Source organism: Panthera tigris, chromosome C1 (assembly GCF_018350195.1).
Source record: "Panthera tigris isolate Pti1 chromosome C1, P.tigris_Pti1_mat1.1, whole genome shotgun sequence".
In the NCBI taxonomy this organism is placed as follows: domain Eukaryota; kingdom Metazoa; phylum Chordata; class Mammalia; order Carnivora; family Felidae; genus Panthera; species Panthera tigris.
Window position 1 is genome coordinate 138,902,849 of NC_056667.1, and position 219,032 is coordinate 139,121,880.

General features: G+C 39.7%; 1 protein-coding gene across 2 annotated transcripts; it reads left to right on the plus strand.

The window, feature by feature from the left end:
* The first annotated feature begins 351 nt into the window (after positions 1 to 351).
* LYPD6 (LY6/PLAUR domain containing 6) lies at positions 352 to 123,592 on the plus strand. 2 transcript variants are annotated; one of them, XM_042994427.1, is made up of 5 exons: positions 352 to 417; positions 95,793 to 95,981; positions 103,562 to 103,660; positions 118,534 to 118,664; positions 120,609 to 123,592. In XM_042994427.1, exons 2-5 carry the CDS (start codon positions 95,864 to 95,866, stop codon positions 120,774 to 120,776), a joined length of 516 nt encoding a protein of 171 aa, XP_042850361.1. In that variant the 5' UTR covers positions 352 to 417; positions 95,793 to 95,863; the 3' UTR covers positions 120,777 to 123,592. The 2 variants fall into 2 exon arrangements, with proteins under 2 accessions (XP_042850361.1, XP_007078604.1); XM_007078542.3 differs by lacking the exon at positions 352 to 417 and adding an exon at positions 62,563 to 62,622.
* Positions 123,593 to 219,032: the final 95,440 nt, after the last annotated feature.

A 219,032-nucleotide genomic window follows, 5' to 3' on the forward strand; every position in this document is an offset into this window, starting at 1 on the left:
GCGCCGGGCGGTCTGCTCCTGCCGGCTGGAGTTTGCAGACTTGGCTCTCAGGCCGACTCTCCCGGAGTTGGGTCGAGCGCGCCGGGCCAATGAGCGCGCCCCGTGGAGGGCTCGGCTCCCCCCGCGCGCGCTGATTGGTCCCGCGGCCCGCGAGGCAGGGCTGGCCGGCCAGGGCTGCAGGCGAAGGCGAGTGCCCGGCGCGAGTGGGAGTGGCGCGCGCGCCCCCCGCCGACCCCCGCCCCTCCCCGCCGCGTTCTCTCTCCTTCCTCCTCCCTCCCTCCCTCGCTCCCTCCCCGCACTCCCCGGCTCCGGCCGCGCGCTGGCGGGGCTCCGCATTGCACACTCTGGGGGCGCCGCAGTGTTCGTGGGATGGGGCAGCGGGCTGCCGCTGGCGGCCGGAATCCGCGCGCAGCCCGGGTGAGTAGAGGCGGGCTTCCCGGGAGAGCACAAAAGGAGACTGGGTTGGTGCCAGCGGCTCTAACTACTGCGGGTTCTGGGCCAACCAGGGAGTGGGCTTAGTCCCTGGAACTACCCAGTGCTAGGACACCCAACCCCCTTCCCGAGGCCGAGGGAGCTGGGGTGCTCGCCTCTGCATCCCGCTCCGGTGTTCTGTCCCCGAGTGGGCAGCCAGCACTGCGCGCAGGTCTAGAGGGGCGTGTGTGTGCGTGTGTGTAGCGCTGGCTCACAGAGGGTGGGATGGAAATGTCAGGAGCTGCCAAGTTCAACGCTGGAGGAATCTCTCCCAGGAGTAATTCAGCACCTTCTCTGGGCCAAGTGTGCGTCCACCAGGAACTCCAGCCGGAGGGAGTTCCTGGGCGGCGGAGTGGCAGCGCCCCACATGTTGCTGCAGGGGGTGGGGGTGGGGGGTCCATGGCCTGGCTGCGCCCACCCAGGGCCACTGCCCAGGATGCAGTAAGCTGGGGCGCCTCCAGCCATTGCGGGAATTCGCCAGGCCCTCCGACCACCCACCCGGGCGACTGGGCGAGGGGGCCGTCCACCCACGGAGCCCGGGCTTCGCCTGGGCTTGACTTGGCGATGTGTTTTTCTCTCTGGTAACAGCAGTTCGGTTGATTTACATTTGGCTAAACAGTGAATTTTAGCCTAAAGCGCTCTATCTGTGGGTCTGTCTGACTCGTTCTGCCCCACACCACAGTCTCACTAGCTCTCCTCCCCTCCCCACACCCTGCCCCCAGTATCCACCCCTCTCATCACTTCGCCCGTACAAAACTTGGTGTTTCAATATGATGACATCCGGCGTGGTCTCAGGCATCTTAAGTGCCACAATCATTTGCCATTTCCTAGGGAACTACAAGGGCTTGTATAATTTTGGGAGGGGGGTTGAGGCGGGAGGAGATCTTTGGTAGCGATTTGGTGGTGGAATAGCATTGACCTCCCAGAGCATATCTCAAAAAGAATGTTAAGCTTCTCCCTCTGGTAACCTACCCAAAGTGTGACCTCCAGAATTCAATTTTCTTTGTGGGAGACTAGGGAGTTTAGATTCTCCAGGGAGAAGCTTATTTCTTGTTAAATTGAACTATGGTGACATATACTCTGTTCTGCTCTGCTCTGGCCAGCCATTGCAGATGCCATGATATTATTAGAGCAATTCCCTTAAAGCCATTACATTTTCTTTCGAGTGAGAGGACTCAAGATAGCTGCTTAAAATTTTGGATCTGTACCTTATTTCTCTGGAAGACATTAATGGTTACTGTATATGTGCTCACGTGTACCAAGTTTGCGAAAGATATTTGTGCAATCGTCCATGAAATGGCTTAATGCACATTTATGTTAAACCCATTTAAATGTAAAACATCTATCTGTTTTCAATTTTAGTTTCCACCTTGACCAAAGGCACCGGACTGAAACAGGACTTAAAAACAGGTCCTGTTTAAACAGAGGTTTTACAGAACTCTAGTCCTCAGAGCACACAGTAAGCTTTCTGAGCTTGTAGGTACACAAAGCCTGTTAAAAATTGTGAATGGTTCTTTGGGTTAACAACATCAGAAATGTTTCTAGAGCAAAAAAGGGAGATAGGATTCATGGGCCTATATTTTAAAGCTGTTGACAATGTTTTTAAAATGAATGTTTATATTACAGAATGGGGCTGATTACAGGCAAATAATATCAAGTAAAAAAAAATCTCGTGTATCGCATCATGCTATACAGTTTACATGGCATATTGTGATGTCCTATTAAAGTGTCTGTGAGGAAGTCACATTTTTGTCACCCCCATTTTACAGGGGGGATCCATAAGGCTCTTGGAGATTATGATTTTTTCCCAAGGTGAATTAGTAGAGTTCGAGCCAAGTTTTTTCTTTTTCTTTTTCTTTTCCTTTTCCTTTTTCTTTTTCTTTCTTTCTTTCTTTCTTTCTTTCTTTTTTTTTTTTTTTTTTACCTCCTTTGCTCTCTCCCTCCCGTCCTTCCTTCATGTGGACTATATGTTCAGTGTTTTCCTACTTTCAATTTCTGCACTTCTTTTTACTATTCAACCTGTGGCTTCGGGACCAGTATGTACCATTCCCAAAAAGCTTTGCTCTCTGCTAAATATCATTTAACTCCCACTAGGATGTAGGGTGATGAGGATTTAAGGAGAAAGCTAATAATGTTTTTAAGGAACTGTCCTTTTTCAAAGGGGTATATTATTTTTGTTAATGAGTTATTAAATATACAAGTAAACAAAACCCTAAAGAATGATGTCCTAATGATAGGGTTTCAGGAAAATCAAGGGCTGGTAGTGACAGAGATGCTTGTAACAGTGACAGAAATATGTAAGTCTCCCCCTTTATAAGCAGGAACTACTCATAAGCTCTATAGACAATTACAAGGAGGTACTAATAAATGATTATTTCATTAGTGCCATTCTTATGTTAAAAAGAATTGACAAAACAGATTACTTATATAAACCCAGAATCACTCAGGAAAAAAACAACAACAAATACCCATTTATCAAAAAGTCCTGAAATCGTCATTAACAAGTGTACAAATGCAACAGAAGATATTGATTAGAGAGAAATCCTGTTTTTACTTGCATAGTTAGCATTAAGGAGCATACAGATATCTACTGCCTATCTGATTATTTATTAAAACCCCATCATTTGCAAATATTTTCTTGGAAAATTATTGCACACAATGTTTATTTGTGACATTGCATAATATTTCTTAAGATAAATAGAATTAATTTTGTTTGCATTAATGTAGGTAGGTAATGAGTTGACTAGTAATAATTCCTAGTTAAGTGTGCGGGCTTTGGAATCAAGTCCCGGCTTCACATATACTAATTGTGGTAGGACTTCAGAAAGTGATTGAACCTCTGTGTGCTTTGGAGAGACACATAAGAAAATACATAAGTTTTCTTATGTGTAGAGCATGAATAACAATGATGCCTACCTCATGCAGCTTTTCAGTTTATTCATGTGGCAATATTTAGTGAGCACCTACTAAGTGCCAGCACTGCTCCAGATGCTAGGGATACATGGACAGACTCCTTGCCAATTATGTTTGCAGTCTAGTGCCTGAGAATTAATGACGTGATACGTGTAAAATGCTTAGTGTGGAATATGACACCCAGGAAATGCCCCATGATTGTTGGCTATTGGTATCATACGTTCACTCTGGAAATGTTCACTGAGTACCTAGGAGATGTAGTGCATATTGGAACACATAATGATGAATATATATATTTCAATTCAATTCAATTTGATATTATAATGAGAGAGAGAGAACTCCAAAGAAAGACGTCAAATATAATCAGTTCTCTAAAGATAATTCAGTGCAGACATGGAAGAAGAAAAAATGGAAATAAATACTTAAAAATTAAATTAGCTATTAGAAAGTGGGGAGTAAGTATATGGATTTCCTTACACGAACTTACGATAAGGAAAATAAAGGTCTTGTATTCAAGCTATTTGAAACATTGAATACATAGGAAGAAAATAAAGAAAAAATAATTCTTACTTAGATATATATAATGAGAAAGAATTTTTTGACGGGTCAGATTATTGAATTGAACTCACAAAGGGTGACAGATCCCAGGCACACAAAAATGAGACAGCCAAAATGAACTTGAAAAAAAAAATCCTTGCAATAGATTCCTAAAACAATAGCCAAAGACTCTTAAATACTGTGAAATGAGAATTGTAGAAGCAGTTGGCTTACATTGTACCAAACATATACTCAGAGATAAAAAGAGAACATAGTGGAAATGAATTCTTTGCTTCACCTTTTGCTGAGTAATATTCTTACACCCAGGCTTTCTCAAGCAATAATCACATTGCAGGAAATAGAGAAAATAAGTGCTCAGGATATCCAGACCTAATCAACAAACTAGACACAGATAAATCACTAAGACCAGGTGGCCATTACCCGAGTGTGATGGAGAAACTCCGTTGTGTAAGTGACAGCTCTCTGGGGCATTGGCTGGTATCCCTAGGGTTCCTGTCAGGAGGAGGGTTTCAGGGAGGACCCTGGAGTCCTTGAACCAGATCTGTGTCCTCACGGACAATTGGAGATCAGTATTCAAAGCTAACACAGATTATATCAAATACAACATATTTCGCAGAAAGGGGGAGGATTGTATTCAAATTAAAGGAGGAAGTATGTGGCTACAGTGTTACAGAAAATGTAATATTTTTAAACTTTGAAAAAGCCTAGCTAGATTTCAAATCCCAGTTCCCTCCCAATTCATGACCTTTTTTGTCTGGCCAAGAAATAAGAAACAGAGTGAAGATAAATAGACAGTTCTCTGCATGGACAAATGGGCTCTTCCAGGAAGTAGTTTGGGGATGATTTTATTTAAACTTTTATAAATGTTCACAGATGGCATGTAGTTCTTATGAGTAAGTAAAAATCAAGCTGATAAAGTTGAACCATAGGAATAACGTAAAAGACAACCTAAGTGGGAAGAAAAATAATAGAAGATTAAAGGCAAAATGGAAGATTGAAGATAAGTGTACTTGGGGAAAGCAATCCCAAGCACATTTATAGGAGATGGTTTTAAATTCTATTCCCATCAGTAGTCAACAGAGCCAGATAATATTCTCTCAGCCGTCTAAAGAAAAGTGTATCTACCAAGTTAAAGTCAATATTAAGAGAAGGGGGAGGGGGGATATAAAACTCTGTGCTAGTGTGACACCATTTTTTGAAAATGTGTTGTTGAGTAAGTTTATATACATCCTTGCTACTTATTTGTTCATCTATCTGGATAGAAAGTAATGCATTACCACATTAACAGCGACTATCTCTGGGTAGTATGGGATTGCAAATGTTTTTATTGTCTTCTTTTACCCCATTGTTTTCCAAATTTTCTACAATGAACATGCATTGCTCTTATGAGAAAAAGTGCTCTGAAAATATAATGTAGTGTTATAACCTCAGATTTCATACTGTTTTACTGTAAGAAAGGCTTGTTTGATGATCATATCTGTTTCTTCGGAAATCTGTAGTTGCAAATTTTGCCCTGAATTATCTGTATATACAGCGTGTGTAAATAACTTCCTTGTATTTACTATTAGGAAAAAGTGTGGCTGAAGAGCACTGGTGCTCTCTTTTAGGGAGTGAGAACTGTGAACTTGAAAGAGATTCATTCCATTTTTGCCATAACTATCAGGATATGAAGAACCAACCTATCAGAAGCGTTGCTGACTCCTTTGTAGACTGTAAGCCCCATGAGGACAGGGACCAAGTCTGTTTCTTTCCCTTTGGACTCCACAATTGGCCTGGCACATGGCAGTCTCCCAATAAACACGCTCAATGTTTGAATTGAATGAAATGGATGAAAACTCCAATAGACTCACAGAAATTGTAAATAAGAAGAGATCCTAAGGCCCACTTTGTTCTTTGAGGTCATGTGATTCATTCAGGTCATATGACCTTATATGATCTATAAGTCATCCTGACACTCCTTGTACTACACAACCCCTGGGCCACAAAAATGGTCTGGGTTGGTTAACTAGGATCCTCTGGGCTTATTCTCAACTTTTGATCCAAATCCTACTCCTTGATTCCATCTCATTTCATTTTGTTCCTGTGTTTTTGGACTAGGGTTTTGTTTCTTTCATTGGCTCTAGATTTTACCTTTCTGTCAGGCGTAGACTTGGGATCACCATCTTCCTTCCTCAATTTGGACCCCAGGGTATATGATCCCAGTGTGCTCTGCCCCTTTCTGGTAAGCTATAATCTTTGCAGGAGAAAAATATATGCCACAAACTATTAAATATTCATAACTGAACCTAATACTAGATCCCTAGAAGAAACCTGGGAGTCAATGTATATTCTATGCCAATGTCAGCTTGATAAGTTGCTGTTGTTAAGATAATAATATACCCGGTTTGTCAGAATCTTAGTGGAAGAACAGATTATTGTATCTTGTTATTGTGTAAAATATCGTATATATGTCACTGCATGCAACTCTTATTGTCATTCCTCAAGAAAGATAGATATGAAGGAACCAGATATGAACACTCAAATGATCAAATCAGTGTCCAGGATTGTGAATGAGTCCTTGCGGAAGGTAGCTAGTATCTGATGACAGAATATAAAGAGAACAACTCTTCCAGGAAAGAAAAAGCCCCAAGGGATAAGACCCTTGTCTATATATTATGAAGTTACTGTAATGTCTACTAGAATATCTCCTTAGATTCAACTAATCTGGGGCACCTGGGTGGCTCAGTTGCTGGAGCGTCCGACTTCGGCTCAGGTCATGATCTCACGGTCCGTGAGTTCGAACCCCACATCTGGCTCTGTGCTGACAGCTCAGAGCCTGGAGACTGCTTCGGATTCTGTGTCTTCCTCTCTCTCTGCGCTTCCTCCGCTCATACTCTGTCTCTCAAAAGTGAATAAATGTTAACAAAAAACTAAAAAAAAAAATAAATAAATAAAAGATTCAACTAATCTGACTGCAGGACTACCACTGGTCACCCATGGCACCAGTGTAACCAGAAGACCATAGGACAGGAACCATGACTTGCCATCAGGCATTCCTTTGTGGGAGCCCTTGCAACCGCCCAGGGAGCACAGCTCAGGTATGAGGAGATGAGGGTCACATTGGACAGGCGTGGGAGCCATCTTGGCCTAGAGGCCTCATGCCCCCTGGAGCTGGCATCTTCTTGTAACAACTGTATAGACAAAGCTCCCAGGATTCCATAAAGGATGTAAACAGTTTCCAGAATCACCGTGGTCAGGGATACTGCAAGTATCATTTCTGCATCAGGTTATTCTAGTTTTCACTCAGTCTGCCAATTAGAGGTCACAGTTATAACTGGTGACTAGTTACCATAACTAGTAACTTCGTTGACTTTTTTACCCTTCTCAGGTTGCTACAGAAGAAGGGCTAGATGGATACTGGAAGTCAGATTCTCATGCACACATTTACACATAGAGCATACTTTGGTCATTTCTCATGAGAGTGGAAAATTAGAACTAGAAAACATGTGTTGGCATTTGAAAGCAAGGGATTTGGGGCAGAAAGTAATAAGCCCAAGGACTTTATAATATTGCTGTCCCTGCCCTGCCCTTTCACCTGCCCATCCTCACTCTCTGTCTTGCCAAGGGGGCATGCAGGCTAAAATCAAAAGTAGATTTAAGAAACATATAGGTGTGTGTGTGAGTGATTACTACATAATAGGTTATTAGGGGACACAGCAGTACTGGCTGTGGAATCTTCGTCTTCTGATAGACCTGTCAGAGGCCATAGATGTAAGAGTTCTTAAACCCAGGATTGTCCTACTGTCTCTGCCATGAAAAAGAAAATGAAGATTGGATTGTTATCTGAATTATCAAAGCAAGTCTCTTTAAGCATCCTAAGTGATTAACAATATGGTTATTGTGTTTGGGTGGCAGGATTTTGGGTGACCATTTTCAAAAATATATTCCTTAATGTTTTTACGCTCAAGAAGCAGGAGAAATAAGGATTACATTATTCTCATCTCATTTTTCCCTTTTCAGTACTGAATTGTACAATAAGTTAGAAAATGTACATATTATTTAAGTTTCCATCGAGACATCTAGAAATACTGGTTCCTTTATGCCATTAAAGCAATTTAGATAATGTATACACTTAGTTGCACTTATAATAATAGCATTTATTACTCTCTACTTTTTGTTTGTATGGCTTTTCACCTACAGGACCCTACCTACTTGTGCAGGATTATGCTAATTTTCCACTGGCAGAGGAGCAGTGCAGTGTAAAGGTTAGAGGCCAAGTTCTCCTGTGTTGTAATTCTGCCCACCCATTGCCAACTGTGTGACCTTGGGCAAGTTATTTAGTCTCTTCCAGTTTAACTGGTTGCTGTGAACTAGCTGGGTGACCTTTAGCAAGTTAGTCACCCACCGTCTGGCCTTCATTTGCCTCAACTATAAAACCAAGGGGCTGCACCAATTAAACTTTAAGCTCCGAGATGAGTAGGCACCAATATGTATTTTTTGACATTTAAAACTACTCATTAATGCTGATCTAATAAAATAGCTTTGAACAACTGAAAGTGGCAAAATGTTGGTATTTAGACCAAACTAAGTGAAACAGAGTTCTTGGCTTCTAAGAGCATGAGATCTATAATAAATAATTTAAAAGATCTAGCGCATCTCCCTGGAATTTGTTCTTTTCTCGCTCTGTAGATCTTCACTGTTCTTTGACTTGATTATTCATGCAGAATACATTTAATTTCTTACAATATTTCTATCTTGAAGAGGAAAAAACCCCACTTTCAAGTGTTCTAAAAATATTACCACTTAAAAATACTGGCTTTAATAGAAGTAATATTCTGCACTTATGTAGTATCTTTCCATAGAAGATCAAAGGACGGGTATTAGAAGTACATGGTTTTCTTTTATGTATAACTTCATAGAAGAATTTCTTTTATGAAATTCTTTTAATTCATGTTCCTAATCACTCAACTGAGTGAATTCCCAAAAACTTTTGCAGCAGTTCTGACTCTTGGTCAGACACGTCCTTGGTCAGGAGTGTCCTTACAGCCATTACTTCCCAATGGACAATCCTTTTTATCTTTTGAGGCCTTGTTAAAGTGCAACCTCCCCCCAGAAACCTTTTCTCCTGATTCTCCTCCCATCAGTAAAAATGTTACTCTTTTATTTAGGCTTGTATTTTTTTTTTTTTTTTTTACTGACGTGTTTCTCACATTTAGTTTATTATTTACATAATGTCTTATTTTTCTTGAATGCTAGTGTGAGCATAGTGTCTTGTATAGAGTAATACCTCAATAAACATGTTGAATAGAATTAGCACTTTCATAGAGAAAAAGCTGTTGGGATCATGATGGGAGCAGCACAAAAGATCAGTTTATTTATCTTAATTTATTTATTTTTAATGTTTATTTATTTTTGAGAGAGAGGAAGATTGACAGAGTGTGAGCAGGGGAGGGGCAGAGAGAGAGAGGGAGACCCAGAACCCAAAGCAGGCCTCAGGCTCTGAGCTGTCTGAGAGACAGAGCCCAATGTGGGGCTTGAACTCGCGAACCACGAGATCATGACCTGAACTGAAGTCAGATGCATAACCAACTGAGCCACCCAGGTGCCCTGAAAGATTGGTTTAGATGGAAAGGATAGTTTTAGTTGTTTATAACAAGTACCACCTAATTTAATCTCTGGATATCCATGAAGAACAAATCCCATAAACTGACTGTTCTCTTCAGAGACACTCCCCTGCTTTTGTTTTCTAGAAATACCCTCTAGTATTGAGGTTTATACAGAACAGACTGTAAGTCATTAGTCACCATGACCTAGGACTTGGGGAAGTGAGGTATGCCATCTTCACCGGTGGAAATAAAAACTGGCTTGCTTCACACTTCCACGCTAAGCTGTACTATGCTTTTTAAGGTGCATAGATAATTTTTGTTAAACAAAAACAACAGAAAAGTTGAAGGAAGAAAATAATCATTCTTCTTCCTGTCACCCAGATTTATTATTCATATGTAATTTGTTACTACCTCAATAGTATTGTTTTTCTCTAGGTCACATGGTGGCTGCCTAACTATGTATATAGCATGTGTTCAATGTGATCCTTATTCTGGTAGAATAAAATAGAGGGCAATATATCAGACTTGCTATATATAGGTGAAGATATACGAAATCTTTCTATGCTATTGAAAAACTCTTTCATGAGCCATCTCCCATATGGCCCCCTTCTCATAGAAGAGAGGAACATACATAGTGAGGACTGGCACTTTTTAAACGGAGACCGAGACAAGGCAAGATTTAATCTCTAATGGCCAATGTTCTTCCTGTTCCATTGTCATAGATTGGAATCACAGCCAGCTGATTTAAAGTGTTGTTTTAAGAAGCACCAGGTGAGATATGGCAGAATCGACATCCACTCCACCCAGTTCTGAGAAACAACTCAGGGTTCATCTTCCACTGTTGCCAGTGTCGTTCTTTGGTATAGCCAAGCCTGGCGAGTGATGATCAACATGATGCAAAAGACATTTTCCCACCAAAGCTATTTAGAGGCTCAACTTTCTAAATGAAGGACAATACATAGCTATAGTGGAATAGCATTTCAAAGAAAGATACATTGTGTAGGGGTACTGTTTTCTCGCCTTGGGAACTATCTAGGAAAGACCTTTGCAGGAGAGGTAGTTTCCAAGTTAGGCTAAACAAAATAAGGAAATGCAGAGTGCTATGTAGCACCTAAGGGGCGTCGCAGGCAAGTGGGTAAACTCATTTCCTGTGGCTTCTGGCCCACTCTGACATTGCATGAGGGTTTCCCATCTCTCCAGGAGAAACCGTGTACTGAATAAAGTTGGATGTGGAAAATGGAAAAGAGTGCAGAGAAGATGGAACCAGAGGACTTAACAGTCAAGGAGAGGATCATCTACTTTATGATCAGTTTGAGAAAACTTTCCCTATCCTGTCTGATTCCAGACCTCCCTGGGAAATCCCTGCAATAAACATATATAAAGTTGAGGAGAAACACAAAGCTCTATTGCTTTAAATTATCTGTCTTATTCCTGCCATGGCCTCCATTAAAGCCACTGCCTGGTAAGTCATTGTTAAAAGGCTTCCCATGGGGAAAGGATGCACTTACTAATGAATGAATCTGAGCCAGTTAAGAGGTGCTCATTGGTCAAGTAGATAAGTAGAAGTTGAGGGAATGTAGGAGTCTGAGGAGAGTGAGGCAGGGACTCAGGAGAGGCAACTATTTTGTAGTGAGGTATGGGTGGAAAGGAAAGTTGTTGGGATCTCTGCTTATTTATCCAAACTCCAGTCATGCTATTTTCTGAATTATCAACCACTAACTAATTCCAGGTTTTTGGCCAAATGAGTTAATTTTGAATGTCCGTTTCTTCATCTGGAAAATCATTGTATGATGAGATCAGCACTTCTAGGACAGGATCTGCAAGAAGAAACACCAGTTCTGTGGAATGTTAAAGGCAGAAAAAAGGGGATGATGGTTCAATATGTTTGGAACAATGGGTTAAATAATATATATATATATATATATATATATATATATATATATATATGTTTACATTGCAGGACTTTTGGTAACTGAATAGTCACTCTAAATATCTGAAAGGAGGTGTACTACTCAGTGAAGCCCAAAACTGCTTGAAAATAGCACCCCCTTTGAAGGTGCATCCTGATGGTCAGTGTAGTGTTCTGTACAACACAAAATATTGGATTAGCTGATGTCTGAGTTTCTTCTGGGTTTTAAATTCTGTGAATCTATAATTCAATAGTTTGTCTCTCTTCTGTTTCTTTTCTAGCTAGCCCCTTGCCTCTCATCTAGAAGAGTTTGTGTGTTGTGTATAAACCTATTGATCAAAAATGTACTCTGTTAGAAAATCCCTGCATCTACTTTAAGAGAAGAGCATGCTGAGAGAGTCCAAACCTGCAAGGTGTGCATTTTCCCTTGTAGGTTTAAATTTTAGACTGCATAAATTCACAGGCAGTCAAAACACGAATAAAAACTTCGCCAAGCACACCCACTGCCCCCCACACCCCTAACAAAACACTGAAACATTTATGCTAATAGAGGGGATAACATTTCAGAAAAGAACAATTTGCAAAAGACCCAGATATTATTCTGACAGAGGCATTCTGAGCCAAGCAGCGCAATTAATCACAGAGCTGAAACATCAAGATGAAAAGACAAATATTGAATGTATACAAAATGTGAACAGTTCTTCCCTTCATCTTCAGGATTACAGAAGAGGTTTATCTCACCTTGGCCCCCAATACCAGTCTTGGCTTTTTTTTTTTTTTTTTTTTATTTGGCTCCTGCCAGATTCACCCTTTGCTTGATGAGGAGCTGGTAAAAGCCATAGTGTCTCAGGAGAGAGTGGAAGCCCTTATAGATGTCCAGGGGGATAGTATGGCTGGGTCTGGATTTTGCCTTTTCCTACTGAAATAGTTCTGCTTGCAGAGGTTGTAAGGGGTGGAGGAATACAGGGTGGCCATCTGTAATCTCTTGGGTTCAAAGGAAAAGTAAAGATTCACACTGGCTGTTTTTCATATTGTAATCCTTGCACTTTGTGAATTCTCTGAAGTTAGGCTATTCTGGATCTCTGTAGTAGGTAATCTACAAGACAATCTACAGCCGACAATTTATAGTGGCCTATGAGTTTGGCTCTTTTCATGTTTTTAAAGAAATAATTTATTAGGTAATGTTAGGATACAAAAGCCAAAATCTGATACCAATTTCACTTTACTGTTAAATTAAATTTGTATGTCTATTTCTAAGTTTTAGTTATCTGTTTTCCACCATTCTAAATTCTTAAGAGCCTTTGTCAAAAGGCTCAAATAACAGAACTGTTATTCGAACTCAAGCATGTGTCTAATAAAACATCAATATTCCTATTTAGTTATGCTTGTCTAAAAAATTGGAATTAGTTGCACACATTTAATTGTATATATTATATATATTATATATATATATAATATATATATATATATTCATGTTTATCTATTTTTGAGAGAGAGAGAGATAGAGCATGAGCAGGGGAGGGCCAGGGAGAGAGAGGGAGACACAGAATCCGAAGCAGGATCCAGGCTCTGAGCTGTCAGCCCACAGCCCAACACGGGGCTCGAACTCATGAACCATGAGATCATGACCTGAGCTGAAATCGGACCCTTAACCAACTGAGTCATCCAGGCGCCCCTATTTAATTATATTGTTTCACCCCCATTTAATTGTATTTTTAACTCTAAATTGAATTTTGATATTTGGTGGACAATTGCTAAGCATTTCTTTTTCCAAGTGACAAGAGACATATTATAACATTGGCTCAATTCGGAGGTCTTGTGGTTCCTTCCTCACCTTGAATTGTCTTGAGGATTCCAGAGCACACTGTGCTCCAGTTTTTGAATTCAGCTTCATCTTTTAGAGGCCATCTTTCCTGTACCCTTAAACATATGTGCGGTGCCTTAGTTCATCACTCACCGCAAGGCCTGGCACAAAGTGGATAGATACTCGGTAGGTATTTGATGAGCAGAGGCTCTCCCTACTCAGTCAGTATTTGCTGAATAAATGAACAGATTGGTTAATGAATGGTGCTTCCTGTAATCATCACCACTTCCAAGCCATCGTGGACTCATGACCTGACATACAACACTATTTTTCTTAACAATCAAAGGTGGATATTTTAACCCGCAAATATGATGCTAGTGTTTAATGTTTATTTTCCTTTTTTAAAAAAAAAAAGTATCCACAGATAAAATAACTCTTAGAATTTTTTGTACAGAATTTATAAAGCAGAAGAGATATATCCCCGCAGTTGTTTCTGTGCTGCAGCAGCTCAGTGAACTTTGGAAGAGACGTGGGTCCTTTCACGTGGGAAAGAGATGCTCTGTATGGGCCTGAACCTAAGTGCCACAAAAAACTAGGTAGGATTTGTTTTGGCATGTTATGGCATTCCCCTTTTGGGACGCTCAATCATTTTATGGATGAAGGATTTCCATAAAGCTTTCTGCATAGTCTTCAAATTATCTTATGTGAAAAAGAATCTAGTGTGTATTTGGTCTGTAGTTGACTGTTGATGTTTTATAGGCAACGCTCTGCATGTGTAGAAAGGTTGAGCCATTTCTTAGACGTACTGACTAGTAAGTCTCCCTTGTTTAAAGACTATCTGTTTGGGAGATGACGGATGTACACCCTTCTCTTTGTAGATGGGGTGGGGGGAAGGGCTCTTCCTTTCTCTATTGCATTACCCCAGTGTTTCATAGCAGTTTGTCTAGGCCATCATCATTATCACTGCTTGGCAAAGCGTTGTTGATTTATTAAAAGCACCTGTCCATTTTAATAACCAACCTAGTGGCCAAAATCCCCAAACGACTTGTTTTGGGGCTTGGCATTGAAGTTATATTTGCTGTAATTCACCCAGTAAATGATAGATAGTATCGAGGCTTCCTTTCCTCTCTTTTTTGGGCAGGTATTTGTATCTTTCTTTGGCAGCGCTTAAGAATCTGTCTCTTCTTGGTGATTGTGAGGATTGTTCATACTTGAATAGAGATTATGAGCTTAAGTTTAAATAGCTTTGAAATCTTTTAAAAATAGTTACTTCTTTTAATAGTGCATCACCACTGTGTATATTTAACATGTCCAACCGTTTGAGTAACCTAATATTTTACATTTGCCAATGTAAACATAGCAATAATTAGGCAACAAGTACTTTTTTTCTGGGTGCTAGCCAGGGATATAAAAAAGAAGGGTAGACATGGAAAACTGTCCTCATGGAGCTTGGAACTGACTTTCTCTCTGTCTTTGTCTTTAAATATTTGAGAATCACCTTGTGCCGATCATAGTTGAAGGTGGAAACACAGAAGTGATTGAAACAGGCAAAAGTCTCTGATAAAGCAGTGAATAAGGCTCACGTAAATCCCTGTCCTCATAAAGGTTACGTTCTATCAGGGGGTCATAAATAAGAAAATATGTAGTATGTTAGATGGTCCTAAGTGCTTTGGAGAAACTAAAGAGGGGAAGAGGGAATGTCTGAGGTGGACAGGAAGCCGTTGGCAGTTGGCAACTTTAAACATGGTGGTCACAGGAGACCTCATGGTGCAGGTCTCATGAACACCTGAACACCTGGGCCGGGTAAGGGAAAGGGCCTTGGGGGCTGCTGCAGGAAGAGCCTTCCAGACAGAAACACAAAGGTCCTGCAGTAGCATCATGCCTCACTCTCAAAACAGCAAGAAGACTGGTGCTAAGAGTGAAGTAAGCCAGAGAGAGAGAGAGTAGTGAAAGCTCAAAAACATAAGAGATAGGCCATCCATTATTCAGGGCTTTAGAGGTTATTGTAAAGGTCTTCCTTCCTCCGTTTCTTCTTTCTCCCTTCTTCCTTCCTTCCTTCCTCCCTTCCTTCCTTCCTTCCTTCCTCTTTCCTTACTGAGTAAATTAAGACATTGGAAGAATTTGCACTAAAGAATGACCTGATTAATTGTATGATTCAAAAGACCACTGGCTACAGTTAGAATAAATAATAGAAGGGGGACAAGGTTGGAATAATCCAGATGATGTTGGCTTATATCCATGTGGTTGCAGTGGAGGTGGTGAAAAGGGGCATGCTTCATCCATCTGGAAAGAGTGTGCAGGAGGTAGGATTTGCTGAGGACAGGATGCAGGGCACGCGTGAGAGAGCAGAGTCAAAGATGGCTGATAAACTGGAAGGGTAGGGCTATCATTTACTGAGATGGGAAGACTAGGGAAGAGCAGATTTGGAAAAGGATCAGATAAGCTTTGGACATCTTACACTTGAGATACGTGTTAGGCTTTCTAGTGGAGATATGAAGTAGATGGGGGGGGGATATGGATATGAGTTCTGGGGAGAGGTAACTTTGAGAGCTTCACAATTTCTGTAAAAGCCATGAAATGGGAGCAGATCCACAAACATGAGGAGGTTAGATCAGGGTGTCAGAGCAGAAGGAGGACAATTAAGTTGCAGTTGTATGGCCCTTTATTATTTGCTGTAGGTACAGAAGAAGTAGGAATTTGCAGGCTAGAAGAGATGAAGTCACTTTCATGGAAAGTGTGAAAATTAAACTGGTCCCTGCAGATGGGTACTATTTGGAGGGGTAGAAATAATGAGGGGAGAGCATTTTGGTTGAAGATACCAGAAATATCAATTCAAAACCACCATGAGGTATTACCTCACACGAGTCACAATGGCTATTATCCAAAAGACAGCAAATGTTGGGGAGGATGTGGAGAAAAAAGAACCCTCATGCACTGTTTGTGGGAATGTAAATTGGTGCCAACGCTGTGGGAAACAGTGTCCAGGTTCCCCCAAAATAAAAAATAGAAATACCACATGATTTGGTAATTCCACTGAATATTTACCTAAAGAAAATGAAAATAGTAATGTGAAAAGATATAAGCACCCCTGTTTATTGTAGCATTATTTACAATAGCTAAGGTGAAGGCAGCCCGAGTGTCTATCAATAGATGAATATATAAAGAAGATACAATATATGTTATATATATTATATTATATAATAGATAGATTATATTATAATATATAGATTACATATATATATAATGGAATATTACCCATAAAAATATTACTCAGCCAAATATTGCCATTTGCGAGGAGATGGATGGACCTAAATGGTATTAGGCACAGTGAAATAAGTCAGACAAAGAAAGACAAATACCATATGATTTCACTTATAAGTGTATAATCTAAAAACCGAAACAAAGCAAAAACAGACCCATAAATACATAGAACAACTGGTGGTTGCCAGAGCGAAGAGGGCTGGGAAGATGGGCAAAATAGGAGAAAGAGAATGGAAGGTACAGACTTCCAGTTATGGAATGAATAAGTCATGGGGATGAAATATGACAGTAACAGCGTCATGTGGTAACAGATGGTAACTGCACTTGTGGTGAGCATAGCGTAACCTATAAACTTTGTGTGTATAAACATTGTGTTGTATACCTGAAACTAAGGTAACATTGTGTGTCAATTATGCTTCAATTAAAAAAAAAAAAAAACAGTTACCAGAATTAAACATACCATAGTTCCTTACTAGGAAGGTAGTAAAGGAAAATATAGCAAGATCATGGTGGAATTTTCTCACAAGTGGAAGAGGTAGGATTTCTAGTCTCTCGTTTGGTCTGTTTCCTAGGATGATGATATGCAAATGGTAAAGAGACTTGGTCCCATTAAAATCTTGAACATTTCCTGGCACTTTGCTAACAGCTTTTCCTCCTTATCCTTGCAGCTGGTGCCGCCTTATATTTTGTAGTAACTTGAAACTGACATGTGGGGAATTTTAAGTACATATGTTATCAAAACAGATGTTCCACAGACTTTATAGACTATCAGGGGGTCATCTCATGTTTCAGAAAGCAGCCTGAAATTTGAATTTAGTTACTCTCATAATTTTACATTCTACAAAGTAACTATGTGGTAAATTTAAAATTTATTAGCAACTTTCTCTTGTTCTTAGATTTTAGAGAGGTGGTGATTCTAGTAATCTGAAAAAAACAATTATATGCTGTGCTAACTAGATGCAGATTATTGAACAACTTTACTTGCCTGATGATAAATCTAAGGCACAGAAGTATTTTAATGCTTTCTTTAGAACTTGGGAGTCCTACTTTCTAAAGGCAAAAAGCCCCATTCTTTTTTCATGCAAAATGATGATTAGAGCAAAGATGAACTTCATAAAATAATACAAAGGATGCTGAGTTCAGAAAAACAGAGAAATTGTGCCTCTTGTTCCCTCTCCCCCTACTTTTTACTAGAATCCAGATGAGAATCCAGCTTTTTTATTCTGTATAAAAGTTTCTCACGGAGTTGCAAAGGCTGGGGACTTTGGCAGAACTCCCTGAGATAAGAGCAAATTATGGATTTCTTTTTTTTTTTCACTTTATTTAAAGAATACCTTTAAACCAGTGTGGTATTAATTGTCTGGCATAACCAGGTATGACATTTCCATACCCTATTTTTTTCTTTGGGCTTTAAGAAAGTACAGAGTGCAGCTCCAGTTGGCCTTGACAGCTTATTGGTCAAGCCCCACGGGTGTTGGCTGGAGAGTGGCCATCACTGAGAGGCCCACTGGGCCCACTAGCACTGTCTAGTAGAACTTTCTAGTCTCTTCTGTGGTGACAAATGTTCTACATCTGCACTGGCCAACATATGGCTACTGAGTACTTGAAATGTGGCTAATGCGGTTAAGGAGCTATATTTTAAATTGTATTTAACTCAAATTTAGGTGGCCACAAGTGTCTAACGTCCACTGTCCAATACAGTAGAGTCGATGGTTTGTCCTGGGCTTTCTGGAGGATGGAATGGGAGGTGCCCAGGCTCCCCTTGCTGGGGTGTCTCTACCCCTCTATGAGTGTCCATAAACAGGTCTTTCTTTCACGCAGGGATTCTGCACCTGGGGTCACTGCTAAAGAGTGCATATAGTACAGGACTTTGTGAGATGTGTCCTTCCTGTCCTTCACAAGAGTGGGGAGAAGGAACATAAAAAGGTAAAGTGACATTAAATGCAATGAAGTATTTGTAATGGTTTTAAAGACTCTTTTCTCACTAAGATATTAAAACACAGCCTATTTGAATATTTTACTACCGATTGTGAAAGAGAATTAGCCTGGGGAGTAGAGGTTAGAGGTAACATTGTGAGAAACTCATTTTACCAGTGCCTTGAAAACTTCTGTGAGGGACCCAATTTCTTACCCTGAGGAGGATTGCTCGTTTATAAGGAGCACTCAAGATTTTTATTAATCTTTTTGCACTTGAGAGTGCATTATTGAAGTCCTACAGTGTGCTTTCACATAAATACCAACAGTGGGCATGTTGCTCTGGGGCAGTGGTTGTTAAGGAGAGGGGTAAATAGCACAGGATATGAACATGACTAAGATGGGGCCTCAGGAAGCTGTGCAACCAGCACGGACAACGGACTCAGCCTCAGAATTCTCAGCTGGAACATTGGTGTTCTGCAGTCTGCCACGTTAAAATTTTACTCCAGGATCCCGGTGGGGGGTAGAAGACAGAGAAAGGAGGCCTTTTGCCTCTCAAAAATCAGTTCTTACATCTGAAGACGTTTGACATACTCGCAGCCTTCCAGCGGCTGTGGTGAGCTGTCCACCTCCCGTAGTGGAAGAGGTCCCCATTGTGGAGAAAGGCGTTTAAAAAGATGTGTTGATTGATATTTCTGTGGTCATCCTGCCACTCTGTCTCGTAAAACTAAATGGAGCTTGTGTGCCAGGGACTATGCTTCACTTGCCATCTAAATGAGGAGGAAAAAAGTGTGTACATGGAAGAAGAAAACTAACAATCAAATGCGCTGTGAGATAGATCCCAAATGAGCGGCGCAGACAGAAAATGCCATATCCCACAGTTGTCTTCAAATACATGAAGGGCTGTCTGGTGGAAGAGGTATTCGGCTTACTCTCTGGGGCTCCAGAAGGCAACACTGGTGGTATTTTCTTTAATTATAGAAAGGATTTTTGAAGGCCTATCTGTGCAGAGCACACTGGGGCGGGAGAATGAGTTAGGAGAGGACAGGGTGCACAGATGTGACAGTGCCCGCAGGTTGCGGACAGATTCATTGCAGTCGATAGAAGGGAAAGCTTCAGAAGGTGGGAGAGGCCGCTTTGAGGGGATTGACCTTCTTCCCTGGAGGTGTTCCGAAAGAGGCTCCCTGGACCCTGAGTGGGAACAAGGCGACTCACGTTGGTAGAGCAGGGGTCAGATAATTACCGACCGTGGGCCAAGTCTGGCTTCCTGCTTTCCCTTGTAAGTAGTTTTATCAGAACCTGGCCATGCCCATTTGTGTAAATCTCATGCAGGCTGCTTTCATGCTACAATGGTAGAGGTGAGTGGTGTGGTGGCATTCTGTGGCTCACAAAGCCTGAATTATTTACTATCTGGCCTTCTATAGGAAAAGTTAGCTGGGTCCTAAAAAGGATGGGATCCCGTGATATATAAAATCCTTTCTAATTCTCTGAAGGTGAGGGATTTGGTAAAGAAACAAGCCTTGTGGGAAGCGTGTGGAAGGTGCCCGTGAGAGATGGACTTCCAGCTGGACCTTCAAGGAAACTGGCTGGTCCTGGCAGAGGAGGCCTTCCAACATGACCCCTCAGCTGATCCCAAAGGGATTAAGTCAGTGTTCTTTGGATGCTGAGTACAGACTCATCCCAACATCCATCCATTCATCCGTTCATTTATTCTTCATGCCTCCAGCATATCCTTGGCCAGTGTAGACGACAATCTAAAACACTTCCTCTGCCTGCTCTTGGTAAAGTAAGCACAAATTCTGGCATGAGCTGTTGGCATTTTGATAATAACTTTGCTGGTATGGAAATGCTCATTAAGTTCAATGTTTATAATTGAGTTTTATGGAGTTATTTTATTTTAAGTATAATGGTCTCACCTAGACACAACTTAGAATTTATTCACGTGTTCGGCTTAATTGTAGGACATAAGAAATGATTGTTCCAAAATGAAAACCTCACTGCATTTGTGGGAGATGCAGCTCACAGTGTTAAGGAGAGGATGCACATTACTATTCATGCCTTTTTAATTGATTAGCCTTTAAGGCTTCTGAAAGCCTTTAAAAGTTGTTTTGTCAACATTAGACCAGCTGCTATGTAATTATGGTAGCTCTTCTTGCAGTTAAATTCTTTTAACAACGTGTTCAATCTGCCGATGCCAAAGTGCTTTGAACCTGTGATATATACTATAGAGAGCTTTTGTTTTTACTTACAGATGGTTGGTGCCATTTTCTGGGCAACTCTGTAGAATTTTCACAGAAATTTTAAAGATGAATTACTTCAAAATGGGAGGCAAATGAATTTGAACATCAGGTTACTCCTTCTCCTATAAAAATTGTTCATATGTGACTTGAATTTTGAACTTGACTCATAACAACCTAAATATGCTCATTAAAAAGAAAAGAAACCTTTTCAAGGCTCTTTTCTCTGACCCTCCAGCTTGTAAATCAAAACTTTCTGGCATCAGTCAGATGATGGTGAAAGCAGGGGGGCCGTGATAATGAGCTCTGGTTAATGAGGAACCAGACATGGTGGTTCTGCCTTCCATGCAGGGGGCTGAAGCTTTGCTCAGAAAACTGAGCACACCTTAGTGGTGTATTTTGTTAGTTTTCAAAGGAGTTCTATCATGATGCCTGGCATGAAAAGTTATAACTAGGGATAGGGACTGGTATCGGAAAGATGCAAACATAAGATGCCGTGCTTCTTTCCTCCCTGTCCCCCCACTCTCCAAACCCCTACACACACACACACACACACACACACACACACACACACACACACACACACACACTTTGTGTAACATTTCTATGGACAGGTTGCACAGGTGCTTAGGGCAGGTAAGAGGAAGCAGCGGTGACAATGGTGGCTGTGGAGAGTGGCTCCTGGTATCTCAGCTACATTAGCTAACTTCTTATCATTTTAAGAGAAAAAGGCAGAGCCATTGAAACTTGAGGCACAGAACATCAGCACCTGAAGGAACAAGAGACTAGTGGGCTTACAGCTGGCTCTTTCTGGGCCTTGTCCAGTTTGTATTAAGGAATGCCTCTATGTTGTTGGGAAACACATGAAGTGATTCCCTCAACTTCAGTCGTTGTGCTTGCCTTCTCCCTCCACTTTGTGGTATATAAGGAAGCTGGGAGAGAAGGAGGCTGGGAGAGAAGCTGACCTTTCATTGTATGAAAAAGCCAATCTGCTTCAAGCCTGAACAGAGGCTCAGGGATATTAATGATCTGCCAAATCTGGAGAAGAAGCTAACTTTGGCGTATTGGTTAATAAGATGGCAGGCCCAGCTGAAATTTTTGCCTCTTCCACTTACTCACAAGGTGCAGATTTGTTTGCTTTTGGAGCTCCAGAGCCCCAAGAATTAGGCATTTGGGAAGCTTGAGGAGCCATGGACCTGTAGGCACCTACTTGTGTTTTGAAGTGGCCTTTGAGATGCTGATGTGAAGAGAACTAGAATTTATTTAAATAAAAGTACCTACATTAATTAATATTTTATTTTAAAATATTGTATAAAATTATATACTTTATCTTGAAATTTATTTTATAATCTTTTATGTAAAATTAACTATATATTTTTCCTTGTAGGACAAAAATTATTCCTGGTAAATGGCTTCTTCTTTACAAAGTTATATTGAATGTCAGTTTAGATGTTTTTAATATTTCAGACTGGTAGAAGAATCTACCTGGAGATGACCAAGAAAACTAGCATGAATCTCAGTGTTCAATATCTAAATATCAAAACTTGTTAGTTAACCATCATACAGTTTTGGGGAAGATCACCTTTTGCTCAGGTGCATTGTTTAAATTGATATGATAGAAATTAAATCTGTCTCCAAGTGTCAGTTATAATTGCTTGCATGAGACCTGGTTTTCTAATTAACATTATCACATAAACCTTTTATATGCTTTCATGTATGATGCTGGTCACATTAGCATTTTATATACTTTCTCAAAGTCTGCATATAGTTGTAGAAAATTGTAACCTTTCGAAACTTCTCTGAGGGCTGCCAAGTGGTTTTTATTATTCCCCCACAATAATCTCACATTGTCTTGAGACTGCATTGACCCAGGGAGAGGACATACTAGTTTTAACCTCTGTTGCTGAGGAAAGGCCTGATCATCATTAACCTCTGTACACACATATGTACATATATCCATGTATGTGAGCAGGCAGTTTTCAAAGAGCTCCAGTGTCAGCAAGGCAAAGGACTCGTGCACACTCAGATGGCAAATGTCATGGAGATCTTAGCTTCTCAAACAAGTCATCTAACCAAGTCCCCTATTACATTCATAGGTACCTAGGCATCACATCTTTTTTTTTAAATCAAGTATTTAGATTTTCTTGTTTATAAGCAGCAAAAAACCAAGTCAAATCAACTTAAGAAATTTTGTTTTTAAAAGGTTATCTCATGTGTGGAGCAGAATTGATCTTTTTCTCACACCTAATTTATTCTCCTTGTATTCTGTAAGGACTGGCCTTTGCACACTGGATCTGTGTACTTAACTAAGAGTAAATTTTTATGGTGCTGGACTGTGCCATCCCTCTCTTATGTGATTAAGTGTAGAATAACTGAAGGAAGAGTCAGACTGTGAAATGGCTAGAAGACCAGGGCTATAGCTGCACCTCACTAGCAGGGACTTGAATGCATCTGATACTCTTTCCTTATTTCTTGGTATCTCCCAGCTTGTTGGTTTCATGTTTTCATACTGTAGACCAGGTGCAGATAAGATGGGAAAGATGATTTCAAATCCTCCTAAGATGCATACATCTAATAGTTTATGCCACTGCATATAGGACTGACTCATGCTCTCTCTGGTCCCAGACTAACAGTACTGGGGAAGAGAGCTGATTGGCTCAACCTGGGACAGATATCAGCTTGGACCAATCAGGCTGTGGCTGGGGGTAGAACCACATGTACTTGCCATTGGTGGCCCTTTTCCTATGTATCAGCAAAAGGAGAATCGGTGTAGACTAGAGAAAACACGTGAAATGTTTTCCTTCCTTATGGACACATCATATCTCTCTTCCCAAACGTGATTACCTGGCTTCTGCCACATACTTTCTTTTTTCCCCCCTCACTTCTACTTTGCATGATGTTGCTTTTCCTGATTTGGTAAATAACTTGGGGCAAGATGTATGGAGAGGAGAGTTCCTGAGTCAATGGTGTAGAGCAAGTCTCTTCTGGTCTTTTTCCTTGAGCCCCAATGATGCTCATTTTCCTTTTTATAATTCAGGGAGAAGTGGCAGCTTGGGAGAAGGCAAATGAAAAGGTCAAATGATGAAGTTAACAATCTTCTTTTGGCTCAGGAGATAATGCCCTTTTCTAAAGGCTAAATATTTTGTTGGGATGAATGGATCAGTCATGAGTCCAAAATTTCATGACTGCCTTAGGAGATATTTGATTCTTTATGTATGTATAACATGTGTAATAGTTGGAGAAATGCACTTGTGATTTTTCTTATTTTCTAATTTGTCTTCGTTATCCAAGTTTGTTTGCACATACTTTTTAGGCTAAGAAAGCTTTCCAAACCAATTTAACATGTAACTCTTCAAAAATTTACTGGGATTCTGAAGGTGGTTCAAGATGTCAATGTAGGGAGATTATGAACTCACTTCTTCCCATGGACACAACAGATCTATAGCTACATATAGGGATAATTTCCCCTAAAAAATTTCTGAAAACTAGATGAACAGCACCTGCACAACACAGGATAAAAGGGCTATATTGAGACCGTATCCAGATGAGTAGGAGAGGTAGAAATGGGTTTTTGCCAAAAACCCCAACCCAGGTGTAGCAGCACACAACCAGGAGGGATCTCAACAATATGAACCTTTTCCTGAGGAGTGAGTGATTTGTGCCCTGCATCAGGCACCCCAACTCTTGGGCCCTGCACTGGAGAGGCCAGCCTCCAAATCATAAAACCAATGGGGATTATCTCTAGGAAAACTGTAAAACTGTAGGGGATGGAGAAGCCACCCTTAAGGGGATGACACACAGACTCACTCACGCTGGGACCTAGTACAAAAGCAGAAGTTTGAAAAGCACCTAGACCATATGTGAAGGAGACCCCTTACTAATCTTAAAGTAACTACTGGAGGGCAGGAAACTGTTGGGACTCTGTCCAGGGATGGAAGTGCTGGCAGGTGCCACTTTCTGCAATCTTATTCAACTTTGCTAATACTGGCATTGGTGGGTGCCATTTTGACAGCCTCTTTCTAACTTGTTAGTGCAGGCCGGGAAGCCTCATCCTCCTGTACTACAGCTGTGCCACAACAAGCCAAATGAACATACTGCCAACCCCCCTCCCCCCCCCCCCCCCCGCCCATGGGGTACCAATGCCACAGCCATCTGGGCAAGTGTACCATCTCCCCTGTGCTGCAACCTCAGCCTTGCCACAGCTGATGAGCATCCACAGCCCTCACAGGGGACAGCCCTCCAGCACCTGGCTCTGGTGACCAGGGGGATTGTATTCTGGTATTCATAGTTTATTCACATACACAAGGACCCTCCTTCAAGTCTGGGAGAGGTAACTGCTTCATGTAATACTTAGAAACAAACAGAGAATCAGGCAAAATGAAGAGACAGAAGAATAAAGAAAAGAACAAGACAAAACTTCAGGAAAAGACCTTACTGAAACAAAGATAAGTAATCCACTTGATAAAGAGTTCAAAACAATAGTAATAAAGATGCCTACCAAACTAGGGAGAAGAGTGCATGAACACAGTAAGAACTTCAACAAATAGAGCTGAAGAATATAATAACTGGGCTGAAAAATACACTAGAGGGGTTCAAAAGTAAGTGGGATAAAAGCAGAACGGTTCAGTGAGCTGGAAGACAAAGCAACAGAACTCACCCAGACAGAGCAGCAAAAAGGAATTAAAAAAAAAAAAATGAAAATACCTTAAGGAAAAAAAAAAAAAAAGAAAATACCTTAAGAGACCTATGGAAAACACCAGATGGAATAACAGTCACATTATATAGGTCCTAGAAGGATAAGAGAGAGTAAAGGGGACACAAAACTCATTTGAAGAAATAATGGCTGAAAAGTTCTCTAATCTAGGGAAGGAAACAGATACCCAGGTTTGGGAATCCTAGAGAGTTCCAAGTAAGATAAACCCAAAGAGATCCTTACCAAGATACACTATTTTTTTTATTTTTAATTTTTTAAAGTTTATTTATTTATTTTGAGAGAAAGAGAGAGAGAACTAATGGGGGAGGGGCAGAGAGAGGGGGAGAGAGTGAGTCCCAAGCGGGCTCTGCACTGTCAGCACAGAGCCTGATGTGGGGCTTGAACTCACGAACCATGAGATCATGACCTGAGCTGAAATCAAGAGTCACATGCCTACCCAACTGAGCCACCCAGGCACCCTTTACCATACCGAAACACATTATAATTAAAATGTTAAAGAGAGAATCTTAAAAGCAGCAAGAGGAAACCAAACTTATATACAATGGAAAAACTCCTATAAGGCTATCAGCAGATTTTTCAGCAGAAACTTTGAGGGCCTGAAGGCAGTGGCATGACATATTTAAAATGCTGGAAGGAAAAAACGTCCAGCCAGGACTACTCTACGCAGCAAGATTATCATTCAGGATAGGAGAGATAAAGAGTTTTCCAGATAAGCAAGAGCTAAAGGAGTTAATCACCACTAAACCAGCCTTACAAGAAATGTTAAAGGGACTTCTTTAAGGGGCGCCTGGGTGGCTCAGTCGGTTAAGTGTCCAACTTCAGCTCAGGTCATGATCTCATGATCTGTGAGTTCAAGCTCCACATCAAACTCAGTGCTGACAGCTCAGAGCCTGGGCCCTGCTTCAGATTCTGTGTCTCCCTCTCTCTCTGTCCCTCCCCCACTCATGCTCTGTCTCTGTCTCTCTCTCTCTCAAAAATGAATAAAATTAAAAAGAAGGGACTTCTTTAAGCTGAAAATAAATGTCAATAACTAAAGACAAGAAAATGTATGAAAATAAAAATCGAATTGGAATAGGTAAATATTTAGTAATGGTAGTGGATTAATCACTTATAAAGCTAGTATGAAGGTCAAAAAACAAAAGTACTAAAATAAACTAAAAATATAATCATTAGTTAAGGGATCCATAAAATTAAAAATGTAAAATGTGACATCAAAACCAAAACATGGAGTGAGTGATTGAAAATAGTGAGTTTTGTAATGTATGTAAATTTAAGTTGCTATCAACTTAAAATAGACTGTCACATACAAAGGATGTTATATGTGAAGCCCGTGGTAACCACAAAGCAAAAACTTATAATAAATACACAAAAGAAATGAGAAAGACTTCTAAACATAACACTAAAGAAAATTATTGAACCACAAAGGAAAGAAAGAGGAGAAAGGAAGAGAGAGGAACTATAAAAGAACCAGAAAACAATAAAATGGCAAAAGTACATACCTATCAATATTACTTTAAATGTAAATGAAGTAAATTCTCTAGTCAAAAGACAGAGTGGTTAAATGGATAAAAAAACAAGACTCGTTTATATGTTGCCTAAAAGAGACTCACTTCAGAAATAAGGACACATACAGACTGAAAATGAAGGGACAGAGAAAGATATTGCATGCAAATTGAAATGAAAATAAACTTGATGTAGCTCTACTCATATCAGACAAAATAGACTTTAAAACAAAGACTGTGGGGCACCTGGGTGGCTCAGTCAGTTAAGCATTTGACTTCAGCTCAGGTCATGATCTCACAGTTTGTGGATTCGAGCCCCACATCAAGCTCTGTGCTGACGACTCACAGTCTGGAGCCTGCTTCGGATTCTGTGTCTTCCTCTCTCTCTCTCTGCCCCTGCCCAACTTGTACACTGTCTTTCTCTCTCAAAAATGAATAAACACTAAAAAAAAAAGACAAAAGAAGGGCATAACAAAAGACAAAGAAGGGCGTTACCTAACGCTAAAGGAATCAATCCAGCAATACATGACATTTATAAATATCTATGCACCTAACATACAAGTACCAAAATATATCAAGCAACTATTAATAGACCTAAAAGGAGAAATTGACAGCAATGTCATAGTAGTAGGGAACTTTAACACCCTGCTTACATCAATGGATAGATCATGCAGACAGGAAACATCAGCCTAAATTATATGTTAGACCAGATGGGCTTAATAGATCTATATGAAATATTCCACCCCAAAGCTGCAAAATAGATGTTCTTCTCACGTGCACATGGGTCATTCTCCATGAGAGTTATCACATGTTTGGCCACAAAACAAGTTTCAATAAGTTCAAGAAGATTGAAATCATATCAAGCATCTTTTTTTAACCACAGTGGTATGAAACTAGAACTCAGTTACAAGAAGAAAACTGTAAAAACCACAAAAATGTGGAGATTAAACAACATGACAGTAAACAACCAGTGGGTCAAAGAAAATAAAGATGAAATAAAAAAAATATCTGGAGACAAATAAAAATGGAAATATACCAAAATTTATGGGATGCAGCAAAAACAGTTCTAAAAAAGGAGGTTCACAGGAATAAATGCCTACATCAAGAAAGAAGAAAAACTCAAACAACCTAATTTGACACCTCAAAGAGCTAGAAAAAGAACAAAAAAAAGCCCAAAGTTAGCAGAAGACGGAATAACAAAGATCAGAGTATAAAGAAATATAGACTGAAAAGACAATAGAAAAGATCAATGAACTGAAGAGCTAGTTTCTTTGAAAAGATAAACAAAATTAACAAAACTTTAGCTAGTCTCACCTAGAAAAAAGAGGACTCAACTAAATAAAATCAGAAATGAAGAGAAGTTACAACTGATATCACAGGAATACAAAGGATCATAAGAGACTACAGTGAACAATTATATGCTAACAAATTTGACAGCACAGAAGAAATGGATAAATTACTAGAAACATATAATCTACCAAGACTGATTCATGAAGAAAGAAAAAATCTGAACAGACCCATCGCAAGCAAGAAGATTAAATCAGTAATCAAAAACCTACTAACAAACAAAAGTCCAGCACTAGATGGTTTCACTGGTGAATTCTACTAAACATTCAAAGCAGAATTGATACCAGTCCTGTTCAAATTCTTCCCGAAAATAGATGAAGGAATCCTTTCAAATTCATTTTATGAGGCCAGCATTACTCTGATACCAAAACCAAACAAGGACACCACAAAAAAAGAAAATTATAGACCAATTCCTCTGATGAACATAGATGCAAAAATCCTCAACAAAATATTAGCAAACTGAATTCAACAATGCATTAAGAAGACCACACACTCTAATCAGGTGGGATTTATTCCAGGTATGCAAGGATGGTTTGACATCCACAAATCAACCAGTGTGATACACTGCATTAACAAAATAAACAATAAAAAAATCATACAATCATCTCAATAGATGCAGAAAAAGCTTTCGACAACATTCAGTGTCCATTTATGATAAAAATTCAAACAAGTACATATAGAGAGAATGTACCTCACATAATAATGGCCATAAATGACAACCTCAAGCCCACAGCTAACATCATGCTCATTAGTGAAAAGCTGAACGCTTTTCCTCTAAGATCAGGAACAAAACAAGGATGTGCACTCTCCCCACTTTTATTCAGCATATTACTGGAAGTTCTAGCCACAGCAATTAAGGGGAAAAAAAAGCAATAAAAAGCATCCAAATTGGAAAAGAAGTAAAATGGATACTCTATGCAGATGACATGATATTATATATAGAAAACCTTAAAGATTTCTTTTAAAAAACCCTATTAGAACTAATAAAGGAATGCAGTAGAATTGCAAGATACAAAATCAATATACAAAAATTTGTGTTTCTATATGCTAATAATAAATTATGAGAAAGAGAAATTAAGAAAACAATCCCACTTACACTTGCAACAAAAAGAATAAAATACCTAGGAATAAATTTAACCAAGGAGGTGAAAGACTTATACACAGAAAACTGTAAGACATTAATGAAAGAAATGGAAAAAGACGCAAAGAAATGGGAAGATATTTTGTGCTTCTAGATTGGAAGAATTAATATCGTCTAAATGTCCATACTACCCAAAGCAATCTGGAGATTCAGTGCAATCCCTGTCAAAATTTCAATGGCATTTTTCACAGAACTAGAACAAACAATCCTAAAATTTAGGATTATGGAACCATAGAAATCTTGACTAGCAAAAGCAATCTTAAGAAAGAAGAACAAAGCTGGAGGTATCACATGCCCTGATTTCAAATTAAATTACAAAGCTATCGTATTCAAAACAATATGGTTTTAACATAAAAACAGACATGCATATCAATGGAACAGAAGGGACCACAGTAATAAACCCACATGTGTATAGTCCATTAATTTACAACAAAGGAGGTAAAAATATACAATGGGGAAAGGACAGTTTCTTTGGTAAATGATGTTGGGAAAACTGGATAGCTAAATGCAAAAGAATTACACTGGACCAGTGTCTTACACCATATACAAAAATGCAACCACTATGGAAAACAGTATGGAGGTCCCTCAAAAAATTAAAAATAGAACTAACATACTATGTAGCAATCCCACTACTGGGTTTCTATCTGAAGAAAATGAAAATACTAACTTGAAAAGATATATGCACCCCTATGTTCATTGCAGCATTATTTACAATAACTGAGATATGGAAACAACCTTAGTGTGCATCAATAGATGAATGGATAAAGTTGTGGTATGTATATACACTGGAATACTTGGCCATAAAAAGAATGAAACCTTGCCATTTAATAAATTTTTTAAAATATTTTATTTATTTTTGAGAGAGAGAAGACAGAGTAAGAGCCAGGGAGGGGCAGAGAGAGAGAGAGGGAGACAGAATCCACCAAGCAGGCTCCAGGCTCTGAGCGCCGCAAAATGCGATGCAGAGTTTGAACCCGTGAACCATGGATCGTGACCTGAGCCAAAGTCGGATGCTTAACTGACTGAGCCACCCAGGCACCTCTTGCCACTTCTTGATGCATCTTGAGAGTATTATGCTAAATGAAATAAGTAAAAGAAAGACAAATACTACATGATTTCACTTATAAGTTGAATCTAAAACACAACAACAACAACAACAACAAACAAAATCCAGGCTCATAGATACAGAGAACAGAGTATTGGTTGCCAGAGGGAATGGAAATTGGAGGGCAAAATGAGTGAAGGGGATTAAGAGTTATAAACTTCCACTTATAAAATAAATAAGTCATGGGAATATAAAGGACAGCATGGGGAATACAGCCAGTAATACTGCCTACTGTATGGTGAGAGTAGGCAATTAGACGTTGGGGTGATCAATTTGCAATATACGCAAATGTCAAGTCACTATGTTGTACACATGAAGCTAATATAATATTGTATGTCAATTATTGTTCAGGAAAACAAATAAAAATTCACTGGGAATCTATCTGTGTTCACTGAAATAGGAGTCATTCTTTTTTTCCCACGTTAATGGTGCTAACTCACTCATGTTGTGCTCTGACAGGCATTCAGTAGTAATGGCATTCCCAACGGAGTTGCAGTTGATTTTGAAATCTTGTGTTTTCAGCTGCTGCCAAGTTATCCCACCCTGATTGGCATTTGACCATTGAATTAGATTTTTCTCCTGCTAAAGAGGGCTTTATGAGCTTTAACTTCAAGTGCCTGTATCACAGTCTGTTGTTTGCATTATAATTGAAACTGAGTAAGCACTTTCTGCTGGAAAAGGCATTGTCTCCTAGGATTAAGGGAGGATTTGGACATAGTTACCTGACATTCTTTTTTAGGGTTCAATTTAGTGTCCTTCTGGGTGGCTGCATAGGTGAACACGTTTATAAGAATCTCACCAAGCACATGTTAACATGCTTATTTTATTTCTGCCGTTAGTGGTGATTATATTCCCTGAGAGCTGTTTCTCTGGGCTTATTGACTGATATGGCCATAAATACATCCCTGAAGGGGAGACCTGTAGCTGCTTCAGCACAGATGGAACAAAAATAAATGTCCCACTGTTTTAGTATTACAAATTATAATCCCACGGCAACATGAAATTTAAGGTGGTGATAGTTCAATTTCTATTTTTTTGACATGATGGCAGAATAAGTAGAATTTAAAAAAAATAATCAAGCAATTTTTGCCACTTGTATTGTGTGCATGGTTCATTCTCCATCCCCTTGGTGTATATATTATATTTCAAAAACACCTCCAGTATTCCTTTGTTATGTTCTTGAATTATTGATTATAAAGAAATAAAAATTGTTGGTCATTTCTAGGACCCCCACAGGGGTGTCTGGGCCAAGTGGGACAAGCGACTGGAGGAGAGCAGGGCAGCAATGGTGCCTGGTGCATAGTAGGCTTGCAGTGATTGTTAGTGCCTTTGTCTTTACCTTTCTAGCTCTACCCCTTTTGTTTGAAAATTAGGACCCATCAGATTTTCTGTTAGAGGCTGGAAGAAGTGATTGAAACCGAGAAGGAAATAATGACTCAGGTATTAGACCAATGTGATGTTAGAATGAGAAGGGAATTGAATGATTATCTAACACCCCCAACTTCTTACTTCACAAATGGGGAAACCAAGGCCCTGAGGGGTTAAGCAACTTGTCCAACAGTCACAAAGCTAAATAAATGTCAGAAAAGTACCAGAGCCGGGGTCCGCTGATGCCAAATATTTGTTCTATTTAGATTCTCAGACACATAGATGTCATTTTTGTACGCTTTTCCTTTTTGCTAAACAGAGTTAGCACCTTTAAGGGTTCTAATCAGCATGTCTGAAGCTGACCCCTATTCTCTGTTCTCTGCGTCACTTAGTGACATCAGCATCCACCAGTTGCCAGAGCTAGACATTCAGCATCACTCTTGTCTCCCACTTGTATTCACTTAGTCACTTGGTCCTATTGATTTCACTTTGGGAATGTGTCTCAAATCCATCTTTGCCTTCATTTCCTGTATTTCTTAATTTAGTCCTTCTTCCCTTTTTCTGTGCGCTATTGAAGTAGCTCTTAAATTGAGTTCTGCTTTCTGCCTCTGGAGTTTTCTTTGTAAAATATCAATCTGAATGACGGGTTCAGCAGCCTTCAATGGCTTTTCATTCTGTAAAGTCCCCCACCCTTGCGGTGGTTCTTCATGATCTAGCCTTCATGTCCCTCTTCAACATTTTCCTTCTCCCATTTGCTCCTTCCTTTGTCTCCCTGGCTGTGATAACAGTTGCTTATTCAATATTCCTGACTTTTCCATGTGTTTTCCTGGAATTACCTTCATCACGACAAGTTTAAACACATTCCAATGACCGGTTCTCTGCATGTATCATGTTATTCATGAGGCCTTTTTTCCTTTCTTGGTTGACATAAATGGATCTTTCCTCTGTTACCCCAGGGTACTTTGTTTATACTTCTCTAATACCGCTGAGTGATGGAGTCTGATGTACACTAGAGTTAGTTTTCTTTTTTAAAAAAAAAATACGTATTTTATTCAATAGTCTGTGAACGTCTTGAACTCAGCAGTTACATCAAATTCATTTCTGTATCCTTGGCACCTGTGGTAGACTGAATAATGGACCCCCAAAGATGGCCACATCCTAAACTCTAGAACCTGCGAATGTTACCTTAAATGACAAAAGGGGTTTTGTAGCTGTGATTAAGTTATGGATTCTGAGAGGATGATTATTCAGATTATCCTCATGAGCCCAATGCAGTCACCAGGGTCCTTTAAGAGGGAGGCAGAATGGGCAGGGGCAGGGGGCAGAAAACATGGTGAAGGAAGCAGGGGGCAGGAGGAGATAATCTATAGAAACGGAGATTGGAATGATATGCTTGGAGATGGAGAAAGGGGTCACCAGCTAAAGAATGCATGTGGCCACTAGATGCTAGAAAAGAGAAGGAAATAGATTTTCTCATGGAGCATCCAATAGGCACACGGCTCTGCTGACACTTGATTTTAGCCCAGCAAGACCCATTTCAGACTTCTGACCCTCAGAACTATGAAATAATAAAGTAATGTTATTCTAAGTTACTGAATTTATGGTTTGTTACAGCAGCAACAGGAAACTAATACAGCACGTAACTCACACCTGACACGAAGAAAGACTCGGTATGTTTGCGTCGCATCTGGGTTAAGCAGAGAATCTTTCTTGATCCTCAGTCAGTGCTGCTCATTACTATGGTAGTTAATATTTATTGAGCCTTTTGCTATATGTCAGTCACTACAGCACTTTATACATGATCCTTCTAATCACCCAAATGGCTGAGTGCTATTATTATTCCTGCCTCACAGGTAAGCAAATTGATGCACAGAGTGTTTTAAATAAATGACCTCAAATCATACTCCCACAGTTGGTAGCACTGGGACTTGAAGTGAGCAGCCTGGCTCCTGGGTCTTGGTTACGCCTGTCTTGTGTGATCATCTACTTATTTCACATGTATAGCATTTCTTTGTGCTGCCCAATGTGCTACGGCATGAAGAAAACGGAAAGAGCTAGATAAGAGTATTGATGCCTCCAGTAATCAGTTGGTTCTGCAAATGTGGGCAAGTTAGCTAACTTAGATCTGTGTGCCTATCTTCGTCAAATCTTTCTTTTTCTGCTTACCTCCCAGGGTTAATGCAAGGATCAAATGATAAATCATGAGTGAAAGTGCCTTGAGAAGTATCAGATATTGCACACATGCTTTTTTATTTCAGTATACATTTGGTTGCTTGCATATCATCCACAGATTCCTCTCTATCAGGGGCACCTGATAGCTAGGATGTCTGACTCATTTGAGAAGTAGGCGCTCCGCAATCGTTGATACATGCATTTGATAAAAATGCTCTTTTGCCCTCTTGGTTATCAATCTTATGTTTTAGATCATTGACACTAAAAATCAGAGCTACAATTTAGTCTTCTGCACAGAACTTAATTTTTTGCCCTTTTTAAATGAATCTTTCTTATTGCACTCTTGAGAGAATATTTGTATCTCATAGCCCCCAAGAAGGTAGGGCTTATAGAAGACTTGCAGTGAGTTCAGCACCTTTTCAGTAGGGTTTTTGGAGATAAGAGAACAATTAGTCCCTTGAGAATGCTTGTTGTTTGTTGTGGAGAAACTTAGTCTGGTGATGAGTTGCAAATCCTGGGGAGTCCTGACTCAGGAAGATTGGGAGTTTGAAAAGAAAGCCAGTGAGGTGAATTTTATTCTCTTTCTCCCTGTTCTGCCTTAGCCTGCAACATTACTTGTTCGTTTAAGATGCTTTAATTGCTAATTGTCTGCCGTTTTGATTTTGAGATTAGTTGAGATCACCGGGATGATGGGAGGCTAAGATCTGACATGACCAGACCTGGACTGATTGGCAGGTTCTCAACTTTTTGAAATATTAATAAGCTTCAGGGCTGCTGGCTTTGGTTAAGATGATACCTGACTTTTTGTAGGACCTTGTTTTGATTTACTGTTTCTTTTGTTTACCTGTCAGATATCCGCACCCATAACATGGAGTCCATACAGCACAAGTGTTTTATGCATGCTCCATGCAAGTCAAGCTACATCCAAACATAAAATGATACTGTGATAGGAATCTTTATGGATACATTATTGTTTCTCTTTTTGATCATTTCCTTGGGATGGGTTCTTAGCTGGCCAGGGGTATGAACTTAAAACAAAAACAAAATTAAAAACCAAACCAAACAAAAAATGTTGATACATATTAGCAGACTGCTTTCTCTAAAGACTGTGTTAATTTCTACTCCCAGGACCATATATGAGAATACTTCCTGCCTTGCAACCTTGTCTGTGCTCACTTATTCCATAAATATTTATGGAGTTCTCATAATCTTCCAGGTTCAGGTATTTTTCAAAAGTTTATAAAAACAACCAGGTGATTCGAAAGGTAGCCCAAGTTGATGGGAGAAAGATAAGAAAGGAAGTTTTCTCTCACACCACTTCTCTGTGGTCTGAGTATCTCTCACTGTTCCCTTGGAATAGAGTAGATCAATTGCATTAGGTCATTCCTGGTTTTTTGTTTTTTTTTTAACATAGGATGTGGTATTCTTTTTTTTTTTTTTTTAATGTTTCTTTATTTTGAGAGATAGAGAGCAAGTGGGAGAGGGGCAGAGAGAGAGAGAGAGAGAGAGACAGATTCCCAAGCAGGCTCTGCGCTGTCAGCACAGAGCCTGATGTAGGGCTTGAACCCACAGACTGTGAGATCATGACCTGAGCTGAAATCAAGAGGGAGACGCTTATGCAACTGAGCCACGCCGGTGCCCCAGGATGTGGTATTCCTAATGAGAAGACCCTTCCTGTCGGTGTAACACCACCTTGAAGCAGCAGTTCACGGTAGTGCCAACTATAGGCTTATTGAAGTGCTCCTGTGCCCATGCAGTGGTTTCCAAGGTTCAAGTAATTGTGCTCATGGTGCTACCTTTTAACTGACCCACATGCTCTTGTTGGCAAAATTCTTCACTAATGTTATCTCATTTAACTATTGCAATAACCTTGTAAAAATGACATTTTCATTCTTTTTACAGAAAAGGAAAAAGAAAATAATACATAACTTTTCTCTAAGGTTGCACAACTAGTAATCATGTATTAGGAACTGACTCAGATCGGCTCTTCTGACTTCAAGGTCAGAGTTTCTAATTCTGTGTCATAACCTGTCTTTGGGATTTCTCTAATTCTGCTCCTATTATAATATACAAATGCATCTGGTTCTTAGATTGCTATTAGGCTATTTCATTTAGTGTCTGCAGGTTTTACTGTGCCTTTCTTATCTTCATTTTCTTCTCTATAGGCTCATCTAGAATTCTAAGCACCTAGAATAGTGTTTCTCAACTTTTTTCATTATCTCTTCCTCCCCGAGGAAAAAAAATAATTTAATTTAAATTCTTCCTAATGAGAGAAATTAAATACTGAGGAATAAGATATTGTCAAGTACAATGAGCTTTGGAGAGTCACAAACTGGTGGTCTGTATAAGATTTTTTTGTGTGTGTCCTAAAAACCAATTTTCATCTTGGGGCTCTGAAATGCTGTTAATGGGCAAACTAACTGAGATGACCTTACACCTGGCTGTTGGGGCAGGGAGGTGGGTTGTAGAACTTACAGATGAAATTGGCAAATACGTCTAGCTAGTGGTACACACACGAAACTGACATTACTCTTTAGCTGAAGGCTGTTTAGAAAGCCATACAACAATAGCTACTCACAAAGAATCAGTACTTTAATGTGAATTGCTAATAATTTAAATATGCATTCTGTGTAATTGAATCTCTGGGAATTTCCAACTTGCTTTTGTTTTCCATGTACTGTATAGGTCGTATACATTATGTCTTTCTCCTACACCCACTGCCTGCTTTATTTTAATGAGCTTTGTATGGGCTCCTGTCTGTTACAACTCTGGACTGAACTTTTAGATTTACTAGTATCAGACATGTGGCAGTTACATGTTTCCGTTTATAATTGTAGAGAAATGAATGCTGGCTTGTTGAGAGATAGAGAAACACTGCATTGGTAGATAAGTGCTGTCCCATGCTGGGCTTGACTGGCTGCCACCAACTCCGACATCCTCTGACCCTTGGCACAGAAAGAATGTAAATGAGCAGGAATCAGGGGCCCCAGGTAGCTTCTGTTTGTTTTTGCAGGAGAGCCAGAACGAAGCAATTTGAGAGGATGCCAGATTTTATGCATGTAGAGCCAAAGAAAAGAACAAGGATGGCAGGGAGGGGCCCAGGAATTAGGGAGGTGTACTTGCAGGGAGTAAAGGAAGGTGGAAAAGGAGGCTTTCCTTCATTTCTATGGGTAGAATTTTTAAGATTAACATGCTAATTTCTTTATTGAAGTCAAACAAGATTTTAAGTCATTTATCAGGGCTCATAGAGTACCTATTTATAGAAGTCAGAATAAAAGTAAATGAACCATGAATGCTAACATGCATCTAGCAAATTTAATAAGATTTAAAAGTTAAATAAACCAATGGAGCCTGCAGTTTTCTCCAGAGCCCCTGTACAAGTTTTAACCTTGGTTCCTCCCCCACTCCTTCATTTTGTATGGATTCTTGTAGCCTCAACTTTTAGAATGCTGATGTTTGTTTTTAGAGGGGATTTGAATTTTAGTGAAACATTTATTTGCTGACAGCTTTCTATTCAACCTGCTGAAAAATGGAAAAAATTTTTTCCAGGTAGCTAGACTTCAATAGGGGTAAAGAAGATTATAATAGTTACCCTTCATTGTGTAACCAATTGCCACAAGTGTGTGGCTTAAAACATTTTTTGTGGGATATGGCTTGGATGGGTTTCAGGGTCTCTTACAAGGCTGTAATCAATTGTTCACTGGGGCTGGCATCTTATCAGAAGGCTCAACTGGGGAGAGATTCACTTCTAAGCTCACATGGTTGTGGCCTAATTCAGTTTTTTGAAGACATTTCGACTGAGAACCTCAGTTCCTACCTGCTTTGGAGGCCACCTTCAGTTCCTTATTACATGGGCCTCCCCAACTCTGCAACTTGCTTCATCAAAGCCAGCAAGAGATACAGTTTGCTAAGCAGACATCCCAACACCTTGTCATATTTTGTTGGTTAGAAACATACCACCAGGTCTTCCCACACTAATGGGAAAGAGGTTACACAGGGCATTAATACCAGATGTGACCACCTTAGGATTCTATGCCGAAGAGATACCTGGCTCCATTCTAACAAGGCTTTAAGACCTTGGGTTCCCTTTCTTGAGGGAAGGGACCTTGTACATTCTGAGTTAGAATATTTACAGAGTCTTTGCTAAGTGGTGGTCAGCACTTTCTGCAGCCCTGGGCCAGCACTGTGCATGTATGACAAGACCACTCTTTAAATACATGTATGTAGAAAACCACCCCCTTGAGATATCCCAAGGAAGAGAAAGAAAAAGCCCCATAGCTCTATCAAAAACAATGGCAGAAAACACACCCTCATCTTTTCCTTCTTATCTTCAAAGCTGTAACAGAAAGAGGACAATGTATTCTAGTTCTAGAGATTCTCAGTTTTTGTCTCTCATTAATTCCCAGCTGGATGCTCTAGGACAAGATATCCAGGAAGCGTGTCTTGAATGGCAGGCACTGTGAATACAGATATGTGAAAGACATTGTCTCTTCCCTTAAGGAACTTCCAGTGTTGTGGATAAGTCACAGATAAAGTGGACTATGACTCGATGGCATCAAAGGCCTATGGAAAAGTTATGCAGCAGGGACACCATTATGCAGTGGGAGCACAGAGGCTGTAAACCTAATCCCAAGGTGCAGGTGGGTGGGTATTAAGCAACGTTCAAGGAAGGCTTCCTGAAAGAGGTGATGCTGAACTGAATTAGTTGAGTTAGGCTTTGAAGACACGTGGACAGGCTTTGCAGGGCAGGGGCATTGGGTGTGAAGGCTCAGTTGTGTGTCCTACAGTTGTGTGTTTTCATCTTGGGGCTCTGAAATGCTGTTAATGGGCAAACTAACTGAGATGACCTTACCTCTGGCTGTTGGGGCAGGGAGGTGGGTTGTAGAATTTACAGATGAACCTGGCATATACGTCCAGCTAGTGGTACACACACGAAACTGACATTACTCTTTAGCTGAAGGCTGTTTAGAAAGCCATACACCAACAGAGTGGGAAGTTTGGCACTTCATGAAACTGCAAGTTCTTCAGTGTAGACTGAGTGTAGGGGTCCACTGGAAAGTGATAAAAGGTGTGGCTGTCAAGGGAGGCAGGAGTCAGATAATCATGAGGATTCTTGGATGTTAGTCTACGGAGTTTGGCCCTTACCTCGAAGGAATCAGGGGATAAACCAAACAGGTTTGTGTTTTAGAAATAGAGAAGGATAAGGGGGTATGAGGAGATAGGAAGGCCAAATAGAATGAAGTGATGGGGCTCTAAAATACAGTGAAGTCAGAATAGAGACAGAGGATGTATATATTGGAGAAATACTAAGGATGCAGAATTATTAAGATACAGGGATTAAATCGATTATAGAGGGTGAAGCAGAGGGAGAAGTGAAGCTTGCCTCCCCTTGCTGACTGAGGTGACTGGGTGGATGGTAGAGGTGATTCATCAGTCTAGAAAAATTGAGAAAAGCAATAAATTTGTGCTCAGTTTTGTAATTATTCATTGTAAGGGGCTTGTGGGACATTCCCCAGAAATGAGTATGTTCCAGGGTCTGTAGGTCAGGAGTTCAGAAAAAGAGGTCTGGCTGGGTGACAGATTTCATTCAGAATTATTTGCCTAGAGGTGGCAGTTCAAGCTGAGTGTGTGGAGATGATCACCAGGAGAGAGTGTACAGACTCAGAAGAGAGCTAAGAGATGGATAGAGTGACACCTACCATTAAAGGGAAGGCGAAATTATAAGAGAGGAGGAGCACTAAGTTGTGTGGTAATGAAAGTTCTTAAGGTTGCCAGCCACAGAAACCAACACAACCTAGCTCAGGCAAAAAAAAAAAAAAAAAAAAAAAAAAAAAAAAAAAATATATATATATATATATATATATATATATATATATATATATATATTTAGAATTTATTAGAAGGCTGAATGAATTATCTGAGGCACTCAGGGATGTGAAACTAGGGACCATAGAGTCATAAGGAGCCCAGTGAGACTCTATCACTCTTAGTTTCTGATATTTCAGCAATGGTGTTTCTTTTTTCTATTTAACACCATCTTCCTCTGCTGCTCTGTGCACATGACAAACCCATAGCTCCCAAGGTTAAACCTCCCCTGATGAGATGGCCAATCTGACAGGCTGCCCCTCCTCTCAGTGCCATTTTTGTGGGAAGGTTAACCTAGTTTCTCCTCCTGTCTGGGGAAGGTACCTGTGATGCCATATAGTAAAAATATTGCTAACAAAGGCCCACTCCTGCTGGGGTCAGCCTCTAGAGAAGCAGCGGTGTGGTTAGGGGTATGCATGGTGAACTGCCCCAAAGAAACTAGGAGAGTATGGGTGCAGGAGGGCCAGACAAGGAGAGGGCTTCAAGGAGAAGTGGTCCACAGTGTTTGATGTCATTGACCCCACAGAGAGGTGGAACTGAGGAAGAGTGAAGACGGTGACTTAATGACACTGAGAAGCTAAATTTGTGAAAATAAGAGGGAAATTTTCTGTTGGTCGGTTGGTTTTTATTTAGATGGCACAGGTATAAATATACTTACCCGTGGTGGAAGAGGTAAAAGTCATCAAATCGGGATTGAGAAGATACAGCTGAAAGAGAGCATTATTGAGGAATGGAGTTCCTGCGGAAGTGAGAGAGGATATAGATGGAGTGTTGAACCCGGACAAGGAGGGGGCCACACCTCTTGCCAAAGTAGGAGGACAGGAGGGGTATAATGTAGGTAATTTGGACTGTGGAAAAGAGGATGAGCTGCCCAGAATAAGTCCAGGTCCTTATACCCGGAATCATTCACACTCTACAAAACACCAGGTTCTTTTCTCACTCCTTGAATATACTGAATGTCTTTGTTAACAAAAACTTCGTTATTCCATGCACCAGGGGACTGACACAGAGTTGCAGCCAGGACTGGGTGGGGGGGGGGGTCCTTATAGGAGTCTCCAGTTGGGTCCAGTGTCCCTGTCCAATGCAAATATTTCTACATCCCTGTGTAAACCCAAGAACATCCTGTGAGGAGCAAACATCAAAATGTGAGCCAACAAATGAAACTACGAGTCAAGGGCTTGATTGTAACCATGCAAGTTAAAACACTTAAAGTTTGTCTTTCTCCTATCTCCACATCATGGATTTCATCCTCACTGTGATGATTTTGGTTGTGTGAGGACAATTCAGGGTTGGGATACTATCTTAGGTGGCCTTGCTCCCAAGTTCCACAGCAGTCACTGCTGAAGAACATAGCTGAAGATGTCTGGCCCTGCCTGGGACTCACCCTCCCAATCATCACTTTATTTACCAAAGGACCTGGGAGGTTTTTTCCATGAACCTTAATGAGGCTAAATGAAATTTACTAGGATAGGGTTCAAGGAAAATTTAAGGAGATAAAGGAAGAGAAAGTAGGCTTATGTTATATGTCATTATATATATATTTTTTAAAAAATATATTTTTCATCTTCTGGGAAATCTTCTGGGTTTAGTTTATTAAAAAAAAAAAAGGAGGGGATGATGGTGATTTTACCCAAATTGTTTCCTTATCTTCTGCTTCACTCCACCCTCCCAACACTTCACCTGAAGAATGAGCAATTCTTTTTCTCTTTTATGTCTAGGAAGCAGAACTATAGTTTGTGGGAATCCCTTCATGGTAATAGTCCCCGACATTTTTTTGAGTGCCTTGCATGTGACAGGAACTGTACCATCAAAACCCACCCCTGCCACTTGGCTGGCCGGCATGGGCAAGGGTCACCAGTTGGTACACTGGTCCATGCAGGGGCATGAACTTTCTGGAGTACTGGAGATGTTCTATGTCTTGCTCAGGGTGGGGGTTATGCAGGGGCATACATATGTCAATAGCAGATGTCTAACTGTTGTCAATGGGTGCAGAGAGCAAGACTCTCTGCAAACAGGGATGCTTGGTGAGACCTGTTTTGTCAGTTCTTCCAGACTTTGGTAAAATCTCCCTACATCTCCCAGTCGATTCTAATTTTAGGTTTAGGATTTCTCTTCTTGATGCTAGGGAGGGGCATTGGACCATCAAGAGAGCAAAAACAAGTCCCTGGGACTCTGCTACTGCCCGCCTGCTCCCCCTTTCGTCACCTCCTGCCCAACATAAACTTCAGAAGTTCCAAACCCTGGGGAGAGGTCTGTCTGAATTTCAGGCAGCAGAATAAATTCTCAGGAGGGGCTGATGCATCCCAGGGGCTGGGCTTCCCCGGGCCCTTTATTGGAATTGGCTCTTATTCTGGACAGAGGGACAAAATCAGGGACTGTACTTTGAAAATAGAGACTTGATGGCCTTCCTCCAGGGTGAAGTTATAATGGTGAATGGGTACAGATGCGGCTTTATCCAGCTTTAAGCTGCCCCTCCCCACCCCCCCATAGCCCGTTACTAATTCCTAATACTTGCAACACAACTCTCCTGGTAAGACCAATAGCCTCCTAAAGTCTCATTCCTCTATTAATTGTATACTTTGCTCATGCTGTCACATTTCTTTTTCACTTTGAAGTCTTTGTTTGAATCAAAAAAGTACTTTCTTTGAATTTGCCTGGCCGACAGTTATCTAGATTGGCTCAAAGTCCATGAGTAGAAGTAGTAGTTCCTGTGTCATCTTAAATAGTTGGGGACAATTCATGGGAACAACTTAATCTGTAGTGTTATGGGGATTTTGTTCTCACTTGTTAATTAACAAACTCTTTTGGGGAGCTGAGACTCTAGAGCTGAATACCTGACGACTCTAGAATGTTATTTTCTTAAAGCTGGTTTAATCATTAATTTGCAGGAACACTTGAAGAGTTTGGTTTAGTTTAAAAAGTATTCATTTCTATAAGTCAATTTATATGGTGTTAAAGAACAAACAAAACTAATTCATTGTAATAAAGGCCAGAAGAGTGGTTACCTCAGGAGAGGGTGGGGACAGGGCAGGGGCATGAACTTTCTGGAGTGCTGGAAATGTTCCATGTCTTGCTCAGGGTGGGGATTGCACAGGGGCACACATATGTAAACTTTCACAGAGCTATACATCGGCAAAAAAGAGAAAAAAAAATTCTCATTTAGGAGTTTATACCATCATTCTCCAAGATCACAGGCTGTTATAAATCCTCAGTGTAGATGTTTGGAGGGTTTTAAGACTGAATAGGAGTTATACGATCAGATTTGTACTTTGAAGAGCTCTCTCTGGTAGGTGCTGGAGAAAGGATGGGCAGGGACAAGAGTGAGACCAGTGACAAGGGCTCAGGAGGCTGATTCAGTGGTCCAGGAAGAGATAATGGGTCCTTGGATTAGATGGTGGAGGGGGAAAGAAGATGGAGGGATAGGTGGGCTGTGGGAGAAGGAGGTGTTGAGGATGACTCCCAAGAGTCCAGTAGTGTGGATGGAGGGACCATTGCCTGGAGATCAAGAAGCCAGCTGGAGACAGGGTAGGTTTCAGATGCCTATGTGCCAGCTTTAGTGATGAAAGTGGGTAATTAAATAAATAAGTCTGGAGTCAGAATATAGGTCTGGGCTGAGGTTATAAATTTGGGAGTGGTGTGGTATTTAAAGCAGTGGGAGTGCATGAGGTCACTTTGGGTGGGAGCATAGAGTTTCAAGACCAGGGATTCCAAGACTGTCCTGGGGAATTGCCATATTCAGCGGTCAGGCAGGGAAGAATCTGAACAGGAGATTACAAAGGAGTGCAAGAAAGGTAGAAGGACATCAAGAAGACTGTGATGCCATGATGCCACAGCATCCAAGGCAAGAGTGTTTCTAGAAGCAGAGTAGTCAACAGCGGTGAAGGCTGTAGAAAGCCAAGTAAGTTGAGGACTGAACTCCTCAGGTGGATTTAGTATCACGGAGGCCACTGGTCACCTCAGCAAGAATGGTTTCCGTGGAGGTGTGGTGGTCGAAGCCACACTAGAATGAGGGAGGCAAAAACAGATTTTTTTTTTCCTGCAGGATATTTATTGCATTAAGTGTATATTCCAAACAACAATCCTTTCTGTAACACTTAATTGTGTAACAACATTTAAATTGGCATTTAATTCTACAGCACAACATAAAAGGGATTAATTGGGGTCCCAGTTTCTTAGTTGTTTTAGTCAAAGAAATTGAATTTAGAAAATGCTGTGGGAAATTATTTTCAAGTCCGTATATTTACTCTGTAGGATTTTTAAAGAGATCATTTTCACAGTCCATTCCTGCCCCCGCACAGAAGTGAACTGTATGATACTTGAATCATGTTGCTTTAAAGGGCAAACTGTTGGGGCACCTGGGTGGCTCGGTCGGTTAAGCATCCGACTTTGGCTCAGGTCATGATCTCACGGTCCATGAGTTCAAGCCCCACATCGGGCTCTGTGCTGACAGCTCAGAGCCTGGAGCCTGTTTCAGATTCTGTGTCTCCCTCTTTCTCTGCTCCTCCCCTGTTCATGCTCTGTCCCTCTCTGTCTCAAAAATAAATAAACGTTAAAAAAAATTAAAAAAAAAAAAGGGCAAACTGTTGAGTGAACTTTCTTGGGAAATTTAGAATTTCCCTAGCTGATATTGAGGGTAAGTATCCCTCCAGGCTAAAAGACCAGCATCTTTTTTTAAACCTATTATAGAAATCCCAATAATTGAAAGAAACCAGGGCAGTCAGTGCTCATGTCACATTATTTCAGAAATCAAATATAGTGTTTTGTTGACTTAAATACATAGGTTGAGAAAAAGGTGAGGGGGAAAGAAAAACAGTCTCAAAATTACACCCAGGTCTTTGGTGTGGGAAATGTTTTGTGATTATGATGCATCATGTTGTTTTGGTCAACAACATTGGATGTACACAGTAAAAGTGTGACTCTTACATCTTGGAGGGTGGGTGATGGCACCTGGATCCTGAGTGCTCCACCGTGCTGGGAATGAAGGCATGATGTGAGTACTGCCTGGAGCCCAGGAGGTAGTGGGTGCCCAACGGTTCTTAAATGTTGAATAATATTCCATAGAATGGAAAATCTATCCCTGGCAATCTCCTTTCTCTTGCTTTCTTTCTGAGTCTCAGGCCTTTAAGAGAAATGATCTGTATTAAATTTCTTATTCAATTTAGGAGATTCTGCTGAGAATTGCAAGGTCAGATCTATAGTGAGGTTCTTCACTGTGGTGTCAAGGGGAAGAGAAAGAGTTATCTTGCTTAATGGAAAGGTGGCATACATTAGGCTTTTATTATAGGTGGTTAATATTTTTAGGATCAAATTTGATTTCGCAGCATACTCATGTTTACCAAATGTTACATATCCGTTTGTTTCTTCTTTTTTGCCTGTGCTGGGATGACGGAGGAGAGAAAATAGCAAAGAGCTTAATTTTTTCTGGCACTGGGCCAAAGTTTCAGGGATGGTTGGATGTTCAGCTTAGTCCAGGGAAATTTTAATCTTCAAGGATCTAGAGAGACTTATGGGAGTGTTCATGACCCATTGGAAGAGCAGTTTTGCAAACTTACTTTAGGATTTACTTTAGATTAGAATCATAGGGCCTTTGCACATCTTTCTTTAGATGGAGAGATGGGGTATGTGTAGATTTATTTTGGAGGTGGCCAAAATAGCGCTTGCCTTGATGTCTTGAGAATTTTTCATCAGTGTAAAATAACCTTGTATGTAAATGCCCGTGTAGTTAGCATGTATATATTTTTTTTGAAATGGGGAGACAGAGAGAGAGAGAGAGCACGCACATGCACACTAGTTGGGGAGGGGCAGAGGGAGAGAAAGAGAGAGAGAGAGGGAGGGAGGGAGAGAGAGAGAGAGAGAGAGAGAGAGAGAGAGAGAGAGAGAGAGAATCCTAAGCAGGCTCCATGCTCAGCACAGAGCCCAACTCAGGGCTCGATCCCACAACCCTGGGATCATGACCTGAGCCAAAATCAAGAGTTGGACACTCAACCGACTGAGCCACTCAGGTGCCCCTAGCATATGTATTTTTGTGTAATTTTTACATATAAGTGGCATCAAACTAAATTATTCTGGGCCTGTAAGGCTGAGTCATGCAGCTCTTGGAGGTAGACGTGGGTATGAGTGGGGAGAAACACGAGTGAGAGGTTTCTGTACCGCTGAAGGTTAGTTGAGGATGACAATGACGTCTACTGGTTTTTGGTCACCTGCTGAAATGGGGGCCTACTCTCTGTCTTGGCGTGATGAAAATAAGGCCCAGAAAATCCATATGCGTTCTTTGACCCTGGAGTCCCAACTATCTCAAACAAGATTTTGAATGTATCTTTTCTAAAACAGAGTCAGGAAAGTGGAGTTCTCCTGTTTGTTCTTTTACCCTCTTGTTTCCCTGCCTCTTCCATCATGCTTTCTTATAGGCCTGCAGTTATAACTGATACCGACACACTAAATCTCCTCCCAAGTGCCCTGAAGGGACCATTTTGTTACTATTATTGCTGTTGTTATTATTACCATTAGAGGCGAGGAATTGGCTTTGACAGGTGGGAGGGGGGACCCCACAAGAGAGTGTGGCTGGGGTGGGGGGAAGCCCTCTGACTGAGATGTGAGAATATTCTATAGGATATCACTAATAAGAACAATTCCATGAACATGCAGAGCATATGGAATTGGGCGTCTAGTTCCGAAAATGCTACGGCTGCAAAATTACAATTGCAGTATTTTCTTAGTACATAAGCCAAACGTTATTTTAGCCTGAGAGGAGGCAGCTGAACTGGAGATATGGAACACACCTAAACAAATGTGACCCTGGATGGAGCTGCAAAAACACAAAAGGGCTGCCTGCTGGCATGGAAATCACTCCAGGGCTGAAACAACAGAAGCCAAGGTCCAGCAGTGTCTGCCTGGGTGTGTGGTTCGCCCTGGGTCTGTTTTGGAGGCTCTGGGAAAACAGCCCTGCAGATAAACCCCAGATTTGCAATCCAAAACCCGTACAGAACAAACAGCTCTCTCTAACTGGGCAATATGGAAGAGCTTTCTGGCTGTTAACTCACGTTATGCAAGCTATTTGTATGCCCCACCTTTCATCTGAACACTATTAAAATAAATAGAGGTGGTGGTCCTTCCGCCCCACACTGACCCCAGCACTTTTTTCTCCGCTGCCTCTGACCTTCTCCATAGTGGGCGGGGTCTTCTAACCTGGAGAAAACACTGCAGGAATGCTCAAAGAAGGGCGGCTACTAAGGACCACTGCTTGGCAATGTAATGAGAAGTAAATGCAATTCATTGTGTTACTTAAATGTAATGTAAAAGTGTATTATCCTCAGTCACCATACATATGTAAAGCATCTGATGTTAATACATCACCACATGCTCATGTCCTACCTCCTGTCTTGCCGGCTTTATGCAATATCTCATTTGGGGCAGCTTCATCCAGGTTCACACAGCTCACAAGGAGCAGAACTGGGATCTGATATCCTTAGAACTCACAGTAAAGCCTCTGTGTAACCAACCAGTGGTACTGTTCCTAATATTTAATATCCCTGTTTGATAGGTACAGTGCTGAGTAAATTCATTTAATTAAATATAGCACAGTCCAAAGCATGTGTGTTCCTCTCTCTTGGTTTTAAACAAACTGTCCACAGTGCAGTCCCCAAACAGTATACCTTCCCGTCTTCTTTGTCACACTGGTGCCAGGAGGTGGCATTAAATCAGACTTCTACTGTACAGGAGTATGAGCAGGGAAGAGGGAGAGGAGCAGAGAAGGGGGGAGGGAGGGAGGGAGGGAGGGAGGGAGGGAGGGAGGGAGAGAGAGAGAGAGAGAGAGAGAGAGAGAGAGAGAGAGAGAGAGAATGAGAATCTTAAGCAGGCTTCATGCTCAGCACAGAGCCCGACTCAGGGCTCGATCCCACGACGATGCTGGGATCATGACCTGAACTGAAATCAAAGTCGGATGCTCAACCTACGGAGCCACCCAGGCACCCCAGGGTTCCATGTTTTAGCTGGGTTTAGACCACTGCTGCTAAGAAAATCGATGGTGCCTGGTTTAGAACTTAGTCTGCAAGAAAGATGAAGAGTCTATTCTACTTTGAATTAGGTAAGTGACTTCCCTGTGGCAAAGTAGATGACTTACTGTTTTTTCTTTCTTCCTTTTTTTTTGGGAAACGTGCTGAAAAATGTGGTCTCTTGGGTCTGTAGGTAAGTCTTGGTGCAAGGAGACGGTGCAGGAGTCTGCCTGCTTTGCTTAATGACCTAGGAAAGCTGCAGTTGCTAAACAACAAGTCCTAGGTTGCAGTGGGCACTGTGCGACACTAGCTGCTTTCGTGGGCTTTTAGGAGCACTGCAGGAGACAAGAGCATTCCTCCCAGGCTCTCTCCTCAATAGAAGAAGGCACAGTGGCTCTTGTGGGCCAAGTAATTATGTAAGTGGAGAAAAGCAAAGCAAGGAAAACTGTGTTAGGCCCCATCTTGTCCTTCCAGTCTTCATACTGTCATCTTTGTTTGCTGGCTCTGTATTATCCTTGCCCCGAAGCCTCCCTCGGCCTCTGTGTTCATTCATTACAAATGCACCAAGTCTCCCACGTGCCAGGCCCTGGGCCGGACCTAGGGGATCCAGTAAGATCACTTCATGTCTACACTTTTCTCTGCACCTTCTAAAACTGGCGATGCCTAAGTCTTACGCATTCTTGGGAGGGTCTCTCCTAGCTGTATTTAATTCATAGGAAGAATCAAGGGAGCTTATGTGATCAAACTTTTAATAAAAGTACTTGTCCTGTCACTTCACTTTAGTGCTCTTGTTTTTAAGTAGCCAATTGAGGGGCGCCTGGGTGGCTCAGTCGGTTGGGCCTCCGACTTCCGCTCAGGTCATGATCTCACAGCTTGTGAGTTCGAGCCCGTGTCGGGTTCTGTGCTGACAGCTCAGAGCCTGGAGCCTGATTTGGATTCTGGGTCTCCCTCTGTCTCTCTGCCCCTTCCCTGCTCACACTCTGTCTCTCTCAAAAATAAGTAAACATTAAAAAAATTTAAGTAGTCAACTGAGCTTCAATATTTTAACTTATTCTAATATTCATTAGATATTTAATATTCATTTAGGTATCTAATATTCAGATATTTTTTGAGCGCCTATTATCTTCAAGATACAATATGGTTCCTGTTACTGATGAGTGGTTGTTTTGATTTGCACAAGTCTTTTTGCAGAAGGTAGAAAGGAAGCCTTGCACTCAGCAATTCGATTTAATTAGCCAGCTACCCTTTTCGGTCATACAGCTCCTCATCCAACCCTGCAGTTGCCACATGAGGCCTTCTCTGACTCGTGCTGCAGGACACTCTTCCTGTCAACAGGGCACTTCTCCCCCACGTTTGCATCCCGGTTCATCTTGCAGTGTGTGTATGTCTTAAGTGCCTCATCTAAGAATCTTGTGCCTACACTTTTTCTCCACAGTGTTCAGCAAAGTGTCTTACAGAGAGTATAGATATGCAAAAAATACTGATTGAATGATTGGCTGATTTTTATAATAGAGTGATTCTATTTGAGGATACTGAGTATTAGCAAACATTTTAATGATCATCTTGGGCTGTTTGTGGAAGATATTTATTTGATCATTGAATTGACTAAAACCTGCTCTCTCAGGAACCTTTGGGCATTTTGTAAATCAGAGTTTGTGTTGGGTTGAGCAAGCAGGAGGGCGTGCATGTATGGAATAGGGGCTCCCTCAATTAAAGGGCAGAGGCGGTGTTGTCAGAGAATACATTCAGGCTGCAGCCGCTTTGGTATCAAATAACCAGCTGGAAATTCAGAGCAGGTGGGAACTGGAGGACTAACGCCCAAGAGGTAGAGGAAAGTGAATGAAGCAGAGCCACCAGTGACCATTGAGACCTGTTACAAAACGGGTAAACCATCAGAAGCCTGGTCTTTACAAACCACTCACTGTAAATGTTTGGCAATAACAGTATAGAGTAAAAAAATATCTTACCAAAGGATGCCCAGTGCCTAGTAGAGTGGACTAGACCTTCATTTATTTTTTAAATATTTAAAAAATTTTTTGAATGTTTATTTATTTTAAAAGAGAGAGACCATGTGAGCAGGGGAGGGGCAGAGAGAGAGAGTGGGAGAGAATCCCAAGCAGGCTCCGAGCTGTCAGCGCAGAGGCCGACACGAGGCTTAACCCCATGAACCGTGAGATCATGACCTGGGCTGAAATCCAGAGTCGGAGGCTTAACCAACTGAGCCACCCAGGGGCCCCTAGACCTCCATTTAAAAATTGGTATTTGAAAAAATTCTGGATTGGAGTGGTATCAGATTTAACCCCAATTAGCAGTGGGAGAGTTTATTCTCATGTGCGTGATCAAGCTCACATATACTTCAGGTCTGTGTCTGTTGCAACAGAGCCACAGGGCTGAAGAAGCCCTACTCTGGGCTCTGCTCTGTCCCATGTCATCTGTACCCCTTTAGGCTTAGGTATGCTGTCGTCCTCTCGGGATCTGTTATGTCTTTTAGAATACAGGAATTCTATCTTCTTACCTACCTGAGAATAAGAGAATTGACTAGATAGCTGAAATTTATGGCTAATATCTGTGATTCACCAATTTAATTCATTAATGCAACAAGTATTTATCAAGCATAGACTACAAAGTGCCAGGTACTATTTTAAGTTCCAGGCACACAGCAGGGACCAGACAGAATCCCTACCCTTGAGAAGCTTACATTATCTACAGGATGAGGGGGGACAGACAATAAGCAAAATAAATCAATAAATGAGACTGTGTATTCAGAGGTAAAATTAAGTAATATGAGGTCTACCTAGAAATACAGCAGAATAGGGGGATGGAGAGAGATTTGCAGTTTTAATAAGGTTAGGGAAGACATCACTGGAAAGGTGACATTGCACAAAAACTTGGTGGAGGTGAGGAAGCAAACCGTATTGATCTCTGGGGAAAGAGCACTCCTTACAGACGTAGGAGTAAGTACAAATACCCTGAGGCAGGAGTTATTGGCAACTTTGAGAGATAGCAAGCAGTGATCAGGGGAGCGTGGTAGGACATGCGATGAGAAAGGTAATGGGAGCTGAACTATATAGTGCCTTGGAGGCCTTTGTGACACATCCGGATTTGACTCTGAGTGAGGACAACCAATGTATCTTTTACAAGAATCACCGCCTGCTGTGCTGAGAAGAAACTGGAGGGGCCAGGGTGCAAGCAGGGAGATCAGGTGGAAGGTTATTGCAATATTGCAGGTAAGAAGTGACGGGGCACTGGAGTGGTGAGAAGAGATCACTCCGGATGTATTTTGAAGATTTACAAATGGATAAGGTGTGAATGTGAGGCCAGGAGTGGAGTCAAGGAGGCACAGATTCTGACAGATGGGTAGAGGTGGTGGTGAGAAATTCTTTTCTGGTTTCTTCAGATTTCTCAGTGAAGTGAGAAAACAAATCACCAGCAGAGAGTGACGCTAGAGTGGAGAATGGTAGAAGTTTGAGGGAGAAAAGAGAAGCTATCATGTTGTCATCCAGGAGAATAGGAGCCATGAATGAACTAATGTCTAATGCTGTGGACTAATTTCTAATGCTGCTTGTGGTCTTTATTATCAGTATTAATGTACCTTCGTCCGTGCTATTCCATTTACCAAGTGCTTTCTCATAAGCTGACTGTCCCAGCAACCCTGCCAGGTGGCAGAGAGAGGGAGTGTTCTAAAAGCACACAGCTGGAAGTCAAGGCGTGGGGCTCAAATCCAGGTCCTCTGGATTGAATCTAGAATTCTTTTTCCCTGTCAAGCTTCTCTTTTTCAGTGAGTGTTAATTGGCAATGATTTCCAGGTATGAAAGTACTTCACAGGATCTCTATTCGTCCTTCCGTGTTTTACTGCTCCAAATAGTCCCACAGAGAGATCAGACTCTGTGCTCTTTGTTCGTCACTATCAAGTGTTGATTTCTATCATTTGGGGTTGCAGTCCAGGGTAAAGCAAGTTTAATGGTGAGAAAATCCTTGCAGAGCTTAAAAATGAAGTCTACTTAATAGGAAAAGCATGGCCTTGTTAATGGAAATTCTGGTTGCTTTCCAGATCATAAATACGTTTTTAGAAATACTTTTGTTAACATGGGAAGTCGTAATTTCCTTAAGTGCAAAGTATTATTATTAATAAGAATTAGGTATGAAATTATTCTTCTTACTCTGCAGTCACAACTTGTATGGTCCTAATTGTGTCATATGCATAGTAATATTAGGGTAAAATATCTTTCCTTCTCCCTTAAGTATGGTTAGAATTTCTAAGGTACAACTGATGATTTTCCTGTTGTATTAGAAGATTAGAATCTTAATCATTTTCAATGCTGCATCTCCTCTTTTAAATGCTGACTTTTACAAGGAACTCTTCACCATACTCTGCCTTCTGAATTTTACTCACTGCTTTTCACCCTCTTTGAGATCTGATTCTGTGGCCTTAAATCATGTTTGTGAAACTCACACTGGCAGCAGTCAGCATCTCAGTTTGGTGTTACTGACCATACCGTAAATCACTGGAGTTTCTAAATCTTTCAATAGCTTGATTCAAATCTCATATAAAATCAGTTAGTGTCAGGGCAACTTAAATATGCACAAATTTTTGTCACACCTAAAAACTGGAGGAATTCAGAATGTCTGCAGAAGAGTAGTAGATACTCAAATGAATAGCCTGGTGTAATGTTGCTACTTCATTACTTTAAGAGAAAGTTATGAAAATATTGTGCACTGACCTTCTCTAGAATTCTTTAAGGGAGGCTACGTTTTCTTATACTGCTAATATTTTACATATGATTTTGCTTGGACAGAGGGCAATAGGCTTTAACTAGAAAGTCTTTGATGATCTTTTAAAATATTCTCCAAGGAAAATGGTAAGAATAAAAAACTTTGAATATCAATATCTGGTTTATAAAGAAAATATTCCAATGAGTGTTTGGGGGATACTTTTTATTGTGGTAAAATATGCATAACATAAAAGTGACCATTTTAACCCTTTTAAGGTGTACAATTTAGTAACATTAATTACATCCACAGTGTCGTACAACCATCACCACGGTTCAATTTCCAAACTTTTTATTATCCCAAGCCCAGTAAGTGCTTTTTAAATTACATGAAAGTACTAAAAGTTGCCTGTACCAGCTGAAAACTGACCTTGAGAATTGCCTCAAGTTTTAGTAGGTCAGTAAATAAGTTTTGGGTCAGAAATTATCCAATACGAGTGTTCATTTCATAATATGTTCATTTCTTACTAGGCTGAGCTTAACCACATCTTTGGCCTCATTGATTATTGTTAAAATTCGGTTTTTCAGGTAAGGTGATTGCTTTCATGAGCCTTCCCTTAATCCCTTTATCAAAGTACCACAAAATTAATCTGGGCGTCTGTTAGTTTAACATCAAAGAGATTCGGCAATCCCATGTATCGCCACATGTACAGTCCAAAGATTAAAGTCCATTCAGTTTAAAGAGTTCCCAAATAACAGATGACTGAAAGAAGCCATACATGAAAACTAGAATGAAAGAGAAATGATCTTACTAAGTCATTATGAGTCAGAGCCTTCCATGAACTGTGTAAATACCATAGAAAGGAATCAGTTTGGCAAATTACCATGAACTGAGTGTACTTTGAGCAAATGTACAACTTTTCAATTTAAAGCATTGATGCATTTGCTTTTAGGTAACCGTGGTAATGACTTCCTAGTACCTGATGATATATACCAGTAAATCATGTAACTGACTTTCCCTACTTATGTTGTGCTTACTATGACCTGCACATCTTTCTCCACCTGTAAAACATGTGTTCATCTTTAAGGATTTAAATTAAATGCCATTTCTTTTGTGGCGACTTCCCAGCTCCCATGGACAGCCATTGAGTCTTCCTTTATGGGCCAATACTACTCTGCAAAAAAAAAACAAAAAAAAAAAAAACCCACAAAACTCCATATTGTAGCAAACATCACATTAAATTCTCATTTCCTCTACACTGGAAGCTTCTTAGGGATAGGGACCATGTCTTGTTCCTACTTGTATTCCTACCGCAGTTCCTAGAGCATAAGAGAAACCTGTTAAACACTTGTTGACTGACTAAATTCATGAACAAATCAATGTAAGCATCCATACTGGGATTTTCATTTTTTGACAGCGTCTTAATTATAAGATGTTTATATTTTACCTACTAAATAGATTGGCAAAATGTATATAGTGACCAATTTTATGTGTTGAGGTGGCAGCCGTTTCCACTTGTGACATCAACTGAAGGCAAAGTATTTTGATCACAAACTCTTGGACATTTTGCCCGTGGCTGTAGAAAACTCAAGATGGTGTTCCCTGGAGAAATTCCTGGATGACTGTGTATGTTTGTCATGGGAATTGAGAAGGCTCTGGGGGACATGTCTCCTTCAAGTCCTTAGTGCCAGAGTGTGAAATCTCCCATCATCTGCTTTGTTCTGGGTAAAGGCCCAGCACTGGTCCCAATACCCACGGGCATTGGTCAGGGAAACATTCCACTTGACATGGCGCTTGCCACTGTTGGGCACTGGTGTTACATTGCAGCTGGCACCACAGAGGAAATAGTACAAAGAGAACAGCTGTCACTGAGGATTTCTGTGATGAGACAATGGGACTTCCCTCACTCCTTATGAAGTTCTGTCCAGGTGCAAATATAGCGACCCTCTGCCTTCAAGTGGCTTCATAGAACCCATTCTTTCATTTTGCCTCCCCTTGGCTTCTCTTTTGATTCCTCTTCTGCCCTGAAGGAGAGCTCATGGCATTCTAGGTGGCAGAGTGTGAGTGAGGACAGGTAGTCCTGAATGCCTCATTTTATTCACTCTGCATAAATTCAACCGACTGATCTCCCTGGCCCTCTCTGTATGCAACACTCAGAGCAGAAGCATCTGAAAGGCACATTTCTTTCATTAAGCCCCCAGGAGGACAAACCCAGCAAGGACATACTGGATTTATCTGAGTTTAATGGTATTCGTCCAAGATAAGCCCTGGTGTGCAAACGAAATTGGCAATTTGGATAACTAGCAACAGAGTCCTAATATCAGTCATGTCTGCAGAGGCTATCTTGGTGACCTTCTTGTTAAGAATCCGGGGACTTAACCGGTCTTCTCAGCCAGGCAATTGGGGAGATTTATTTTCCTAGAGTGAAATGCCCAGTGAATTCCGTGAAAGCAATTAGACTGGTTCTGTACAGAAATTGAAATTTTTCCTTTCCCATGATTATCAAACAGAGAGATCAAACCTTATTTGTTTGTGCTCTTTCCAGGACAGCTATGGGAAAGGGGGAGGGAAAAGGGTTGACTTTTCTCTGGCACTAAAAATACAAGGGTACATTTATCTTTATATGTGCCAAGGAGGCGGGGGAGAGGGAGAGAGAGAACAAGAGAACTACCTGCTTTGGAGAGTGGAATGGGGTTGGGCTCCCTTTCCAGGAGTTGGACAACAAAGGCAGTGCTTGGGCCTAGAACATCACCACTGTTCCCCAAGCCACTGTTCCCCAGGTGCAGCTGAATGCACACATTTTGGCAAAGCATCAAGAATTTCTCCCCAAACCTGTAATTAACCATTATAATTGCCTGTGTTTTCCAAAATGAAAATGTCCTGAAAACCTAATCCATATATTTTAACCTTTTGAATCTTCTGTAGAAAGAGAAAGAGCATGTGGGCCAAGTTACCCCTTCTTGAAGAATGAAGACTAACCTGAATTTAGTTATAATTATAAGGACAGGAGAATCTTCAGAACAGTAATGGCAGGGTAGTAGGTTTTATTTCCTATTGCACTTAAGTTTGGAGTATTTTTGTTTCCACAGCTGCGTAGAACTTCCCCCTCTTTGTGAGATGATTTTCAGATTTCTCATCTACCATGTGCTTTAAATTTTAATAATGCTTATTGACATGGAAAGGCCTGATTTTCTGCTTCTCACTGATTTCATCCTCTTGCCTTTAGCTGCTAGAAACTCCTGTCTCTGGCATTGCACGGCCTTCAGCCGGAGAGGGGAAACAGACCCTTTATTATCAGACTCAGAGTTGGACCTGAATACCTTGCTTGTGGGCGTATTCTGGTGAAAACAAGGAGACAGGGAACACAGGGTGATGCTGGCATTGAAGCGCTGTGCCTTCTCATTCAGCAGAGAGCAACGGCTCAGAAAATAAACATTGTAGAATACATCTGAAGCCTAATGGAATTTCTGAAAAGGAGAGAATGGATGTAAGTTATTGCGCTGTAGTCAGCACTGAATGGGGGTTTCTGGTGGACCAGCACTAATGCCCCTTTCTGGATGGGAGCTTGCCACCAGGCAGCACGTGGCCACATGTAGTCCTACTGTGCACTGGCTACCTACTGAGTATCAGCAATGAGGTACATCGAGAACATGGGAAGATGTGTTTTATCAACACTTAGTCTCTTCTAATCGCCTTTTCATGTAATTCACAAAATTGAGGCTTATCCTGCTTCTCAGAACCTTGTGTGTCCTCGAACGTGTGGGACTACAGTGGTCACCAATGAAACCAAATGGAAAAATCTTAGTGCACCCGGCACGGCAGTGATAATGTCCTTTTAGCCACAGGAAGCCAACTACATCTTCAGTTTGAGATTATCTGTTTTTAAAAAAAATTAATTCCACTATAGTTAACAAACAATATTACATTAGTTTCAGGTGTACAATATAGCGATTCAATAATTCTGTACATTACTCAGCGCTCATTGTGATAAGTAAGAGCAATGAAGAGCACCTTACACTTACACTTGAAATCACCCTCACCTATTTCACCCATCCCCCCCACCCACCTCCCCTCCGGCAACTACCAATCTGTTCTCTATAGTTAAGAGTCGGTTTCTTGTCTCTCTGTGTCTCTCTTTTTTTTCCCTTTGCTCATTTGTTTTGTTTCTTAAATTCCACTTACAATTGAAATTATATGGCATTTGTTTTTCTCTGACCAGCTTATTTTATGTAGCATTATACTCTCTAGCTCCATTCATGTCGTTGCTAATGGCAAGATTTCGTTACTTAAAAAAAATTTTTTTTTTAAATTTTTGATGTTTATTTATTTTTGGGACAGAGAGAGATAGAGCATGAACTGGGGAGGGGCAGAGAGAGAGGGAGACACAGAATTGGAAGCAGGCTCCAGGCTCTGAGCCATCAGCCCAGAGCCTGACGCGGGGCTCGAACTCACGGACCGCGAGATCGTGACCTGAGCTGAAGTTGGACGCTTAACCGACTGAGCCACCCAGGCGCCCCTAAAAAAATTTTTAATGTGTGTTTATTTTTGAGAAACAGAGACAGACAATGAGAGAACTACCTGCGTTGGAGAGTGGGATGGGGTTGGGCAGAGACGGGGAGGAGGGGGAGAGAAAGAGGGGGAGGTGCAGAGAGAGGGAGACACAGAATCCGAAGCAGGCTCCAGGCTCTGAGCTGTCAGCACAGAGCCTGATGTGGGGCTCAAACCTGCAAACCATGAGATCATGACCTGAGCCAAAGTCAGATGCTTAACTGACTGAGCCACCAAGGTGCCCCAAGTTTTCATTATTTTTAATGGCTGAATAATATCCCATTGTATATTTATACCCTGTTTTCTTTATTCATTCATCTATTGATGGACACATGGGTTGCTTCCGTAACTTGGCTATTGTAAATAATGCTTCAATAAACATAAGGGTGCATGTATCCCTTTGAATTAGTGTTTTTGTATACTTTGGGTGCATAACCCAGTATTGTGATTACTGGATCATATGGTATTTCTATTTCTAATTTTTTGAGGAACCTCCATACTGTTTTCCACAGTTGCTGCACCAGTTTGCATTCCCATCAATAGTGCGTGAAAGTCCTTTTTCTCCACATCTTCACCAACACTTATTTCTTACGTCTCTGATTTTAGCCATTCTGATAGGTGTGAGGTGATATATTTCATTGTGGTTTTGATTTGCATTTCCCTGATGATTAGTGACGTTGAGCAGAGATTCTCTATTTTTGTATAAACTTTCAGTTCCCAGAGGAACATCTGAACAAAATGTTTTTTTTTCAAAGGAGTAGAATCAAGGACTGATACTTGGATTGAATGTGGGTAGTGGCAGAAGGAAGAAAACATGTTAATATTTCTAACAGCAAATTTAGTCCTCTTCATGCTTCTCTCTTAAGCCAAATCATTTTGAGTAACAGAGGTCCTTGTTTGGGTTGCAGATGGAAGGAAGCCAACCAGCATCTAATTCTCTTCCTTTTCTCACCTTGCCCTTTATGCAAATAGCTAGCATATGTTAATTTCACTTATTCATTCTTTCAATTGTTTAATAAATATTCTCTTAAGATTCACTACATGGGAGGCACTGTGTTAGATGCCTGTGATGCAGAGATAAATAGGACAGGTTGCAGGCTGGAAGAGCCTCTGGTTGGGTGTGGAGGCAGGCCTGCCGACAGTGGATACAGCACCGCCTCTCTGAGAGTGGTGCAGAGGAAGCTAGGAGGAGGTGAGCAACTCAGTGGGAAAAGAGTGGGGGAAGGTTCTCACACGGGAACCTGCTTAGGCTGAGATACAAGGTTAAACATTCACCAGGCAGATAATGAGATGAGACACTCCCAGCAAGAGGAACAGATCAGGCGGTAGTAGGTAGACTAGAGAATGTAGAGGGAGCTCTAAGTACAAACAATGACATCAACTGAGAAAATGGGAAGACATCCTTCTTCAAGCATCTTTGAAGCATCTTTGCAAATCATCTTTGCATGTACTGTACGAGACCAAGGCTTATCCTACAGTTAGCCTTGACCCATGGAAGGTGGGGTCTAGATGGCAGATGGCCTTGGTGCTACCCTAAAGAGTTTGGAGTCCTCCTAAGTATTTGATAGGGAGTGTAAAAGGACCTGGAGTGAAATCACATGTCCATATTTTCATTTTGGAAAGTATTAAGTTATAAATGACTGAACTTAACTTAAACTACCTTATTTTTTCCCCCTCTCTCATAAGTGGGAGGTCTGAGGGGTGTTCTGGCTCTAGGTACAGTGGAATCTAGGGGTTAAAGTGGTGTCATCGGGACACTGTCTGTGCCTTTCCCTCCACAAGTCTCTGTGTCATTTCTCCTCTTGATTTGCTTTGAGCACCTCTTTTGTACAAATCAGCTTGATTCTTAAGAGACTTTTCACATGTTAACAGATATGGACACTGATTTCTTCAGATATTTTGTGTACATACATAGTAGCAATACAGAGAAGGGAAAGAGCTCTGGGCAAAAGTGCTGGGGAATTCTCTGGCTTGGTTGACCACATGCCCATTCCTAAACCAATCTTTGTAGCTAAGGAGACGTGTATTCCATCTAGGTCTGGGTCAGATGCCATCCCTTTTACAGATGGTGGGGGAATTAACCTGTGATTCCCTAAACTACAAAGATAAAAGGGATGAAAAGTTTGAGTGAACTTCTACAGAAATAGAGGGCAATGTACCACAATACACAAAGCTGTAGGATTAGCCTGGTGCAGCTTCCTGCCAGGCGTTCATTTCACATGAATTCAGATAGCACGTTGGCTTTATATGAAAACGGATGAATATATTATGGAGTAGAATGTAGTTGACACTTTAAAAAAAATGAAACATGAGGTATCACAGAAATTAGGCTTTCTACTTTGGGCTGGATCTCAGTACCCTTTGGGTAGGCATTTGCTTTCTCTATAATTGGGTTAGTTAAGAGAAGAAGGTTGAGAAGTCTTAGGCTCCATCTTCCTGGTTTCAGGAAAGCCACGCACAATGAAGGCCTCATGTAAATGAGGTTTCAGGAGAACATTGGTGAGAATTGGTTAATGCCAGGGAGTTTTCACAAGTCAACAGCAGGGGTTTGGGGATGGGGAGGTAGAGGAGTCAGGGTGTGATGAGAGGGTGATTGGAGAGAGAGTAATTCTTGCCCGAATGCTTAGGTTTCATTTTATAAGATGATTGGCTATATTTGAAATCTGTTATTCACATAGTCTTAGCTTTACTGAAGTCAAATACTTTTTCTCCTTTTCTGTGCTATTATTTTATGAGCTGATCAACTATGTTTGTTTTTATTTTTATTTATTTTTATTTTTTTTTCATTTTTAATGTTTATTTATTTTTGACACAGAGAGAGAGAGAGAGAGACAGAGCATGAGCAGGGGAGGGGCAGAGAGAGAGGGAGACACAGAATCTGAAGCAGGCTCCAGGCTTTGAACTGACAGCACAGAGCCTGATGCGGGGCTTGAACTCACAGACCGTGAGATCATGACCTGAGCTGAAGTCGGACGCTCAACCGACTGAGCCACCCAGGTGCCCCTATGTTTGTTCTTAGTAACATCAAGTTAATCGTACTATGACTTACATTAAAAGGAAGGTTAAGAATTTTCAACAACCTGGTGATCTTAACCCTTCCTAATGCTAGGCAGATTATCTTCCTTCTCTTCTGGAAGGACTGGAAAAGTTCCAGAAAGTTCCTTGCCCAACATAATGGGTTAATACTGTACTGCACACTTTGTTAAGCTTTACAGTGGACATTGTCAGATCAAGTTACAGCATAGGACTTAAAGGTCAATTATGCCATCATTTTAGGGGGAAGGGAGAATGGCTGGGATATTAAAAAAAACCCCAAAGCCTTAGCTTTTAAAGACTTATGAAATTGTAGTTGCTTTGTGACATTTGATCGATCACTTTTCTTAATTTCCATCCTGATAACAATCTCCTTAGTCCTTTCCTAAGAAGCTCTTTCATGGCAGAAACACTGTCCTGTGTATGCCTGAGAGAGACAGGACCAGTTATACAGGGTGGAGGACAGTGGGGGTGGGAGGTACCCCTGTCTCTTTGGATTGATTTGTTAATATTTTCCTGTGTTTACTGAAATCAGGGTACCTGAAGAAGTTAAAAGTTTAAGCCATAAAAATGTTATAGTCACAACTGGGCTTGGAACTGGCTTCAGAGAGAATAACTGAGTCAGACCTTTGAAGGCTGAGAACCAAATTAGGGAAATATGAAAAGTAGAAACAGAGAAGCCAAAATGGCCCCATGCATTACTGAATGGCCTAAGGGAACATCTGTGCTTGTGTGCTTCTTGGTTTACAAACTGAATCCAGGCACATTTTCATCACAATGGTTGCATTTGAATAGCAGTGAAGGTCACCAGGATTAGGGGTTTTGACCTGTCACGGCAATGGGGTTTAGGTTTGGTGTCTTTATTTTTGGCCTGTGAAGTCTGTTGTTCAAAGCAAAGTTGACCTTTCCCTGAGATGGCCTTGAGGGCCTTGAGTGGAGGTGGGCCAGCTTCACATTTCCAATGAGTCTCTCCTCCTTCTCCTGACTGCCTCTGTCTCATCGGGACTGGAGCCTGAAGCCCTACTGTCTGAGGCTGCAGTGTAGGGGGTACACTCCAGTACTGGGTGGGTACATTTGCGAGGCTAGCACAGTGGCATGTGTCGCTCTTCTGGGATCATGCTGGTGGACCCCCTACCTGTCCCTGGCTCTTGACCGTGTAGTATTTAACCTCCTTGCATTTTCCCAAATAGAATGATATACTTGTAAACACTCTGAAATATAGACTTATTATATACCGCCCGTTAATTAAATGCAGTTGACCATGATTATTTTGCTTTGAATTCCCTGTCAGGAGATACTCTATCCCGGTAGTTTACTCATATTTTGGACCTTGTGTCATTTTTAAAATGCTCCATACTGGACATCTGAAAGAAGCTATGGCCAATTTTGAAAACCTGTACCCTTGTAGCTCCTGTTTAGTGTAGCTTTCTGGCCTCTTCCTCTTAGCACCTTCTTACTTCATCTTTACTTTGAATAATCTCTTGTCCAACTCTTTGGAAAGGGGAAGAATACTCTTGTCCCTCGGGAGTGCCCCGCACACATGTTGTTGCTGTGAACCTCTGTGCTGTCCACTTCCCACTGCCATAAAAGATTTAGGGATGCCTTGCTTGTCCTTTGTTCCTATCTTCTACTCCTCTAGTTCCTGTGGCTCCATTTCACAGCAGGTTTTCACGTTGGCTCGTTCTTACCTTGCTTAGTGAACCTCTGTCCTAGTCAGAGACAGCCTACTTTTTTGACTGTCTAGAGAATTTGGGGGGACGTTGGTACCTGGAACTGTTGCAGCAGTGCCTAGCCCCTCAGCCAGGCAGGCCCTGTCCCTACGGCTTGACCCAAGGCATCAGGGTACATGTCCTAGTTCATTGTTTCAAATGTCAGGATCTGAAGTCTTATGATAGCCAATTCAGAATTCTAAACACTATGGATTGTTATATCCGACACAAAGTTTTACAGTCCCTCAAGCCAGCGGACAGTAGTTGAACGGAAGTATTGATAGAGTAGTTCACAGATGATGGGCTGGTTATGACGTGATGCAGTGAGTGTAGTTGTATTCATACATAGACTCTTGTTTGGAGATGTTCACCAGTGGTAACAACCTTTACTTGTTGGGTACATACAGTCTATTGCTCAGTGCGCTAACCGCTTTAGGTGTATTTCCTCTGATATTCACAACGAGCCCTTCTGGTAAGCATTAGTACCCCCATTTTACAGATGAAAGAATTGAGACACTTGCCCAAGGTGAGTGGTAGAATTAGTATCCTGGTGCAGGTGCCTCTGACTTCAAAACTTTCCATTATGTTATAGTGCTGTGTATTGACAAAGAAGAATCCTGAAGTGATCATTAGTAACCCACTCTCCACGGGAAAAAGCACTTCTGAGCATTCTCTTGAATGTGGCACCACAGTTTTTCATTGGATGACTGATTGATTCTTTCTTGCTATGTGCCAGACACTAAAATGGATTCTGGAGTTTTAGAGGTGAGTAAAACTTGACCCTTGTCCCTGAGGATCCCACAGTTTAGTGAGGCAACCTCTTATTTAGTGTCATTGAATTAGTGTCTGCTATAGAAACTGTCTTTGAGCTTTCTCTTGTTCCAAACCATTTTTTCCCCTGCTTATGAAGAAAAGTTCTTGCCCTGAAGTAACTGAATTTAGGGGATGGTCTAGAGTATTGTGGATCTTTGTATGTCTGTATGGGGCTTTAAAAAAATTTAATTTTGTTCCTGGAGCTCTTACTGGCTTTTTGCATTGAGGTCAGATTCCACAAAAGCAGCTAAGACAGCATGATAATGTTTTATATTTATATGGCCCCTCCTAACCTATAAAATGCTTTCCAGGTACATTAGTTGATTGATCCTTATAAGAGCTGATTTTTGATCCCTGTTTCATAGCAGTGACTCTCAGAAGCCACTCATGTGGGTGTGATGAGCCTGACATGACCCTGGGTTCTCTGCCTGTGACGTGCCACTTTTCAATGGGGGAAGAGGTTTGCTGGTAGGAAGCTTTCTGGAAGAAGAGAAGGTATATCAAGTAGAAGGAAATGTGGTTATAAATATCCTGACTTGTTTGTGGGGAAGTAGAGAACAAGGAATGTGCATTTAGCAGGACAACAACTGGAGTTAGTCGGCAGTTCGATTGACCGTAGTCAAGTACCTGAGCAGGGGAAGCCACGGGAGGAGGGTGTCTCCCTCAGTTCTGACTACCATAACAAAACATCACAGACTGGGTGGCTTAAATGACAGAAATTTAGGGGCACCTGGGTGGCTCAGTCAGTTAAGTGTCTGACTTGAGCTCATTCATGAGTTCGAGCCCCGCGATGGGCTCTGTGCTGACAGCACGGAGCCTGCTTCGGAACTTCTGCCTCCCTCTCTCTGCCCCTCCCCTGTTCACGCTCTCTGTCTCAAAAGCAAAGTTTTAGAAAAATGACAAAAGTTTATTTCTCAGAGTCAGGGCATGGTGTGTGAGTGTGTAACGTGGGCATAAAAGGCATAATCAATGTGGTTGTAGAAAACGATTTCTCGATAGTTATTTGGACTGAAAGTAAAAGGAAGGTAGAATTTCTGAGTGCTTGGCGTATGTCAGCCTTTCTGTAAACATCTTGGAAATTCATGCAGTGCATTATTAATCCCTCTGAGGAAATGGAAGCTGTGATTGCATGGCAGTGAGTCTTCTTCCCATTTATATTAGCAGGATGCTGCCATACAGAGGTGTTATATTTTCCTTCCTTCCTTCCTTCCTTCCTTCCTTCCTTCCTTCCTTCCTTCCTTCCTTCCTCTTTCTCTCTTTATATCTCTCTTTCTTTCTCTCTTTAACCCTTTCTTTCTTTCTTTCTTTCTTTCTTTCTTTCTTTCTTTCTTTCTTCCTCTCTCCCTCTTTTTTCCTTTCTCACTTTCTCTCTCTTTTTTCCTTTCTCTCTCTCTTTCTGTCTTCCTCCCTTCCTTCCTTGCTTTCTGGTTTACTTGCTTGCTCACTTTCTGGCTTTCTTTCTTTCAGCTATACAAAGATCTTGAATGTCTATTCTTTTTGAAAACCTTTAGGTCCAAATTTGACCCTCTGGGAAGGTTCTCTGTCAAGTGAGAGGATATTGCTTTATGTAGGACCCCCCTGGAAAAAAATAAAATAATCCTTGCACATTGGCTCAAGTGTGTGATGAAAAGTGTATAGTCTTGTGTTCTGTCGCTGTACCTGCCTCATTCAGGTACAGCCTTGCATAAGTCTTCTCCTACTTCTGAAGTTAGAATGATTCAGTGATGACAGTAAAGCCCTTTTTCATGGTAATTATAATCAGAGTTCTGAATACATTTATGCATCTATAGCTTTTCAGTGTTACACTTAAATGGATGCCATCAGAAGCATTTTGAAGGCTGATTTAGCTTGAAGAATTTCCATTTAAAACCCATTCTTGTGTTTCTAGCGTTTTCAGCAGCAAGGCGAGGGAGTTGGTCTGGTCCTAAATGACTATGGTTAGCGGATGAATTCAAGGCTCTTCACTGTGTGAAGATAGTATTATTTCTTCCTCACAACTCTAGAAGCATAAATTTTCAAAATAAATAGCCTCATACTTGCTCTTTTTAGGATATTAGATGGTACTAAATAACCAGTTTATCAAGAATAGGGCTCACTGAGTTAGCAGGCATGGAGGGTGGAGGGTGCGCTGTGGGCAAGGAAGCCTCACTGGGAAGTGTGGGCAGGCTGCAGACCCAGGCGTGCATTAGGGAGCTGTCTTTTTGGCCACAGCATTACTTACACACCAGAGGGTATGATGTACAAATCTGAGCAAGATTAAGGGATCTGGGTTCTACTGTACCGTGTGAGAAGATGAGATTAGCTTTCCCCAGCTACAAAGACTGGATACATTTTAAAAAGTATTTTAACCGCAGGGATTTCTAAGTTCTCCTGGAATCTATTACCATCTATTAGCTCCTGGGGCTTTGAAGCACTGACTGCTGAAGATATGACAGTAATAGGGTGATTTGCTTTCCTTTGTGGTGGGGTTTGAATACCAAGGTGCCAAACAAGACTGGATAGTCTCCTCCAGACCTGATGATGGAGGTAGGGAGGTTTTACGCAAAGCCTGCTTACAAATCAGGTGGCTTGACGGTCTAGAATCAAAAGTGCAGTAATCAGCTTACACTGTCACGTTTCTATCAGGATGACAAGAGTACTTAAGACCTGCTGTTTGGAAAGTCAGAAGCAAATGTTTTTGCTTCAACTCTTAATTCACAATGATGTCATTTCTTTTCGCTGTACAGTTGTATTGAGGAAATCAGCCAATGTTCTTTGTTCTGCTGCATGAAAGGTGGTTTTAGGGCCATTAGTGATTCTATGAGCTTCCCTTCACTTGAGTCCCTGAGTTTATACTTTTGCTACAACTAGGCAGAGTTGTCAACAGGGGACCTCTAAACTCCTGGAAATAATGATAGTAGCCATCACTATTCTCTGTGTCAGGCATGTGCTATGGGCTCTCATTGTTCACCTTATTTAAGCTTCACAAAAAAGAATATGAAAATCCTTTGACTTGACATCCATTTAAAATATATTTTAAAACTAAATTTATACCATAAATTCATATTTCATAACTTGAATCTTTTTTTATAATGAAATTTATTTTTTCCTGATTATATAAAGTAAAAATCATCTGAAACTCGTATCTCAGTGATAACCACAAATAACATTTTGGTACCCAGCCTTTTATCTCTCTCTTTGTGTATCTTTCTCTACACAGACACATTGGTGTGTGTATGTGTGTGTGTACAAATAGTTCTTCATAAATTAGATCCTATTAAACATTCTGTATTTATTGGATACCTTTTAAAAATTACATTGTTTCTGCCTTCCCTTCACACCATGACCCCCACCCCCCACCATCAACCAGTGTCAAACAACCTAGTTTATATATCTAGATATCTCCATATTTCTCTCCATGTGTTATATACACACTTATATTTATGTTTATGTTTTGCTATGAAGAGGCATCTCCCAAAGCAGTGTTAGTCATGTGATCAGGCTCCATTATCCAGAATTCTAAATAGTGGACAATACATTCCAAAAATAGAGGGATTACTGTAACATACTCCGAATCTTCTCTTACTGAGCAGTACCTCATAGTCTTTCATTGTTGAGATGGCATATGGCTAACTCATTCTCTCTAGTGACTTGGTAATAAAATGTGGGGTAGGAGCTCCATCTAATTCTTTTTGTTCCCATTTCCATGACATCCCATTGGGCACGTGCCATTTATCAATGAGGTGTTCTCTCCACAATGGATCACAACGCTTACTTTGTCACGTGGAAGCTCCTAGTCTATGAATATTGCTTCTTAGTCTGTTCTGTTATTCATTCCCATGCCATGTTTTGATGTTAATGGATTTAAGTCTGTCTGGTATGGCCCTTCCTTCTTTATTCTTTTTCAAAAATTTCTTGCCAATTTTTGGACATTTAATCTTGCCTAAACAGATATTATATCCACTTTATTTTTTTTAAGATTTATTTAATTTTTTTAATGTTTGTTTATTTTTGAGAAGGATAGAGTGAGTGGGGGGGTGTGCAGAGAGAGGTGGGGACAGAGGATCGGAGGAGGGCTCTGTGCTGGCAGCAGTGAACCCCATGCAGAGCTTGAACTCAGGAACCTTGAAATCATGGCCTGAGCCGAAGTCAGATGTTCAACTGACTGAACCACCCAGGCACCCAAAATTTATTTAATTTTAGAGACTGCATGAGTGGGGAAAAGTGGGAGAGAGAGAATATCTTAAACAGGCTCCTGACACGGAGCCTGACTCAGGGCTCAATCTCACAACCCTGGAATCATGACCTGAGCCGACATCAAGAGTTGGACACTCAATTGGCTGAGTCACCCAGGCACCCTGATATATCCACTTTAAAAAATTGGGATTCTAATTGACATTGTATTAAATGAATGTATGAATTTTGAATTTATATATTTATCTCTAATCTTTCTTTTCCTTTTTGATGCTATTGTAATGCTATTGTATTTTCATTGCAAATATGGGGAAAAGCTCTAAACCACTAGCCACCTGATCCAAGTCCTTTATTGCGTCTAGTAGTTTTCATATTTAAACCAGAGTTGGAATTTCTAGGTATGTAAGCATATCATTAAGAGAAAGGGAAAACTTTCTCTCCTCATCACTCTATTTATATTAACTATTTTCTTTACCTCAGTTCACCGTTGCATTGTAATGATGATAATAGGTATCCCATCTTATTCCTGGCATTGTTTAGAATGATATTTGCAGTTGATTTTCGATAGATATTTTCACGTTCAAGATGTTTCTATTTACATTTTACTTGGGGTTTTATTAAAAATGGCTGTTGAATTTCACCAGGTGGTTTTTAGAAACTATCCATATAACCAACTACTTTTCCTCCATGCATTTGTTTCTGTTACAAATGATGTTAATGGATTTGCTACTGTAGAACCTGCCTTTTTGGCATAAAACCCACTTGATTACTGGCAGTATTCTTTCGTCTACTTTTGGATGTGCTTGCTAATATTTTACTTAGAATTTTTATAAGTGGGATAACCAATAAGCAAATATTTACAAGTGGGATTTCTCTGTAGTTTTCCTTTATTGTACTGCTTTTATCAATTTTGGTTTAAAGGCTCAGCCAGTTTTATAAAATGGATTTAGAGGCTTTCTCTATGTTTCCATAGTCTTGAATAATTTAAATAACATATTTTTATTCTTTGTAAGTTGTATGGAACTCACTGAAAAATCCTCTGTTTTGGCTCTCTTTCTTAATAGTAGGAATTTAACCACTTTTGACATCTGTACTACGATAATTTATCTATTCGATTTTCTACGTGAATTAGTTTTGTTAATTTATAACTTGCAGAAATTCATGCCAAGAACATCAGAATGCATTTGCTTCTTTCTCTTTTAACTGCCTCTAGCCTTGCTCCTTCCCAGCTCCTACATTTCCTTTCATTCATGACTATTACTGTTACTCGTGCTGTCTCTGTTATTTAGGAAGACTTTCACCTTCACTGTACACTTTCCCAGTTATGATAGCCGTAGTATCTTAGATTTCACAATATATTTGCAAGGTATACTTCTCGTCACTGTTTTTTCTCCTTTCCCTTTTCCTCTCTCTCGAGGTCCCTGCTCTGATGCATTTTTGTTGCATTAGGGTCCCTGTCACTATTTTTTTACATATGAAACATGAACTTTATTTAGTTATGAAACTTTGCATTTCTCCAAGGATTTTCTTTCTAGCTGGATAAGCTCGGGAAAGTTTAACTTAGCTGGGCCTTAGTCTCCTTATCTGTAAAATGGTAATACCAATAATGGCTACCTCATAGGAATATTGTGAAGAGTTAGTGTAAGTATTCTCGTTACCTATTGCTATGTAATGAACTGCCCCCAAACGACAACTTACTATTATCTCTCGTGATCCTGGGGGTTGGGCTTGGCTGGGCTATTCTTGTTTGGGGGCTCTCATGTGGTCAGAATCGAATAGCAGCAGGGGCTGGGATCTTCCAAAGGTTCAACTAGGTTTGATGTCCAAGATAACTTTTTCACTCACATGACTGTTTTTCTCATACAACCACTCTTTTCATCAGAGAAGCCTGGGTTTCCTACATGGAAACTCCAAGAGGCAGTATTCATAACGTCTTGGCTTAGAACTGGTATGGGTACACTTCTACCAGATTCTATGAGGTGGGAGACTAGACCTCATCTTGGGCTGGCATGAATGGAGAGGGAGGGAAGGAACTAATGGGAGCCACCTTATAGACAAACTACCACGATAAGTGAAATGCTTAGAATTGAACCCGGCACCGAATGAGTGCTATTAAATGTTAACTCAATGATACTATTGTTGTGGTTATTAAATCAACTTCAGTATTTCCTATTACTGTGGGAGGTGAACGATGTCTCCGATGGGCACAGAATTCTGGGAATGCACTTCTTTCCTCTCAGTAGCATGCAGATGAAGTCTGATGTTAGTCTAATTACCTTTATAGGTAACTTGTTATTTTTGTCTAGATGCTTCCCATATTTTTCATTACACTCAGAAATAAGACAGGTGTTACCACTTTTGAACAGGCTTTTGGAGGCGTTAGAAAATATGAGACAAGAAAATAAAGGAGGAAATATTTAAAAAGAAAAAAAATTTCCTCTTTGAGCTGATGATTATATTTAGAAAACTCAGGAGGCTCTATTAAGAAAAAAAAATGTATAGTAAGGTGAGTGATTATGAGATAAATACGTAAAAACAAACTTTTCTTTATTCTAGCAAGTACTGGGGTTTGCATTGATAAGTGTCTTTTGTAATCATTGTTTTTTGTTTTTGTTTTTGTTTTTGAGAGAGAGAGAGAGAGAGACAGAGTGTGAGCAGGGAGGGTCAGAGAGAGGGAGACACGGAATCTGAAGCAGGCTCCAGGCTCTGAGCTGTCAGCAGAGCCTGACGCAGGGCTCGAACTCACAAACTGTGAGATCATGACCTGAGCCAAATTTGGACACTTACCCAACTGAGCCACCCAGAAACTCCAGTGATGATTCTTAACTTGGAACTGGACCCGCTCTTTCAATCTTCCAACTGCAGCCTTTTTTCAAGATAAGGCCATTTTCCTGTGTTATTTCTTCAGTTTTTGCCTTTCCTCCGTCTGCTCCTATTTTTCTACATGTTCTTGTAATTTGTATAACTATAATATGCCAACTGCCTTTTCTTGGGACAATTTGCCCTTTTATTACAAGGTTCTAATTTTCCTATTTTGGAAGATTGTCCTCTATTTTATGTTAGGGTGGGGATGGCAGAAGGTGGCCGTATGTGGGGGTGGGGGGGGACGGGGGAAGTTGTTATTTTGTCTTATGGCTGTCCTGGAAGTGCTCCTGTGGGATTTCAGAGAGAAGCTGCTTTCTTCTCATTAGAATACTCTTTTGCTACCTGGGGTGGGGTGGGAGGGGGGAGGAATGTGCAGGGAGGTTCTTCTGGGGACCTCAACAGAGGACAGACAGCTGGAGTTGGCCTGCTGGACAAGCCTCAGGCTCATGAAGTTGTAGCTGATCAAAGCATCCCACAGCTTGACCTGAACTTTGAGGGTGAATAAAGCAATGAGTAAGCCATGGAAACTAAGATAAAGGGACCCAGGCACCAGAGAATAGTAAGCAGAAGGTAGGTGATATTGGTCAAATAGAATAGATGGAGGAGAAAGATGATTAAAAAAAAAAAAGATAGAAAGTAATTCCATTGCAAAATAAAGTTTTCCAGAATTTAAACAAAATGCTTCTTATTTATTTATTTATTTATTTATTTTGATGTTTATTTATTTTTGAGAGACAGAACATGAGTGGGGGAGGGGCAGAGAGGGAGGGAGGCACAGAATCCGAAGCAGACTCCAGGCTCTGAGCTGTCAGCACACAGCCCAACGTGGGTTTTGAACTCATGAACCGTGAGATCATGTCCTGAACCAAAGTCAGATGCTTAACCAGTTGAGCCACCCAGGTGCTCCAACAAAATGCTTTTTAAATGAAACATTCCGTAGATGTCAAGAATGCCCAAGAAATTGTCAACAGTGATTGCCTCTGGAAAGGAGGGGTGGGATGGTAAGGGGACCAGGGTTAGAAGATAACTTCCTTTTCATTGATATTTGGCCCTACATCACATTGCCACATCACATATGAATGTAGTTATGCAGTTGGATGTGGAATGGAGTGGGCTATAAAAAACAAGCAGTGGTGTTAGGGTAGGGTGGAAAATTTCTGTTTCCAAATTATAGGAAAATATGGCATTTAATTTGGAAGGAAAAATGCATCTTTATTTTTATTATCTTCTAATGAAACCACAAAAGGACTCGTAGTACCTGTGACTTTGTCATCAGTACAAATCTAAAACATTTTCAGATAACATTAGAGTTGTTGCAGACATCCTGAAATATCATTTAAGCTCATCATTGCTTGAAATTATAATCATTATTAGCATCACCAGTAGAGCTTGATATTTAATGTCATAATAAAGAAGCATATATATTGCTGTATCACAAGTTTATGTATTTTAATATTTTTATGTTGATATTTAAATATAATTGGTTTGCTTTGTAATCCTATGTATTTCGCTTTATGCATTTAAAAATACTGCTCTGGGAAAAGGTTCATTGGTTTCACTAGACTGATAAGGGATCTATGTGCCCAAAAAAGTCAAGAAGTTTTGGGATATAGGGACTGTTGGGGTAAACTGGTCTGGAAGATCAAGTGGAAAAACATTTCAAAATATAAGAGCAAAATATATAAATAAAAGGTCACAATCACTGGGATATTAAGAGACTTAGTGGACAGTCTGACCCTTCCAAAATGAGCAGGCCAGATAACAGGACAAGTCTTCCCCATGAAGCATGGTTGGGAACATTATGTCTGTGTTGTTGTTTTATTTGTATGGCCTTTTAAAGGAAAACACAACATTGGCAAAGTTTTGTTGGAGTAGTTTTTTTTTTTTCAAGTTAAATTTTTTAAAAATTTGTTAAAGTTTATTGATTTTGAGAGAGAGACACAGAGACAGAGACAGAGTGCAAGCAGGGAAGGGGCAGAGAGCAAGGGAGACACAGAATCCAAAGCAGGCTCCAGGCCCTGAGCTGTCACCCCAACACGGGGCTCAAACTCATAAGCTGTGAGATCATTAACCTGAGTCAAAAGTCGGATGCCCAACCGACTGAACCACCCAGGTGCCCCTGTTTTCAAGTTAAATTTTACTGGTCCACAATCCCCTCCACCCTCGCTCCATCCCCGCTCAGGCTCAGAATCACCGATGCAGGTCAAATCCTTTATTGCACAGGTGGAGAAGCTGGTGTGATTGTCCATTGGGAAAAGCTACTTCGGGCAAAGCCAGGACTGGAGCATCCCTGCCCCAGACCTCCATGCCATTCCCCACCCATCTTGGCTGAAGAGGGGGCTGGGAGGGCTGGTGGGAAAGTCCCAGGACAACCACCTGATGCTTTTAGACCTGAAAGAACTTGTGGTGATCTGTACCTGCCCCAGGCAGTGGTAGCATGTCCTCTGCCTGAGCACTTGTTGCTGTTTACTCCACACTCAGGCGGTACCTGTCCCTTAACATTTTTCCTGGAATAACAAAGAAACAGCCTTTTTAACTCTTGCATGATGTCCTGCTGATTGTAGGTCTTGGTTGCCCTTTAAGTAGCAAGAGGAGAGCAACATCAGTGCTTGAGACTACTGATTGTGTCATTGTGTGTGAGGAAACAACAAAAGGCGGGGTGTGTGTGTGTGTGTGTGTGTGTGTGAGAGAGAGAGAGAGAGAGAGAGAGAGAGAGAGAGAGAGAGAAGGGAGGGAGGAAGAGAAAGTTCGTAGTTCTTTGTCTGGAGGATGAGAGAAGAAAAAATCTTGTCTAAACAAATTTTATTTAAGCCCTGGGATTATGTATTCATGGGATTTTTTTTTTCCAGAGGAAACTGTAAATGTTACTGGCCATTGTAATCTTGCTTTACTAGCTCTTGATTAGAGATCATATTTAAACTTTCCAGTAACACACTTGTTAATAGTGTTTGCTGCTTAATTATAACAATACTTTTTAAAAGTACCAGGACATCCTTAAGTTCATGTTTTGATAAAAGTGGAGGATTCAAGAAGATTGCTTTTGGATGTTAGCGTTTGCTCTAAGATTTGGGGCCTTCCCCAGGATATGCAAACAAACAAATGCAAAGATAGTCTCACCTGCATGTATGAGATGGGTTTCTGTTGGCGTATATCTGGCTGCATCCACACTCCGGGGGCTCCACCTGACAGGGACTTCCTTTTCTCATTAATAATAAGACTGGAAGTTGGCAGTCCAGGGCAGATGTGACAGCTCTGAGAGACCAGTTTCATTCCATCTTTCTACTCATACTCCCCAAAATGATAGTCACACTCTTGGGCTTCTCATCTCTATTGCAAGCCCCAAGAAGGGTGAAGGGCAAAGAAGGAAAAGCAAAAGCCAAAGGTGAGCCATCAGCTTTCTTAGAAGCACCACTGTGGTTTTCATTTACATCTCATTAGCCAGGAATGTGTCCCGTGACCACCAGTGCTGGTGGGAATTCTGGGAAGTGTATTTTGAGTCAGGCTGGATGCCACCCTGAACAAAATAGAATTTCTATTTGTAACAAAGAAGGAGTGATCGGATTTGGGGTATGTAACCTTCAGCCTAGCACAATATCCTTCACCATACCCCTCTGTCTGCATTGCAGCTGTTTCCTGTTCATCCGTCTCTGGCTGTGTCTTCTCCCCCAGGAAGTCCCCTGGAACCCCCAGGAGGGGTTAAGTGACCATTCTCTGCACGTTGTTTAGCTATACAGTTAACATCACACCTAACCTATTCCTGTCATCTGGAATGATCAGTTTTATGACAGATCTTGCAATTACTGTCAAGAGTGGGGTTTGTGTCCAACTTTTAATCCCGGTTCCTAAAACAGTACTTGGTACACAGTAGACGCTTATTTAAAACAGAACTGTTGAAGGCCAGGTAAGCTTACTGAAATTCAGGGATCTCAGAGCATTTTTAGTTTTTTTCAAATTCTTTTTCATTTTTCTCTGTTTTGAGCTACAATGTATACATTTATAAGTGCCTCTGTTAGATATATTTTTAGATGTTTTTAATCTTGTAAAACATACTGGTTGTTGGTGCCAGCGTACATGTGAATGTGTGTGTGTATGTGTGTGTGTGTGTGTGAGATCTTTATCTGAGTGCAGCTGTTAAATGGGCCAGTTATTTCCTATGGCACCAAGTGTTTTGAGAACCATGAAGCAAAGAGGGACTGGAGACAGTGGCCTTAGACCTAGAATTCCAGTGCTGTAATAAAAATGCAGTTTACACACCCCACCCCAACCCACCCCACCCCCACCACCGCCCATGTTGGAAGACAAATGAGGTTGTTTATCTGAAAAGTGTTTTGAACTCTTATCCCTCCAGGAGAAAGGTCCTATGTTAATTCCTGGTACAGTTAATCCTCTATTTCCCATGGCAATAGGCAAAAAATAAAAATTTTTTAAAAAGAGTGCAGATTGTCTAAAGGTCATTGATTCTGGATTTTGGAATTGAACGATAATATATTTTGGATGTTGGCAGGAGACCAGCCTCCTGTGTGGGTAAAATGAGGCCATTGTTAATGTGAGTCATGAATCTGCATTATCAGTTCCTGTCTAAGCCTATCAGGGACAGGTGGTGTGGAATGAATTTGTATTAAGAAAGGGCCAAGGCATATGCAATGCTTTTGTATCTGTGGCTGTCTCAAGTTCCATCTTTGTTTTCTGATTAGATCATAAGAAACTGGGTTACATTTGGATCTTTTACTGAAACGCTTATGTGAAGAGTATCTCCAGATCCTAGGCAGAACTACTGGTGAAGTCATTAAGGGTTAATGAATGAAGGCTTGGTCAAAAATTCCCATGTCCCTAAGTATGGTCCTGGACTAGCAACATCAGCATCACCTAGGAAACCTGTTAGAAATGAAAAGTCTCAGGCCCCACCCCACACCTACTCAATCAGAAACCCTGCCGGTAAAGCCCAGAAATCTGTTTCAACAAGTCCTCTCGGTGATTCTGATGCAGGGTCAAATTTGGGAGCCTAAGGACATAAAGTCAAGATATTTTCAAGGTGTCTTGGATCATGTCTCTTAGAATTCAGCACCAAGTAAAAAAATCTTTGACAAACAGGCATGAAATCTTTTTGCAGACGATGACATCAACCATCATGTTTCCATTTTTGCCTTTTTCTTTAGGAAATTTGGAGCCATGCTGACTGCTCAATCATAGTCAATACATTTTCCTGGGCTTTTTATCTGCCCTTCCTTTCCATGAATTTTATTTGCTTCTTTTATTTAATAGCCTTACTATGAGTCTTTTATTATCGGCCTTCTCAAATCCATTTTTCTAGTAAGTAGGTTGGCAGTGTGGGTGGGATATAATTTGAAATAAATTGACTCACTCACATAGTGATTGACAGAAGTATTTGACTAAGAAATGTACTAGAGAGTGAGGGAAGCTAGCATGGAATTAAACAGATCTTGCAGAAAACACCATGCATGCCCTTGAATATTTGTACGTGGTGAGAAAATGCAAACAGTGTAGAAACATACAAAATGAAAGTAAAAACTTCCCTCACTCCTCTAGTGAAGGCCTTCTCCCCAAACATAATTATTAATAACTTTTAGGTGTCTTTTTAGAAGATAAAGATAATGCATAGAGCCTATATGTGTGTGTGTGTGTGTGCTATGTGTGTGTGTGTGTGTGTATTGTTTATTCACTTCCATTTTAGAAAGCACCATAGTGTACAATATCATCTGTGTCTTCCTTTTCTTCATAATATATCTTGTAGATCTTCTTTCTTTTTAGAAGTGATACAATATTCTTTTGTATGGTATTACTTTAACTTATAAACCTCACCCTTATTATTAAATATTTGGGTTATCATGAACATTTTCCCCTATATGATTTTAGCACATTTTTGACATATATCTGCTAGGTAAATTATTGGAAATGGAAATTTTTGATTAAAGAGTACACACATTAAAAAATTAGTTTCAAAAAAAAAAGATAAACTAATTTACTTCTCAGATGAGATTGTCTCTTTTCCCACATATTTATTAACATAGGGTATTATCAGATGGAAGTATTTTTGCCAATTTTAGGTGAGCAAATTATATTGTTCTGAATCATTGTTTCAATTCACTTGTCTTTAAATCTGGTAAGATTAAACCTTTTAACAAGATTTATTAGCTAATTTTTTATTTCTTTTTTTGTGAACTGCTGTTGAGGGATGTTTATCCATGTTTTTCTTGATCTAATCCTAAAGTTTCTATATCTGGAAATCTTTAAAATCACTACAGAAGTTGTTTTTGCTTTTGTTGTTTTAATACAAAGTTTCTAATTCTACCTTAGACTTCCTGAGTCTGTTTCTTTACTAGTCTGTTTTTTCAGGTAATGTTGACGAACAGTCAAAATGGGACTGTAGTCCGAGAATAGTATAAACATAGTGCAGTGTCCAGGACAGATTTCTTAGACAAGCCATGTCTGTTCTCTTTACCTAGTAAACAGGAAATAAATATTCAATATGCATTGTGGGCACTATGTTAATTGGGAGCCAAAATACTGTCACTGCTTCCATTTTTTAAGCTAAATATATATATATATATATATATATATATATATATATATATATATATATATATAAAGGCATTTCATGTTAGGATCCAAACTGTCTTATGTGGTGGGAATTAAAATGGAAGATAGATAATAAATACTTGATTAAGTTTGCTTCTTTCATAATCATGAACTCTTCATGCTCCCCATACTGTCACTTGAGCCTGGAAACCCCAGGACTGAATTTTAAGACCCAGCACAGTAACAATATACTTTGCTCAGTTCTGGTACTTTCAATTTCCGCTGTATTTCTATTGTTTTTGACAATGTCACACTCGTCTCAGAAAACCTCTTCTATGGCTTGCATTTTCCCTTCTCCATGACTGTATAAAAGGTTAATATACCGCTAAGCATCATCCAACTGTTGGCCTTATCCTCACACAAGGCAAACTGAGGATATGTAGGACTCTCCAGCAGGGTCCTCCAGATATCCCCTGGTGATGAGTAATCCTGAACCCAACATTCTTGCCTGCAGCCTTACCTTGCTCGGGGGAGACCAGGGTCAGAGAAAGAGGAGATCAAGTTTGTAAGTTACTGGATACATTTCTTCCCCTCTCATTTATCATATTATACAGGGAAACAGATGTAGAGAACAAACATGCCCAAATTGTATCAAGTGTAAAGAAAGATGAAATTTGATTTAAAGAAAAAAAAAGGAATTGAGAAGAAAAAAGAATTTCATCTTTCTACTGTGTTATAGACTTACCAAACCAGTGTCTGTGGCCCAAATTCTTTCAGTTGTTCATGTCTCACTTACTTTATTCTCCTTGTCCACCTCATTTCTCTGAGATTTGCACTTTCCATTTGTTCTTGAAATCAGCTAACAGTTAATCTAGTCCCTGGCATGAGCATTTCCCCTAGGAGTTTACCATTTGATTGGCTTTTTAATCCAATTGTTAAAATTCTCCCAATACTCACAGACACAGAATAGCTTCACCTTGTAAATTTTGAAGGGTTGGCCAGGATTATTAAGAAAGTGACGTACATAGATCTGCTTTGAGGAACTAGGCCTGTACCAGGCAACTGATTTGCAATGTGACTGGGGACGTGTGAGGAAGAAGGAAAGAAATATTTGGAACAATTGCCAGGTTCACTCTGATTCTGGGCTCCATCCACACACCACACCTTACTGCACGAGAACACATGTCAGACTAGTTGAGTGCAGGTGTGCCTAAGTTAGGGACAAGGCCAAGGGGTAGCTGGTTGTATCTTCACAATGTATAGATGGGTCTTCAGGAATCCTGGAATCTATGGCCAAAAGTCTCTCTAGAACTAGCCGCTGTTGTATTCGTGTATTTTTACAAATTTACCTCGCTAGAAACAGGGCTTGATAAACAATGGAACCTTGATAGGGCAGATATTCAATTAATAAACTTTCTTCCCCCAAAGTAATTTATGTTTTATGCCACTATTCAGAAAAAGAAATTTCAGAGTGTAAGAGTGAGGAACAGTTTTGAAGTGATTCTATGAAAGCATTTACAACTAAATATGTACTAATATTTTTTTAAATGCTCACTATTTGTATTTTGTAAGTCCTCATTTAGTTTCTACAATTTTATAATGAAAAGGTTTCTCACCCATTAAGATCTTTCAAATAGCCAGGTTACTGTTTAAGGTGTTTCTTGAATATATATATCTATAGATATAGATAGATAGATAGATAGATATAGATATAGATAGTTTCATTTTTGTTTGTTTAAAAGATATTAATGTTTCTTGAGAACTCAAGTTGTTTGCTTTAGTAGAGAACTCAAGTTGTTTGCTTTAGTAGAGTATTTTTAAAATCTTCTCAAACAATATAATATTGTACCGTCTACTTTTCTGTTTCTTCTACTTAATTACAATTTTCTTGGTTATAAGGGCTCAATTATTCAAATCTGAACCTCCAGACATAGCACAGGGTTTGACCCATGTTAGGTCTTCAGTAAATATTTGTTGAACAAGACAATGAATTAGTTGCCTCTTTGGTGAGGCTAATACAGTCCTCAGTAGCATGGGGTTATGAAATACTTCATGAACTAAGAAGACAAAACGCTAAAATGTAACGGTTAAGTTTCTTAAAAGAGAGTAGTGCAGACTCTCGGACACATCACCATGTGCCGAGCCTCCAGTGCTCAGATCTGCAGGGTGCATTCCGTATGAGTTATGGGCGAGGTCGTTGGTGCATTTTAGAGTGGTGGACAAAAGCTGGCAGGTGTGGGCCATAGCAGTCAGTGGGTATTCTTTGTGTGACCTCCTGTTGGGTTTTGTTTTAATTTTGAATCAGTTTGTAACCTTTAAAATGCAGAAATCTCACAATAAAAATCTGGTTTTCTGAGGTTTTTTTGAAAACTCAACAGATCTTGCCTCGCTATCCTTCATGGCAACATTCAGCTGGAGCTGAGTAGTGGCTGTTCTTCACAGACAGACACATTCTGGACTCTGTCACTGTTGAGTGGGAGAGACACTTTGTTTCCCTGCCCTTATGTTGAGTGGGAGAGACACTTTGTAGGATGCATACTGGATAGGATAAACACATGGAACCTTACAACTTGGTATAGGATATGGAGCAATCTGCACTCTGTAATCAGGCAGATTCTCCTTGAACTGGTCATGCAAAAACAGAATAATGAAAACAGAGCCAAGCCAAAGTCTGGTGCACAATTATACTGGCTGTCAAACCTCAGACCCCAGAGAGAAGGCAAAGGGGAAAGGGCACTCTAGACAGAGGGAGTAGTATAGCTTTTCCTAGGCTTGGATGCAGAAAGTAGTATGATCATTAGTGTGGTGTCTGTGGAGTGCACAGTGGGAGCAAGTAGGGGGTGAGCCTAGAGAGATGGTAGAAGAGGTCATGAAGGCTGTGAAGCAGATGCTGAGACAGGATTAGATGTATAGGAGACTTATTACACACCTCTGAGGGAAATGGGGATGGACTAGGGAGACTGGGAGAGTTGTCAGATGCTGTACAGGATGACCCTTGGAAGGGAGGGAGGGATCATAGCCTATAGTGCAATTCTAAGAAAGTTTGGTGAGGAAGATGGGGTACCCTGAAGCCAAAGTCATCTATCAGAGGAGTCTCCTGTATTCCCAGAAAATGAGCCTGCTTCGGTAGGTAGTATCCCTGCCTTCCTCAGTCATTGGCTGGGAGCAGCCTTTTGGAAGTGTGGCCTCAGTATGAATGTGGTGATGGATTTTGGAGCACAGCTAGGACTGTAGGTTGATCGTGTCCCCCAAAGTCAAAAATCATGAGGCTTATTTTCATGGCTGCTACAGTCTGCCCTTTGTGCCACACGGACCTCCTTCTCTACACAAGTTCAAGGAGGAGCATCCCTGTGGTTCCTGTGGGAGGGAACTCAGAGATGAATGTTGGTTGGACAATTGTGCCCCATCCTTGGCTGCATTTGATCTGTGGGCTGCAGTTGTACTTACCCCCTCCTTCCTACAATATCCATTCTGAGTTTCTCACATCCTTGGTCATCACCTTGATAGGTCTTGATGGTCCACCTAATTGTATGACCCAAATCTTCATTCCTAGGAGTCTGGAACCTTGGTAATCATGCATTTTCAGGCTGGGATTGCCACATGTGTCTTTTCACAACTACACAGGGGTAATGGAGCACCAGGAGGCACCCCTGAGGATCACCTAGGTTTCGTATGGATTCTTCCCTGCCTTTCTTGTGAAAAGGTAGCCCTGCCTCTTCCTCCTATGTAGGACCAATTATCCCTGCCATAATGGCATTTGGTTGGTCTTTGGACACAGAGTCTCAGGTAGCCTGGTGGGACATGAAACTTGTAGTTCGATTGGACCTTGCCATGTCCTTTGGTAATATTGTACCCCTTTGGAGATGAGGACCTCCAATATCACAGAGCTCAGAGTTGCATGGATCACTGGGGGTGATGGTAAGGGAGGCCACTCATGCTTCCACCTATTGGTTTTTGGACTCATGTATTCTTCCTATTCAGGACACAGCATTGTACGGAAGACCGTGACCTGATGCGTGTGTTGCATCCTGAAGGCTGGCACCCCATCCTTTCAGAGTATTGCCTCCAAGCTGGTCCTTCAGCTGTACCTTCAGAAGGCTATTCCAGCTAATTCTTGGTGGTGCAGTATATGATATAACAGTGGACCCCATGTTCTTGGGCTCAATGCTGCATCTCCTTTCTGTGAAGTGGGTCCTGGTCCTATGCTGTGTTATGCAGCATTCTATGCCTGTGCATCAGGCATTTCCTTTTTTTTTTTTTTTTTTTAGTTTATTTATTTATTTTGAGAAAGAGAGAGAGTGCATGCACGTCAGTGGAAGAGGAGGAGAGAGAGAGAGAGAGAGAGAGAGAGAGAGAGAGAGAGAGAGAGAATCCCAAGCAGGCGCCACACAGTCAGCACAGAGCCGGATGTAAGGCTCAAATTCATGAACCGTGAGACCGTGACCTGAGCCAAAATCAAGTCAGATGCTTAACCAACTGAGCCACCCAGGCACCCTACCAGGCATTTCTTAAGCCCTCAGGTGATAATGCTGGCTGAGGTTCTGATAGGTATGACAGCCTTTATGAATGATTAAGTCTAATAGATCCCGGCTTATAATGGGAAGTTCTGAATGCATGATCCCTTGTTATCATGTGAGCAAGCATTCTGTCTTTAGCAGGGCTCAGCAATATGCCAGGGGCTGTTTTTCAAAAGGGGTATACTTCTCTGCTGCCAATGGCATGGCCTTAATCCAGAATCCTGAGGGCCTATCTACTCATTCTCCCACTCTTTGTATGTGCTGATAAAAAATTTCAACTATATCCTGCAAGCAGTGAGAACTATTCACAGTTTCTAAATGTAGAGCTATGTGATCAGATATCTGTTTTTATAAACTGTAAGACAGAAATATTGGAAAGAAAAGAAACCAGAGTCAGGCAGACTAGTTTAAAAGCTATGGCCATAGTCCAAACAAAAATTAAAGACCTGAACTGAAGTTCCAGCCATAGACATGATGAAGAAGGTAGGACTGGTTTGTAAAGTATTTAGAAAGTAGGATCAAAAAACACAGGAGTTATTACACCTCAAAAAAAAATGCCCAGAACAATTTTGGGGTTTTGGGATCTGGTGAGTAACCAAAAAATTTTCATGTGTTGCATTTTTTTGTTTCCTTTTGGAGTAGAGAGTCCCCAAGCACTATACCACTAAAAGAAACTTGAATCGTGCTGAGCCAACAATGTTAATGAGCTACATTCAATCAGCTTGATCACGAACTGAACCTCAGTATTAATTTTTGTTGAATCCCTTTCTTCTTCCAAAACTACTGAGCTGTAATAAACCAGAAATATATTGAGCCAGAACATCAAATATTGTTTTCATCTGTTTTGTTTATTTTATAACCCAGAATGTAGAATAATACCCAATACATATTTGACACAGTGAATATTTATTAAATGAATGAATTCTCCCAAATAACCAGTGATTAATTTTGAGTTTATGATGCTTTTTTTTGCCATATTTAGAGCATGCATTATTAATATTGCTTCTCGGCCTTTTGGCTAAGATCAAGTGTAGAGCATGCATTATTAGTGGAAAATGTTGAACTTGGAGTGTAAATTAGGATTAGAAAAGATACCTGTTCACAGGTCTCAGGATAAGAAGAGATGGGTTTTATTGTCATGGGAAACTCAGTCATTGCCTCATTTTACCTGGACTTGATATTTTTGGCTTAATCAATCCTGCAGGAGGAAAGGACTAAAAGAGATTCTTGTCTTTCCCTTCTTGATTGCAAGCATAGGAAAACAAAGGATCTTGGAAAATACTTACCTTGTAGTTTTATGACACAATTCCAGGGAAGAGAAACCCTCCAGCATTCTTCCTGGTCTACCCAGTGGAAGACAGGGTCCTTTCATTTTCTTTTTTCTCCTGTGTCTGAGTTCATTCTAAGAAAATAATGGGGGAATAGATCATGTGCTATAGTTGCAAGGATGCTACTCACAGGGTTATTTAGAATACAGAAATTTAGAACCCTCTGGAATGAATAATAATGGAGGATTGAAAGAGAGAGCCCATTACAATTACCTACATTTTCATCTCTACAATATATTCATGTTTTTGTTTTTGTTTTTGTTCTGTAACCCCTATGAGAAAGACCTGGCAGGATCTAATGCAACTGCATAAATTATATGGTTTTGATATCAGATCTATGTTACTCTAACTTTACAGAGTGAAACCAGGATGAATGTTTTACTGCCTTCCCTGTTTATTCCCAATGATGTTACTTCTGTTCTTTTCTTTTGCTTTATTCTCAGCCTAACTTCCTTCTATGAATAACATCAGAACAAGTGACTGGAAAGTCAGTGAGGATGAGAATTTGCCACCTCTAAAGGGCCAGGTAGGGGGGTGTCACTTAATGATCGAGGCTTGGCGTCACGATCATAGTCACGCATAATGGAAATGGCAGTGTGGGGTCCTGATGAATTGAAGGCATCCCAGTGTGTCAGTGCAGCCAAGGAGACTGAGCCACAGGGAGTTCAGTGCTCAAGTTCACATGGCTCTTTGTAGCAGAGCAAGAGTTCAAACTCAAGTCTGCAGTCTGCAAAAGCCATTCTCTTCCCAACACTCCATGCTGCCTCTGAAAATGTTGGCCTATTTGTTTCTTTTCTCAAAAACTCCTCTGTCTCTCCGGCTACCTTGGGAGTAATGGTTGTAAGCATATGTGTGTCTCAGGAGAGGCCTCCTGACATTTTCTCTTTTGGTGTCATAAAATTAAGTGTGCTGGGTCGGAAAGGTAGAGTGAACTTCACCTTGGAGTCTTTCAAGGGCAACATGGGACAGTCATTTCATCAAGAGGATGAAAACCACTTTTGGGAAGTTATTACCAAAGTGGCCAAGAGAAGTCTGTCACGTTGGAAGCTGTGGTCATTTTATAGGTCACAACCTGCTCGTTCCCTTTCCTCAGTACTTTAAGGATAGATAGGATAAAGAGGATTCCTAGAGGAATACATAACGCTGATTACTTTGGACTGCTTACTGGTTCCTTAAGTGAGTGAGTGCTAAGGGGAACTTTCCAGTCTGGTGTGCTGGTGCCCTGGATGGACAGAATACCTTTCAGAGCTGTTTCCTTCCACTGTCATTTGCAAAAGTGTGATAAAGCTTCCCAAACATTGCTGCAAATTAGAATCACCTGGAGAGACTTTTCAACCTCATACTGACGTCACACCCACACCAGTGAAATTGTAATGTGTGAGAGCCAGCATCAGCAGTTTGCTAGGATCAGCAAATTTGGAAACCTTGGCCCTCTTTTGACAACCCCCTTCCCTCTTACTTACCCTCTCTCTTCTCATCTTTCCCCTGCACTTCCTCTCTCCAGGTTTTCATCTTAACTCTTACTCCAGTAGGAGGGCCAGTTCCTCTCCCTCTGGGATTACCAGCAAAGCCCTCTTTATGCCCCAACCAGAACAAAAACAGAAGGACACCCAGACAATGTGGTCTTTGGTGGGTGGCCCCTCCCCTCCAGCATCCCCATCTTGGTGTCCTTCTTGTGCTAAGTGACGCCCCGAACTCTTTTCTGGGTCTGCCTAATCCTCCATCACCCTGTCACCAGATGCTGTGTACCTCCTAGGTCTGGGCTTCCCCAAGTGGTGTCTGTGCACTTCTGGGCACCTGCCAGTTCTGTAGATTTAAAAAGGTGTGTCTTCATTTCTTGGTGCCCTAGTTTTCTCATTTGTAAAATGGGGTAATAATAGTGCCTACTTCACAGTGTTGTGGGGATTAAAGAAAGCACGTAAAGGGTGCCTTGCACATGTTGGGTTCAGCCCTATAGTAAGTGCTCAATCAATGCTAGTCATTACTGTTATTTTCCATTTTCTTTCATTAGTGTGTTTAATTTGAATGTAATTATATTTATATTTGGTAATTTTGTGTAGCTTTAAAGCTGCTACATGGGCTTTAAACAAAGGAGCTTAATCCTAGTTTCCTATCTGTGTGTATGTAAGTAGCATTTATAATTATTATAATTAGGATTAATTAGTTGACAGTAGGGGTAGATGAAATTCTGTTTGTGAGACTCTTCTCTTTATTATTTTAAATTTTTTTCTTTAATGCTTATTTTTGAGACAGAGAGAGAGAGAGAGAGAGAGAGCAAGTGGGGGAGGCAGAGAGAGACAGAGACACAGAATCTGAAGCAGGCTCCAGGCTCTGAGCTGTCAGCACAGAGCCTAACAAGGGGCTTGAACTCACCAACCGTGAGATCATGACCTGAGCCGAAGTCGGATGCTTAACGTACTGAGCCACCCAGGTGCCCCTGACTTTTTTTCTTTAAAGGAGATTTTATTTCACTAGTGTGTTTAATTTTAATGTAATTTTATTTATATTTGGTAATTTTGTTTAGCTTTTAAAGTACCGTGTGGGCTTTTAAACAAAGGAGCTTAATCCTAGTTTCCTATCTGTGTGTGTGTAAGTAGCATATAATTATTATAATTAGGATTAATTAGTTGACAGTAAGGGTAGATGAAATTCTGTCTGTGAGACTTTTTCCTCTTTGAAGGAGAAAGCATTTCTGAAATTTGAGAAGTCCTGCCGTAGACCTTCCCTGATCTGCCTCACTTAATTCACCTGCCCTGTGTTTTTATCCTCACCTGAAGATGTTGATCTTAGTTGGGATCAGCTAGAAAAATCTGGCAAGCTACCTGGGCTTTTGATTTCTCCTAATAGAACACGGCATTCCACAGAAGCCTTTTTGAAGACCTTTCATATCTCCTTCCCAGACTGGGGGTGCAGAAGTTTCTGAGCCAGCATCTTGACCCACCCAAACGAGTAACCCAATGCATTGTTAGGACACTGAGAGCTGATTTTTCGAATTGCATTAGCTAGCAGGCATGTGCTAGGTATGGTTCAAAGTGCTTTCTGTGTATTATCTCTGTTAGTCCTGATAAGGGCCCTCTGACCTAGGTGGTATGATTGCCCCTAATTGCAGATGAATAAACTGAGGCACAAGGGTTGAGAAGCCTGCCCAAGGTTACACAGCTGTCAGTTGCAGAGTCAGAATTATAGCCTGGACTGGCTCCAGACCCGGTGCTCCACAGTCTTTCCAGGCATTTATCTGTTCTCACAGTAATCCAAGGAGGTAGGTAAAAGGCCCTGGGGTTGCCTGGCTCCAGAGCTCCTATGTAATTCCCTTTCTACTCCATCGACTGGGGCCTGATCAGCACTGCCGGGACTGCTGGGTTTGATCTTGTCGCTCCCTTTAGACTGGCCTCCTTTCCAGTCCAGCGATGAGATGAAGTGGCTTCTCTGACCCTTCTTAAAATAGCTAAGAAACACATATTATCTAAAGCTTGGGGTTTTCTCTCGGCCTTAATTCTTCCTTTGCCTTGGGGGCGCCCTACATTCTTTCTCCATTCAGTGGTCCTGGGAGATTTGCTCGCGGGCAGTGCTGGAGGGGCCCCAGAGGAATGGAGTTATCTCATTGGTTGATTGTTTTCTCCAGCTATAATTCCACTTCCCAGTTCTGAGGCCAGCCTTGGTTAATGTGCTGTCTTTCCTACTTTTTTTTTTCCTTTCCATGAGAGTAGAATGACAGCATTTCTTTTCTGTTTATTAACCTAACCCTTTTCAGAGAAAAAGCAAGAATATTGTGACTAATAAACATTGTTTTTGCATTACTATGGTCAGGGGTGGCTGATCCAGGTTTTTAGGGAGGAGCTCCCCTTAAGGAAAAGAAAACATGGATTAACAATCCTAAGATTAGAAATAGGGCCTTGGCAGGGGCCCCTACAATCAGGGACCCTGAAGCTTACCCTTCACTACATGGTAAGTCCACCCCTGGCTATGATTCTTTGGAATTTTAATATCTTTTGTTTTCTCTAATACTTATTTCCAGTGTCCTGTTACTAGTATAATTATTCAATAATTCATATGAACTTAGATGTTAACTGGATCTTTATAAAATATAATGGGTCATCCCCATCAAATTCCACTTCTCCCTTTCTTCCTTCTTCCAGATAAGCTGCCCTGGTTGTTAGGAAGGACTCTGAACCTCCTGTTGGGTCTTATTGGTAATGCCTGGTGACCTCCCTGAGGTTTGTGTAGGGCAGGTGCAGTCACTGTGTTACCTGGCTCCTCTACCTGGTGTTTTACAAATGTGTGGCCTTAGTAAGGACAAGAGGTCAATATCACACCATGATCACTCTTGACTCAGTGACTCAAAGATGTATCATCTCTCCCTTGCATACAAGGCAGGTCAACATTTCCTCCCACGTACTTAGCAACCGTGTGGGGAATTTTAAGAGTTACATCAATGATTTTACTAATATGGTTCAATCATTTGAGTATTAAGCTGGAACTATTAACGACAGCATGTATAATAGATAATGCTGTTTATCCCTGGCTCGTAGAGGATGATGAATGAATGAATGAGCAAGTAAAATCAAAACCAAGGAGGACAACTGGAGACAAGTAGGAAAATGCAGTAATGTGAGGGGAGAGGAATCTCACATGGTTCTTTCAGTATCAGCATTCAGGGAGTGGAGTCAGTTTAGGTACCTACACTTCCTCATCCATAAGAAGCTACTCAATATTTTTTTCTAAGAAGGGAGTTAATTTAGATGCAAAAATAAAAAAGTTCCTATTATCAAGGACAATCTTCTTTTATTAATAACTCCTACATCTTTTTCTGCCTGGATGGATACTACTATGTAAAAATCTTATTATATTCTGTTTTGCTACAATAATAGACTTCTTTAATAACCATTATTTATGGAGGCTTGTAAATGAAGATGGTGCATTACAAAGGAAGAATTCCTACCCCGATGGTACAGAGGCAGGAGGTCATCGGATACATTCCTTTGCCTTCAAACCCATGGTGAGCAAAGAGTCAGATTATAGTTTAGACTGTGAGTTTTCACAGACCCCAATACCCTTTCACAAAAATGAAACCCTGATGGTCTTTGCACTATCAGGACACGTGTTGTGTAGCTCAAGGTATTGGTTGATCAGAAATTTGGAGGATGAGTGCATGGATAGATTTGTTTTTAAAAGCATATTCTTTATTAAATGAGAAAAATTGGTTAAGATTTATTACTTAGCTACTGAGGAATCCAGTGATTTGAAAAAAATATAGCCAGAGAGGTTTTTGTTTTACATAAGTCGCTGTTTTGATGTTGGCTATTTGATTTTTTTTTTTTTCATTTTTCCCACAGGAAGAGTACAGGCTCACCCTCCTACCCTGTAAGAAATTTTGAAAGGGTTTGCCACACCTATGAAACTAGCAATTACAGTTTTCTTGATCTTGAGTTATAAATGGCTAAATGGTAACAATTTTCAAGGACTTTGGACAAAAACTTGGTTAGGATTCTTGGAACCCTGGGCAAAACCCTATTGCGTGCAAAATATTTAATGTGGATTCGTTCTTTTTTGTCCTGGGTGAGAATCAAGATTATGTTAAGTGGTTGTTAATAAGTTGAAAGTGGGAATTAATAAGTTCAAACATTTTTAACTTCCACATTTTTTGGAAGGTCTCTGGGATTAGAATTCCTAGAACAAGTAAAATGAAAATATGACATTCTTAAACATACAGAAGCATTTAATAAAAGATACAAAGCAAAAAATTTCTCCAAACCACCACTCCCTTCCAGGTAAATAAAAAATGGCAGGCCAGCACTGAAATGTACCTAGTTTTCCATTCCTGCCTGGAGAGTTCTTTGACTCCATCCCCTTGTGGCTGTTTGTATTTCAAAATGCCTTCTCGTCAGTTCTCTAGAAACTTCAAATTGATAGAAGAAGCTAACAAGCAAACAGCCAACAAGCAGAAGAGAGTGAATATAATATCTTTTAGAAATGTGAATATACTGCTAAGCATACTAGGCCAGACATCATTTATCCTTCAGGAATTGAAGGGTTTTGATGCAATTGACCTTTAAATCAGACTGGGGAAAGGTCCAAAGGCAGCTTTTCCCTATAACTCTAGCCTTGCCAAGGGGTTCCAGGAAAAGAAATACACACTTTTTTAAAGAATTGATTTTTATGCAGATAGGTCCTCAATTCATATTGGGAATAGATGATCATCTGTTTCCCTATAGGAAAGGAAACATCAGTGTCTATGAAGCCTGAAAGAGATAATCTCTGACTAGTTCTCTATTATTGACGTTTTTAAAACCAACTCTAACCTTTTAGCTGATAAGCCTTAAAGAAGTATTAATGTAAAAAAGCATATATGTTACAAAGAAAAATTTAAGCTGGGGGCTGGCCTCTTTTATAAGAATTGGTCTTGAATTGGTTGGTCCAATCTCCTGGCTGCAGGGGGCAGAAAGCAACTTCAAACTAGCTTGGGCAAAAATGTTATTTATTGGATGGAGATTGAATCTTCTAAGGGAAGAGTTAACAATTAGCCCAAAAGGCAATGGTTACACATAGCTCAGCTCTTACCTCCATTATCAGTAGCTCTCTCAGGCAGCAAGCTGCCTTCTCTTCTTCCTCCTCCCTGTGGAGAGGAATATGGCATACACGTGTTCCTGAGTTTCACTTCTTGAGGACTTCTGTACCAGAGAGGGCTGATTGTCTTTATCCAGTTTTGGCTTGAAAAATACCCAGGAAGATCTCTGATTAGTCTGGCTTGGATCAAATGTCCGACCCTGGTCCAAACAACAGCACCCTGTAGGATGGACCGTGTAAGAACACGGTGCACCCCAAATAACACCACATGATGGGTATCAGTAGGAGAGCCATCTTGTAACCAGGGGAGAACATAGGGCAGAAGTGATTCTAAATGCCCACTAGAACTATTGTTTCGCCTTTTGTTTTGATTTGCAAAGTGGTACTGGCATGGTATTCTATTTTTAGACAAGGAAATCATGTCAACAGGTAACTTCCCCACCATTTGCTGAAATACTCATTTGGCCATCATTAACTTCATTTTGCACTTCTAGGTTAATGCAGGTACTTAGAAGTTAGTATTGTTAATTGTATGGACATCTGTGTAGTTTTGCTAGCCCAGCAAATCTTCTTCAGGTGACAATACCTAGATTTTCCTTCCTTCGGAAAACCAATACCTCCCCTATTCTCAAACTACGTGATTTATATGAAGTTGACACTATGCATCTGTCCAAGTGACATGCTAATAGCCCAGCTCTGGCCAGTTGGAATGCCATATTCCCCTGGCCAGTTGTAGTCCAAGGATGGATCGCCCTTTTTTTTTTTTTTTTTTTAGGTGTTTTTTTTTTCTTGTTGTTGTTGTTGTTTTCTGGAACAGTTGAAAAATAGTCTGGGAATGCTTCTGAAGCTGGAAGATCCGAATGAGAATAAAAGCAAATGAGGGGACAAAGTAGAGTTGAGGGCTGGAAATTCCTGATAAGAGAGTTAAAAGTCCAGCCATGTTCAAGCAGGAGTATTAGATGAGACCATAAAATTCTTCCCTTTCTCCCCCTTTTGATTATAGCCTGTTTGATTTCGATTTCTGTACCTTGCAACCAATGTGGAAAATAGGATTATTTTCATGAGTACGAGAATTCCTAGTTAGTTCTCCTACACCAGTTCTTCATATTCTAGATATCTATTGTTACAGAACAAATCACCACAAAATGTAATAGCATAAAGTAGTTATCATCATCATTTCATTTCTCTCTCATGGTTTGTGTGGGTCAGGAATGTGGGAAGAGCTTGGCCCAGGCTGTTCTCACTTGGAGTCTCCATGCAGTTTTGATCAGACTGTGGCGGGAGCTGGAATGGAGTAAGGCGGTGGGGCAGGAGCAGCTGGGGGCTGGCAGGGTAGCACTGCCTCTTCATGAAGTCTCCATAGCTCTGTGTGGACTACTTGAACTTCTTCACAGCATGGCACTCAGAGTGCTCAGATTGCTTATGTGGTTGAGCATTCCAGAACATTGGGTGTAAGTTTAATTACCTTCTGTGACCTAGCTTGAAAAGCCAGAGAGTGTTATTTCCACCATACTCTGCTCAATTGGTCTATAGGGCTGTCCCAGAATAAAAGGGAGAAGATGTAGATGTTGTCTCTCAATGGAGACATGTCAATGAACCCATGTTTGAAAACCACCACCATGTTATAAGCAATTCCCAAATGGTGAGAAGGTACCATAGTCAGAATGATATATTTAAGTAGTCTTAGTTTTTGTAAGACATGCGTTGAATTTATACTTTGGGAGCTGAATTAACTTACTCAGATCATTAAGACACCACCAAACCTGGATTATTGAAAATTAAGTCAAGATTTCTCATGATCTTCCAGGCTTCAAAATTTCATTTTGCTCCCATATTAGGCATTTCATATTACAATAGGAACGGCATTGAAAAATACTTAGACTTGTATTACTTCTCTACTTCACAATTACTTATATATTGGTTTAATATTGAGGTGTTGTTTGGTAATTGGCACCTTAGTCAGTGTAGCTTCCAGAAGTGCTTAATTATCTTAGTGATGAGTTTAAGGAATTGGGGATATCTTGTTTTATGGTCTCTATATAAAATAGCAATTAAGATGTGGATTTGTAAAACGTGATCTGGGTTATGGGTCTATCTCTTTGCCTCCAAGACTAGTCTTAGAAATCCTCCTTTATACTAAGTATTACCATGCAGTGAAAATCAGAATGCAACTCTTTTCAACTTTCTCCCAAATGGAGGAAGTCGAATAGATCTCGAACTAATTTTTTTTTCTGTTTCAGAATGTAGCAAGTAATCCATTGGAATAAAACCAGCAGTTGAGTAACTCATGCAAAGGTAATTTAGAGCACAAATTAAATCTGTCAGAGTGGTATTAGATTTGCAAAAGCTCATAAATAACAAATGAAAGGTCACAGAGCTGTGAAAATGAGAGTGTACTTCTTCATAAAGAGAACTGGAGTCAGGGATGGGGTCCTCAGTGCGTATTCAAATAGCAGCACATAAAATGGAAGTGCAACATCTTTTCTAAATGTCTAGGACAGTCCAAAGGTACTGTGGACTCCAGAGAAAAGCGTCAAAGTCCTAGGAAAGACCCTTCGTATTATCTGAGCATGTCCAGCATCGTATTTGAGAGGCTTAGAGAATAAAGCTTCATTGACTACTGAGAATCTGTACAGAAAAAATACAGCCCCCTCAGCAGAGCCCATATTTCAGGAATGGTTAGACTAATTGTGAATGCATGTAACTCATCTTTCATTTTTCAGTTCCTAGAATATAATAATAGAGTGAGTAGTGCTTCATGATTTACTGCAGGAATGTAAGCAGTTGATGGTGATATTAATAAACAGTTCTGCCCATTCTCTTTTCCTTAAGGGAAAGAGAGGTGGAAAATATAGCCCTGGCTACTACAAAGTAGACAAGTTCTTTTACTGTGCATTGTGTGCAGATTTTTTTAGTGCTATGTTGGGCTTGACTTGTATATGGGAACAAAATCTATATTTATAAAAAGCAATGTGTGGGCTTCATCAAAATTAAAACTTTTGTATGTCAAAGGACACCATCAAGAAAGTGAAAAGTCAAGAGGAAGGGAGAAAACATTTGCAAATGATCTGAGTGTCTGGATCTAGTGTCCAGAGTCTAGAAAATAGAAAGAACTCTTATAACCCAACAATAAAAAGACAATAACCCCCTTAAAGAATGAGCAAAGGATCTGAGTTGACATTATTCCCAAAAAGATATACAAATGGCCAGTAAGCACGTGAAAATATGTTCAACATCATTAGTCACTTGGGAAATGCAACGAGACACCACTTTACACTCACTAGGCTATAATAAAAACTATTTTTTAATGAAAATAAGGGTTGGTGAGGATGTGGAAACGTTCGAACACTGGTCTTTTACTGATGGAAATGTAAAATGGTGCAGTCACAGTGGAAAACTGATGGACAGTTCCTCAAAAAGTTAAACACGAAGTTACCATAAAACCCAGCAATCCCACTCTTAGGTATATACCCAAGAAAACTTAAAAATATGTCCACACAAAAGTGTGAACGTGAATGTTAATAGCAGCACTATTCACAGTAGTCAAAAAATGGAAGCCACCCAAATGTCTGTCAATGGGATAAATGGATAAACAAATGTGTTATATTCATGTACTGAAATATTATTCAGCCACAAAAAGGAATGATATACCCATTCATGCTACCACATGGATTTATCTTGAAAATATCACACTAACTGAGAGAAACCAGACACAAAAGACTATATGTTGTATAGTTCTGTTTACAGAAAATGTTCCCAATAGGCAAATCTATAGAGATGGAAAGTAGATTAGTGGTTGCAGGGGTGGGGAGAGGAGGGAATTGGAAGTGGCCACTAATGGGTACAAGAGTTTTGATGGAAATGTTCCAGACTCAGTGATGGTTGTACAAAATTATGAATATACAAAAAAAAAAACTCTACTGAAGTAATACATGCTTATCAGAAATTTTTGAGCATACAAATTAAGCAAAAAGAAAACCATTAAAATTATCAGAAATTCTAAACCATTTTGGTGTTTTTTCTAATCATACATAAGCCTAGAAAATACATACTTCCTCTTTTTTTTTTCTAAAAAAGGAACAATTTCATGAGTAAAGTGTGTTGGGATAATCAAGTTTCAACTATTTTAAGAATTTGGAAACTCTAAACACATGTGTGAGCACACAAAATGGAGACATGTGCTTCAAAGGGATATAAGAGACCTATGCTCTCTCAATATCTTTTATACAAGTAAAATCTAACTAAAGCGGAAATGTAAAGGTCATGGAGGTGGGACATAGACCTTGGAGGGTGGCTTGGAGGAGATATGGAGAGAGTGTAGATGGGCATCACCCATCTGTTTGCTTCGTTGATGAAGGATGGCAGGAGGTCACCTGGGTCTGCATGAGCCTAGGCAATATTATAATGTTGGTGGCAAGACGTGCCCTCCCCTGTCTCGCACCTGCTTTGTCCCTCCCTGCCTGGCTGGCCATGGGGCAGATGCTGGGGAGAAAGAGACGTGTGGATTGTGATTTGTCATACATAGTAGTTCTGGAAATTGTTATATTTTTCTGATTTAAGGAAAGTGAGCTGTGTGTTGAACCCAAATAAATGGCACCGTATTTACTTTCAGTTAGAACACAACATTTGCATCATAGTTACCTTTACCTAGAAAACCACATTGACTTTAAAACTACATTTTGAACAAAACAGTAGTAGTAAAAATATTGGGAAATATTATACAGTATTTACCGTGTGATGGACACTATTCTTAGTGCTTTATGCTATGTTACCTAATTCTCGTAATAAACTTTTGAGGTAGGTAGCATTATGATCCTCATTTTGCAGATGAAGAAACTGAGGCACAGAGCGGTTAAGTAACTGACTTAAGGTTGCACAGAAAGAAAGCATTGGAGCAAGGTTTCAAATCCAGGGGTCTAGCTCTTTACCTCTTTGCTCAGATGTAGCACACACATGCTGTGGAATGAGGGTTTGTGGCTGGTAGCCATGCTACGGAGGTAAGGGAAATTTCAGATGGCATTAAATAATGCTTAGTGTGAGTACCGTGCAGAGGGAGACCTTTAAACCAGTAACCGAAGGAATACTGTGATTGAGAAATGCTTTAATAAATGCACTGTTTGGTACATATGAAGTATTGGTGTGGACAGTGAGGTTCACATTAAAAAGAACTTAGGTTGGCAGCTCGTTGATACTTAACGTTAGGTTATATCAAAATAAAACCCGATAGCTTTCCTCCCCATCCCTCTCAAATTGGGCCCTGCTGCAGACTGTGAGGAGCTGAGGCGTGATGATGCAGGGTAGATTTGCTCCTCAGGTGCAACCATACCTGGCCACAGTGGATGTAAAATGGAGCACTACTGCGTTCATTTAAGATGAGATCATGTTGGTCTCTGTCATTCGGCGGAGGAGAAATACCGTGAATATTTGTTTTCTTACCATATTTTTCAAACAAGTGCCTAACACGGTGCCTGGCAGCCACACTCATTAAGGGAGCAAGCAGCTTATTCTCCTCTTGAATGCACATTCGCCTGGGGAACCAAGTGTAAACGGAAGATGGGGAATTAGCATGAAATTGGCAAGGCTGGCATCATCAAGCTGCCACAGGGTGATAATTTCTACTCTTATTTCCTAATAGTTTGTCGATTTTTTAAACAACAATGAATGCATCGATCCATCTGGAGTTCATATGAGTGCATTGTGTATTGTTTGGTTTTGGTTAATCTTCACAATTTTTAATTAAGTTATCATAATACTATTCATTTTGTATTTTCCTGTTCTGTAATTTAAAAGAAAATACTTATGTCAGTTGTTGTGTCTATTCGAGTGTTCTATTTTCTGTATTTATTTTTATATTTTCTATCCTGTTTTGATTAGTATTCATTAATATCTGATTAGTTCATATTGATCTTCTGTATTGATTTTGTTTTACAATATATTTACTCTTGATCTATTTATTTTGACAAAATAATTTTAGGATTTTGTTATGCCTTTTTAAAAATCTCATTGAATCTTTGTGTTAAAATTTGTAAACAAAATGTCCAAATGGTGTTGGGTTTTTTTTCTCCACCAGTTTAAAATAAGGTGAATATCTAACATGACCCCTTTTGTGGGCAATAGAATGATGGTATTTGCAAAAGGGTGGAGCCTGAAGAACAGGCTCTGTAGGAAAGCAATAAGATGGCAAGAAAATAGCACGTATAAATTAAGATATATATCTACATTCCTAGTAAGTTGGACAGTTGAACCCTAGTAAAAAATTGACTGCTCTCAATTTTAATTGAAAAGGACAGAACCAGAATAAAGGATAAAATGATGATTGCTTAGTGCTACTGGGATCCTTTGACCTCATTTTATTAGTTTAAGTTTATACACCTTGAATCAGTCTTTGGAAGAACAGAATATCGCCTAGAGTTTGCAAATGTGGAGTCAGTGGCCAGACTGTCTCCGTTTGAATCAACTCCTCTGCTTATTTGCTGGACTTCAGTTTACTGAAAATGGGTAACCCTCATAGGGTTGTTGGGGGAATTAAGTGATATATTTGTAAGGGCTTCAACAGCAGCCGGCCAATATTATTAGTTAAGGAGATTTTGAGCTGTAAAGGCACTTTGTGTTTTGGGAGAGGCCAACTTACCTACATTTCTTCGCGCCCCCTCCGCCCCGCCCCCCCCCCCCCCCCCCCGGCGAATATGAAAGCCTACCTTGTGTAGGTTTGCTTGAGCACTATGACACAGGACGTCTGCACTCTCATACCTGGCTGTCACCACTATCAAGGAAATGCTTCTGCACTTTTGTACTTGACTTATTTATTGTTGCATTCTGGCAGACATCCCCTAGCCTTCTGGCAAAATCCTCCTGGATTTCATTAAAATTCAATCTCTCTTGATACCATCTCTGCTGGATATTAGGGGGGATGGACACCAGTGGAGCGTTAGCTACCTGATTCGGGATAGATTGGGGCTGGAATGTTCTAAGTGCTCTAAAGTTACTGTTTCTAAAGTTTCTCTCCGTGTCTATCCACTTTCTTGTGCCTTTGGCTCCCTGTCTCCCTCCAGCCCATCCTACCAACACAGGAGCTCTGCCAGGTCTCTCCTGGTTTCCTCGAGTGGGACACTGAGATGAGTCTCATTTTATATTTCAGGTGCGAGTTTTCTTCCATTGTCCCAAGTCCTGGCTCCCAGGCCCCCTGTATGAGTGACGCCTCAGTCTGCCATGGAACCTGGCCCTGCCCTGGCCTGGCTCCTGCTCCTGAGCCTGCTGGCGGATTGTCTGAAAGCCGCTCAGTCGAGAGACTTCACAGTGAAAGACATTGTCTACCTCCACCCTTCAAGTAAGACTCTGTTCTCTTCACTGCAGAAATGTCACTTTGCTTTGAATAAGATGTGAGTTGAAAATGGACAGGAGAAGGCAGCCTTCCATGCAGGGGAACCTTGGATGATTTAATTTGGGGGTGCAGGTGCTACTGAAGATGTTGTATGTTTTACCCTCGCCTTTTTGTAGGGTGTCTTTTTTTTTATTTTAAGGCAAATTGTTAAGGCTTGTTTCCTCTGTTCCCAGCACAATCGCTCTGATTCTGAACACCCTTCCCTTTAACTTGTGCCAGCTCTCAATCAGTTATCAAAGTGAACCGGCATGTCCCAGGAGGAAGGTATTTGTAAAAGATCAGTCCTTTATAGGCAAGATAATAGCTGGTCTTCCTGTCTGTGCATCTGATTCTCAGTTTCAGCATAATTGCCTCCCACAACTTCCTATTCCCTATCCCTTTTGGTTTCCTGTGTTTAAGAATCATCTGGGGAGTGAGTGCATAATAATGTAGATGCCCAGATCCCTTCCCTGGGGTGTCTGACTGCACATATCTGGACGATACCCATGAATTTTTGCTTTTAGCAAGAATTTCAGATGCTTCTGTTACATATTCTAAGGATCACACTTTGGGAAACACAGAAGATTTACTTGCTGTTTGGGTCTCCATCTCTGTATTTATCTTATCTTTTATTTCTGTTTGAATCCTCTTCTGCATTGCCCCTGTGGTGGTGAGAGCTGGATATAATGGGTATATATTGACCTTTAGTATTCGCCCTGAGGTGTATTATTCTTTTGAAATGTTCTGTTCAGCAAACATTTTTTGAGTGTCTGCTGTGTGTCAAGCGTAGTGATAGGCATGGAAAATATAAAGGTAAATAAAACATAGTTCTTGCTTTTGAGGATCTTATAGTCCACTAAGTGGAGACAGCAACATGGATTCCTTCAGCGCTACACGGTTAGAATGATTAATGTGTATGTGTTCTGGTTTAGATGAGAGGTGTTCCAAGGAATGCACAGGGGCTTGGATCTTGGGTCAGCGGCCAGCTCAACTGCTTTGTAGCCTTCTGGCTTGAAATAAATTCCCTAACTTTGTGAAGATTAAATAAAGGAATGCATACAAAGCACTTAGATGTGTGTGAGCCAACATAAATGCTCAATAAATGTTAGGGGAATCTTATTGTTAATTTCCACATTTCTAGAGTGGTTGAAATAATATACATCCTGTTGCATTATTTTGTGGACTAGAGATAATATCCATAAAATAGTAGGCACATATATAATAGGCAACTGGATGTTTGTTGCTTATGATGTTGTAATTGGCTTAGATGGTAAACTGAGGTTCCTGAAAATGCATCCCTCTAATTTTTTAACTCCAAGTACACTTTGACACGCAGCAAATAGTTTCTTCAGTCTTACTGCTATTGTGTACTCTCACCAGTAAAAGGCTGGTGCCTACTGGTTAATTGTGTGGGAATATTCTCTGGCTGCTTGTTTTTGGAGGGCTGTTTATTTTAGTAACCATGAAAAGAAGGTGCTTTGATACTTGCTGTGTTTTTTAGGATTGCCTTTTGTTCTTTTCTCCAAAGAGCCATGCTTTTTTATTAGACTTGGTGAACAAAAATCTAAATTTCAGTCTCGGTTTTGATTGCTAAATCCTTCAGCTTCTGTGGGGCTTTTCATCCGCTTCAGTGACTGACTCAGTGGTCACCTCGCTGAAAGACAGGCCTCCTCTGAGGCTGTGATTGTACACAGAGTGGGAAGGGAAATCAAGGGGATTGGATGTAAGTGAGCAAGAATAAAACAAACACACACACCACTTCTGTGCCAGTCTTAGGGGGGATCAGTGCCTGGGTTGAGTAGGCCCCTATCCAAAAAAGTCCATTTTGGAATGAAATCTCTGAAGCATGGGCTCTGCCAGGCCAGGGGAGCAATCACTCCTGCTCTCTAGAAGTTGGTAGGAAAGTTTATGTGGCCTATGTTAATTAAGTAGGCCATGGCCTGATTAGAAAGAATTCACCATATAGAAAAACTTGGTGGGGTTTTCTGATATGATTTTGAGATATGGACGATAGAGGATGTCATTTCGAAGCTAGTAGATTAGACATAGGTGATTCACCAGCAGTTCTGGGCAGAGTTTTTTTTTAGAGCCTCCATGACTGGTCATGGGGAGTAAAAATTCTTACTGTCAGTGATTCCTACTGCACATTTCCCCCACACTATTTCAGAAGTTTTTGATGTTTTTTTGCTTGTTTTTGCACTTTGATTTTTTAAAAGGTCATGGTCCTCTGCCCCTGAGCAGCACCCACTAGACCAGGTTTAGATGGAGTGATCTCTCTACAAAGAAGCAGGTTTCTGTAGAACATAGACCATAAAAAAATAGATGAGGGAGGTGTGGGGTTATTCTGATTTTGAATTATTGATATAATCACCTCACTTTGTAGATGGAGGCACAAACAGCTTTTCTGGGGTCAGCGAGAAATTCAGTTTCCATTAATGTTAGCTACTGCTCAGAACCTACCCAAGGAGAAATCAATGATGCCAGAGATGTTGAGAAGGCACACAAGTTTTCCACACCAGGCAAACAAACTCGTTTGCCATGGGCTCTGAGTAGCCCTAAGAGGTCGTAAGGGGGCTGAGATTGAAACCCTGGTTGGGAAAGTTCAGCATCCCATGACTAATCTCCCTTGCTCCCTGGTCCCCTAATTTTTGGAGATTCTAACATTTAAAAGAAATCAATTTTATGGCTTTCAAATTTGAGGCACTGTCCTCAATAACATTCTTTTCTATAATTTGTTTTTCTTTTCTTTTTCATGTGAAAAATGATGAATTTCTTCCCACCCTATAATTAAAATACCAAAGACTAATAAAACATTCAAAACAGGAGTTAGTATTCAGAGAAATGGAGTGACTTATTTGGTTTCTAGATGTCACACGAGATCACAGAATTTAACATCCTACGTGGTTTCAACCTGTTCTTGGCCTCCATTTCTTTACTTATACTAGAAACCTTTCCTGAGAAATCCAGGTTTCCTCTGGTTGCATATTCTGAGTCTTTCCTTAGTCACGTTGAACAAAGAGATATATCCCTAGAGCAGGCTTGTTTATGCCCACATAGTGAGCCAATGACGTTTTTGCATAATTCCAGACTATGCAAGTTTTAGGGAGTAAGGGCACTTTCTGGAAAGGTACCAGGAAATGCATTGCCATCAGAAATACATTCATAGTATTCAAGTTATACTGACAATATTTTGTTGCTAGATAGACTGAGAAAGAAGATCAATTTATTAGATTTCTAGAAATTTTACGTTTGCATCCAATTTCCAAAAACAATGGAAATTAACTTGGCAAGAATAAAACAAGTTTGGATGCATTACCTATCAGCATACATTTTCAAACAAGATTCCCTTCTCACCACAGTTCTGGAAACTGAAGGCCTTTGTCCAGGCAGAAGTTTCAAGAGATGGAAACAAAGATGAAATCTCTTCCATCGCCTTACGAATGAATTATAGTCGGTTGAACTATGGCTGACCATGAGACTTAATGGACAGATTACGTTACAGGAAGTAACTGGGCACTTTGGCGTTTCTTTTTTTCTTTACAATCACCTACTCTTGAGGGACCAAGGACTTATGCCCTGAAATACAGAACACTAAGCTTATTAACTCTGTGATCAAGAGCCAAATTAGATTCATTCACAGCTGGGGCCACAACGGTTTGAAACTCTACTTGCTCTGTAATGCTTTGAAGTAACAAAGAAGAAAATAACACATCTCTTAGGAACCTCCTTCCTTTCTTTTAAAAAAAGAACTTCTTTATCAGATGCAGTATCAATTAGCAAGTTACTGGAGACAGTTGCTCATCTGTAGACCTTAGTTTTGGTTAAATATTTCCAGAGGGAGGAACTTAACCATTTATGTGGTATTGTGCTATAACTGGCCGCTTAAAGCTGAGTCTGTTTGTGGAGACAGGTCATTGAAAAGGGTTTGATTATTCACTGATCAGTAGTACCTCCCAAGGTGCAAATACAAGTTCCTATAAGCAGTACGAGGCTGTCATGGTTGACAATCATACAGATAACGAAGTTGTAGATTTAAAAGTAAAACTCACCGAAAATAAGATCATTTGATTAATTGTAAGTAATATGTGCTGATAAACGCATTCAGATTCAAATGATTTGAACGAAGCTTCACTTTGCTACCATAGGGCTTTAGCCCATATTCCTATTTAAGTTTTTCTATACTTTGGGTTAATTGCAGAACCCAGGCCTATCTGTGTAAGAAATGACAGTATTTAATATGTCACTCGTCTTGCAAAAGATCATTTTGAAGAATCTATTAAATAATCCAAATTTGGGAACACTACAACCTATTAGTGCCAAGTTCTCAATAAGTTTATTCTTGTAGTGGCTGGATCATCAATCTTCATTCAGAGTTCTTAATTTATCTCTTTGATGGGAAAGTTTCCAGGAATCACTAGTCCAGCATTCCAGTGAAAAGTTTTACTGGCTGCAGTGACAGACAGATAAAATTGGATGCTCTTGTGAATTAATCATGCAAGCTGAAGTGGTACGGCTCGCTTGCAGTCAGAAACCTTGGTGAATATGATGAGAAGTTTTTGAGAAGTCGTTTTCTTTGACAAATCATTTACATCTTTTTTTTTTCCAAAACTCTTACTTGGAGAATTCTTCAAATTTTACCAGCTGCCTTAAAGTTCCTTTAAACTTAGTTGTGTATTACATATTTTTTAAATTATTATTTTCTTAATATTTATTTTTGAAAGATAGCATGTGCAAGTCGGGGAGGGGCAGAGAGAGAGAGGGACAGAGGATCTGAAGTGGGCTCTGTGCTGATGGCAGAGAGCCCAATGCAGGGCTGGAACTCAGGAATCATGAGATCATGACCTGAGCCAAAGCTCCACTGACTGAGCCACCCAGCTCTCCCAATATATGACACATTGATAGTGTCATATTTGATAGTGAAACTATCAAATTGATAGTGAAACTATTTTTTTAATGTATCCGATAGGACAGTGTCCTAAAATATTTCGTATGGGTTTTCTCATAACAATATTTGTAAAAATAAGCTAATTTAAGGGTCCATAAGAATATTTAATGTCTTTGGAATTCAGGAAGCTATTTGTGTTTAATTCTTCAGGTGTGCATATCTAAGTAGAATCTTTCAATACAAATGTAACCCACCTATCTTGATGGTGGGATGTGGAGACCTAAAAATTATTTGTGTGTGGTTTTACAAAATAGTTTACTTCTGTTTTACTATAACTGTATGTTAGGGAGAATGTGTTTCCCCACAGTGACATTTCCTCATTGGGAATGAAGCAGTTGGATGGCAACGTCTTGGCCGCTCTCCGTCCCTCACAGTCTAAGGCAGTCCATGAACTCACTTTCATTATGCTTATGAACTTGACTCACCAACTACTTGCAGGAACATAGTTGGCCCCTAAAAATGTCCAGTTATTTGTCTTTTTTAGACAGTTTGGGTTTTGATCATGTTAGGTTATTGACTGTTGTCAGAGTCAACTGTGAGATAATGCAAGCCAGTACAAGGATGCCAGCTCTTCTATGCAAGGTGAAAAGCAAAGTTAAATCTGGCCCATAATTTTGGCCTTAAGCTGCTGCCTCCTCCTTCATTTATTTTTGATAACATACTTAATTGGTTCCATGTGGGCAAAGCAATTTACCCTGAGATGATTATTTCCACCAGTGGGATGTGCAGGCTCAGCCATCTGCGAGGGAGAACAGTTGGCTCCTGCAGATGAAGTGTTTCAGTGTTTGTAGTTTTCAAAGAGGCCAGGTAATTTTACAAATTAAAAAAAAAAATACGAAAGTTCTGCTTACGAGAGGCAAAACTCTAAGTTGAGTAAGTAAAAGCATATCAGTGCAAGTAAGAGCGCATCAGCGAAAAGGACAGCGACAACCTGGCCATTCCTGGCATCCTCTATGGATGCTCATCCTTAAATGCCCACCAGGCCCTGCATGCGCTGGGCACTCTAGAGTATGACTCACCAGACCCCCCTGTGCCTGAGCATAAATGAAGGCAAGGATACAAGTACCTTTAGAGTACTTGTACTCTTCAGAAGGCAGGAAGGGCCAATTAAGGGGTGGAGAGGGGGAGGGCTAGGAGGGCCTCCTGGAATTACCCATCCCTCAGACACAAGCTAAAAGCCTGTAATGCCTCCACATCCACATGTGCCCTCAGCATGCTGCCCCGTGGACATTGGATATGGGCCCAAGACAGCCCTTAAGAGGGTCATCTCTGCACAGCATGGATTTTAGTAATGAAGACTCTTCTTAGCTGATACTTACCGTCCCCAGGAATTCTTAACCATATCAAGTCAACCAGATAAAGACATCAGATTGAATCAGAGAAATTGCCACTTTTATAGGTCAAAAATGGTCAAACATAAGGAAATTTTTAATGATTCAACCTAATATTTATATTTACATATCGACATAGCTATATAAGTGGACACATAAAAATGAATCACTGGAAATCTAGTGTGCCTATTTTTTTTTCAATGTTTATTTTTGAGAGAGAGTGCAAGCGGGGGAAGAGCAGAGAGAGAGAGACGCACACACACAGAATCTGAAGCAGACTCCACACTGCCAGGGCAGAGCCTGATGTGGGTCTCAAACTCACGCATAAACTGTGAGACCATGACCTGAGCCAAAGTTGGATGTTTAACCAATTGCGCCACCCAGGTGCCCCTAGAGTGCCTATTTTTAATTGAAATTTTTATTGAGACAATTGTACATTCATAAGCAACTATAAGAAATAATATAGGGAGATCCCATGTTTACTTTACCCACTTTCCCCCAATGATAACATTTTGAAAACTATAGAATAATATCACAACCAGGTTACTAACATTGATATAGTCAATCCACCTGTCTTATTCAAACTTCCCCAATTTTCCTTGTGTCCATTTGTATATGTGTGTATTTAGTTCTACACATTTTCTCACATGTGTAAGTTTATGTATCCATCACCAAGTCAAGACATTAAATAGTTTTAATAGCGCAAGAATCCCTTCTATAAGCCTCCCCTCCCCCTCCTTCCTCTCACCCTGCCCCCCAACCGCTCCCATCCCTAACCCCTGGCAACCACTAATATTGCCTCCATTTCTAAAATGTTGTCATTTTAAAAATGTTAAATAAATGGAATCATACAGAATATAACCTTTGGATTGCTTTTGTTTTCACTTCGCATAATTCCCTAGAATTTCATTCAAGTTGTTAAATGTATTAATAGTTTACTTTTATTGCTAGTATTCATTCCATAGTATTGAGGTACCGCAGTGTGTTTAACCATTCATTCATTGAAGGACATCTGGATTGTTTCCAGTCGTGGGCTATTACAAATAAAGTTGCTGTGAGCATTTGCATATAGGCTTTTGTGTGACTTTTAGTTTTCATTTCTCAGAGATAAATGCCCCAGAGTGTAATTGCTGGGTCATATAGTAGTTACATGTTTAGTTTTGTAAGAAACTGCCAGGTTTTAGAATCCTTTTTAAAAAATGAAAATGTCTACCTTCAGGATTCTGTGCTCAGTCTAAAAAATTAATTTTTTCTCTTGATCCTTTTTCTAGCCACGCCATATCCTGGTGGATTTAAGTGTTTCACCTGTGAAAAGGCAGCAGACAATTATGAGTGCAACCGATGGGCTCCAGACATCTACTGTCCTCGAGGTAAACTCTCAGTATACAGATTGGGGTGCTCATGAGTGAACAGCCTTGTTGACTTTGATGCATAGGTAGAGAGAGGCATGCTTGAAATCTCAGCCACTTCTCTTGTCTAAGGCTATTAGTAGATCTCTTATCAAAGGTTCTTAGAGACATCAGCTAATCATAGGATTGCCCCCTTCCTCATGAAGCAGCATTGGAGTGCCAGTAGAGGTAAGTGCTGGCTTTGGCTGCCCTCTTCCCCAGCCAAAGGGAGGACAAGAGGAGAACAACCAGCCTTTTGGCCACTCTTTGAAGCATTAGTCATTACATAGTAACTTCCTTTATGTAAAGTTTGAATTGATGTTCATATAAAGATCCCATTTATTGCATATTTTGCCAGAGGCTTCTATTCTGAGACTGCATGAAAGCTAGAATTCTAAATGCCATCATTGCACACACACACACACACACACACACACACACACAACCCTGAGCTATTTAAGCCATTAAGTTCTTTTTGAAGGAAGAGATAGATGCCCAATTGAAGCATGACATTTTGACCCAAAGGCCCATTTCAAAATGAAGTAGATGCTTCACATCCATATTTGTATCTCTTTTATCCTTTTGAATAAAAAGATGGTTATATTTAGCTATGGAGTCACTGTTAATTGGGTATTTTAATTTTGGAGGAGAGTCTGTTCATTTGATGGAGAGATGGTGAGGACAGAACATTTTATTGACAAATGTTTGAGTGAGTAGATGGGCTTCGCTGATGACTTAATCCAGTTGTTAAAATGACTGAACACACCAACCCTGAATCTATTATATTTTTACATAATGCAGGAGTCTCATACCCTAGTGGAAGGCATCCTGTCTTCCCTGGAGGACTGGACATTGGGAGAACATGGAAAGTGCAATTAAAAGACAAGTGTCAGCTGCCTAAGCCAGTAGTATTTTGCCCATGAACTTCCATCTAGGCTGCCCATTAGAAACACTTACGGATCTCTTCAAAATCACTGGCCCTCCCTAGACCAGTGGTCCTCAATCTCCAGCATGATCAGCATTCCCTGGATGGCTTATTAAAACACAGATTTATGCCTCTCCCCTTGCCCCATTCCTGATTCAGTAAGTCTGTGATGGGGTCTGAGAATTTGCATTTCTAAGGAGTTCCCAGGTGATACAGATGCTGCTGGTGCGGAGACCACATGGTAAGAAAAGCAGTCTAGGGAACTTGAACCTGCATGTCTGAGATGAGGGCCCTGCGCTGGTGTAGTTCAGTATCACAGGTGATTCTAATGAACGGTCAGGGACAAGAACCACTGGGAACGCCTCCCCCCACTAATAAAGAGTGAAAGGTACTGTTGTTGTCATTTCTAGCTTCCTCTTGTTTACTTTTAGGTTGAGATGTTAATGGGGCCTCAAAAGACCACAGGGAAGAGAAAAACATGGAGATGCTAAAGATTGGCTGATTCACAAGCTAGATATCCAGCCATCTCGGTAATCAAAGATAAGTCCTGTCTGCATTGCCTTCTGCAGTCCTGTGCTTATTTTGGAATAAGCCAGTGTTTTTCTAACGTTTCCCCAGCAGAGTGAACATTTGGGTAGGTTGCTGATGGATTTGGTTTAACCACCACTTCTCAAACTTGATGGTACATTGAAATGGGGGAGGAGGGACGGGATTTTAAAACACTGATGCCCGGTCCGTTGTCAGGGATTTATATTTAAATAGCACGGGGTATGGCTGAGCATAAGGATTTTTGAACTCTCCCTGGGTAGTTCTAATATGCAGCAAATTTGAGAACCACTGTAAACAGTGACTCTGGACAAACACAGGGTGATTTGCTTGGGTAGCCAATCAACTTTGGGATGGTTCCAGCAGGGACAGAGCTGGCAGATTAGCTTTTGAAACCATTGCCACAAGTCAGACATATTCAGAGGAAATGTGGCAGTGCTTTCCTCGGTATTGCCTAGCAAAGAGGATGCAGAGGACAAGGAGGGATCGTGAACTGGTGCTCTCAGGCCTTGGGCCAGATTTCATAGAGGCCCAGTCCAAGTCTGATGGTGTGCAAGTATATCCCTGTCACAAAGGAAAAACAGGTGACCGGTAGCACTCTGCTTGAATTCCTCTCAGGAAAAGAGGAAGATCCCTTCTGATGCTTTCTTCAAAGGTCAAAATCTATTCTTCCAAAGTACAGATATCTGAAAGTATCACAGCATTCACACAATTTCCCCCTTTCCCCTTTTTTCCTCCCACTTTTATCTTTTTGTCCTTACATTTATAAGGATAAATGGAAAGTGTTGCCCTGAGGCTTCATGACACAGAACCACCACGCCAGGCTTTTAGGGGGCATCATGCAGTGAAAGATAGGAATCTGGTTTCTTCGTTCAGGGAGCTCCCCAGTTAGGGGAGATGAGATCTGAAGGTATCAAATGTCAAAAATATCAGGACAAAAGCAAGTACCAAATGCAGCCTGGAGTTCAGTGCTGTGGGAGCTTATGGGGACAATTACTCTGTGGGGACTGAGGTGGCCAGTGGCAGCATTGTGGGCTGAGAAGAGGCAACAGCCCTACGAGTAGGCAGCAGAAGTAGGATGTTGAAGAAGACGTGTCTTCTGAGAAGTCACGTGACTCAAAGGTACGGAGATGGGATTCCCAGGTGTGCTCCATGGACAGGGAGAGACCCGAACTGGGTACAGCAACTAATTTGTGTCGGAGAATAGTAGGAGCAAAGTGGTGGAGTTTGTTTATTTTTGTGAGGCCTTGAACATCAGGTAAGGAATGGGGACTAAAGCTGTAACCTGAGAAGAAATGAAGCCACGGTCAACTTTCTTCTTCCTCTGGGTTTTCTCCAGATTTTTCTAATGATGAAAATGGCATCATTATTATTAGATTAAAATATGAATTGCATCTAACTACTAAAAACTACTGACTGACCCTAGATTTATTTTTTTCTGTTTGTTATTAGTTTGGAGCAGCTATAGGACTACCAACAGGCTTTGTAAGCAGGGCTCAGTAGCTGCTATGGAAAAACATCCTAGCTTTCTGCAATATTCCTGGGTTTTTATTTATTTTTATGACACATTTAGCTAGGTTTTAAGTATCACATGATGTGAAAATAACTTGTTGAAAGCAAAACAACAACAACAACAACAACAACAACACAATTTTATGTAGGTATTTAATCTTATCTCCATGGAATAAGCCCACTTTCCAAATTGCACAGGGGATCGCCTGGATCTTAAGAATTTTCTAAAACTGAACTCAGTCAAATGGATGTAAATAGAGACTGTTGTATTTTAGCAGCTGAGGTAAGCTTGCTTCCAGAGTCGACAGACTTGTTGCGAATCATCATTTGGTAAAATAAGCACCCAGAAAGCTTCATCCTAACTAGAATCACTCTGTAGGAAAATGGTGGCATAAGCCACCTTCCTCTAGCTAACTCAGGTTCCCTGTCACTCTAACTTTTCAAGTGTGTGTTAGGCAAATATTTTCTTCTCCATCACTTTGTTAGTGCTTCCAGCACTTAACAGACTCCTGACACCATACTCTTGCCTTAGAACATGAGCATTTAAGAGCCCTCCATAACTGACTCTCATTGTTTCACTTGGTTGGCTTCTGTTTAGGCTTTGGTCTCTGAGCACTTCCTGTGCAATAACTCTAGTCAGAAAGGATCTTGAAATTATATTATATGAGGGACCAGTTAAAGGAACTGGTGAAAGCAAAGAAGAGTTAATAGCATGCCCTGAGTTCACAGATTTTGCCTATGTGCAAGATTAAAAGCTCCTTGAGAATGGGGCTATCTCAGTGTTTATTAAGAGTCTCTGGAATTAAATTTCAAGTCAAAAACATTATAATTTTCAAAAAAGCTCATTCTGTAGAGGATGCCTAAGCAGCCAAGGCTTTTATGTTTCTTCTTGATTATGAAGTACAGATGCCTCCCTTTGAGGCAAAATCTTCCCTTGAAATTACTACTGATGCAACATCAGACCAAGAGAAATCTCGAGATAGAGGGACACATATCCTTTGGGTTCTGGCTTCTGTGCTGCTCACAGCTTTTCTGTAGAAGTCAAGGAAAAGCTGGACATGACCCTGGAGGACTCTTCATATGTCTGTCTGTTATCTAGTGTAAGTAGGAAATACATAAATGTGGTCCCCAGCATAACTGAAGACAAGCTCCATGGTTACATGTTTCCAGGAAAGACTTCTTTATTGTTGACTTTTTTCAGATTGAGCCCAGGCTGAGACAGTTCTTGTGTTTTACTTTACCCGAGGGTGGATTTTTTTTCTCTTTTAGGCAATCTTAGGATATAGTCCTTCAGGGTTTCTACCATTCGATAGGGGTCTGTACTCTAGCTCTAAACCCCATGAGGACCCCAGGCCTTGCATCTTCTTATAGTTTATCTGTTAACATCTCCCAGCTCCGCCTCCATCCTGGGTAGAGAACTCAGAGCCTAGTGCTGGCTTTTGGAATTTCCTTCACTTTCAGGAGAGTTCATTTGTATATCTATAGAAAGTATTGGCTATATATTATCCAATACTCTTGGCTGCTATGTAATGAAATGGTGTTCAGGTGATCTATTTTGTCATATTGCTAAATGGAAGCCTTAGACTTCCTCCTTTTTCTTTTAAGTAAAAATTTTTAACTTAAAGTTTAACATACATACCAGAAAGTGAATAGTCATAGGTGCTGAGCTCATTGAATTTTCACAAACTGCACAGGCTGTGTGTCTGTCACCTGTGTTAAGCTACAGAACCTCAGAAGGCCACTAGGGTCCCCCACTCATTACACCCTACCTCTCAGAGGTAACACAGTTGTGACTACTATCACTGAGCTATGTATCCAGGGAATCACAGAATGTATCCCTTTCTTTTTCTCATTTTCTATGTGAAATTCATCTATGTTTTTGTGAGCCGCATAGTTATTCTCTCAGATGTATAGTAGATCGTTATACGAATATGCTAAAATTCATCCTTCCACTCTCAATGGACGTTTGGATTGTTTCAAGGTTTTGAGCGTTGTGGGCGCACTTGTCCATGTATTTCGGTACACGTATGTGTGCATTTCCGCTAGGTCTATCCCACCGGGGTTGCTGGGCATGCAGCAGGCGTGCTTTGGCCTTACCGGATACTGCCTAGTGGTTTTCCAGAATGACTGTACCAGTTTATACTATCCGCAGCAGTGCCTGAGAGTGCCAGTTGCTGCACAGGCTTGCCAACACTTAGTGTTAACAGAGACCATGGAAGCTGGAAGTTAATGGAATGACATTTTTAAAGCGCTGCAAGTAAAGAACTGTTACCCGAGAATTCTGTACCGAGACGGCCAGCCTCACTTCTCCATATATCTATCCCATCTCTCCCAGCTGCCTGCTGGCTCTGAATTCCTGTTTGTGCCTCCCAATTCCCTTGAGAGTGACAGAGGCTCTGCTCAGCTTCTTTGCCCTTAGCAGGGCTTTCTGCTTGGCTTCTCAGCCTTCATGTGTGCAACTTTTGAGTCAGCAGGTGCCTTGAGGGGAGAACAAGAATAGAATGTCATGCTCAACTCAGTGTGCTGTTCGTCTCGCTGATACCTTGCTCTTCAAATCCTATCTGCCTTGGTAGCTCACCTATGCTTTCACAGAGATTTTTGTTGCTTTAATTTTATCTGGCTATTTTAATTTTATTCTGTTGTTTCTCAGTAAGAAGATACAAGCTAGTTCATTTCAGCTGGCATTGTGATGCCCAGATTTACTCTTTACTCTTTTATTAGAACTTTTCCAGGGGTGCCGGGGTGGCTCAGTCAGTTAGGCCTCTGACTTTGGCACAGGTCATGATCTCATGGTTCATAAGTTTGAGCCCCGTGTCAGGCTCTGTGCTGACAGCTCAGAGCCTGGAGCCTGCTTTGGATTCTGTGTTTTCCTTTCTCTCTGCCCCTCGCCCACTCATTTTCTTTCTCCCTCTCTTTCTCTCTCTCAAAAATAAATAAACATTTAAAAGAACTTTAAAAAAAAGAACTTTTCCAGTAATTTTTAACCCCAAAGTTATATCAGCCTAAACAAGATGGCTTCCTTTTGACACCCTGAAATCATCTAACCTACTGCAATTCAGTGTTTTTGCCCAAGTATTTTCTATTAACATAATTGCCTCAGATAGGAAGCATCTATTTGATGTTTTTGTCTTATCACTTTTATTTTAACTACTGTCCTCTATAAGATCCTGTTTACCCTCACTGCTTTTGTATACCTCCCCAACCACCTTTTTGGTCTTTGCCTGGTTATAAGCACATAGCTTTATGAATTTCAAAGATTTGCTTTAAAAGAGAGATTCCTCAAGTTAATATGTGACCTGTCCTTAGCAGGTATGGAACATTTTTTTTTTTTTTTGAAAAAAGAAGACCAAAACAAAAACCAAGATATCATCATGGAAGCAGCACCCTGATTAAGAAATGGATTATTTTCAGTAGCCCAGAGGCTTCTTACATGACTGCTTTCAGCTACTGTCTCTACCACCAAGGATCCTCTTATAGGCTCAGTAGTGTCCCCCCCACCTCAAAGTTCACATGTGAAACCTAATCCCCAGTATTCCTGAATATGATTGTAGTTAAAGATAGGGTCCTTAAAGTAGTGATTCAGGTTCAGTGATGAAGAGGAGATTAGGACACAGACTCGCACAGAGGAAAGACCATGAAAAGATACAGGGAGAAGTGGCCCATCTGTGAGCCAAGGAAAGAAGCCTCAGAAGAAATAAACCTTATTGACACCTTAACTTGGACTTTCAGCCTCCAGAACTGGGAAAAAATAGATTTCTTCTGTGTAGGTCACCTAGTCTAAGGTACTTTGTTATGCAGTTTATATACAATCTAGAATTACCCTGAATCTAAAACCAGACTAAGATAGTACCAAAAAACAACAAAACAAAAACAAACAAAAGCCACACAAAACCCCCTGAAATCTAATATTCCTTATGAATATAATCACAAACACCCTTAATATAATATCAACAAATAAAATTTAGCAATATATAAAAATAAGCCTGACCAAATAGAGCTTATTTCAGGAATGCAGGTCTGCTTCAATATTTGAAAATCACCCAGTGTAATCCACGATATTAACAGGCTGAAGATGAAAAACCATATGTCAATATCAACTGAAGCAGAAAAAGCATTTGGCAAAATTCAATACCATTCATGATCAACAACTTTCAGAAAAACAGTATGAGAGAAACTTCCTCAATTTGATAAAGAATATTTATTTTAAAAAACCCATAGCAAACATACTTAATAGTGAAAGACAAAATACTTCCCTGTTAAGATAAAAAACTAGGCAAGGATATCACTTTCATCATTTTTATCCAATGTCCTGTTGAAAATTCTACCCAGTGCAATAAGGCAAGAAAAGGAAATGAAAGGCATACAGATTGGAAAGGAAGAAATAAAACTGTCCCATGTCACAGATGACATGATTTTCTAAGTAGAAAATCTCAACACTTCTACACAAAACCCTTAGCACTATTAAGTTCAGCAAGGTCACAAAATACTAAGATTAAGACACAAAATTCAATTGTACTCATATATACTATCAATTAACACATGATCATTGAATTTAAAAATATAATACCACTTATAATGGTTCAAAAAATATTAAATGCTTCAAGGTAAATGTAACAAAACACATATAGGACTTGTATGCTGAAACTATAAGTGCTAATGAAAGAATTCCAAGGAAATTTAAGTAAATGGAGAGGCCACGTTCATGAATTGAAAGACTCTACATGGTAAAGATGTCAAATCTGTCCAAATTTATGTGCAGATTTTACACAATTCCTATCAAATTCTAGCAAAATTGTTTGTAGTTCTGGACAAGATTATTATACAATTTATATGGAAAGGTAAGAGACAAGAATAGCTGAAACAGTTCTGAAAATGGAATTTAAGTGGGAGGAACCAATCAATCCTCTTTCCAGAATCATCATATGGCTACAGGAATCAGGACTGTGGTATTTTCAGAAGGATAGAGACATAGATCAATGGAACAGAATAGAGATTTCAGAAAGAGACTCTCAAAATATGCCCAACTTTTTTTTTTCCAATATATGAAATTTATTGTCAAATTGGTTTCCATACAACACCCAGTGCTCATCCCAAAAGGTGCCCTCCTCAATACCCATCACCCACCCTCCCCTCCCTCCCACCCCCCATCAACCCTCAGATTGTTCTCAGTTTTTAACAGTCTCTTATGCTTTGGCTCTCTCCCACTCTAATCTCTTTTTTTTTTTTTCCTTCCCCTCCCCCATGGGTTTCTGTTAAGTTTCTCAGGATCCACATAAGAGTGAAACCATATGGTATCTGTCTTTCTCTGTATGGCTTATTTCACTTAGCATCACACTCTCCAGTTCCATCCACGTTGCTACAAAGGGCCATATTTCATTCTTTCTCATTGCCACGTAGTATTCCATTGTGTATATAAACCACAATTTCTTTATCCATTCATCAGTTGATGGACATTTAGGCTCTTTCCATAATTTGGCTATTGTTGAGAGTGCTGCTATAAACATTGGGGTACAAGTGCCCCTATGCATCAGTACTCCTGTGTCCCTTGGGTAAATTCCTAGCAGTGCTATTACTGGGTCATAGGGTAGGTCTATTTTTAATTTTCTGAGGAAACTCCACACTGCTTTCCAGAGCGGCTACACCAATTTGCATTCCCAATAACAGTGCAATAGGGTTCCCATTTCTCCACATCCTCTCCAGCATCTATAGTCTCCTGATTTGTTCATTTTTATGCCCAACTTTTTGACAAGGATACAAAATTCAGTTCACTAGAGGAAAGAGCCTTTGCAACAAACACGCTTGCAGGAGCATTTGGACATCCAGGGGCAAAAAATGAACCTCAACCCAAGTATTACACTTCTTTCAAAAGTTAACTCAAAATTAATCATAGACTTAAATGTCAAATATAAAACTATATGACCTTTGGGGAAAAAGCACAGGAGGAACTCTTCGAGATCTAAGGCTAGGCAAAAAGTTCTTAGACTTGATATAAAAAGCATGATCCATAAAAGGAAAACTTGGTAAATTGGATTTCATCAAAATTAAAAACTCTTGCTCTACATAAGACTCTGTTAATAGGAGGAAAATACCAATAACAAACTGACGTAAAATATTTGCTAATCAAATATCTGACAAAGGACTAGTATCTAAAATGTATAAAGAATTCTGAAAACACAACAGTAAAAAAGGAAACAAAATAAGCAAGAAAAGGAAAAAAACCATGAACAGATATTTCACCAAGGAAAATAAGCAGATGGCAAATAAACACATGTTCAACATCATTTAGCCATTCATAAAATCCAAATTAAAAACATGAGATAACACTATATATCTATCAGAATGTCTAAAATAAAAAAAAAATAGCAACACTATCAAATGCCAGTAAGAATTAGGAGAAACTAGATCATATATGTATTGTGGGTGGGAGTATAAAATAGTACAGCCACTCTCAAAAACATTATGGCAGTTTCTTAAACAATTAAACAGAGACCTACCGTATAACCTAGTAATGCCACTTCTGAGCATTTACCCCAGAGAAATGAGAACCTATGTTCACATTAAAGCATTTATACAAGTGTTGATAACAGTTTCATTAATAATATCCGTAACCTAGATACCCTTTCAATGGGTGAATGGTTAAACCAACGTTGGTACATCCACAGCATGGAATACTACTCAGGATTAAAAATTAACAAACCGTTGATACAATAATCCTGATAACTCTCAAGTGAATAAGGCTGAGTGAAAATGCCTAATCCCCAAAGTTTGAGTACTTTATGAGTCCATTTATATAACATCCCTAAGATGACAAATTTATAGAAATGGAGCACAGATTAGTGGTTGCCAAGGATTAAGGAGGGGTGGGAAGAGGAGGGACAAGGATGTGAGAATAAAAAGTGGACATGAGTGGTCCTTGTGGAGGTAGAAATGTTCTGTATCTTGACTGCATCCATATCAATATCCTGATTGTGATACTATACTTTTGCAATGTGTTGCCATTTGGGGAAAACTGGGTGAAGGGTACATGAGATCCTTCCGTATTATTTCTTACAAACTCATGTGAATCTGTAACTATCTCAAAATAAATTTAAAAAATCAACCAGTAAAAAACAAAAAGATACATCAGTTGTGCTAATGTTGAGAAACACTGATCTAGAAGGAAAGCCAGATATAACAAATGAGGAAGCTAAGAAGGCCTGTGAACCCGGTTGGGAGGAAAATCAAGGAAGGGTTCACAGAATTCATCACATTTATATTGAACCTTGAAGAAAAGGTTTCTAGGAGCAGAAGATAGGGGGAAATTTTTTTTGTTGTGAAGAATGGTCAAAGGATATAACATGGTGTCTCAAGGTATCTAGTAGGCAATGAGGAGATAGTCTGGGGCCTAGATTAAGTGTAATGTTGAATAAGAATAAGTGCTGAGTTTCAAATGCCAAGCTCTGAGTTATAAATGTAATCAATACTTCTAGCAAGGAAGCAAAGCTACTCCTATATCCTCTTTTTTTTTTTTTTTAAGAGAGAGAGAGAGAGAGATTGAGTGCTTGCGAGCAGGGGAGGGATAGGGAGAGAGGGAGACAGAGGATCTGAAGTGGGCTCTGTGCTGACAGCAGAGAGCCCAATGCTGGAATCAAACTCACAGATGGAACGTGAGATCATGACCTGAGCCAAAGTCTGACGCTCAACTGAATGAGCCCCCCAGGCGCCCCTCCTACTATATTACTGGCACACAGCTTCAGGAGAAGAGAGAGAGTAACAGACCACCTACTGACCACTCCAGTAGGCCAAATAAACCTAGCAGTATTGAGGCCAGGGCTGCTTGACAGCTAGGGTTCACTCAGGCTCTCATAGACAGTGAGTAGCGTGATCTGACCTTGGTTTCAGCAATACATCGGATGGCTGTCTGACACCTGCATTAGAAAGGAGAGGTCAGAGACAAAGAAGACAGGAAATGATGAGGTCCTGCACTGGGAAAATGGAAAACGGAACAGAAAGATTAGGGTAATGAACACATTTCAGGGAACTTAAAGACACCTGGCTTGGGAAGAAAAGTCTGAGCTAATTCTGAATTTCCTAGTCCGAGATGGAGGTGCCACATCTCAGGACTCAGGATGTCCCTTCCTGAGATAAAAACACTGGAAAGATAAACAAATGGGGAGGGAGGAATATGAGTTATTTGAGATATGTGAGGTCTGAGGTGCTGCTTGCAATGTCCAGGAGATAGCAAGAGATTGGTTCTATAGTTTGGGAGAGAGAATCAGACTGAAGACAACGTTGGAGGTTGGATGAGGTCACTTCAGTGAGAAGAGAATAGGCTCAAGAACAGATCATGGGAGAATATCAACATTCAGGTTAGAGAAAGGGTTGGAAGAGAAGAGACCAGAGATGCAGAAAAAAATCTAGAAGACAAAACTCTGAAGCCCAGGGGAATCACGCAGAGGACATTATACATAGTGGAGCCCAAGAGCTGCAATGAAATCCTTTGGGGTCAGACATGGGAGAAGGGGATCCAGTGGGACACTTAGGCAAAGTCATTGCAAAGGAGGACCTGGAAATAGCTGGATGTGAAGGACTGAGGGCGCGGTAAGGAACCAGGCTGGAAGTATGCCACCAGATGCCACTGGACTTTCAGTTTTTCAGCATAATTTGTAATATTATGATTACAGTTATTTTCCTGCCACTAATTTTCTTGCACATGGTGAATTGTTCTCTGGCATCACTTTAATCGTTATATATGTTTGCAAAGAGACCAAAACTAGTAGAGCCACAGGAATAACTGAGTGGCGGGAAAGCCTTTTACCAGAGAATTGGTCATTTTTAATTCAAATCATTTAATATATATGTTGTTGAAACTCAGTTTCTATTATTGGAAACTGAATATTTGTGGGTAAATGGAAATTTACATTTTAGCTTTGAACGTTGTTTTGATTTCAGAACTAGGTTAAGGAATTTGTGTGTGTATGTGTATTTCATGAAAATTATAAATTTCGTGTTTTCCAATAGTTGATTAAGCTCTCTTAATGAGTTCTGCTTTCAGTTGCATGCCTGTGAGTCTTCCAGAAAAATACTTTTGTTTCACAACCTCTGGGAATACCATGCTGTTGCAGAATATGAGATTTTAGAGGCCGAAACTAACCTGGTAGAAATTCAAATCCATCTTTTATCTTTTAGATAAAAGCCTTTGAAATCCTTTTAGTGTGAAGTTATCAGCAGGCTTGAGTCTCATATAACCTCATTACTAACCCAAGGATTATTCGGGATGCATGGAGAGCAATGCTCAGTGGCTGAAACTCCTTTTTTTATCAATTCTACAGCCCAGTGATAAGCCACATGTGGTCCACCTCGTTCTGCTTGGGAAATGCTGCCTGCTTGCCTTGGAGATCACAATACACATTCAAGGCTCTCCTAAGTTGTGCTCTAAAGAAACCTGTTCAACTTTATTTGAATATTTTCAAAACTTATTTAACTACAGAACCTTGTTTTACATTAACATTTCATAACTCACTCAGGGGTTTTGTAAGATAAGAAGTGGGATGGATACTTCTAAGAGACTGACACTTCGGATCTGAGGTTGCTGCTGCTGGAAATAATGGGATGTTCTCAAAATATCTTTGTTTTGAGGGTCAGATTTAGTGAGTGCAAGACAATTTTTTATCCAGCCTCATCACTGATCATTTTTGTTCCTTCCGCCCCCACCCCCCCCCCCAGGATTTTAAGAATGAGCTTATTAAGTACTGGACTTTGGCATATCTTCCTCATTAGTTGTTATCTGTGCAGTGGAATAAATTTGCAATTAATAAATTAAAAGAGAGTTTGTTATGGGCATAAAAGTAAGAACAAAAAGTAGTTATATCAAGTTCACCAATTGTTACTCAAAGCTTACTGAAGATAAGAGAATTTAATACTTGGGGGATAAACCCAATTTCCAAAGCTGAAACCATATAATGATTTACTTATTCCATAAATGTATGATCTTATCTGCTTCAATTTACATTTGGAGCAGTTAAACCTCTGGCATCTGCTCCTGGTTCTGTATGAAGATGAGACAGGAGATAAGAACATTCCTGTCTTTATTGCTTTTTTGAGCATCTCAAGGTGGGATGCAGTGGGAAAGGGGTACCTGTCATGGCCATAAGTGTCCAAGTCTGATATCAAAGAAGTAAACCAGTCTTCTTTGGGAAATGTGGTAAATCCCTCAGGCCACTGGCCTCCATTTGTTAAAACCTGTCACAGGCTTAAAATCTTTTTTTAAAAATCAGAGGAGAGCTGACACCTGCTTCCCATCAGAAAAACAATCACTCCAATTCTAAAATATTTTAGGGCTTTGGGAGAATCATTTCCAGGTGCAAAATTGTCAACTTTTCCTGTGAGTTCATAGGGTGGCTGTACTTACTCAACTCCCAAAGAGCTCTCCAGGACCCTGAGCTAGCTAGGACTGCCTTGACCTGATTCCCACCAATAAAATTCTGGTCAGGGTACAGTGTGGGAACAGCATTTTGGGGAGGGCATTGACCAGACTCAGCCCAAGTACGCCCACCAGTAGTGTAACCATTAAGAAAATCTCTGTCCATAGTGAGACTCAATCAGAGGTCACTCAGGTTCCTGTCAGGTGGGGAGGGGGGGTGTTAGGAAGATTATTAAAACCCCTGGATTTTTATGACTCTCAAGATGTGTCAGTGTGGTCTGTATTAGCTCATTCTCAGGGCCTAAAATTCTCAAGCTTTCTTCTTTGGACATTAGTACTTTGGTTAAAAGCTGCCAAAATTGTGACAGAATCTGGTGGGGGGAATTTTTATTGCCTAATAAATAATATCATAGAAGGTCATAATTCCATATTAGCCACTAAATATCCAAAATGTATAAAGCATGCAAAGTGGAATCCAAGATATGGATGAAAAACAGCTCAGTGACATTTCTTAAGAATTATTCATTCTCTTTTTCATTCTGAAAGTGGAGCAGGAACATTCTCCTAAATCCCAGGCTTAGAAAGCTGAACACTGCCTAGAGGCCTTAAAGAATTACTTTGACAAAGCCATTTTTCTTTAGTCTTTAAATTTGAAAGAGAAAAATTCTCCATGGTAGTTTGGAAGAAATCTTAAGTTTTTGGATTCCTAAGACCTGGAGGGATGTCTAGAAACTTACATCATGGTCGGTCTTCATCTGCCATTTTAGAAGACACTGAAATCATACTAGGGAGAAATGATGCCCTTCCATTTTGGAACACCTTCATTATTGAGTTAGTTTTCTTCTGTAATAAATTCCAAGATCTAGCTATGCTCATTGTCAAGAAGTTCTTTCTTTTGGATAAAGTCATTTTCTGAAGATAAAATGAATTGGTTTTTAATTATTCAGCCCTTACTTGGGAATAGCTGTTTCCAAAACACGCACACACACACGCACACACACATGTACCTGTGCTATAGTCTTTTAACTCTTTGAAGACCATTGTTACCTGCCTAACTTTTTGTTTTTAAACCCTGTGTTCTTTGAACTTTTTCACCCCTTTATCTTCCCCAAAATTTCTGATTCTCATATCCTAATCGTCCCTCCAGACCTCTCCTTCCCTAAAAATAAAAATCAATACAGTGGCAAAACTTGTTGAAAGGCAAAGAGTCATACCACTGTATCTTGCTTTATGGGGATGACGACGGGCCAAGAGACCAATATTCTTCAGAAGGCTCTCTTCCTACCATGGCAAAGCGCATCTCTCCAAGGACGTCTTTGGGATTGGACGTAAACTCAACACAGTGTACATCTCATGTGCTGTTAAATCTCTTCAGGACTTGTAATGTTGACCCTTCTGTTGTTTCGCTTCCAGGCAGGTCAGGTTAACATTTCCCATCTCAATTGAAACATATTTTTTCTCTGTTGACAGAGACCAGATACTGCTACACTCAGCATACAATGGAAGTCACAGGAAACAGCATCTCTGTCACCAAACGCTGCGTTCCACTGGAAGAGTGCTTGTCCACTGGCTGCAGAGATTCTGAGCATGAAGGCCACAAGGTCTGGGCAACAAAGCAAGTGACCGGTATAGCATAGTTAGTCTTCCTCCACCACAGATGCGCGCCCGTGCTCATGAGCCAGTTCCCACTCCCTGATGTAACCTGGCTTTTGAGTACTTTTATACCATTATGAGAAGATTCTCCTTTCCTGTTTGCTCTAAAAGAATAAAAATTTACAGCAGAGCATAGGAAAACCGGTTTAATTATGTAAACACAACACCAAGAGGATATTGAAAGTTGTAATCCCTTCCTTTCCTCAGAAGAAAGTGGTAAAGCCACTGGAAGGAAGAGGAATGAGGGATCAGTTACATCCTCACGATAAAGCATTGCAGATGTAGCAACAGTTCATTCAGCTGAGGATGGCCACGGCAGTTGAGCATCAATAGTTATCTGTGAAGTGAGGCTCATGTCTTTATTGGAATGCTGATTTGGGGAAGGTATCCATTGGCTCCTGAATAATTTGATTAGGTGATCAGAGAACCATCTCCTTGTGGGTTGGCTCCCTCTTAAACTCTATCTGGTGCCTATATGGAAGCACTCAGTATAAAGTGAACTTCAAGTGCAGCCCTGAAAGAGAATACAAAGAACCAGAGAAATGCAGCCTGACTTGTGGTTGGAGTGGAGAATGCCCCCGACTCTCCTGCTGATGGTTCAGAGCTGGCTCCACATATAATCTTGTATATCAGGCAGGCCTTGGCCTTTATTTGGAGTTGGCTCACTTCTCCCCATCAGGCTGCCTTCCTGGTGTCAGAAGCAACTTCTACTCTCAGTACCCTGGAGCGGCACGTTTAGTAGGGGCTTCAAGAAGACACCTAATTTTCAAGCAACTTGTGAAATACAGTAAGAATTAAATTTTAAAATATAGTATACCAACTTGATCCTGGTTTGAAATATAAAAGCTATGTTCAAGGGTTTTACCTACCTCTCACTCCACTCCCAGAAAGCTAGGCTCTCAGGCCTTATTGTGCTGCTTTACCATGGATCAAGTTAAAGATCAGAGAAGTAACATCATGTGCAAAGGTCACACAGCTGGTAATTCTGTCTGACAGAATTCAAACTCACTTCTGACCTTCAGTTTCTCTCCTCAATATTATAATGTCTCCCTAGCCCATGTCAACTGTGACAAGACTCAAATCCCTGCAGGATAATGACTGAATAGGATATTTGCCATCAGACAGTTTTTCAAATATTATGGTGCATATGGGCCTCTCGAGGATCTTGTTAAAATGCAGATTCTGATTCACTAAATTTGGGGTGAGGTTTGAGATTCTGCATTTCTAATGGGCTCCAGGTGATGTGGAAGCTGCTAATATGTACTTTGTGTAGCCATGGCCCCAAGTAATTTCTGTCAACAATCCTTTAGATTTCTTTCTTTCTTATGGTCCATGAATAAAGTTGGATAAAGCAGGAGTAATTGCATTAATGCAAACCCTTCAAACTTTAACTCACCCACAAGAATGGTGATAATTATGTGGACAGTTCTAATGAAAGCAAATAGTTCAGTTTAAGTTGGGTTGTTTCCACTTCATGTACACTGTGAAAATTTGGCAAGTGAAAGTTTACCCTCTGAACAGCTTCCCCAAGTAGTCAGAAAGGGTTTCTTTGAGATAGGAGGGTATTAGAATCCCCATTACCCAGATGGAAAAGCTGAGACCTAGGAAGGTTATAAAACCATGTAATAAGCATGTGATGGGATGTTAGAAGCAGAACCCATGTTCCTGGAAGCTGAGTCCAGGGTTTGTTTTTTGTTTTTTTTTTTGGCCACATTGCTTCCAGATGAAATCTCATCCCACTTCCTTAAATGCAGGGTGGGTGCCTCTTTTGTAGAACGGGTCACTTTCATTTCAGTCTTACTGTGAGGGAGACAGTTCCTTCCAAATTCCCTGCCTCCTTCCAAGATCTGCCAGCTTCTCATCACCCTTCTGTTTCTCTTCCTTTCTTTCAGGTCTGCACTTCCTGTTGTGAAGGAAATATCTGTAACTTGCCACTCCCCCGAAATGAAACTGATGCCACATTTGCCACAACATCACCCATAAATCAGACAAATGGGCACCCACACTGCATGTCAGTGATCGTGTCCTGCTTGTGGGTGTGGTTGGGACTCACATTATAGCAGCTCAAAGACGCCATGTATAGTAGCAATCCATGGGGATCTCCATGGTCCATAGTCATGCATGAGTCGTTGGCTTGACAATAGTTACACATGGGAAACCACAACACTCACAGATGTCTTCACAGCCAAGCATCGCCATTTACCATGAGGAACAAGCGTTGTGTCAGTGTAGTCATTTCAAGTCCAAGACCTCATCAAAGCCAGCCTGCCCCCAAAATAGACCCTGAGTCGTATACCACGAACCTTTCTTTTCACTCCAGGAAATAGTTCTGCATTTATTGATGTCCGAGTCTCTTTATTTGGAATACATGCATGAGCCACAAGAGGTCCTGGGACCCTTGAGATGTTAGATGATATGTTATGTGGACATGCATAGATGTGTGTGCTTCAGGAAAAAGGTAAAGACCACTGGTTTGGATATGACTTTATTTATAGCTTTAGAATTTTCAAACTTTGATTCCAAAAGGAACAGACTGTTTCCTTGGAGATTCTGACTGAGTCCCTAAAAAAGTAGTATGCAGTTGTCCAATTTAATTTTCCCAACATTTTTCTCCCAGTGGTGGGAATCCTATTCCCTCTGCTCTCTGTGGGAAATAAAAGGCAATCATAAATTTGTTGTATAGGGGGAGGGCTAGCTGGAGAAAGATTTTTCCCAACTTAATGGAACTATTATCCATAAAGTACCTTGCATAGCCTTGCATTAAAATTGGTGAGATTGACCTTGATTTGGCACCTCATTGTGCTCCATGAGATCCTGGGTTCTACCTGGGCCAAAGGGTATCCAAAGAGTCCCAAAGCAGGATGGAGTTTTCTCCAGTCATGGGGTCTATTCAGGCATAGATAATCTAAGGAGAGAAAGGATATCAGAATGAAAGGAAAGAGACATGTGCAGGTTGACCCGAGTTCACCGCGAGGGCCCAATCAGTAGCTTAGTCAGATTGTCCTTCTGCACTTCATACTTCCAGAAAGCCCTCAGGGTTCTTCCTCTTTCAAATCCTCAGTGACTTTAGGGAGAAGGTTCTACACTACATTATCTCAAGACTGATAGGGAAGGAAGACATAATATCCTAGAATGAGAAGGAGGTAAGCCAGTTGGGTGATGGTGAGACTAGTAAGGAGACCCAGGAGGAGTTTTTCTTTTAGGTGATTGCTTTTGAAGTAGATGGTAAAATTTTTGCCATCCTTCCTGTATTTTTTGGCCTGAGTTACAACTTTTTCTTCTTCCTTGTAAATCATTTATACAATATTTATTTTTGTATGGGGTAACTAGAAACTAAAATATATTGTAAAATATTCTTTATTCTAAACAAAATGACTGAATTAGAATACTTATTTTTCAACAGTGGTAGAGCCTGTAATATATGTTTGTTGAAGGTTATCTATAATACTTGCACCAGTGTTGAAAAATATGAACTTATGTTTGAGCAAGAGTAAATGTGTTGGCCTCTAGGGTTTCACTCATTGTTTCCTCAGTGGTGTTGTCCCAGAAATGTTCAGGTGGTGACGATCACTGGTATGAGTTTCTCTGCAGGGTTATGGGGCATATTTTCCTGAAATTTGGTGGAGCCATTGCTGATAAACAGGAGAGCATTGTCAGGGTCCATCTGCCCTGCACTGGAAAATGTCTGTGGCTCATAAAATGAGGCCCCCTCAGGGATTACCAAATATGAACTGAGAGCGGTAACTCTGATACAAAATAATCTAAATTGCATCAAATGGCCTTAAATCAGAGTTTGGTAGGCTTATCAATACTTTGCTTATAACTGGGGTGAGAGAAGTAGAGGGAGAGAAAGCAAGATATTTACTAAGCACCTCTTATGCGGCAGGCACTATGCTAAGCACTTTATATATGTATGTATGTATTAAGTCCTGTAAAACCTGCAAGCACCCTGAAAGGAATATTACTAGTATTTTCACTTTACAGATGAAGGTACTAAGGCTCTAAGAAGCTCAATAACATGAAGCCTTTTCCTCCCTATTTAAGTTATATAGGTTGAGGTGGGATTGAAGAGTGCAAGGACAATGGAATTACCACCCCTAGGAAAACTTCCAGACCTGACCATGGGAATTTGACCCTCTGATCATGTGGTGTTTGTCTAGTCCTGCCTCTGCAGGATGTCATTTGTGTGGGTCCCCTAGATGGTGTTTTTTCTTTAAGGGGTGGAGGTACAGCTTCCTAGTTCATTCCTCTTGCTAAAAGAGGTAACAGGTCAATTGCTATAATTGCTAGAAATGCTTTAAGACAGTGAAAACTTGATGTTGTACATATCTACAAGTACCATTTTTTGTGCATGGCCACTCTCCACTGATACCTGCCAAGTACTGCATGCAATTTGAGTGAGAGACAGAATCCAAATGCTGGTTCTTAATCATAAAGCGACCACTCCAGAGCTTCCCTGTCTGGTGTGCAGGGGCCAAGTCCACAGTAATGTGAACTCATCTGCCACCCGGGGGATCACTGCAAACTCTACACAGATTTGACTGCATGCACCTTGAGTGCCTGTCAGAATGGCTGACGTCTCATTCTCTTGAAAGAAAGTGGTTGGCTCACCTTCCCCAGCCTCAAGAAGCCAAGGAAGGGCCATTCATGTGGAAGGCCCAGGACTGGTCATCCATCTGACTTTTATACCACATTAAACTTTCCCTCAAATCCCACCATTGGTGACGGCTTGAAGTGCAAACAGCCATGATGTGTACATTAACCTATGTGCCACTTATTTATTTTCAGACTCCCCATAGCATTCATGTCAATAGAGATTAATGCCTAAATTTTGTAAATATTGTACATTTTGTAAATCAATGAATAAAGGTTTTAAGTGTATCTCATCAGGCTCCTCCCTGTAAATGTACATGTCAATCAATGATTAAGGCATTCAGGTTATGTATAAGGCGTAGGGCTTAGGATCACAGGGAACTTCCTTCCAAGAGCACATTTTCTCGTTGTACAGACAAGACATACACGCATGAAAAGATACAAGACAATTCACTCATGCCAAATGATTCATGTAGACAGTAAGTGCTGCAGAAAATCAAAGAGGGAAAGATTACCAGACTTTTTAATCAGGTCTACAGTTTCCCTAGAGCGTTTTCTTTGTTAAATCAGGAAAAATAAAACTGTGTGTGTGTGTGTGTGTGTGTGTGTATGTGTGTGTGTGTATCTAAATACTACCCCATTAACTCTTAATTTTTAAATCTCATTTTGTTCTGTTAGTGATGATCCAATAGAAAGTGTTTTTCCTTGATGGTTTCTTCTGCAACAAGAAACAAATATTTGAATAGTATAAATGTTTATCTATGCAGTGAATTTATTTTATTTTTCCTAGTAAAATTATAGATATTGAAAGTGGTCTTAAAAATCTTCAGCTTGTTTGTGGTCTCTGGTTATTCTATTCTATTTATTTATTTACTTATTTACTTATTTATTTATCTATTTATATTTTTTAATTGAGGCACGTTGACATATATCATTTTATTAGTTTCATGTGTGAAACATAATGATTTGACATTTGTATACATTGTGCAATGGCCACCATAATTCTAGTAAATATCTACTACCTTACATAGTTCTAAATGTTTTTTCTTCTGATAAGAACCTTTAAGATTTACTCTCTTAGTATCTTTCAAATATGCAGTACAGTATTATTAACTATAGTCACTATGCTGTACAATCCCATGACTTTCTTTTTTGTAACTAGAAGCTTGACCTTTAGACCACCTTCACCCATTTCTTCCCTGCTCCTCCACCTTTGGCAACCACCAATCTATTCTCTGTATCTATGAGCTTGCTTTTTTTTATTTGTTTTATTTTTTTTAATTTGTTTTTCAGATTCCACATATAAGTGAAATCATCTAGTATTTGTCTTTCTCTGACTTATTTCACTTAGCGTAATACCCTCAAGTTCCTTTCATGTTGTAACACATAGCAACATTTTTTATGGGTATCTATATATATATCTATATATATCTATATATAGATATATATAGATATATATATATATATCTTCTTTATTCAGTTATGCATTAATGGGCACTGAAGTTGTTTCCATATTTTAGCTATTATAAATAAAGCTTCAATTATCATGGCAGGGGGCACATAGATCTTTGGAATTCGTGTTTTTATTTTCTTTGGGTAAATACCCAGCAGTGGAATTGCTGTATCATGTAGTTGTATTTTTAATTTTTTTGAGGAACCTCCATACCGTTTTCCATGATGGCTGCACCAGTTTATATTCCCACCAACAGTGCACAAGTGTTTGCTTTTCTCTACATCCTCACCAACATGTGTTATTTCTTGTCTTTTTTATAATAGCCATTCTGAGAGTTGCCAAATTGGTATCTCATTGTAGTTTTGACTTGCATTTCCCTGATGATTAGTGATGTTGAGCATCTTTTCATGTGTCTGTTGGTCATCTGTATATTTTTTATGTAAACATGTCTATTCAGGTCCTGTGCCCAATTTTTAATCAGATTGTTTTTTTGACGTCAAGTTGTATACGTTATTTATATGTTTTGGATATTAACATCCATTATTGGAAATACCATTTGCAAATAGCTCCTCCCATTCCATAGGCTGCCTTTTCATATGTTGATGGCTTTGTTCACTGTGCAGATGCTTCTTAGCTCGAAGTAGTCCCTACTGTTTATTTTTGCTTTTGTTGCCCTTGCCTGAAGAGATGGTTCCAAAAATTTATTGCTCAGACTGATGTCCAAGAGTTTATTGCCTATGTTTCCTTTTAGTTTTATGGTTGGGGCCTTACATTTAGTTATTTAATCCATTTTGAGTTTATTTTTGGGTAGGGAGTGAGACTGTGGTCTAGCTCTATTCTTCAGCATATAGCTGTCCAGTTTTCCTAGCACCATTAATTGAAGAGACTGTCTATTCTCCATTATATATTCTTGCCTCCTTTCTTATAGATTAATTGACCATATAAGCATGCATTTATTTCTGGGCTCTCTGTTCTGTTCCATTGATTTATGTGTGTATTTTTATGCCAAAACTACACCATTTTGATTACTATAGCTTTGAAATCAGGGGCATGATGTCTCCAACTTTGTTCTTCTTTCTCAAAATTGCTTTTACTATTGAAGGTCTTTTGTAGTTCCATACAAATTTTAGGATTGTTTGTTTTATTTCTATGAAAAAGGTCATTGGAGTTTTGATAGAGATTGCATTGACTCTGTAGATTGCTTTGGGTAGTATAGACATTTCAACATTGTTAATTTTTCTAATTCATGAGCACAGAATATCTTTCCTTTTCTGTGTGTCTTTAATTTCTTTTATTAATGTTTTGTAGTTTTCTTTTTTCTTTTCTTTTTTTTATGTCTTACAGTTTTATGTGTAGGTCTTTCACCTCCTTGATTAAGTTTATTCCTAGGTATTTTATTCTTTTTGATGCAATTGTAAGTGGGATTGTTTTCTTAATTTCTCTTTCTGATAGTTCATTATTAGCGTATAGAAATGGAATGGGGCAGTGGGGGTGGGGGGCGGCAGCGCCTGGGTGGCTTAGTTGGTTGGGCGTCCAACTTCGGCTCAGGTCATGATCCCATGGTTTGTGAATTGAGACCCCACATCAGGCTCTGTGCTGACAGAGCCTGCTTTGGATTAGGTGTCTCCCTCTCTCTCTGCCCCTCTCCATTCATGCTGTGTATCTCTCTCCTTCAGATATAAATAAACATTAAAAACAAAAAGAAAGAAATGTAATAGGGATGCCTGGGTGGCTCAGTTGGTTAAGCATCCAACTCTTGATTTCAACTCAGGTCATAACCTCACGGTTTGTGGGTTCAAGCCCCGTGTTGGGCTCTGTGCTGACAGTGTGGAGCCTGTTTGGGATTTCCTCTCCCCCGCTGTCTCTGCTTCTTCCCGCTTATGCTCTCTCTCAAAATAGATAAATAAAATTTTTTAAAAATTAAGAAAAATAAATGTAACAGATTTTTGTATATTGATTTTGTATCCTGCAGCTTCATTGAAAATTGTTTTATTAGTTCTAATAGTTTTTTGGTGAAGTCTTCAGGGTTTTCTATATAGCATCATGTCATCTGCAAATAATGACAGTTTTACTTCTTCCTAACCAATTTGGGTGGCTTTTATTTCTTTATCTTACTTAATTGCTCTAGCCTGGACTCCCAGTACTGTGTTGAATAAAAATGGGGAGAGTGTACACCCTTGTCTTGTTCCTGATCTTAGAGGCTCAGGTTTCAGCTCTTCAACAGTCAATATAATTTTAGCTATGAGCTTGTCATATACAGCCTTCATTATATCCAATTACATTCCCTCTCTACACACTTAGTTGAGAGTTTTTATCAAAGAGAGATGTTGAATTTTGTCAAAAGCTTTTTCTGTATCTGTTGAGATGATCGTATGATTTTTGTTGTTTATTTTGTTAATGTGGGGCCTCATATTGGTTGGTTTGTGGATGTTGATCCATCCTTGCATCCCCGGAATAAATCCCACTTGATACTCGTATGTGATCCTTTTAATGTATTGTTGAGTTTGGTTTGCTAATATTTTGTTGAGGACTTTTGCATCTTTGTTCATCAAAGAAATTGGCCTATAATTTTATCTTCTTGTGGTGTCCTGGTCTGGATCTGATATCAGGGTAAGGCTGGCCTCATAAAATGAATTTGGAAGCATTTCTTCTGTTTTTTATAAGAGTTTGAGAAGGATTGGTATCAGTTCCTCTTTGAATATTTGATAGAATTCACCAGTGAAATCATCTGGTCCTAAACTTTTGTTTGTTGGTAGGTTTCTGATTTCTTATTTAATCTCCTTACTATTAATCATTCTGTTCAGATTTTCTGTACATTTATGATATAGTCTCACTAGGTTATATGTTTCTAGTAATTTATCTATTTCTTCTAGATTGTCAAATTTGTTGGTGTATAATTATTCATAGTAGTCTCTTATGGCCCTTTGTATTTCTGTGATATTAGCTATAATTTCTCCTCTTCATTTCTGATTTCATTTATTCGAATCCTCTCTTTTTTCCTTGGTGAGTCTAGCTAAAGTTTTGTCCGTTTTGTTTATCTTTTCAAAGAACAGCTTTTGAGTTCCATTAATTTGTTCTATTGTCTTATTAGTCTCAATTTCATTTATTTCTCACTGATCTTTGTTATTTCCTTCCTTTTACTGACTTTGGCTTTTTGTTTGTTTTGTTTTGTTTTGTTTCTTCTTTTTCTAGTTCCTTGAGGTACAAGATTAGGGTTTTTTTGTTTTTTCTTGTTTCTTGAGGTAGGCTTTTATTTCTGTGAGTATCCCTCTTCAAAATAATTTTCTACATCCCATAAATTTTGGTTATATTTCCATTTAATTTGTCTTAAGGTATTTCTGATTTCTCTTGTGATTCCATCTTTGGCACATTGGTTGCCCGGTAGCATGTGGTTATTTATCTCTACATTTTTGTGGCCTTTCAAGGTTTCTTCTTGTAATTGATTTCTAGCACTATAGTTGGAAAAAAATACTCAATATGATTTCAATCTTCTTCATTTATTAAGACTTTCTTTGTGACCTAACATATGATATATCCTGGAGAATGTTCCATGTGCACTTGAGAAGAATGTGTATTCTATTGCTTTTGGATGGAATGTTCTGGATATATCTGTTAAGTCCATCTTGTCTAATGTGTTGTTTAAGGCCAATGTTTTCTTGTTGATTTTCTGTCTGAGTAACTATCCATTGATGTAAGTTGAGTATATTAAAGCTCCCTACTATTACTATATTGCTGTATAATTGTTTCTTTAGATCTATTAATATTTGCTTTATGTATATATAGGTGCTTCTATGTTGAGTGCATAACTATTTACAAATGTCACATCCTCTTGTTAGATTGACCCCTTCATCATTATGACATGCCCTTATTTGTCTCTTATTACCGTCTTTATTTTAAAGCCTATTTTGCCTGATATAAATACTGCTGCCCCAGCTTTCTTCTGGTTTCCATTTACATGGAATGTCTTTTTCATCCCTTCCCTTTCAGTCTGTGTGTGTTCTTACATATGAAGTAAGTCTCATAGGCAGTATATACATGGGTGTTATTTTTTTGTTCATTCCATTGGATTTTTTGTATCATTCAGCCATTCTGTCTTCTGACTTCAGAATTTAGTTCATTTATATTTAAATTAATTAAATGCCATTTTGTTTTTTGCTTTCTGGCTCTTTTGTAATTCCTCTCTGCAGTTTCTTCTTCTTTTGCTCTCTTCCATTGTGTTTTGGTGATTTTATTTAGTGGTAACTTAGATTCCTTTTTCTTTATATTTTGTGTATCTACTGTAGGATTTTGCTTTGTGGTTACCATGAGGCCTACACATCTCTATAACAGTGCATTTTAAGTTGGTAACAACTTAAAGTTTGATCACATTCTGAAGTTCTACATTTTTATTCCCTGCCGCCACACCACATTTTATGTTTTTGATGTCACATTTTACATTGTCTTCTTATGCATTCCTTAATTAATTATTGTAGTTAGAGTTGCTTTTACTTCTTTGATCTTTTAACTTTCATACTAACTGTATAAATTATTAATCTACAATCTTTTTTTTTTTAACATTTATTTATTTTTGAGACAGAGAGAGACAGAGCATGAACGGGGGAGGGTCAGAGAGAGAGGGAGACACAGAATCTGAAACAGGCTCCAGGCTCTGAGCTGTCAGCACAGAGCCTGATGTGGGGCTCGAACTCACGGACCGCGAGATCATGACCTGAGCTGAAGTCGGCCGCTTAACCGACTGAGCCACCTAGGCGCCCCCACAATCTTTACAATATATTTATCTTTCCAGTGAGAGTTAGTCTTTCATATATTTTCTTGTTACTAGTTTGTGTTCTTTCCTTTCAGCTTAAAGAAGTCCTTTTAACATTTCTTGTAAGGTCAGGTTAGTGATAATGAATCCCTCTAGTTTTTTTGCTTATCTAGAAAACTCTTTTATCTCTCTTTCAATTTGGATTGATATCTTTGCAGGGTATAGTATTTTGGGTTGGAAGTTTGTGTTTTTGTCAGGATTTTGAATATATCTTGTCACTACCTTCTGGCCTGCAAAGTTTCTGCTGAAAAATATGCTGATAGTCTTATGGATGTTCCTTGCATGTAATAAGTTGTTTTCCTCTTGCTCCTTTTAAAATTCTTTCCTTGTTTTTGACATTTTAACTATAATGTCTCTTTGGGTTAATCTCATTTAAAAGTTCTGGGTTTCCTAGATCTGGATGTGTTTTCTTCCCCAGGTTTGGGAATTTTACAGACATTATTTCTTTGAATAATTTTCTGCCCCTTTTTCTCTCTTCTCCTTCTGGGACCTTGCAATGCAAATGTTGGTCAGCTTGGTGTTGTTTCACAGTCCCTTAAACTATCTTGACTTTTTTTCTTTTTTCTTTTCCTCTTTTTCTGTTCTCCTCTACTTTGATTGGGTGAATTCTACTGCCTTGTTTTCTAGTTCACTGATCCTTTCTTCTGATTCATCCAGTCTGTTGTTCAACCTCTCTAGTGTATTTTCTAGTTCAATTATTGTATTCTTTGGCTCTGTGACTTCTGTTTGTACTTTTTTTTAGTACTTTATTATATTTTCTATCTCTTTGTTGAAGTTCTCATTGTGTTCATCAGTGAGCATCATTATGACCATTACTTTGAACTCTTTGTGAGATAAATTACTTTTCTCTCTTTTGTTAAGCTTTTTTCCCCTAAGGTTTTATCTTGTTCCTTTGTCTGGACGTATTTCTCTGTTTCTTCAGTTTGCTTGACTTTGTGTTGGTTTCTATGCATTAGATGAAACAACCACTTCTCCCAGTCTTGAAGTAGTGGCCTTGTGTAGGAGATGAACCTTGTTAAACTCTGCCCTAGCTCTTGGTTGTCTCTCAAGCTTCTGATTATCCAAGTAACCTATTATATTTTTAATAGCTCCTACTTTTTGAGGGTGAACCAAGACCTGTCAGTGTCCTAAAGGGAAAGATCTCAGTTAGCACCTAGCTTCAGGATAACTGGAAGCCAGACCCTAGGGGAGCAGCTTTTATAGTATGATAATATATACATTTCGGTAGGACTACAAGCATGAGCCCTACTGTCCACCAGGATAGGTAATCTGGAGGTGTCCCCTTAGGTGACAATCACAAAAATCAGGGGGCCAGAGAAGTGCATACATTTATTTCTGGGAGATACCAGTGAGCAGGAGTAAGGTAGAGGAAGAACACAGAGAGGGCAGCCCCTGATCTACATTCCTTGCAAGCACCTCTGTACCCTCTAGATGTGTGCATTCCCGATGCCTGCCACTTATGCCAAAGGCGAGGACAAGCAAAGAAGTCTCCACAGAAACCCGGGGGGTGTGCCTCAATTTTCTGTCAGTGCATTTCTCTGAGGATGTTAGCCTTCCAAGAACTGTCTCTCTGATTGTTGCAGTCCCATGAGACTCAGGAACACAAGCTACCCTGGCCACCAGAGCAAGGTGGTCAAGGGGCATTCCCTGGGTAGCAGACCACAAAAACTAGGGCACCATACATAAATTTTGGTTCTTTTTAAATACCCCATATTTTGACATTTTCAGGGAAATACATGTTTTCCTTAAAGTTAGAGGTTTTCTGTTAGGTTCTGGATCAGTGACAGTGTTGGTGCTTTTTACAGTGTCACGTGTACATGAAAATAAGTCATATCACTAACCTCTGTTCACCAGTGCTGCAGGTAGACTGTGCTTTTAGAAAATCTGATTTTGAAAACATAGACTTACATGGTAACCCAATTTGGAGTTTAAAAAGGATTCTTCTCTTTAAAAAGGAATTTTACATTTCTTTCCTAACACATTTATAATATTTTATTTACAAAAAAAACCATTATGGCATACCAGGTATGCAAAGCCAGTTGTATCTTGGCTACATTATGGTAATTTTGAGCTAAAATACCTAAACCACTTTTACAAATGTCTTTTTAAATTTTTTTAATGTTTATTTATTTTTGAGAGAGAGAGAGAGAGTGTGTGTGAGCAGGGGAGGGGCAGAGAGAGAGGGAGACACAGAATCCAAGCAGGCTGTAGGCTTTGAGCTGTCAGCACAGAGGTCGATGCAAGGCTCAAAGTCACAAACTGCGATTTCATGACCTGAGCCAAAGTCAGACACTTAACCGACTGAACCACCCAGGCACCCCTACAAATGTTTCTAATAAATTACCTTTAACTTATCTGCTAGGAGTAAAATATATGAAAATTCTTTGAGCATGTACTAATAATCACATTGTAATTGGGAGAGCATGACCTCAGACATTCAGCCATTTTTCTAAGCTTGCATAACAACTTGGGAACAGTCCTAAGACATGAGTTTGAAACATCATGGCTCTAACCTAAACTGTTTTCCACTGGAATCTACTAGAAAACAGGTCTCTGATTTTTTTAATATAAAAATTTCTAACCTAATTTGGTGTTAAAAATCCAATGCAGATTTCCAAAATGTCTTTCAAATCAAGCCTTTATTTTCAGTAGTTACTGCCATTAGCTAATTTTAAAATCATGGTTTTTCCCATTAGCAAAGTAATATTGTCTTGCCATTCCTTTGGCAAATTTCAACTCCACTGTAGTTGCTGAAATTGGATAGGGGGGTGGGGTAGCATCTCTATGTAGCTGTATTTTAAGCTGACCGGAGACCTAAAATGGTTTCTGAGGGAGACTCTTTGCAGCTCTCCGAATTCCAAAATCTCCTGATTCTTGTATATGATTTTATTTTCAAAGCATTTTCATATGCATTGCTTCAGTTGATCAACATGATCCCATTTGCAGCTTTCATAGCTAAAGCTTTGAAGTGGTTAAAGGAGGTCCCACTGATAGTTTATATTACAAAGACTTTGATTCCTGATCCAGGATTCTGTTCCACCCCCACCAGGGTGACATGCATGATGGCTCCACCTTTTTCTACCACTTTTACTAAAAAACCATTTCTCAGACTTAGAGGTGAATGAGGACTTAGAAAACTTCTAGTCTGCCTCCTTATTTTATACAGGAGGAAAAGGAACCCCAGAGAACCCAGACCATTTGTCTCTGAGAAAGCTGCATTGCTTATGTTAAGAAAAGGTAAAAACCATCAAAATGTCCCTATTTTGATGCTCAAGGTAATCAAGACATTGGAAATGGATAGCAGGTTAGCAGTTTCCTCTTCCTTCACACTCACTATGGGTTAGTAATATCACAAGGACCATCAATATAGGAAAGGACACAGAATAAATGTGGAGAGAGCAGACTTTCACCAAGGAAGCCAGCTAGCCTTCTGGAAACACAATTGTTCATTCTAACTTGAAAAGAAAAACGTTCTATGGAAATAATAATTTTCAGAATCATGGCCTAAAAAGAACAGAATGATTTGTCTAAATTAGAGATTATCAGTTATTCAGAAATGATTTTCTAAGGGTTTATGGCATGTCCATTCTCAGAAGCCAACCTCAAAAGCCATGTTCAGGCCTGGAATTCAGGCTTTCACTGAAGTCTTTCTGTGACAGGGATCATTTTGTGAAAGTCAGGAACATATGTATGAAAAGCAATTCTGTTGAGGTTAGGCAAAATGAACAACATACCATGAGAATATAGCCATGATGCAAAAGTAAGACATACCCTCCATAAATCCATTAATCTTTGAGATGAATTCACACTGACTCACTGTCTAATCCCTATTCTCTCTACAATGAAGCCCTACTGTTTGGATTATGGGATGTCTGCCCATTCTTCAGTACACCTGCCTTCCCCTGGTGTTCACTGGGTGATGGCTACTGGTCCAGCTTCCCAGTTGCCCAGCAGCTTGGCTTCATCTCCACCCCAGCCACTCCCAGCAATTAAGCAGGATGGAGTGAGCAACCAGAGGCCCACATCACACAGTGATGTGTGAAGATGAATCATTGAGGACGTGCTTGTGGTTTGTGGTGTCTGGGGTGAAGAGGTGAGTAGACCTCCATAGTCTGAGAGAACGTATTTGGGCTCACTCGTGACTCACTGAGTCTGGCTTGGTCCTGGCACATGTCAGAACTGGGCTTATCCCTACCTTTAAAGTCTTTCTAAATGCTCAAAGGTTTGGGCCCATCCCTGACTTTAATATCACATTTAATTAATTAATTACCCTGTGTGTGTTTTGCCACTGACCTAAATACCAAGAGACACACCCTCCTTCGTGTGAGACAGCCCAAGACCAATGTGAATATGCGATCAGACCTCCCAGGAACTATCTCTTCAAAGTCAAATAATCTAAAGAACCGAAAACTATTTGGAGTATTGCAAGTCTGGGAGAAAAGCATAGCTGATGGGTTTAGGGTGGAACATATTGAGAACAGTCAGTGTGAGTATCTTGTCAAATTAGCAGGCCCATGGCCACCTTCATTTTATAGGAAGGAGACAGTAAGGGCCTTGCTGTGTACCCACCTCAGGAGCTCCAAGCAACGCAAGAAGCCTACTAAGAATCTTATCAAGGTGACTGTTCAGTGGTCCTATCCACTGCCTTAAATTCTCAGAAGATACGGAACTCACCCTTTGGTACACAGAGATGAATATTTGACTTAGCCTGGGAAATGTGTCTTTTGAGCATGACCATGGATGCTTTCACTTACATATTTTCAGCCTGGTAGCTGGGGCACTTTATTCCTGGTACTTACACAAAGGGGATGATAAAGTTGAAGGAACAGAGCAAAATTCGGAAGGCCTAAGAGTGTAGGTTGCATGAAAGACTATAGAGCACTATAGATAACACAATGCTTCCAATGTAGGGAGCAGTGGAAAAAGCATCAGTAAGAGAGCAGCTGAGCACGTACCACCCACACCAGTGGATGGCAAAGGAGAACAGTGACAAAGGTCTCTGCAGGAAGGGCAGGGACGGATGAATGGCTGGAGTTCCGGTAAATGAACTAGGCAAGAATATAAGACCAAAATTACTGAGTGCAAATTGCACAAAAAAGAAAGAATAAGAGGCTTTTCAAACTCAAAAGTATGCGAGGATTAAATCTCTCAGACCTCATGGAAGCAGGAATGCCTGGTGGTACTTGAACAAGAGGGTAGAGTTCAAGGAAGCTGATCTTGTTCTAATTCTGTGCCCTCATTCTGAGACCTGAGATCTGATATCCTGAGACTAAACCCCAGTGTGCTCATGGCTTCCAGAGCCCCGTAGCAGTAGGTCTCCACACCAACTACATATTAAAACCACCTGGGAGCTTTCTAAAATGAATAATGACTAGGCTCCATGTCCAGCTATTCTAATCTAGTTGGTCTAAGTGCTTTAAAACAGCAGACAGTTAGTAAAGCCCCTCTGCCCCAGGTGACTCTAATGGGCAGCCATTAGGTAACAAACATGAAATGCTGAACATGTATCAGGGATGATCAATAATAATCACAGACGCAGGCTTAGTCAAGACCAATCTAGAAAAATAAATCATGGGCCAGTCCATTGGCACCTAACCTTTCAGTTACAGTCATCTACAGCTGATTACCAACTCCTCCCAAGACTGACTTCATAGCTTTCCTGAAATTCAATGTTCATAGCCCTTTGACGCCTTATAAGCTAGTTTTTCATTAGCCAAACACTTGCTCTGTTTTCATGGTTTGGATTAAATTCATTTTCCCTGGGGAATCTTCTCTCAACCTCTAAAGTAAAGTGGAGCCCTCTTGTTAGTAACTGCTATAGAAGTCTAAACTTCTCCTTTATGATACTTTACTCATGTATAATTATTTAATTAGTTATTATTGTGACTCCCCACTGTGCTGGGAGCTCCATGAACTTGGGTAATATCTCCTTTTTTGTCTCTGCTCTACACCGAGTATCTGGTACACAGAGGACACAGAATAGACACTTACTAACTTACCAGATCAAACTGATATAACATGACCTTGCCTATGTAATATTCCCTGTGGATGTAGTCCCTCCAAGAATACCAATCTTGGCCAGATTACACATTAGAGTTGGAGGGGTATCCTCCACTAGCTGATCCTGTCCAGTGATATCTTGCCCAGAAAGAAGAAGTAATTAATTTAAACTGGGCTATTGAGTGATAGATCTAAACAGTAGGCTGGGCATGGGGGGAATTAGAAATGTTTCTTTCCCTCTAGTGTAAACATCTCAACCAAGAGGTCCTTACCTGACCAGGACCATCCTGTAGAGCCCATCTTAGTCCTCGACTTTCACCAACAGCATGCTTTATCAGTGCCTTGAACTTGAAAATCGCAGGCACTCTGGCCCAGAGGACTTTATAAAGTACTTCAACCCCTTAGCTTCACTGTCTTCAAAACCTGCATGCCTTCAAACTCTCCCTTCATTTTCCACAGATGGCACCCCTCCTATTTACATGAATAGAGAAAAAAGCAATAGAGGACACTTCAGCTTACTCACACTTAACCAGGCACCTTCTTCCATCTGCACTAATGCTCTCTGTCCCTCCTGTGACATGGATGAGGTTACTCCCTTCTAAGCACAGGATCCCCTTCCCTCCACCCTCCTCAGGGACTCACTGTACAGATTGCTTCCCATGCCACATATTCGGCTTCCTCCACTGTCTCATCTCTCTCATCCACATTCAAACACCATAAAAGCCAAACAAAGCGAAACCAACCTGACCCATAGGTCCCCCTTCCATTGCCCCCTCTTTACTACACTCTGCAACCAAACTTCTTCACTCTGTTCTTCTAAGCTCACAGAGGAGTTCCTGAATTCACTAATGACAGACAAGCTGCCCAGCCCATGCCACTTCTCAGTTCTCCTCTCAGCTAACTTTTCTGTCTGTCTACACTTTGACTACTCCCTTCTTGCTGAATCACTTCCCTTCACTTCCATGAACCACCCTCTCCCAAGAGTTTGCTTATTACCCTTGTTTTCTCAATCTCCTTTAATGGATTATCCTCCTCTACCCAATTTAAATGCCAAAGCTCCTCAAGATTTGCACTAGCCTCCTTCTCTGTAATCTCTCCTGGGTGATTTCCTCATGCCCATTATTTAAATTTCCAACCATTTCCCAGTACCTGCCAGATGTCTCTCTCCCCCTCAGTCCCCTGTGAATTCTAGAAACTCTCCACCTTCTCAACATATCATCTCTATGTTACCTCAAATTCAAGGGAGGCTAAAACTGAACGTGCCATCTACCTCCCTCCAGTGTCCCCATCTCAGTGAACAGCACCAGAACAATCCAGCTGTTGGGGGATGAATTACCAGCCAGAAACCTGGGGTCATTCCTGACACGCCCTCTACTTCACCTCCCAAATCAAATCCACGGCCAAGTCCTATCAATTTTATCTCTTTCAAGTCTATCTGCTTCTCTCCATGTCCACTTGCACCACTCTGGCCTAACTCATCTCTTGCATCTTTCCCCCTCCATTTCAATTCATTTATTACAACCAAAAATAGTTTTTAAAATACAAACCTGACTATGTCACCCATGTGCTTAATACTCTTCAAAGATTTCGTATTGTTTGTGGTGTGGAAAAATAATATCCTCTTCAGGCCTAGAAAGTGGCCCTGGGCTGGTCCTACCCCTCCCCCTGCCCTCATTCTGATCTCATCCCTTCTGACTCTCTGCACACCAGCCATTCTGATTTTCTTTTCATTCTTTGAAACATCTGTTCCCTCCAGGTTCAGGTCTTTGCATAGCGTTCTTTCCTCTAACACATGTCCTCCTCCCTTTCTTTTTATCCTCCATATCTCAGCTATATATCACTTACTCAAGGATATTTTCCTTGAAACTCCTAGATAAGATCAAGTTCCCTTGCTCTCCACACTCATGGAACCTGAACTTTTCTGTTATAGTGCTTTTCAGTTTGTCAGTGTGTGTGTGTGTGTGTGTGTGTGTGTGCGCGCGCGTGTGTGTAATATCAGTGTCTATCTCTCCTTCATGGGGCAGAGACAGTTGTCTCCTTTTCTCACCGCTTTAGTAGTGTTGTGACGCACCTCCCAGATTTCCCTTCAGGAAAGAAAGACTTCTGTTCCCAACCGCTGGAAGTATTGCCACCCATGGCCCTCAGCCAGCAGTCCTCCTCAGGCATCAACAGGCCTGAAGACAGTTGCCTCAATCAAGACCATGTCCACTTCCAGGGCAACCAGTATCCAGTCACCGGATGAAAGGGGGACATAAAGGCCCAGCCCCTCACCCCAATTTAGGGTACCTTTGAAGGCATCTCTCATTTTCATAGCTGCGCATGGGGTTGGCTGTGGCTTCCCTGAGACTTTGTTGCAACGTTCATTCTCTCTCTGCCTGGTCCTGCTTTGTCATCACCTTTCCGTGTGTGTTGATCCCGAAAGCACTCTGTAACCACTCCCTTGCACACTAATCTCCATTTCAGAGTCCACGTTTCAGGGATCCCAACCTACAGTGCTACCATAGTCCCAGCACTGAGGACAATGCCTGGAACCCAAATGCTCAATAAGCATTTGTTGAATAAATACAAGAAATGATGAAAAGAGATTAAGGGAAAATCTTAATGAATCATTGCTAGTTAGTGACAGAATAAGAGTTAAAATCAGCTTCTGCCAGCCTTGACCTACTTCTCACACATTTTTCACATATTAAATTTACAACAAAAAATTTACAATGTCAAATGCTGCAAAACTAGCATCTCTTGCTGATTACAGCATATACGGTTAAAGCTCTTTAGCAAAGCAGTTTGGCAGTATGAGTTGAGGGCTATGAGAATGGACATATCCTCACCCAATAACCCTGCTCTTGCAAATGGCCTGAAATAATGAAAACACTGCTATGAGCAATTTTGTTCCCTGCAGCATTATTTGTAATTCACAAAAAAATTAAAATAAATAAAAATTCAAGACAACTTAAATGTGCAAGCATAGGAGAATAGTTAAATCAATAACAAAACATCCACCTGGTACAGTATCATCAAAAATGATGGCTCTGAAGACATTTTCAATGTCAAATGAAAATAACAGCACTAAAGTCATGTGTTCAATGTGCCGTACTATCTAGGAAGTGAATATATACATTAAAAATTCTACTTGGAGGAAACAGAACAAAATGCTCTCATTGCATACGTTATGGTAATCACTTTCTCTTTTTAAAAATATTTTCCAATTTTTACATAATGTGGTTATATTACTTTATAATGAAAACCATAAATATAATAAACAGTTAAGATGATATATGGTTAAAGTAATGGTTATTATTAATTTGGAGGTTACTTTTCCATGGTGTCGTTAACCAAGGGCAGACCTGAGTCCTAGGTTCTGATTCTTAACCCTGGCTGCCCACTGAGGTCCCTGGGGTTCTTTAAAATCTTTCCCCCAGAGACTTGGATTGTGCTGATCTTAGATGAGAATACCTAGAAAGCATGATTTTGTTTTACTTTTTGTTTAGCTGTTTATTTAAAAATAATTCCAAACTTACAGAAAAATTTCAAGAAGATTCATTAATTTTAAATTTTGCCACATTTGGTTTATCATTCTTTGTAATAATATAATAATTTCTTTTACCATGAAACCATCTTAAGGAAGGTTGTGTACATATATCATGCTTGTTTACCCCGATAGTTCAACATTTCCTAAGAACAAAGATATTCTCTACCAGAACAACAGTGCAGTTATCAAAGTCAAGAAATTGAACAATGACACAGTACTTTATAATGCATACTTTAATTCTCAATAAGCATGCAACAAAGAAAGCAGTTATGGAGGAATTGGCTACTTTCTAATTGTAACATTGGTAACAAACAAACAAACAAACAAACCCAAAACTACAAAATCCCAGGGACCAGTCCTTACACCAGGAGCCAGCCCTGTCCTTTCTCTTGTTTGTTTGTTTTCACCCTCTCTTCAATCCCTTGAGCTCCTCTGTATCCTTCTAAGCAATGCCCTTTTATTCCAGTAAAGTCTTTAAGTTGTCTGCCACTCACTTTAAGTTGCCTGCCAGCTAGGAATTCTTCTGGGTCAGAGTAGTTCAGCTGAGACTGTTTATAGAATACCAGGGCCCATTATGTGTTTCTTTTTGGCCTTTATGGGCTATTCTAGGACATTTCTCCCTCTCTTTTTTAGGACACCAAATGCTCCATGATAAAGAAACTGGCAGAAGACAAGTGTTATATCTTTCCACACGAGAGCACATCTGACAAATCCTGACTTAAGAAATATCCTGACAGGCTAGGGCTCTGAACGAGCAGGAAGCATGGCTGAAAGCCTGCTTCTCCCAACACCTGAGGAAGCCATGGCCCAGGACCTCCTCCAGACACAGGAAATTTAAAAGGTTCTGCATCAATTGCCTGTGCCCGGAGACCTTGCCAGATGGGATCCCAGCAGAGATCTGTCACATCTAGACCTGTTACTAACACCCCCTCAGTTCTGAGTTGCAGGGAAAGCAGTGTCTGTGGGCCCAGGGGATCCAGCCTGGCCTTCAGACAGGGTGTTCGGGGCATACCTGTGTCTGGAGTTCCTGCCTGCTCTGTGGTAGGGAACATTGGATCAGGAACTTGTGTCTCAGCGTGTCTGCTCGGCTCTTGGAGTTGTGAACTGCATTATTTCCCTGGAGGAGGAAAAATGCTTAAAAATGTATTTCTTGCCTCTCTACTTCTCACTCTTCAACCTATGTTGGTTGAACATAGGGGAATGTTGTGTTAAGAAAGAAGGAAGGTTTTAATGCTCCTATTGAATTCTAAAGCATTAGGAGGTTTCTCCCTCCTCTAAGCTCTTCTCTCAAAAGTTTACAGGGTACCTGACTGGCTCAGTCAGTATAACATGTGACACTTGATCTTGGGTTATGAGTTTGAGCCCCGCAGTGGGTGTAAAGATTACTTAAAAATAAAGTATTTAAAAAATATATTTACAGGGGTTCCCAGGTGGTTCAGTCAGTTAAGCATCTGACTCTTGATTTCCACTCAGGTCATGATCTCATGGTTCATGAATTCAAGCCCCACATCAGGCTCTGTGCTGACAGTGTGGAGCCTGCTTGGGATTCTCTCTCTCTTTCTCTCTCTGCCCCTTCACCCACTCTCAAACACACACACACACACACACACACACACACACACACACTCTTTCTCTCTCTGAAAATAAATAAATAAACTTAAAAAAAAAGTTTACAAACCACTGAACAAGAGTGATTCAGAAGACTCACTGAAGAGAAAGAAGGCTTGGACTCAAACTGTACAAATAGAATGTACTTGGGGGTGGTGGTAAATGTATGCTATTTGCAGTTGGTTTAGAATGTTATAAAATCAGTGGTACATCCTATAATCATTGCTGCAGATCAAGAAACTACAATATATGTTGCAGGGAAAGGGACAGTTCTGAAATGGAAGGAGCAACAGCTTTGGGTCAGTAGGCTTGGACTCAAGTTACAGCTCAGCGACCAAAAAGCTAAGTGACCTCCGGCAATGTTCTTCATATTGTTTCGAGAATCAAAGGAGGTCCTGGAAAGCTCTTAATGTTGACCTAGCACACAGTAAGCTCACAAGTTATTACATTTGTGTATGTGTTGATCTCTCCTAGCTGGCTTCTTGAGGATGAGTAACATCGATCCCTTTGAATCTTCTGCATCTGGCATGTATTTATAGGCACATGGTAACTGCGTATTAAATTTAGTTGACTTGAACTGAATAAACCTATAGTAGTATCATCTGATTTAAGTTCATAAACTATTTATTTGACTTTTTACAAATAGTTGGGAAATGAATTTGAAGAGAAGAGTACCTGACTTGTCTCTTCCAGTGTTAATCATTCTCAGTGTTTATCTTATTGCAAAAGAAGTGATCTATTGTCAATGCTGGTGTTCTCTGCATTGGAGATAGGGCTGTGGTATGTTTAGTGTTACCCAAGAATTATCGTGATGCCACAGCTTCTGACCATCGGGAAATCTATTTTAGACCAGATACCAAAGAGATATCTAAAATTTCTGTCATGGGGACAGAGAGCAGAAGGCTTGGGTCTTATAGAAATATCATTATGGAAAAGAAAATCAGATACAAATGCAGAGTCTCAATAGATCCACAGCTACTGTATAATCCATGCACTCCAGCCCCCCCTAAAACAAGGCAAAGGCTTCCTTAAAAATCAATGGATCAAGGCTGTCAGGTTGTTCTTTGCATACGGGTGTAAGCACAGGTTAAAAACGGGATTAAAAATAGACATTCTCGGGGGGCGCCTGGGTGGCTCAGTTGGTTAAGCATCAGACTTCAGCTCAGGTAGTGATCTCACGGTCTGTGAGTTTGAGCCCTGCATTGGGCTCTGTGCTGACAGCTCAGCACCTGGAGCCTGCTTCAGATTCTGTGTCTCCCTCTCTCTTTGACCCTCCCACCCCCCTTGGGCTCTGTCTCTCTTGCTCTTAGAAATAAATAAAACTTTTTTTTTTTAATTAAAAAAAACAGACATTCTCAGTCAGGCCAATCCTAATGAGACGAGAATAAATTAGGATAAGGAAAAGCACATCTAAACCAAATAGTTACAATGAAGAAATGAGTAATTAATGGGAAAAAAGTTGTAAACTACAAAAGGTATTGCATTTTAGCATTGTTATTTTCCTATGTTCCTTTAAGGATGTCTTAGCTTGCCCAGAGCATACTTGTCTGGGCTGGTAGTGGTACAAAAGCAAAAGTTGGAAACTCAATAATCTAGTAATATCCAGTTAGCTTTTCAGTCTTATTCTGCTTTGGGATAAAGGCATATTGTTTCAAGATATACAATATCCTGCCACAGTGTTTTGACTGTGCCTGGTATCAGATCTATAGAAAGGAGTATTACTAACTGGGCCCTCACTAGGTCCAGGGGCTGAAATCAAAAGGACTCACAGTACAAGTGATCACAGTCAAGGAGTAGGGAGGGATGAAATGTTTGCACCTTAGACTGGAGAAGAGGAGGACATTTTTTCTTATGTCCCTGAAAGGAGGAAAATTTGTAATTCTGTAATGAAATAGTGCATTGGTAGACTAAAGAAAGGCAACAACGTTCACTTAGCACAAAACCGACTAGAGTAATGCTTTGGGAAGAGCATTGAAATGGATCACAATGAACATTTTCTTATGACTTTAATATACCTGTTGAGATGAAATATGTACAGCTGGAGCAAGAACTAGAGTTGAAAAAGACTTTGCTTTTGGGTGCTTGGAGGACAGTGATGCTAGATGCTCCACAACTCCTCACTGTCATACTGCATGGCTAATGCCATGCCAAATGCTTCTCTTCCTACCTGTGGGTCATTTACAACTTTCAAACATTCTTGTGAGGACATCAGCTGTGGAGTCCTCACTTCCCATGGCAGGAAACCTGCTTTGTTCACCTGATGCCGAGGGAGTGGCTTTGGGTCTTGCCAGAATCCACTGGCTTATCCTGTATTAATAGCATGCTAAGTCTCAACATAGCAATAATAACATGGCAGCTTCTATATTTATACATACATTATCTTTCCTAGTAGCCTCGTCAGAAAGGTGAGCTCAGTAACCTTAATTCTTTTTGAAAGATGGGGCTTTTAAAACACAAAGAATATAAGTGGGAAAACATAAGATGGAGTCAGGTTCCGCAGACAAAGACATTATGGTCTTCAAGGAGCCTAATGCCTCTAAGGGTCTTCAAGGTCTAATCCCTCTAGACCTTAGGGCTGTCATCTAACGAAGGAGCTGAAATTGAATTGATGGTTTTAGAACTTTTTTGGCTGCCATATGTATTAATACCTTGCAGTGTGATTTAATGCACACAGTTCTCTGTATATAACATATAACTGAAATATGTTTCACAAAAATATATGGACCTTCACAATATGCACTATATCTGATTTTTTTTCTGTATTGCATTCTATTCCAGTTCACTATTTAAAAAAAAATACTAGTTGTGACTGACTACACTGATTTCAGGATCCATTAATTGGTTACAATTTACAGGTGGAAAAACAATGAACTTATGTGATCACTAATGACCTTTCCAGTGCTTATGAATACCCGAAGTCAAGAAATCAGGACTCAACACCTGGCCTAGAGCCCACACCTTCCCTTGCTCAGGCGCTGTGAAAGAGTAAGGATTTCTCCCTGAATTATGATTTCCATATTCACTGTTGTACTTATTCAGTCTAGTGCAGTCCTGTCATCTTTCCATGATTCATGCTGTTGTTCTTTGATTTGATTAATTTATTCCACAAACCGTTGGGTTTGGGAAGAAAAACCTGGGTCTGGAGCCCAGCTTCGTTTCTTAAACACCCTCCCTAATCTTCAATCTCCTTGTTTGTAAGATGGGGAGAAATGAGGTTGTCGTGAGGATCAACCATTAAGGATGTAAGGACACAAGCCTGTAGCACAGTGCAGGCAAGTAGGGTGCATCAGATAAGTGCTGCTTTTGAGACAGGTGTGCTGGGTACTGCGCTGGCACTGGTGTTTTAAGAACTCAACCTGGCATGTGTCCCCGGGGGACTCCAACGGTTCTCCTGCTCACCCTCTTGCTCTTTTTGCTCTGTAAACTTATTTTAAAAATAGCAATACATAATCAAATGTTCTCCTGTCAGCAAACATAGTCATAGGAGACAATTTTTAATGGTTGGCTACTGTTATATTTTATGGTTACATCATAAGTTATTTCACCATTTCCTCCTTTTTAAAAAGATGTTTCTAGTTTTTTACTTTGAAAAAGTTTTATGTAAAGGTAAAGGTAAGGGGCGCTTGGGTGGCTCAGGCAGTTAAGCATCTGACTCTTGATTTCGGCTCAGGTCATGATCTCTGTTTGTGAGATTGAGCCCCGCATCGGCACAAAGCCGGCCTGGGATTCTCTCTTTCCCGCTCTCTCTGCCCCTCTCCAACTCATGCATGCATTCTCTCTCTCTCTCAAAATAAATTAACAAATTCTAAAAAAAAAAAAAAAAGGGTAAAGGTAATAAATGCATGAGCATTGAAATATGAAGTAGTTAAGTCGGCAAATTTTTAATTAGAAAAGTAAAATCTTCCTTTCTACTCCCACCTCTTTCCTTTCTACACAGGAACCTCTATTAATAATTACTCAAATATGCCTTTATATGTTTTCTAATACATATACAAGCAATTTTAATATATTCATACAGTTATGTGAGTGGTATCCATTTACATGTAGAAAATGAGTTCTGCAGTATACCTGTTATTTTTTTTACACTTATGATTATGTATTTATCATATTCTTATGTCGATCAGTTTACTCATCGTAAGGGTCACTCGTCTGACAATTACATGAAGTTCATTTGAGGTGCAGACCCTGCAATGTGTCTTTTAAAAGGAATCCATTTGGGCTTTATTTTGTTGTCAGTGCATGTAGACCTACTGCATTCTTCCAGTGCATGTAGGAATTCCATTGTATGGATGGACCGTAATCTATTTAACCCATTCCCTATTGATCCACAGTCAGCATATCCTAAAAGTTTTTTTCTAGATTTTGCTCTTATACACAATTATGCAATGAACACCTGTGCACACTCTTGAGCTAACTCTAGGATAACTAGTAGAAGTGGAATGTTTTTATGCATTTAAATTTTTGATCTATATTGCCAAATTACCCTCCAGAAAGTTGTGCCACTTTAGGCTTACCCCAACAGTGTTATGAAGAGTGTCCACATCTGTATACTCTCTCTCAATTTGGTTTTATCAAGTCTTTATTTTTGTGATTTCGTTTCTCAGTAGTACATATTAACAAGAATGTTTAAATTAATTCAGTAGAGGAAAGGAGACATGTGGAAAAGAGGGAGTAATGTCCTTGCCAATCCTGGAATAACTTGGGGGAATGTGGGGAGCTGCACGTGGGACAAGAGAGATTTGACTTCCTAGAGAGATTCGACTGGCCATTGGCTCCCTGCAGGGCACACTGTTTTGTGATGGCTTGCAGTGTCCACCATGTGTCAGATCGTAACTCAAATGGCATAAAACAAGCCTGGACACCATTTCTCAGCTCTGCCAGACACAAGCTATGTTGACTGTGATGTGACCGATTTTACTTCCTCTCCTTTATTCCACCAGCTGAGAGGTAAATATAACACTACCACATTTTCTTGCCTAAGACTTGGCTCATGAAGAAAAGAACTTTGGGAGTAAAAATGGAAATCAACACTCTTGCCTTTTGCAGAACAGATGATGAGATTCTGTTAAAAGTAGCTTACTCTCCTCTGGCAACTTGGATTAACTCACTTGCCATTTTCAGGAAGAATATTCCCTACAGCTTCCCATCCAAGTCTGCAACCCTGTGTTGTGGACTTTCTTTTTAAAAATTTTTTTAATGTTTATTTTTGAGAGAGAAAGAGAGAGAGTGCGCGCCAGCCGGGGAGGGGCAGAGAAGAGAGAGAGGGAGACAGAATCCAGAGCAGGTTCCAGGCTCTGAGCTGTCAGCACACAGCCCAATGTGGGGCTTGAACCTATGAACCAAGAGATCATAACCTGAGCTGAAGTCAGACGCTTAACCTACTAAGCCACCCAGGCACCCCTGGACTTTCTTTTTAAATCTATAAAGGAGGAATATCATCATAAAAGCATATTTTATATTTAAAAAATGTTTTCTTTAAATATAAAAAAGCAACTATTGGATACGGCAGGATACCTATTTTCAAAGCCCAAATGTCAGTAATAATAACAAAAAGTGGCAAAAATGGATTATGAAAGCTAGAGCAGATTCAAATAACCAACTGGTATGTACCCAAGTAGGAAGACCCATCTTATTGAAAAGTTGCAATGGACCTTAGAAATAATTAAAACATCCTTAGTTTACTATATGGATGGGGACATGGGTATACAGAAAGCTTATGCGACTTATCTCAAGGTACTCCGTGTGTTAGTGGCAACACTAGAACTCAACCGTAACTCCCATGACTCTAAGCTTAATGCCCCTTCTGCTGCACCACTGTCCCCTGAAGGCTGAGAAGATCAGGTAGATGGTGGAGGTGGGAAATGGGTACCAAGCATTGAAGATTGAGGCTGTCCAGAGCACAGGATGGGTGACAGGAGAGAAGGAAAGGAAAGAAGAAAGGTTAGGGGGAGGGGGAAGAAGTAAAATCCTTTCATATCAAAGGCAGATGATTTACTGCACAAGAGTACATCCTACCTTAGTTTCTAAAGAAACCAAGATCCTGTTACTAGTATTAGCTAATATTCTAAACATTAAAAACAATCGTTGTAGGGGTGTCTGACTGGCTCATTTGATACAGCATGCCAGTCTTGATCTTGGGGTTGTAAGTTTAAACTTCACATTGAGTGTAGCGCTTATTTAAAAAGAAAAAAGCAATCATTGTAGTCCCGTGCCCTGTTTTTTGTTTAAAATATGTACCTAGGATAATAGCTAATAATGGCAGGTTGAAGTCTCCGAAGCATATGCATGTTTGGTATTGAGAGATAATTCTTTTGATAGGCAGAATGTTCCTATGTGTGCTGAATAAAATAACGGACTGATTCTACTCAAGTTAAATGGAGACAAGACCAGTTCATTCCATGTTTCCAGTGTGTAAAGAGCATATATTATCACCTTCTTTAGTCAATTTCTGTTTCCTCCAGAACAGCACCCCTGCCAAGCATCATGTTTCCATGAAAGTGCTTTTTTAAATCTCTCTCTCTCAGTAATTACAAAACTCTGGTTTAGCCCTTGTACAATAGGATGGCTACAGGCAGGTTCTTGGCTATGTGCACGTACAAGGAATATTTAATGAAAGGTCTTCTATCTTCCCAGAGAAATAGTTGAGACTCACTAGCAGTGAAATCAATAGGGAAAAAAATGACTCTAATTTGGAAAATGCTAGTTTTTCCAACCAGTGATACAGAAAAGATAGAAAACAATCTATTCCATTCAATCATTAATGCTCACTTGCAACCAGGTGAGAAATTTGTTAAAGATCTCCCTTGGAAGTTAGGTGGAACACTGGATCTTGTTCTGGACTCAGAAGATTCTGGGTCTTAGAAATGAATTTGAAGAAGAAGGAGAAGGAGAAGGAGAAGGAGAAGGAGAAGGAGAAGGAGAAGGAGAAGAAGAAGAAAGATCCAGTAGGCTCTTTGCCAGCTTGTGTGCCAGAAACAGAATATGTGCTACAACTGGCCTTGCAGAAGAAAAGAGGCTAGCCTGTGTCAAAATTCCCTCCCACCTTTCACAGAGCACCTGCTGTAGGAGGCAGAGAGGTGGCTGATCAGCAGCCTGGTGATTACTGTGTGGAGCATATTTTCGATTTATCCTAATTTTTTAAATTCACCATCAACCGTCTTTCAGTAGGTTATGCTACGGTAACGAACAACCCTAAAATATTAATGGCTTCAAAAACAAAGCATTTCTGTTTCGTTTCTCCCCTTTGCTCACATTATATATCAGCTGCAAGTTGGCTCTATGGATCTGTTTCATCCTGGAATTCAGGCTAAAAGAGCAGCCGCTTTCTAGCACGTGCCCTTCACCTTGTCGAAAAAAAGCAGACTGAGCCTTCAGGGGAGAAAGCTGCCATGCCCCTTAGAGCTTTCTGCCCCATAGGCCCGCCTTCACTTCCGCTCACGTTTCATTGGCCAAAACAAGTCATGTGGCCAGGTGCTGCCCATAGGGAGGGAGTGAACCCTCCAAGCCAGCAGGCGGAGTGTGGGAAGGGGTAGTGAACGCTCAGATGTGGGTACACAGCCTATCACAGGGTCTTTGCCTTAACAGTATGCGTGGGTCTTGGGTACATTATCTTCCTCAGAAATCAGAGTGGAGATCATGCCCTTGACAAGTTCTGACCAGTAGCTCTCAAACCAAGAGACATCAAAATTAAGTTTTGACTTTATTTTAAAATATTTTTTTTAACGTTTATTTATTTTTGAGACAGAGAGAGACAGAGCATGAAAAAGGGACGGTCAGAGAGAGGGAGACAGAGAATCTGAAACAGGCTCCAGGCTCTGAGCTGTCAGCACAGGGCCCGACACGGGGCTCGAACTCACGGACCGCAAGATCATGACCAGAGCCGAAGTCGGCTGCCCAACTGACCGAGCCACCCAGGCGCCCCAAGTTTTGACTTTAAAACTAGGAATGAGTTAAGGTCAAGCTGGATGGGTGTGTGCTTTTCACCACCCATGTTTTCCCCATTACTTAACAATGGGTACGTCTGATGTGAGTCCTACATTTAAAAAAATTGGGCAGGATGGCAAAAACAGGAAAATATCCATAGGATGTTTTCCGTAGGGCTGCGACTTGGCTTTTTTTGTGTGGAAAACTGTTACATGGGGGATTTTGAGGTTATAAAAGACAAGTACAATTTTGAATGATTTCTGAGCCAACTTTCCCTATTTGTGTTTAGATAAAACAAGGAGGAAAGGCAACAGTCAAGATAGCTGCCTTTTAAACACTGATTCTACCCACCCCCACCCCCTTTTTTCCCCACAAAAATCGGCTTCAGACATTAATGATTCTGAAATGCAAGTCCAGCTCCAGGCAAAAGGTTTTCAGTAGATGGTTTGTTTTGAATATTTCCTACTGGCATCTTCAGGCAATCAGTACCCTCGTTCTGCCCTCTGCTAGCAGAGCCCCACTGCAGCACCCAGTCTGGCCCAAGAATCTATACAATTCAGCAAAAATGTGGGAAGCCTGTAGTTAGGGCTGGGAACTGGGCCAGCTAGAGCTCTCACAAAGCCTAGGGAGCCAGCAATCTCACAGGGGAGACAAATAAGTAAACAAGAAACTATACTAAGCTGATAAATGCTGCAAGAATGAGGGACACACATCTTTTCAAATACGAAGAAGGGTATTGCAACTCGTATAAAAAAGACTTCCTCCAAAGAATGATGTGCACACGGAGAAATGAAGGGTGAGGTGGAGCCAGTCAGGTGATGGGGAGGAGTGGAAATTCATTTATTCTGGGGCTCAGACTGCAGAGTCCTAAGCAGGAGGGAAATGGTGAAGGACCTTAGGGTTCACTCACTGCCATGTTCCTGCCCAATGCATGGCTTTACTAAGCTTTTTATAATGATAAAAGCCACCCTAATAGTCTTTAACAATTATCCCATTTCACCTTGTTTTACTAGTCTTTTGAATTTATAAACTGTCATAATTTATTTTTTATTTTGAAAAATAAATACCAAAAAGTCTTTTAAAAGATAATAAAATAAATACCATGCAGCTACCACTCAGAATTAAAAAATATGAATATTATGTCATATTTTATCCAATCTTTTAATAAATAAACTATTACCAGTAAAGTTGAAATTGCCTTTAAACCTTTCCTTGGTCACATTTCTCGTCACCCATCTCTTCAAGGTTAAGTACTATCATGAATTTTGTGATTCTGCCCTGGTTTTTATATGTTTTCCAAATATATACTGATAAACAACATAGATTATTTATGTATATGTAAATTTTATGTAAATGATTTCCTGTACTATAAATAATCTTCTGTAACCTGAATGTTTCTTAACGTTGTGTTTTCAAGACTATTTCTATACAGCTGAAGTCCATAATAGAAATATACCAAAGTTAAATTGGCTTTACCACTGCTATGAACATATAGGTTGGTTTCAGTTTTTTCATTTTACTAAGAAAACTATATATAGTAAGAGCCTTTATATGGAGTTTATTTATTGATATTTACATATTACATAATTACATAATACACTTGAATATTACCTGCAAATTCAGTTGCTGAACCATTGAGAGCACACATTTAAAATTTGCATAGACATTAATATCTCTTCTACTAAACTATTGGTTTCTAGCTATTTTCTTCTTTTTTCATTTTCATATAGCTGTTTCTTTATTTTATTCATTTATTAAGTTTTGATTCCATTATAGTTAACATACAGTGTTATATTAGTTTTACATGTACAATATGGTGATTCAACAATTCTATACATCACTCAGTGCTCATTGTAATGAGTGTGTTCTTAATCCCCCCTACCTATTAAGCTTATTCCCCCACCCACCTGCCCACTGGTAACCAACAGTTTGTTCTTGGTAGTTAAGAGATTGTTTTTTGAGTTGTCTCTTTTTTTCTTTGTTCATTTGTTTTGTTTTGTAAATTCCAATTATGAGTGAAATCATGGTATTTCTCTTATTTCATTAGCATTATACTCTCTAGTTCCATGCATGTTGTTGTAAATGGCAAGATTTCATTCTTTTTTGTAAATGAATAATATTCCATTATATATATGTGTGTGTGTGTATATATATACATATATATATACACCACATCTTCTTTGTCCATTCATCTATCAATGGACACTTGAGCTGCTTCCATAATTTGGCTATTGTAAATAATGCTGCAATAAACATAAGGGTGCATGTATCTTTTCAAACTAGTGTTTTCATTTTCTTTGGGTAAATATCCAGTAATGGAATTACTGGATCATATGGTAATTCTATTTTTAATTTTTTTTAAGTTTTTAAAATTTATTTTGAGAGAGACAGAGACAGTGCAAGTGGGAGGTGGGTAGAGAGAAAGGGAGAGAGAGAGAATCCCAAGCTGGCTCCATGTTGCCAGGACACAGCCTGATGCGGGGCTCAAACTCATGAAACCGCAAGATCATGACCTGGCCAAAACCAAGAGTTAGATGCCTAACTGACTGAGCCACGCAGATGCCCCTATTTTTAATTTTTTGAGGAACCTTCATATTGTTTTCCACAGTGACTGCACCCACCAACAGTGCACAAGGATTCCCATTTCTCCATATCCTCACACAATTGTTTCTTGTGTTTTTTATTTTAGCCATTCTAGCAACTGTGAGGTAGATCTTATTGTGGTTTTGATGTGCATTTTCCTGATGGTTAGTGATGTAGAGCATCTTTTCATGTGTCTGCTGGCCATCTGTAAGTCCTCTGTGGAAAATGTCTACTTACATCTTCTGCCCATTTTTTAATTGGATTAATTGTGTGATTTTGATGGTGACTTATGTAAATTCTCTGTATATTTTGCACACTAACATTTTATTGGATATGTCATTTGCAAATATATAAGCAGTAGGTTGTCGTTTAGAGTTGCTGATTGACTCTTTTGCTCTGCAGAAGCTTTTTATTTTGATGTAGTACCAATAATTTAGTTTTGATCTTGTTTCCCTTGCCTCAGAAGACGTATCTAGAAAAATTTTGCTACAGCTAATGTCAGAGAGATTATTGCCTCTGCTCTCTTATAGGAGTTTTATGGTTTCAGATCTCATATTTAGGTTTGTAATCCATCTTGAGTTTATTTTTGTGTATGGTATACAAAAGTGGCCCAGTTTTATTCTTTTGCATGAAGCTGTCCAATTTTCCCAACGCCATCTGTTGAAGACACTGTCTTTTTCCCATTGCATATTCTTGCATGCTTTTTCAAAGATTAATTGACCATATAAGCATGGATTTATTTCTGGACTCTCTCTTCTTTTCCATTGATCATTCTGTCTATTTTTGTGCCAGTACCATACTGTTTTGATTACTAAAGCTTTGTAGTATATTTTGAAATCTGGAATTGTGACACCTTACACTTTTGATCTTCTTTGTCAAGATTGCTTTGGCTATTCAGGGTCTTCTGTGCTTCCATACAAACTTTAGGATTTTTCATTCCAGTTCTATGTAAAATGCTTTTGGTATTTTGGTAGGGACTGTGTTAAATCTGTAGATTGCTTTGGGTAATATGGACATTTAAAAAATATTTGTTCTTCCAGTTCATGCTAACGGAATTTCTTTCTACTTGTTTGTGTCATCTTCAATTTCTTTCATCAAAGTTTTATAGCTCTCAGAGTACAGGTCTTTCACCTCCTTGGTTAAATTTATTCTTAGGCATTTTATTCTTTTTGATGTACTTGTAAATGGGATTGTTTTCTTAGTTTCTCTTTTTGTTCTTTTATTATTAGTGTATAGAAATACAATGAGTTTCTGTATATTGATTATGTATCCTGTGACTTACTGAATTCAGTTATCAGTTTTAGCAGTTTTTGATGGAGTCCTTAGGGTTTTCTGTATATTGGGTGCCTCGGTGGCTTAGTCAGTTAAGCATCCGACTTTGGCTCATGTCATGATCTTACAGTTTGTGGGTTCAAGCCCCATGTTGGGCTCTGTGCTGACAGCTCAGAGCCTGGGGCCTGCTTCAAATTCTGTGTCTCCCTCTCTCTCTACCCCTCCCCCACTTGCACTCTGTCTCTCTCTCAGAAATAAATATTTAAAAAAAAGAGAAAAGTTTACTACTTCCTTACCAAATTGGATGCCCTTTCTTTCTTTCTTTCTTTCTTTCTTTCTTTCTTTCTTTTCTTTCTTTCTTTCTTTCTTTCTTTCTTTCTTGTCTGATTGCTATGGCTAAGACTTCCAGTACTATGTTCAATAAAAGTTGTGAGAGTAGGCAATCTTGTCTTATTCCTGATTGTGATGTTAGCTGTGAGTTTTTCTTTTATGGCCTTTATGATGTTGAGGTATGTTCCCTCTCAACCTACTTTGTTGAGGGTTTTTATCAAGAATGGATGTTTTCTGTGTCAAATACTTTTCCTGCATCTATTGAAATGATCATATGGTTTTTATTCTTTCTCCTGTTGATGTGATATATCAATAGGAGATTGATTTGCTACTGTTGAGCCAGATTGATTTGCTACTATTGCATTCCAGAAACAAACTCCACTTGATTGTGCTGAATGATTTTTTAATGTATTGTTGGATTTGTTCTGCTAATATTTTCTTGAGGATTTTTGCATCTATGTTCATCAGAGATATTGGCCTATAGTTTTCTTTTTTGTAATGTATTTGTCTGGTTTTGGTATCAGGGTAACACTGGCCTTACAGAATGTATTTGTAATTTTTCCTTCCTCATCTATTTTTTGGAATAGTTTGAGAAATAGGTATTAATTCTTGAAATATTTGGTAGAATTCCTTCCTCCTGTGAAACCATCTGGTTCTGGCTTTTTGTTTGTTGGGAGTTTTTTGATTACTGGTCCAATTTTATTGATGGTAATAAGTCTGTTCAAATTTTCTAGTTCTTCCTGATTAAGTTTTGGGAGGTTATGTTTCTGGAATTTATACATTTCTTCTAGATTGTCCAATTTGTTGGCATTTAATTTTTCATAATATTTCCTTATAATTCGTTGTATTTATGTGGTGTTAGGTGTTATCTCTCCTCTTTCATTTCTGATTTTGGTTGAGTATTTTCTCTCTATCTCTGTCTCTTTTGATGAGTCTGGCTAAATGTTTATCAGTTTTCTTTATCTTTGCAAAGAACCAGCCCCTGGTTTTATTAAGCAGTTCTATTGTTTTTTATTTCTATTTCATTTATTTCTGCTCTAATCTTTATTATTTCCTTCCTTCTGCTGGTTTGGGGCCTTATTTGTTCTTTTTCTAGCTACTTTTGCTATATGGTTAGGTTGTTCATGTGAGATTTTTCTTGCTTCTTGAGGTTGATTGATATTGCCCTAAACTTCCCTCTTACAATCACTTTTACTGAATTCCAAAGATTTTGGACCATTGTGTTTTCACTTTCATTTGTTTCCATGTATTTTTTAATTTTCTCTTTGATTTCCTAGTTAACCCATTCATTGCTTAGTAGAATGTTATTTAACCTGCATGTATTTGTGTTATTTCCAGATTTTTTCTTGTGGTTGATTTCTAGTTTCATAGCATTGTGGTTGGAAAAGATGCATAGTATGACTTCAATCTTTTGAATTTGTTGAAACTTATTTTGTGGCCTAATATATGATCTATTCTAGACAACGCTCCATGTACACTTGGAAATAATGTGTATGCTGCTCTTTTAGGATAGAATATTCTGAATATGTCTGTTAGGTCCATCTGGTCAAGTGACTCTTTCCTTATTGATTATCTGTTTGGATGATCTATCCATTGATGTCAGTGGGGTGTTACAGTCCACTACTATTATTGTATTACTATTGATTACTTTCTTTATATTTGTTATTAGCTGCTTTATGCATTTGGGTACTCCCATGTTGGATGCCTAAATATTTACAGTTGTTATATCTTTTTGTTAGACTGTTTGCTTTATGATTTAGTGTCCTTCTTTGTCTCATTACAGTCTTTGTTTTAAAGTGTATTTTATCTTATATAGGTGTTGCTATGTCCACTTGTTTTCAGTTCCATTTACAAGATAAATACTTTTCCATCCCTTCACTTTCAATCTGTATGTGTCTTTAAGTCTGAAATGAATCTCTTTTAGCCAGCTTATGGATGGGTCTTGCTTTTTAATCCATTTAATCCAAAAGACCTTATGTCTTTTCATTGGAGTGTTTAGTCCAAAAGACTTTATGTCTTTTCATTGGAATGTTTATATTCCAAGTAATTATTGACAGGTATGAACTTACTGCCATTTTATTAGTTGTTTTATGGCTGTTTTTGTAGTTCTTCTCTGTCCCTTTCTTCTCTTGCTATTTTCTCTCACAGTTTTCTGGCTTTCTCTTAATTTTTTGCATATCTATTACTGGTTTCTGATTTGTGGTTAAAAATTAGGTTTGTATATAACATCTTATGCATAAAGCAGTCTATATTAAGGTGATGGGTGCTTAATTTTGAGCTCATTCTTTGCTGCTCTCCTCTCCATGTTTCAGATATTTGTTATATTTTACATCCTTTTATTTTGTGCTTCTCTTGAACTGATCTTTACAGACACACTGTTTTTTGCATTGGTGCTTCCTATTTTTCTTACTCTTACTTATGGTTATTGTTTTCCACTCATAGATACATCCTAACATTTTGGATAACACTGGTCTAATGGTTGTGAATTCAGTTAACTTTTGTTTGGGAAACTCTGTTTCCCCTTCTATTCTGAATGATGGCCTTGCTGGTTAGAGTATTCTTGGCTGTAGGTTTTTCCCTTTTAGCACTTTGCATATATCATGCCACTCCCTTCTGGCCTATAAAATTTCTGCTGAAAATCAGCTAATAGCCTTATGGGATTTCTTTTATATGTAACTGTATTCTTTTCTCTTGCAACCTTTCAAATTCTTTCTTTATCACTATTTTTTGCCATCTTAATGACTATGTGTCTTGATATGGACCTCCTTGCATTGATTTTGCTAGAGGCTCTCTTGCCTCCTGGATCTGGATTTCTGTTTCCTTCCCTAGATTAGGGAAATTTTTAGCTACTATTTCTTCAAATTTTCCACCCCCTTTTCTCTTCTGCTTCTGGGATCCCTATAATATGAGTATTATGCTTGATGGTGTTGGTGAATTACCTTAGTCTATTTTCACTTTTTTATCATTTTTTTCTCTCCTGTTCAGCGTGATTGCTTTCCATCACTCCATCCTCCAAGTTGCTGATCTGTTCTGCTTCCTCTGGCCTACTGTTTTCCATTTAGTGTGTTTTTAATGTCACTTACTGAGTTATTCATCTCTTATTTGTTCTTTTTTATGTTTTTTTTTTTAATTTCTTTGTTGAGGGTCTCACTGAGGTCCTCCACTCCTTCCTCAAGTCCATTAAGTATGACCATTACTTTAAGTTCTCTATCAGGCATACTACTTATCTCCTTTTCAACCTCCTCATATCTGGAAACTAGAATTCAAAGGTAGTGGGCAATTAGAGTTTATAACTTTCATTACAATGTTTGTTTACCCACTTCTTGAAAGCTACTTTCGGAAGTATGAGGTTTTTACTAAAAGGAAGTTAATTCTGAAGCTCACTTATTTTTATGATTCTAGATTTGAATTGAATGCACTTACATGGTGAGAATGTGAAATGACAGGTAGCACCTTCTGGGGAGACATGCTGTGTTTCTACCTGTTTGTCCCTCCTCACCCCTACCCCCAATTATGACTATTGCAAATCCGTCCTGTAAATATATATGACAAGCAGAGGCATGGTCTCTTATGGGCCTCGACCCTGAGAATTTCTCCAGCAATGGATGCATTTCCACAGCTGGGGGAGCCAACTGAAGGAGCGGCAGCTCATTCAAGGGGAACAAGCTTTCTTGCTGTAATGGGTCTGGAATGTAGATGTGGGACCTGTCACAGAAGCTTCTCTCTTCTTCATATTGACAGCTTGTGCTCACACCATGACATGTGTGCTGCAGAAACGTGACCTGGAACTGATATGTTCTGGCAGAAACAAGCTGGGAGAGTTCAGGCTCCTTCTCTCTGCTTTTTTCTGAACTGAACTGTTGAAGCAGGAGGGGGGCTTGTAGCTGTCAGAGAGGGTTCCCAGCCCCACCATCAAAGCCAGATCTATGGCCCACTAAGTCCATGTGGATGCTATCCTGAGATTCTTGGGTAATGACACTGTTACCCGCATATGGAATTGTACTATACATTAAATAAAACTCTGAGATGGGATATCTGCAAAATAGGGACTAAAAGAATAGAATAAACAAAAGGAACTTTTAGATATAAGTAAATGTGAAAACCAAGATAACGAGAAAGTAATACAGAAAAGGAATACAATGACCTGGTTTTTCAGTTCAATATACACAATCAATTTTGCTGTTGGAATATAAAAAGTCTATTATGATCAGGCTTGATTGCCTATGTTAATCAAATTGAACTCTCTCTCTGTAGCTTTAAAATTTCTTTTTGGGCGGGAGGAGAAATGAAATTTTGCTTTTGAAAAATCTACTCAAGTCATGAAACATATGTTAATACATTTATTCATCAAATATTAAATAATACTAACTCTGTGTTAGGTACTGGGGATGCAGTGGTGTAGAGGAGAAGTATGATTCCCCCAAGGCTTATCTTTATCAAAGGTAGAGACTGATAAAAACAAGTACACAAATAAAATAATTGCAAAATCTGATAACCATATGAATGAAACCAGAGAGGGACTGAGGAAGAGAAGATAAATGAGAGTAAGGGATTTCTGAAGTGGATGTTTAAGGTGAGAGTCAAAGGATGTGAATGGCATAGTCACGTGGGGGAAGGGGATGAGCATCTCAGGTAGAAGGAAAAGTAAATTCAAAGGCTGTGTCAGGATTTGTTCAAAGAACTGAAATTAAAAAACAAACAGTGTGGTAGAAGTTCAGAAGGGTGGTGAGAAGGATGAAGAGACCTGGGAAAATGATCAGGGGCAGAACAGGTAGGGCATGGTAAGGAATTTGAATTCTGTTCAAGGGTGATCGAAAGCCCATAATGAGAGCTTTTAGCAGGGAAGAGACATGGTCCAGTACACACGCAAACACAAACACATGCATACACTTTTGTTTTCAAAACAATGCACACTTAAAGTACAGCTTTTCCTCCAGAGCCATTTGAGAATAAGTGGAATCATGATACACGGTGTTTGTTATTTATTGCTGTGTAACAAATTATACTACAATTTAGTGGCTTAAAATAACCTTTACAATCTCGGAGTTTCTGGGGATCAGAATCTGGGCATGGCTTAGCTGGCTTCTCTGTGTCATACTCTCACGGGCTGCAAACAAGTGTCGACTGAGGCTGCAGTCTTACCTGAATGCTGGACTATAGCAACAGCCCTTCCAAGCTTACTCAGGTGGCTGTTGGCAGGATTTGGTTCCTCGTAAGTTATTGACTTAAGACCTGCAGTTCTTTGCTAAGGATTCAGTTCCTCACAGGCTTCCTCACAGGTCTCCCTCAGCTCCTTGTCATGTAGCCCTCTCCATAGGGCAGCTCACAACACAGCCGCTGACCTGTCTCAGAGTGAGCAAGAAAAGGAGAAAGAAGAGTCAAGATGGGAGACATAGTCTTATTATAACCTAACCTCATAAGTGCTATGCTATCCACTTTTGTCATTTCCTAATAATTAGAAGTGAATCACTGGGTATAGACTACACTCAGCGGGAGGGAATTATACAAGATCATGAATATCAAGAAGTGGGTATCACGGGGACCATCTTAGAGGCAACCTATCACATGACCCTTCACACCAAGCACCTTACAACAAGGATGTTCTACTAACCACAATGCAGACACCAGAATTAGGAAATCAAATTGATACTCACCTCAGATCCTATTCAAGTTTTGCCAGTTATTGTAGTAATGTCCTCTATGGCAAAAGGATCCAGTCCAGAATCATGCTTTGCTTTGAGTTGTCATGTCATTTTAGTTTCCTACAGTCTGCTTAATTCCTCAATTTTGCCTTGACAATTATGCTCTTGACATTTTTTGAAGATTGCTGGCTAGTTGCTTTTTAGAAAGGCTCTCAGTTTGGGGTTTTCTGATGTTACTTTATGGTTGGATTCAGGTTATGCATCTTTGGCAGGAATATCATAGAAGTGATGCATTGCATCCTACCAGGTGGCACATGGTTTTGATCAACCAGTTCATTGCTGGTGATTTTAACTTTGATCCCCCGATTAAGGTGATGTCACCCAGGCTTCTCCACTATAACGTTACCTTTCTTCCTCCCTTGTAATTAATAAATATTTTGTGGAGAGGTACTTTCCAGCTTTTCCATTCCCAATGAAACATTGAATGTATTCATTTATTGATTTATATCAGTATAGACTAGTCAGTATAGATTTTAATTTTATTCAATGGATATTATTTTTTACTATCACTATTAATTTTGATGCTAATAGTTTCAGATGTGACCGATGGGAGACCCTTCAAGCTAGCCTCTATTTTTTTAATGTTTATTTATTTTTGAGAGAAGGAGAGAGATGGAGGGGCAGAGAGAGGGGGATGGAGGATCTAAAGCCGGCCCTGTGCTGACAGTAGAGAACCCAATATGGGGCTCAGACTCACAAACTCTGAGATCATGATCTGAGCTGAAGTCAGACCCTTAACCGACTGAGCATCCCAACCTCTTTTTTTTGATAGGTCTCCATCATTTCTGAGCACTTCCTTAGTTTCTGACATAAAACATGTTCCAGGCTCTTGTTGTACTTCCCCTACCCTCACCTTGGGATTGTCCATTTAACTAAGGAATCCTGGTTCCTTTTAGTGGAGAATGGTATTTAGAAATCAAGATATGTGCATATTGCTATGCAGGTGTTACAGCTGCCAGGCTTTCTCAAAGGATACAGCTAGGGAGGTATAATGTATGTATCTGTGTGTTTATACACATTTATATTTATGTTTATTTTTACATCTATTGACATATATAGGGAACTATGAATTCACACTGCTATTTACATTTCCAGTTCAACACTATAAGGCAAATTATTTTTCTACCTCTCTGTATTTATAGCCCTTTCTTCCAGAGTGAGAAACATGCCTTCCATTATCTTTAGTATATTTACTTGTTTGATTAGTGTCCCTGCTTGCTATCAACCTCCAATTTCTGCTACCAATCCCCACTCCCCTACCTCCCAGTATGGATGATCTCCTGACTCCACTCAGGCTCCAACAGCCATGCTGGGGTATTACCATCTCCACCTCTCCTGTGTGGATATACTTCTCGCCCTTCGAGGCTAAGGAAATATGCGCCATGCCATCATCATCCCACGTGGCTGTCCTCCTTAGCCCTGCTTAGGTTTTGATCCCTAGTTCTGGGCCATTATGGTTAATCCCCCACTATATGGATGCCTCCTTTGTTCAGCATGAATGAATGGCTTTGGGGCTAAATTAAGGTTTTTTTCTTCCAGCTTCATTGAAATATAATTGACAGATGGTACTGTGTAAGTTTAAGGTATACAGCATAATGACTTGACTTACATATGTTGTGAAATGATTACCACAATAAATTTAGTTAACATCTGTTATCTCATGTGGATACAAGAAAGAAAGACAGACAGAAAGAGAGACAGAGAGAGAGAGAGAGAGAGAGAACAAAAGAAAAGAAAGAAAGAAAGAAAGAAAGAAAGAAGAAAGGTTTTTTTCTTTGTAATGAGAACTCTTAGGACCTACTCTCTTAACAACATTCAAATATATCATATAACAGTGTTAACTATAGTCATCATATTATACATTCACCAACATCTATTTATCTTGTAACTGGAAGTTTGTACCTTTTGACCACTTTCATCCAAATCCTCTACTCCTCACCCTTTGCCTCTGGTAAACAAAAATCTATTTTTTTTTTCTATGAGGTGTTGTTTTGTTTTTTAGATTCCACATATAAGTGAGATCATTCAATATTTGTCATTCTCTAACTTATTTCACTTAATGTAATGCCTTCAAGTTCCATCCATATTGTCACAAATGACAGGATTTCCTGTTTAGTGGCTGAATTATATCCAAAGGGCTGAATTGTTGAGGAAGACTAGGAAAGCAAAAAGTAGAAGAACTACAATATATTTTATGCCAGTATCTGTTATTGTTTTATGGAACATGGATGGGAGAGGGCAGGAACTGAAGCAAGGAGATCAGTTGAAAGACTGCTAGATAATGTCAGCTGAGAGATGATGGTGGATGACTTGAGGGTCTGGCAGTAGAGTGGAAAGAACATTTGGGAAGTCGAAATCACTTTCTCTTGGATGACAGTGGGAAGAGTGGGAAAGGTAGAAACCTAGGAGTCTAAGCAACTGCTTGCAACATGGTGCCTTCTACTAAGACAGGAAGGAATTAGGGTTGAGGGTATAGTGTGCTGAGAAGAATCAATCATTATTTTTCAAGAATGTCAAGCTTGAGGTATATGTGAGACATTTAAGAAGAGACGTTAAGTAGGGAGATGGATACAGGAGTGAACTCAAAGCAGAAGTCCAGGCTGGCAATATAAATTTGAGAGACATGAACATAGAGAAAGAGTTGCAAGAGGGAGAGCATCCAGAACTGACCCTCAGAAACTCCAACAATCAGATGCCAGGAAAAAGAGACAGACCTAGCAGTAGAGCTTGAAAAGGAGAGGCCAGTGGGTAAGAGAAAAATTTAAAAAAAAACACACACACACACACAAAACTGCTATCATAGAACTGAGAGTGACCATGCTTTAAGAAGGTAGGAATAATTGATTATATCAAATACGTTGAGAAGACAAACATGAAAATCCAAGTGTCTATTGGCTATGGCTATGAGGAAGTCTTGGTGATTTTGATAATTTTTTACGTTCAGTAGAGTGGTGGGGAAGAAACCAGATTGTAGTGAATTAAATTGTTGAAGATATACAAGGATATATAAATGCAATGGGAGACGCATGCTTTTGAGAGGTTTGCTGTGAATGACAGGAGAGATGGTAGCATAGCTGGATGAGCATTTGGAGTTGAGAATGAGTCATTTTAAGATGGGTGATTTTGGAATCTATCTGTATGCTGAGGGCAGTAATCCCAGAGGAAGAGACTGATAAGGCAGAGTGAAGGGGAATAACCTAAACAGAGAAATCCTTGAGGCTTCTGAGGATTGTTGTCACAGGACACTTGGAGGACTGGCCTTTGATATGACTGGTCTCACTAAGGGGAAAAGAGAGATAGTGATTAACAGATCTATTTGTAGTGTAGTATATGAGACATTAAAACAATATCCTGATATATTTTTCTTCTCTGTCATCTGGGCTTTTCTTCCCTTGCTGACCTTCTACTATAAGGCTAAATCACAAAGCTCATTACCCCAAGGAAGCAGTAGAAGATACTGCTTTGAAAAAAGTATAGAGAGTAGGAGAAGGAAATGATGTGAGGGGAATCCCTGCCTGGAAGACAGGGAGGTATGAAGGGAGGAGAGACTAGAGAAGAGAGGAAAGAAGAGGAGAGGAAAGGAGAGGAAAGTAGAGGAAAGGAGAGACGAGGAGAAAGAAAGAATTCTCTTGATGTCTAACCTGAGAGTATGTGTGTTGGAAAGTTCCAGACAGATTTTCAGGGAAAGAATCTGGACAGCTGGCATTTACTCTCCTGGGAGCTAGCCTGGGGTGGCTGAAATCCTCTCAAATAAGTCCTTTATTTTACATGGTATCACATCCAGCAAGGCACAGGAGTGGCACTGAAATCAGTTTGAAAGAGATTTCAAGCAGGAGAGTTGCCTCACAGAGCCTCCCCACCAATACAGACCCCCTCCCCGGGGATGTGAGAAAGCAGCTGTTTCCAGCTCCCTGGAAGGATGGATGGAGGTGCTGAGAGGAACAGAGGTTTAGAATAAGCCTGAGCTTGGGATGAGGAACCTGTGATGGGTCAGGAGACCAGGGCATCATCTGTGGTCACCACAGGACGGCTGGGAGCCTATTAGAAGGAGCCAACCCAGCAGGGATTGGTGAAGGGTCAAAGGACAGTGAGTGGACCAGAAGCTTCTCCCTTATTGCTGTAAATGCATGGGAGCTTTCCCTATGTCCAGATGCTTCCCAAGGAGGAGAGAAAGACAACAGAAAATGGAAAACACCTTGAAAGACTATTTACTGCAAACTGTATATTTCACCAAAGCCTCTCTTACATTGAAAGAAGATGAGTTACTTTTAATAAATTTGTTTTAATTTTCCCCATGGAAATAGGAACACCAGAGAAAGACAAAGTCAGTGAGAGAAAATTAAATTCACCATTTCCCCCAAACGTAGGCTGCCGTGACTTGTGGACAGTGATTCGGTAGATTTGTTGCTGGGAAGATGAGAGAGGTTGCATCTCACGGCTTCCATCGTGCCTTTGAAATGTGACGGGAGTGCTGCTTGAAGAGTGCAAGTTATGAAAGAGATTTGGGAATTTGAGAACAGAGGAAAAGGTATAAAATTGTCTCAGGGGGATTCCAAATGCACATTAGTATCTTAAAGTCTTTATGAGGCCTTGTTTTAGAAAAAAGACACTTGTTCAAATTTATATACAAGCTAGGACAGATCCAGGTGTGGAGGATCCTGAAGCTTACACAATTGGAAGACCCTCTTTAAGAAAAAGAATACAAAGTTACAAACACAAAACCCAGAATGGAGGCTTGGAAGGAACTCATGAAAACAAGGGTCTCTGAAGCTCCAGCTTTATTAGCTTTACAGCAAATCCATCTCTATCTATGCTTTAGATGACCACATTTGCTCATCAGAAGACTTTTTTGCCTCCCCACGCCTACGAATGGTGCCCAGAATAGGCTATTTAGCAGCAAGGTAGGAGGTGCTGACACAGACTGTTGTGGCCTTTCCTTCTCTCGTCTCTCACCTCTCTCACCTCAAACGTGAACACAGTTGACCCTTGAACAACATGAGAGTTAGGGATGCCAACCCCCCATGTAGTCGAAAATCCATATGTAACTTTCGACTCCTCTAAAACTTAACTACTAATAACCTACCGTTAACGGGTAGCCTCACTGATAACATACACAGTCAGTTAGCACCTATTTTGTATGTTGTATGTATTATATATGATGCTCTTACAATAGTGTAAGCTGGAGAAAAAAATGTTATTAGGAAAAATCGTAAGGAAGAGAAAATACATTTACAGTACTGTATTTACTGAAAAAATCTGCTTATAAGTGGACCTGAATAGTCCAAACCTGTGTTGCTCGAGGGTCAGCTGTACATCATTCCACAGCTGCTTGTTATTTTCCTAGAATACCAGCCTCATGCCCACGCCATGCCTCTCTCTACCACTTAGCTTCCAACCTTTCTAGATGGGTGCCTTTCCAACTTTTTAGAGCACAACCCATCATAAGAAATATATTTTATATTGTAATCCAATACTCACATATATCACTGAAAAAAATTTTCACAAAATGCATCTTCATGTTTTTATGTGCAATGTACTGTAATATTTACTTAAAAATAATTGTGGTTGGGCCACACTAGAATGATTCTTACAGCTGGAAGTTCGAGAGACACTTTGTAGCTAGTGCCTCACGGTCTTTCATGCTGCCATTCTTTGCTCATGTGGCTCCCTCACTCTGGATTGCCCTTAACCTCGGCTGTGATTTTGGAGATCATTTTCTTCCCTCCAGTTTCGAAGAAAATTTTACAAACTTTTATACAAAGCCATCCATGTAATCCTCTGTGCTCTCGTGGAGTTTTGCATTCCTATTGGTATGGCAAATACTTTATTCTGCTTTTGATTATAATTAATTATTTAAAATTCAGTCCTCTTTACTTGGTTGTGAAATGCTTCAGGGAAAGACTGTATTTGATTCCAGCATGTCCATTTCTGTGAATTCCAGAGCATCTATTATCTAGGACCTTGCAAATTTATAAAAGTTGAAAAATAATAGTGGCTCGCAAGATTGTTGTATTAGATAAGAGAACACATTTAAATACTAATGGCATAAGTAACATGTACTATATTTGTTTTATAGCTGAAGTAATTGGCTTAGGGTCGCACGGGTTGTAATTGAGATAGCCAGGACATAAGCCAAGCCAAACCCCACATTCCCAGCCAACATGCTATTCTCTTAGTTAAATGCTTCACCTGTAGGAAGCACTTAGTAATTGGTGACTATTATTATCACTTAACAGAAGGGTGTTGGATCAAAACTGAATGAATGATTTGGCAGAAACTATAGATTATCTGTAATAGCCTTTGTGCCTAGGGATAATTTCATTCATCATTCCTGCTATTAGTTTGCTATTTATTCTGCTGTTTTACTTTTCTGTGTGAGTGGCTGTGACTGTATGATTAAAAATCACCAGATCAGGAAAATGAATTTACTGTCTTCAGTAGTCTTAATGACCACATCAGATTAACTGCAAGACTGATTCAACTATGCACAAATTAGATATTAAGATAGATGAAAAGAATCCAATTTGACCAAAAAATGATTTTGAGACTGCATAGATCAAACTAATTTTCTTCCTTTGTGCAATTCAGTTCAATTCAAACCTTTAAATATACAGTACAAAGCACTGCAGGGGATAGCAAGAATATAAGCCTCATCCCCTTGTTGCCAAGGAGTTCACAGTCCAGTAGGGGTGGGGGTGGAGGGAATAGGATGTCTATATAAATAGCCCTAAAATGAGGCAGGGTAAGATCTGCTTCATGAGGTCTCAGTGACTCCTGAGGTCCCAAGAAAGAGTGGATTGTTTCTCCAATGAGAGAATTGTGGAGTGGAGGAGACACGTTAAGAGATGAGAGGGCCAAGTGTGATTCTGGTTCTCAAAATGAAGATGTGGGATTTTATGCACTGCAGACCCGTGGAAAGTTCATAGGTTTTTAAGTAAAATTCTAGGATTACCTTCTAACAGGATGGTGGGGAAAGCTGATATATAAAAGGAATCTGATGATTACTAAATATTATTGAAGAAGTCATATCAAACTAATATTTTTCTGGGTGGGGGTCATAGTTATTAAACTGGTACAAATGAGAAAAGAGATATAAATGAAGCAGACAAATTTCAAAGATAGCCTTGGGGATAAAACAAGAAAAATGAGGTACATTAAAATTGATGAATTGAACAACTGTATCCAAAGGATGCTGATTAATAGATAGATGTTACCCTGAAGGACACTCTTTAATGTCTTTTCATAGGCCTCCAACGTGAGCACTGTTTGATTCATATGTAATCAGCAACGTGAATAAAGATATAGAAGACATATCCATTAATCTGCCGATGAACCGGAGCTGGGAAGAATGGCAAACAAACAGTGACAAAACCAGGGTCTAAAACCATCTTCATTAGGTTGAAATGATGGTTCAAATCTACCAAGATAAAGCTCAGTAATCTTGATCTTGGTCCACCAATCTAACAGCACATGAGAAAGATGGTACATATATGGCTTAGTAGCAGCAAAACAAGCTTCTAGCTTTAATTAGTTGACTGTGATCGATCAACACTATTACATGATCAATGAAGTTGTCACTACCATTACCACCGCCACCATTGTCACTACAACCGCCACCACCACTGCCACAACCTCCACTGCCACCGCCATCATTGTCACCACCAATCACAGTGACAACTTAATGAGCTCTTAGGCCGTGTTCATGGAAAGAATTTCTCTGGAGGAGAAGAGTAGTTCCACAAACCACATCACAATGAAACCAATGTGTACAGTTCTCTATGCCATATGTACAACCTGGAGAATGTTCAGGGGGAGAGCCACTATATGGGAGAAGAAAAATGCGTTATATTCAAAAAATTTTAACGCCCCGGAGTAGAGAAGTAGCAGGAATATGATAAAAGTTGCCAAATGGTCCAAGAGCTGTCATATGGGAAAAGCAGTTTAACTTTTTTATAGAGCTTCAAAAGGCAGAACTAGAATCAGTAACATTAATTATAGGAATATAGATCTCAGTTTGTTAAAGAATTTTCACATAGCTAGAGCTGTTTAAAAATGGAAAGCATGGCTCCTGCTGTTTCTTATTGCAGGGTGTTCAGGTATGGGCTGATCATACTTCAGGTATGGGCTGAATATACATATATTATTATAAGAGTTCAAGTATCGGATAGGCAGTTTGAATTTAGCATTTTTGATTCCTAGACTGACATCACTGAACATGGTGGAAACTTGGGGACACAGAGGGGAGGCTGACGAGACAGTCTCATAATTAGATGGTGGGATCACCAAAAGGGACTATTGAGGAACAAAGGCAATGGCATGAAAATATGGAGGTGGCTGTAAGGAATTTGCACCCATGCTCAGGGCTTGGTAATGGAGTGCAGGATGGAAGAAATGGAGAAAGTGGTACTACTGGAGAGATTTCCCCCTGTTATAGAGGATAAAGGGAAAGGCAGGTTTTAGTAGAAAATATATGTGGAGAAAAGTTCGATCACCCCAAGAGACTACAGTAGATTGGAGACATAGGAAGTAGCTTGAGACAGGGTGGAGAGCTCTGCAGTGGGGGTGTTGTCTGAATTGGAGAATCCCGGAGGAGTCCCAGAGCAGGTGGCCGACAAGTTCAGAACCAAGACAGCAGTTGTAGGTAGTGAGAACTAAGAAACCAGGTATCGCAAGGTCTGTTTGAGTGTCAGGCAGGCAAGAAGAGTGGGAGTGTTGAGAGGCAGAATTTGGTTACCGAAGATGCCTCTAGGACCCTCTCCCACTGTCCCCATCACTCTCATCCTCAGTTTCCACGCAACAGGAAGGGGACCCTTCTTTGTACCAGTTCGCAGCGTGCTCTGAATTCCAGGCCTGTGTAAATACTGGAACAGAAACCTGACTTCAGTCCCCCACCCCCTGCTCTTACAGAATTCATGTTTGTTATGCAGGAACTTGCTGTTCCTGGGGGGAGGGGGGTTGGTTCCCAAGGCAGATTGCCTTCAGGCCGCCTCCACCTGTCCCTTTCCCATCCTACTTCAAAGGGACATAGACTCCATAATCTTAAATTCTAGACCTAAGGCAAACTTTGATGCCTGAGGCAGATTCTGAAACAAGAACGCACAAGTAAACAGGATTTTTTTTTTCTTTTCAAATCATGAGAAATTCTGTCCTAATCATAGTTGGATTTAATCACAGGTAGAGGATATTTGTATACCATTCCTCTTAGAAGGGTCTCTAAACACTTTAATATAGATGTGGTCTTCGCAAAGTCCTTGTGCACTCTATGACTTTGTAAGATAGCTGCAGGCATGCTGGAAACCACTTAGATGCATTTAAAGAGAAGGTGAATTTGCTTCCCACATTCAGTTTGGCCCTCAATTCTTCTTGGCCATAGGGTAGAATTTTCCTGCTCAGCTAAACAGGCACATTTTGCTTGTCTTGGAATCTGAAATAAGATTACTCTGTGTATGATTAAGTAATGTAGTTGTTGTAGACTTCAATACACTTTCTTTAAAATACTATTTTTACAAATGGCTCCTATCATTCCTGTGGCCCCAAAGAGTCAAGTTTAAAAGTATAGAAAGATTGTATGAAGACTTTTTGTCATTTTGATTTGTCTTCCAAAGTTGTTTACATAAATACTTCACAAGGGTCTTCTGTTCTGTGTACCCGGCAGCCAGGATCACCATATTGGCTGTTAGGAAAAATATGTTTCCTAATGTTATTTCGCCTTCGGCAGAGGAGGGGCAATACAAGAGACTACTTGCTGTCTCTCCTCTGCCTGTATACCTTTCAGTGAAAGCAGATCATTTTCTCCTGTGATCCAGACTATACTGGTGCAGACTGTACGTATTCTCCCTATTATGCTGTGTCCACTGCCTGGCCTGGCGCTTGGCCTATAGTTGGGCCTTGAGTCATATTTATTTATGTTGAGGGAGTCGTACTAGATCGGGTTCTACCTGGAGGAGCATTTTGATCAATCGTGAACCCATTTCCATTATTAGGTTTGTATGAAACCCAGACTTCTCACAAGACCCCGTGTGCGAGAAAGGAAATCTGTCCTCTTACTTATTCAGAACTAGAGAGGTCTGAGTTAGAATACGCCTAATAAATACGCCTAAAAAATCCCACAGAAAGAGGCTTTGCTGGCAGTTACTTTGAATCATCTCGTGGCTGCTAGGGAACCCCAAGCTGCACATGTGGGAAGAGCCTAATAAGATGGAGAACCGGGGAGCAGAAAATCTGATTAGACAGACAACCCAGCCTAATCAGAAAATAACTGCATGGGCTGAACACGAACCTGCTGTCCGCAGCTGATTGCAGCTGGAAGTCCTTTCCTGTGAGCTTTTCTTCCTCCCACTTAATCTTCATCCATTTGCTTTCTTTCTTGCCATATCCTGGTCTTGGGTTTCTAATAAGGTTGGCCTGTGATAATTGTGATTTTGTTACAAGATGCAAATGCAATCCTGGTTGTGCACAGGGCTAAAAAGGACATCTGTGTAAATATGTTCGGATTTGTAATCGCATCCCACCTCCAGCCTACAAGCTTTGATAGGATTAGCTGAAAGACTAGGACCTAGGTCAATTTGCACTGACTAAAACCGGTATGAGCCCGTTGTGGGTTAATCAGACCATCACAATCAGATTCCCAAGCATGAGAGGTGTGTTCTTTGGGGAGCACTGTGGAGTGAGCGTCCTCTTTGTGCAGAGGAAGTACAATAGCCACAGGCAAACTTCATGTCTTTCATCACTGGATCATTTTCAGAAATGAACCAAAGGCAAATGACCCTGAAAAGCTGGAAACTAAGCCGAGTGGTGGATTAGACCATGGCCAGGGACGGGGAAGTGCCTAGCGTCTTGGTAAGTGCAAGATGCCTCTAGCTGAGGCAAAGCTGTTGACCGGTCTCCTCCACCCAGAGGTGGTGGGAACAGGCTCAGAACACGGGTTGGCCTTTCCACGCATCCCTACCGCCTAGTGCATCTTCCACTGCAAAGGGCAAACAGGAGAGCACTGCTTTCCTGGCCGTTGAGAGCACATGGGTCACAGGTATCTTAATGACTTGTCTGGCCTCTGACATCACCCAACAAGTAGGAGAGCTGATGCAGTGATCCAGATACATCAGTGCTCCCAAAGGCTATTAATTGCAGTATCAGTTAACTGAGAGTCAGCCAAGAAGGATCGAGTTCGGAGTTACCTGGCAACTGCCCGCTCTCTCAGGACATACAGATGTGCTGATTACAGGGCACGTGTGCTAAGCTGCCCACCCAGGTCTGGCCTGTCATGTTTGTGAGAAGGCAAGACACTGCACTCCAGGGACAAGGCATTTGAGGACTCCCGCAGTCGCCATGAGTATTCGGACTGGACTCACTGGGAGGAGATGTATCTGTAACTTTGGCCTCTTGAATGAAATCTTGTTTGCAGGGCAGATTCAGCTTTATGGGACTTGAAGCTTATATAATTTCAAAGATTCTCTTTAAGAAAAAAAATACAAGGGGCTCCTGGGGTGCTTAGTGGTTAAGCATCCAGCTCTCTCTCTCTCTCTCTCTCTCGCTCTCGCTCTCGCTCTCTCTCTCTGCCTCTTTCCCCCACTTGCTCTCTGTCTCTCTAAAAAAAAGAAGAAGAAGAAAAGAGACTACAAAATTTGGGTAGGGTTTCTAATAAAGTTCAACACACACCTACTCTGTAACCTAAAAATTTCACTCCTACACATATGCCCAAGAGAAGGTTAGCATATGTCCATAAAAAGATAAGCACAAGAATATTCGTAGCAGCTTTATTCATAATAGCCCCAAACTGGAAACAATCCTAACGTCCATCAAGAGGCTAACGCATAAACAAAAGAAGTATATCATATAACAGAATGCTTCTCAGCAGTAAAGAAGAATGAACTACTGGTACATGTAGTAACATGGATGAATTTTGAAGACAATAATGTCTAAGCAAAAGAAGCCAGACAAACGATTCCATGTGTATGGTGTTCCAGAATAGGCAAAGTGAATCTTTGGCACTATTAGAATGATAAATTAAAAAAAATTTTGAACTCTGCTGGGAGTGCAAAATTTAACAGGTACTTTGGAAAACAGTTCAACAGTTTCTTATAACGTTACACACACACTTCCCATACAACTGAACAACCTCTGCTTGTTATTTACCCAAGTGAAACGAAAACTCTGTTTACACAAAATCCTGTGCACAAATAAATGTTTAGAGTAGTTTTATACTACTGAATAGCCCCAAACTGAAAGCAATCCAAAAGCCCTTCAACCGGGAGATGGATAAGCAAACTGTGATATACAAATATAATGGATTGCAATTCATTCCATGCAGACCAGATTACTGCGACACACAACATGGGTGAAGTATACATGCTCTGTGTTAATGAAAGGAACCACATCTGAAAGGCTATATACCTACTCTGTGATTCCATTTATGTGACATTCTAGGGAAAACAGATCAGTGGCTACAAGAGGCTGAGGGTACAGGGAGGGGCTGGCCACAAGGGGAAACTTTCATGGGGAATATTTGGGGAGGGGATCTAAATAGATGGAAATATCCTATATCTTGATTGTGATGGTGGTTGCATGACTCTGATCATTTATCAAAAACTCTCAGAATGGTAGCCTTGACTTTTTGGATATTTCTCCTTCAGCAGAAGCTGTAAATGTTATAGAAACCATGAGAGAAACAATAAGGGGGGTGGGGAATCAATGAATGAGACACAGGGAAGTATCTACCAGGAGACTTAGCCGTGAGGATGCACATAGCATTCCTTCCTATCTCTTACAATCAGACTGTCAAGGCTGACAGTAGTAAGTAGCAGTGTCCTTTCCTCTCAAAAATTTTACCTCATGACTTGGCAGCCAGGACATCTACTTATTAGGTTATGGAAATTACCCTTTGGCTGAGAGAGACCTGACTCTAAGGGAAGTAATTCCTTTTATTAGCCAGGTTAGACCAAGTTAAGGTAAGAAATAGATCAAACACTTAGTGGCTCAATACACTAGAAGTTAACGGCAGCTTGGCCACGTGACCACTCAGAACAAGAAGGGATTCCATTAAGTGAGGTTTAGGTGTGTGCCAGTAGAAAGGGAAAATGGATTTTGGTAGACAGCTAGCAGTCTCTTTCACACTCTGACACCATCCACAATAGAAAATGATATCTTCAGCTGCTTTGGTGCTTGAGGACTTGGCTTAAACTTTGCAGCTATCCACATCTCTATTTTTATCAATGCTTTTGATAGGAGGATAAAGGTTAGGAAGAAAGAAAGTGGAAAACTATCAGAGAGGGTTCAATAGTGAAGGATCTTATAATTATGGGCTTAAAAGAGGCTGATAAATTATTTGTGGGTTATGATGACATAGGTCTCTTTGTTCTCTGTGATTGTAGATAAGGGATGGGGTTGAAAATTGATTGGTAAGGCTAAATTTTTACTTAGTACAATATTTAATATGCAAATAACCATCAGGAGTAGCTGCTTTTGAGTTGACCTGAACTTAGACAGCAGAATAGGATGAAATCTTCCAGACAGTAAGATGCTAATCAATGAGATGTTTCTAGACTTTGCAGATGATTTTTTAAAACACCAAATACATTTCAGTATGAGCGAGCGGAAGGTAATGGCACTGGGGAAAAGTACTACGAAGAAGTGGTGTAGACCAAAATACTCAAACACTGATTCCGAACAATTCTAGTAACAATTAGTGACAATATACAGTGAACAGGTATCGTTGTAACCAAAGAACAACAAAATGTAGGCCATCATGAGCAGGAGCAGTGGGAACACAATATGGAATATTACCCTGGCTTTGCACAAAAATGTGGAAGTCTACAGCTAGGGTCCTGTGGAGAGTGCCAGCTGCAAACCACCGAAAAAGATAAAATGTTGCCAGGGGTGCACAGTTAAGGATAAGTAGGTGAGCAAGGAAAGAAGAATATAGCTCTGTGAACGTAAACTGCGACAAAAAAAGAACAACTCTTTCGTCATCAGAAGCACTCAATAAAATGTTTATTAAATAAATACATAAATTAATCGAATCCTATGGGATATAGGACATGGATTTATTCACCGAGTAGCAACAGTAGGTATAAAGAGCTAAATTCAGCACACTCACCGAAAAGGAGGAAGTACTTTACATAATATTAAGTCAAAGGAACTTGTTTCTTTAAGAAGCAGAACATGAAGAAATGAGTAGGACCAAGAGGGTATAAATAAGTTCATGGATAATGAATCACTAATGGCTATTATGGGAAGCAAGGGATGCTCGAGGGTTTTCTTTTGAGACTGCTGCTGAAATGTGATGCAACCTGGGGAAAGTTCTCCAAACTGTGCCTTTCTTTCTACGAACTGTCCCGCGATGTCACTGTCAGAAAGGATGGTGGGAGAAGTAGCCCATGTGCCCACCATGCTTGTTCCTTTATACAAGCACCCATGTAGTGTAAAGCCTGACAGGGAAACAGGCAACTGTTTCTCTTCAGCATTCCTGGGTCGAGCCTGAGGCCAAAGAGGAACATTCTGTGATTGATGACCACCGATCTAAAAAGACATCTATGATAATGGAGGGGTGGGCCTGCTCAAGACTTGTCAGGGTGCCCATCTGTGTCACAACACTGTCCCGGGAATAATCATCACAGAGCTTCTCCAGCCTGGGAGTATGGGGTGGGGATTCATTAATGTTCAGAACACTGAGAGTGAATAACACACTAGTTATTTTTGGCTGCTGTGTCTTTCTGGGGTAGAGGGCTGAGTGGGGAAGGAAGCAGAAGGTGGAGAGAAAAGAGGAGCAAAGGCACCTGGAGCCCCCCAGCCCAGTCCACCCAGCTTTTGTGCCAGAGCGCTAGCCCCTCAGAGTAGTGTCACCATTTCCTACAAGCAGAAAAAAATGTTCATGAGTGTCCCCCAGCTCCCAACGGATCACCACAGCCGGAGAAAGTCCATGAGGCGTCCTAGGGGAGCTGGGGTGCAAGTGGGAGAACAGGGGACTCAACCTGGCCTGTCTGCAAAGATCTGCTGACATCCTTTGAAATCAGGTTTCCATTCCGAGATTTCCTCTTCGATCTCTCAGTTGAAAAGTATGGTCCCTACAATGCACACATCCCCTGTGCTGGGATATTGTGCCATTTATCCAGTTCCTCTTTTGGGCACTTTGTCTCAGGACAAAGGTGACAGCAATGACTACCAGCAGACTGACCCCAGGCCTTCCTGGAACGAACGATGTCTTATCACTTGAACATAAGCATCGCTTGGATGCTCTATCATGTGGACAAAGGTACTTTTCCCCTCCCTGCTCTGGGATTATTTTTGTTTGTTCTCTGCCTTTCTCTCTCTGCACCTGTGTCTCCTTTTCCCTCCCTCCCCTTCTGCCTGCCCTCTCTCTATTACTTGCCCACACAGGACATTTTTCAGACTACAAAATGTAGCAACACATTTATTACCCCTGGGTAACTCCACAGACAATCAAGAAAATGCTTTTCAGCATGATGAAGTGTCATGAACAATGAATGTATAGCAAAATAAATTACTTTATAAATGAAGAAAAACATCTCACTAATGCAGAGTCCAGGAATATCTGAAGGTAACAATTTTACTTCAATTAACAGTGATTGGGGAGGGGGGGAACACCCGTGAGTCAAAACCTGGCATTTATTAAGGGTTTCAGACTTGTAGAGGGCAATTATTCAGCAGGTGGGCTTGTTAGGAAGGAGATAGGCTGCTATCACTGAAGGCCCACTCATCCTTTATGTCAGGTAGCCTTCTGTGGCCCCAGGCCTGGGTTGATGCACCCTGAATCCTCATCACCCAGGTGCATAATTTTATCATGCATTTAGCACATTGTTTTGAGACTGCCCATACAGTGCACCTCTGACCAGATTGCAAGCCATCTTGAAGAGTAGGTAGGACTTCAGAGGATTGAGCTCTGTATCCCGAGCACCTGGCACAAGGTCCTCAACATGATGGACAGTTAATGCGTGTGTGATGAATGAATGAATAAATAATTGATACTGACCCCGAAGTCTTGACTGATCTCTGTGAGATGACAGCGTGCAAAATCCGGTGTGTGGCTCCGTGTCTCCTTCTGATCTGAGATGCAGGCCAGGCCAAGTGGTCTCCAAAATCACTTACCTGTCATGGATTGCCTTTAGACAGCCTCTAAGCCAGCTTCACATAGGGTGGGTCTCAGCAGCTACTTTTGACCATGGGTTCATGCACCATTATTATAGCATTTCGGTCACCTTCAAGTCCTTGCTTGAATATCCCCTTCTCCACAAGGCCCCTTTGTCACCCTATTTATAGTTGTCCCTGGCCCAGTCAACTGGGACTCCTGATTCCTCTTACCCTGCTCTCCATTTTCTTCTGTAGCTCTTATCGCCTTCTAGTGTTGAGTCATTTATTTATTCATTCATTCTGTTTATTGTTTACTGTTGTATTAGTGTATTTATATGACAGTAATATATTCACAATAACATAAAAATTATTTTGTTTGTAATTATATTATACTAGAATGTAAGTCCCTCTATGTGCCTGGCACATAGTAGGTACAAAAATAAGTGAAGGAATACTACCTTGTAGCACTGGCTAGGAGATATAAACAGCATCCAAAAGCAGTGAAGTTTTTTGTCTGTGTCCTTCGGAGAAATAGAGTTCCACCGAGATATGTGTGGCTGAGGAAAGCTGAAAGAGGCTAGATGGGCAGGATTTAGGGATTCCCCCTTGACACAACCACTTTTCTCTGTTTTATATATTGAAGTTTTAGAAAGTATTTCTTTTGACAAAGAAGTTCTATTGCTTTTCACTCTTTTCCCCTCAGCAGGAAGCGGAGAGCTGAGATTTTTTTTTTTTGTCCACTTGATCTGTGCCGAGCAGGGGGAGGATCCATGGCATCTCCCAGCCCGAGGCACTGACTCCATCTTCCTTCAGGTAGCTAGACTGTGCTGACCCCATCAGAGCTCTGGGGCTCGCAAGACATAGGCCAGTCCTCTGGGGAGGCCCTCTAGAAAAGTTGAGGTACTGGACGCATGTATTGACACTTTCCTTCCCATAGGTGAAGTGGGAGTGATATATCCAAACAATGGAATACTATTCAGTCTTTAAAAAGAAGGATTTTTTTTTCCTTTTTAAAATAATGTATCTTACTGTGATAGGAACACTTAACATGGGAGCTACTCGCGTTACAAAATTTTAAGTGTACAATGCAATATTGTTACTAGAGGCCCAATGGTGTACAAGCTCTCGAGAACTTACTCATCATATTACTTAGCCAAAACTTTATGCCTGTTTGTTAGCGCCTGGGTGGCTCAGTCAGTTAAGTGTCTGACTTTTGATTTCGGCTCAGGTTGTGATCTCAGGTTCGTGAGTTCGAGCCCCACATCAGGCTCTGTGCTGACAGTGTGGAGCCTGTTTAGGATTCTCTCTCTCTCTGCCCCTCCCTGACTCACACTGTCTCTCTCTTTCTCTCTCAAAATAAATAAACTTTTAAAAAAGAAAGGAAACATGTTTTAAACCCACTGATTTATACATCGTTTTGTATTTAAATAAAAATGCACTGTGGAGGACCTTTATTACCTATATACCCTGAACCTTACATAATAGTGGAATGAGTTTCTATTTATTGCTTGTCAAGGTCTACCTATTTTTCTAAGCGTTTTCTGCTCAAAATGTGTGGGACCAGCAACAATAGCACTGCACAGGAGCTTGTTAGAAATGCAGAATCTCAGGCCCCATCCCAGACCTACTGAGTCAAAACCTGCATTTTAACTAGAGTCCTGGGTGACTCCAAGCAACCTTGAAGGAACATGCTTGGGTGCTGCGTTTCCTCACTTTTCCCGGAGTGCTGTGAGTGCAGAGGGCAGCTACACTTGGCGTATGCGGTCTTTCTTCACGTAGAGTGGGTAATGTCAGACTGATGACAAAGCTGGGTAGATGTAACAGGCAAAGAGGTGGGGAGCAGGGCATGTGGACACCCCACACTCAAGATCATTAGACTTGACTAGCTGCCTGCATGCCCAGGACTGGATTGTTTGGCTAAAGACAGAGTGAGGGCACAAGTAATTGAAATATACCATATTCCCTGAACTTCATTCCAGCCAATACTTTCAACCTCTTCCTGTAATAAATCTTCTACCATTGCTGCTAGCAAGAGTAAAATGAATGGAATTAAGTTTCGGCTCCTTTCTCTGTTCCTTTGCCAGGTGGAATTACTAACAAGTGAGGACACATCTAGAAACTAGGCAACAAAAAAAAAAAAAAAAAAAAAAAGAAGAAGAAGAGGAGAAAAGAGAAAGAAAAGCAGAAAGCTGGTATAATCCGAAAACTTGATAACCAAGTTATGGCCTCTGAAAAAGGAAGAGCTGACTACACATTAATTTGAGACACACACACCCTAAAAGTCAAGCTTTATTAATGACACTTGGAAAAAGAAGTTTAGTAAGGCAGCCAGCTTTTACCCATGGTATATTTTTAATCTGCGTGCAAATAGGAAGATACTTTCTTATTGCTAGAATATTTCTCTAGCAATCTATCTTATTGCTAGATATTTCTCTAGCAATTGCAAGAGACCCTATAAATACCTTTCAACTCCATTTTCTCTTTCCTGTAACTTAGGGTTGTGGTTCTTAATGAATGATTTGTCGTCTTCCTATAAGATTTTGATCATATCATTTAGCTGGACTGGAGGAAGGCACTTAGGTGGTTTAGCTCTGAAACCACCCATTAAGAGATGAATAAAAAAAATCAACAACATTATCCACATCATTAGCTTATGTAATAAAAAGTGATTAAATACAGCTAGCTTTCAAATACATATAAAATAGATCTAGCTGAAAGTATAAATTTTTATAATGTTTATGTTCTGCCTGGATTGAATGACCTTAAGTAACAGAAAATCACCATCCTACCTCACTTGATAACCATCAACACTGAAGTCATTATTGGATTATGAAAATTTTGCAAAAGAGATTGGACAATGCTGTAATTTACACTGCCAGCATCGTTACACATCTCTTTAGATAAACCCCCCAGAGCAGACCAGTTGTATCTTCAGCAGCCAGGAATTAGAGCATGTGCTCTTAGGCTACTGGAGGTAGAAGTAGGGTGTATGAGAGAGGGAAAGATAAACTTATCAGTTAAGAAATGCACATGTTTTTGAATTACAACAAGATTTGGTGAGTCAGATGTGGCTGTTTTCCCTCTCTGATTTTAGCGACTATGAGAAATTGTGTGGAATCCCCATCTTGCTTCCTCATTTCTGGCCTTCTTTGAGTGGAGGTTCTGGAAAGAGAGGGCCCAGAAGACTGTGGGTTTGGAAACTCCAGGTCGGGAACTTCCTTCAGGTGGTTGAGTCATACCTCATTACTGAAGCCATTTGGAAGGCCAAATCCCAGTTCCCCTAATCATCATCAGGAGCTCCTTTTAACATTTATGAACCATGTTCAACAACAGTCAACATTGGTCACGCTTCCTCATTCAAAGGTTGTGTCTAGATTTTAGTTTTTGAAATTTATTCCATTTATGGTATATTTTCACCATGGAATTCTATTAAATTCTCACAACCAACAGTTTTCAGTTTTTATCCTCATTGACCTCTTAGCATCATCCAAACCATCTATTCCGGCCAATCACCTCTTTCTCTTGAAACACTCTCTCTGGTTTCCATGGCATGGGATTATGCTGGTGTTCCTTTTGTTTCTCTGCCCAAACTTCTCACTCTCCTTCTCTTTTGGGGGCTCCTTCTCCTCATTTTGACTGTTAAACATTGGTGTTCTTCAGATTCACTGAGGTCATCAGTCTCATAGTGCTAAAATGGTTCTGTTTGCTTCTTTATCCTTTCTCCCTAATCAATCTTGTTCACTGCATGACTTCAATGACTGTCTACTGATAATGACCCCTAAGTTATCATCTCCAGTTCAGAGCTATTTAGTGGGCCATACAGTCTTGTATATTTGTACAACTTGCTCTGGTTGGATTTTGGCCAACAACATTACCCCCACCCCCACCCCACCCCTGCTTCTAACCCATTCAAAGGCGCCACAATTCAATAAAAGTGACCAGAAAATGAAGCATATCACTTGACACCTGCCTCTCTATCACCACTCAGTTTTGATCATCACCCAGTTATCACTTTATCATTAAAATCTCTCTCAAATGTCACCAACTACACTATCACCATTCTAAGTCCAAGTTTTTCTCTCCCATTAGGATTATTTTGATTGAACACTCTCCAAATCATTTTCCACACTACAGCTAGTGATATTTTAGAAATTCAAATCTTGTTCCATAGCTTCGTATTATTCTTGGGTGAAGGACCAAGCATCCCAACTGCACCTACAAGGTTTGTTCAAACTCGCCTCTTAGGATTCAGCCAGTGTCGTCCTTTCCTGGATTTACCCCTAAGTTCTGCCACACTGGCCTCAGTTCTTCACCTGTTCCAGACTCGTACTTTCCTCAGGCCTTTTTCCAGTTTTTCTTTCTGGAATTCAGTTCTCTCCCTTGCTGCCTTCCTTTAACATTTTTTAAGATTTTGTCTTAGACTTGATCTCTTCTCTTTTCGCTTTCTTACTTAGTATTTATTCATTCCTGAAGGGTTCCAGTAATCATTTCTGTGCAGACAATACACAAATATATGTCTTTTAAGACTGCAAATGGGCATTTATAATATTGGATATTTGTACTTAGATATTTTATAAATGTCTTAACTTCAAAATGTCCCAAATTCATCTTCCCCCTACATCTGTTCCTCCTCATGTCCTCTAAACCCCAGTTATAATATCATTGGTCTTAAAGACACTAACTTTTTAAAATAACATCTTTATTGAGATATAATTCACATACCATAAAATTCACCCTTGTAAAGTGTGCAATTCAGTGGTTTTTGGTACATTCACAGAGTTATGCAATCATCACTGCTATCTAATTTTAGAACAATTTCGCTGCCCCCAAAAGAAACCCCAAACCCATTAACAGTCACTCTCCCACCCTGCTTTACCCCTAGCCCCTAAAACCATTAGTCTACTTTCTGTATTAATGGATTTGCCTATTCTAGACACTCAAATAAGTATAATCTTATGATTTGTAGCCCTTTGTGTCTGGCTTCTTTCATTTAGCATAATATTTTCAAGGCTCATCCATGTTTAGCATGAATTAGTACTTTATTCTGTTTTACAGATGATTAATATTCCATTATATTTATATACCACATTTCTTCTTATTATTTTTAATTTTTAAAAACATGTTTGTTTATTTTTGAGAGAGAGAGAGAAACAGAGTGTGAGCAGGGGAGGGGCAGAGAGAGGGAGACAGAGAATCTGGCAGGCTCTAGGCTCTGAGCCATCAGCACAGAACTTGATGCAGGGCTCTAATTCACAGACTATGAGATCATGACCTGAGCCAAAGTCAGACACAACCAACTGAGCCACCCAGGTGCCCCTATATCACATATCTTTATCCATTCATCAACTGATGGATATTTGCATTGTTTCCACTTTGGGCTATTATGAGTGATGCTGCTGTAAACACTCCTGTACAGGTTTTTGCATGGACATATTTTTTTTTTCAATTCTTTTGAGTATATTCCTAGGAGTGGAATTGCTGAATCTTTTAAAACTTCCCCTTTCCCTGTTTCTCCTAAATCTATCTCTGCCTGTATCAAATTAATAAGAACAAAATTTTTTAAAAAATCCAAATTAAAACTCTAATTTTTGTCACCCAAGTGGTCAAAAATCCCTCAATGACTTCACAGTGCCAACTGAATTAAGCCAGACTCCTTGGATGGACATTAGGGGCCCTCCATACCATGGTCCTTGCCTAACATTTTGGTCTCAATGCCAACTACTACAGTGTAAAATTTGACTTTTTTGTAAAGTCTTTTCTGAACAATCTTAACCACACCCCAAGTTAAAACTTTACTAATCCTTTTCTAGAACTTCCATAAACGCATGTGTTTGTACTAGGATATATAATGTGCAAGCCCTAGGTTGATAAATGTATATTGAATGGATGAAAAATGTATGAATGTAAAGTATTTGTTATCACATCTCTTTCCTATGTGTTCATTGAATTCATTTAACCCCACTTATTGGGCAGTAAACCTCCTGAGGGAAAGGGCTGTATCTCAGCCATCTTTGAGTCCCCAGCTGGTAAAAGTAGTTGGCATACACTAAGTTTTTAATAAATACTTGTTGAATAACGAATCAATCGATCAATCAATCAATCAAAGCCTGTACTATTCTCTACTTTTAGGACATGCTTTGAACTTCTCTACTGCCTTGTCTTTGAGAACACATTTCCTTCTGTCTGAAATGCCATCTCTCTCTCTCCTTAAAAGGTCCGTGTCAAATAACACTTCCTCATTATATCTTTTCTTCCTTGGTCCAGTAAGAAATAATCCCACAACACTTGTGTAGCACTTTATTAGTAACTCTGTCATGGAAAATCCTATCCTGCCTTCCCTCACAGACGTCTTTGGCCTCCTCTTATCTAATACCTCCCAGCTAGCACTTCCCTCAGTTATAAGCTACATGAGAGAACGGAATATGTATTATTTCCAGAAGAATGCTTTATACATAAGTAGACACTTAAGGATGGAATCAGGAAATAGTTTACTGATTGGTTCCACTTTAAAGGATACAGTAGAATTCCTGCTATTTTCCACCTTGAGCTTTCCCATTTCAGTATTTGATACCATTAACCCAAATTCTGAGAATAACCTTTGATTCCTTTTCCACATACCCAAACTATCAGCAAGATCTATTGTTTACATTTCCAGAGTAGATCCTGCACCTTCCATTTTTCTTTTTTACCTTGGCTACCATTCTCATTCATACTACCACCATCCCTTAACTACTGCAGCAACCTTCAACTGGTCTCTTTTCTTAAATCTTGTATCTCTGTAAGACTATATTTGCATATTCATAGTATTAAGTGTATGTTAAATTAAGAATTGTTAAGTACATCCAGTGTATGGCTTTCTATTATGGCACTTAGATTAAGTACAAACTTCTGTGGGTGGCTGGACCCCACCACCCTCTCGGGGTTTTCAAGCCCTTACATTCTCCCCCTCGCTCACCAACTGCCAGTGAAACTGGCCTGCAGGACCAGGTGGGAATTGTATTTTACTTCCCATTCTGCTAAAAATGGTGCAATTTGGCATAAATCTCTTTACCTATGGGACTCCATCACTTATTTCTAGAGTGAAGGGAGTAATAAACTAACTGGTTGTGAATGGTCCCCTTAATTTAATTATCTTCAGAGTTCCTAAGTCACTTGCTTCTACAGCCAGGATAGGTTAATAGGAATCACTAAAAAAAATTGCTGAATACATATGATGCATAACACTGTGTAAATTTAAGGTGTACAGTGTGTTACTTTGATTCATTTGTATATTGTAATATCATTGTCAATGTGGTGATATTTGTCACATTACATAATTATATCACATTATTGTCTATATTAATTATAATGTTCATTAGATCTCTATGGCTTAATACTACTTGTCACAAGTTTGTACCCTTGAACACCATTATCTTATCACACACCCCCACCTATACCCCCATTCCTTGTACTCTTTTTTTCACACGTTTAACTTTTTTAGATTCTAGATATAAATGACATCATATGGTACTTGTCTTTCTCTGACTTATCTTGTTTAGCATAATGTGCTTAGGTCTACCAAATGGGAGGATATCTTCATTTCTCGTGCTGATTAATATTACACTGTGTATATGTATTGCATCTTTTTTCTCCTATCATCCATTGATGGGCATTTGGGTTATTACCATAGTTTGGTGATTATGAATAATGTTGAAATAACACAGGAGTGCAGATACCTTGTCAAAATCCCGTTGTAATTTCCTTCAGGTAAATACCCAGAAGTGGAATTGCTGGGTAATATGGTAAATATATTTTTTAAGTTTATTTATTTATTTTGAGAGAGACAGCGTGAGTGGGGGAGGGGCAGAGAGAGGGAGAGAGAGAATCCCAATTTTTAATGATGTGGGGTTTGAATGCACAAAGCTGTGAGATCATGACCTGAGCCAAAACAAAGAGTCGGACGCTTAACCCACTGAGCCACCCAGGCGCCCAATGGTAAACCTGTTTTTAATTTTTTGAGGAACTTCTATATTGTTTGCCAGAGAGGTTGGGACACTTTACATTCCCACAAGCAATGTATGAGGGTTCCTTTTCCACCACATCCTTGCCAGCAGCTGTTGTCTCTTGTCTTCCTGATAATAGCCATTCTAACAGGTGGGAGGTATTTTCTCATTGCAGTTCTGATTTGCATTTCCCTAAGGGTTAGTAATGTTGAATATTTTTTCATGTGCCTGTTGGTCATTTTTCTAAATTAGGAAAATGCAATTTTTATTTTTTTTAATGTTTATTAGTGAAACATAGTTGAAAAACAATGTTCTATTAGTCTCAGGTGTACAACATAATGATTCAACAATCCTATACATTACATAATGATCACCACGATAAATGTAGTTACATCTGTCACCATATAACCTTATTAGAGTATTATTGACTATGTCCCCCATGCTGTACTTTTTTTTTAATGTTTATTTATGTTTGAGAAAGAAAGGGGGTGGGCAGAGAGAGGGAGGCAGGCTCTACGCTGACAGCAGGGAGCCCAGTGGGGACTCAAACTCACAAACCATGAGATCATCACCTGAGCCAAAGTTGGACCTTAACTGACTGAGCCGCCCAGGGTACCCACCCCCATGTTGTAATTTTAATCCCTGTTGCTTATTTATTTTATAACTGAAAGTTTGTACCTTTTAAACCACTTCATTCTTTAGCCCTTCTCTCCATTCTCCTTCCCACTGGCAACTGCCAATTTGTTCTCTGTATTTATGCATCTGTTTTGGCATTTGGCTTGTATATTTGTTTGTTCATTTGTTATGTCTCACATATAAGTGAAATTATTTGGTATTTGTTCTTCACCGTCTGACATATTTCACTGAGCATAATATCCTCCAGATCCATCTATGTTATCAGAAATGGCAAGATTCATTCTTTTTTTTATGGCTGAGTAATTTTCCATTGTATGTGTATACATACATGTACACACATGTTTTTTTATTCATTATTCTATAGATAGACACTTAGGTTGCTTCCATATCTCGACTATTGGAAATAATATTGCAATAAGCATGGAGTGCATATATCTTTTTGATTACATCTTTCATTTTCTTTGGGTAAATACCCAGCAGTGAAATTTCTGTATAGTCTGGTATTTCTATTTACAATTTTTTGAGGAACCTAGATACTGTTTTTCACAGTGACTGAACCAATTTATATTCACAACCAATAGAGCACAAGGGTTCTCTTTTCTTCAGATCCTTGCCAACACTTATTTCTTGTCTTTTTGATTCTAGCCATTCTGACTGGTGTGAGAATGCTCTAGTATCAATATCAGAGTTAAGGAATGCTTGTTTTGTCATTTTTGTAATGTTTTTCAGTTTTTCTCCAGCAAAGGCAAAATATCTTACAATGAGAAATTTCAAAAAGGGTCCTGATTTTCACAAAATCCGGTACACGCGCGCACACACACACACACACACACACAGGTGAAACTGTATGTTATTAAAACAACATCAAAATTCAAGTTTTACACCATCTTTATATTTTTCAAAATACTCATACTGAGAAATGAAGATGGAGATAGTAGATGCTGTATGCTTCAGGGAAAATTTCTGAGCAAGCTCAACCCATGCCTCCTCAACTCATGACACCACTCTGGAGTCCTCCTTTGTAATGAACATTGTACTCACAGCGGGGAGATTGTTAGGGTGAGGAAAAATTATCTGCACGTAGGGATGATTTGTGAATATGAATATACCTGACAGACAAGGTGGAGAAGCATTCCAAGGAAAGGGGAGCACATATGCCAAGGAGGAGCTTTGAGGTTATGAATAATTAAATTGGGAATGCTAGCATGCAGGGTGGCCTGAGGCTATGAGAAAATTAAACGGAAGAGGTAGGCACGAGGCAGATGATAGAGGGCCTTATGCACCAAGCTGGTGACTTTGGATGTCACCCTTTAGGATGATGATGTCCACAGAGGTCCTCGGGGCTCTGGACATTCTGGACAAACTGCAGGGCTCTGAGGGTGTAGAAGAGGCTTCCAGTGCTCTCTCGCTGTTCAGCCAAGGCTTAAAATAAGAACTATATTTGATTTGTTTTCGCCTGTACATAAGTATGCGAATAAAAGTTGGCAAGGCTAAAATCATTAACAACTACTGGAGGTGAAAAAAAAAAAAAATAAAAATTCCTACTGGAGGCAAAAGGAAACTACAGAAGGATTTTGAGTAAGACAAAATCTGGTGCGTTTTTGAATAATCACTCTCAGTCCAGATTAGAGTATTTGTCTCCAACCCGAAGTGGCTGCATTCCAAGTACATTGTGTTGGATGGTTTGTTGTCAACTGGCACCATCGCGTCTCACATGTCCTAAGGCTGGGAAGTAGATTTCCCTTTAATGCCTTCCCAGTAGTTATGCATTAGCTATCTGATGAGAGGAACTTGCCGAGATTTAGCAGGCACAGGTGAAGCACAGCCCACTGTACCCAGAAGGCTGTGGGAGTCACAGGTGTGGTCCCACATAGCTGATGCTGGAGACCTCTGCAGAAGCTCCCATTTCACAGTGGTCCTTGTGGTCAGACCTGTTGCTTCTCAGATGCCTATAAACCCCAATTCTTCCACTTCAAGTTGAGGAAGTCACTGTTTCTCTGACCCTCTGACTACCCCTGCTGACGGACCTTCACTTCCCAGCTTCTCCCTCCTTCAGGTAAACTGTAAGTCTTGAGTTATCCCCTTAGTCCCATAATATTGTGGCCTCCCTTATCCTGATGGAACTCAGACTGATACACGTGTGTATGAAGTAATCCTCCGGATGGAGAAGATCACGTTAAAACTCCTGTTTATATTTATGTTTTAATCTCTCCATGTCATACATTTTATGACTGACGTAATGGTGAAAGAGGAAACATGCATGACTTCTAAAGAAGTCAGAGTGCATGTGTTGAGATGTGTGCCCAGTTTGTTCACTTACAGAGGTGTGAAGTTTTTAAAATTTGAGAATATTGGTAGAGAAAATGGCCTCAGTCGAGGGACAAAGCTGCGGGCCGAATGTTTAGTCGGAAAGCTATTATAGAAGTCATCCAGGAGAGAATTTATGAGGGTCTGAAGTGAGGATGTGGCAGGGGCAGTCCGGATTGAAGTTGTACTTAGGAGGTAAAATAAATAGGAAGCCGTAGCTGATAGAGTACCTTTGAGGAGGAAAGAGAAGGACACTTCAAAGATGACTCCTAGGTTTGTAGCTTAGGTGCTTCCATTCACAGAGCAAGAGCTACCAGTTGGTTTTGTTTGTCTTTCTTTCCTCTCATCCAGCTCAACAATTTAGAAAAACCATCATCCGCCAAACCCAAGTAGAGTTCATTTCAGAAATGTGAGGGATGGTACAATATGTAGGAAAACTATCCCTCAACTCTACCGTGTAAAAGTTGTAAGAGAAAACTTGATCGTGGTCGATGCAGCTACTGTCCAGCCAAATTTCGTGTTTTCCATTCCATTGTGTGAAGTCATTTCCAGGAAGTGATACCCAGATGGGGCCATGTGACTGATTCTTGCCAAAGGAAGTGTGGGTGGTGCTGCTGTGTGCCAACTCTGGGCCAAAGTTTTCTAAGAAGCTGGAGTGCTCCTTTCACACCCTCTTCCCCTTCCATCAGCAGAATTTAGATAACAGCAAGGCCCTAGATGCTAATGCTGACACAGATGGAAGAAGTCTGGGCCCTTGAATTACCTTATGGAAGAGAGCCACCTGCCTTACTGTTATGTGACTCAGAAATAAGCCTTCCATCATGTTAGACAACAAAATGTAGATCAGCTCATTTGGTAAAGAATGTTCAGTCTACTTTGAAAATTGCAAGGATACTATAGTAGGAGCCCCAAAGCATGCAATACCAGTAAATAATCACTGTTGATACAAAATTTTGGAAAACATATGACCCACAGGATTTCTGAACGTGGAGTCCATGCATAGAATAAATTTGGATGGAAAACATTACATTTTTCTTTTCACTAACATTCAACTGAAATTTAGCATTTCTTTTCATTGTGAATATAGACAACACATCCTGTGTGATTAGCAGGTCCTGTGACTTGTCACCAACAGAAAACACAGATCTTTTCCTATCACATTAGAGATCTCCCTTGACTTACAGCGGCATTATGTCCAGATAAATCCATTGTAAATTGAGCATATCATAAATTGAAAATGCACTTAATACACTAACCTGCCCAACGTCATAGTTTAGCCTCACCTACCATAAACGTGCTCTGAACACTTACATTATCCTACAATTGGGCAAACTCACTTTAACACAAAGCCTGATGTATAATGAAGTGTTCAAATTTCAGTGGTGGTCTTTATTGAATGTGTATTGCTCTTACACCATAGTAATGTCGAAAAATCCCAAGTGGAGCCATCATGACCTGAGGAGAGTCTGTGTAGTTGTTGATGATATCTCAATACCATGTATAGTTTCACTGAATCAGAATTACAAATCCTGTAACATTAAGCATTCATAAAATACATATATTCTGTCACAAATTTCAAAAATATTTTGATAAATATTTAAACATAATCAACTCTTTAATGTATGTACTGTGTGCATTTCAAAACATTATGGGGGTGACTTGGTGGTTCTGTCAGTTCAGCGTCCACATTTGGCTCAGGTCATGATCTCATGGTTTGTTGGTTCAAGCCCCTAATGGGCTTTGTACTGTGCCGAGCTTGCTTCATATTCTCTCTCTCTCTGGCCCTGTTTGCTCCCTTGCTCTTTCTGTCTCTCTCTCTCTCTCTCTCTCTCTCAAAAATAAATAAATACTCAAAAGATTAAAAACATTATTCTGAAAAGAGGGCCATGGCATGAAAAAGAAAAAAACATCTTGAGATATATTTCCTCAGTGTAGCAATGAATATCTAACTTATGACAATAGGGTTACAGCTTCCAAACTTTAAATGTCTAGTTTGAATACTAGCTAAGATGTGATAAACACAGAATTATACCAGAGTGAAAAAATCTCATAGTAATTATAACCATCAAATGTTATTAAATAACATATAGAAGATACAGGAATACACCAAACTTTTTCATATTGTGTGTTTTGGATACATACACCTAATGTCAGTAATCTTTTTGTGTTTGAGGGCAACCATAGACCTTTAGAACTATTAAGACTACTGTCGGTATGTTTCTCTCTAATTCATTCATCTTATCAATTTATAAATAGTAAAATTCTGGTATTTTTGTAAGGTATTTACAATATTCTTGACCTTCGCTAAACCATCTAAGTAGTTGCCTGTGTTAGACAATATATATGATAAAGATTTTTCACTTTATTTATGAATCATGCTAGGGGTTGTAATACCAAGAACTTTAATTTCATCTACATTTTATTAATGATTCTGAAAATAGTGCTCTTTTTCTAAAACCAGAGCTCAATGGCTTAAACCTTAGTTTCCAAAGGCAGCAGAACATAATCTGAATAACTTGTCATAGAATCATGTACCATCATGTCTTTCCATTTATGACCTGAAAATACCTGAAAATAGTATTTTTTCGAATCACTTTAAACACTTCCCCAGGGGCACCTGGGTGGCTCAGTCCATTGAGCTTCTGACTTTGTTTCCATGATTTCACGGTTTGTGGGTTCCAGTCCTGCATTGGGCTTCACACTACCTGTGCAGAGCCTGCTTCAGATCCTCTGTCCCCTTCTCTGTCTGTACCTCCCCTATTCATTCTCTTTCTCTCAAAAATAAATACACATTTAAAAAGTAGTAAATAATCACTTTCCCATAATCAACACCCCTTCCTTCCAATAAAATACACAAAAGCTATTCCAAAGTGAGAAGCTTAACCAGTGATTTTCATAAGGTAATGCAGTATGAAATATGGGAACTTTAATATGAAAAAACCTAGGTTGGTGTTCCTAGTCCATTACTTAAAAACTTTGTGGTCTTAATGCCACGAAGTTTTAATTTCCTCATCATGAATTGAAGATAGGATCACTTACCCCATACTGTTTTTGTGAATATTAAATAAGGTACTTACATAAATTTGAACAGAAAATGTCTGTGCAACAAACTGTTAATTCTATCCCTTACTGACTTTTAAAAATAAAGTCATCACAATAGCTGTAAACAAATAATGTGACCTTTACAATGACTTAGCGAAATCTCCACAAAGGGAACTATTTTGCATCAGGTATGACTTTTTAAGACATGGCTACACAAACACACAGCATCTGTCTTTATACATATGGATACTTATCAAACCACTATTTTTTTTTACAGCATATGTATGCATCTTTCTAAATTTTTGAATTGGAGTTCTGTTGGATCCAGTGTTCATGTGTTGGGTTTTGAAGTACTGCCCACTTAACTAAAGGAAACCTATTTAAAACACCAATAAGCAATTTATGACAAATGTCTCTGGGCGTGTAGTGGCTGAATAAATCTACAGCAGTAAATGCCACGATTAGCTAAGCTAATGCGCTATCTGTGTATTAACAGCTAGTGGGAGTAGTCTGCTTATTTGTTTTGGATGTTATGATTAGTTTGTGATGGTATTCTTTTTCTTTCTCCAAAGTTGTGGCTAGATTAAGTACTAAAATGTCCTGCCAAACACACCTCCTGAAGTGGTTGTGTTATATTTTTAGGGGAATACATTTGTGGGATAATTTTTACTGTTTATATGTCCACAAAATTATACATCTTCACAGATCAGATGATAATAGCAGCTAAAATTTACTGATCTTTTCCATAGGAAATGGCAACAAATGACTCATATATGTCATTTCCCCTAAACCTTACAGTCTTTATTAGATGAGTGTTACCAGAGACAGAAAGTAACGTATCCAAGTTGAAAAACTTGTGAATGGCAGAACTAAGATCCAAACCCAGGTGTTTTCCAAAGCTCTCACTCTTTTTTTTTTTAAGCCACAATGCTACACAGCTCTTTGACTTCCTGATGAGTGTCTAGATGCCTGAACTCTATGTATCATGGCATGATGTAATGTTGAGGTTTTCAAAAGCCTAAACCAGGTTGCAACTTTCGAAATGATCATGAAAATATGGTAAGCCACCTGACTTCCTAGAACCAAATGGAAATGAATATAGTACTTGATCAAAGGGCAGATTATTAGGATTACAGTATGAGAGAACAAAAAATAAGCAGAACATTACTCCTGTGAGCTCTGGTGAAGAGTTGGCATTATTTCCAATGGGGCTGAAAGTCTTTATGGTCTCACTACCAACCCCACCACTAGCCCTCCTCTGAAGTATGAAAAATCAGTGGGCTAAATTCTAATCTCAAATTCAGTAATGGAGAGTTTCAAGGAATTAGGTTAGTTTGAATGAGGTACACCTAGCATTCAATTCTGTCTCCTCAATACTGGCTATTCCCTGAATTCCAGATTCCCATCTCCCTTCCCATCCAGATATTCCCATTTGGGTATTTACCACCACCTCCGCTTCAACACATTTAAAGTTAAGACAGCTATAAACCACAAATTAGTGCTTGTTAATGAGACCATCAGGAGAGGCAGTAGACTCAGGGGCCAGAGTGCTGGTGTTCTAGTCCTGGCTGTCACTCATTATCGTGAACACATCCTGTAACCTCTCTTTGCTTTAGGCTTCCTATTTGTGCAATGGAAACAATAATACTTATTCATGGGGTTATCCCGACGACTAAAGGAATTATTACGTGTAAAGCATGTAGGTGCTGGGCACATAGTAAGCACCATGGAAATGTGGCTGCTATTATTATTATTATTATTATTATTATTATTATTATCAATCATCCCGGCTGAAAATTACAGTCTTTTGTTTGGATTGTTAGGTGTTGGGAGGATGTGGGAGCAAAGCAAGGGAGCAGTCAGCCTCCAGCGTCTTTTACTTCTCCTTTGGCACACTTATCTCATTTTTAACAGCTACTACCCTCCTTGAGGTCTCTATTACCTTTAATCTTCTCCATTACAGTAGGAGTTCTCTTGTACTTCTCTCCTAGGGTTTATGCCTTGTGCCAGCAGGTCTGTCTTTTCAAAAGTAGATTTATGGAATTATTCTCCTACTCAACAGCTTTCAATGTCTAATGCTATCGTATGTAGTGCAAGTTTGTTGTTCTGGGAGAGAAAATCTGTCTTTCCAGGCTCAGACTATTTTTCTAGCCTCCTCTCCCTCCTTTGCATGTCAGGGATGTTCTAGGCAAAGCAGTCCACTCACTGCCATGTTCTTCTTCACAGCACATTCCTAGGTCTGGAATATTCTCCTCTCACTATTCAAATCCTACCTTCCCCTCATGGGCCAGCTCAAAATTTCTCTTTCGCAAAGCCTAGACATGCAGTAAGCTCTATGAATTGGAGCAGACATTAAGGGCATCAGAATAAAAAGTCAGACTTTATTAATTCAGTCAGAGTACACATATATTGGGGGTGATTATTTAAAAGGAAAGGTGTGGGGTTTGAGAAATAGTCACTGAATTACAAAATTTTGAAACTATCTGATTATTTTTGTATTTAGTGATAGCAAGCAATGACTGTAACTAGCAAAGGGCTTGCTGTCACTTATTTTAATAAATAGATCTTACTGTATATAACAGAATGCTTGATTACTGTACAAGATCAAATTAATAGCCCTCATGATTTCAGCTGTGCCTTTTGGTGTAATGTGATAGTTGCATTCCTAAGAAAACTTGCATGCGCAAAAAGAAACGTCAGTGGAAAAGCCAGGAGTCAGATCATAGCAATATTGTTGAGTAAGGAGTCAGCAATAAAGGGGCTTCCTTACTGTAGTAGGTCTATAATTATAAAGCCTAAACATTATTGAGTAAATCCAGTGTTTTATTACATCCCGCGTATTGGCCTTTCTTTCTCTGCTGCTTCTAGCACCACTGTTAGTCAGAACTTCTTACCATTTCTATCATCACTGATAGAATAAATGAAGCAGAGCTGCTCAGATAAAGTAGGGGCACTGGGAGCGTCTTAGTTTCCTCTCTCAGAAGGAGGAGGGTTCCGAATTAAGATTGCATCAAAAATAGATGATCATGCAGTGAAAATTGATTTTATAAAAGCTCCTAGTGTGACAATTCTTTTTTACAGAAAATAAAATGTTACTTTCAGAACCACCTGGCTAAGTTACCAGAAATTGCCAATTAGAGAAATAGTTCTACAGACCAGGACTCAGCAAATCTGAATTCTAGTGTGACCTTGGACAAATCACTTAAGACTCTGAACACTTGAGTTTTCTCATCTAAAAAGTAAAGGTAGGACTAGATGATTTCAAAGGCCCAAGGCACATCAATATTTCTATGCCTTTTTCTTCTTACCTGTAAGGCTATAAATTATTTGTGTAAGGTTCTGTTACTTACCATGACTTTAAACCTCATTGAATGTGTCTATTCCCACATACTTTACTTTTCAAAGGATTAGAGTATAAATTCTTAATGTTAAAATAATTACAAATTTTCAATTTTCTTTTATGATTCATAGACACTTTGGATTTTTTTTTCAAATATTTTGAGAATGCAAGTGGGGGAGGGGCAGAGAGAGGTTCTGGGGTGCGCTGACAGGCTGACAGCAGTGAGCCCTTCTGCGGCTCAAACTCAGGAACTGTGAGATCATGACCTGAGCTGAAGTGTCATGCTCAACCGACTGAGCCACTCAGGCGGTTTGAGATTTTTAATGGCCTGTTCCAAATACTTAGTGTAATATAAAAAATCCAATCACTTCATTTTTTAATACACATTTTCTACATTGCACACAGTATTGTATATTTTTAATGACCTTAAAACCATAGTCCATTACTACAGTTCCAAAACCGAATAGTTACTCTTAATAGCTTTTTGGCTTTCGTAGTATTTCAGAAACATGGTTTCTTTTAATGGGGACCTGAGGCAGCAAGTGAGTGTTTAACAACTGGGAATTAATTTGAAACCTGGGACCATACATATATCAGATATTTTGCCTAAACCCAGCATTCCCTGACAACTCCAGAATTCTTTGGTTGTTTATTGATGAGGATGAATTTGACCACTTACACCAGGGCTAATTGCTGCCCTTTTCTTTAAGTATGATAGCTACGAGTCCTTCTCCCTATAATTCAAGCCATTAGACTGATACTTGCACAGAAACTTATACGTATCTTTTTTTTCCATTTTTTAAATTATAACTATTGAACCATTTGACTTCCTGCACTGGAGATTCATTTCCTATTATAATATAATTAGTTTCATAGACCAAATAATGGCACCTGGGTAAATAGCAGTAGGAAACAAAAAAACAAAGTCATTATCAATGTACAAAACCCTTTTTCTGAGCAGAATGGTTTGAATTTGAAACTGGCAGGATTGATAAGGTGGGATATTCTTTACAAAATCAGAAGCTCCAAATTCTTTGCAAAACTGGAAGTCCCAAATCTGAGGAATTTCTAGGCAATTAGATTGTGACATCTATTGGCCAAATGTATCACTGCATCCTATCATTTTAACCATCTAGGAGCAGAGGGTTGGGTAAAATTGGCAAAATCCCAAGTGCAGAATTAAGGGTTCTTCCCATTTGAGATGTTCACATGGATACATTTGAATGTAGTATTTTAAATTTAGGTAAATATACCTCGTATGTATAGCTGTTTTGTTCTTAGAAGTTGTTTTGTTCCCAAGATATTCATAAGGTGTGTTTCTCTCTTGCCTCTCCCTCCCTCTCCCTGCTTCTCCCTGCTTTTCCCTGCCTCTCCCCTCTCTCTCTCTCTCTCTCTCTCTCTTTCTCACACACACACACACACACACACACACACACACACACACTGTATATTTGTGCGTATTTGTTTGTGCATATATGTGAAAGACAGTCATTATTAGCATTAGGTTCTTCTACACCATGAAATGGAGAGGCATAGTGGAAAGGCCAGCAGCTAAAGGCAATCCTTGACTTCCAATCTTTAACTTACCAGTGAAAAGAAACTTAATTTAAACATGGAAAACAGGATTAATTTGAGAGGCAGGCCAAGAGTTCTCATAGCCCATATAGTATATCACATCTTTTTCACTTTGTTGCCATACCTCTAATTTGCTTGGAGGAATTTTTGTTGACGGTTGTAAATAAAACTTCTATAACAAAATCCGTAAAGATTTTGATAGTCTCAATTTTAACATTGTTTATCTCCATTATAGATTCCTTGACCAGTCTTAAGGTTTTTTCCAATATGCTAAAACAATTTTTACCACCTGGAGACGTTATTGTCTTGAATCAGTGTAGAGCTTATCTGTATAAAATTGTACTACATGTTGACCTATGTTTGACTGTAAGGGAATTATGAAGAGGGAGCAATCTAAAAGCCAAGTGCTCATCCATTTGAGATTAATTGCCTCTTCCAGGTCACTGATTCATACCCCAGTGTCCCAGGAGAGTTAATTTATTTCCCATGAGTGACCACTTGACTCTGCTAAGGTTCTTTAACTCACCGGGCTTAATATAGGACAAATCTTATTACTATAACTTAGTTACTGCAAAAACAGGAAAACCAACCAAACAAACAAAAAAACCCGCCATGGTTTCCCTGTACTTTCCCAGCTTATTTACTCAGTGACAAAACAGAGTGTTCCTTTTGATTGTACCAGTTATTTAACTCCATTTGAATAAGCTTCAGTCTCGTCTTTTACAGTTAAGATTGTCTGACATTGGACATGGAATTTTTACACTTTAAAGTTGTTGGGGTGTCTGGATGGCTCAGTCGGTTAAGCCTCCAACTTCGGCTCAGGTCATGATCTTGCAGTTTGTGAGTTTGAGCCCCATGTTCGGCTCTGTGCTGACAGCTTGGAGACTGGCTTCGGATTCTGTGTCTTCCTCTGTCTCTGTCTCTGTCTCTTTCTCAAAAATAATGAACATTAAAAAAAATTTAAAGTTACTTTGTTATTTATTTTTACTCAAGTATAATTAACATACAGTGTTCTATTTCAAATGTACACTATAATGATTCAACAATTTTCTATATTTCTCAGTGCTCCTCAAGATAAGTGTTCCCTAAAATCTTTTATCTTTTTCACCCAATCGCCCACCAGCCTCCCCTCTGGCAACCACCTGTTTGTTCTCTGTACTTAACAGTCTGAGTTTTTTGGTCATTTTTGTTGTTTCTTAAATTCCATACCTGAGTGAAACCATATGGTATTTATCTTTCTCCGGCTTGTTTCATTTAGGATTATACCCTCCAGGTCAATCCAATTTGTTACAAATGTTAAAATCTTGTTCTTTTTTCGGGCTGAGTAATATTCCATATAACACACCTTCTTTTATCCATTCATCTATGAGTGGACACTTGGGCTGCTTCCATATCTTGGCTATTATAAATAATGTTTCAATAAACATAAGGCTGCATATATCTTTTCAAATTAGTGTTTTTTGTCCGGGGGGGTGTTGGTGAATACCCAGAAGTATTACTGGATCATATTATAATTCTATTTTTCTTTTTTGAGGGATGTCTACATGTTATTCTGATCTTATGGGGAAAGCTCTGTTTTTCAGCATTGAGTATGAAGTTAGCCGTATATTCTTCATGTATGGACTTTATTATGTTGAGGATTATTTATTAATCCTACTTTATTGAGTGTTTTTTTTTATCATAAATAGCTGTTGTCCTTTGCATAGGTTTTCCTTGCATATGTTGAAGTGATCATATGATTTTTTTCCCTTTTTTCTGTTAATGTGATATATCACTTTGATTTGCAAATAGTGAACCACCCTCACATTCCTGGAATAAATCCCTCTTGGTCATCATGAACAATTTTTTTAATGCATTTCTGGATTCAGTTTGCTAATATTTTGTTGAGGATTTTTGCATCTATGTTCATCGAAGATATTGGCCTCTAGTTGTTTGTTTTTTCTTTTGTTTTGTTTTTTGTAATGTCTTTGGTTGATGTTAGGTTAGGCCTCATAGAAGAATAGGTATTAGCTCTTTAACTGTTTGGTAGAATTCACCTGTGAATTCACCTGAACTTTTATTTATTGGGAATTTTTTTTTGATTTCTGAGTCAATGTGATTGCTAATAATTTGTTCAAATTTTCTATTTTTTTTCATGATTCAGTCTTGAAAGGTTATATGTTTATAGGAATTTATCCATTTCTACTAGGTTGTCCAATTTGTTGGCATATAATTTTTCATATTATTCTCTCATAATCCTTTGTATTTCTGTTATGTCAGTTGTTATTTCTCCTACTTCTTTTCTGATTTTACTTGAGTCCTTATTTTCTCCCATGATTCTGGGTAGATGTTTATTAATTTTTTTTTTTATCTTTTCGAAGAAACTGCTCCTGTTTTCATTGATCTATTCTCTCATTTTCCTTAGTCTCTATTTCATTTATTTCTCTTCTAATCTTTATCATTTCTTCTACCAGTTTGAGCTTTCTTCGTTCTTTCTCTAATTCCCATAGGTGTAAGCTTAGGTTATTTGAGATGTTTCTTGCTTCTTATGGTAGGATTGTATTATAATCTTCCCCCACCCCCGTAACAGCTTTTGCGGCATCCCCCAAATTTCGGACTATTGTTTTCATTTTCTTTTGTCTCCAAGTATTCTTTGGTTTTCTCTTTGATGTACTGGTTGATACATTTATTGTTTAATAGCATGTTTTTTAGCTTCTATGAAGCTCTTCCCAGATTTTCTCCTGTGACTGATTTCTAATTTCATACCATTGTGGTAGAAAAGATGCATGCTGTTTTTAATCTTTTTGAATTTGTTGAGATTTGTTTTGTGGACTAATATGATCTTTTCTGAAGAATGTTTCATATGTATTGGATAAGAATGCATATTCTGTTTTCTTAACGTTTATTTTTGACAAAGAGAGACAGAGAGTGAGCAGGGGAAGGGCAGAGATAGAAGGAGTCACAGAATCTGAAGCAGGATCCAGACTTGGAGAGGTCAGCACAGAGCCTGATGCGGGACTCGAACCCAAGAGCTGTGAGATCATGACCTGAGCTGAAATCGGGTGCTTACCTTGACTGAGCCACCCAGGCACCCCTTCTGCTGGAATGTTCTGAATATATCTGTTAGGTCCATCTGGTCCAGTGTGTTCGTGTTCATTTTCTGTTTGGATGGTCTATCCACTGATGTAAATGGGGTGTTAAAGCCCTCTACTATCATTGGACTACTGTTAATTTCTTTATGTCTCTTAATAGTTAGTTGCTTTATGTATTTAGATGCTCTCATGTTGGCTGCATATTTACAATTGTTCTATCCTTTTTTTTTGGATACTCCCTTGATGTAGTGTCCTTCTTGGCCTTATTACATACTTTGTTTCAAAGTCTATTTTGTTTGAGGTACGTATTGCTACCCCAGCTTTCTTTTTACTCCCATAAGAATGGTAAATGCTTTTTCAACCCCTCACTTTCAATCTACATGTGTCTTTAGGTCTGAAATCAGTCTCTTGTTGGCAGCATATGTCGTTTTTTTTTTTTTTTTTTAATCCATTCAGTCACCCTATGTCTTCTGATTAAAATATTTAGTCCATTTACATTCAAAGTAATTACTGAGAGGTATTTACTGATTGCCATTCTGTTATTTGTTTTATAGTGGTTCTTGTACTTCTCTTTTCCTTTCTTCTCATGTTCTTCTCTCACTGTTTGAATGCTGTCTTTAGTGATTTGCTTGGATTCCTTTCTCTTCATTTTTGGATATTTAGAACAGGTTTTTGATTTGTGGTTACCATTAGCATCTTATGCATATAGCATTAACACCTTATGCGTATAGCAATCTATATACCAAGTTGATGATCACAGGTTGTTTTTTTTTTATGTTTATTTTTGAGAAAGAGGAAGAGAGCGAGCATAAGTAGGGGAGGGGCAGAGACAGAGGGAGACACAGAATCCGAAGCAAGCTCCAGGCTCTGAGCTGTCAGCACAGAGCCCAATGCAGGGCTTGAACTCATGAACTGTGAGATCGTGACTTGAGCCAAAGTTGGACGCTTAACCGACTGAACCACCCAGGCGCCCCAATGGTCACTTAAGTTTGAACCCAGTCTAAAAGCATTAAATTTTTGCCTGCTCCCACATTTTATGTATATGATGTCATATTGGACATATTTTGTAATTTCCTTGACTAGCTTCTGTAGATATAATTGATTTTTACTGCTTTTGTGTTTTAATCTCCATACTGGTTTTATAAGTGATTAATCTACTTTTATTATGTTTTTGTTTATCTGTGAGATTTTTTTCCTCTCATAATTTCTTTATTCTGGATTATGGCCTTTTCTTTCCACTCAAAGAATTCCCGTTAATCTTTCTTGTGGGCCCCTCTCCCTGTGTTGCCCTCTGAGAGGTTTTTTGGTGTTGGGATGGGTAGTCAGATCAGATGTATATTGTGGCTGTAGTCAAACTTGTGTATATGGTTATCCTCTCCTCTCCCCAGGGAAAGAGTCACTGGTATGACACCAGTCCCTGAAGGGGCTACTTGCAGGATGCGAAATGACAGAAGCTTCTTTGGAGTAACTCCTGCTGAATCGGGTGGTTGAAGTGGGAGGAGCCTCAGGATAATGTGGGGGTGGGGCCTGAGGTGTTAGAAGTGCCAAGTAGAAAGTGTTCCACTGGTTCCTGCAAGCGTTGGGCTACCTAGTGTGGGAAGTGGGCGACGAGGAGAGAAATGATACCTGCCAGCTCTTCTGTTCTTAGAGAAGTCTCTTGATGATTCTTGTCCCTCTAGTACACATTCTGAGATTAGTAAATAAATCTCCTTCATATATACCTCATATGCTTTTCAAACTGTTACCTCTATGATGTATCTCTGAGGTGTTGTTTGTTATGCTGTCTCTTTAATGGCAGGGACTCAGATTTCTATTGTCCTTAGGCTTTCCCAGAGGGGAGCCTGCTGATTTTTAAAGAACCTAGTGTTAGGCCTCACTGATTGTAAAAACTCATGAAGTTAAACCCCACTAGTTTTCAAAGCCAAATGGTATAAGGACTCCTCTTCCTGATGCGGGTCCTGCTGGTGTGGGGTCGGCTCTTCTCCCTTTTCCATACTTGCGGTGCCCCTCCTGTTTTGGTTAGTCTCACCTAGAGCTTTAGTTCTTGACTTGACCGCTGCCCCTCCTACCGTTTTTGATGTGGCCTCCTAAGATTAATTGTGGATAGCCTGTTCTGCCAGGGTTAGGGTCATTTTGGGGTAAGTTGTGCTAATATGGCTATTATCTAGGTGTGTCCATGGGATGAGGTGGGCTCAGGATCCTCCTACTCACCATCTTCCCAGAAGTGCTAAAATAACTTTAAATAATGGCAAATGAAGTCACATGCTGTGTAAGCAAATGACAAATGGATTTCATGTCCCCCTGTAATCAAATTGAAATCTGAGGAATAAAATTTATATCAAAATATTATTGATTCCAATAGTAAAGACATAACTTAGAGTTTTTAAAGAAAAATAGGAGAAAGAAAAAAACAGCAATCAGTGAACTATAGTGACCATGATCTTTCAAGGCAAAAACCTGAAATAAAAAAATGTCGAGTCATGGAAGCCTTAGTCAATTCTAAAAGTGCTAATTATTCAGGGTCATTAAATCTTGTACCCTTTTCAATGTTAGTAGGTATTTGAACATTAAAAAACCTTCAGTTTGCTATTCTATTAAAGTCCCTCTATAATCACACCATCATAAGTCACTATTATTTGGCTATTGTAAATAATGCTGCAGTGAGAATGAAGATGCAGATATCTCTTTGAGATAGTGATTTAATTTCCTTTAGATATACACCCAAAAGTAGAATTGCTGGATCATATGATAGGTTGATTTTTAATTTTTCAAAACCCTTCCATAGTGGCTGCACAAATTTACATTCCCAGTAACAGTTTTCAAGGGTTCCCTTTTCTTTAGATACTTGCTAGTGTTTATTTTTTTCTTTTGGATAATAGCTATTCTAACAGGTGTGAGGTGATATCTCATCGTGGTTTTGATTTGCATTTTCCTGATTAGTGATATTGAGCAGCTTTTCATGCCTGATGGCCATTTGAATACCTTATTTGGAAAAATGATTATTCAGGCACTATGCCTTATTTCTAAATTAGATTATCTGAGAATTTCAGGATTTTTTTTTTTTTGGCTATTTCGTTGCATGAATTTCTTGTGTATTTTGGATATTAACTCCTTATCAGATATGTGGTTTGCAAGTATTTTCTCCCATTCCATAGGTTGCCTTTTTTACTCCGTTGATTTTTTTCTTTTTGTCACCTTTTTAAGAGAAGTTTTTATTTAAATTCTAGTTAACATACCATGCGATATTAGTTTCAGGTGTACAATATAATGATTCAACACTTCATACAGCATACAATAGCCAAGACATGAAAACTTAAATGTTCACTGGCAGATGTATGGATAAAGAAAATGCAGGGTGTATATATGGAATATTATTCAGCCAGAAAAGAAGGAAATCTTACCATTTGTGACAACATGAATGAATCTTGAGGGTGTGATGTTAAGTGAAATGTCAGACAGGGAAAGACAATTTCTGCATGATCTCACTAATATGCAGAATCAGGAATACTGATTTTATAGAAACAGGGAACAGACTGATAGTTGCCAGGATTGATGGATGGGGTGAGAAAAATGGGTGAAGGTGGTGAAAATGTATGAACTTCCAGTTATAAGTTATGAGGATGTATTATACAGTATGGTGACTATAGCTAACAATACTGTATTGCATATTTGAAAGTTTCTCAGAGTAGACCTTAAAAGTTCTTGTTGCTAGAAAAAAAGTAATTATTAGAGGTGATAGATGTTAGCCAAAGTTATTATGACAATCATTTTGCAATATATTAATATATTAAAGAATTATGGCATATACCTTAGAGTTACATGATGTTTTATGTCGATGTTTTAATAAAACTGGAGAAAAGAAAAAAAAATCACTGCTGTTTGATAGCAATGTTGTCACTTAGGATCATCAGATTTTGCAAACAAAAATAGAGTACACTCAGATAAATTTGAATTTAGATAAAAAGTGACTTTTTTTTTTTAAGTGTAAGTATGTACCATGCAATATTTGGGAGATTAGGCAGTGTATTTCATTAACTGTTCCAACTGTGTTGCAATCCTAAAACATGTTGAACTGATCTGAAACTAATTGGGGATCTTTCTACACGAGATTTTTGGATTAAAATGGGACCCTAGGACAAAGTTTCGGTTTGACCCCATCAAAGCTGGGGTACTTTTCTGAACCACCATTAAATTAGTCAGCATCAATTTTACAACATCTGTTAGTGCATATCTATGTGACAGGCACTGTGCTGAAGCATTCTTCCGGCAACAGAACTGGACCTTTGGCAGGCACTTGTTTGTGGAGTTTGTGACAAGGATGGCTTTTAATCTTCAAAGCTACTAAAAATTCAACTTCTAGGAAAACAGCCTAAGCTAGGAGTACAAACCAATGTTGAAAAAGTTTAATGCCTATTTTTTGTGTCATTAAATTGCCACTCATTTTTAATACAGGAATATTGCTCTTTATACTAGAATATGTCGGAAGTTTTAATTTAAATATAATATTACACAATACAAAATTAAAGCACTTAGAGCCTCTTTTTTTTATTGTATTATAAGATCAAAGCAGATTATAGCATTGCAACCTTGTCTGTTTTGCCTGTTTCCTTTTAAGGAAGCAAATTTCATAACCATAGCATTACATGTAAGTACACTGAAATAAAATTGCAAGTGTAACAGAAATGAAACATTTTATGAAATAATTTAATATGATGAAACAACTGTTAGGTCAACTAATAATTAAAGAGAGAAAATCTACTAGGATGACTTAAGGTTAGACACTGTATAAGAGAATGATTTAAGTATCCAAGGATTAAGAGGTTCTTGGAAAACTTTTTAAGCTCTTAGCAAAATTGATCATGATTATAAAAAGTGTAAAATATGTCTAAAATAATATTTAAGAAAAATGAATTGGTTTGCAAGCTTATTGCTTTGTTGAACAATTAATGGATAGTTGAACTTATACCTAACTATTTAAAAAGAAAAAACATAATTTTGTTTCATAATTTTTTCAGAGTTAACTATAAATTTTAATTCCTTTTTAACAAATATAGTTTAAGGGTCTTTTTATGTACAGGTTATCTTTGGATAGGTTCTCCCACTATCTTAAGCGTGGATTTGTTGTATTTTTTTAAATTTTATATTGAAATGATATGCATGCAAAAAATGCATATAAATGTGCCACTCCAGTTTTCACAGCTAAATTACCTATGCAGTCAATACTCAAATTCAGAACAGAGAACATTACCAACACCCTAGAAGCCCTGTCCTTCTTTCCAGTTATTCCCCTTCCCCTCCCAAGGTTAAGCATCACCCTGACTTCTAGTAGCAGTTCTATTTCTGTAGTTCATATTCATGTAATTATATAGTATGTGCTCTTTTGCATCTGGCTTCTTTTACACAGCATTGTTTATTAGTGTCATCATTTTGTTGCACATAGTGATAAAGCATTCATTTTAATTAATTATTATATAATATCCTATTATGTAGCTATTCCCCAGCTGATATATCCATTCTGGTATTGATGGGCATTTAAGCAATATCTTTCTTGTGGTTATCATATATTGTGGTGGTATAGTCTTTTATAGGAGTATTTGTCTTTCTTTGAACAGATGTGTGCATTTCTGTTGGTTTAGATCTCAGAGTGGAATTGCTAGGTCTTAGGGTATGTTAAGCTTTAGAATTCCCAAACTCTTTTCTGAAGTGTTTTTATCATTTTCCAACAACTCTGTAGTTGCTATACATCTGTCAAAACTGTTTCATTTTAGCCATTCTTGGGACATGGGGTGGTGTGGTTATTGGAGGTTTATTTTGCATTTCTGATAATTAATAAAGTAGAGCACCCTTTCATGCTTACTGGCCATTTGGCTATCTTTCTTTGTAAATGTTTAAGTCTTTTACTTTTGTTTTTCTTTTTTCACTGACTTTAGAAGTTCTTATATATTTTGGATATAAGTCCTTTGTTGGAAGTGTGTGTGTGTGTGTGTGTGTGTGTGTGTGTGTGTGTGTGTGTGTATGGCTGGACTGTTGTATATGCATGTCTTCAACTCTGTTAATTGCCTTCTCCTTCATGATGTCTTTTGATGAATTAAAAGTTCTTAATTTTAATATGACACAATCAATTTCCATCCTGTATGGCTTGTATCCTGTTTAAAAAAAAACAAAATCCTTTCCTACTGCAAGGTCACAAAGACTCTTTTTTCTCCCCTTCTAAAAGCTTTAATTTTTCCCATGTATTTATTCAGTTTCTGTATATTTTATTTTTAATTTTTATTTTTTGAGTATAGTTGACACATGATCTTTCATTAGTTTCAGATATACAACATAGAGATTCAACAAGTCTGTTATGTGATGTTCACTGCAAATATAGCTACCACATATCCCCATGCAATGCAATTACAATATCATTGACTATATTCCCTATGATTTAGATTTACAATGCATTTGGAAATGATTGAGTATGGTAGAAGGTAAAAACAAAAATATATTTGTTTCCTATATAAATATCCAACTGATCCAGCTGCACGGCAGTATCCTGTTGGTCATAAATCGAGTGACTACTTTTTTACAGGTCTATTTCTTAGACTTTCTCTATTCATTGGTTAGTCTCTCCTTGTTCCAATACCACTCTGTCTTAATTACTACAGTTTTATAGCAGCAACATGGTTTTAAGTGCTTGGAAATATGATTGGAAATCATATGTTCAAAGCCTGAATTTTAATCTTCTGGATAATTAAGTTATAGCTTACATGTATTGATACAATGTGGGGAGCATAAAACACTTATGAAACAATTTAAAATATCTTGGCTAGTAAGATGAGAATGAAGATTATCATGGCATGTTTAGTACTGTGTTCAAATTTAGTAGATATTTGGATTCTTGGTATGAGAGAAACAATTGAAGACAACAAGAAATTAAAAGAAAAAACGTGTACAATTATATAATCAAGTGCAAAATGGTGTGGTGTAAACCAGGTGCTATACAGATGAAGGAAAAGAAAAGGTCAGTGAAGAATGAGGTAGTTAGAAAAGGCTTCATAGAGGAAGTGGGGCTTGAACAAATCCTTGAATTGATTTGGACTTGACTAGGTCACTCTTTTTTAAAAAAATTTTAATTTTTTTTATTTTAAAACTTTTTTTAATTAAAAATTTTTAATTTATTTTTGAGAGAGAGCATGAGTGGGGGAGGGACAGAAAGAGAGAGGACAGAGGATACAAAGTGGGCTCTGTGTTGACAGCAGCAAGCCCAGTGTGAGGTTGGAAACTCACAAGCCACAAGACCATGACCAGAGCTGAAGTCAGATATTCAACAACTGAGCCACTCAGGCGCCCCAAATTAAAAAATTTTAATTTTAATTCCAGTATCGTTAACATAGAGTGTTATATTAGTTTCCATTGCACAATATAGTGACTCAACTATTTTCTACATTACCCCGTGCTCCTCATGATAAATATACTCTTTAATCCTTATCACCTATTTCACCCATCCCCCCACCCATCTTCCCTTTGATAACCACCAGTTTGCTTTCTAGAGTTAACAGTCTGTTTCTTGGTTTGTCTCTCTTTTTTCTTTGCTCATTTTTTCTTAAATTCTTAAATTTTCTTAAATTATTGCAAATGGCAAGATTTCATGTTTTATGGCTGAATAATAGTCGTGTGTGTGTGTGTGTGTGTACACTATATCTTATTTATCCATTCATCTGTTGATGGACACTTGGGGCTATTTCCACAATATTGTCATTGCTGCAATAAACATAGGGTTGCATCTGTCCCTTTGAATTAATGTTTTTGCATTTTTTGAGCAAATACCCAGTAATGTGATTACTGGATCACAGGGTAGTTCCATTTTTGACTTTGTGAAGAACCTCCATACCATTATCCACAGTGACTGCACCAGTTTGCACTCCCACCAGCAGTGCACAAAGGTTCCTTTTTCTCCACATCTTCTCCAATACTTGTTTTTTCTTGTGTTTTTTATTCCAGTCATTCTGACAGGGGTAAGGTGATATCTCATTGTAGTTTTGATATGTATTTCCCTGATAATGAGTAATATTAAGCATCTTTTCTTGTGTCTGTTGGTTATCTGTATGTCTTCTTTGGAGAAATGTCTTTTCATGTGTTCTGCCCATTTTTTTTTAAATGTTTATTCACTTTTTGAGAGACAGAGACAAAGTGTGAACTGGGCAGGGGGCAGAGAAAAAGGGAGACACAGAATCGGAAGCAGGCTCCAGGCTCTGAGCTGTCAGCACAGAGCCTGACGTGGGGCTTGAACTCACAGACCGTGAGATCATGACCTGAGTTGAAGTCGGTCCCTCAACTGACTGAGCCACCCAGGTGCCCCTGCCCATTTGTAAATTGGATTATTTGGGTTTTGGGTGTTGTATAAGATCTTTATGTATTTTGGATACCAACTTGTTATTGGATGTCATTTGTAAATACTTTCTCCCATTCTGTAGGCTGCCTTCTAGTTTTGTTGAATTACTGCCTGTGCTATCTTTAGGATTTTTATAGTTTCAGGTCTTACATTTATGTCCTTAATCCATTTTGAATTTATCTTTGTGTATTGTGTAAGCCAGTGGTCCAGTTTCATTCTTTTGCATGTTGCCATCTAACATGAGTTTTCTCAACACCATTTGTTGAAGAGGCTTTTCCCCTATTGCATGTTCTTTCCTCCTTTGTCCAAGATTAATTGACTATATAACTGTGGGGTTTTTTTGCTTTTTATTCTATTCCATTGATCTATGTGCCTATTTTCATGCCAGTATCCCTCTGTTTTGATTACATGTAGTGTATAACTTGAAATCTGGAATTGTGGTACCTCCAGCTTTGTTTTTCTTTTTAAAAATTCTTTTGGCTATTTGAGGTCTTCTGTGGTTCCAGGTAAATTTTGGAATTTTTTGTTCCAGTTCTATCAAAAATCATTGCTGGTATTTTTTTTTTTTTGACATTTTCAGAGATTTTATTTTTGCAACTAAGAATTTTATCAATCTTTTTTTTTAATTTTTAATTTTTTAATATATGAAATTTACTGTCAAATTGGTTTCCATACAACACCCAGTGCTCATCCCAAAAGGTGCCCTCCTCAATACCCATCACCCACCCTGCCCTCCCTCCCACCCCCCATCAACCCTCAGTTTGTTCTCAGTTTTTAACAGTCTCTTAGGCTTTGGCTCTCTCCCACTCTAACCTCTTTTTTTTTTTTTCCCTTCCCCTCCCCCATGGGTTTCTGTTACGTTTCTCAGGATCCACATAAGAGTGAAACCATATGGTATCTGTCTTTCTCTGTATGGCTTATTTCACTTAGCATCACACTCTCCAGTTCCATCCACGTTGCTACAAAAGGCCATATTTCATTTTTTCTCATTGCCACGTAGTATTCCATTGTGTATATAAACCACAATTTCTTTATCCATTCATCAGTTGATGGACATTTAGGCTCTTTCCATAATTTGGCTATTGTTGAGAGTACTGCTATAAACATTGGGGTACAAGTGCCCCTATGCATCAGTACTCCTGTATCCCTTGGATAAATTCCTAGCAGTGCTATTGCTGGGTCATAGGGTAGGTCTATTTTTAATTTTCTGAGGAACCTCCATACTGTTTTCCAGAGCGGCTGCACCAATTTGCATTCCCACCAACAGTGCAAGAGGGTTCCTGTTTCTCCACATCCTCTCCAGCATCTATAGTCTCCTGATTTCTTCATTTTGGCCACTCTGACTGGCGTGAGGTGGTATCTGAGTGTGGTTTTGATTTGTATTTCCCTGATAAGGAGCGACGTTGAGCATCTTCTCATGTGCCTGTTGGCCATCCGGATGTCTTCTTTAGAGAAGTGTCTATTCATGTTTTCTGCCCATTTCTTCACTGGGTTATTTGTTTTTCTGGTGTGGAGTTTGATGAGCTCTTTATAGATTTTGGATACTAGCCCTTTGTCCGATGTGTCATTTGCAAATATCTTTTCCCATTCCGTTGGTTGCCTTTTAGTTTTGTTGGTTGTTTCCTTTGCTGTGCAGAAGCTTTTTATCTTCATAAGGTCCCAGTAATTCACTTTTGCTTTTAATTCCCTTGCCTTTGGGGATGTGCCGAGTAAGAGATTGCTACGGCTGAGGTCAGAGAGGTCTTTTCCTGCTTTCTCCTCTAAGGTTTTGATGGTTTCCTGTCTCACATTCAGGTCCTTTATCCATTTTGAGTTTATTTTTGTGAATGGTGTGAGAAAGTGGTCTAGTTTCAACCTTCTGCATGTTGCTGTCCAGTTCTCCCAGCACCATTTGTTAAAGAGACTGTCTTTTTTCCATTGGATGTTCTTTCCTGCTTTGTCAAAGATGAGTTGGCCATACGTTTGTGGGTCTAGTTCTGGGGTTTCTATTCTATTCCATTGGTCTATGTGTCTGTTTTTATGCCAATACCATGCTGTCTTGATGATGACAGCTTTGTAGTAGAGGCTAAAATCTGGGATTGTGATGCCTCCTGCTTTGGTCTTCTTCTTCAAAATTACTTTGGCTATTTGGGGCCTTTTGTGGTTCCATATGAATTTTAGGATTGCTTGTTCTAGTTTCGAGAAGAATGCTGGTGCAATTTTGATTGGGATTGCATTGAATGTGTAGATAGCTTTGGGTAGTATTGACATTTTGACAATATTTATTCTTCCAATCCATGAGCAGGGAATATCTTTCCATTTCTTTATATCTTCTTCAATTACCTGCATAAGCTTTCTATAGTTTTCAGCATACAGATCTTTTACATCTTTGGTTGGATTTATTCCTAGGTATTTTATGCTTCTTGGTGCAATTGTGAATGGGATCAGTTTCTTTATTTGTCTTTCTGTTGCTTCATTGTTAGTGTATAAGAATGCAACTGATTTCTGTACATTGATTTTGTATCCTGCAACTTTGCTGAATTCATGTATCAGTTCTAGCAGACTTTTGGTGGAGTCTATCGGATTTTTCATGTATAATATCATGTCATCTGCAAAAAGCGAAAGCTTGACTTCATCTTTGCCAATTTGGATGCCTTTGATTTCCTTTTGTTGTCTGATTGCTGATGCTAGAACTTCCAGCACTATGTTAAATAACAGCGGTGAGAGTGGGCATCCCTGTCGTGTTCCTGATCTCAGGGAAAAAGCTCTCAGTTTTTCCCCGTTGAGGATGATGTTAGCTGTGGGCTTTTCATAAATGGCTTTTATGATCTTTAAGTATGTTCCTTCTATCCCGACTTTCTCAAGGGTTTTTATTAAGAAAGGGAAGGGGCGCCTGGGTGGCGCAGTCGGTTAAGCGTCCGACTTCAGCCAGGTCACGATCTCGCGGTCCGTGAGTTCGAGCCCCGCGTCAGGCTCTGGGCTGATGGCTCGGAGCCTGGAGCCTGTTTCCGATTCTGTGTCTCCCTCTCTCTCTCTGCCCCTCCCCCGTTCATGCTCTGTCTCTCTCTGTCCCAAAAATAAATAAAAAATGTTGGAAAAAAAAAAAAAAAAAAAAAAAAAAAAGAAAGGGTGCTGGATTTTGTCAAAGGCCTTTTCTGCATCAATTGACAGGATCATATGGTTCTTCTCTTTTTTTTTTGTTAATGTGATGTATCACGTTGATTGATTTGCGAATGTTGAACCAGCCCTGCATTCCAGGAATGAATCCCACTTGATCATGGTGAATAATTCTTTTTATATGCTGTTGAATTCGATTTGCTAGTATCTTATTGAGAATTTTTGCATCCATATTCATCAGAGATATTGGCCTGTAGTTCTCTTTTTTTACTGGGTCTCTGTCTGGTTTAGGAATCAAAGTAATACTGGCTTCATAGAATGAGTCTGGAAGTTTTCCTTCCCTTTCTATTTCTTGGAATAGCTTGAGAAGGATAGGTATTATCTCTGCTTTAAACGTCTGGTAGAACTCCCCTGGGAAGCCATCTGGTCCTGGACTCTTATTTGTTGGGAGATTTTTGATAACCGATTCAATTTCTTCACTGGTTATGGGTCTGTTCAAGCTTTCTATTTCCTCCTGATTGAGTTTTGGAAGAGTGTGGGTGTTTAGGAATTTGTCCATTTCTTCCAGGTTGTCCAATTTGTTGGCATATAATTTTTCATAGTATTCCCTGATAATTGTTTGTATCTCTGAGGGATTGGTTGTAATAATCCCATTTTCATGCATGATTTTACCTATTTGGGTCATCTCCCTTTTCTTTTTGAGAAGCCCGGCTAGAGGTTTGTCAATTTTGTTTATTTTTTCAAAAAACCAACTCTTGGTTTCGTTGATCTGCTCTACAGTTTTTTTAGATTCTATATTGTTTATTTCTGCTCTGATCTTTATGATTTCTCTTCTTCTGCTGGGTTTAGGCTGCCTTTGCTGTTCTGCTTCTATTTCCTTTAGGTGTGCTGTTAGATTTTGTATTTGGGATTTTTCTTGTTTCTTGAGATAGGCCTGGATTGCAATGTATTTTCCTCTCAGGACTGCCTTCGCTGCATCCCAAAGCGTTTGGATTGTTGTATTTTCATTTTCGTTTGTTTCCATATATTTTTTAATTTCTTCTCTAATTGCCTGGTTGACCCACTCATTCGTTAGTAGGGTGTTCTTTAACCTCCATGCTTTTGGAGGTTTTCCAGACTTTTTCCTGTGGTTAATTTCAAGCTTCATAGCATTGTGGTCTGAAAGTATGCATGGTATAATTTCAATTCTTGTAAACTTATGAAGGGCTGTTTTGTGACCCAGTATATGATCTATCTTGGAGAATGTTCCATGTGCACTCGAGAAGAAAGTATATTCTGGTGCTTTGGGATGCAGAGTTCTAAATATATCTGTCAAGTCCATCTGATCCAATGTATCATTCAGGGCCCTTGTTTCTTTATTGACTGTGTGTCTAGATGATCTATCCATTTCTGTAAGTGGGGTGTTAAAGTCCCCTGCGATGACCACATTCTTATCAATAAGGTTGCTTATGTTTATGAGTAATTGTTTTATATATCTGGGGGCTCCGGTATTCGGCGCATAGACATTTATAATTGTTAGCTCTTCCTGATGGATAGACCCTGTAATTATTATATAATGCCCTTCTTCATCTCTTGTTACAGCCTTTAATTTAAAGTCTAGTTTGTCTGATATAAGTATGGCTACTCCAGCTTTCTTTTGGCTTCCAGTAGCATGATAAATAGTTCTTCATCCCCTCACTCTCAATCTAAAGGTGTCCTCAGATCTAAAATGAGTCTCTTGTAGACAGCAAATAGATGGGTCTTGTTTTTTTATCCATTCTGATACCCTATGTCTTTTGGTTGGTGCATTTTATCCATTTACATTCAGTGTTATTATAGAAAGATACGGGTTTAGAGTCATTGTGATGTCTGTATGTTTTATGCTTGTAGTGATGTCTCTGGTACTTTGTCTCACAGGATCCCCCTTAGGATCTCTTGTAGGGCTGGTTTAATGGTGACGAATTCCTTCAGTTTTTGTTTGTTTGGAAAGACCTTTATCTCTCCTTCTATTCTAAATGACAGACTTGCCGGATAAAGGATTCTCGGCTGCATATTTTTTCTGTTTAGCACACTGAAGATATCGTGCCAAGCCTTTCTGGCCTGCCAAGTTTCAAAAGAGAGATCAGTCACGAGTCTTATAGGTCTCCCTTTATATGTGAGGGCACGTTTATCCCTTGCTGCTTTCAGAATTTTCTCTTTATCCTTGTATTTTGCCAGTTTCACTCTGATATGTCGTGCAGAAGATCGATTCAAGTTACGTCTGAAGGGAGTTCTCTGTGCCTCTTGGATTTCAATGCCTTTTTCCTTCCCCAGTTCAGGGAAGTTCTCAGCTATAATTTCTTCAAGTACCCCTTCAGCACCTTTCCCTCTCTCTTCCTCCTCTGGGATACCAATTATGCGTATATTATTTCTTTTTAGTGTATCACTTAGTTCTCTAATTTTTCCCTCATACTCCTGGATTTTTTTATCTCTCTTTCTCTCAGCTTCCTCTTTTTCCATAACTTTATCTTCTAGTTCACCTATTCTCTCCTCTTCCTCTTCAATCCGAGCTGTCGTCGTTTCCATTTTGTTTTGCATTTCGTTTAAAGCGCTTTTCAGCTCCCCGTGACTGTTCCTTAGTCCCTTGATCTCTGTGGCAAGAGATTCTCTGCTGTCCTGTATACTGTTTTCAAGCCCAGCGATTAATTTTATGACTATTATTCTAAATTCACTTTCTGTTATATTATTTAAATCCTTTTTGATCAGTTCATTAGCTGTTGTTATTTCCTGGAGATTGTTCTGAGGGGAATTCTTCCGTTTGGTCATTTTGGATAGTCCCTGGAGTGGTGAGGACCTGCAGGGCACTTCCCCTGTGCTGTGGTGTATAACTGGAGTTGGTAGGCGGGGCCGCAGTCCGACCTGATGTCTGCCCCCAGCCCACCGCTGGGGCCACAGTCAGACTGGTGTGTGCCTTCTCTTCCCCTCTCCTAGGGGCGGGATTCACTGTGGGGTGGCGTGGCCCTCTGGGCTACTTGCACACTGCCAGGCTTGTGGTGCTGGGGATCTGGCGTATTAGCTGGGGTGGGTAGGCAAGGTGCACGGGGGCAGGAGGGGCAGGCTTAGCTCCCTTCTCCTTAGGTGAGCCACTTCAGGAGGGGCCCTGTGGCAGCGGGAGGGAGTCAGATCCGATGCCGGAGGTTTGGCTCCGCAGAGGCACAGAGTTGGGTGTTTGCGCGGAGCAAGCAAGTTCCCTGGCAGGAACTGGTTCTCTTTGGGATTTTGGCTGGGGCATGGGCGAGGGAGATGGCGCTGGCGAGCGCCTTTGTTCCCCGCCAAGCTGAGCTCTGCTGTCCGGGGGCTCAGCAGCTCTCCCTCCCTTTGTCCTCCAGCCTTCCTGCTTTCTGAGCAGAGCTGTTAACTTATGACCTCCCAGACGCTAAGTCGCGCTTGCTGTCGGAACACAGTCCGTCCGGCCCCTCTGCTTTTGCCAGCCAGACTCAGGGGCTCTGCTTGGCCGGCGAGCCGCCCCTCCGCCCCGGCTCCCTCCCGCCAGTCCGTGGAGCGCGCACCGCCTCGCTGCCCTTCCTACCCTCTTCCGTGGGCCTTTCGTCTGCGCTTGGCTCTGGAGACTCCGTTCTGCTAATCCTCTGGCGGTTTTCTGGGTTCTTTAGGCAGATGTAGGTGGAATCTAAGTGATCAGCAGGACTCGTGGTGAGCCCAGCCTCCTCCTACGCCGCCATCTTCCCTCCAACCTCCTCATTGCTGGTATTTTGATAGGGATTGCATGAAATATGTAGATTGCTTTGGATGGTATGGAAATTTTAACATTATTTGTTCTTCTAATCCATGAGCATAGAATATCTTTCTACTTGTTTGTGTCCTCTTCAATATCTTTCATCAGTGTTTTATACTTTTCAGAGTATATGTATTTCATCTCCTTAAGTTTATTCCTAAATATTTTATTATCTTTGGTACAATTGTAAATGGGATTGTTTTCTTAATTTCTCTTTCTGTTGCTTCATAATTTGTACATACAAATGCCATGTATTTCTGTACATTAACTTTGTATCCTGCAACCTTACTGAATTCATTTATCAGTTGTAGTAGGTTTTGGGTGGAGTCTTTAGGGCTTTCTATGTACAGTATCAAGTCATCTGCAAATAGTGAAAGTTTTATTTCTTCCTTACCAATCTGGATACCTTTTATTCCTTCTCTTGCCTGATTGCTGCGTCTAGGACTTCTGGTGCTATGTTAAATAATAGTGGTGAGAGTGGACATCCCTGTCTTGTTCCTGACCTTTGGGGAAAGAAATGTTCTTTGTTTTTCACTACTGAGTATGATATTAGCTGTGGGTTTTTCATATATAGCCTTTATGATGTTGAGATATGTTTCCCCTCAACATACTTTGTTGAGGGTTTTTATCATGAATAGATGTTGTACTTTGTCGAATGCTTTTTCTACTTCTATTGAAATCATCACATGGCTTTTATACCTTCTTTTATTGATGTGATGTATCATATTGATTGACTTGGGAATATTGAACCACCTTGCATCCCAGGGATAAATCCCACTTGATTGTGGTGAGTGATTTTTTTAAATGTATCATTGGATTTGGTTTGATAGTGTTTTGTTAAAGATTTTTTGCCTCTATGTTCATCAGAGATATTGGCCTATAGTTCTATTTTTTTGTAGTGTCATTATCTGGTTTTGGTATCTGGGTAATTCTGGCTTCATAGAATGAATTAGGAAGTTTCTCCTTCCTCTTCTCTTTTTGGAATAGTTTGAGAATAGGTATTAACTCTTCTTTAAATGTTTGGTAGAATTCCCCGGTGAAGCTGTCTGGCCCTAGACTTCTGTCAGCTTGGAGTTTTTTGACTCAATTTCACTGCAGATAATCTGTTAAAATTTTCTATTTCTTCTTGATTCAATTTTGGGAGTTATATGTTTCTAGGAAGTTATCTGTTTCTTCTACATTGTCCAATTTGTTGGCATATAATTTTTTATAATATTCTCTTACAATCTCTTGTATTTTTGTGGTGTAAATTGTTATTTCTCCCTTTCATTTCTGATTTTTGAGTTCTATTTTATTTACTATTTTTTTTTATGAGTCTGGCTAAGGTTTATCAATCTTGTTGCTCTTTTCAAAGAACCAGCTCCTGGTTTCATTGATCTCTTCTATTGTTTTTATTAGTTTTATTTCTGCTCTATTCTTTATAATTTCCTTCCTTCTAGTTTTGGGTTTTATAGTTCTTTTTCTAGTTCCCTTAGAAGTAAGTATAGGTTGTTTATTTGGGATTTTTCTAGCTTCTTTAGGGAAGCCTGTATTGCTATAAACTTCCTTTTTAGAATAGCCTTTGCTGAATCCCAAAGATTCTAGGCCATCATGTTTTCATTTTCTTTTGTCTCCATGTATTTTTTTTATTTCCTCTTTCATTTCCTGGTAAACCATTCATTGCTTACTAGTATGTTATTTAACCTCCATGTATTTGTGTCCTTTCCAGATTTTCACTTGTAGTGGATTTGTAGTTTCGTAGCATTGTGGTCAGAAAAAAAATGCATGGTATGACTTCAATCCTTTTGAAATTGTTGACACTTGTTTTGTGGCCTAAATATGTCTTCTAGAGAATGTTCCATGTGCACTTCAAAAGAACATGTATTGTTTTCATATAAAATGTTCTGAATATATGTTAGATCCTTCTGGTCCACTGTTTTCTTATTGATTTTCTGTTTGGACTATGTATCCATGTCAGTGGGGTGCTAACATCCCCTACTATTATTGCATTACTGTTGATTACTTCCTTTATATTTGTTATTAGCTGCTTTATGTATTTGGGTGCACCCATGTTGAGTGCCTAAGTATTTATAATTTTCTAAAAAATTTACACTTGTTGTATCTTGTTGGATTCTACTGTTTATGATTACATAGTGTCCTTCTTTGTCCCTTGTTATGTAGCCTGTGTTTTAAAGTCTATTTTGTCTAAGTATTGCTATTCCAGCTTTCTTTTCATATCCATTTGAATGATGTTACCCCATTGCTTCACTTTGAATTTGCATGTTTCTTTAGGTCTGAAATGACTCATAGGCAACATATAGGTGGGGCTTTTTTCTTTTTATCCATTCTGTCACTCTATGTCTTTTGATTGGAGCATTTAGTTCATTTACATTCAAAGTAATTGTTGATATATATTTGTTGCCATTTTGTTACTTGTTTTATGGTTGTTTTTTAGTTCCTCTCTGTTCTTCTCTTCTCTTGCTCTCTTTTCTCATGATTAGTTGACTTTAGTGAAATACTTGCATTCCTTACTCTTTATTTTTTTTGAATATCTACTACTGTTTTTGATTTGTGGTTACCATTTGGTTTATATATAATATCTGCATACTCTATATTAAGCTGATGGCTGCTTAATTTTGAACTCATTCTTTATTCTTCTCCCCTCCATATTTCAGATATTTGGTATCATATTTTACATTCTCTAAATTTTTTTAAATGTTTATTTTTGAGAGTGTGCATACGTGAGAGAGTGCAAGTGGGGGAGAGGCAGAAAGAGAAGGATACAGAGGATCTGAAGTGGGCTCTGTGCTGACGGCAAAGAGCCTGATCGATGCAGGGCTCGAACTCACATACCATGAGATCATGACCTGAGCCAAAATTGGACACTTAACCCAACAAGCTACCCAGGTGCCCCTGTATCTTTTAATTTTGTGCTTCTCTTGACTGATTTTAGATATACTTGTTTTTGCATTTGTGCTCCCTATTTTCCTTACCCTTGCTTATGGTTTTTGTTTTCCACTCAGATCCCTACCTTTCTTATAGGGCTGGTTTAGTGGTCATGAATTCATTTAACTTTTGCTTGGGAAACTCTATCTCCCCTTCTATTCTGAATGTTGGCCTTGCTGGTATTCCTGGCTGCAGATTTTACCCTTTTAGCACTTTGCATATATTGTGCCACTCCCTTCTGGTCTACAAAATTTCTCCTGAAAATCGGCCGATAGCCTTATGGGATTTCCTTGGTAACTGTCTTTTCTCTTGCAACCTTTCAAATTCTTTATTATTATTGCATTTTAATTACTATGTGTCTTGGTGTGACTCTCCTTGGGTTGATTTTGTTGGGGGCTCTCTGTGCCTCTTGAATCTGAATCTCTGTTCGTCTCCAGACTGGGAATTTTCAGTTTTTATTTCTTCAAATACATTTTCTTCCCTCTCTTTCTCCTCTGGGATCCCTATAATGTGAATGTTATTAGGCTTGATGGGGTCACTGAATCCTCTTAAGTCTGTTCTCATTATGCAGTATTTGTGTTTCACCTGTTCAGCCTGATTGCTTTCCATTACTGGATCCTCCAGGTCACTTATACATTCCTCTGCTTCCTGTAGCCTACTGTTTATTCCATCTATTGCATTTTTAGGTATTGCATTTATTATCTCTGATTTTTTTTTTTTTTACCTCTTTGTCAAGGGTCTCACAGATTTCCTTCACCCTTTTCTGAAGTCCAGTGAGTATCTTTATGATCATTAATTTCTGAATCAGGCATATTACTTATTTGTTTCACTTGGATCTCCTGCTGTGATTTTTGTCCTTTTGTTGGGGACATAGCCTGTCTCATTTTCTCTACCTCTGTTTCTGTTAGAGGAGTTAGCCACATCTTACGCTTTTGAAATTAGTCACTTTATGAAGTAGGGGTCCTATAGTCCTCTGCAGTACAGTTCCCCCCCCCCCCCCCCCATTCACCAAAACCTGGAACTGCAGGAAGTCTCGTGTGTTGCTTGCATCCTGCTAATTTTAATTTGTATGGGTCGCTTTTTAAATCCAGACGTCTGTACTGACTCTGCCTGTTGTGGGCTGTACTTACTCTATGCGGTGTGAGACCCAGGCAGCAGTGTTGTCTAAATTTGCGCTGAGCAGCTGCTAGTCTTTGGCTAGATCCCCCAAAGTGCAGTGGCCACCGGGGCATGTTGTGTGGTGGCTGGGAGCACATAGCATCTGCATGTGGTATTAACAAAACTTGTACCGAGGCCAGCGGGCTTGGGGTGGGTGAGTCCTCAGAACTCACAGGCAGGTCCCACTCCTAACTGGTTAGGTAGTATCTGTGCAGGGCCACCTCCTGCAGGTGGCTTTGTATTTGTTTGGGGGATGGGGGAGGAATAACGGCACCTGCTACTTTGTTCCTGAAGAAGGAATACGCTCCCTCCTGTTTCTTCCACACATTGTGCAAAGTGTCAATTCTGTGGTGCTTCTCCAACAGCTGTTGTCTTTTTAAGGGCAGGGACGCAGCTATCACTTGCCTTCCTTGGCCGGGTGCTGAACCAGCTGACTTTTACAGCTCTATGCTCCAGGTCCTGTTTGTTATACAGTCACAGAATTAAGTGCCGTTTTCAAAGCCAGTCATTATGGGGATTCTTCTTCTCCATGGGGGTTCCCTGGTGCTTTTCCCTGTCTTTGCTCCCTCTCCTGCAGGCAGCTCCTGACCACCATTTCTGCCTTTTCCTCTCCTCTCAGATGTGGCTGCTTCTCTACATTTAGTGTTTTTTCTGCCAGTCTTCAGATTGCTCTTTGGTTTACTCAGATGTGAGTGATATCTAGTTGTAATGTGGGATAGGGTGAGCCTAGGGACCTCCTATTCTAGGGCCATCTCTACTCAGTGATTAGGTCACTCTTAATGCAGAATATATTAGAGTCTTCATTTTTGTTTCCTCTATCTCAATATATCAAATCTACCCTCATATCCTGCTCTATTTTCTTAGATGCATGCCTCTTTATTTACTGTTTCAAAAACTAATGGTTTTAACCCTGACTGCACATCTGAGGCACCTTGGAAACTGTAATACTGATTCCCAGGCCTCATCACTAATAAAATCACTCTTTGGGTGTGGCAGCCAAATCATCAGTCTGCTTACACGTCTTCCCAGGTATTTCAAATGTACAGAGTTGAGGAGCACTGAAGCAGACTGTGCATTCAATGGTTCTCAACTGAGGGCAGGTTTGTTGGGATCAATTTAGGACACCATGTTAAATGTTTTTTGCAGATATGCATTTTGTCCCCTTCCCCATCCTTCCCCCCATCCAGCAATGTCTTCAGATTTTTTTGTCATGACCAGGAATTGCTACTGGCATCTAGAGAGTAGAGGTCAAGGATGGTGCTGAACATCTTATAATGCACAGGCCAGCTCCCACAACAATCACCCAGTTCAAAATGGCTATAGTGTAGAAGTAGATAAAACCTGCTTTGGAGCAACATGAAAACCAGTTGTAAGAAGAGGAAATAGATTTGGAACTAAAAGCAGAATTCTGTTTAAATGTAAGGATTATATTGATGTTACAAGTGACAGAAGTCCAAAAAAGAAATGAAAGTTTTATATTTGAAGCCAGAGAACTGTTTGAAGTGTAGTATCTGTAATTGAAATTTTTAGATAGGTTTCAATACATTTTCAAAGAAATTCAGAGCATGCAGAGTTCAACAGAATGAAATTTGAAGTTTCTTTATCTATGAAATGTGGCAACAGTGTTAACCTGAAAGTTCTTTTGGTTTAAATTCCACAACTCTTTGTCAAGTTTATTAACTGATTAAAAATATCAATGACCATGAAGAGCCAAAATAGAAATACATACACACACACACACTATATATATATATATATATATATACACACACACACACACACACACCACGCACACTGGAATCACTCCAAATTCCAGTGCTGGGTTTTAATACTAGTTGTGTAACCCGATGCATGCTCCTATTATATGTTTCCATTTTGTCTATTACAAAATGAGGGATGTGGGTCAGATGATTGGAATGACTCCTTCCCACGGTTAACATCTATATAAAAATTCCTCAGTTCTTGTCAAAATACAAATTTCACAACAAAACCTATTTCTCAGCGATAGGTCTAAATTTCAAAGGCTCACCTTCATTTTAAATAGCAAATTTATATTTAAGATGGATAATTTTATGGATTTCTTTATGGGGTCCATTGAATAAGTGAAAAATGATCAAACTGATGTTTTTCTTATTGCAGTCCATAAAAGTCCACTACTTTCTACTATTTATCAGTAAGATTCTCTTGGATTATATTTCCCAAAACTGAATCTTACCAGTAACATTTCTGAAAAAAAAATTTAACTGGCAGTTACTGCTTCTCATGTTGTTTTTGGAAATTGTTACAAAGCAACATGATAAAAGAAGCCTTGGCACCCGGCACACAGTACAGAACCACAGCCCGAGGATCTTTTTAACCAGTACATGGCACTTCCTAATTGTTAAAGCCAGTGTTGATACTTCAAGAGAACATGGCTCAAACAATGGTGCAAGGTGGGAAATGCCTGAATAAGTAACATGCACATTAGAAACAGAGTGCTGCAAGGCCATGGTCCAAGTAATTATTTTTTTGTGGGAGCTGTCCTTTGCACTGTAGGATGTTTAACAGCATCCCTGGCTTCTACCTACTAGATGTCTAAAGTAGCACCCGTTCCACTTTGCCTGCCTCAAGTTGTGACAAAAATATCTCCAGACATTGCTAAATTTCCCATGAGGCAAAACTGCTCCAATTCAGAACCACTGAGAAGTCAAAAGCTATGCAGATTTATAATTATACATGATAAGGATTAAATCTCCTATTGCTGAGTGAAAGCCAGACATAAAAGTGAACATACTATATATATGGTTTCATACGAATAAAGCATGAAAACAGACAAAACCAATTTATGCAGCAGGTGAGAGGAGGAAGAGCCAGTAATGTTCTGTCTTGATCTGGGTGCTGCTTACATAGATGAAAATTTATTGAGCACTTATGATAGGTGCACTTTTTTGCATATATACTTCAATAAATATTTTCCACAATGCTAGGCTATATATGGTATACTGCTTTGTATTTTTCATAATGAATGAAAACTCTGTAGCCATTTCTCTTTGAATCAACACTTAGTTACATGTTAGCTAAGCAGAGTTCTAAATCAAGGTGTGAAATAAAGTTTATCATTTCCATGTGTTCCTTTTAAAAAGTCACTTAATTGAAAAATACAGAAAAAAATCCAATTCACTAATTGATTTGGTAAA

Excerpts from the sequence above, each read along its gene's own strand:
- LYPD6 (XM_042994427.1), top strand. The coding sequence starts at position 95,864 with ATGGAACCTGGCCCTGCCCTGGCCTGGCTCCTGCTCCTGAGCCTGCTG. Across the intron at positions 103,661-118,533 it reads AGACATCTACTGTCCTCGAG|AGACCAGATACTGCTACACT; the intron begins GTAAACTCTCAG and ends CTCTGTTGACAG. Across the intron at positions 118,665-120,608 it reads CTGAGCATGAAGGCCACAAG|GTCTGCACTTCCTGTTGTGA; the intron begins GTCTGGGCAACA and ends CCTTTCTTTCAG.